At 41.1% G+C, this 288,358-nt stretch overlaps 10 protein-coding genes, 1 long non-coding RNA gene and 1 pseudogene across 21 annotated transcripts; 5 read left to right on the top strand and 7 right to left on the bottom strand.

Annotated features, from left to right (window-relative positions):
• Positions 1-7,577: 7,577 nt before the first annotated feature.
• Positions 7,578-13,409, top strand: kng1 (kininogen 1). 3 transcript variants are annotated; one of them, XM_086270158.1, is made up of 9 exons: positions 7,578-7,731; positions 7,922-8,021; positions 8,967-9,113; positions 9,452-9,568; positions 9,685-9,760; positions 11,091-11,260; positions 11,358-11,468; positions 11,541-11,639; positions 12,617-13,409. In XM_086270158.1, the coding sequence occupies exons 2-9, from the start codon at positions 7,956-7,958 to the stop codon at positions 13,007-13,009; spliced, it is 1,179 nt and encodes a 392-aa protein (XP_086126284.1). In that variant the 5' UTR covers positions 7,578-7,731; positions 7,922-7,955; the 3' UTR covers positions 13,010-13,409. The 3 variants fall into 3 exon arrangements, with proteins under 3 accessions (XP_086126284.1, XP_086126286.1, XP_086126285.1); XM_086270160.1 differs by having other exon boundaries at positions 12,620-13,409; XM_086270159.1 differs by having other exon boundaries at positions 7,591-7,731; positions 7,925-8,021.
• LOC147309652 (phosphatidylinositol 4,5-bisphosphate 3-kinase catalytic subunit alpha isoform-like) lies at positions 13,075-38,831 on the bottom strand. The gene is made up of 26 exons (XM_086270157.1): positions 38,480-38,831; positions 38,004-38,078; positions 33,242-33,348; positions 32,847-33,015; positions 32,433-32,559; positions 31,881-32,090; positions 31,391-31,485; positions 31,139-31,294; positions 28,402-28,647; positions 27,964-28,049; positions 27,284-27,389; positions 25,224-25,376; positions 24,960-25,094; positions 22,735-22,859; positions 22,022-22,103; positions 21,623-21,787; positions 21,243-21,346; positions 20,938-21,109; positions 20,711-20,817; positions 20,507-20,628; positions 20,039-20,117; positions 19,697-19,867; positions 19,405-19,522; positions 18,613-18,764; positions 18,343-18,505; positions 13,075-18,198 (listed from the first exon to the last, which is right to left on the bottom strand). The coding sequence occupies exons 3-26, from the start codon at positions 33,295-33,297 to the stop codon at positions 18,091-18,093; spliced, it is 3,207 nt and encodes a 1,068-aa protein (XP_086126283.1). The 5' UTR covers positions 33,298-33,348; positions 38,004-38,078; positions 38,480-38,831; the 3' UTR covers positions 13,075-18,090.
• A 952-nt stretch (positions 38,832-39,783) lies between these two features.
• Positions 39,784-63,679, top strand: zmat3 (zinc finger, matrin-type 3). The gene is made up of 6 exons (XM_086268708.1): positions 39,784-40,005; positions 46,164-46,906; positions 46,999-47,139; positions 47,592-47,758; positions 49,595-49,698; positions 52,668-63,679. The coding sequence occupies exons 1-6, from the start codon at positions 39,882-39,884 to the stop codon at positions 52,874-52,876; spliced, it is 1,488 nt and encodes a 495-aa protein (XP_086124834.1). The 5' UTR covers positions 39,784-39,881; the 3' UTR covers positions 52,877-63,679.
• LOC147309654 (E3 ubiquitin-protein ligase RNF14-like) lies at positions 63,327-69,746 on the bottom strand. The gene is made up of 8 exons (XM_086268709.1): positions 69,497-69,746; positions 68,906-69,036; positions 68,385-68,784; positions 65,077-65,624; positions 64,813-64,891; positions 64,463-64,672; positions 63,834-64,000; positions 63,327-63,746 (listed from the first exon to the last, which is right to left on the bottom strand). Exons 1-8 carry the CDS (start codon positions 69,648-69,650, stop codon positions 63,612-63,614), a joined length of 1,824 nt encoding a protein of 607 aa, XP_086124835.1. The 5' UTR covers positions 69,651-69,746; the 3' UTR covers positions 63,327-63,611.
• Positions 69,747-70,838: 1,092 nt separating this feature from the next.
• On the bottom strand, positions 70,839-78,274 carry ankmy1 (ankyrin repeat and MYND domain containing 1). 7 transcript variants are annotated; one of them, XM_086269467.1, is made up of 20 exons: positions 77,903-78,274; positions 77,615-77,761; positions 77,354-77,548; positions 77,116-77,160; positions 76,794-77,032; positions 76,499-76,715; positions 76,232-76,393; positions 76,060-76,115; positions 75,414-75,834; positions 75,130-75,308; positions 73,617-73,788; positions 73,340-73,480; positions 73,144-73,245; positions 72,904-73,011; positions 72,693-72,815; positions 72,408-72,509; positions 72,046-72,175; positions 71,837-71,903; positions 71,540-71,694; positions 70,840-71,321 (listed from the first exon to the last, which is right to left on the bottom strand). In XM_086269467.1, the coding sequence occupies exons 1-20, from the start codon at positions 78,134-78,136 to the stop codon at positions 71,113-71,115; spliced, it is 3,204 nt and encodes a 1,067-aa protein (XP_086125593.1). In that variant the 5' UTR covers positions 78,137-78,274; the 3' UTR covers positions 70,840-71,112. The 7 variants fall into 7 exon arrangements, with proteins under 7 accessions (XP_086125597.1, XP_086125593.1, XP_086125595.1 ...); XM_086269469.1 differs by having other exon boundaries at positions 75,675-75,912; XM_086269466.1 differs by having other exon boundaries at positions 71,540-71,628; positions 75,414-75,912.
• A 3,889-nt stretch (positions 78,275-82,163) lies between these two features.
• Positions 82,164-86,854, top strand: lamp3 (lysosome associated membrane protein 3). Its single transcript, XM_086268689.1, has 8 exons — positions 82,164-82,421; positions 82,558-82,713; positions 84,182-84,298; positions 84,722-84,801; positions 85,352-85,477; positions 85,659-85,731; positions 85,837-86,007; positions 86,332-86,854. The coding sequence occupies exons 2-8, from the start codon at positions 82,626-82,628 to the stop codon at positions 86,469-86,471; spliced, it is 795 nt and encodes a 264-aa protein (XP_086124815.1). The 5' UTR covers positions 82,164-82,421; positions 82,558-82,625; the 3' UTR covers positions 86,472-86,854.
• A 309-nt stretch (positions 86,855-87,163) lies between these two features.
• mccc1 (methylcrotonyl-CoA carboxylase subunit) lies at positions 87,164-102,725 on the top strand. Its single transcript, XM_086268688.1, has 19 exons — positions 87,164-87,415; positions 87,900-87,943; positions 88,207-88,346; positions 88,474-88,569; positions 88,698-88,819; positions 88,913-89,060; positions 89,260-89,381; positions 91,748-91,859; positions 92,080-92,161; positions 92,278-92,405; positions 92,480-92,663; positions 92,937-93,046; positions 93,242-93,458; positions 93,540-93,626; positions 98,320-98,369; positions 98,562-98,699; positions 99,135-99,242; positions 100,712-100,783; positions 100,872-102,725. The coding sequence occupies exons 1-19, from the start codon at positions 87,360-87,362 to the stop codon at positions 101,001-101,003; spliced, it is 2,148 nt and encodes a 715-aa protein (XP_086124814.1). The 5' UTR covers positions 87,164-87,359; the 3' UTR covers positions 101,004-102,725.
• Positions 102,726-103,939: 1,214 nt separating this feature from the next.
• atp11b (ATPase phospholipid transporting 11B) lies at positions 103,940-155,348 on the bottom strand. Of its 3 annotated transcripts, XM_086270356.1 has the most exons (32): positions 155,204-155,348; positions 145,894-146,010; positions 144,005-144,094; positions 142,157-142,237; positions 141,712-141,819; positions 139,585-139,713; positions 138,934-139,037; positions 137,489-137,536; positions 137,227-137,291; positions 137,013-137,094; positions 136,782-136,932; positions 135,558-135,755; positions 135,102-135,260; positions 134,779-134,966; positions 133,209-133,277; positions 132,935-133,008; positions 132,587-132,690; positions 131,569-131,750; positions 128,550-128,753; positions 128,266-128,419; positions 128,007-128,109; positions 127,765-127,910; positions 126,827-126,886; positions 126,191-126,318; positions 125,742-125,880; positions 124,346-124,411; positions 123,565-123,668; positions 120,201-120,366; positions 119,103-119,188; positions 114,715-114,770; positions 112,804-112,967; positions 103,940-107,587 (listed from the first exon to the last, which is right to left on the bottom strand). In XM_086270356.1, the coding sequence occupies exons 1-32, from the start codon at positions 155,252-155,254 to the stop codon at positions 107,342-107,344; spliced, it is 3,822 nt and encodes a 1,273-aa protein (XP_086126482.1). In that variant the 5' UTR covers positions 155,255-155,348; the 3' UTR covers positions 103,940-107,341. The 3 variants fall into 3 exon arrangements, with proteins under 3 accessions (XP_086126482.1, XP_086126483.1, XP_086126484.1); XM_086270357.1 differs by lacking the exons at positions 114,715-114,770; positions 119,103-119,188 and adding an exon at positions 125,318-125,341 and having other exon boundaries at positions 107,372-107,587; XM_086270358.1 differs by lacking the exons at positions 114,715-114,770; positions 119,103-119,188 and having other exon boundaries at positions 107,372-107,587; positions 155,204-155,347.
• Positions 155,349-172,966: 17,618 nt separating this feature from the next.
• Positions 172,967-175,900, top strand: LOC147309659 (uncharacterized). The gene is made up of 4 exons (XR_015125678.1): positions 172,967-173,436; positions 173,795-173,947; positions 174,309-174,399; positions 174,986-175,900. It is a non-coding gene; the product is annotated as an uncharacterized LOC147309659 (long non-coding RNA).
• A 69,107-nt stretch (positions 175,901-245,007) lies between these two features.
• LOC147309660 (claudin-24-like) lies at positions 245,008-245,425 on the bottom strand (annotated as a pseudogene).
• A 2,434-nt stretch (positions 245,426-247,859) lies between these two features.
• LOC147309661 (claudin-22-like) lies at positions 247,860-248,525 on the bottom strand. Its single transcript, XM_086269331.1, has one exon. The coding sequence runs from the start codon at positions 248,523-248,525 to the stop codon at positions 247,860-247,862; it is 666 nt and encodes a 221-aa protein (XP_086125457.1).
• Positions 248,526-261,258: 12,733 nt separating this feature from the next.
• Positions 261,259-267,369, bottom strand: LOC147309662 (uncharacterized). The gene is made up of 8 exons (XM_086269799.1): positions 266,804-267,369; positions 265,971-266,560; positions 265,497-265,676; positions 264,988-265,128; positions 264,683-264,720; positions 263,921-263,937; positions 263,608-263,761; positions 261,259-262,516 (listed from the first exon to the last, which is right to left on the bottom strand). The coding sequence occupies exons 1-8, from the start codon at positions 267,003-267,005 to the stop codon at positions 262,369-262,371; spliced, it is 1,470 nt and encodes a 489-aa protein (XP_086125925.1). The 5' UTR covers positions 267,006-267,369; the 3' UTR covers positions 261,259-262,368.
• Positions 267,370-288,358: the final 20,989 nt, after the last annotated feature.

The following is a 288,358-nucleotide window of genomic DNA, read 5'->3' on the forward strand; positions in this document are numbered from 1 at the left end:
TTGCTTATGGTGATTAGGCCAGTCTACTAAATCCATCACATGATGGCACAGACCATCCAAGAAGCATCATTTTCAGTTCTAATAGCTGTTATATATGGGCTCAAAATGTGGTCATAAATATTTTGTACTTGTAAATCGGTTTTGTACTTGTAAAAAAGATTTGTGCGTGCGTAAAAAAGATTTGTGTGTGGACTTAGCCAAAAAAAACCCTGCAAGTTACAAGTACGAATTTTGACCCTATTTTTCTTCCTTTAAGCTGATTGGTCAATGTCATGTCAATCACAAATTAAACAATCCAATCAGAGAACAGATGGGTTTGGCTGTCGGAGGGGCACTTTTTTGAACTGCAGGTTCAAGGTTCAAGGTTCTTTATTTGTCACATGCATAGTTATACAAGTATAACACACAGTGAAATGTAGCCTGACACGCTCCTCGACATGTGCAAAAAAATTGGGGGGGGGGGGTGTAGAGGAAGAACATTATATATATATATATATATATATATATATATATATATATATATATATATATATATATATATATATATATATATATATATATATACATACATACATTGGGTGAATGTGCAGTAGTAGCAGCAAGCAGGTGAATTCTGTACATTAATATGAATACACATCTGACTATTTTACAGGATAGACAATATAAACATATTTAAAATTAAAGGAATTGAAATGTACATTGTGCCTTGGTTTAGTGTCCTTGAAGGGTAATCTCTATATAAATATCTGATAGCAGTTAGGTCCCCTTACTTTCAGCAGCTGTTGAAAGGATAAAGTTGTGGTATGTCAGTGGTTAGAAATACCATTATTACTTTAGGATTAGTTTAACACAACGTCAGGGCTGACCCGGAACCATGGCTGTGAGTCACAGTGCGCAGCATAAAAGTGCTTTCACATCAGACGCAGGATGTGCTACTAATGCTAATTGCTAACTAAAAGCAAAGGATCCAGAATTTGTTGCGCTGGCTGCTGGGCTCTGTGGGTTTTTGCAGCAGCTCTACCTGTACTAGATGCACCTGCTCCATGTCGTTTTTATCTCTGACTTTATGTCCTCTATAAGAGTTTCTGGGTTTTTTTGCTAGTTCTTCAAATGTTCAATAAAAACATGTATGCTAATTCATAACGAAGAAAGCTTTGTAATGAAGACTGTCATTTCCAAAACACTGCGCCCCCCCGCGGTCCGCAGCGCTGTTGAAAAGGCTGTGGAAGTCCCTGTGTTAAACACGTAGTCCCGTGACACAAAAATCACCAAATTCTGACGACCACAGACTGTTTTCCTTTGTGGTGATGAAGGAAAACGCTGTGTTGGCATGTAAAAGGGCATTTATTCCCTTCAAAGACCTGCAGTTCAAAAAAAGCGCCCCTCCGACAGCCAAACCCATCTGTTCTCTGATTGGATTGTTACATTTGTGATTGACATGACATTCACCAATCAGATGAAAGGAAGAAAAATAGGGTCAAAATCCGTACTTGTAACTTGCAGGGTTTTTTTTGGCTAAGTCCACACACAAATCTTTTTTTACGCACACACAAATCTTTTTTACACATACAAATCTTTTTTACGCATGCACAAATCTTTTTTACACATACAAATCTTTTTTATGCATGCACAAATCTTTTTTACACACACATAATTCTTTTTACACATACAAATCCTGATTTACAAGTACAAAATATTTATGACCACATTTTGAGCCCATAGTTATAGCTTAGCACTAATTAGTGTGTGTCTTGCAAAGTCCACAGACAGTGGGCCTCAACTATGTGTCATCTTTAATGTACAGTCTATGTAGTATTTCCCCCTGATTTCATGTAGCTACTAAGCTAAGATACCCTTTGGTCAGGCTATTTTCTAAGTACTTTGATAATCTGTCTCCAGCACACGTGCAGCTGTAATTTTGACTCATAACCACAAGAGGGCTGGTTTGCGCTCTTATAAATCTGCTGTACACTTTTACACTATTAATTAATTTCCACGTTTTTAGCAGTCTTTAAAATATGTTACTTGCTATCCTTACGTGAGTGGTTGATGCAGAACAGATGAGCAGCCGGAGAGAGGACATGAACTCTCGGATGCTGTCATCTGTCGTCAGGTAAGCTGATTCTTAATGCACTTGGTGAACTTATTGTTCCCCTGCAAACCTCCCAAATAGAAATGAAACACTGACTGTAGGATACAGAGTGCACACATCTCAGCTTGTTTCACAGATGAGCAGTGGGGAAATCGGTGCGGCTCAGGATAAAGGTCGACAGGGGCAAAGTACCAGTTAAAAACACACACAACACACACACTCTCACAAAGTACTGAACGCACACAAAGGGGTCCCTAAAAACTAAAATTTCCTTCTCCCTACAGTCAGCTCTACTTTATGTGGCTTAATGTGTGTTAATGGTTGCAATGTCACAGTCACTAAGCCTAATGTGAGGAGTTATATCATCAGCTTTCTCTCTGCCTTCATCTCTGAGACAGTGACTGTTACATTTGCTCGATAGGTAGGAGGGCAAACAAATGAGCAAACATTTACTTTCCTTTTACTGACCGAGCTTTCTGAGCATTTTTTTTTTTTTTTTGCCTGTCCCGTTTGGCTCTTTTGCCATCAGAATTATTGTCTAAAGGCAAAGAAAGATGCCCAACGGATTTACTTTACCAAATTGACCATCCCAGCCTTGCCGTAATGGTCCATTTGATTCACCTTTTTATTGTTTATTTTATTTTCACTTGCTGAATACGGGACAGACTTGACTGGAGGAAAGAAGGGGAGAAAGAAAGAGGGAAAGGGAAACAGCAGAGAAGAGGGACGGGGGAGAAGGGCAAAAAACAAAAACCAACAGAACGGGCAGAAAAAAAAAGAAAAGGAAAATGCATATGTCGATCACCTGGATCACCTGTTGAGAAAGAAAAAAGAAAACAAGCAGAAGAGAACAAGAGTAATAGAATAAACAACATCACAATGATATATGGGAATATGACAGTAAATACTAAATATTAAACATTATTGTGCAGCACATAAGATCAACAGAACACAGTGTGCTTTGAGGTAGGAGCCAAAAAGGGTGTAGTTTGTGGGTGCGATCACCCGTGTGTACACCTGTGAGCATGGACGCGCTTGTTTTTTTAAAAGGTTCCTTCATGTAATGATCTGCTAGAGGGTGTGGGGGGGCCACAGCCCCGTCCTCCAGGGCATGAAGCAGGTATGGAGGAGATCAAGACTCCAGACATCCAGAGGCCCCCAGAATACAAGAGACCAAGGAAGACCAACAGAGGGGCAGCCGCGCCACTGTCCCAGAAAGAGCTGAGGAGAGTCCCAGATGAGGGCTCACTCAGCAGCCGCGGAGCAGAAGCCAGGGGGAGTTGCAGTGACGCGCCCATGATCTCCTCCGGCAGCCAGCTGTGCCTGAGTGACCGAGCCCCAGGCCGAGAGGCCGGGGGCACCCCACCTCCGAAGTGGCCCGAGTGAGCCCCAGGCTCCAGGCCCCGATAAGCGGCCGCCAAGGAGTGAGCCGGTGTGTACCTGGACGCCCATCCCCGGACACAAAGAACCACCAACGCACCGATGTCTGAGGGAGTCCGCCACTGGCAGGGGAAGTGGTGGTAGGGGGAGATAGGCCTCCAAACCTTGGAGGGCCTGAGATGTCCCCAGAGAGGTGGCGTCTGATACCCAACCTGACATATAGACACAGACATACAGGCACACACAGACACAAACATCCATTCCCACCCTCATGCTCTCATATGCACTTACTCTACACTCAACCAACGTGGAGACAGACATAAAGAGACGCTGTACACACGATCACACTCCCCAAGCGTACTCTACAAACCAGGTCTAGGTACCCTTGCCCCTGGAGGGGGGAACTGCACCCAGACCCAGGTGGTGTTACCCTTTTCCCTGCGGTGGGGAGAGGCAGACCGCCCCGACTCCGCAGCAGCAGGGAGGCCCCACACTCCAGACCGCAGTCGGACGGCCAACTCCTCCTCCTAGTCCCCCCGCTCCAGCAGGCCGCAGAGAACGGGAGTGAGAGAAGACTCCAAACCTCCCTCCACCCGCTCATTGTAGTGTTGATGCATGTGTGTTCTAAGGTGCATTTAAAACCCAGGAGGGCATGGAGCTACCTGCCAGAGAGCAGCAGGTAAGCGCATGGTCCCTCCTGCTAGCCCTCAGTGTCTATGTGTATTTAACATTGAGAGGTGGGCAACGGCGCCAGGGGTGGGGTGTACACCCTGATGGTAATTTGGATTCCGTGTATCGTGCCCACCCCCAAGATCCTATATGTATGTGTAATGAGAGTGTGAGTAATGTGAATGTCTAAGTTGTGGGATAAAATTGAGGCAGAGGCAGCCAGAAGGGGACAGGGGGGGGGGGGGGGGGGGTAGCCTCCTCTGCACCCTGGTGACATACCCCTACTCCAAGGCCCTGCATGTGTGGGTGGTTGTGGTGGAGCGGGAAGAGGGAGGCAGCTGGAGATGGGGAGGAAAGGAAGGGAGGGGCAAGTGACCCCTCCCTGGGGCCAGCTCCCCCGCTGACCCCAGTAGGCACTCCCATACTCCGCGACCCGCCAGGGAAAGGGGGCCCAGGCCCATCCAGACCAGGGCCCAGTGCAACAGCGCCTCCCGGCCCCACAGAGCCCGGGACAGTCCACCCAACCCCACCACAGAGAAAACTGCACCCACCCCACCATCCACTCATCTTCCAGACTACATAAGACAATAGACGCCCAGGCTGAGATCTTCCTCCACCTCTCCTGTATCTCCCCCTCCTGCAGAGAGAGTTCCTGAAGAGCGGAAAGCTCCTGCAAGATGTGACAATCTCCCCCACCAATTGAAGAGCCCCCCAGGTGGCTCGACGCACCGGCGGCACCCTGCGCCAGGGCTGGGCCCCCATGCACCCACCCGCCCACAACCCCGGCAACACACCAACCAGGACCCAAGCCCCCGAGGCCCGGCCAGGGCCCCAGCCCAGAGACGGAGCGCCCCCAGAACCTCACGCCCATCCCGGACCCACCCAGGGGCAGCCAAGCTACCAGGTCAGTAACCCATGTCCGTCAGCACAGACCCTCCCCTAGCCCCGCTGCACGCAGCCACGAGGAAACAGTCACCTGAGAGCCAACAGAGCCCCTAACCGGACATGACCACTACCCCGGATTGAGCCCCCCAAGGAAGATGCCTCCGGGGAACCCCCCGACGCCCTAAGCCTGTCCCTACCCCCACACCAATCACAACAGTGAAGGCGGGACCAAACTATGACCCCCCACCCCCACTAGGTGATGGAGCTGATCAAAGGGGCCCAGAGCAATTGATCTGATGTGGTGGCAGAGGCTGTATCAAGACTAATGTAATCTAATAGATAATTTCTATATTGGTTAGAATTAAGATTATTTTTATTTTTCCAGTTCATGAGGACTGTTTTCTTGGCTATGCATAGGGCAGTGAAAACCATATGGGCGATATTCTTTTCTGAAGTGACATTATCTAAGCTGCCCAACAAACACACTAAGGGGGAAGTTGGAATGTTACATTTCAGACACTTTGATAAGTCTTCACATATCTCGCGCCAATTGCTGTCTAATTGCTGCTGCTAGTGGTTCAATAAAAATTGCAAACAGTGAAGGGGAGAGTGGGCATCCCTGCCTGGTGCCCCTCAAGAGACAAAAGCTGGAGGATGTCTGGTCATTTGTTCTAACACAAGCTGTTGGGGAATTATATAATATTTTTAACCAGTTGATGAAAGAGGCAAGGCAAGGCAAGGCAAGTTTATTTGTATAGCACAATTCAACAACAAGGTGATTCAAAGTGCTTTACAGAGACATTAGAAACAAGAACAAATAAAAAGCATGATTTAAAATTGATTAAAACAAGCAAATAAACTAACTAACTAATTAACAAACAAACAAACAAACAAACAAACAAACAAACAAACAAACAACAGTATATAAAATCAAAACAGATAAAATCAGAACAGTAGATAAAATCAGTAGTTAAATGTAAGTTTTGAAATTTAAGCTTAAAGTGTGGATTTGGTGCTTTATTCAAATGCAGCTGAGAACAGGTGAGTCTTCAACCTGGATTTAAATAAACTGAGTGTTTCAGCTGATCTGAGGCTTTCTGGGAGTTTGTTCCAGATAAAAGCTGAATGCAGCTTCTCCGTGTCTGGTTCTGACTCTGGGAACTGATAAAAGACCGGATCCAGATGACCTGAGGGATCTGGATGGTTCATACTGGGTCAGGAGGTCATTGATGTATTTTGGTCCTAAACCATTCAGAGCTTTATAGACCAGCATCAGAACTTTAAAGTCTATCCTCTGACGGACAGGCAGCCAGTGTAAGGACCTCAGAGCTGGACTGATGTGGTCCACTTTTTTGGTCTTAGTTTAGACTCGAGCAGCAGAGTTCTGAATGAGCTGTAGTTGTCTGACTGATTTTTTAGGTAGACCTGTAAAGATGCTGTTACAGTAATCAAGCCTACTAAAGATGAATGCATGGACTAGTTTTTCCAGGTCCTGTTGAGACATCAGATCTTTTATCCTTGATATATTCTTGAGGTGATAGTAAGCTGACTTTGTTATTGTCTTAATGTGTTTTTCTAAGTTTAGGTCTGCATCCATCACTACACCCAAATTTCTCGCCTGGTTTGTGGTTTTTAGATGTATAGATTGAAGTTCTCTGGTGACCTGTAATCGTTTTTCTTTGGCACCAAAGACTATTACCTCAGTTTTGTTTTTGTTTACCTGGAGAAAATTGTGGCACAACCAGTCATTGATTTCCTCAATGCATTTACCAAGAGCCTGTACAGGGCCTCGGTCTCCTGGTGACATTGTGATATATATTTGTGTGTCATCTGCACACAAATATATAGTTTATTTTGTTGTTGTTTATAATCTGTGCCAGTGGGAGCATGTAGATGTTAAACAGAAGGGGTCCCAAGATGGAACCTTGGGGAACTCCACATGTGATACTTGTCTGCTCAGATGTGAAGTTACCTATTGATACAAAGTATTTCCTGTTTTCTACGTATGTTTTGAACCAGTTTAGTACAGTTCCTCTTGTGGACCAAGAGGATCCAAAACCAAATTTGTGTAAAGTTGCAAATAGAAATTTCCAGTTAACTCTGCCCCTGTCTCAGGATAAAGGTCGACAGGGGCAAAGTACCAGTTAAAAACACACACAACACATACACACACTCACAAAGTACTGAACGCACACAAAGGGGTCCCTAAACACTAAAATTTCCTTCTCCCTACAGTCAGTGCCAGTCAGCTCTACTTTATGTGGCTTAATGTGTGTTAATGGTTGCAATGTCACAGTCACTAAGCCTAATGTGAGGAGTTATAGTTTTCTCTCTGCCTTCATCTCTGAGACAGTGACTGTTACATTTGCTCGATAGGTAGGAGGGCAAACAAATGAGCAAACATTTACTTTCCTATTACTGACTGAGCTTTCTGAGCATTATTCTGTGTGTGTGTGTGTGTGTGTGTGTGTGTGTGTGTGTGTGTGTGTGTGTGTGTGTGTGTGTGTGTGTGTGTGTCCCTCCTGTCCGTTGTGCCCTCCTGTCCCCTGTGCACGTGTCCATGTGTGTGTCAATGTCTTTCTGACGATTCCCACCCACAGTTTCAGGAGATCTTCACTCAGCCGTCCATCCCAGTGTGGAGAGGAGTGGACTTTTTCCTCTACGAGCTCAGCGGGATCGACAGCAGGCCTACACCTTCAGAAACTGTAAGAGGACATTTTTTATAGTAAATAATTTGAAGCGAGCAAATTGTGCACAGGAGTGCATTTTTAGATTGATCCGGTGAAAGTTATCAGTGTTCGGAGGTTATTTGGAGGTCATTTCAGCCTCGCTGTGGTTACCTGAGGCTTACAGTGTTTGGTGGTGTGTGATATTTGTCTCTTCTGTGTCTCACAGCAGAACAGAGTCAAACATCCAGCAGGATCTGAAGATGAGGAGTGGAGTGGGGTTGTGTGTGCTGGGCCTGCTGGGCCTGCTGTGCTCAGTTTTTGGGCAGGTAAGGAGGAAACACCAGATTTCCTGCTCTGAAACCTAGAATATACGAATAAGGCTGCTTGGGGGTGATCAGATCGTTTTGTCAAATAAAAGAGGATGTTTTTAAACACCACAGCAAAGATCTTCCATTAAAATCTTTAAATACTTTTAATAAATATAAGCTAAAAGTATTAAAAACAGAACTGCTAAGTTTGTCGGATGCCTCACGTCAAAGCAAGAGCATCACTTACTTTGGGAATTGGAGGATATGTGCTTCATCTTTTTATAGTTTCTGGTAGATTCCCTTACTAGTTTGGTAATCTGGACACTCAGTACATAAGTAGGATGTCTTAAAACCACAAAAAGCAAATAACAATCAACTCTTACTCCCTTATTCCGATCCTGGAGTGCAAATCCACTGCAGTACAAACCTGCAGGGTCACTGACTTTGCCTTGTTTGTACTGTACTTTATTTCAGTTCTTGTGACCCTTTGAAATGACGCAATTTCATTTTGCAGATAATCTGAGGATGAAGAAACATTTACATCTTTTACTTTAGCACAAGCTGCAGTGCAATGCCACAATTTAGAAGCCTTTCAAATGTGGTGCAGCACCTTTTTAAGTGCTCTGCTGTTTTCTGATATCGGGGTATTGACCTGAAAAGTCCTGCATGCAGAGTATTAGTTAAAGGATAACTTGTGAATATACGCAAATAAGGAAAGTAAGTCACCTCAACGTTTTTGAAAGCTGAACACATGAAGTTTTACAGCCTTATTTACTTCTGAGTAAATTGCAGAAAAATGTAGAAACAGAAGCTAAAAATAAATCAGACAAATCACAACACTTTTGGAAAACACGACAGTTTTTGTCAATTTTAAAAGAAATGAGCCTATTGGTATTTACAAAAACATTTTGGCTTTATTCTAAAAAAATCATTCTGTGCATCATCTTCCTTCTTTTCATCCAGGAGGCAGCGGAGGTCCAGTCTGGTGTCCTGATCTTTTGTGATGACCCGTCTGTGGAGAAGGCTGTCCACAGCGCTGTGGACAAATTCAACGAGAGGCTGAGCACCGGCCATAAGCTGGCCCTCTTTCAGATACTGAAAGCCAGCAAGGTACAGTGACTGCAGACACATGTGTTACCATGAAGAACAATACTGTGAGATTTTATGAGCTTTTTTGTTACGTAAGTTACATAAGTGGGAATCAAGCTTGTTGGATTCAACTAAAACTGAGCTTGTGGCTGTTTTTCCTTACAAAGCTAAAAAACAAGAGGATTCAATGCTCTGAGACGATTACCAAGAAATTCAAAGATCCTGTGACACTTTGACTTCTGGTGCACACTGATTACATATATTTGTGTGTGTGTGTGTGTGTGTGTGTGTGTGTGTGTGTGTGTGTGTGTGTGTGTGTGTGTGTGTGTGTGTGTGTGTGTGTGTGTGTGTCTCTCCAGTCAGAGAATGGCTCAGACTCAGTGTACTCACTGAAGTTCACTACCTGGAAGAGCGAGTGCACAGCTGACAGCAGCAAATCCTGGACAGACTGTGACTATTTGCAGTCTGGAAGCAAGGTAACAATAATCAGCTCCTCCTCCCATTTAACAACTCGTGGTATGAAAATATTAAAGTTCTTGTTAAATGCTGTAGTAAAAACAAAGCCGTCGCACGGTCTGTCGTGTCCCTCCAGGGGCCGATTTCTTGCAACGCCACCGTCCTCATGTCAGAGACAAAGGCTGAGACAAAGCAGGTGGACTGCCAGATTGGTGAGTGAGGGTGAATAAACTCAGCATCAGATTAAAGTTTTTAACAGTCCTTTCAAAGCTTGTTTTTTTCTTTGGGTTTTTTTGTTGTCTTGCTGCAGAACATGGTCTATTGAATCCATTTTGACTGGGACCTCATTTTAACACAGAACCAGTTGCTTTTAGAGACAAAATTCCCACATAAGGAACGTAAATCATTATCAAAACCAAAAATATCCACAGTTCTTACACCATGAATGTGTTTACCAGAGTACAGCCACCTAACAGTGAGTCACTGAGGGAAATGGGCACTGGCGGGCTGTTGGGGAAACAGAAGGGGGCTGATTGGCTAACATGCCAACACTATCTGCAAGCACAATATTAACTTATAACACCATAAAAGGCAGTGACGCAGTCTAGACTTTAATCAGTCAAATATAGGCGTTCGGTATATCAATCCTGTGTTTTTCTCTCCCACTCACAGGATATTTTGCAGGTTTTTAAAGCTCAGCTTGCAAACTGTATTTGTACATTAAAGTAGTATTTGATTGTTTCATGTGCGATTTGGTTGTAAAGAAATAAAGTAAGCTAGGTTAAGTAAATAGGTGGCATCAGCACATTTACTAGTTTTTAATGATAAATGAAAAGGGCTTGAAATGAAGGCTGGTGGACTTTTTGATTCAGTTCTTCTTCAGTTTAATCACCCAAGGACAGTCCCTGGTATTTAACCCCTGGTGGGAGTGTGTCCTTGGAGGTGGTCCTGATCATTTTTGACCCACTTGGTGCTGATGTGAGTCAATGAAGGTCATATGAACTGAGGTGTGAATCAAGGCATGCGGTCATTTCTGTCACAGATCCTTTATGAGGCACTGCCCCGACCCACCATTATGTGAAGTATAAGGTCACATGTGTCAAGGTGTGTATGGGGGATAAAGCACCTGGGAAGGGATTTCAGGACTGGGTTTTAGGAGATACCCACTGGTGTCTTAACCATTAGGCAGCTGGGTTGCTTTCTAGAGGCTTTGCTTTCCTCCCAATGCTCCATGACCGCCAGATTCCAAAAACAAACAAAAAGTATATTTTCTCTCACTGGCCTGTTTGTATTACAGACTATTTGGGACTGTTTTGTGTTCCATCAAGCACACTGAGATCATGTCGTGTTGATCTAAACACATCCAGAGGGAGCCTGAATTCGGGGCATTCTTTAATTAATTAACTAGATTAAAAACATCATAAATAAATAACATTAGACACTTTTTGAAAAGCTTTAACCAACTCTGTTTGCCTGAACCTTGAGCAGTTATTGGAATATGAGCTTATGCGTTTCCATGACTCAGATTTTTCTCCACTGTAGAAGGGCACATCGTTTCTGAGAAAGCATCTTGCATGGGCTGCCCAGAGCTCATCGATGTAGACTCCGAGGACCTTAAGGTTCCCCTTTCTGTCTCCATCTCCAAGTACAACTCCATGTCTGACTCTACCCACCTGTTCAGTCTGCACAATATTGGCCACGCCACCAGACAGGTACAGCAGGTGGCATGGAAGTGAAGGGAAAATGGGGAGGACAGGCATCTCTTTTTCTTTCCTTTTTTGTCTTTACGCATCACGTGTATTTGTGTAGGTGGTTGCTGGCTTCAGATTTAAGCTGATTTTTGACATGAAGAAGACCGTCTGTTCCAAGGCTGAACACACAGACCTGAACGAGATATGCATCCCAGACGAAAATAATCTGGTAAACCAAAACTAATGCACAAATCACCCCAGCCAAGATGTGCTTCTCACTGTGTGTTCTGTGCATCTGCAGGAATATGCCAACTGCAACTCTACAGTGGATGTAGCACCTTGGAGACTTGAGCCACCACAGGCCCACATAGAGTGTGCACCGGGTCAATTGCCACCCTCTGTAAGTCCCTCTTTTCACAGGATGATCAAACATGAGCGAGTAGACAAGAATGCAGGAAATAAATGAAAACCATTCACATAGTAACTGCACTGGCTAATATTCACTCTCCCACTCCACTGGATGTACCAGCGGGTTTACCATCTGGGTTGCTTTGGGATATTTTGAACTGGAAGGGCTGGGAATCTAACCACCAACCTTCCAATTTGTGCACCTCAAATTATTCCATCTTAGTCTTTCATCTAAGTTATTGGAAATTAATTTTATAATTATGAAAATTAAGTGTTATCCATCTAAAAGAAACGCACCAGTTTGCATGAAAAAGAAATGTGAGCACATTTCTTTAATGGAAAAGTTTAACTAGGCTCTGAATTCTCATTTCAGTCGGTTGTCGTATTAGACGCTCTGTTTTAATCACTCCGCAGAAATCACTGTCAACGTACAGAAAAGAAATAATTTTTAAAAAGAAAACAGAATTTTTTGTCACATTACAGTTGATCCCAAATTATTGCAAAGTACGGCTATATGAAGAAAATCATCTTGGTTTTGTGGCTGGAAATGATGAAGATTTGTGGTTCTTACTTTGAGAACTCAGCCTTTAAAGCCAGGATAGAATTTAAAATGGGTTCTTTGCTAAGTTCTTTGTTATGTGTTAACACTCGCTCATTCCTTTTTATGTTAGGTTAGTGTGAAGTGGCTTAACAAATGAAAGAATATTCTTCTGAAATGATCAGGTAGAAGGACTGGACTGAATATGAGTGAAAAAGCAGCCAATGTCCAAAGTAAATATTTGACCTTAAGAAAGCCTGGAGAAATACTTGCAGTTCAAGAGCATTTCAACAATTTACAAGAAAGTCAGGCTACTTGGAATTAAATGATAAACAAATGAGGTATGGCTTGAGACTTTTGCACAGAGGTCACTGATTAGGAAGGTCCATTAGCGAGTCCATCTTCTTATAAATCCTTTGCTTTTTCTTCAGAAGTTCGCCAGGCGTCGTCCTCCTGGCTGGTCTCCTCTCAGGCACTTCCTGTATGGTAATGGTAATGGCCTGCATAGCGCTTCTCAAGACCATAATACCCCAAATCGCTTTACACTACATTCAGTCAAACCCCATGCCACAGCTACATCTTCACCCTCACAACCCCCCACCACAGCTAAAACTAAAGAATCATCTGAGGAGGACACCACATCTGCCACACCGTCAGTTTCACGTGACGCAGATGCGAAAGACCACCTCTTCCACTGCCCATCCAAGCCCTGGAAAGCTTTGAAGCCTCACCACTCTGCAGCTCCTACCAAGGCTACCGTAGAAGCGGCTTCTCCACAGCCCTCAGCAGATGGAACCTTCATCAATACAGACCTGTTGTCATAATTTCTTTCCTCAAGGGAGCCAGATTCATAACAGAAAATTTCCACTTGTTGCGCTCTTCCAGCAGATTGTTTTTTGTTTTTGTTGCAGACTAGTTCTCTAGTTGCTGCAGGGAGTTTTGGGAGATGATGATCGTCTTGTAAGATGCCAGGTTTCAAATGATACAACAGATGGGTTCAGTTAATAAAATTTTTTTAGGGTCTTGTAAGTCTTAAGAAAACTGAGGAAAAGAAACTGAAATTAAGACAGAACTCTAATTTTACGGCTCTCAAGAAAGCGATGTCTGTTTGGAATCAAAGAGTTGAGTTCATCAAAGGATAGAGCAGTTTGTGTGCTGGTTTATGTGTGAATATAAAATGCTTACACATTGAAGCTTAAAATAAAATTAAAATTTGGTGGAAAATGTTCATGTTTTGCAAGGTTTGTAGTGCCAGAGCAAACACAGCTGGGTCAATCTTTAACAAATTTATTTGTACATCTTCACAGAACACTCAGATGATGAGTCAGTCAGTCGGTCAGTCAGTAAGTCAGTCAGTCGGGGTACAAACCTTTACTCCTCGACCAGTGACCCAAAAACAAAACACAACATACATTTATAAATAAAAAAGCAGGTTACTGTGAGGGCAAACTTGTCCTAGAAACTAGCAAACTTAAGGCATTCATTTATAAATGTCTGTATGGCTGCCTATTAGACTACAATATAAAAAAAAAAAAAGGAAAACAAAATGCAGCAGGAAGAGTATTCAGCTTCACCCAATATCATGCAGGTAGGCTGTGAGTAACAATACATTGGCCCGGCGTACATTCATTCATAGTATAGGCTAGAGTTCTGACAACATGGTATGTTATGGAAATATTAGTACTGCATACCAAAAAACAAAGAAAAAAGTATTAAAATGAAACCACAGAGCATGTAGCCATGTGTGAGAGTCTGAGACACTTCCGAACCTCCAAATTGAATATAAATGATCAATATTTCACATATTTTGTCCATATTTTTATTCCCTGCAAGTCTAAGTGTTCAAACCCTTCCACATCTGTTCAATTCACCGAGAGAGAGAGGGACCGTCGTTGCTTCATTTCTAAATATCGGGTTCCATACAATTAAAAAGATGGTGGACACAATAACATGAACACCAGGTAAACAAATAGGAACAGTAACAGAGACACCTCAGACTAGAGGCAGCACACTATAGTCTTCACAGAGGCTGCAGACTTTTACATTCGCTTGGTGTTTGTGTTGTTATGGTCACAGTGAACCATTTTCCCTCCGCTCTCGGTTCTTTGGACACATAGGGGGTTTAAAGACAACCAACAGTCATCTCTGACGTCAGCTGACTCTGCAAGATTGCAAAACAACAGAGATGTATCTTTGTGATACTCTGTCCCCTGCACATAACCCAATCATACAGCTAAACTGAAACAAATGGAGAGAAATCAGATCCTGTGATGGCATGATTTGTAAATCTGAACCTGTGCTGAGCCATGTGATGGTTAAAAGGATAGAAAAAAAAAAAATCGGTTCAGGGAGAAAATGGTAGGGCAACAGTTACTGCACCACTTCAGCACCAAAGCTGAGGGATTAGAAGACGTTTTAAACGAGCATGGTCTAAAGAAGACGCCCACATTTCCCCCTACGTTTTCCCCTGTGACGTCAAAGCTGCCACCTGATCTCAGAAAATTTGAACTCAAGCGCAACTTTAGTTCTTCATTAGCTGAAAATGCATTTCTGGGCATCACTAACATTTACTGAGGGTGTCAAACAGGCAACCTGTACCCAATGCTTCAGCAATCGGTACAACACACACAGACCCCTTACACCTCAAATCTAAACTGACAAAATACAGCTGTGGTTTCGATTCATGGTGCTTCAAGTAAAACGACTAATTTATGAAAAAGAAAAAAAAAAAATCAAAGTTTACCCTCATTTATGTTTCCTTGCAAATGATGCAAAAAAACAGCATTTTTGTGTGTCTGTTTGTTTTTCTTCTCTGGCACAAACCAGCCAGGAGAGAAAATGATTTATAAAACATTTAAAGACACCTTTGCTGCTAGTGTCATCACACAGAGGCAGAACATGTACATACACACAGTGTGTAGGGTTTTCATTGGAGCCCGCCAATGAAGCTCTGCAACCTGTACAGAACGGAGCACGCACACGCTCGCACACTTTGTTTGGAGAGTACATGGATATTAAAGAGAACACTACACATGAAGCCTACCATAGAAAAAAGGCTAGACTGTAACTGTACATACATACTGCTTAATGCTGCTTCAAAATGTACATCTTACATACATACTGGTTATGCTGCATGCATACTAGGCTAACGTTCTTCTTATAGAGTCCTTCTGGACAAAAAGGCATTGAGAACTAGAGTTTTTCTTTAAGTGCATACCACAATATTTTTTGTATTTTTGTTTGTTTTTTTTAAATTGTAAAAGTCTGTAATATGCCTCACTGCATGACACTGTTCAAGCATCAGCTTTTGCAGACATCAGCGATACTGTCCGATTTGGCACGTAGAGAAAACAAAGGAATGCGTTCTGTGCTGATGACCTGCTGTGTAGGGACAGAAACACGTTACTGATGCAAAAAGATGAGTCATCAATGTTAGCGACTGAATACATTCTAGCCATTAATGCTGCAATGATGTGACGCACGTGCGCGCGCCGCATCGCGACAGAACACAACTTTGGCTTTTCTATACAATCAGCAGTTGAAGCGGCAAAGTGCAGACTGTTTCCCCACAGACACGCCGGGTCTCATACTGTAGTGTCCTAGTGTCTTTCCTACATGCACCGTGAGAGGCTCCATTTCTTGTAAAATACTACATTCTCTCCTTAGCAGAGCACACTGCGAGTTCCACCAACTACAGCCTGCCCAAAAGACACTATGGAACAACAGTTTCCAAGCTGCTTCATGTAACACTGCTAACTCTTCTTCGTATCTCATAGGCCCCCCACCCAAACCCCCCCAACCCAAAACGGTTTTATACCTTTTTTTCACGTCTTGGGTTGTACACACAAACTGAGCATTAATATGAATATTCATTGTGCCAATCACATGACCCCAAGCTGCCCCAAAGTGCAAACAATCTGTTTAAATTTTTCATCTTTCAATACATTTTCTGCCACCTGGATAAATGATCCAATATCTGCTGAGCCAGCGCCCACTTTCAGAGGCTTCCAGCTGAATTTCTGAGGACTTCATCTCGTAACTAACTAACCTCCCCCTCGAGACACTCATGCTACTATTTCAATGTGATTTTCAAATGTAAAAAACACAAAACAATCCCCAAACAACCAAAAAACAAAAATACAAGACCAACATAATTCAGTGTCTCCACTTGGCAAAAGACTGCAAGCCTCAAATCAAATGTTTCAAAAACACAATTTAAAATATACTTCAACATTTTAGCAACTTTCTAATGAGAGATGTGTCAAGACCCGCCAGTCTAACAAGGTCAAAAGGACCGCTAAGGCGGTCAAATCATTCGCTAAGCCTGCCATGCTTTTTGACTTAGTGCTGTCAGGGTTTGCTTAGGCAGAGTTTGTAGGGCTCAACAGTGTGCAGTGTTGTGCTGTGATGCCAAGGCTTTTAATCAAGAGGAAGACTTGACATTCCCCAGGGCCTCTGCTTGCCAAAAAACAAAACAAAACAAAACAAAACAAAACAAAACAAACAAACAAACAAACAGCCAGAGGCTTAATATAGGTCCCATTTTTCAAATGTGATATTGGCACTTTAACGCTTTCCATTTTGCATCATTTAACAAATTATCCCAAGTAGGGCTGTAAACTAGCCACAACGAATCGGGTGGCCAAATTAGATGTTAAATATAAGGAAAAAAAAGCTTAAAACCCCCCAAAACAACAACATCAGTCTTACTTTGTGAATATAAAAAAATTGAAAATTGAGGGGTAAAGTAACAGGGGTAAGCGGTAGCACTGGTGGTAGTGTGAAGCTGCAAACATGTAACACAGATGCTTCAACCTCAATTATATTTACAGATACACGCACACACACGCACACACACAATGAAAAAACAAAACAAAACCGTGTTTCTGAAGAGTCAAGTTCAGGTTTTGCCTTTTGCTGAAACTGAAAGAAACTAGGTACATAAATAAATTTAAAAAGTCATAATAAATCTGTATATTATTCTCTAAGTGCTGTTTTTTTGATGGAAAGGCATCATCACCCTGAAGTTTATGCAAGAGTCTAAAGCTGCACCACCATCTCTGGGGTGAAGTGCTGACTCAATGAGGCTGTTTGGAGTGGAGGGTGGAGGCCTACAGATCTGTGCAAAACAACTCAAAGACTCTCCTGCAGATTTGCAACCTTGACGTTTCCACACAAGGAGTTCAAAGGAAGGAGAGACAACTCCAAATCATCTGCGAAGGGGCGACTTCACCACAAAGATGGGGGAAGACATCATAAAGGCTCCCGTGCACCAGTTATCCCGTACTGTACAACAAACCGCAGCTAATTTAGACTATTTCTTGTGCCAACTAGCTCCTAATGACAGGGGTGACAAGATTAAAAAAAAAAAACAACCTCCATTCTAGGTGGAGAAAGTGTGCAGCACTAATACAGCAGAGGGGGCAGCAGGTTGAACTGTGTGGCTACATTTATACCTTGGCAAAAATGTCATCTTTACACTGAGTTTTCCGAGTTTTGGTTTTTATCACTGAGCAATGGAGTAAAAGGATAAGATTTTCCTTGGTTGGCCAGTTTGTTCCTGTTGTGGTTTAAAAAAAAATACAGAGGAAGCATAATAGCCATGGTGGGTACACCTCCACAGCAACAGGAAAATGCTCCCATGTAGACCCTGAAACAGGCAGCGGATACTCGGACGGCATCATCAAGACCAAACAAAAAACAAAACCCCCCCAAAAAACCCACAGAAACACAAGAACCTCGTTTAGAAAAAGAAAAATGCTGTAAAGAAAAAACAGATCAAGCTGCAAGCATCCATCCTCAGGGAGCCATTTGTGATATCTGCTGTAAACGAGAAGAGCCTTGAAAGACTCGTCTGCGTGAAGTACTCCATGCTGGGACTGGTGGATTGGGTTTGTCTGCAGCATCAGTTTAGTGCATGCTGTCTAATTGTGTGGAATATCCAGTCCATCTTGGTGGTCCACCCTCCATGGTGAGCATCATTCATCTGCTTCATGAAATAGTCCAGTGCCTCCTGCAGCGTGAAGAAAAACAATACAAGATAAAAGATTAGAAAACAAACCACCCAAAACACATATTCAGAAGTTTAAGAAAGCCAAATGTGGGGCTGAAAAGATTTTAAAAGAACAAAACACTGTTAGAGAATGGCCACGTTTACCTGCTCTGTTTTCTCCAGTGCCAGCGTCTTTCTAATGTAGGCAATGTCGTCAAATGACTGCAGCTCAGGCATGCCAGAGCCGAGCATCATGGAGAACAGGTTGATGAAGAGGTTGGCGTGCTGCCTGATGGCTAGGTAGGCTTTATAACACATCTCCTGAAACCTAAAGTGATTGTAGACTTTGATTAACAAAAGTGAATCTTCTTATACAATCGTGTGGTACTGAGGAAGTGACCAGACAACATACACACAAACACATTACTGGAGTACCTTTCAAACTCTTTGGTCTTTGCGCACTCCTGGGATCCTTTGCTGATGACGATGAGAAAGTCTTGTGTCAGAACAAAGGGCACTCGCTCTCTTTTGTAGCCAAACTTCTTTTTCTTATGATCCAGGAAATGGCCAAAATCTATATGAAATAACTGAAGAAGAACAAATAAAGACCAACAGAGAAAGTCAGTAACTAACAAGTAAACTTCCTCTGAGGTTAAATCCAGCACCAAGTTAGCGATTTTTACGATTTATCACAGGCTGTATTAACTGTTAATGGTCTGATACCATCATATTGCTGGTTTATGACCAGCTTGATGAACCAAAGTCGCTTTGACTGACAGTGGCAAGTTCATTGCTCACAGACCAAGAACTCTGATTGTTCCACTGTTTCCAACAACTGTTTGTCTCCAGTGTAACTCTAGCATTAAGGAAAGTGGCCATGCCAGCCCCTGTTCTGGAAAATGAGGAACTCTTTGTTGAGTTTGTGAGAGTTACCAGAGAGCCACACAGCAGCTGCACAAAGCTGCAGCCACTGTTAAAACGGATGCCAAGTTACTGAAATCAGACTTAAAGTGTTGTGTCCCCAAAAAGGAAAGAAAGACCTGGTTCAAATAACATTAAAACCACGTCTCTCTTCCCCTCCAGACAAGGAATGCTAGACAAGACCCGCTTAATATGGATATTAAAACATACCAGGATGCCTTTCCTAACATATTTGTCTCTCTCGACATATATATTGTTAAAATATTTCGCCCAGCCCTGCTGCGTATGTGTGCAAATTCAAGTCACCTGTCCATCATCTTTGACCATAATGTTGCTGTTGTGCCTGTCTCCTATCCCAAGGATAAATGTAGCTACACAGTAGCCAGCACAAGACCTTGTGAACAGATCTACAGCCATGTCATACCTGCAAAAGCACACAAACACACAATTAACTTGGATTTTTAAAGAGAAATTACAAATTAGTACATGGCTAAAATCAAATCAAAGAATGTCCATCCACAAACTAAAAGTTCTCTATCTGACACTGCTCACTAGTGCCAAACGGAGACGTTGCACAAAGTATCAGGACAAAACTCACATCTCGCCCTTGTTCTTGTCCTTGAGCCACTGATGCAGAGTATTCGAGTTGAACTGCAGTGCCCCTTTCAAGCCTCCTTTACACTGAATCTGCATGATGGTGTGGGAGTTGCGAACCACCTCAATGAGACCCACGCAATCTCCTAATGACAAGCAGCCATAGGGCAACATCCTGAAGACAAAACACATTTTCTTCTTAGCCAAATGCACGGTCACAAGGATCTCTCACACACACACACACACACACACACACACACACACACACACACACACACACACACACACACACACACACACACACACACACACACACACAAATAACAGGAGAGAAAGAAAGTAGTACCGTAGGTCCAGTCCCTGATTCTGCCAAATGTTCTCCATGATCTTAATAATCTGCAATGTCAGCATGTCCTGGCGCAAGTCTACAACACAGATGCACACACGCACACATACACACAATAGAGACAGTTAATTGCATCCGTGGATACCTACAAATGAAACAAGTACACAATATAAGGATCAATTATTCCAATTATAATAGACAAAGCTCGCCAAGAAACTCTGCATGCTCTAATCAGCAACATTAAGGACAGGGTCGTCCAAACATGCTGCAGCCTTCATATAACAGACCACAAAGTGTGAGCAGTTCTCACAAAGCTATCACAAAAGGAGGAGGACCGAGAGACAGCTAAAAATGTAGGCAGTCATTAAAAGCTTTCCACTAATTTTCTCAAAATATATTAATGGAAATTTGGTAGTGTTGCTCAAAGTGTCGTCAGTGTAAATGACTTTTTCTGTGTGTCAGCGTTACCATCTCCATTTTTGAAGATGATTTCATTGTTCTGAAAGAGCATCTCAGACATGATGTCGGGATTTTCCCAGTTCAGCCACAAAGGCCTCTTTGCTGACGACATAATCCTGCATTCATCTAACCTGTAAACAAATTCAAAAAGATTCAAGTTACTGAACAGATACACACACAGACACACACACAAAATAATCTCTTGCTTCTGACCTCAAGTTTCCAAGTTGATGCGCAGGGTTTAGAGGAGACGTAAAGTTCTGCAGGGCATCCATGTAGTCTGGCCTCTTCATCTGTTCCACAAGAAACCGCATCTGAACCTGCATGAGAGACACGTACACAACCACAAAAAAGCCAAAATGCACACAGATGAGGAACCAGTTCCACAGCATGTTCCTTATACTGTAAGCAGCTCTGACATGTGTTGTCCTAATCAGTACCTTCTGCGTCTCATCCTTCTTCTCCTGTTTGAGGATGTCGGTGAGGTTTATGAGCTTCTCCATGGCCTCTACTTGCCTGCTGAGGTGTTTTAGGTACATGCCACAAGCACGGCAGTAAGCCTCTAACAGCAGCCCAAACCTCTGGCTCACTGTTTTATTGTGCATTTCTGACCTGCAACAAAGCCACATCGAGAAAAATGAGAGAGAAGCAGAGAGGAAAGATTAGTTTTTAAGCCTTCTGGAGGGATACAGTGAAAGGAAGGTACATGTAACAAAAACAAACAGTAGTCTGAATGCTGACTCACTTGAGATGCCAGAAGAAGAAATGTCCTATTCTCTGATTGGTCAGGGCCTTTTTGAGGAGAAAACGGGCCAGGGGATTGTCAAGATACTGCTCGTATTTTAAAACCTAGAAGAGAGGAAAGATTGAAAGAAAAGAATAAGAAGCAGTCCTTGATGCCTTCCCACCACGGGGTCTCTGTACACTGAACACCAAATACAACCCGAGGCATTACAGACCAGAAAGTCTTTAGCAAAGAAGAACAGGACGAACAAAAACACACAGGCTGAAAGGAGGAACTCCAGTAATGAGATTCCAAACATACTTGGTGTCTTCCTTTTTAACCCAGTTTTTCCATTTATCAGTTCTTAAAATTCAACAGATCCAACACTTGACTGGACCTACCTGTACAAGCTGGATCAAGTACTGGGACAATTTGTCATCAGTCAGGTATTTGTCAAGGCAACGTACAGCAAAGTGCCTGACCATGGGGTCTGGATAGTTACAGTCCAGCAACTCCATGGCCTGCTCAGGACGGATAGACGGCCACTCCTTCAACAGACAGTACATCTGGAAACAGGCAAACCAAGAATGATGAAGATGTGTTCATTAGTAACACACTTACTTAAATGAAAAGCTTTTTTTTTTTTTTTTTTACAAGTTGGTGATTATGCAAAGAAATGCTTTGTACAAAGTAACTGACAAGTTTCAAAAGCAGTTTCAATCTAACTGTGTACATAAACTAAACATCCTTGAATATTCTATGTCTGAGATGGAATAGACAATTATGTGGCAGGAAATTACCTGTGCTACTTCATCTCTGGAGTTCCACTTGACCGCGAGAAGGATCTTGGGAAGGATCTCTGGGATGTTCATGCAGTAGTGCCTGTTTAAAAAAAAAAAAAAAGGATTGACATTGTGCTTTGGACTGGAGTTTCATTCATAACCAGCTTTGTTTTACATTTATGCCCCTTTTCCATTAGTACCTGCTCAGAAGGACTCACCATGGCTGCGACAACTCGCCTTGGATCAACTTGTTTTCCAATGCAATTGAGTACCAGCTAATGTGTGTGGTTGTCGTTATAGCAACACTGAAGAGAGTCCTGTGACGAATGCTACAACAAAGGTGGACATCGAGGTAAAAATATACCTGCTGCTCGGTCTGTGGTTTTTTCTCAGACTCGGGGACCACAGTGTTGTTTTTTGTAGCCATTTCCCTCGTTGCTGGGTTTCAAAAATGACTGTTTTGATTTTCATGAATGAGACACTCTCATGACTCATCGAGTGACGCCACTGACCAGCTAATTGGTTGCACGCAGTGTGACAACAACACATTTTAGTACCTGGTACCAACTGACCTAATGGAAAATCTGTAAAAATTGTGGCAAACCATGGTGAGTCGATCCCAGTTGGGGCTTTAGAGTACTCTACATTTAAATATAGCAATGGAAGCATTGGCCCTAAATAAAGTATGCAGTAACACAGCGTAGTGCCATGTTTGCTGGTTGAGAGGGTACCTGTGTCTCCAGAGAAAGTCTTTCTCCTGCTCAGTGATTTCTGACAGAGGGTCTCTGTTACTCAGCTGTCTCAACTGCTCGGTGTCACTCTCTGTGAGGGCGTGATCTCTGGCCACTCGATTGCTCTAAAACATACCAGAAATAAAACACATTCAAACACTACATTTTTACATTAGACTCAACACGATAGCAGCAATTAACAAGCTATTAACGCGGTTATAAAATACCTTCACAACAACACCAGCAAACAAGATAATGCTTTGATCACATAAAAGTTAGGAAGCAACAAAAATGTATCATATTCACTGGGGCTCCATGTGTAAATGAACCATGATTGTGTTTTTATGCTTGTAAAACAAGAAAAAGTCTGAAAAGTAACAGAATATTTTAGAGGCACAGCTGCAAAATGACAGATTAGCTGTGAAATGTTTCTACTAAACACTGAGACAGAGTTGGAGTGCAGCTGGAACACAGCACAACCACATACAGCGTAAATTCATCTGGAGACTCAGACTTTTATACGACCCCAACAATGAACTGTAATCCTGAATTAAAGCTTTCCCTTCGTTCCTTCATCACATTCATAAGACAAGAATAAAATCTGTTGGAAACTGGCTTTGCCCTTCGTCCAGTCATTAACAAACATCCTTAATAAATACTGCAGACAACTCATTCTTTTTCTGGATGAGTGATATTAACGTCACATCACATAGCACAAGACGGGCACTATTACACTTGACACGCATATCATGAATAAAACATGAGCTCACACTGTTCACATCTTCTCACATGGCACAGTAACTCCAATAACCTGTCACTTTAACACATCAGTCACAGTTTTCTCTCACATAGAAATCAAATAAGACACGCCATCATGTTCACCGTCATAATAAATAAAGACATTAACTTACACTGCGCCTTGCAAAGTACTGGAAATAACTGAATTAATTAAGTTTAATCTAGTCAGCAGTGATTTTTTTTCCATAAATGTCCAAAATAAACTAAAGGGGGGGGGGGAGTGGACTGTGGGTTTTTTGTCGCATGTTTCTGTGTGTCTTTGGAGTTCAGTGGGTTTACAGTTTAGTGGGGCTTCATTAGCACTTTGTGACTACAGCTGTTCACAGCACAGCTCGACATGACCAACCCCTCACACAGTGGAAAACCCTAACTGACGTCAAAATAATTTGTGCTAATTGTGTCTGTGCTGCCAATAATGTTAAATGCATGCAAATGTTTTGCTAGAGGCAGCACTATTCTGTGGAAACAAACTGCATTTTTGCACACCAACATAACATAGACATGAATAACGCCCAACTATATTTAGAGCTGACCTTGCACAACGCACATATCTGTGCTTGCACTGTGGCATGTGAGCGGACGTGAATAGTGTGAGGTGATGTGCTAAGTTATTTATGATGTTTGTATCAAATGTGAGGAATGCTCAACTCATACTACATGGTGTGAGGATCATGTGATCATAACAAAGGCTCTGTTCATACCTGGAATTAACAGGGTTCTTTGGAGAGCCAATCACAAGTCAATTCACAAGTCAATTCACACCCAGTATTAGAAAAAAAAAAAAGTCCACATCCATGTTATTGGATCTCATTTCAACATTTTACTTGAACATTTAAAGGCACATGCTAAAGTCAGGCCTGTATGAGGCAGCGGTGGTCTTTCCATGCCTGGTCTGTTGAGCAGGCTTCACTCCATTTTAACCTAAGGCACATTTGGACATACTGTGCTACAACACTGCAGTCATTTGTGGCCCAGCCAACCTCCAAATGTGGCCTGAGACATTGGATCTCAGTACAATAAAGCACACACCTTTGACCTTTTAAACAAATGACTCAATATCTCAATCTACATACAAGTATTATGTATAAGCCATATGAAAAGAAAGCAAATATTTGAACTCTGCCAGCTGCAAAATAAATGTTTTGCCAGTGTGTATCTGAAAGTGAATATTTTATTGTATTTAATATTAATTTATCTAAAGTATATGTCTGTTTTGCAAATTCACAACTGCCTGTAACAAGTACAATGGGGTTAATAGTTCTTATATTCCTGACCTGCTTTACAGAGTTCACACCTGCAAGACTCATGCTGGTCACAGAGATAAGTTTGGAAGACATTTTCTTATATAAAGGCTGTGGGGACCCTATCTGCAACCAAGTGTGTTGGCTTAAAGTTAGCTAAACACATTTTTTACAGTCTTATATTACCTGCCCTGAGAGGTTGTAGTTGAACCCTAGTTCCCTTGAGATGGTCCAGTTTGCGTGATCTTCCACTGCATTCATGTCTGGGTATTTGACAGGACTACTAAAGTGGTCAAACTCCAGCTCTAGACATGGTGTTTCCTGGAAAAATAAAGATTAAAAAAATATTTTTTATAAAACGAAATACATTCGTATTCCTCATTTTGTGGTTACAGCTTGGTTATTTGTTTTGTTTGTTACATTTATTGACAAGATGTTATACGCAAATACCTTATTTGGGTTCGACCCAGTGACTCCGATGGGGTTCAGGAGGTCTTCAAGACCATGGGGGACAGGCCAGAGATTCAGAGCCATCTTGTTGGCCACCAGCGTGTGTGTATAATCAAACAAGTTGACATTACCCCATGCTAGTGGACAATGCTCCTGGGAAACAAGACAAACACAAATACCATGCATATTATTTCAAATCACAGAGATTTTTAACACGTGACAACTCTGACTAAAGTTTACCTCGCATAAAACTAAATATAATTATGATACAGTAAGAGAACTTGGCCCACAAAGGGGTTCAGACAAGAGACAGGATACTAAGACACTTGGTTCAGTGAGCCTTAAAACTGGTAATTTATCATCCATGCTGTCGAAACTCTGTACGGGCTCGGCAGGCTCCTTGGCACCAAGACCAAAGGTTAGGTTTCATTCTTGGTTAGAGAGACAAAAGTGATGCTCTTTGGTGGATGCTGTTAAATTGCCTTCTTAACTATAATGAAATAATGGCCACAGTTGCTAACTCTGAAAGGTTAAGTATATGTAAGTGAATGTGGTTGATACTTATTTTAATGGAACTGTGGTTAAATTATCTTTGTTATTCAGTAACAATGTATTTAACCATTCCATTCCCATCAAAGCTGCCTTTTAAAGGCCTGACAAAGGCTAGTAAAACGTTTCTGATAACATCTTGATCTTCACAGTGAATTTTCACTACAGGGCAGCATTTGAGCCAGATGACAAAGAGAGTGACAGATAGAGTTACAACATGCAAGCAACCAGTCAAAATGCACCTATTTATAGTAAGCTGTGGAACAATGGGCTGCTGTAAAAGGAGTGTTTATCTTTAATTCAGGTGGGGCATGAAAAAGCATCCACTAACCTGACCTCAACTTAACGTGGCACAACAAGAGACGGGACTCACCCCAGGCGTGTGTTACATTATCCACCATTGGGACACACTTCAAACACACTGATACACACATCTAGCTCTTCCCTCAATTCTTCCATCAGAAGGAGACGGAAAGATGAAAGAAAAATCAGCAAGTATGGTATATTGGCCACATCCACAAAAACAGACCCATGCCAGTTTTATACCACACAGTAAACATAGACACCATGTGGTGTAAACAACATGTAGAAAGACTTTTAATGCCACTTTGCAAGTATCAAGAAGAGGTCATTCTGCAGCTTGGAAAGACACCACAAATGATTTTCTGATCAAAAATTTGAAAAAACTAATTTGGAATCCACCACTTCCTGTTATTATGTTACTCTGATGTGAGTGAAGTGAGAATAACTAGCACTTTTCACCACATGCCTACACCTATTATATGAATGGAAAAGTCCCTCCAGCCGATTGTGTTTCTGTTGATGTTTTTTGCCACCACAGTGCCCACGGCTGATTAGTAATTAAACAGAGTCAAAAATGATACCACAGCGTCCATTTACTGTGGACACATATACTCAGACAAACTGACACACAGGGCACAGCAGGTTCATTCATGATGCACAAGCACACACACACGTCGGGTATTTATATCTTGTGGGGACATCTAATTGAGAGAATGCTTTCTCTAGCCACTTACTCTAAACATATTATAACCCTGACAGTAAAACCAAATTTTGAGTCTCAAAAATGCCTTCAAACTTGTGGGATTTTGGTCCCCACAAATATAGTAAACTTTGGTCCCCACAAAGATATGAACACACACACACACACACACACACACACACACACACACACACACACACACACACACACACACACACACCAATACATTTACATAGGTGCCTATTGACATTTACCATTTTAAAAATGAATACACATATCCTTTATTTGGGGCTTGCAAGAGATTTGCTGTCTATTTTAAATCATTTGTAATCATCAAAAATACCTTAAACTACCCAGGTTATTAAAGTTTCACTAAAAATGGAATTTTACAATTTTACCAATACCAACTAAAAGACGTAACAATGACAACCAACTGACACTTTCTATTTTTGCAAGCCAATTTCCTTTCAATGATGAACTCAAGCAGAGCTTTGGAGCTCTTTCCTACCTCCTTGGCTCCCTTTCTGCCCTTGACAGAGCAGATAGAAAGGCAGAGTCTGGCAGCACGGGGGATGTCTGGGATGTACATATCATACGTAAGCCACTCATTCCACCTGTAGCAAGAATGAAAGCAATTAGAAAAGTCCAGATATATATGAACAATAAAATCTCAGGTGCATCTTAAGCTATATTCCAAAAAGGTTCTTAAAAAAATCTCTAAGATCTACCAAACTATTTCCAGGTTCTATCTCAGAGAAAAATAAATGCTCACACACATTACAATGGCACACCTCTCACTGAGGTCACAGTATATTTTAAGCAACAAAATTTAATTACACAAACAAATGTCAGATGTCTTTGTTTTAACACACAAGGGCTCCAATATACATTCATCTAAATAATTTTCTTTATTTTGAGAGCGAGTGAGGACCAACACAGCATTCACAGTAATATAATCTGGCAGTTTAATGTTACTATCCTGAGCTAAACTGTTAACTTACCCTCCTGCCTCCAACTGCTTAATGTAAATGAGTAGTGTAGACTGTCTACAGGGAAACTTCGGTAAAACACAAAAGCGAATTAAAGCAGGATTCATTTTCTTTATCTGGCACGAAAATTGACTGTCACCAACTGCTGAGGTTTTCCATCTAAGGTTCAATATAGTGAACTGAGAGGCTGGACAATTACCTGGGATTAGAGCAGGGTACCCTCTGTGTATTTACATTGTCACACATCTGTTCACCTCCATGGTAAATGCCTGTCCTCACATATATCTATAAATAGAGAAGGAAAGCAAAATACATCAAAGAGGAAAGTTAAAGAAGAAAAATAATCTGGCAGTTTAAATAGATTCACAAATGGGATTCCACAAATCCACATGAGAGCTGCTTTCCCCCTTTATTGAGAATCACTGTTCACACCAGATCTCAGCAATGACTGCTAACAGGATGTAAGTAATGGTAAGATGTTGCAAACTGTCATATGAAACTACTCACAAGCAGTTCTTAGTTTCAGTTCATGTACTTATGTAACAATTGCTAAGTCAACTGCAAAAATGTAACTTCTGTTCTTTGGTGGCTTGACTGGTAACAAAAAGGTCAGCCCTCACACTTGAGCTGGCCCCACCTTGTCTATGTCCCGTATATTGACGTTAACATAGGTGGCACACAGGATTCGTATTCGTAGAGTCCCGTTGATGGTCCACAGAGACTTGGCAGCTGCCTCCCCATTCATATACGATGTTGCCGTGGAGATGCGTCGGGAATATGATGGCATGACAAAGTTATCTGTAGGCAATTGGGTGTACAGGCTGTCCTTAGCCATTAGCATCAGGTTAGGCATCCTGCCCAGCATGATGCAACTACGGATATACTAGAGGGAGAGACAGAGACGGGGAATGACGCAGAGAAGGACAGTTAGTAGAAAGTCTACACAGAGCTACTGAGCAGATAGAGTTTCACAGTGTCTAGGTGTGATGCTATGATGTCAACTGGTCATTTTCCAGGAACTGCAAAGGAAAAAAAGAAAATGGCACGTTTCTGGATTTTTCACCTTTTCTCTGAAGGTATGTTTCTGAAACATGTTTTTATGAGAGTGTTCTCGCAAAATGACATAAAATAGAATTCTTACAAGTAATGGACACATTTTACATATCTACAATACTTAGAATAAAAAGATCTTTAATGGATTTACTGATAAATATTGACCCAAAGGACTGCATGACCTTTTTTTCTTTAATTAAAATTACTTTTATTCCTTTAAGGCAGCAGGGCTGATTCAGTGTTAGGGTTTCAGTATGGGTCTGTCAATCACTGTATTCTATTGTGGCTTAGTTACGATGCAAGTAGATCAATACTCACTTGTACCATGTTTGTAAATGATTAAACTTTTGATAAAAACTCCTCTAGGTTTACAAGAAACTGTCGAATGATCACAGTCCACACAGTGTTATCGCTGCAGGATAAAGTTGCCAGCATCCCTATAGGGGCAAATTTCACTGACTGAAAGCCCAGGTTGCACTCTACAGGGAGTGCAGAATTATTAGGCAAATGAGTATTTTGTCCACATCATCCTCTTCATGCATGTTGTCTTACTCCAAGCTGTATAGGCTCGAAAGCCTACTACCAATTAAGCATATTAGGTGATGTGCATCTCTGTAATGAGAAGGGGTGTGGTCTAATGACATCAACACCCTATATCAGGTGTGCATAATTATTAGGCAACGTCCTGTCCTTTGGCAAAATGGGTCAAAAGAAGGACTTGACAGGCTCAGAAAAGTCAAAGATAGTGAGATATCTTGCAGAGGGATGCAGCAGTCTCAAAATTGCAAAGCTTCTGAAGCGTGATCATCGAACAATCAAGCGTTTCATTCAAAATAGTCAACAGGGTCGCAAGAAGCGTGTGGAAAAACCAAGGCGCAAAATAACTGCCCATGAACTGAGAAAAGTCAAGCGTGCAGCTGCCAAGATGCCACTTGCCACCAGTTTGGCCATATTTCAGAGCTGCAACATCACTGGAGTGCCCAAAAGCACAAGGTGTGCAATACTCAGAGACATGGCCAAGGTAAGAAAGGCTGAAAGACGACCACCACTGAACAAGACACACAAGCTGAAACGTCAAGACTGGGCCAAGAAATATCTCAAGACTGGTTTTTCTAAGGTTTTATGGACTGATGAAATGAGAGTGAGTCTTGATGGGCCAGATGGATGGGCCCGTGGCTGGATTGGTAAAGGCAGAGAGCTCCAGTCCGACGCCAGCAAGGTGGAGGTGGAGTACTGGTTTGGGCTGGTATCATCAAAGATGAGCTTGTGGGGCCTTTTCGGGTTGAGGATGGAGTCAAGCTCAACTCCCAGTCCTACTGCCAGTTTCTGGAAGACACCTTCAAGCAGTGGTACAGGAAGAAGTCTGCATCCTTCAAGAAAAACATGATTTTCATGCAGGACAATGCTCCATCACACGCGTCCAAGTACTCCACAGCGTGGCTGGCAAGAAAGGGTATAAAAGAAGAAAAACTAATGACATGGCCACCTTGTTCACCTGATCTGAACCCCATTGAGAACCTGTGGTCCATCATCAAATGTGAGATTTACAAGGAGGGAAAACAGTACACCTCTCTGAACAGTGTCTGGGAGGCTGTGGTTGCTGCTGCACGCAATGTTGATGGTGAACAGATCAAAACACTGACAGAATCCATGGATGGCAGGCTTTTGAGTGTCCTTGCAAAGAAAGGTGGCTATATTGGTCGCTGATTTGTTTTTGTTTTGTTTTTGAATGTCAGAAATGTATATTTGTGAATGTGGAGATGTTATATTGGTTTCACTGGTAAAAATAAATAATTGAAATCGGTATATATTTGTTTTTTGTTAAGTTGCCTAATAATTATGCACAGTAATAGTCACCTGCACACACAGATATCCCCCTAAAATAGCTAAAACTAAAAACAAACTAAAAACTACTTCCAAAAACATTCAGCTTTGATATTAATGAGTTTTTTGGGTTCATTGAGAACATGGTTGTTGTTCAATAATAACATTATTCCTCAAAAATACAACTTGCCTAATAATTCTGCACTCCCTGTAGGTGTGTGTGGCTGCAATCAGCCAGGATTTTTCCCCCATAGAAGTTTGCTGAATGAGGATTTGGGTAGGAAAAAAAAAAACCAGAAGTGCAGTTTTTGCATCAGAAACTGCTCAATAAACTCTATTTTTTGGACATAGCTACGAGAGACACAGCAAACAGTGAGTTAAGATAAAAAAAATATTGGACATATCGGAAAGTCCAGCTGTTCATGATTATGTAATTGCATGGCTGTTTGTGTGCACAGCTGTTGTGTCAAATTTATCTGTGCAGTATGCCTTTTTACCTTGTACTGGCTGATGGGGTACTTTTCCAGCAGGTACTCGTCACAGCCGCAGACTTTGAGGATGTATTTACCCTGATATTCCTGAACACACATCTTTAGCTGCTCTGGGGACAGCAGCATGCTTCGTGTCTTCTTACGAATGGCCTCTGCAATCACCTGCAGAGCACCATACATGCAGATATTAAAGGTGGTGAGTATTATTTATTACTGGACTGTTGTATGGCTGGTATTCACACTGCTCAGGTATCTTACCTGTTCAGGCACACAGTCGTGGTTGATCTTCAGTGTGTACTTTTGCTTGTCATTATTTGGAGAAACAATCACCCATATTACAACAATAATTTGACCTACCAAAAAAAGAGACACAAAAATAGATCAAAACACTTTTCCATTGCACTGACAAAAAAACAAAACAAAATTAACTATCGTAAGGGTTAGGATATTCATTTGAGTACTATGACTAATATAATAGCATTACACCACTTACATAAACCTAATAACTGCTATAGATAAATCATTAGACCGGATAGTTTACATTAACCATGAAGAAAATTTAAATGCCCACTAGATTCCTGTTTTTTTGTATTTCACATGTAAAAGTTTTCTTTATATATAATGTTCGTAAAAAACAAAACAAAACAAAAAAACCACACACACATATGAGCCCTGCATTTTCAAAATGTTTTTCCCTAGAGAAAATAAAAGAAAAAAATATGGATCATTGACAAAAGTTCTTGCCTACCTTTGTCCAGTTTGCTATAGATGTGTTTGGGAAGTTCCTGTGTTGACTCTACATTAGGTGGGTAAACGTACAGCGCTCTGCTGTGGGGCCCACTGGCATCTCTCAGCTCCACAGAGTCTTTACAAACATTCAGGATGTTTCTCCTGAAGTCCTGAACCTCAGAGTCCTTCACAAGGTCAAACTCACACACAGGCATACCAATCGCGAAACCTAACAGAACAGAAACAAGAAATGGCTTAAAAGTTTTAGTAAAGTCATCAGACAATCTTTTTAGCTTGCCTCCTAACAAAATTCTGAGTAATTCACAGATTGTTGCATCTTCACACTCTTTTTGGTTTATCAACAATCAGTAATAAACGGGAAAAAAAATACTCACTTAAAATTGACTGTTTTGCTACACTTAGATTTCTTTTAACTTAACAGACACATATAAAGATATTGTATGATATGATATATTATATTATAATATAATTGACTTATCATTTATTTATTTATTTTTAATAACAATGTTGGAGCACAACCACTACTTAACAAATAAAATGAAACTCTCACCAATCTCTCTGTTGAGGATCTTTTCCTCTCTGTTGCCAACTGGTTCAATGACCTTGAGGAAAGGCTGAAAGAGTCGGAGGTCGCACAGCCTCCGGGTTTCATCATAGAACTCCTCCCGCTCTGCTTCCTGTAGGAACGGAAAAAACAAGAGGTTGCGTTCTATATTCCATTTTCGTTTATTGTTTTTCATGAAAGCTAACAATGAACTGTTGTGGTAGCCAGCAGTCTCTCTATAGGTGTAAAATGGATGGTTCAGAAAAGCACAAATGTGTTTAAAGGTCTTGAATAAAGATGAATGTTTATTTTTTTTGTAAAACCATCCAATTAAAACAAAGTGGGTTACCCCTGTAATTTTCACAAAACTGGAACACAGATTTAGAGAGTTTAGATATTCAACTGAGTGAGAGTTCTCACCTGTGTAACGCTGACGAAGATGTAGGATGTCTCTTCCTGTAAGAGGTGATGGAGAGGATATTTTCGGGCCTCCTTAAACAGCTCATGTTTGATGGTGATGAGCGTGGCCTCACGGAGACACTCCAGGGTCAGAATCATCCCATTGGGCAGAAGGCAGTCCACCAGAATCCTGCAGAATAGCCCATCATCATTACAAAATGTTCATGTTCAGCATTACGATTTACTTTGCGCAACTTACGCTTTCTTTGGGAATTGGATATGGCATTTACAAAACAAACACATACAATTAATTTTTTATTTCCAGTAAAGGAAATTAAAGAGCTAATAAAGTCCTTCTGTGCACAACAGTGATAGCAACTTCATTTCTTTTCACAGAACAATCCAGCATGTCATACCTGGGGGGCATCAGGTGGATGCCCCATAGCTCCCCTGAGGATGGCCTGGGAGGCATCTTTCTCTCTGTCTCCCAGCTCAGTTACACAGATAAGCTGCAGAGTGCAACCTGAAAAAGAGCAACACTCATTAGTGCAAATAACAGGAAATTCTGTTAAGCTCAAGTTGCAATGGTGACACCAATCAAAACAACTAGAGTGCTTCAATACAGTTTATATGATGCATTTGTTCATGAAATATATCAAGTCAAAAACATGACCAACTGGCAAATCTTGTTCGAATGCGTATGAGCAACATACACAAGGTAACCCATTGCACGTTCATTGTGACTTTAAACACTCCATTAAGCACCTTAATGCATGAAATTTGATGAGTTATGGCCCAACAGGAGCTACATCTGCTTGAATGGTTGCCAGCACCGCTTGCTCAATCTGCTTTACTTCCAAGTCACTGTGGTTTAGGCTCAGCTGTGCTCAGTGAGTTAAAGAGAACAAACATGTTCGATCAACCACATTAAAGCAGGGCTGAAACTAGTTCTGTGAGCGCAGCACACACAGCATGTGCAAAAACTGGAAGAGTTTGTCAGTCGAGAGTATATTACCGGCATAACTGTTTGTTTGTTTTTTTAAAAAGAGATTTACCTTACAGATAACATTACTATAGACAAATGCTTACTAGTTGATCACAAAGACCCATAAAGCATATTATCAAAAATTAATTTCTATATAGCCTTTACCCAAAGCAAGAGTAATCTAAAATATTAAATTATTCAGCTTTAAACATCTGTTGTTATACATGAAGCTAATTTGGAGTAACATTCCTGTCACATTGGTTTTCCACCCTGCCCTCACAAGAAAATACATTTTTACTCAATTACTGTCTGTTTGGTTTAGCAATGTCATGAAGACAACCTTTGTTTGGATTCAGTCACATTTCCTGATCACTGTTCTAGTCTTGCACTCTCCTATATTTAGAGCATCACCTTGTAAAATTTCCAGTCCATTTGTTAGCAAGTCAAACTTCTGCCTGGGTTACCATTTGCTATCCTGAAACCATTAGTAGATTAGATATGTTTTGAAGTGGAGGTATATGAGATATCCCTATAGTCAGTATATTAAGACAATAAAGGGTACGTAATAGACAGAACTACAAGCACAGACACCAAGTAATGTACTACTATGGAAGGGATCAGCAACAATAACCTTACCAGTCCTTTGTGATATCTGTTACAATATAACAGCTTCTTCAAAGCCATCAGACTTCATTGACAAAAAGTTATTTATATTGTATTTAAAAGGTATATAACCTTCTTGATAAGTTCGTTTTTTTAAGTTCTTGTTTGACTATCCTGTTCTAACAAAGTTATTCAGATTTGAATTAACCCTCTAAAACATGTAGAACCATGAGAAACTGCTGTGTGAGAGCATGTTTAATCTGTGAAAACATTCCAAATTCAGAGCACACTTGAAATATTTTAGGCAAAAGTCAACCATATCCTTTTGGGAATCCAGGAGGGTTGAGCGTCTATTTGATTCTCTAAGGCAGAGATCAAATCCAGCCAAAGACTTTCTCCACAACCCTAAAAATAACAATGCCTGTCTTCTATCCCACTTTCACAAATTATCAAATTGTAGCACCCTGTAACAAGATGCCTACACCCTGCATTTCAACACATCCACATCAATACTTACTATAAGATTGGAAATCTGATGACCGCATAGTAACTGTACCCAAGCCACTCAGACACACATTCGCCATGGTCAGCTTAAGGTTTGAATGGTCAATCTGTGCTTAAAACTCTTCGTTTTCTTCAGTCAATGGCTAAGGAAAGCCAGGTGACCCAGTGCTGACCTATTCATTCAGATTCAGTTAAAGCTACCAAAACACAGTTTGACATCTTTGTCTTTCCAAAAGCAAATTAAAAGAAGGTGGAAAAAAGAACAGTGTTTGAGACTCCTCTATGCAAAGGCTCTTCCTTGCCTCGGCAGATACAAGTTGGATGCTGTTGAAATTTTAATTCTAAACTGTCTGCATAAATGTTTCATGCAAATTGATCCATGTAGATTCATCTATATTTTCATACCTGAATTCATTCATAAAGAATAAAAAACATAGAACTGCGTCAGACTTTGCACAAATTATGAAGATCTGCTGTCTTAGAACAAGTAAAAACTCATCTTTATAATAATAATAACAGAATTATTTACACACTTTTGCAAAAAATTCAGAATTAAGAATTACAAACAATTCATTTTAAATTACTATATTTGCTGAGTGTCACCACTAACAGTCTAATTTCTTCTTACCATCCCACAGACACTGGAAAATCTGGATTTTATATTTTAAGCATTGCAGTGAGATTTGCATTTTGGGCCAACAGATCAGCTACTCATGTCCTACATCAGTTTCTTATTTTTTTTAAGTTTATTTTATTATTTTTTTTAATATCAACACTGATGTCCAAACTTATCTTAATTTACCCGAGCCACAGGGAGTTTTCATCTCCTTTCTTGGTTTCTCTATTACTGCACAACACTGCCCCTGCCACTGCTCTCCACTTCACTTAAATGTAAACGTATTTCTTTATAAACAGAGAAACACAGCAGCATGTAGATAGTATGCAAATTGCAGGCAGCAGCGTAAGCCTGTGGATTTGGAATGAATCTGATTCACTAACACAAACAAAGTTGTAAGAACAAAACTGGCGGTGCACACGTGTCATGAATCTGATGGTGATTTTGCATGCACCTAATTTTTTGTGCAGGGTAAGAACATTTCCATGCACATATTAGTGAATGAGACCCATTGTGAACTGTAGACAAGTACTACTTATGTCAGCCAACACAAATACTACATCAGGCATAGACAGACCCACTCTGAGCCAGGAAAGAAAGTAGAAGAAGAGAGGAAAAAAAACAAACAAAAAAAAAACAAAAAACCTATCTACATGGAAAAAAATTATACTTTTTGAAAATTTTTTAGTAAAATGTTAAGTTAGTTAGTGTTTAGAAAAAGTTGTAAGAGTAACTTTTTTCACTGAGAAAAAAAATAATATATTGGTCAAGCAGGTAGGAGCTGTTACTGCTCATTTTATTCTAAAAGAACAGTTAGTTAAGGAATGTGATGGCACTAAACACTAATAGAGCCTGTGATAGCTACAAAGAGCATCAGACTGGAGTTATCAGGCAATACTTTGATCTAATTTTACAATACCAATGTTGCCATTACATCCCACTGCCCTACACAATAGGCGCCTGGGCCTGCAGCATTTCTCTTGGGGTCTAGATCACATGGTGTGAGTGAGTGAGTGAGTGAGTGAGTGAGTGAGTGAGTGAGTGAGTGAGTGAGTGAGTGAGGCATCTGGCAAGATGCCTTTTGGTGCCCAACTTTGGAAATGTACTGAGGGTCTGACTTGTTGGGAGGACACCACAGGAAATATCCATAATATGCAGGTAGAGTTTAATTGTGGAGGTCTTTATCACCACATTCACCCACTACCCCTTGTCTTTTTCAATGTATAATACCAATTGGAAATTTGGAGAGCTAAATGACAGGTTAATGTTTTTGCACCTATTGCAAACCAGCACTGCTGTAAAAAAACAAAACAAAACATATAAGTCACACAATAAAATAAAATAAAAAAATCCAAATTCTATGAATAAATTCAATTAAATTCAAACAGCAGGGTCTTGTAAGATAAAGAATCCTACAATAATACATTGACAATTGGCAATGGTTGGAAGGAAAAACTCCCTTATAACAGGAAGAAACCTCCAGAAGAACCAGGCTAAGAAAGGGGTAGGCATCTACCATGACTGGTGAGTGGAGGAAGACAAGATAATTTTGATATCAATTTAAAATAGAGCCATGCATGTCCCAAATGCAGTATAATAAATAAATTCCAGTGTGATTAAATTACTAAGAACAAATTAAGACTAACTTAAAAACTGAAAACATACAAGTAAATTTATAACAACACTATACTGATGAAGCAAGCTGGAGTTCCACAGGCAGGCAATTTCACACTTGAAGCCCTAACAGCAAACACCCAGTCGCCTTTTGCCCTAGTTTATTCAAGGGACAAAATGATCAAAGTTATAAAATAAGAGGAGCAAGAGTAGAAACAGGGGAAACCCCCTGAATGGAGTAATGCTACAGCTGCTCTAAGTTCTCTGCCCAACTTAAGGTTTGTGACAGAGAGAAAAAAATGCCTGCTAGTTACAAGAAAGGAAAACGGCAAACTCTGTTTACAAAGAACTGCACCATGAATATGTACAAAAACAAGCTAAAATAGAAAACCCTCAGTAAGAACAACCCACCCATTGAGCAGTTCTGCGATGTGTAACCCTGATCAGGATGCAGCTAAGCACTTCAGGACAAAAGAGGAAGCTTCTTCACAACACAGGATGTGGGGCAAGGGGAAACACTGGCCTAGACACAAGCTTGCTTTGAATACTGTCACAACTATACAATAGATGTGTGGGCTAGCCACAGCAGGCTGGCAAGATCAAACATATGCTCGGTCTTTACAACAATCAGCTCAATAGCCCTGTGGTTAACACTAGGTTTGGCCAGTTGCACCACACTGCAAAACAAAGGAAGCTATGGGCAAACAGTGATTGACATCTAGTTTCCTCAGTCTACAGAGTGAGCTTTACCGATTCAACTATCAGTTACCGGAGACATGACTATGTTACATATAAAGCGTCTTTGCTGGACAGTGAACAGAAGACTGAGACACCGGGAGATGAATGTGAAACATACCTTAGAAAAACGCCCTCCTATTTGGACGATGGGGCAGTTCCACCCTTCATGTTTCAATCCATCTTCACGTTGTCACTGAAATGTTTGAGGAGAAAATCATAACACAAACAACAACACAGCCTGCATCAGCAGCAATTCGAGTGATTCACACTGCCTAGCAGCAGGTTAGCTAACACTGTGTTTGGGAATGACAGCTCAGAGATGACAACTACTTTACAACGTTTCACGCTATAGATAAAACAATTACACAGTCTCGACAACAGCGTTTATAACCATTCCGCCTCTGGGGAACTACAAACATTATCATTCGACTAATGTACGCCAGACTGGAAATTGTTAATGTTAGCCCCCTTCTTCTAACGTTAGCTAATAGCTAATAGTGAACCGTGTTGGGGAAAAATATATTCCCAACATAAAGAACGGGTCGTGTGTCTAATGAGGGGTGCAGATATAGCTAATTTAATGGAAGAACCTACCCATATGGCTTGGCGTCAACACGGCGACGTGTTCGTGCGCTAAAAGGCTTCCCCCGGCTAATGCCAGTTAGCCAGCTTTCCTGCTAGCCAACCCCTCCGGTTCCCAACGGTGGCTCCCGGCGCCGGTCAAAGCAGGCTGTTATCCGTCTGTCAGCTTCTGCGCCAGCTATCCGTGACAGCAGCCCCGCACTGACAATCAGCTCGCTTTTGTTTTGAATTATAAGCCACACAGTAAGTAAAGACAGACCTGCCTGTCCGGTCACGGGGACTCAACCTGAGGATGTTATGACCAGCTAAACTGCTGGTCGACTGGACAAGTTGTCTTGCTGCTGCGACAATGCAGCCACGCTGTCTGTCTAGGGCCCTCCTCCCTTCCCATGAAACACACACAAACACGCACACACACAAACACGCACCGAGAGTGAAACTGCGTGGGATTTATCGGTGTCATATATTTGTGGTATGAGGCGTGTGACTCACTTACATTTCAAACAGCAAAACAGATCCTATTAGAGAATCGCACTACATTGTCGCAGTGAGTTACAAAAATGTGTTTGTGGGTGTGCCTCACACTTTTTTGTTTTGTTTTTACAAAGTGGACCATAGGCTTAATTTTCATCTACAGGGAGCGGAAGTCAGAGCACTGAAAAATAGCTAGAAAAAAAAATAGCTAGAAGAAAAAATCTAAAAACAAAACTATATATATATATATATATATATATATATATATATATATATATATATGTGTGTGTGTGTGTGTGTGTGTGTGTGTGTGTGTGTGTGTGTGTGTGTGTGTGTGTGTGTGTGTGTGTGGAGAGAGAGAGAAAGCGATGATAGTATGATTGTTGACATTAAAAACAAACATAAAACAAACAACCAAAACACTATTATTGCCATTATAATAATTATTAATAAAACTAATAATTGTTTATGTTTTATTTGTACATCTTATTCGCATTTTTAATGCCAGCGTTAGTGCGGCTGTTTTCTCTGCCAGCAGGGGTGATCTGATTGTATGACAGAGGTGTAACATAGTTATACGATGTGTCTTGATTGCCACCCATGTTAAGGAGCAGAGAAGCAGCAGTGGCATCGGAAATGGACTGTACCAAGAAGGAGAGGGGAGGTTAGGGGAATCCAGGCTGGGTTTATGTCATTAAAATCTAGTTTAGAGAATAAGAACATCGTTGCTGATGTTTAATGTGAAAACACCCGCACATCTGGCATGTAAGTCAAGGATTAGCACTTTTTCTCCCTTGGTGTCGCCTTCTGAATTTCCACTCTCCTCTCTCGGGCACCCCTCCGGTGAGAGCCGCGGCGTCTGAGCGTTGGTAGGGACTGTCATCCTGCCTGGCTGCCCGGTTTTTTGGAGAGGAGAAGTTGGCAGAGGGATGTTCCTGCGATGATGGCGCTGCAGCTTAAGAGCGGGGATGCCGCGTACTACCAGAGTGCAGAATACTGCAGAAACTACACTTCGCCGCCTGTCAGCTACGGTGACAGCAGCCATTATCTCGCACGATTGCCAGGTAAGGGGAGGCTGGTCCAGACAGGACCTGCCCTCTGACTGTCAGCAGTTCTCATGCGCATATGTGCGAGGATGGAGAAAAATCTAATCGGAGACATTTGCATATGATAGCGAGGATGTTTAAGCCGGTTGCCCTGATGCTGCTGTCATCATCTTAATGTCATACCGGCGGGTGTGAGGAGGGGGTTCACGAGCCACCATTCTGTTCAGGTTATAGAGCATGGATGCTGCGATGCAAAATCTGAGGTTGTCGGTACTCTTGTATCCTCTCGCACTACAGGAGAGCTCCGAATCGCTTCATCCACGAACACTCCAGGTTTGAAATATGCGAAACCTTAATGTAATGCTTAGTTTTCTATCTCGAGCACCGCTGTCTGTGAGAACAAGCGAAATAATCGTTGTGGTCTCCTTTACTTGAGTCGCTGCACAGCTGATGGTGACATGTGGCAATTATACGGAAAGTGTTTCTTCCCTGGACCTGCAAAGTCGCTGTAATAGCGGGCTTTGCTGGCTGGTTTTAGGGGACTCGAGGTCAGTGTCTGTCATAGATGATGAAGATTACCGCATGAGTTTTGATCAACCCACTTGATAATATCCGTGTCATCAAACAGTGACTTGTCATATTCAGTTAAGGTTCTCAGTCATGGTGAAAATGTCACAGTGAATTCACGTTGCAGTAATGCATGAATGTAGGTGGATCTGGGGGTGTAAAAGTACCCCATCAATGGGACAGCCACAGAAAAAAAGAATAAGTACCATTTTCATGCATCAGCCTGCTAAGTGATGAAAAATAAGAAGAAATAAAGAAATAGACCTTTTGTGTGCCTTTCTCTGTGAATGGTTTTTCAGTTTAATAATGCTGCCACTTTTAACTTTTAACTTTGGTACTGTTATTATTGTCAATGTTTCTATGTTAATGACTAAATGTTTTATCAGTTACCAAAGCCAATAATAACACTTGCAGCCAGAAATATGCACATGATTCCCAGCAAGATGTTTTGAAATTATGATAGTTATCTTCTATGAGATAGAATGGACACTAATCAATATAGTAGTAGCAGCTTAATGGATTGGCCATGTGACTGTGAGTCTTTAAAGGCAAATAACACTGACATGTTAGATATTGGACCACTGGATCATTCTATTAACATTAAGTCTTCTCTAGTAGTAGTGATAGCTGAATGATATTCAAATTGTGACTGCGGCTGATATATAAAAATGGACCTGAGGCTTTATTGTAATGGTACAGTGGGTAAATTGCAAAGTACAGTAAGACGTATCTGGTCTTTGCTGCATATACTCTTGCTTGTCCAGTGCCCAGTGAAGCAGATGGAATAAGTGCAGGAGGCATGCGCTTCTCATTGCTCTATAATTGATGTGACACATCACAGAACGACAAGAGAAACTCTAGAGAAAATGAACACTTGGCCTATTTAGAGATTCTCGGTGGAGGCCATCAGATTCTCAGGCTCTAAGACAGGAGATTTCTTTTGTTTTTTTGCTTCTAAACCAAGAACTTTTGAGTCGAGCTCAAAAGAAATCACAAGTGACTGATTAGTGAGTAACTTCTGATTTAGTTTTAAGTAATTTTTGAAAATTACTTTTCAGACTTTGAGAACAACATTGTTAGAAAATTGTGAGGATTACAACACTTTCACCTTGTATTTTGGCCTTTAGAGTAATGCTATATAAGCTTGGTTTTGAATGTGTCATCTAAAAAGCCTCTAATGCAAAACCACAAATGTTTTTTGACTTTGCGGCAAGGTCCACTGCTGTAGATGTTTGAATATGGTCCGCGACTCTGAGGACTGCACTATGTGGGTGCCGATCTGAGTCTAAAGAAAGAAGCAAGCTCACCTTGACCTATCTAGCTCACAGGAAAACTACAGAAAGACAAAAGAGCCAAAATAAAAGCACAGTTGGACAATGTTTGGGTTTTTGTTTTTTTTTCCTTATAACTCTGTTCATGTGTGCTAAATGAGAAGCAAAAAACAACACTTGAAATGCAGGTTGGTTTTTATGCCATCTTTGTGTGATCATCTTCCTTGCTTGAGCATCATAACTGTGCTCCGTTTCCTTCAAACCAATCAATCATTGCCTACAGTCCATCTGCCTAGGATCATAATAGGACATTAAACTAAGTAGATGCTGATTTTGGCTTCACACTTTGGAACAAAAACAAGAGATCAAGCAAAAACAAAAACGAAAACAACAACAACAACAACAACAACACAGATCAAGGCAAAATATGAACAAATGGATTTAATGTTAGTGTGTGACATACACAGCAGTTGTAGATGGCTCTGTTGGTCATTATGTTCTCTGTACTTTCAGAGAAGGACGCATTAATTGAGCTGAAAATGCCAACAAGCGCAAGGAGTGTGTGGAAAAATACAAAATAAAGCTGTTTGATGTTTTTATTTCTCGAGTTCAAGAACAGATTGACTGTAAGTGCTTCGAAACGTGACCGTGTTTTAAGATTTTAATGATGGAGCCTGAGGAGTGAGAGGCTTCAAGTTACAAATGTACAGAGATGTTAAAGGTCTCTCTGACTAGCAGAGGGACTGAAGTGCAGACGAAGAAAAGACTTGCAATTATGGTGATTGTGTAAAAAGACTGTTTAGACACTGCTCTGTAGCAAACAGATGGAGATTCACCAACAAGCACATAGCCCAGTTACATTAATCTAGAAGAATATGCCGCATAATGAGATCTTACACAAAACTGTCGTGCCAAAAATAGTTTCTTTGCGCTGTGTGTGTGTGTGTGTGGGGGGGGGGGGCATGTGATATCAGACCAAACCATCAGAAAACTGTTTTAAAATTTTGGGATCTTTTAATGATTGTAATGTAAGTTGCAAGTTAACGTGTCATTCTTGGAGGCAGTGATGGTAGAGCTGCAATATCTTCGGGCTTATCTTATATTTTTAACTGGCATACAGTAAATGCAAAGCATGTGGTTAAATGCTCAAACTACTGTGTGGTGGCACGCTGTGTTCCCCAAATTGTTTAATGACCCAAGGAAAAAGGTCAGCCGTCCTGTGGTGGGGGTTTCTGGGTTGCTGCTGTTTCACTCGGCGATCCGGGGTTCTCTCGAGGCTGCTGCCGACAAGGCCGATGCTGTCATATGCAATTGGTGCGATTAACGAACATTGCCGGGCATTGGTGTTTCATGTAGTTTAATATACTGTACTGCTCTCATCCAACGTCCCCAGTGAAAATATGATCATCTGAAGCATAAACTATCAAGAATGTTTTTGTTTTTCTATGTGAAGGGTTTTGGTACCACTTTTAATCTTTTAATTGGTAAAACATTAATTTTATTATCGTTGTAACATTAATAACAGATTTTCCTGTTGTATTTCTCCGTCTTTGCTCTCAAGGCTCCATTTGCTGTGTTGATCTTTGCAATGCACTTTAAGTATGAGTTGGATTTTTCTGGCAATGAAGCATTATTGTTCTGTTAACTGTCTATTTACTGACTCACATTTGTGTTAACCACCTCTACTCCTGTTTACTACAAATGAGTTAGTGTTGATGCTCTCAATGGATGCCTGGGAATACCTCTGCAGGGTGCTCCAAAAACAGCATCGTGAACCTTTCATGAGGTGAAAACATGTAAGGTCAATATGTTGTGACTGTATACAAAGCTTAATTACACACAGCTGCAACATGAACTTACTGTATGTTACTGTCCTCTGGCATTTTGCTTGCGAGCTTGCTCGCCTCTCCTTTGCATGGTGAAGATGGTGAGTTCAAATACAGCAAATCCTCACAATCTCAGATGGAAAACTGCAAACATTTTCCTGTTTACAAAATGATTCCACATTGCAGAGGGACAGCATTACTGCAACAAGTTAAATGTCCCTGAACAGGCTGACTGCGTTTTGAATATAAAAACCTGTTACAAACTAGCTGCTATCACAGGTACAACACACTTGTGGCCAGGTGGTTGCAGCAGATGGCCGCCCCTCCCTGAGCCTGGTTTTGATGGAGGTTTCCTCCTGTTAAAAGGGAGTTTTTCCTTCCCACTGTTGCCAAAGTGCTTGCTCATAGGGGGTCATATGATTGTTGGGTTTTTCTCTGTATCTATTATTGTAGGATCTACTGTACAATATAAAGCGTCCTGAGGTGACTGTCGTTGTGATTTGGCGCTATATATATAAATTTGAATTGAATTGAATTATTAAAGTAGCAGCCAATGTGCTCATGAGCCATCTCCCTTCAAATCTTTTGGCCAATCCCAGCAACAATCCCACCGCACTTTTTCCAGAAACTGCATGGTCTAGGTTTCCATCTTAATGTGTGGGGCACAACACCCAGTTCTGCTCGCTCTTCCAGAGTCTCATCTTGCAGTTGACGACACTATAGTAAGGTCAGTGACTTGTCTAGCATACCTTTCTCCTGAGGTCAGCCAGGCCAGGTGACAGATGGGCAGCTAGACATATTGGACAGACAGACTGACAGTGAGCAGCAGTCGGAAACACAAACAGCCAGGGATGTTATTTTGGGTGCATGATTCACTTCTATCGGGCGTCCGATTGGATGATGAAAGCTTCCAGCACAGTGAATTTTGACACAGCTGTTGGCCTATTACTGACCTGACAATATAGGGAAATGCACTGACACACACACATGCAAACACACACGGATATATTATATTACTAATATTATGATACTGGAGCATCAAAAGAGAACAAACTGAAATTAGTGCCGCACCATTACTAATATCATCCCTTTTTATTATTATTTTTTCATGTAGCACTTACATAGTTGCTCCCAGTCTTCACACACACACTCACACTGTATCAGCTTATCCAAGTAGTCACACTTCGGACTGTATTTTACTGTCGCTGCCTCTATTTGTGTGTGTGCAAACAGATGTGTATGTAATGTCCTGTTTGCATGGCCGCAGGCACTGCAACTCAGACTACTCTTTCTGGTGCCCACTGAAATGTGAAGCTCCTCTGTCCGAGAATGTGTTTCTGTTTGGTAATTTCTCTCCAGCCTTGGGGCTATAGACATATGTACTGTAGTCACTGAGTTCCCTCACAGTGTATGTTTGATGACTGGTCAGTCAACAGTATCTCCTTAAAGGACTCTTCTACATTCATTTACTTAAATAAAATGGAGATCATATTTCCAAATAAGTGGCATTTCGATGATTTTGCGTATGTTTTGTCTTTTACAAAGAATTTTCTTTTTAAACAACTGGCTCAAAATCATCAGGTGTAAAAGCTTTCCACTACAGCTCCTGCAAATTAACATGTGCGACAGAAAAAAAACCCCAAATGCTTTTCTGAAATATAAGCAGTAACATTCTTCAGAGTGTATTTTGATGCAGAACAAGATCACAGCCATCACAGTAGCTCTTTGAGGCTGTACTAAGGCACAGCAGCCTTTTGAGCAAAATGATACCATCAGCAGGCCAACATGCTCACAATGGGATTGTTAAAATGCTGATGTATAGCAAGTACAGTTTTCCCTGCGTTTACGGTGTTTGTTTATAGCTGCATTTGGTCATAAACTAAAGAGCTGGACAAACAGAAAGCTCAATATAATAATGGTAAAAAGCCAGTAGAATCATAAACTGGTTTACAGTTCACACAAAGAGGAACATGATTATCTGAACCTAGTGTCGTGGAAGGCCTTTTTGTAGTTTTTTCACACGCTTTACTCAAAAGAAAATGTCATGGTGTTGTTCAAAGAAAAGAGAGCAAATTACCATTAGTCAGTCAGTGGGATACATTAGCTGATGACTGAACAGAAAGTTGTGATGATCCATTCATCCATCACAACTTGTCTAACTTGAGGCCTCGGGGCTAGAGCCAATCCCACGGAGACGGAGCACAGCGGAGACAATTTACCAGTCTATCACATATGGAGACACGAGTCATCCATTCAGTCTCAAACACAGTTCCTGCTTGAATATAGTAAAACAGACAAGTGCCTAAAAGCCAAAAGGCTATTAAACATTAATCGAAAGAAGTTGCATAAAATATAGAGTGCATGTAAGTGACTGTATTTTTTCATTAATGTCTGCCTTCGTCATCGCTGATATCCTTATCAAGGATTTGCTTATAGGAGGTGTCTTTGATTTCTAATATCTGTGTTTATGTGTGTAATGCAGGCCTGATTGTATTGCTTCTAATGTACCCAGGTCCAGAAACCATGTTGAAGCCTCCCCTGAGTCTCTTCAGTCTTCCCCAGCAGCCTTTCCAACACATGGATTCTTTACATCAGTTGGGACCTCCGCCAATGGCACCTGCACACCCTCTTGGTCCACCACCCATTGCCCCCGCTCAATCTATTGGACCTCCAACTATGGCTCATGGCCAGAGTCTAGGCCTGCCTCCCATAAATGCACCTCATACATTAAGGCCTCCTCCCATTACCCCGCCACACACTTTAGGCCCCCCTCCAATGCCTCCAGGTCAGTCATTGGGGCCTCCACCAATGGCACACACCCTGGGTCCCCCACCAGTAGATCACACACAAGCAATAGTGCCTCCAACCATGGACCTTACACAGCAGCTGGGGCCTCCACATATGAACCCTGCACAAGCACTGGTGCCTCCACCTGTAGTGGCACCAACAGCAGGTCGATTTCCCCTCCCTCCCAGCCCCTTGTCCTCACCTCCTGCTCCCGGCCCTGACCCTTCACAGATGCCCCCAAGGCCCCTAGGACCAGCCCTCATCCCAGCTACAGTGTCCAGCCTCATCTGCGGTCCACTCCCAGGCCAGGCAGCCCCAACCAGTGAGCAGCCCCAGGATGAGGGCTCCTCGCTGGGGACAGAGGAGCAGGAGGACTCTCTGGGACTAGAAGAACTGTGTAAACCGCTGTACTGTAAACTCTGCAACGTTACCCTCAACTCTGCTCAGCAGGCACAGGCTCACTACCAGGTCAGCTGAAAGCCAAATTCAGACATGCAGAATAGCACAGAAAAACATGTGAAGAATCAAATAAAATCGACATCTCGTATCTTTCTTTGAAGGGAAAGAACCACAGTAAAAAGCTACGAAATTTCTATGCTGGCAGTCAGCAGCCACCGGCCATCAGGATCCCAGAAGCCTTTGAGACTGCGGGCCAGACGGCCCTGAGCTCAGGGTCCAGCGACAGTGACGCAGGCAGGCAGGTAAGGCCCATATTTAAGAACTAGTACACAGCCTACCTTAATGCTACAGTGTTAGCTTAGGAGGTGGGTGTGCTGTTGCTGAAGTGGCCTCTCGGATGATGGCGGTCACTTGCTCTGAGGAGGTGGTAGAGAACTGCATAGTCACTCTGTTTCATTTAAACAGCAGACACTCAAAGCATCCACTCACCACTGTACACTCAATCCCTGCTTTTTAAAAGTCTATTTATTCTAAGTAACCAGTGAATTTTTTTTTATTATGTTTGCTAATAAAATAACAATCTTTCTGACAAAAAATAGCATAACTCATAGCTTCCATTAGGCTTTACTATCATTTTAAAGGCAATGTGTTCTTCCTCCTGCTGAAATGGAACATTTCTTTCCTTGTTTTCACAGTGTTTACTCCAAATCTCCTCTCACCACAAACACTGTGCTGCTTTGTCCTGTCTCTGCAGGCGCTGTATAAGGGGGCGCCCAGGGTCATCTTGGCCACAGAGAATGACTATTGTAAATTGTGCGACGCTTCCTTCAGTTCACCAGCAGTTGCGCAGGCCCACTACCAGGGCAAGAACCATGCCAAGAAACTACGGCTGGCTGAGGCCCAACAGAACGCGAGTACCATGTAGGTTTGGGTGAAGACATGTTGGCTTTATTGGACAGAGATTTTATCCTTACTGTGTTTTATGCAGGCATAATGGAGTGGAGGCCCACTACAGACAATACCTTGTTCAGCATTAGCTGAAAAAGAAATATAGCAATTGCAATCAGATATACATTGCATTGCGCAAATATCTTGAGCCATCCATCGTTTCTTTATAATTTGCTAGAAAATTAGTATAATAAAACAGTATATAAGCAAAAGCAGTTTCTATTATTTTATAAAAGCATGCAGCTGAATATTTCTTATGACCACCTTTATTTTGCAACACAGTCTGAACTCTCTTTCTCTCAAACTTCAGGAATAGTTCTCTTGGCTTCTTAAAGGACATTCAAAGCTCTTCTTTGGATGTTGGCTGCCTTTTAGTCTGCTCTCTGTCAACATCATCCCACACTGTTCACTAATGTTGAGGCTCTGGGTAAACTAGTCTATGATTGATAGTCTTCCATTGTGAGTTTCTTTTCAAAGGTGTGCCTTTACTGCATTAGCAGTGTGCTTGGGATCATTGTCGTGCTGAAAAATGAAGCCGTTGCCAATCAGATGCTTTCCAGATGGTGCTGTGTGGTGGATCAAAGTCTGACCAAACTTTTCTGTGGTCATCACACTGATGGATGAAAACATCCATTTTGACAAGATCCTGCACCACTGGCTGAATTTCAGCCCCAAACCATGACAGAACCTCCACTGTGTTTTACAGATGGATGTAGACACTTGTTGTTGTACCTCTTTCCTCACCTTCGCTGTAGATATTATCAACATTTGAACCAAACATTTCACATCTGGAATCATAACTCCAACAGGCCTGTTGATAATTACTTTAAGTCCAGTTCTTGTGTAATTTGGTATACCTCAGTCTTTTCTCCCTGTTTCCCTTCTTTAAAACAACTTCAGCCACCCTTCCACTGAGATCATTTCTGATTAGGCCTAAATGGATCAACTGAAGGACCAAATGCATCTCTCAGGTTCTCTGCCAGGTGTTTGCTGGATATTTTTTCTGTTGTGGACCGGACATACTGTTCATCTGCTGTTGATAGCTCTTTTTTATGCCTGCCCATTTTTTTTAGTCCTCCACTTGTTCACTTTCCTTAGCTGTTTTCTGCTGATCGCACTTTTGAAATCACTGCGTTGCTACAAAATTACTATTTTATTATTTCAAACTGTGTTATCTTTGGCAGTTTTAATAGATTCAACTAAAGAGATAAGAACAAATTATGTGTTTTTACAACAGGCAGCTAGACCAAAGTCCCTAAAGGTACAACTTACCAAAGACAAATTTGGTAAGTTGTCTGTTATGTATGGACATAACACTGGCTTGTCCCTAGAGTTAGGTCCCTTTTTTATGCTTGAATGATTCATAGGTCAGTGTTAGGTGGCTTACAAAACAAACAAACAAAAAACATTCCGCTGGAAATGGTCAGGTACAAGAATTGGCCTGATAATGAGTGAAAAAGCAGCCTGTGTCCAAAGAAAAGCTTTGCAAGACCAAGCCTGTAGAACACAGGTATGGAACTCCATACCTTGAGGCCTCGAGGGCCGCTGTCCTGCTTGTTTTCCAATCAACCTGCCCTTTTAGCTTCTTATTGGCAAAGCACACCTGATCCAGGTATTCAGCAGCAGTAGGGCAGGGATATCTCAAAAACAAGCAGGATGCTGGCCCTAGAGAAAATAACATGAAACATCTTAGAAAGATGAGGGGTGACTCAGGGGTTTGGCAAAATACGCCATATTTCAAGCTAGCCATGTTGCCATTACATGTGATATGGAACCAACAATTGTTGACTCTAGCTTTGCCTGTTACAGGGAAAGCAGCAATGAGACAACTCCGAGAAGGAACAGGAAAGATGGCAGTGAGTACCGGCTAGTGAAAAATCGTCGCAGCCCACAAGTACCCGCTTCCATGCCAGGTAAGATAAGAAAATTAAATGCTAATTAAAAAGCGACATCAGCATAATTTAAAGATAACTATCAAAAGTCATCTGATAAACTCTTCATTTAAGTGGCATTGTTGTAGCTATCTTGGTCAGTAAAATGCAAAGAAATGCAAGAGATTTTGTCTTATTCCACGTCTATTCAAAGGCTGCAAACTAGCAAAGCAAATTCTGATGTTATTTAATGAATTGACCAATAATATGTCTGGCTATTGAGGGTCATGTCTGTTATTGTGTTATCTTAAGTGGTGGTTGGAAAATACGTCACTACAAACAAGCTATATTCAGCAGTCCTAGAATAGATGTCACCTGTTCATACACAGCGGCTTGAGGACCAATCAGCAGTAAACTTGGCTGTTTCTTTAATGATCTTATATTCTTTTATTTGAGTTATTGGTTGTGTCTTCAAACAACTCTATTTGATGCACACTAGCCTTTGAAATTGGTCTTTTTATGCGGCATAAAATGTGATGTGTATGGTACCTACCCCGAGAAGCCACTGTTCAAAATGCCAATTTATCTTCTAAAAGCTGATTTTGTACTTGCAAACACCCCAACAGTCTTTCTAAAGCGATATAGCGAATGCTGTAAAATCCTTTTCTTAGGTCTAGACCTGTTCCATATACTGATAATTCATGTTACAGCAGCTTTCATGACCCGTAGTCATTTTCAGCAGCCTTTGAGGGCAGTGTCTGTTTGCTGAGTCAGTGTGGAAACTGTCAAAAAAAACTAAATGATGTCACAGATAGGAGTTATTCTCCTAAAGCTCTCTCATGTCACTGGATTTTCTACCGTTTTTGGTGCACCCACCTACTTATGTCCAGTGCATGACCCTCACATGGTCACACATGTTTTCTTTCTTTTTTAAGGCTGAATGTTCTTCTATAATTATTATTTAACTGTGGTTTCTTTGTGTTTGTGTGAGTGTCTGCTTTCACCCTCGTGTACATGTGTGAAAACAGATACAGAGTAAGGTAATGTCAGACTTTCTGCTGACGTCAAGCTACCATCTCTTTCTGCACGTGTCTGTTTCCTATTCTGTCTTTCCACAGACATAAGCACCTGCACTTCAGCTCGAGATAAAACAAGATAAATCACAAGTCATACAGTAAAGCAAATCCCTCTTAGTCTCCCGCTGACACGCTCTTCCACAGGCAAAAAAAAAAAAAAAATCTGCTGATTCAATCAGTTTTCTTGATGGACAATCCCTAAAATAGCTTCTCTCCCTCTCGTTCTGTCTTTTTTATCTCTCTCTCTATCTCTCTATTTTCTTCTCCTTTTTCTGTGTTGCTAAAACACAAGCAACACTCTGTTTCCAGTGTTCTGCCATCATGTAATCACAGACGCCTTTCAGCTTTTCTTTCTGTACACATTTGTGTACATTTGTCACACACACAGCACTCATACATACATGGGTCTGGGATGCATTTTTATCACTGAACAACAGAAAAAAACCAAACACTGCAGATGAATTCTTTCAACTACAATATCAGTAGCATTTTATATGAAGTTAAAAGTCGAAGATTTAACAGATAAATTTAAGACAGTAAAATGCTGCCTGCATTTTCCTATACCCATTTCATTTTTTCAATGTACAATTATAGCAGCATCCAGAGGTGGCAAAGCTACACATGTTCTGCACTTAAGTAGAAGTACAGATATTAATGTTAAAAATACTCCAGTAAAAGTTGAACGAACAGGATTATCTTTCACGTGTTTCGGTTTAGGCTCAAATCGGTTTGACGTTTGAAGGTCCGCAGTGTGATATAATAACTCCACCCAAATCTGTCAGCAATGAGCAATGAGCCTGTTTTGAAAATGTAAGCAGCAGAAAGTACAGATATTTGTTTAAAAAGGGCATAAAAGTCAAAAGTAGTCATATAAATAAATACTCAAGTAAAGTATGGACACCTGAAAATTCTACATAAGTACTTTGTAGCATCTACTCTTACCAGTAGTATTTTATAAAAAGATAAGAGTCATAGTCAAGAAATGCTAGCATTTCTTAATAATGAGGGATGGGAATCCTAATAGTTTTGCTGGGTTTTTTGGTTAGAAATGAGCAAAAAAAAGAAACAAAAAGTGAAGGAATTGTGAGTTGTCCTATGTTCAGTCCATCCTTTAACCTGAATCAAAAATGTAAACTTTATTGTGGCGCATCTAACCAGTCACAATTATAGGTAAGTGTACTGTCAACAGAGGGAGTGATTTTACAAAGAAACAAAGAAAATATACTCTGAGAAAAGCTACAGTATTAATAAAGTTTAGCTTATTTGAAGTCTGGTGAAAGCCAACACAAATGCTTACTGTGTACTTTTTAATATCACAGCTCTGTCATTAAGAAACAGGAGGATCTGATTAAAGAAATAATCAACAGAATTCAAATGTAGGCTTAGTCTATGTGCAGGTACAAATAGGTGTCCTGTTTCAGGGTCATATGTTACTGCTTATAAAATAAAAACGCAAAATTGTTTGCATCAATGGGAAAAGTTGCATCTAAAAATGTGTTTTCATTACTGCTCATCGGGGTAATGTAGAGACGTTAAAACATTTTAGTTCCAGGAATGATGAGGCTGTCTTACAGAGAACTGATTTGTAAGTGTGCAGTGGTTTCTTACCCAGTGAGCTCTAGTATGAAACATACTGTAACCATCACTGGAGCAGGTTAGGCTGAAAGCATAAGTTACCATGCTGGTACGTGCCAGCGAGATGTAAACCACCTTTGTCCATGTTATTCTAGTGCTAGGATGGGTTTCTTTAGTATTTCATTAAAGATGTTCTAGTTGATTATCATCTCATTTTGCCACTGTATAAGGCACTAGTTGAAACCTAAAGTTGGACCCTTGGCACTGTATTGTGACTTCCCTCTGCAATAAAACATCTCTTAAAAATAACAGTTAGCAGCCATCCATCTCATCTCTGTAATCTCTCTTTCTCTCCCTCAGGGCCGTACTACAACCCCAGACCGAGGCAGCGCATCCCCCGGGACTTGGCCATGTGCGTGACTCCCAGCGGACAGTTCTACTGCTCCATGTGCAACTGCGGAGCCGAGCAGGAGACGGACTTCAGGCAGCATTTGGAGAGCAAGCAGCACAAAGCAAAAGTGTCGGAGCTAAGATACCGCCATGAGATGGAGAACCTCGGCTACAGCTAAGAGACACAAGAGGGGAAGGAAAGAGAACATGTAAAGAGTACAAGAACGCAGGGCAGGAAACTGAAAATACTGCCATACTTTTGAAGAGCATATTTAGTGGAGTGATTACATCAAGATCTTTTTGCACTTTATTTGGTGTATGGATTAAACACATAATCTTTCAATTTGATAGGAAATATATAAATAGAGGTGGCTGGTTGTGGCTCAGGTGGTAGATCAGATTGTCCACAAAGTGCAGGGTTGACAGTTTGATCCCTATTTCCTGATAGACAGCCCAGCTTTTCGTGTGGCATCTGCTCTGATACAGGAGGCTAAAATTGGATTCCATTAATCCTTGTATTGCTCTAGAAAGTGTGTATTTAATCAGCTCATAACATTCAGAGGAAATTGTAGATTTTTAATCTTAAAACTTTGAACAAAAAAAAAATCTGTTTTCTAGCCACAGAATCAGACTACATTTTTAAGCCATTATCCTTTCTTATACTTTCTGCTCCAGTTCCTCCAAAGCTTTAAGTGGGTTACATTCTGACTCAGGGCACAGGTAAATGCAAAAGAAATGCAAAGAAATCTGAAAGAGGGGAAATCAGGGTTTTGCTTTTTTGGCAGAAAGTCAGGTGGACATGAGAAGAGGCTCAAGAAGCCTCAGCGAAGACAAAGATACGCAGAAAACTTGAAAAGTACAAAAATGCAGACAAGGTTGAGTGAGGGGGCAATTCCTTTATGTTACAAAAACTTGGGAAAACAACTACTAAGTTTTAGTTTGAGATGATTTTTTAAACTCTTACGAGTCATTTAGCCCTGCAGGTATTTTTTATAGGTCCTGCAGCAGGGACTGCAGGGGAAAACTTACAACCACAGAGCCACACGGGACACAAATTCAGCATCTTTACAACCAAACAGATGTAATAAAATCCAAAGCACTACTTGCTAATTTAAAAAATAAGCACAATGAACTTCACCTAATGAAACAGTGTTATATGAAACTGTGAGCCTTAGCTGACTTCCTACTTGTCCTGAGGTGTGTATCAGGCTGAAGGCTCTTGCAAGCCTTGCTGGTGCCTTTGGAGGAAGTTAGGCTAAAGAGTAAGCTTTGGCTAGCCATTTTGGCAATATAGTAAAAAACCAATCTGTCACATTGATTGGATTTTTCTGTATTCACAAATGTTATGTAAATATTCTTAATATTGCAGTATAGATGTAAATAGACTATAGTAGACATGAATCCTATTGATTATTTGATCAGTGTTAGCTCACCATCTCTTGTAAACTCTCATAATCTATTTAACAACTATCAGGAATCTTGTAAGTGTGCACTGAGTGAATGTCTTCTTTTTTGAGCACTGTATGTTTGTGTGTGGATTTCACTGTAGGCCCTCCGTACCACTTTGGATGGCGCCTTTGTAAGTAACTCTGGTACCGTCAGTTATGGTTAAAAAGCTGCTAGTCTCATCGTTTTTACTTTGGAAGGAAGGAGAACAGAGTGCCAGCAGAGGCTGCCCCTAAGGGCGAAACATGCTTTGATGACGAGAACAAGACAAAATTTTCCTCTTGAAAAACGCTCAAACGCGCAAACGCTTTCAAACCGAACGCACTTAACTCTAAACTTCAAATTGACTCGCAAATTGCAGCGCTCCTGGATGTTTCTGCTTGTGAGACATGTCATTTAATACTCCCAGTCTTGATTCCCAGAGGGAACGTAAGCAGGTTTTACTGCAGTGTGTGCAACGACTGCTAAATAGTAACACGGATTGTGCCGCAATGGTTTTATTTTGTGTTGCTTTGGCCTGTTTGTGTTGCTTTTTCCACATACGAGGAGATCCAGCTGTGTTCCTGTGTTTAGCCCGTTCTGGGGGAAAAAAAGTTATATAATTGAAGTTAAATTGGATTAACTGTTCCAGTTTAATGGTCCTGAGCCGAACACAGCAAGTTGTCACAAGGCATTCAAAGTCTATAGTCACATTTAAAATTGCTAAAAAAATAAGTACTAATAAAATGAGTCTTTTATGCTGATCTTCGCCACAGATATCAATGATAGTGAAGGGGTCACAAAATGTACATATTCAAGCAGAAAAGCTTGTCATTCAAAGCCCTTCTTACTAATCCTTTAAAATAGAACGGTGCTTTCCCCCCATTGTAACAGAAAAAGATTATCAGCATACACCTGTGTTCAAAAATCAATAATTTGTTATTGAAAAGAGAAGAAAAACCTCCCCTTTAAATCTGCTTTTGCGGAAAAAAACCATTCCTCAGTAATTAAATCAGTCTGATCAGTTCATATAATTAGATGAGCTGGAAAGCGGAATTGAAAGCAGCATCCTGGCCTTCTCTTTGCTTGGCTTTGTTTGCTGCAGGGAGAGGCAGCTGCTCACATCTTATATTTGTCTCCAGAGCACAAATACACACACTTGACCACACACTAGGATGCTCGGGGGAATAGCACTGTGAGAACAAAGCGCTGTGGCATTTTTGGGGATTAAAACGCAACAGCAAGGCAGAGCTAGAGGGACGTACAAGCAGAAGGCATTCAAATTAAAGTGCTCGCCTATTTATTAGCCCACCTTGCCGCACAGTTTAATGAAACAGGAACAAAAAGCCGTGGGTGAGCTAGTCTTGTGCGTTGAGGCAGAGTTGCAGTCTGTTAATAGCTCTCGTCCTCCTAGAAATAACACGCTTTGTCTTACATGAAAGCGCTGGGAGCATTACCTTTTATTACGCTGACAGGCTCTTGGACTCAAAATGAGAGTCACACTCCAGTGCAGCTATTGAAAACCTTCTGCAAGTGCAGGAAATGATAAGCTGGAGAAAACGAGGAGATCACAGGAAGCTAGTGGGCTCCTACAAATACAGCCTAAAGATCCAGACAGAAATGTTCATAGTGGAGCGTTTGGACCCCTTTCTGTGATAATTCCACCTGTTTTGTGGCTTTTTACCACTTAACATGAGGCACTGATACTTAATATTTCCTTGTTTGATAGTAAGTTTGTCGCGTAACTTCTGTATAAATGCTGCCCATTTACCATAAATTCAGATGGCAAATGGGCAGCATTATTTGTAACTCACACAACCTATTGATGACATTAAAAAACATTAAACGCAACCTGTCTTTGTGCCACACACCAGCAAAGTATCAGCTGCCATCAAGATGCCCCAGAAATCCCTGGTCTGTGTCAAAACCAACACAAAGTGAAGTACTGGTTGTTTCTGGGGGAATCATGTGGCTCTCACAGGGATGTAGAGGTGAATTCTTTGACGGATAGGGATCGGTATCATGGCGCTATTACGCTTACACATACTGTTGTTATTCTGCATCTTATTCATTAACTTTACATTAACCCATGGTCACACAATCAAGTTAATTTCATGTGGGCTGTAGGCTACCAGCATACGTGACACACGTGGGCCAGTGGCAGGTGAACTAGTGGAAAACTGCATATTCCCGCCAACGTGTGCGAGATCTCTGTCGTTTTCCCCCCACAAAGATGACATTTGATGACCTTCCCTTCATGTTGAGTTTTGACACCTCAGTGTACATCAGGAAAGACGTGGTTGATGACCATTAGAACAGTTTGCAGGTTTTTCCAAAGGTAGCTGCACAGGCAGAGACCACCATCACTAACCTCTGATGCACACCCAGTCATTTTGTTCTATAAGCAGTCCTGAAATTTGACAGAAAGAGCTTCAGGTAGGCTTCTAAGGGATAAATAAAATGTCACAACAGTTGTGATTTGGCACTATATAAACAAACTTAAACGGAACTGAATTGAATTGAAATCTTGGAGCTAATGTTTAATTTGCTCTGGCAGAATGCGTCTGCCATCCCCCAACTTTCAAATAGATTTCCACCTGATCTTGTCTGTGCCAGTCCAATTACAGCTGGTTATCAACTACAGGGCGAGTTTGATGCACCGACTCACCCCTCTGAACGCTGTAATCACTTTACATTTTTCCCTCAACATGACGCCACACGTTGCTCTGAGTGTTTACAGGTCTAATTGCATCCAGGAGCATTGAAACAGACTAATTTGCATAAGCGCACGTCGTAGGTGATGCCAAGCTAATTATCTAGTATTGTAGAAAGGTTGGCGTTAGCTCCAGGTACAAAGGGCAGCGTGCACAGGAAATAATAGGAACCAATCTGTGTCAGTGTGCACGCACCGATCGATATGTCACACGAGTCGGGCCTCAAGAGGATTTACAAGGACTTAAAGTGTTTGTAATCAACATTTGATTCTAAAACGTCTGTTTTCTTTTCAAGAGCTTAAAAAATGACAAAATTATTGCGTAGCAGGAAAATCTCAGAAGCAGAAGGGTCTTGCTGAAAATAAACGATTAAGCCTGAAAAAACGTGGCAAACACAATTTGCACTTAATGAGCTGAAACACAGCAGCCCACCAGTTAAGTGATCCTTTTACACAAGACTATTTTTGGAAGGATATTGTAGCGCTGAAACGTTTTTATGTTGTTTTTTTGTTGTTTGCCTTTTGGGGTTTTTGCATCAGAGGATTTCTATTAATTGGACAAATGTTTCACACAGACAAAGGCCAAAAACGTAAATAAATAAAAGCACTGTGGGAAATAAATGTATTTACATCAACATATGTCCATTAACCAGTACAAATGATTTAAATTGGACTGTTTAGTTATTATTTAGTATGTTAATGTGCTGAAACAGTTACTATCTGGGGCACTGTATCCATTTCTATTCTATGTTTACTTGTTAGAAACTATAGAGAATGTGAGTACAATATACTTAATAATTATTGGTTTCACTTATCTATTTGCGGCTCTACTTCAGCAGCACAGGTTAATAAGTTAAACTTCAGTGCTTCGCAGTAAATGACAGAGTGTGTTACGTATCGCACTGTATAAAATGTATCTGGTTTATTTTGTGCATGAGTACAGTCATACCTAATAACTGTTAAGATCTTTCTACCACAGGCTGAGACTATAAGGCTGCTGTTCAGGAGTATTTAATGACGTTTACACAGCTGGTTGTTTGGAAATGTCTGTGTGCTGTGAGGAATCTGCAAAATGGTACTGGAAAAAAAAATCCCACGTTTGCAGTGAATATAAAAATACACTGATGTTTATTTAGAAAATGTGTTCTACCATATGTTGTTTAGTCTTTGTTGTCATTATTTGCCTCTAATGAACTCCTTATGCTAAAATCTACGAGGTGAGAAGCCAAGCTGTTGCAAATGTGTGTGATATTTGTCATTTCTGTGTTTTATCCATGCGCTGGACTGTTGGACTGAGCAGATGAGGGTAGATGGGCAACACTGTGCGGTTAGGTAGAAACCCTTGACTCAAATTCTGCTTTTCATGCTGAATTATATGGTGGCCCCCCTATATGGAAAAGTTATATATATATTAATCTTATTAAGTTTGTATCTGTGTTTAAATGAAAAGCATACAAGAGTGAAAACAGATATAAGATCCCTAGAAAAATTGTATAAATGAAACCTGTATGTTTTGGATACTTCCTAAAACAATATATGAAAGTGGCCACTTTTATGTGTAAATCATATAAGCCTTATATGATTCACTATATGAAGTAGGCCCCATCTGATGCAAGTCTTTTATAAGTTTTTTCTATTCCTTTTCCATATGGGCCAGAAAGGTCAAATGCCCTGCAAGTTAGGAAATCAACAGCAAATAGAAAAAAATAATACAAAAGCACACAAAACACACAAATGTTGAATAAAACACCAATAGAAAAAAACTGTAAAAATTCACAACGGAAGTGTTTTTGGGAAGACAAGAACATGACCGAAGATCTGAAGAAGTGACAGAAATCAGAAACATGTGAAAGACTGCAGTGAGACCTGTTTACAAGAAGTGAAGGATTCTTATGAGGGAGAAAAAGATCCAAGTAATGTGTGTTTAATTGAATGACTCATATAACACTGTAGCTGCATGTTGGCTATTAGCTTTTATTGTTAGCTGGTCACTTCTGCAGTTGGTCCATCACGTTATTGTCTCCTCGAAACCCCTTCAAACTGCTTCCCCCTTTTTTGTTAAGGTTTTGCTGCGTTTTTTCTATTTCCATAGTGTTTTCTTTGGTTTTACTGATGTGACTGCAGAATTAGGTGAACTGGAGTGTCTAATTTTAAAGACACCATGTTAATGGGCACAGAACAGTTTGCTCAGGTCAGGTCAGGTCAGGTGTCTGGATAGAACTAGATCCAAATGGATGGCTTACCATGATCTGAAACACTTTTTCAGTTTAGCTACACATACAGGCACACAGTCGGGATTAGTTAGCCATGCTCACCAGTGGTACTACGCCATTGATTTTCAAATGAGGGCAACAAACACATAATAAGGATTCTTCACAAAAAATGAGAGACATTTCTACTTGTTTTTACAGCTGGATTTCCAGAGACAGTAAAAGTTTTGTGAGTGCTTTTTTTTATTATTATTATTTTTTTAACTTTCATTCTGAGACTTTGATTCAACTCTTGTGTCTGTGCTATAGATCCAAGAGGTAATTAAATTAGCCCAACATACAAACAGCTCCCCAGGCTCTGTTCAAGCTCCGTAACCCAACACCTCTAAAACTCACTAATTACTACACACACACGCTGCTGTGCACACAGTCTCCTTCATGCTTTTTGTGATTTTAGACTGACTTATGTAGTGGAACTACATTTTTGCCAAACTACTTTTAATCACAGTTTTCTGCAGCTCTCTACTCTGACGGCTTCCTAACAGCTCACACTGACAGCACTCTGAGTACACATCAGTTCCAGACTGTGGTTACAGCCCATAACTCCCAATGAAACCACACACAGTTAAGGGTCTTTCTTGACCTTTAGCTTTTGTAAGCCTTGGGGAAAACTTATTTTTAAGAAGATCTTTCACACACCCCACACACACACCTTCATTTATAGTGTGGGGTCCCCCAAACCTCCCATAATGCTCCTGTAATCTCCTTGAAAACCTCAGCATACTTTTAGTGCCTCTGAAGAGTGTTGCCAATATACCACTGACTGACTAAATGGATGCCTGAACAACTTCTGTGTGTGTGTGTGTGTGTGCGTTTGGGGGGGGGGTCTGAATAAATGTGGCGATCACTATAATGGATCTAAGCTAATAATTATTACAGTGAATTCATGTCTCAAGCTTTCTCTTCCACGACCCAGCTCCTACCGCTCCAGGGGAAATAAATGTTCTGTTAGTTGATGCTGTTATTGACTCACAGGGAGAAGACGCTCCTCCATAGCCTAGTTTCCACTGCACTGATAACCAGGCCTTACTCACTATCCTTGATATTACTTCTGCCAGGAAAGCTGTTTCTGCGCCCCTGGTATTGTTTATCTGTCAGCGGGATATCACAAAAAAAGTATGAACAGATTGCCGGAAATGTGGTGCACAGGCCGTTAGCACAAGTCGTTAGCTTTCATCAAGGATGGGATGGCCATTTGATCTGTTCGTTCTTTTGTTTTTTGTTATTTTTTGTTATAATGATTTATAAAATGGCGTTTTTTAAAAAAGTTTTACTCTGCATTAAAACAGCGATATTTACAATTCATTATGGTAAATGCAAGGCTATGCAGTGCTACTTCACATCATTGCATCAGTGGTCCTAGAAGACTCAAGAGGGATTTGCTTCAAACTGACAGCTCAGCACACGTCTGACAGTCAGCTCAGTGAGACATCAATATGAATCTGACTGAAACAACAACCATCACTCAGGGCTGTTATTGGTCTTTGGTTCTGATGTGTGCATGCAGTACTGTGCAAAAGTCTTTAGCAACCCCTCTCTTTAATGTTTTGCTTCCAAGGAGCCAGCCTTTCATGTCAGTTTTAAAGTGGTCTCCAGCAACAGTTCTCCAGGCTTTTTTTTCAAAGCTATCCTTTGGACAACTTTGAAACTACTACTACTGAAAAACTGACTAATCACAGCATGGTGTGCAGTGTGTTCTCAAAGAAATTGAGGAAACTGGGCTAATGGAGGACAAAAGAAGATGCAGGAAGCCTAAAAACTGTCTACAGCAGATGATCATTACCTGAAAGTCATGTCCACAACATAAAATAAATGCAGCAAAGACCTGAGAGATATATCTGGGGCTGCAGATGATCCATGAAAGCCTCATCAGTAATTAAATTCAATGAACTGGCCTCGCCAGTTGACAGACCTCAATATTATTGAAGCATGATTAAAATACACAACATATTTGCAGGTGTTTTAATGAATCAGCGCACCTGTGTCCCATATTTCTAGCAAAATATTAAGAAATGAGGCATGACTCAAGACTTGTGCTGCACTGTATATGCATTTCTTTTTACCTTTTCTGCACGAATAACAGCAGAAAGTCTGTAATTATAAAGGAAGTAACACAAATCTGGTGCGACTAAAGGTAGGTATCTGCAGAATTACTGGAACTGAATGCGGGCAGGACTAATGAAGTTTACAAAAGACACAGAGAAGTCATTGTTGGTATGAATTCATGATGCTTTATATTATATTTTTATGTAATAATAAAACTATAAATAAATAAATAATATACAAAATCCCCAATGCAAGGGGTTAAAGTTGTCACAGTGACAATTTCTTCTTTGTTTACAAATGCATAAAGTCAACTGCCAGCTTCTTCCTTGATCTCATATTGTCCCAGAGTTGTAATACATGTCAGTTATAACATCTGCTAATTGTTCTATGTGAAGAAGATTAAAAAATGAAATGAGCCGTTGCCTCACAGCAAGAAGGGGTTAGACTCCACCATCTCACCGGGGCCTTTTTGTATGGAGTTTGCATGTTCTCCTGTGCTTGTGTGGGTTCTCCCTGGGTACTCGGGCTTCATGCAGACATGCAGTTAGTCTGTCTCTTTGTGTTATCTGGTGACCTGTCCAGGGTGTCATTTTGAGGTCTGTGTTGCCTCCATTGTCCTCACCTGATTTATTTTTTTACCTGTTCAGTTCCAGGAAAGAAGATTTCTGTATTATTTACTCACCATGCAGTCCTTCTCTTCATTTTATTTGAGATTGTTTTGTTAAATGACTGCTCTCCATAGTTCAGTAGAAACATATAACTTGTCTTTTATAGTCCTTGACATGATTATTTTCTGAGTGCCTCTTCATTTGCTGTTTTTCTCTCAGAAGAACCACCAAGAGGCTTGTCAAGTACAAGTGCAGCAGGAGTTCCAGGCCAGGGCTCCTGCTGCAACAGTTTGCCTTAGAAAAGCAAAGTGTTGTTTAGACATTTATGAGGAAGTGATGACCTCCCCCTGGGGTGGAAGCAGGATTTTCCTGGAAGAGACACAGAAAGTCAAACATGCTGGCCTGATATACGAGACATCTGTAGATTTCCAGTTGTATGCAGCAGTGGTCTTTGTTCCAGTGTTGTGACAGAACAGTGCAAGAATGGAGGGGGACGTTTCAAAACAGGAAGTTGGTGAGTGTGAAGAAGCCAAATGTTCAGGATCTACCTGTAGCCTGCTGCTGCAAGGGAAATGAGACATGCAGTTCAAGGGTTATAAGCTTTTCTCTTCTTCGCCACTATCTGCTACACAGACTGACCTCTGTAGAAATGAAGTATACAGGACCGCTATGAGCCTTTTAACCTGCTTACAGACTACTGTTCTCGACCTGTTTGTTCCTAAGGCACCATTAGAGATTAAACCAGATCATCATGGCACGCCGTAATGATTGTAAACACATATTAACCAATCTCTATTAGTGTAGCCTTGATATTACACAAAATTGGAGGTGTCAGACACAATATTCTAATGGTCTGGTATGAACCGGATGATTTAATAATAAAAGAAAATGTGTGCATGAGTCTTGAGACCCACATGTGCCAAAATGAATTAAACAAATACATGAATCAAAAAGTAAGTAAAGAAAGTAGCGTCTTTAATTTATTAAAATTTGAAATAAATAATTATCTTTTAAATGAAATGAATTGACATTTAATTGTGTATTCATATATATTTTTCATTTATCATTTTAATGAATGAATTACACATTTATTTAATTATTTAATGAATCTTAACTTAATCTTTTGGAGTAAAAAAGGCTTTTTCCAGACTGCTGGAACTGTGGCTATAGGTAGTAATTACAACCACACGCTTTATACATTACTTGAAAAACAAAAACAGTGGGTTTACTGACAGTGAAGACAACAATGAGCTACAATTATAACTAGGGAGAACATGTTTTACAGGCACATAGTGAGGACCTTATGCTGTGATTTTACATATGCAACAGTGATAAAACATGAGGTTAAGTCAAAAAAGAGTAGACGAAGATTAATAATTAATATGTACACTGTAGATCTCAGAGAATCTAAGAAACAGCTGCAAGAACGTCTCATATAGAAATATGTGTATAAGATATTCTACATTACAGGTTTGCTATTGTATAGTTTTACAGAGGATATTTTCCTGAAGTGTTTTTATAGCATCCAGGTTAAATAAATCAGTTCATCATTTGTTAAATTCATGTATCAATTTATTGAAAATAACAAACAAACAGACTGTTTTACATATTAGCTTTTCTAAAGTTACCAAAAGGAACTTGTCATGTTACTGCTTTGTCATTCTTGTTGTTTAGCGCCCTCTGCTGACCATGATACAGTATGACATGTCTGGGTCAAAACACTTCACAGGATGTAAATTTCTGTTTTTTGTTTCAATCAGATCTCATTTCTCTTTTAATCTTTTTAAATAAAACTGATTTTAATGTGACAAAATGATGGGCTGCTGGTGAAAGTAGCGGAAGCACTGGGAGGCTATTTTCGGTGGTTCTCACAGACATATTCTTGTAAGTGCGTTTTTCCATTTTTTGTTGTCAGTCTGAGAGCGCAGCACCAACTGAAGTCCTGTCCACACTGAGTGCATAACATGTGGTCACATCCTCCATTCTTCTGCAACATGAAACACAACACGTGAGCAGGCAAAGTCACATGACTTCAAAACAGCCAGAAACTCTCCGTGCGCACATGACTAAATACCTCGATTCTGCTGAAGCAGTGAGGACAGCATCTGCTGTTGTTGGCCAACCAGGTGTCATTCAGATTACTTTCCAGCATTACCAGCATGTTACCATATCTGCTCACCAGCAGGCGTTTCCTCTCCTTACTGCCATGTTTATAGTCATTCAAGAGAGCACTCAACCCCTCTGAGAGACACAGATAGCACAGAGCACAAAACAACATTTGCATCAACACACAAAAAGCCTTCAGTGTAGGGTTAAAGATTAATCAAACAAAGTGCTACTATTAGAATCGGATCAAATAAATATATTTTTTTCAGTCGCATTCGTGACTTGTAAGTGCTGTAAAGTAATCTTACACCTCTACAGAGGCTGCTGCACTTGGATTGATGCTGTTGAGTCCTGCACTGACACGAGACACAATACTGGGACATCTCTATGTTGATTCTTGTACTTCCTGCTTTGAAATGACTGACTTTATGATTTTCTTTGAAACAGGACAACATTCACACCACTCGTCCTGTGACTGAATATTTTAACATTAATAACCAGTACACCAAAAAATTATCAGTTTAAAAAACATACTTGGATTTTTAGTAAACATAAGAGATATCCACATAGTCATTGAAATAGTGTGCCTTTGTGTACCTTGTGACTGTGGCAAGTCTAGGCTTTTTAAAGCGGTGTGCAATGCATCTCTTGCATGTTTTTTCTTGGTTTCACACTCTTCTAATCCATGGTAGGTCATTCTGCACGTGACGCAGAAGGCAAAGCTGCACTCAGAGCAAAGCACTGCATTGCTGGACTTCTCCAAAATAACAGCAGAGCCACAGGATGTTCGAGGACAGTACGTCACATCTGCGAGACAAAAACATTTATTGAAAAAGAGCTAAAGATGTTCTTTCTGTCTGGTCTAATACAGAAATGTAATAAATACATTCCAATCAGTGTATGAAAAACTTTACGACACACTCAGTTTAACAGCAATAGAAACAGACCAGACATGCTGTCCAAAGTGTTCTGCAGCAGGAGACGGTCATAGCGGCTGAACAGCTTCTCCCCTACCAGACTCTGCACCTACAAACACAACAGAGACGAAAAAGCAGAGACACAAAGTGAGGCCGAAATTCCTCTGTGCTTGATCCTTCTACCTGTAGCTATTTTTAACAGCTTTTAAAATGTGTTTTGATATTAGATAAAAGGACCAAACACTACAGTTGTTGAAACCATTCTGCAGGTTGAAGGCTGCGTGTAGCTTCTACCTGTGCAGGTGTAGGGGCACCAGCGCAGTCTGCCTGAGGACAGGTGACACCCCGGACGTTCCCCTCTGTGATCTGAACCGTACAGAACTCGCAGAGACAGGCCCGGCAGAAGACGTGGCCACACGGTGACAGCTTCACGCACTCGGACCCGAGCCGGCCCATAAAACAAACCCCGCAGTCAAAGAAAGTGGTGGCAAACACTTTGTGTTTCTGGGCCGCATCATAGATCAAAATGTGGGACAGCAGAGTCTGTGATGGAGATAAAAAGAGACCAGAGAGGGTTTGCTCCTCACTCTGAGGAGAATCTGTGGGCTGGACCGGCAGAGAAGCAGCTCCAAGTTCACTTGGATCTAACGTGCCTGAGGAGGTGGAGGGAAGCAGCGATGAGAGAGAAGCATCTCCTTCATTTAAGAAATCTTCCCGGACACTTTGATGATGCTTGGATTTCTCTGCAGATGAAGAAAGATCATCCTGGAGATCAACATTAAACTCTGAGGCTTGGAGGATTGTCACATCTGGAGTGTGTGTGGTTTGGTTTTGGAGTGTTTCTTAATGTTTACAGGCCTCCCAAATACTGCACAGACTTTTTTAATGACCTCAGTGAACTGCTGTCTGTGATCTGTGTTGATTTCGACTGTGTAATTATTGTTGGGGATTTTAACATTCATGTGGACAACCCTCAGGACAAAGGGACTAAAGACCTGAGTAACACTCTGGGCAACTTTGGGCTGACTCAGCATGTAACAGAGGCCACACATAATAGAGGACACACTCTTGACCTACTGATCTCCAAAGGCCTGAGCATTTCAAAGGTTACTGTGTCTGATGTGGGCCTGTCTGATCATTACTGTGTTTTCTTTGAAAGTAAAATCTCAGCCCACACAGATATATCAACAACAGTGATCACAAAACGGTGTATAACTGAACACAGTAGTGTAATTTTTAACCAGGTCTTCCCATTAACACCTGACCTGCCCAGAGGGTCAGTCAATGAGCTCGTCAATAGCTTCAATGCTAACATGTTAAATGTAATGGACACTATTGCTCCCATTAAGGTGAAGGTTATCTCTGGAAGGAAAAAGTCTCCATGGAGAAACTCCACACTGGTGAAAAAAGAAAAAAGAGAGTGTAGGAAAGCTGAGCGCAGATGGAGAAAAACAAACCTCCAGGTTCATTATGACATTTATAAAGAGAAACTTCACAATTATAATTTACAACTGAGGAATGCAAGGAGGTCCTACTTCTCTGACATCATCACTAAAAACAGCCATAATGCTCGGGTCTTATTTTCTACAGTTGACAGGCTAACAAACCCTCCTGTGTCAGTGGCAGCTGAACTTCATTCGACCATGGCCTGCAATGACTTTGCCAAATTCTTCACTGAAAAAATCCAAAAAATTAGACAAGCAATTGGTACATCAACAGCAGATCCAGGATATGTACTGTGTCCACCAAAAAACTGTTTAAACACCATGAAACAGTTTCAACCTATTAACAGCAAAGACCTGGAGGACATCTTAGGTAAACTGAACTCCTCCTCCTGCTGTTTAGATGTCCTGCCAACAAGTTTTTTCAAAAAGGTCTCAAAGACTTTAGAGTCAGACCTGTTACAGATCGTCAACTTTTCTTTATTATCAGGTGTGTTTCCAGAATCACTAAAAACTGCTGTAATCAAACCTATACTGAAAAAGGACAATCTTGACAAGACACAAATGAACAACTACAGGCCGATCTCAAATCTCCCGTTTTTAAGTAAGATCATTGAAAAAGCAGTTTCTCAACAGCTCAGTTACTTCTTAAAACAGAATAACTGCTACGATGCCTTCCAGTCAGGTTTTAGACAGAACCACAGCACTGAAACCGCTCTGACCAAAGTGTTTAATGACATATGTCTGAATACAGACAGTGGAAAAATGTCAGTCCTAGTTTTACTGGATCTCAGTGCAGCATTTGATACAGTTGACCACAACATATTACTCAAACGACTGGAGAACTGGACAGGTCTTTCAGGAACTGTACTAAACTGGTTCAAAACATACGTAGAAAACAGGAAATACTTTGTATCAATAGGTAACTTCACATCTGAGCAGACAAGTATCACATGTGGAGTTCCCCAAGGTTCCATCTTGGGACCCCTTCTGTTTAACATCTACACGCTCCCACTGGCACAGATTATAAACAACAACAAAATAAACTATCACAGCTATGCAGATGACACACAAATATATATCACAATGTCACCAGGAGACCGAGGCCCTGTACAGGCTCTTGGTAAATGCATTGAGGAAATCAATGACTGGTTGTGCCACAATTTTCTCCAGCTAAACAAAAACAAAACTGAGGTAATAGTCTTTGGCGCCAAAGAAAAACGATTACAGGTCACCAGAGAACTTCAATCTATACATCTAAAAACCACAAACCAGGCGAGAAATTTGGGTGTAGTGATGGATGCAGACCTAAACTTAGAAAAACACATTAAGACAATAACAAAGTCAGCTTACTATCACCTCAAGAATATATCAAGGATAAAAGATCTGATGTCTCAACAGGACCTGGAAAAACTAGTCCATGCATTCATCTTTAGTAGGCTTGATTACTGTAACAGCATCTTTACAGGTCTACCTAAAAAATCAGTCAGACAACTACAGCTCATTCAGAACTCTGCTGCTCGAGTCCTCACTAAGACCAAAAAAGTGGACCACATCAGTCCAGCTCTGAGGTCCTTACACTGGCTGCCTGTCCGTCAGAGGATAGACTTTAAAGTTCTGATGCTGGCCTATAAAGCTCTGAATGGTTTAGGACCAAAATACATCAATGACCTCCTGACCCAGTATGAACCATCCAGATCCCTCAGGTCATCTGGATCCGGTCTTTTATCAGTTCCCAGAGTCAGAACCAGACACGGAGAAGCTGCATTCAGCTTTTATGCTCCTTATATCTGGAACAAACTCCCAGAAAGCCTCAGATCAGCTGAAACACTCAGTTTATTTAAATCCAGGTTGAAGACTCACCTGTTCTCAGCTGCATTTGAATAAAGCACCAAATCCACACTTTAAGCTTAAATTTCAAAACTTACATTTAACTACTGATTTTATCTACTGTTCTGATTTTATCTGTTTTGATTTTATATACTGTTTTGTTTGTTTGTTTGTTTGTTTGTTTGTTAATTAGTTAGTTAGTTTATTTGCTTGTTTTAATCAATTTTAAATCATGCTTTTTATTTGTTCTTGTTTCTAATGTCTCTGTAAAGCACTTTGAATCACCTTGTTGTTGAATTGTGCTATACAAATAAACTTGCCTTGCCTTGCCTTGCCTTGCAGGCTCTGGAGAAAGAGCTCTTTGATAATCTGAGGTTAGATCACTCTGGCTCTGGTGAGAGTTCAGATCATTCTGGTCATGCTTGCAGGAGTCTAAAGCCGAAGCTCCCTGAGAGTCTGCGCTGCTCCCGTCTGAAGGATTCTCCTGAACTTCCGAGGATGGTACAGAGAACTCTGGCTCTGAATTGTTCTTTGGTTCTGAGAGTTCAGCATCGTGTTGGTCCTGGTTATAATGCAGGGTGCTGCGTTCATCAGGAGGAAGATCCAGCTTACTGTGGATGTTCAGGAACCTCAGAGCGTCTTCTCTGAGAAACTGCACCCAGGAGAAGAGCACCACAGCTCCCCCAGTGGCCTCATAGAGATCAGCGAGATGAGCACGCAGTGCAGCCAACTGTGGAGGGAGAGGGAGAATAGATTGTTGTCATCTTTACTGAGCCTCTACAATGTCCTGTGAACCTCTCACACACTGGCAGGCTGAACATGTGACCAACAATGACTTGACTGCTGATTACCTGTGTGTGAGTCAGCCAGCTGCAGGTGAGGCTGAAGGAGGGAGGGGAGGAGGAAGGGTAGTCTTCAGGAAGCCCAAAGTTCAAAAGCAGCGGTGGAAGGAAGGAAATATCATACTGACGCAGACTTTCACCTTAGAAAGAAAAATACGAGCTCATCAGATGAACTAATCTCTTTCTGTAATGTTTGTTTATTTGTTTTTAAATAATTTGGGTGTATTCGACAGAAAATATTTGATATATTCTGTCACATGAACTCAAATAGCAAAAGCTATAAATGATGCTTGATGACATTAAGCTGTTCAAAGGTATATTTAATATAGATATATTTAATTCATACACCATACTTCCCATTTAAGGCCAACAAAAACATGCTCATTACATTGTTACGGGCTCGCCTAATGCAGAACAAGTGTTTAACTCATTTTACATCATTGGCTACATAAAACCCATTTTTATCTTAAGTAGATGATTAAGGCTGTACCAGTAAAGGTGCTTCCTAATATTCCAAACCAACATTTTCCAAAAACATGCAGGTTGGACCTTTTCGGTCCAGCAGTCGCGTGTTTGACAACCCCGGCGCCTCTGATTTACCCTCTCTGAGAGCCACGCTGAAGCCGACAGGAAGCTCGACACATACTCGGATTTCTCCGGCAGACTTCGACTCGTCCCGAACAAACTCGTCCGCATCAAAGATACTCTGGAGAGCGAGCAGCTCGTCTTCCTGCTCCTCCAAGTCCTCGGTCATCTCTTTCTCCTCGGTCTGGTTTTGTAAGAAGCCTTCCTTCTCTGAATACGTTTTCCTGCTTCTTGTTGAGGCTGAGGTGACTCTGGGTCACACCAGCCTGTTCCTGGTCCTTGTTTGTCCGTCCCTCTGACTCATCAGCGTATGATGACGTAGGAAACAAAGTACAGGCAGCAACCTCAGCCTACTGTAAACCTGCTGCTGATGAAAACCAGTCTAACAGGCAATTCAGCATGTATCATTACAAGCCTTTAATGAGCCTTTCTTTGCACAAATAGTCTGTGTTATGATGTTACTGGGAATGTCTGAATGATGCATCCAAACAGGGATTTTACAAAATGATTTTTTGAGTCTATTTATTTGGTGTATCAAATGCAAAATAACCGACATGGAGAGTTATTTTGCGATTAAGATGTGACATAAAATTATATATTCAGATGCTGAAGAGAAGAGTCCATCCATTAGTTGGATCTCAGATTTAGGGATAACAGTGGAGTTTCTGTCCTATTCATGACACAATGGATGGTCTTGAGAGTGGGGAAAAAGAGCTGCTCCAGCTTTTGTTTTGTTTTTAACCCTCAGGATCATGATTTGTGATAGCAACACCTAAATAAAATCTAGTCAGGCTCTAAAGTGAGGAAGACATAACACTTATCTCCCCAGTCAGTAGGCATATATTACAACCTAAGGGTGGTGCTAAAGAAAAGTTACTTATAATGAAATATTCAGGGTTTGATTTTTTCCTATAGAAAGTTGTTCCATTAGTGTTACGGTTCACAATTCAGGCTAATGCGTGAGAGATCCCCAGTTTGAAACCAGGAAGACACAAATCTAATGAGACACGAATTATTTGTGATGCTACTTTCACTGACAGTAAGGCGAGCCTTTAATACTTCATGAATGTATAAGTAACAAGAACTGCGCAGACTGGCTAAGTGAAAAACAGAAGCTATCATCATATTCATTAGAATGACGTTAACTATAAAAATTTAATCTAAGGTCCATTTGCTGTTTTTTAAACTGTCATCTATACCCTTGTTCCTCATCATAGACTGAACTTTGATAGACCACATGTGGCATAACTGTCATGCTTCACCTTTCTCATGAAACACTCAGCCAGATATTATCATGGGAATGAAGAACATGGGCAAAAACATTTATTTTGACAAGACAGTGACCTCATTTTTTATATATTTTTTTAAATTTTATTTAAACTTTTTCTCTTGAGCCGCAGGGACTGCACTTGACAATGACAAAGGTAATCTGATTCAACAGCACAAGTTAATAATAACACAATTTACAGTTAATGCTATTTTATATTGTAATCTGACAGCTACAAATATGAGAAATATTATGGCACAAATGCTGCCACCACCATTCAACCACATACAGTGATGTGATCTGAGTGCTTTGTTAAATTAGGTAGTCAATATTAGACATAATGAAACAGAAATGTTAATATCCATCAGTTGTGGCTGTAGTTTTCCCTCAGATTGAGTGGATTTTGGCTCTCCAACTTTTTCTCTGCCTTGCTCAACAGCTTTAGTTCTCTCTGGGATTTGAACTGGACACTCAGTGGCTTGGGGGCTGTTTTGGATTTCAAGATGGCAGACAAAGCCCTGGGACTTCGTTGGGTTTTTGACACAGCACTTTTCTGGGCACTGTCAACAGATGCTGGAAAGAAAGAAATACAGTATTTACATGCTCTATTCTTCCAAAACTGAATCAGCATTTCACAAATTCTCTGTATCATTAATTGTTCTCTAAACATCATTTTATTATTCAGATAAGTGATTCATATATTCAAAGCACTTGTGAAAAAATGTCATCAAATATTTTAAGGCTGCTGAAGTTTGGCTCTAACTGTTGGAAGGAGGGTCTCTGACTCCCACCTGATACCTGGACGCTCTCTTTCTTGTGTCTTTCTTCCCAGGAGTTGAGCTTGCAGGCCCTGGAGCAGTAGGAGACCTTGTTGCAGCGCCTGCCCGGGGTCAGATTCACAGACACTGAGCGACCGCAGTGAAAGCAGAACTTTAACACTGGTTTCCTGAGAACAGGTTTACACGAAAAGAGTCACAAATAAGTTACTAGAAACTGACATTAGTTGAAGTAAAAGTTTAAATGACAGACAACAGGAAAAAGGAACTAGAGCAGCACCTTACTGTAGATGAATGTGAGTGTATGTATACCTGTGCTCTTGTGTTTCCTCTGGTAGGCTTTTATTTCTGGCAAGAGCCTTGTTGGAGGAAAGGTCTCCTGCCAATCATGCAGTACAAATGCACGCACGCACACACGCACATGCACGGACACACACTCTATGATTTAGAGGCATATTCAATAATAAAAGGACAAGTGCATTACACCAAGTATCCAGTGGAAGCTATTCTCTCTATATTACCAGTTTCCCTCTCAGCAGCAACCTGCCTCATCAAGTCTTCCATCTTGCTCAGTAGCTTTTGCCGTGCTTCGAATATTTTTCTCTCCCGAATGCTCAAAGCGTGGAAAGGAGTATAAGCAATATGTGAGTCCTAAATAGGAGCATAAAGGCAGACAGGAGTATAAATATATATATAAAAATAAAACTCTAAAAAGCCTTCTCACTCAGCCCCCGTGTATACCAGCATGGCCCTCCATGATTAACATAAAATACTGGATGAACCAGTAAGGTGCAGCACTGCCAGTACCTACAGCTGATAGTCACTGGACATTCTTCAGCAATTCACATTAGATTCATTCAATGTAGTATGGCTGGAGTGTTACCTGTTTGAAGGAGTAGCGTGCATAATCGACTGCAGTTCCAACAATGCCACACACTGTAACTGGCATCAAGATATCAGCTCCAGCCTTAGTTAACGTGTCCAACTAAACCAAACAAAAGCCGTACTGATGTTAGGAAAACTTATTTTCTCTGAAAGCTGAACAAAAGTGACTCATTTGAAGTCATTAAGAACACATTTATCATTGATCGCTGCACAAAAAAAGTACAAATGTTAATAAATTAATTTTTAAAAACGTTTCGTCGTCATTATGTGTTTGTGTGGGTACCAGCTTAATTCTGTGCCCAACTAAGTGGTAGTTGATGTTGGTGAGGGCACAAAGCGCGCTGCCCACCCTCCAGCCCAGGGGTAAGTTGAGATCTGCACCTCCATTCAACAGCTCGTCTACCGCCTAAACGAGGAACAACAAATAGTGTGGGACAAAGAGAGGTTTGGCTCTCACGTGCATGTGTGAGTGTGCATGCACAACGAGGTCGTACCATTTCATTGCCACTTGCTATAGCCAAGGAGAGAGGTGAGTGGCCGCTCCAGAGAAGGTCTGTACTGGCTCTGTGGGAGAGCAAGATGGCAACCACTTCACTGGCATTCTGGGAAGGAAAATAAAGGTGTTTTTTTTTACCTTAAATATTCATCAGTTCTCCGCACTTTGCTTTGATGCAGCAGTAACGTAATCATTAAATAGTGGTGCTGTGTTTAGCTGTGACTGTATGCATTCCGACCCTGTAGTCACTTTCTCTCTGGCAGGCAAAATGTAGAGCGGTGCGGCCTCCTTCTTTGAGATGTGGGCTGGTAGTTAGTGTTTCTGTGGCCTTTGTGGAAATCTATAACATATATAAGTACATAAAAAAGAAAAAAAAAGGTTAACTAACACAAACACATTTACCTCTAAAACCCAGGACTCTAAAACCTACACACCTTGTCTGGTTCGTAGATCTCGTCCTGGTCGCACGCCCGTACGTCTGGGTCGGTGATGGCGTGCAGCAGCAGCTGTGTGATTCTGGGACCTGCTGGACCTGGCAGTGCTGCAGCTACATGCAGGGGATACAAGCCTTTCCTCTATACAAACAAGCAGATTTTCAGGTGAGTTTAATGTAGGTGCTTTTTTTTTTCTTTCTGTGTTTGTGGATTTTTTTTTTTTCTTTTGTGCCTGTACAAAATATTATTTAAATTTGTTTAAAAGTTGAGCTCCTGCCTCTGGTGGAAGAGGGATGTCAGTGCGAGCTCCGCACAGCAGCAGTTTCCTCACATTCTCGGTGTCAGCTGCCATAATGGCTAAAAAGAGCACGGGCATGGGGATCCTGGCTGCGTTGGGATCAGCTCCACGGTCCAACAACAGTTTCATGGTGCCCAAATGAATGCGGTGCCTGCTCAGACAGAACACACACAGGTTACTTACACTGATCAAACATAACATTATGGCCACCTGCCTACCCATATGGAAAAGAAATAGTAAAAACATATATGATTTACTCATGAAAGTGGCCACTTTCTCATTACTTTCATATATTTTTTTAGTAAGTATACAAAACATACAAGTTTCATTATATAATTTTTCAAGGGATCTTATATGTGTTTTCACTCTTGTATGCTTTTCATACAAGTTTCATACAAGACAGATAAAAACTTTATAAGATTTATATATATCTTTTCCATATGGGTAATACTGTCCCGGTCCCCCTTTTACAGGCAAAACAGCTCTGACACATCGAGGCATGGACTCCACTAGACCCCTTAAGGTGTGCGATCTGTACCAAGATGTTAGCAACAGATCCTTTACCTCCTCTGTGTTGCTAGGTGAGGTTCCTATAGATCTGACTTGTTTGTATAGCACACCCCAAAGATGCTCGACTGAATTGAGATCTGACCTCCAACTTGTTGTGCTCCTTAAACCTTTCCTGGACCATTTTTGCTTTGTGGCAGGGTGTAGCCATCAGGGCGTACCGTTTCCATGAAAGGGTGTAAATGATCTGCAACAGTGTTTAGGTAGGTGGTACATGTCAAAGTAACATCCACATAAATGGCAGAACCCAAGACTTCCCAGCAGAACACTACTCAAAGCATCATACTGTCTATGCCAGCTTGCCTTCTTCACATAGTGCAGCCAGGAGTTTTCCAGGTAAGCGACACACACACAGAATAAATGTTCTTCTCATGCTCACGTGTCCATTGTTGGTATTTTCACCAAGGGTGAGCATGAGCACTCTGACTTATTTGCAACTTACTAGCAATAACTTTTTTGAGTACCTGGTCTGTTGGATCAGCATTTGCTCCCCACATGCATCACTGAACTTTGGCGACCCATGATCCTGATGCTGGTTCACCATGGTTCCTTCCTTAGCCCACTTTTGGTACATACTGACCACTGCAGACTGGGAACACCCCACAAGAGCCACATCTGACCCCATCCTCTAGCCAATAAACGTTTGTCAAATTGGCTCACTTCTCCTTACGCTTGTCCATTTTTCTGCTGCTAACAGATTAACTTTGAGGACAAAATGCTCTCTTTCTTCCTAAAATATCCCACCAACTAACAGGTATAATTAAAAGATAATCAGTGTTATTCAGTGCGCCTTTCAGTAATCATAATGTTATGCCTGATGGATGTATATGCATGGTGAAACAGAACATCAGAGTGATCACTAGAGCCAGCAGCAAATTAAATACAAAATAAAAAGTAAATTGAGGCAGAAAGAAAAAGGACTGACTCTATTTTCATAGCAGCCATTTTGCGTACTGTCTCCTGCGTGCTGCAGAGCATGGAAACCCCTGTGCGACTCAGAGCTTCAGCAGCGAGCTGGATCATTTTGTCTGTGACTTGAATCTCGTAGCTTCTGAGACAACAGGTGGAGTCAAAGCTCTGTTTTGAGGTCAGATTTTTGCCGTGCTGCAAAGACAAACACATTAACAGTTGTGAGTGAACTAAACCAACTCATCAAACCAATCACAGAGAAGCATCACTCCGCATTACTCATGAACCCTTGCTTGCTACCTTAGCTTGAGCTCCCTTCCACTGCACGGTGCCCAGTTTAATGTGACCATCCAGCACTTGAATGGAGCGTTCTACAAAAGACACGTCCTCTTTTCCACTCTCATCGCTACCCTCTATATCCTCCACATCTTTCTCATCCTCCTCGCAACTCTCCTCTTCCAGGTGATCTGTGCTTAACTCGTTGGTCTCAGCAGACTCACCCTGTTTGTCTTTCTTATCCCCCCTTTTAAATTCTCTTTCTGTATCTTCAACCTCACTTACTCCTCGTTCCCTTCTCTGATCATATCTGCTCTCTGTCTTTCTTTGCTTCCCTTTGCTCCTCATGCTTTCTGTCTCCTCACAGTGTCTGTCCTCTCTTTCCTCTGTCCTTGGCTCCCCCTGTGTGTGTTCAGCTTGTGCGACACAATCATTCAGTCCGACCCTGCGCTCAGAGAGGAGTTCACTGTCACTGGATGCTTTACGGTTGAGAAGTGAAATGTGTTCAGTTGGTTCTATTGATCTGAAAACACAAGAAATAAATACAGCAGTATTTTATCCAAAAATTCATAATCAGTTTTGTTGTTTGGCTTCATTTAGCAATGTGTGTGAATATAAATCGTTAATAGTGAACAATGTGTGTGTGAAGGGACATTAGCTACAATCCTACTGGTCAGAGAGGTTGTTAATTAACGATGTGTCCATATTGAGGTCGACTTGGCTGATCTGGGAAAATAAATGTCAAGAAAAAGGGAAATTATCTGTGAGAAAACCATAGGTATCTGAGACGAGTTGAACTTTTGGTAAAACCCAAAGTCACGGTGCCTCGTGCTGGATCTTACTTGGTTTCTAGCAGGTGGTTCAGCTCCAGTGATTTGCAGAGATTGAAAAGGATAGTAGAGGACATGACACACAGCGAGGGCAGACATGCCTTCACAGTTCATCTTGTCAATATCAACACCCATGTCCAACAACAGGTGGATCACATCATTGTGGCAGTTTACCTGACAGAAACAGAATATGAGACATGAGACTACTTCAGATTTTAACCGCGGGCAAAATGTTAAAACCTTTTATTTTGCTGTGTTCAAAAATTAGTAATGTGTTACGGTGGCAGCGATCAGAGCTGTGTGTCCGTGCGAATCTGCTACATCAGGGTAGACTAAACCAGTCCTGAGGATCTGTGATACAGCGTGCAGGTCTCCTTTGGAGGAGTGCTGGATAAGCAATTCTGAACGGACTTCCAAAGGCCCTTTAGGACCAAAACTGTCCCTGTTCATAGAGAGAACGGCTGCCGTGTCCCAGCCCACATTTTCAGCCTGCAGCCTGAGAGACAAACACATGAAGTTCCACGAATGTTGCAGACTCACAGATCTAATTGTCAGTGTTTGGACCCAGTCTGACCTGTGGTTGTGTATGTGAGCTTGAAGGCGGGTCTGTAATGGCATTGTGGACAGTGGGTCTCTTGCATAGCCTTGGTAAGGATGAGCGTCCGGCTCCCACAGCTCGCCATAAAAATGTCGATCCAGCTCTGTCCTTCGACCAGGGGGGAGTGGCAAGTGGTCCCCATCTGTTGAGTAACTCTCCATGCCAGGTGGATAGATGAAAATCTCATCTAACAGCACATCTCTGTCTTCATCCTCCTGAAGGTGATGAGGTGTTAACTGATCTGCGTCATATTAACTCAGAGAGCTCATCCAATTATTCATTAAAAGCTGTGACTTACCTCAGAGTGTGTCCTTTTTTGTTGCTGTAGACTACCAGAGATAGACTGAGGTGTGAGAAGGGTACATTTATGGTAAGTTTAGATGTACGCAGTAAAATATTAATCATCAGATTTTCTGATGTAAACACTATCTGTGTTACAGCTGTGAAAGGGCATGACACAGCATTAAGGACTGCTCTTATTTCTAGCCTCTTATTTCTTATTCATTATTATTACTATTAGGTGACACAGCATGTACCTGAGTCGGGGATTTTGCAGTGACTGATGGATCCATGTAGGCAGAATATTCAGGAAAATTCTTCAGGCTAAATCTCTCTTCCAAAGGGGTACACAGCCTTAGCAGTTGGTCCTTGAGCCACAGACCCACATCCTCTCGCCCATCTGGATATTTGAGCACACCTGGACCAAACCTCTGATCCATGTGGTACAAGCCCTGAGAGGAGGGGAGAGGTGCGTTGTTTTATGATGTATCTATAATCTAAATAACGGTTCAGCTTACCTGAAAGACAGCTCCATCGGAGAACACTTGCTGACCATATCCCTCCCTTCTGTTGAGGTAGAACTTGCCAATGAACTTTTGGCCCGTGGGCCAGCAATACAGTCCATCTCCATGCTTGTAGTCTTTGTAGAAAGAGCCCTCATAGTACTACACCAAAGAAAACAACCCACGCGTGTATTTGTATCTAAATTACATTTAGCTTGGCTTTAAGGTGTTCACACCCTAAAAGCTAAGGGGTAGTAAATGCTCTAGTGAAACTGTTTAATTCTTTAATATGTCACACACTACCTCTCCATTTGTCCAGCTGTACCTTCCTTTGCCGTGTTTGAGGCCATTTATAGACTCTCCCTCATATTTGGAGCCGTCGGGCCACTCCTGCACACCGATTCCTTCTGATATCTCCCTCCCGACCCGAGCACCTCCGCAGTCGTTGCTTTGTCTAACTGACCCCGGTGTCGTAACCGGCTCCGCACCTCCTCGTCCCGCAGCCGGTGCCACACCTGTGAAGGTCGTCGACAGCATTTTACCCGCGTTCTCCCGAGTCCGGTTGAGGGCAGCGACAACTCACTTTAGCGACTAACTACAGTGTTTGTTTGGAAGCGACAACTTCAGGTCTCACAAGTCAGATTTGTGTTTTAACTTTGCAGTAAGCAACTGGTTGTCATGACAACAGCAGAGCTCGCGCAGGTGGAGAAGTGGGTTTCTCAATCTCACGCATGCGCAAGAAAGAAGGAAAACAAAAACATTTGCTCTGCTTGGTTGTACTTATGTAAAAATAAAGCAAATAAATACGTAAATAAATACATTTATTCCTATGAATCAATACACTTTTAATTTTTGGTTACAATGTGGACAGTATTATTATCTTTGTTTACCAGGGGCGGTAAACCCACATATGCAGGTGTTACATATGGTTAAAAGGGTTCAAGTGCAGTAAGTATACATGTTTCATTTAAGTATAGTCTAAAACTTAATTATTTTCCGTAGCCCACCTAATTAACATTTTGGTTACAGAAAACATGTGAATTTTGATTTTATGTACTGTACAGCTTGTATAATAAATAAATATGTAGACCAAAAAATCCAGAAAGGTAAACAACATGGAACGGGTCATTTACAAACTCAAGTCTAACTTGTGTTTCACACTTTTTTGGTAGAAAAAAAAATCAAATTGTTACATGCTTGAATTTACACAAAATGCCAGAAATCTGCACTGTCATGAAGGAAAATGTACAACTTAATTTTTCATGATTTGTTGGGTTAACCCTCTGAGGTCCAAGCCCGCGGCCGAGGCTCTCCGAGGCAAAAAGTTGAAAATACCCCCCCCCCCCCCCCCCCCCCCCCACACACACACACACACACACAAAACATATTAAGGATTGTACATTAACATAGAGCTGTTGTTGAAACCATACTGAATTTCACCATAATTCGTCATACAATGAGAACAGGACAAATCAACAATTGACACTGACTAAAATCTGTAACATAATGCATTGTTTGGAGTTTAGTCTGTTACTGTTACTATTTTTACAATTTCTTTTTTGGAGCAACTGTAACCCACATTATTTCCTTAGGAATTAATAAAGTATTCTGATTCTGATTGTTTCAGGATGACGTGCCATTATCCAATGACACATCTGCTTACCTGCATCTTTTGCTCGTTTCTCCTCCTCTTCTTTTCTCCTTTTTCTAAAATGAGCACCTGATGGCTTTGAACTTTTCTTGTCCATCTTCCATTGCTTTTAATTTTGCACTCCAGTATGAACACAAATCCCCCAACCCGAGGATCACCACAACATAATCTAATAGACCTACACCTTAGTTCACAGATTCACTTTGTCTAAGGTGTATTTCTAGGATTTCGCACAACCCAGGATTCAAATCATGAATATGATGGGCTTGGATTTACATCATTATGAATGAAATGTGCTCTATTTGGAAGCAGCCGGCCCCCTCCCCTTTCGACAGGTTGTGTGTGAGACTTTAAATCATCAAACTGTAAATTATAAATTTCAAATTGTTATTGATCCCTTTACCCCGAGTCCTAAAGTGTATATTTATTTTCTTACTCTTGTTTGTTTACTTGCACTGCTATAACTGGAGCCTCATCCTCTCATCTCTCTATATACTGCACTGTATGTAACAGAGATGACAATAAAGTTTTACTTTGACTTCAGCAGCGAGCAGGCGCACCGAGGGCTTTCGCGCTCACTTTTCGCATATAGAATTTCGAAAAAACATCGGTGCAAATTATAAGTCTGTATCATATTATTGTTGGTTATTAGATGCAGCTCCAGCCAGCCAGTGAATCCCCCGCCTTCCTGCCCTCTCCTCCCTGTGCCGCAAGCAGCAGGCGCACATCGCTAACGGAGGGCGCCATTACTCCCAGCAAATGGGCGACAGAAAACCGATCGGTGCCTATGCCATTCCCAATATGCGCTGGCATGACATCGGGTCAGCATGAGTATGAGCATTTTTTTTTTGTGCGTTGTGCCCCGGGCAACCGCCCATGTCGCCCATATCTAAAACCGCTACTGCGCATTGTGATTTGCTTTCCTTTCATTATACATGTGGTGCAGGAGTATTTTACTCCTTTACAATATATAAAGAGTAAGACAGCAGGAATAAATAAAAACAGTATTCATTCAAGGGGGATTATAGACAAACAGGAGTATACAGAAAACAAAAGAAAGGTGTTTATTATTGTTCCTTATTATCAGTGCGTTTTCTGGTCTTATTTGGTTCTCTGTGTTTTCCCAGATTATTTTTTTCATGTTGATTTAAGTTTTACTTGTTTTCATGTTTTAGTTGTTTACTTGACTACTGTGTTTTGGTTTGTAGATATCATTGTGTTTTAATCCTCATCTTTTAATCCTCTGTATTCCTCCATGTTGACTTTATTCGTGTTCCTGCATTTCTGTTTCAGCCATGATGTTGTTCATTTCCTCTTTTATTTTGATACTTATTTGTAACTTGTGCGTTGTGTTTAATTTTCACTCCCTCCCCTAATTCATTGTCTTGACTATCAACACCTGCTTCTTGTTACCCTTCTGTTTCCACTCCCGTAGTTAGTGGTCTGTATCTCTTTCATTTTTTTGCCTTTGTGGTGCAATATGTGTACTCTGCCTGCTTAAGCACCATTGTTTAATTCCTGATTATCTCCTAGTTTGTGCTTCCGGCTCTGGTTTAATCACTTTGCTGCTCTAGAGATGTTTTAAGTAATAAATTGCTCAAAAATGGTTCCTTTAATAATAACCTTAGGTTATTTAAGTGCTATGGATGAAAGAAACATGCTACATACATTTTTTCCTCCTTTTATCCTTTGTTGCTTCTGGACATCAGATCTTGCTAAATAACAGAAAGTGATGTAATGCAATGATATTCTTTATTTTATTGTGGATTTCTTGTAAAATTTCTATTTTCTGAACATCATTTTAAAAATTAACTTCCCACAGTTGAGCTTTTTGATTAAAAAGGAAGGTGAAAGCTCAGAGAAGGACATCTCAGGTTTTGAGAAACCTGAGCTGGCGCAAAATGACAACATATTAAGTTTATGATTGATAAGAGGTATTATGTGAGCTGTGCTTTGACATTTTCAAAAGTCTAGTGCCTATTTCGTATTTTAATGCAGTCACCAGTCTTGCTGCTTGTGGGCAGTGTTGTTCTGTTTTCATGTTAAAAACAATTTCAGCCAACCACTGTGCAGTACAGTGAGGCGTGCTCAGACCTCTACATTGGAGAAAGACCTCGACAGGACAAGACTCTGTTTACATCTGCATCTAAAGGATAAAGGTCACTCTTTCAAAGATGCCACGGTTCCGATTTTGGAACAAGAAGGCAGATGGATTGATAGAGAAGTAAAAGAAGCCATCACTGAACAGAGAGAGTGGCATACAATACCAACTGTCAGCCATCTACAATGCAGTCCCTTGCCAGGCCCCAAAACCCCAAGTGACATTGTTTATCCGGTGAGTAGGTCACATGATAGGGCGCAACAAGGTCTCATAGTGTTTTCACCTGAAACCTCTAGTGGTAACGACCTTTTTTCACACCTTGGCTCATGTAATGAGGCACATGATTAATAATGGGTTAACAGCCCTTTTAAGGGACAATCCCCACTAGGGATTAAATACCTGGGGCTCTTCACTTTTTAGTTTTAGAACTGAAGAAACTTTCTGGATGAGAAGTGAAACATCATCTGACTCCCAGGCTAAACTTCGGAATATTCCACAGGACATTTATTTTTCCTGCTTTACCAGAGACATCAAGATGATTTATTTATTTGATCGACTCCCAACTCTTTAAGAATTTGTCTCGACTTATTGAATTGGCTTGAACTAGGACCCAGTATATCCAGATCCTATTGCATCTTTGTGATGCCATGTACATAGACATGCTGGATAATGCTCCAAGACAAAATATATGCAAAAACCTGGTTACATAACTAATGTCTGATGAATTTTTTTTTTGTCGTTCTGTGTTCTTGTTTAAATAGTCTTTCAACCCCAATCACCTACAGCTGAATCTCTGAGCATGCTCATGTGTTGCCTGACCCTTTTCCTGTAACTGACACTTTAGTGCCAGCCTGTGCCATGTAAATTAATAGCGGGAAACAGAATGATTATGACATTTAAAAGAGTTTCTGCTCTGCTGGTTCATTTTTTCCCTTTAATATGTGACTGGGAATTGTAATCTTTTTCTTTTTCACTAGACCAGTAATATTTTCCCTAAAAACTAGGAATTCATTGAACAGAACACTTTCATAGAATTTAAAACCTGATTTCTCTGAACACTAAATACAAAGGTACTTGCATTTAACAGCTGGAAGGCTTTAAAACTTGTCTTTTTAAAACAAGTTTCAGATGTGTCAATGCTGAGTGAGGCAGCGGTCTCTGCCCCACCCCCTTTGTCACATCACTTCCTTTGCACCCTTCATTTAGGTGTTAGGTGTTCAACAGTTTCACAATTAGACATCAAGGCACAGCTGCTGCACTTCTGATCCAGTGGCATGGCTATTCTCTTTTGTCTTCTAACTGCGATGCTAAAAGGCCACCGAGGTGGATGGTATCTTTTCTTCCTGGCTGCTGTCATTCCAGGTAAGTCTAATAGCATTCAAGTGGAGTTCAACCATCCACAGACAGGTGACCTTAAACTCACTTGACAGGATTGTTTTTTATTTACATGTCAAAACCAAAGTTCTTCCATTTTCAATTGTTTTACTCTCACTCTTTTTGATACTACTGTTTCCACTTCTGTTTAAATGGTAATATTTCGTTGCAAGAGTGTAGTGTGGTAAACGTCATATATGAGACTGCGCTGGTTTCCTCTCCCACACAGTGGTCTTTAGCTGTCCCAAAGATGTCGCGCTTGTCACTCTGTGGTTTTAGCAAAAAAGAGTGGTATGACCTGAGCAGAAGTACTTCTCATGCTGCATGCACTATTATCTGTGTCATTAAATTCTGCACCTTCTGAAATGCTGTTTTTGTTGACTCATTTAAAATTACTTGACTTTTAATTTTTTTTACTGTTGACCACACTCATTAAGACAGCCTTTTCCCCCCACTTACCTGCATAACACTTCAGAAATTAATGAAGAGCAAAAATGCTAAATAATAATATTAAGAATGTTTGGGAGCCAAAGCAACTTGGCTGTAAAGTGACAAACCACAGAGCTGCTGAGCGCTAAGGCATGCAGTGTGTAAAAGGCTCTGCTGACTCAAGAATTAGAGCTTCAAACCTCCCCTGGCTGTAACATTAAAAAAACCCATCAGCTGATGGGTTTTTTTGTCCATGTAAGACCTACATGGACAGGCTCCTGCATCTGTCACTCCTGCATCTGCCACAGACCTTGTCGGCCTCTCCGATCATTTATTTTAAATACACGGGTGGCCACGCTTTTGCAGTTGTAGCTACTAAACTTTGGAACAGCCATTGTCGGCTAGTCAGTTTTAAATGGCAGCTGAAAACTTATTTTTACAAGTTAGCTTTTCCTTATTATGTGTTCACACCTTTCTATAGAAGTATATGTGCACAGTACAAATGAATGGATGACTGTATGTTTGAAAGCATGTTTGTGTGTATAGTGTATGTTGACTTCTTTAATGTAAGTTTTATCCGAACAGTAAAGCACTTTGCAGCTGTGCTTTTAAAATGAGCCATACTGCTCCACTTATTATCATGACTAACAGTATTCCAACTCATCCAACTTGTGCTCCTATACTGGTTCAGACTGTTCCAAATAACTGGAGTGCTCAATCGTTTCTGGTTCTCTGGGTTAATAAAGAAGTAGCTGTGTTGGACTGGAGTTAATGGGTGAAGGGCATTCAAGATAGTGGACCTACTGCACTCCCCCCTTAATGCATTTGACCAGTTTCTTTCTTTCTTTTTCCCTTTTTCAGGTAAATACTTACTGAAAGAGGGTTCTGTGTTGTATTTTGCGAAGACTTCCACTGGTTATTTATTCATTTCTAAATGATATACAACTTTATGCAAGGGATAAGAAAAAAAAAAAAAGAAACTGGGTATGACCAGACAATGAAAATAACAGGTGTGATCTTCTACCAGGTGTCCACTTTCAGAGCACTAATGGCTCCATCCAGCCTGCTTTGGAGTCTGAGCTTCACTCCAAGGGTCAGATCTACCGGCCGGTCCTGCAGCCATCTGAGGCCACTCCTCAAACAGGTACACCTGTTTTATTCCATGTATATGCATGGTCCAAATCCCCTGTTCATTTACAGCAGACAAAGAGATGCTGGTGTAATGGGACAAGAGGTAGAGGGACGTAAGGAAGATAAAATAACCTTTAAACCTGACACAAATGATCGTCTGTCATGCTGATTAATTTCATATTTTGAAGGCTAAGAATTGCAAGCAATATTGATTCATAGTTCACTGTGCATACGTGAAGAATTTGGGGAAACATGAGTGTGCAAAACAGATGGCCTACAGTTCATTTGTTGACTACTATTCAGAGAAGGATGCAGATGTGATGGCTTTAAAGGTGACTAACTGAAATATTTGAAAGTGGCATGCATTATAATTTTGCATGCTTGAGTTCAAAACTATGTTGTTGTTTTTTGTTTTTTTTTTAATATATGGGTGCAGGAAACTATGTGAAGAAAGATAGAGGGAAACCCTGCATCAGAATTACCATGGGAGCAGAGTTCTTGGTCACTGAAAACAAGGTCAGCGGCGTGTGTGTGTGTGTGTGTGTGTGTGTGTGGTCAATGGCATGCTTCTTTTTGTGTATTAGTATGAATTTTATTTTGTTGCTTTTCAGCAGTTTTTGCAAAAAGTGTGTGTTTGTATCAGCATGTCTTTGTGAGGTGTCACAAGCTGGTTTCTCACTGCAAAAATTTCCAACTGCCGTCAGCTTATTTATTTTTTTTCAGTTACAGTTGGATCGTTTCACATGGGAGTCAATCGGTTTGAAAGTTGTTTACACCTGACCTCAGTGTAATCATTTTTTTCTTTCTATGCTATAATAATATAGATTAAAATTGAGACACTGGGCGCGACATTGATTGGGCTCCAATATTTAACAGACATCATCTGATTCTAAGTCATTTGTGAGGCGCTCCTATTTTTCACTGACTGATCCAGATGTGACCCAGCACAGAAGGAAAGATTTGCTTGTCTTTTTCTTCAATGTAACGCAGAAATCAAACAAAGTGAGAGGAGATGGTGACTTGTAATGCTGATCCTGAGCCTTTACTTTTCTCCTTTTGAAATCAGAAAACCTGGTATTTTGACCTGGACCCATCCAGAGTTAGGGTCAGTGGTTACTGTGGCAAAGAAGAGGCTCTTCTCTCTCTCACACTGCCAGACAATGGTGCCAGCCTGCAGTTCAAATTCAAAAAGGTACAACACTCATTCACTGCTGGGTGAACTCTCAGTGTCATCCTCATGCCTGCTGTGGATACCTTTCTTCACATCATAGTCAGTTTTACTCAGTTTAGGTCTGCCTTATCCACGTTCACATCGAGGCTGTAATGTTCTGTTGTTTATGAATCAGCTCAAATGTTTTTGTTTTTGTCCCCAGGAGAAGACTGTTTTCTACGTCATCGAGATGAATGCACATTTGTCTCCCATGCCTGTCTGCAAAGACTGTTCCAGTAAGAGCCAAAGGAAAAGACGCAGCAAACAGCTGGTGTGTGATTCAGATGCCCAGCATAAACTGAAAATTTAACTACTCTTGTGCTTCATCCTCTTCCCAACAGACAAGACTTACAAAGGTGTGTTGGCCCATGAAAAGCTGTTCAAAACTGCTAACGGTCAAAGCTTCATGTGCAAGTCTGAGAATCTGCTTTTGATGTCGTCTGAGCTGAAGATCAAGCTGGTTCCTGTGCAGATGCAGGCCTTCAACCTGTCTCAAGGACAGTATGGAAAAGGTGACTAGCTTTCACAGAAACAAATGAATGGAAACCAAATATCTCCTGCCCAAAGTTAGGTTTTTAGAGTTGAGGCAGAAAAAATGAACAAATTGGACAACATCTTACAACCCTTCAGGTTTACAGCCTTTTTTGTGGTCCCGTGTTTGAGAATGAGAGCTCTGTTATGATCTGACTGTGTGTAAAGACATCCCATTAGATGTTAAAAGTTTAATATTAGACATTAAATTTCTTATTGAAAATAATTAAAAAAAAAAAGGAAAAAAAAGGTATTTTACTTAAATCCTACACATAATTGCTGCTCTGTTTCTCTCCATGGTTCAGAGGTGGAGTGCTGGGCTGACTATAACAAGAGAATCATTCCCATCATCATCGGGGCAGCCGTCGTGTGTCTCATTCTTATCAGTTTGATGAGCTTCCTTGTGGTCAGAGATCGCCGCAGAGATGGATACGAACGGATTTGAATGGCGAAGAGTTCACTGTGAAACTGGACTGGGGGTGGTGGTGGGGGGTGCTATTGGCTTGTTCATACACTTGCTCTTTCACTTGTTCTTTTCCTAAACCTTCATTTGGCTTGTCACATTCTTCTGTTAACAGCAAAGACGGTTTGTCTGGTATTTACAATTTGAATAAATAAAACTTTTTTTAAATGTTGTCTTTCTTTCTTTTTTCTTTTTTTTTTGTTGTTGTTGCTTTCATTAATGTCTTGTGTAATTTTAATTGATATTTTTTTTCACTGCATGTTCAATATTCGTTTGAAACAAATATTGTTCATAATTTAAGAGTGGAATATTTTTAATCGCACGAGAAAGCTATAAATAATGCCATTAAAAGCAAATGGGTGCGAGAGTACAGACTAACATCGTTATTAAATAGTCTCTATTCATCATACTTTGTAACCTTAAGAAAGGGGGGCAAACTAATACTCATTGCATTATGTTGTATTTTACTGCACAAAAATTAAAAATAATACTTTAAATAATTTAAGGGATGCATAACAAAAATGCATTCAACGTTCTGAATGCAGTAAAATTTGTACTTCGAGTCCCTGTTAACTTTTAATTCTCAAGCTTTTCGACAGAGAAATGCTGCCATCTGCTGACGACTTTTGATAACTGCAGCTTATTCACCGCCTCCTTATCCTTCCCTTCTAATTGGCTGTCGCCCCTACGAGTCCTTGGAGAGGTCAAAAATAATGATAACGAAATTTACCGGAGAGTCGCTGTGGTTTTGGGATATACAGTTTAGTCGATCACATTTCTCTTGTTGGCTTATCCAGTCCAGCACCGAGACCTTTTTTTTCAGGTGCTCATTCAGCTAGCTAGCACAGCTAGCCTCAGCAGCTGGTGGCTATGGCTGCAGTTATTTTAAGTTTCCCAACTCTGCAGGGCCTGCGGATATTCACGCAGTGAGTACCTAAGAGCACTGAAGGGCTGTTTTGTCTTATAGAGGGTTCGACAATTAGCGCACTCATTTTTAACGATAGCTTACAGGTGTCAATTTGGGAGGCTATCTAATGTTATTCTCCGAGCTAAGCACACGGCGCTAGCATTAAGCCTGTGGACACGACTTCTGACCTGCAGAAAATGTTATTTGCATTCAACACCGAGACTCTGTCCTGATATATATGAGAATGGACCAAGGTTAAATGGCTAGCAAATTGTCTGCTAGCGTTGCTAATGGTGCTAGCACAACATAGCACAACATATTTGTGGGAGCAACCTCGCATGCTGTCTAACTAGCTCAAATTAGCTTGGAGTTTGTTTCTGACTGCAATGTGTTTCTTGAATGCGTATTGTGATGAACTGCCTGTGCCACTGCTGTGTTGCTCTAGCAGCAGCTCAGCCTATGTAGTATCGAGTGGTGCTGAAGTTATTTCTGTCTCTCCACAGGAAGCTGTCATGGAGCACGAGAGGCGTGAGGCTTGTTTCAGGAGGTGAGGAAGCATAAATATACATGCAAAACTTCCAAATGATTGAGTAACCACTAAGAGTGATGCAAAAAGTCCAAAAATCACATGCACTACACAGAAAAGCAACATGCAGCCATTTCAGGAGCTGATGGTGTTCAGCATGTTTGTTTGATTAATCTCTGAACTGATCTTGTTCCAATTTTACAAATACTGACTTGCACACACTGTACGTCCAAGTCCTTCACCTTGCTGAGGTTGTTTGGAGCAGTGATGTTTGTCTTTTCCAGGGGTGAGAAGGATAGAAAAGGTGCTGATTGCCAATCGAGGAGAGATTGCATGCCGTGTGATGCGTTCAGCCAAGAAGATGGGTGTACGCTCAGTGGCGGTGTACAGTGATGCAGACACACACTCCATGCATGTAGCTATGGTGAGACACTGGATCCTTTTACTTTATAAGAAGTAGTTGTTTATAATTTCCTGAAGCTGCCTTTAATTGATAAAAGATGACATTGTTTTTGTTTTTTAAACCTGTATTTGCTTTGTTATTATTCAAGGCAGATGAAGCCTACCATATTGGCCCTGCACCCTCCCAGCAGAGTTACCTCTCTATGGACAAAGTTTTGGAAGTGGCCAAAAAATCTGGATCACACGTAAGGAATTCTTTTCATTATAGTATTTAGCCTTCTTTAATCACTTATGTCTGATTTCTGTGTTGTAACCGTTTTTTGTGTTTCCTTTTTAAATCTACTTATTTGCTGCTGACATTTTGTATCTGCAGGCGGTCCATCCTGGCTATGGTTTTTTGTCAGAAAACACAGAGTTTGCTGAGGCATGTAAACAGGAAGGAATCATCTTTATTGGGCCTCCCTCATCTGCCATCAGAGATATGGGCATTAAAAGGTTTGGTCTCTTTGCTGTAACCCAAATTTATAGGAAAGATAAATAATAACCATGTGTTTCAACTCATGTGTTTTATTTTACTTTGTTTTTCAGCACATCCAAGCATATCATGTCAGCTGCTGGCGTGCCAATTATAGGTGGCTACCATGGAGAGGACCAATCTAATGAGAAGTTGCAGGCAGAGGCTGTCCAGATTGGATACCCTGTGATGATCAAAGCAGTTCGTGGAGGAGGGGGGAAGGTGAGAGGATGCATCAAGTCAAGCTTTTGTCCAATCCTGGCAGATTAGCTGATCTCAGTGCCAGCCTTTATCAGCTGATACACGTCAACACCGTGACAGATTGACATTAAGTTGGGCCCAGAACAGAGTTATGCTTTGAGTTAGTCAGTGGTCTTTAAACTCTTGCCACCCTAACTCATCTGTCTTTAAAATTTTGCAGGGCATGCGTATTGCACGCTCAGACTCTGACTTCTTGGAGCAGTTGGAGTCAGCACGGAGGGAAGCCAGAAAATCCTTCAATGATGATGTCATGCTGATCGAGAAGTTCGTGGAGGACCCCAGGTAACACATTTAACTGTTAACTAGGCAGTTTTCAGCACCACCGGGTGGCCAAAATGTTGTCTTGTTTTTGTGATGGAGAGGTAGGGCTGTGACTAAAGATGATTTTGGTAGTCGACTAATTTGCCAGTTCTTCTTCGATTAGTCAACAACAGTTTTAATAACTGTGAACTCCACTTCCTGTGGGCTAACCTCCTGTTCTAGGCTCCGCCTGCTCAAGTCTACCCACCTGTAAATATCACTCTGTTGTCTCGTCCTACCACAGCAAATTAGAATAATGACCCAGGAAACATGAATTTGAAAATAATCAAATGTGTTTTAAAATAACTCAAAAGGACCATCAGAATAAAAATGAAATAAGTAAAAATATTTGGGAATGCAAATTAAATTGCTAGTAGTATTTAACAAATATGCCTTCTGTCCATAAGTTCGAATAAAGCTTCAAATTAAATCACAATAATTTTTTTACTCAGTCTGAAATCAGAAGTTTTCAGAGTTTAGAGATGATTCAGTTTATGAATTTATGATTGCACATGCTCTCATGTTTGATATGTTGTTCCCAGCTGCAGATGATAACCAGGCTGACATGACTGTACATGAACCTCTTCACAGGACAAACTCATCTATGCGCATGTGCTTAATACTAGTAAAACAGAATTAGAAAAGACAGTTACTAATCAAAAATGTGGTTGTATGTCATAGTTTCTTGGTTGATGCACGGTTCAACTGTTTATAGACATAATTAATTGATATTGACCCACAGATTAACTACCTAACGTTAGGTGGAAGAGGGGGGAAAAAAGTAGCAGACAGTGAGTTTCCGACAGATAAGCTATTATAGAATAGAAATATCCTTTTTTGTCCCTCACTGGGGATATTCACGATAACATAAAGGTTACTGGACAATCATTAACATAAACAAGGTATCAACAAGATGCACTAGTGTAACTCCCCAAACTGACCCATTCAGAGTTGACGTCATAGCTCCAGGGTGCCATCGCTTTAAATGCTGGTGCTCTGCAGTAGTGCTGTCGTGCTCAGCTGCGCAGTCTGCATTCAACTTTGTTTTCTGTGAAATGCTTTCACATTCTTTTAAACTGTGAAAGCATTTAAAAAAAAACCGTTTTCTTCCGTCCTCCTGTTTTGTCTTCCTGCTATGTTCTTCTTCATTAGTATCAAGTGCCGTCGGCAGAGGCTATGTACTGTTCTCATAGATTTCTGTAGTGTATTGCATAGGGATGGGTATTGATAAGATTTTCACGATTCAGATTCCATTTTCGATTCTGTTTAACAATTCGATTCTTTATCGATTCTTTTTAAAAAGGAGAACACTAAGGTCGATCAGCTTAGAACTTTGTTTTATATCTTCTCTTTGAACAAGATAGAAATTTACGAGTAACATGGCCTTACAAACCCAACAGTGAGATCTTAAGAGATCTACAGCCTACGGCTCTTCAATGGGGTGTCACAGGGTCCCCGGGGAAAAAAATTGTAAATGTAAAATAAATATTCTTCTGTAGCAATAACAAAGTATAACATCAATTATTCTGTAGCAATTACACAAGAATATCCAGTAATGTCTCTGCCTACAATTAAACACATTCACTTACCGTAAATCGGGGGCATCTGCTGTGGCAAATGGGTGCAAGGCTTTTACTACAAACTGAGTCACTGCACGGTGACATTCGTCTATCCTGGCCTGAAAGGAGACGCTACCGGTAGACTGCAGCGAGAACTGCCAGCATCTGAGCCAGACTGTCTGTCTCATCATGGTCGCCTAAATGCACAGTAATGGGAGGTTTTGTAATAAGGCAGCTCGCGCTAACATAATATGCACTGTTAGTTGATTATTTACCTGCCGCATTAACGGGAGAGGACGTGCAAACGTTACCGCTACTGCTGGGTTGAGATTCACGAGTCCGGAGCGGAATTAAAAACACGACATTCATTTAAGGTTATCGTGTGTTTTGTGAGCAAATGCTTTTGCATATTCGTAGTGTTTCCTCCCTTAATGAAATATCTACTTTGCAAGTATTGCAAGTTGCCCTGTTGTCATCGGTTCTCGTAAAGTATGACCAAACTTTTGAGCGTTTGAGCCGCCATGTTTCCTGCCAGGTGAATGACGCTCCGCAACGTGGTGACGTCATTCGGGGCGACTGGAATCGATAAGGGAATCGTTTGCAAAAATGGCAAACAATTCCAAGGATTTGAAACAGTGAGAATCGGTTCTCAACAAGAACAGATTTCGATAACCATCCCTAGTATTGCAGTTTTAAAAACAAATTTACGTGGTTATAGAATATGATGTGTCAACAGTAAAATTCCATGTTGACAAGTTTTTATAGTTCTCATATTCCTGTGTCCTGAAGACATGTGGAGGTCCAGGTGTTTGGGGACATGCATGGCAATGCCGTCTATCTGTTTGAGAGGGACTGCAGCGTTCAAAGGAGACATCAGAAGATCATAGAGGAAGCACCAGGGGTAAGTGAGTGATAAAGTTTGAACAAAGTTAAGGAGAAAGAATACATTTGGATCAACACATCTAACTGAAATGATCTTGGCCTGAGGTTAACCTCGTGATAGGTCCATCGGCTATTTCTGGAAAAATAATTCTTCTTGTTTTTCCATTTAGTGAAGTAAATAATAACTTGTTTCCCACTTAAATGAACATGTTTCTGTGTTTTGTGGCATTTTTTTTCAGCCTGGTATAAGCCCTGAAGTGAGGAGAAAACTCGGAGAAGCAGCGGTTAGAGCAGCCAAGGCTGTCAACTATGTTGGAGCAGGTAAAACACTCCCTCTCCTGCATTCATCGCACCAGAGTGATCCAGACTCACAGTAAAACAGCTTTTGCACAAGCAGGGAGAAAAAGGGCCATCATTCTGTTTGTCTCTCTGTGCAGGTACGGTGGAGTTCATTATGGATGCCCAGCACAACTTTTATTTCATGGAGATGAACACCAGGTTGCAGGTGGAGCATCCTGTCTCTGAGATGATCACTGGAACTGACCTGGTGGAGTGGCAGCTCAGGGTGAGGAAGGAGGGAGGAAGGGGAGAGCAGAATGTTTTTGAGGTGACAAAATGATTTGTGAAATTCTTTTCCAGGTGGCAGCAGGGGAGCGCTTGCCTCTCCTTCAGGAAGACATAATGCTAAGGGGACACTCATTTGAGGCTCGTATCTATGCTGAAGACCCAAATAATGACTTCCTTCCTGGGGCGGGGCCTCTGCTGCATCTCTCCACTCCCCCACCAGACCAACATACACGTATAGAGACTGGCGTCAGAGAAGGTAGGAGTCAACTATATATACAAATAGGGTAAAGAATAAATTTATTTTTCTTTTTTAGGGTATTAGTTTCTATGCTAAGGGTAGATGTTGTCCTAACGATGGTGGATTGCTCAGTTCTCTCAAGTGTGGTGCCAAAGCTTTAGCTCTGTCCTGGAGCTCCTCACTGCTGAGCCCCACATATTACTGGCCCACAGCATCAGAAATGGGAATCTGTTGCAGTAAGGCACTAATAAAGTTAAATGGTGGGAGCTTTTTATCTGTGTTTGGTTTCAGGGGACGAGGTCTCGGCACATTATGACCCAATGATTGCCAAGTTGGTGGTGTGGGGAGAGGACCGATCTGCTGCCTTAAAAAAGCTGCGGTATTGTTTACGACAGTACAATGTAAGATACAAATGCACACTCTTAAATGATGCTTTGCATGTCGTGCTGCTGATTTTTTATTTATTTATTTTTTTTTAATGAGCACAGGATTTAAATTTTTTTTCATATAGCCACTGTATGTGCGAGCTTCAAAAATTGGTGCCGAACACTTGAAAATGATGTTTTTGCGTCCTGTCTGTTCTTCTGTGCCCACAGATAGTAGGACTAAACACCAACATAGATTTCCTGCTGAATCTTTCGGGCCACCCAGAGTTCGAGGCTGGAAATGTGAGCACCAGCTTCATCCCCCAGCACTACGCTGAGCTCTTCCCCACTCCGAAAGCACCTTCTGGGGCAACAATCTGTCAGGCAGCCCTCGGCCTGATACTACAGGAGAGGAACCACACACTGGGATTCACCCAGAGCTCCACTGGTGAGGAGACAGAGATGATATTGTTTGGATCAGGACAAATTACAGCTGAAAATCTAAGTCCTGTGCATCTGTGTTTTCCAGATCCTTTCTCCCCATTTGGCTCTAGCTGTGGTTGGAGAAACAACATCCTGTTTAACAGAAATGTGACACTACAGGTGGGAGATAAAAGTAAGTGACAGCCATACTGTGACTCTGTTGCCAGATATTAAATCGCAATGACTGGCAGGTTAATACAAATGTCTGATAGGGTCAGATCATGAATTTCTGAGATTTTATAAGGAAAAGGTCAACCTTACCGTGTGTGTCGGTTCTGCAGAAATTCTTTTCTAAACATTATTTAACATCGTAAGTCAGGAGAAGGTTGTGATTTTACTTTTTATTCAGTGTGAAACTAGTGACAGTAATCTGTGATAGCCCACCTAATGGATTCCTTCAAAGGTCTCACTACATTTATTATGAGTCTAGACTGATAGCTAGCCCCCAGCAGTCTGAGCCTGTAGCAGCATAACTAAGGCAAGCCTTCAGGGTCACCTGATCTAGCCCTAACTGTGCGCTTTATTAAAAAACAAATGGATTGAGTCTAATTTTAAAAATAAAGGGTGTCTTCCACAGACTGGGTCCACAGGACAGGTGCCTGCTTCCCTTTGTACTTTTAGAAACTCTAGGAACCGCAAGTAAGCTTGCAGTCTGAGAGCAAAGTGCTCTGTTTGGACACTATGGTACTTGGACTTAGGCTGTTAAGATATGGTGGGGCCTGATTATTGACATGATTTTAAATGTAATTGTGGATTTTTCTTGGAGCCAATGAAGAAAAGGTAATATGGGGGAAACCCGATCTCTTTCTAATCCCCGTTTGTACTCTTACCTGTTATGTTCTTTTAGAAGAAGCCATCCAGAGTAAAATTCTGGTTGGATATCATGTTTTTAAAATATTTGGGGCCAAATACAGTATCCTCAATTTTATCTGAATTTAGAAGAAAATACAGGTGAGCCAGGGTTTTATGTCTTTAACATACGCTTGTAATTTAATTATTCTTTTAATAAGGTTTCACAGATAAAGCTGGGTATCATCTGTGTAGCAATGCAAATGTGTGCAGTGTTTTCTCACTGACTTCTGTGTGTCAGGAGGAGTCCTTGTGTACATGACGTGAAGCACACTTAGGTCCATATACTCATTGACAAGTTTAGGGTTTTTTTTTTTTTTTCCCCCCCTTTTACTGAAACATATTCTAATTATAGTTATACAGTAGACATGGACATAATATGTAGACTCTCCGTTTTCATTTGGGGGTATCCACATTCAAACTGGATGAAGTGTTTAGGAGTTTCAGCTCCTTAATATGTGCAAGCCTCTTTTTAAAGTAATTGAACAGTGGGGTCACAAGGCTATTTCATGGGCAGGTGTGGGCAATTCCTTCCTTATGTCAACATCAATTAAGCTGCAATGAAAGCTGCTGCAGTAAAGACTTGACAGAGTATTAAAAAGGAGGAAACCAAGCATCTGGTGAAGTCCATGAGTTCAGGACTTATTTTCAGTTATTTAATTTGTTCAGTTACTTTTGAGCCCCTTAAAAGAAAGAAATTATGTTTAAAAATTGCTTTAGTTCCTCAGATTTTTTTTATGCAATCTTTTTGTTTAACCCATTGAATTATTGGTAATTAGTTGCGATGTACAGAACCAAAATTAGTAAACGTTATCTCTGTCCAAATATTTATGAACCTAACTGTAGTTACTGTAGATGCAATTCAAAGCAGTGCAGCATGTTTCCTTTAACACTAACAGCATAGTCTAGACTAGTCTAGTAAAATGTTGTCATCAGAGGTGTCAAGTGCTGCACTGAGGTGTTTCTGCTGTCAGAGGCCACAGGAAGAAGCTGCTTCTGTGCTGTGATGAGCTCTGAAACCTGACTGAAACTCGCGCCTCTGCAGATGGTCTGTTAGCTGCTTGACAACTACTCTTTCAAGGATTTTTGAGATAAAGGGAAGGTTGGACATTGGCCTGTAATTAGCTAACACAGCTGGATCACGTGATGACTTTTTAAGTAATGGTTTAACTACTACCAGCCTAAAGGCCTGTGGTACATAAAAGGTGAATGTAAATTAGTCACATTTAATTAATGGTGAAATTTCTTTGAGTCTTGTAGGAGTGGGGTCTGAAAGTCAAGGAGTAGTTATTAAAAGTCAACTCGGAAAGATCGACAACAGTTATTAATTAGTTCTTGGCTCAACAGAGATCTGGATTTTATATTTGCAGAAATGCATATATGTGCTCCACATGTGGGCATGGATACACACTGGTTCAGACTGGGGGCATGTAAGCATGAACATCTTTGTCCGGTTTCCCTTATTTAACAGAACTTTTAAGCTTTTCAATTATTTATGATCATTAGATTAAACAAAGATCTGTGTTTAAATGTGTGTGCAAGTAAATGGAAATCTAATCAACAAAACTGATATAAAAAGAGTGATTTTTATTAGTGATGCTAGTGGCTTTCTTTTTGCTTCTGATTTGTCTTTATGCAGTTGATACAGATACACGTGTATAAGCATGTGCGTGTGGTGACTTCAGGCTATGGGTTTTAGTCACTGGACTGTTTTTGGAGGTTTTAAATCTAAAGAACGACAGGAATGAATGAAATTGTAGAAATGTGTTAATTTGTAGTCGAGGACAGTTGGGACTGACTCATAATCCGATTTAATGATTGTGTAAAAAAATTAAATTAAAGCCTGTCTGGTCTGTGACACATTACTAAGGAACTTGTATTCATTATTCAGTGTTTCTATTAAAAAGTGTCACCGAAAAGCTAAAAATAAAGCAGACAGCAGCAGCTGAGGGACGTACAGTGGGGCAAAAAAGTATTTAGTCAGCCACCGATTGTGCAAGTTCCCCCACCTAAAATGATGACAGAGGTCAGTAATTTGCACCAGAGGTACACTTCAACTGTGAGAGACAGAATGTGAAAAAAAAAATCCATGAATCCACATGGTAGGATTTGTAAAGAATTTATTGGTAAATCAGGGTGGAAAATAAGTATTTGGTCAATAACAAAAATACAACTCAATACTTTGTAACATAACCTTTGTTGGCAATAACAGAGGTCAAACGTTTACTATAGGTCTTTACCAGGTTTGCACACACAGTAGCTGGTATTTTGGCCCATTCCTCCATGCAGATCTTCTCGAGAGTAGTGATGTTTTGGGGCTGTCGCCGAGCAACACGGACTTTCAACTCCCGCCACAGATTTTCTATGGGGTTGAGGTCTGGAGACTGGCTAGGCCACTCCAGGACTTTCAAATGCTTCTTACGGAGCCACTCCTTTGTTGCCCGGGCGGTGTGTTTTGGATCATTGTCATGTTGGAAGACCCAGCCTCGTTTCATCTTCAAAGTTCTCACTGATGGGAGGAGGTTTTGGCTCAAAATCTCACGATACATGGCCCCATTCATTCTGTCCTTAACACGGATCAGTCGTCCTGTCCCCTTGGCAGAAAAACAGCCCCATAGCATGATGTTTCCACCCCCATGCTTCACAGTAGGTATGGTGTTCTTGGGATGCAACTCAGTATTCTTCTTCCTCCAAACACGACGAGTTGAGTTTATACCAAAAAGTTCTACTTTGGTTTCATCTGACCACATGACATTCTCCCAATCCTCTGCTGTATCATCCATGTGCTCTCTGGCAAACTTCAGACGGGCCTGGACATGCACTGGCTTCAGCAGCGGAACACGTCTGGCACTGCGGGATTTGATTCCCTGCCGTTGTAGTGTGTTACTGATGGTGACCTTTGTTACTTTGGTCCCAGCTCTCTGCAGGTCATTCACCAGGTCCCCCCGTGTGGTTCTGGGATCTTTGCTCACCGTTCTCATGATCATTTTGACCCCACGGGATGAGATCTTGCGTGGAGCCCCAGATCGAGGGAGATTATCAGTGGTCTTGTATGTCTTCCATTTTCTGATGATTGCTCCCACAGTTGATTTTTTCACACCAAGCTGCTTGCCTATTGTAGATTCACTCTTCCCAGTCTGGTGCAGGTCTACAATACTTTTCCTGGTGTCCTTCGACAGCTCTTTGGTCTTGGCCATGGCGGAGTTTGGAGTCTGACTGTTTGAGGCTGTGGACAGGTGTCTTTTATACAGATGATGAGTTCAAACAGGTGCCATTCATACAGGTAACGAGTGGGGGACAGAAAAGCTTCTTACAGAAGACGTTACAGGTCTGTGAGAGCCAGAGATTTTCCTTGTTTGAGGTGACCAAATACTTATGGGCAATCGTGGCTCAAGAGTTGGGAGTTCGCCTTGTAATCGGAAGGTTGCCGGTTCGAGCCCCGGCTTGGACAGTCTCGGTCGTTGTGTCCTTGGGCAAGACACTTCACCCGTTGCCTACTGGTGGTGGTCAGAGGGCCTGGTGGCGCCAGTGTCCGGCAGCCTCGCCTCTGTCAGTGCGCCCCAGGGTGGCTGTGGCTACAATGTAGCTTACCATCACCAGTGTGTGAATGTGTGCGTGAATGGGTGGATGACTGGATATGTAAAGCGCTTTGGGGTCTCTAGGGACTAGAAAAGCGCTATATAAATACAGGCCATTTACCATTTATTTTCCACCCTGATTTACGAATAAATTCTTTACAAATCCTACCATGTGAATTCATGGATTTTTTTTTTTCACATTGTCTCTCACAGTTGAAGTGTACCTCTGGTGCAAATTACTGACCTCTGTCATCATTTTAGGTGGGGGAACTTGCACAATCAGTGGCTGACTAAATACTTTTTTGCCCCACTGTATTTAACTAAAGACTTTGTGTCAGTCTCTCCCGCCTCTATCTCAAGACTGTTTTTAACACTTTTGTTTTGTTTTTTTCCATCTAGAAGTTGATGTGGTCATCATGTACAACCAGGATGGGAGCTACAGTATGCAGGTGAGCTGAGAAAGTTAACTTTTTTTTTTGCTACAAATACTTAATTCTGTTTTATAATCTGTATATTTTGGGTATTTATTAAAAGTTTTCTTTTTCCAAATTTGTAAATAACAGTAGTACAATGTGGGATGTCGGTGCTTAAACAAACCCAGGTTACTTCCCACAAATGCATCACTTCTGCTTTCTTTTTAGATTGGTGACGAGGTGAATCACGTCACAGGGGAGGTGGAGATGGAAGGCGGGGCATCGTTCCTGCACTGTACTGTCAATGGCGTCGAGTCCCGCCCTAAACTTGTGATCCTGGACAACACGGTGCACCTGTTCTCCACTGTATGTATCTGACATGCACAGTATACAGATTTCTATTTTGCATATTCCTCAAAACCACTGAAATCCAAGTTATCATCTATCATGTTGCTTGCAGTGTCTTCTATGCAAAACTCTTTGATGTTTGGTGACTGATGGCCCAAACAAGGCTTAAATGTTTCCCAAACATAGAAAAGTGACTTAAACAGAAGTGGAGGAAAAAGTGGCCTTTTTAACCTTTTTTTTTTTTTTTTTTTTTTTGCCTATGCAAAAGCTCCTTCTGGAGGTTCAAAGATGTTTTCGTCTCACCTGTCGCCGCGCAGACTGTCTCTGTTTCCACTCTGACATCACTCTGACAGTCTGACATCAGGGGGAATTAAAAACCTGTTTCGGTCCTCTCACCTCAGCTGTCAGCGAGCTGTCACTGCACTTTCTGACGTCTTTACCTCTGCGCTGCAGGAGGGAAGCTCTCAGGTGTCTGTTCCCGTGCCAAAGTATCGGGCTGGTGTTGGCGGTTCAGGAGCTCAGGGTGGAGCCGTGGCCCCCATGACTGGAACTATAGAGAAGGTGACTTTTTCTTTTGCGTAAAGGATATTCGTGTTTTTCTAAAGTTTACTTTTAAAGTTCAATTTGAAGTTTTAATAGTTTTTTGTGAGGGTAAAAAGCTGTCCAGTAAAGTTTCTTTACCAGTTAAAATGCAGTCTTAGTCAATTTCAAGCTGAAGAGCTTATGTATATAATTTTAGACGTTACAGTCAGACAATCCACTCTGAATGTGTCAGTGCTGAACCAGTATGACACGAGATGTCCTAATATGTGGAAATGACACACACAGTGCGGATGAAAAATTCCATACAACTCTTATTTTGTTCTTCAGCTTTATTTTGTATCTGGACACATAAAAATACATAAATCACAGCCACTATTCTGACATCAGTAACCCAAAGTCCATGACATAATTTCCTTAGGGATAAATAAAGGATTCTGATTGATGAATGGAGCCTAAGGCCACAAACTCCATCCAGTCAGGGTACAAAAGTTTGGCATTTTAGGAAATATGCTGACCTTTTTCTGTTCTTTTTGCTGATTATTAGCTAAAAGATCGATGCCACTGTCATGGCTGTGAGGATAAATGTTGAGCCAGTAAGTGGTTTAGACCTTAGTACTTTCTGGTATTTAAAAAAACAGACCCACATCTACTGTATGGGTGCCTTTTAGGCTTATTACTATAATTAGACAGCTGTAAGACATAAAGGTTCAGTCTGTTTATTATTAGCTTTACATGCTTCAGAGGGTGAATATTTCCTAGTCCTGATGGTAAGTGATCCCACCTCTAACCTTTGTTATACAAAGGTTAGAATAGTATCAGTCTGTTTAGCTTAATTTTGATAGGAAAATAATCACATTTCTATTTTGGTATGTTTTTATCTGGGACTCTGCTAGAATATCTTTGCATGATCCATAGTTTGGAGCTCTTATACATCTTTCTGGGCCTTGGTATATCTCTTTAGTTCATCCACTGTTTGAAAAAGTAGCTTTAGCTTCTTTTGATTGGCTGCTGCTTGAACAGCATCAGCATGTAATCATGTACAGCAGAAAATAAGGACAATCATAGTTTGTGCCCCAGTTTTTCTTCAACTCGTAACAAGGTAACAAATAAACTTTGCTTAATGTTGTCAGCTTCTTTTAACACCTGCTGTAAATCAGCAGACAACAAAATGTCTCTGCTTCATGCCTCCAGTTAACTCGCTGCTCAGACAGATGCAAATGCTGCTTAACAACAAGTTAAGCAACTGGTGATGACTGGAGAGTGATAGTAAATCCCTCTGCCTTGTTTATTACATTTATGGGGACATGTCTGGGTGTATCACTGCTTCCCTCAAATCCACTAGCAGCCGGAGGAATGAGACTGTGGAGGAGGCATGAAGGAAGAAGTCATAATACTGTGTGTGTTACTTCTTTTTTATTTCTGAGTGACATTATTGGTTTGGTTTTATTGTATTGAACGAGTGAACGAGTCTCTTTTCCTGTGTCCAGGTGCTGGTGAAGGCCGGAGATAAGGTGACTGTGGGAGACCCACTGATGGTCATGATAGCCATGAAGATGGAGGTGAGGCACTGATGATTCTTGCCTTTTAGCCGGTGTACACACACTGCTGAGTTTCTAATGATGTCACCTCTTGTATTTGCCTCTGCAGCATACGATCCGGGCGCCAAAGTCAGGTGTGATCAAGAAGGTTCTCTTCAGCGAGGGCTCTCAGGCCAACCGCCACGCTCCTCTGGTTGAGCTGGTGGAGGAGGAAGAGCAGGCGGAGGGAGGCAGCCAGTAAATGCATCAAAGCCACAGTTACACTATAAGGTAGAAGAGGGCTAGCACGTGTAAGAGCTGGAGGGAAAGCTACTCAGTGTGAGCCAGTTTTGGCCTCCCGCAGGATTTAAATCATCTGTTCGACAAAGAGTTTGGGTCAGTCTGAGACAGATGTGGCAGCCGCGTGTTTGCTGGATGTCTTCCTGCTAGAACTTCTATCATGTACAGCGGCTCTTTTTACTCAGCAATTCTTGCCTACATGTCAGCATTTCTCAAAGTTTCGGGGGGCATGAAACCACCGCAGTGGGGGTGTGGATGACCATCGGGGAAATATACAGTCTGCAGTGCAGCAAGTGTGATTTACACAGAGAGAACAAACAAGTGTTTTATTCCACTAGAAGCTGATCTGGATTCGTCTTCATCGGCAGATCCATATTCTCTTTCTGCTGTCAGTGAATAATCTCTCCTTTCAGTTTTGGTCGGCATCAGGCTTGTCGGAGGTGCAGTGATGGTTAAACCTGGCGAAATCCTGTCTTTGTGTTAGACTGAGTCCTGCCTTTAGTTTCTTTACTGTTTGTGTATTTAAACAATTTCTAGATGAGAAATGAAACTTTTTTTCTATCAAGTACTGTCTGAAGGATTCTTGAAGAAAGTAGGGTTACAACAGAATAATCATCAGTAATTCTAAAAAATGTTGATTTTCAAAATGTATCTGATTATTTACCACAAAAATATCTTTGCTGGGGATTTCTATTGATCTTTAATTGTAATTAAGATGAAAACTAATGAATGAGCAAAGAAAAAAGGCAGTTTGAACATTAGACACAGGCTAGGGGGTTGATTGCAACGCCACAGAGACCCGTCTATGTCTACAGCTCTCAGTGGCATTTTGGTCACGTTTAGGAAAGAAACGCCTTACTGTAGCAACAAGAGAGTGGGGAGCTTTTCTCTTGAATTTCTGCTCTCGCATTCTCGCCATCGCAGCAGATTAAACCCTCCTAACTTTGACAAGCTCATGTCAGGGCACATTAACAGCTTTCTCATTAATGGCTTAAACTCCTCTGAGGAGGCTTGTTACAAGCGCCGACTTATACAGTTGCTGCTGAGTCATCAAACACGTGTCGGTTCCCTGAATTGGCACCAAAAGCTACCACTCCTCGAGCCAGATTACTCTTTGATCAGAGGCTCTTTGCTTCAGTCTGGGCTTTTCAGGGAGGGGTGAAAGAGCATCGCTGTACAGGAAAGGTTGCGTCAAGTTGACAACGTGAGCACAAGTTGTTTTTATTAATTAAAATCTGGCCACTCTGTGCTTCCAGACTGACTCCAAACTCTCCATTATTCACACTCACAATACCTCTGTCACAGTTAAAACAAAAAACCACAGGTCTCCTTTAACCCTCCACTCTGCTGCTGCAAGCACTCCAGAGTGCATTCTGTGACGAGTCAGTCTCATGTGCAGCATTTCTGCACGCACTTGTCTCTCGGTTCAGAGTAGCTCCTGAAGGATGAGATGTCAGTCACGGAGAGATTTTGGCGGACAGATGGTTTGCATCCGCGTAAATCCAGTGAGGGAGTGATCTGCCACAGACACGGCGGTGAAGTGGATCGCTCTCTTCTCACCAACCGGTGTGCTTTGAGATCTTGTAGACTAAAACTGTCCGTATGAACACATTTCCTGGATTGTTTGTAGGTGTAAAATAATAAACTAGTCAAATTCTGTAATAAATTTTTTTTAAAGTGTAAACTGTCCCGTGTCGTCACTGATGCGCCTGTGTTTTGAGTGTTTGTGGCTGTCGTGTCCTGGCGTCGCCTCCCTCAGAGCTCAGTGTGACTAATGGGAACAGCTGCGCGCCTGTGCCGAGCCCTAAATGCTGTGTGACGGGATGTGAAAATGCCTGCTTCACCGAGGATCTTAACTTCATCCACGCGACTGTGACTCGGGCTTCACGCTCCGTGAGCATCGCTGCCTCACGCTGGAAACCGCTGAGACTGTCCACGTGCACCTGCTTTTACAGGTGCAGCCACTGCAGCACTTCTCACTCGCTGAAACTGTTTGTTCAACACACTCCGTTAAGCTTGTTAAGCCTGTTAAACACAGAACAGCCGGAAACTTAAAGGCGTGTGTTTGTGCTCACAATAAAGGAAATGGGTTGGTGACTACCTCGTGCCAGTTCCTGTTCATACATTGTTTAAATCATGGTGATCTCACTCAGTGTGGGCCCCTGCATTTTGAAGCTTCAGTGCTGGCGCTTGTTTTTGATGCTAGGATGGTTTGCTACATTCTCAGCTAACCTACTTAGCTTGGTTAGAAGACTGGTATTTATAAACTAAGAACCAATTGGTGTTAAGCAATGAACCAGAGCACTTCTGAAATGATCTGTACTACTAATACACTCCAACAGCATGGATGCACACATATAAGAGGTCCAGTGTGGTGATTCATAGCAGACCAGGTCTAGCAGGCATTATTTGGGACAAACTGTCAGTCAGTATGACCACACCCCTGTCAGTAAGGGTTAGGGTTGTAGATACCACAGTACGGCTTCAAGGGTCTAGTGGAGTCCATGCCTTAAAGGGTTGGGGATGTTTTGAGAACAAAAGGGGCGTAGAGTGTAGCTTACTAGGATGTGACATGAGGACATGAACACTAACTGAAAGGTTGCACTAAACTCTGGTTTTCTGCCTAAAAATTCTCACACTGAGGGAATTTCTTTTTACGACTGCAGCACTTCACATTATTGATGAAAGCAATAAAAATGGACAGTATCCCAGCATGTTCATGGATCTTCATGTAGGTGGAGTCTGTGTTCATTCCTCTCAGCTATGTGCTGCACTTCTTGTGCCGCCTCTCCCTCATTAACTCCATGGAGCGTTATCAGTGGTAAGCTGCTCCACTTGCCTTTGGTGAGGGTCCAACTTCCCACGACTGTTTTTAAATGAGTGGAGGCCACAGACCAGTTTCTTTAAAAATGTTTTTATTTCGTAAATAGAACAGCATCTTCAGCTATAAGACAGGTTTACAGACAGTAGAGGACAGACAAACAGCATCAGATAACAGAAGAAATTATGTAGTAATGCTCAGGTGCAGCACGACTTACTGATGAGGAGGGAACAAACATGAAGTCAAACTGAGCGCTGACATGCATCCCCGCATCTTTCTGATGGGCTCCGAGTGACAGGCTGCACGACACTGGCAGCTGACATTTCAATCTGAACTCCCTCTATTTACGATCAGGGGTTTTGTAACTTCATGCAAGTCTGCAAACTTTTATTTTGAAAGAGCACCTTGGCACTGAAGTCATCAGCCTCCAGCTCTGATCTTACTTTTCAACTTAAACAAGTGGTTTGATCTTTAGTACCAATTTCCACTCATGCTCATGCCTCAGTGGATGGACATGACCAGTATTCCTGACGGCATTTGTTCTCATTTGGACGTGAAGATCATGGGGGCTTGAGGCGCGATGAAATATTAAGTCACCACTCTGAGTTATGTGACTGAGTAATCATCTGCTTCTACAAAACCCCTCCAGGCCTTGTATCTGAACTCAGATACAAGGCCTCCAGATGACGTCAGTGCTGCAGCGCTTTATAGGATCTGGTCCGTGTTTTCACACAAGCTCTTTTCACGGCTGTTTGGAACCCCGGGCACAAAACAGCCGTGAAAAGATCACTTTGGTGCCACTTAGTAGTGGATTACATTAATTAAAAACATTTCCAGCCGTCACAGCTGTGGTGGAGTGTGGAGAATAAATTTCGAGCTGTTATTACTTTTGTTTCAGTCTAACAGAGACTGTTATGTAATCAACTCTGCTACTTTGAAAAGGGAGGCTGTTTTGGAGCCACGTAACCACCACCTCCAACATGTGACACCATTATTTTGGACACTACTGGTGTCCACATTGAGCACAAGGGGGCATCAGAACCGCACTGACACTGCAGGTGTTTTGGGCTTTGTGTGACTTGCCTTTGGTCAGGAAGGACTCGCGTTTCCTCCTCCTGTCATCTGCTCAAAAATATCATGCAGAGACTCTGCAGTGTGCAGTGCCGATGCCCCCAAACACCGAGCTCAGTGGTCGCTCTGTTATCTGGGTTGATGTGGTGTCGGGAGGTGGGGTCAGTGATGACATCACCCGACCTTTTAGCAGACTCATATCGTGACAATGATGATTATTGCTTCACACGAGTGTACGGGTTCAACCTGAACAAAAACGAATGTCGTAACATCACCCACGCGGCTACCTCAGCTCGCTGTGATGTGGGCTGTTTCCCCAGCATTAGAGGACTTTATTACGTCTATTTTAAAACATCAGTCATGTGCTAGTGTGTGTAGCAAACAATGTTTCAAGTTGTGATGTGCACTGGCTCTTACAAGATCTCACACAGAGGGAATGTTTTGACATGAGATCAACTGAATGCGTGTTACAGGAGGAGGGTCGTGGAGCTGGAAAGAGGTGGAGGGTCAGGGAAAAGATGCCGCTGTGCGAGGCGCCAAGTGTTTTTAAAGCCATCTTCTAGTTTAAAAAAAGGAAACTAAAAGAAATCAGCGTATTTTAGTCCCTTTTTTAAAAAGGTATTAAAGGGATGATGGTGAATCAAACATCCACATTGAGTTCAAAAAGCAGCCAGACAAGGAGTCCCAGTAAAACACTGCAGAGGCATGGATATCCAGGCTTAAAGTGGTTCCTACAGCTCCCATAATGCAACTTGCTCTGCTGGTTACATCCTGGTCTTTCCAGCTCCACGCTCAGAAATCATGACTAAGACTTTCTGTTAAATCAAGATCAAGTTTAACACAACACGCACACATGGTGGAATAACACAACTGTGTTCACAGAAACTTTGTAATCTATTGAATACTTCTATAAAACTGCATTAAGTTATAGTTTCCTTTATCCACTGTGAGCCCAGCGGTGCATCAAGGTAGATATTTTATTAGCTGATATGAGGTCAACTCGTCAACTGTGTAAAATGTGGAGCAACAGTGTGGTAGTGATCTTAGTGAAACATCCTTTTTGGCCCTGTTAAGTATTTAATATCACACCAACATCCCGCTTGCACATACGCTGATATGAGTAAAAGTGGTAGCGCCGGGTGGTCGCTGAGATCATTCAAATACATACAAACAGCTATGATGGACCGTACCTCCTTCAACCAACAGAGAAAAAACAAAACACACACACACACACCTCCAACAGCAGGTGGAGACAAACACACATGGGGGGGGGGGGGGGTAATAAAATAACAATGTAACAGCAAAAAATGTGATTCAAATGGTTTCAGATGTGAACGGTGACAATGACTTTTCCCAATGAAAAAAAAAAAAAGAAAGAAAGAAAGAAACCCAACAAAATAATTTTGATATGTGATTTGTGCAAATGCTCTGCTTTTCCTTTCCCCTCTGAACTTTAACACATTCTGCTGTCTTGGGTCGACGTGCATCAGCCACGGTTTGGAAAAGCATCTCACCGTTAAAGCCTCACCAGAAAAAGCATAAATAAAATAATGGTGTCAAATCGGACGTATTTTTAGGCAGCTGACATGGATGACTCTGCCAGACCTCGTGGGCTTTAATGCTGAGATGCTTCTGGTCGCCGGGCTGGGTGACAAAAGGCATTCGAGGAGAACAAATTTAACAACAAGCCCCCACAAGCGTCCATCTGCAGTACCTCCAATAATCTGACCTCTTCAAAAACGTATGGCTTTTTAAAACATTGGGCCTCTTTCACAGTGGTGCACTGGGAGGGGTGGGGGGGACAAAGAGGCCAGAACAGACGACAAAAGCAGCATGAACAACAACAAGTCTCCTTTAACAATATAAGCTTCTGTACAATCAGGCACAAAAAAATAAACACTTTTCCTTTTAAACTCCAGTCGGAATCCTTTTTGGTCTTTGGTACCGCGGTAGAGATGAGGCTTCATGTTCTGGATGCTGCAGGGCTGTGGTGGGAGGTCTGAATGAAGAGTTTTGTAGCAGTTTATGGAAGCAACAGGATGTTTTGCTACGTATATGATCCTGGCTTGCTGTCGACTTGACAAATCCTCTGGATGCTCACTTTGACACTCGCAGCAAAAAGTGTACTCAGTCAGAAATCGCTGTTTTGACAATGAAAGGGCTCCAGAGGAGTTCACGTGACTAAAAACTGATTTTATGGAGGGTGTTTTCCAGTTTGATGGACTTGCAGATCCGCTGCTAGCAGTAGCAGCAGGAATCCAGGCATTTTACAGCTCAGACACAGACCGGATCTTCAAGCGTACACGTAGCAGCACAAATAGCTCGCACCACATGTTCCATTTCCTTCAGAGTTTTCGCTCCCATCTGACGTTCCTCTCAGCATAGACTCAAACGAGTTCTTTGGATCCTTATCCCATTTGTAGCAGTGCTGCATCCTGCTGGGAATTAACAGAGTTTAAAATGAAATTGTTTCGAAAATGGTGGCTGAGGTTGCGGGGGGTGTGATTATGACTCATAATGGAGCGGTGGCTCTCCCCCCGACCCCCTGTGCTACAGTCAGCGGCCCCGGGAGTCAGCAGTGGGTGGCCTCGATGGGCGACAGCGTCAGGATGCTGCGATCGTTGGAGTACAAGTTCTCCGTGTCGCTCCAAGACCTGAAAACAGGCAGCAGGGTGAGTGACGGTTAGGAGGCTGGCCTAAGTGGGTTTCTGTGTGTGGGTGTAAGAGTGGGGCTGAGCTATCACTAGCTTACACTGCTGTCCACAGGTTGGTGATTACAATCTACACAACCAGGCTGGAAGAAGCAGAGAAGAGTGAGTGATGAGTGAGGTTAGTAATGGTGTGATGGTGTTAGTGAGTATCACAAGTCTCTCCTCAGTAACTCGCACTAATCTTTATCAGCAACGGCCCACAATTTAGAAGTCCTGCACTCAGTGACTGAACCAAAGAAGGCACAACTGTTTACCAAAGCTGTACGGTGGCCCCGAGAGGTCAAACACATTGCAAGAAAACAAACCCCACACACACCCTAACAAAGCAAACAGAAGTGTTGTTGGGAGACAAACATGCATCTACAGCATCTATTTTGTCCCTCACAGGAATCCTCTGCTTCTTTTAAGCGTGTCTCGGTGCGTCGCATGTTTTGGTTTCTGTCACTTCCACAGCTGTTCCCCAAAACACTTCTGTGTTTTTTGAGATTTTCTTTCCTACTTCCATTGTATTTTTTCCCACTTCGTTTGCATTTTGTGTGCTTTGCAGTGTTTTTCTAGTTGCTGGTGTTTCTGACCTGTTGGGGTCCCTAATAATGGGATGTTTTCATTAATCTTTTTGTGGCTGTAGCTTTTTACACTATGAAGAGGCGGGGCTCATGAAAAACAAGGTGATGTCACCCATTACTTGTGCCATTTAGAGCGATATTTACTTTAGGATGTTTGTGGTGGGAGCAAACAGCCAATCAAGTACACGTCAGTGTTTGCACCCTTATTGGAGTATTTGCCAATCATCATATCGTGGCTCTCCCATCGAGATTCCAGTGCTGGGAATTGGGGTGATCACTCACAAAGAATAACACCCATGTGGATACGCACCATCAGTCAGTTTTAAAGATGGCACGATCCTGGCTGGAACTGAATTAGATACCAGAATAAAATGCCAAGCCTGACACTCAACATTACAACTAGGGTTCTTCATACAGGTTCATACAGTAGATGTGCTTCTTCTAACAATTGCCTCCAGAAATGTGTTTAAGACAGGTTTAGCTGTTTTCTCCACCTGTGTTTTCCCTTTGAGGAGCTGGGGAGAGACTTGAGCTACTCAACTCATGAGTAGAATCATAAAGAGAAATAAAATTATGAACAAGCATCAGAAACATTCTTTCATTATTTATCAGCTTCAAAATAATCATCAGCATCTGATATCCTGCCTATTAAATATACAACAGCAGGGTGGATTTGCTAGTCTTTAGTACTGAACACAAACACATACAGTGCATAACGTTATATGACATGACTGAGATACAGCCAATTCCCTATTATTAGCTTGGTGAGCTGAGACTCCTTTGGAAATATCTAACAAACAAATCTTCCATACAGTCTCATCCATTTGGTTTATGTGGGACCAGAAAAACATGAACACAGCAAACACTGTTTGAAACGCCTTTAAGTCACAACACACCAACCTCCAATGTGCTGACTCACATCAAAGCTGAACCAAAGTTCACGATCAGAGCTTCCGCCTCAAAGCTCGAGCGAGTAACAGAGAGACCACAGCTCAGCATCCACTGACGTCAAACAGCACCTCCAAGCCTGGCTACCACATCTGAACCTCACATGACGGAACGAGTGACGTCTGAAACGTGTGGACAGCTTTTACAAAAATCAACTGTTTTATGTTGTCCAACTTCAGAGTTGCTGCATCTCTCACCTAACACCCCCCCCAAAAGATGTCAGTAGGTCTACTACTCAAAGTATATCTCTCAACCTTCAGTCTAACACCAACATGAAGACAACTGTTTTTATACCTGCTAAACAGAAGAAAAGAAACTACAGGGGCACCCAGGGACTTTAAATAGACTCATGACTCAAATGGTTTGACTGGGGGCGCTCTCACATGCTGTCACATGCTCAGCTGTCTACTCACAGGCGGGGGGGTTATAGTGAAGCATCTCAGTACTAAAAACCATCGTTGCTCCCTGGGTTACGATGAACTATGTTAACACCTAAAACTGTTTTTTGGGGGGGTTATAAGACGGTGGCAGCGTGAACCCAAGAAGAGGAAAAGAACAAGCAGATTTCTGACAAGACGGCTCACAGGGGACGGTAACAGTACATGAATAATTAATCTGGAAGGTCCAACAACATTATGCAGATTTCAGACACGGAAGGACAAAGACGCACACAGTGAGGACAGAAAAACTCTGTGTGTGTGTGTGTGTGTGTGTGTGTGTGTGTGTGTGTGTGTGTGTGTGTAGGCACAGATAGATACATACATGATTATATTGTTTACAAAATACCAAAGGCAACAGCAGCCCCCATGCAACAAGATACACTGGGCATTCATGTTTTTGTTCCTGTAGGGACGATAACTCCACCCAACTGGAACACCATGGGATTTAAAACGAGCACGCCTTCAATCATGGCCTCTTCTCAGAAGCATAATAAGGCTTCAGGATCTGATAGAAAAAGATTGGAGGACGTAGCAGGGAAAAGAGAAAAAACCCCCACCTCAAAACTGAGACTGAGACTACACATCCCAGCAGCCCCTCTGGTGTCCTAAGCAGTCTTTTTCTGTTTAGGAAGTCTTTTTTGTTATAAAACCTGCATTTTTCCCCTAAAACTTCCAGAAAAAAATCCAAATCCACAAATCCAAAAACAAAAAATTTCTGCTTTGTCACTAAAATATTTAACCTTGGCCAGCAACAGGCCAAGTACAGCAGCCAACTGTAACTGGGCTTCCAATAAATATGAGATAAATGCGTCATGTATTATATAAGTACTACATATGCTTGCTATATGTCCCTTCCAGTCATTAAGTATAGAATATAGGAATGGGTGGATATATTCCATTTCCTCTATGGCAGTATCCTAGCATTAAGGCCAAATATTAGCTGGCTCTCACTACCTGTTTAGGCGTTCTTTGCAGTTTCCTGCTTTTTGCCATCACACCCAAAAGGTGAAGAAGAGCGAGAAGAGGAACGTCTAGGTTAGGGAGGAAAATAAACTTGCAGAATCACCTACGAGTTTGTTACTCCACTTTGTTTTTTTGTATTTACAGTATGAAGCACAGCTAGGCAAAGCATTTTCTAGATGTTCATTATTTATTCTTTGGCGAGAACAAACTGGCAGCCATGTCCTTACTTGGAAGAATACGACTGATTGGTTTGTGCCAAGGTCAGAAAACAAAAATCAATCATTCCCACAGGAAGAAATTCATCTAAATTGAATCATGCATTTAGTGGCAGTTTCTCCCTGAAGCAAAGGGGCTTCAGCAAAATGACCCTGACATCAGATCTGCTAAAACATTTCATGGTAGAACCCCCCCCCCACGGCTGAGGGAATAATGAAGGGTATAAATATTAAAGCATGGGACCCAATTTATCATCTCACCAGCTGAAGCAAAGTCTAACGTGATCATCTGATGCCAAACCAGAGGTTATTGATTGAAAGATGTAACTGCAGCCAGGAACAATGTCTCTACTAGAGGGCCTGGTGGCGCCAGTGTCCGGCAGCCTCGCCTCTGTCAGTGCGCCCCAGGGTGGCTGTGGCTACAATGTAGCTTGCCATCACCAGTGTGTGAATGTGTGTGTGAATGGGTGGATGACTGGATGTGTAAAGCGCTTTGGGGTCCTTAGGGACTAGTAAAGCGCTATACAAATACAGGCCATTTACTATGAGAATGTTCAAAGAGATTAAAAACAACTTCTTCACATAAGACGTTGTCATTTATTAGTCCCCATGCGGGCTACGGGGAGACCCCTGAATCCCTTATTTGCCCTGCATGCTGTCGTGACCTTTATACACACACACACACACACACACACACACACACACACACACACGCTCACACCTTTTAACTCAGTGCGATCAATACTGAGGGTCCCAAGCTGTTTAAACAAATAATGACCGCTCAGCAGAGAGGGCTGATCAGTCGATAAATCGATGACCCCACAGAGTCGCCAGGGTTCGGGTGAAAAGACACAACAGAAGTGAAACTGCAGATTGGGCAGTCCGATAAACTGAAGTTGTTAAAGCTGAAACCCCCCAAAAAACAAACAAACAAAGAGATAATCAAACTGTTTCCGTTTCATCATCCTTTTGTCACAAAGTGGACTTGCAGCTTTGAAGAAATCTGCATAATCAAATGCTCATTTTCTGCTGTAAACTGGAATATTTCATTTTCTCTCTGCAGCAAAGACCTCGCATTGCAGTTACTGTTCAATCTCATTGCTTCGGCTTCCCACTTAAATGTTTTTGACAGCTTATCAGTCCCAGAAATATCTAAATCCACATTATTATTTGGACAAGTTAACCATTGTCTGTGGAGTAGCTTTCCAATGAAAAATAGGGCCTGTTAGTGAATACAAGGCTAACAAACAGACTTTAATACAGTGCTCGGGTTATCTGTTAAAGCGCATTGCAAAATTCCTTGAAACCTTAGTTATTCCTTGGTTATTAATCAGACTCACTGCCAGGTGATTTTTGGAGAATATTTTGGAAAGGGTGACAGACAAGACAAACAGATCATAGCATGTTGTTAGGACACAGACACATGGGTTAACATACAGACAGACAAACCCTTAAGTGTGGGTTACACAAGACAGACCCGCTGGACACCGGTATATCGTGTATTAATAAATAATACTGTAACCCAGATTCTCCCTGTTAGTCTGCCAAACATTCACACCTGCATGCTTTGTAAGACAGCACAGCCATCAGAATCACCCTGTGGTTTTGGTTCTATGGAGTACTGATGCATTTCTGTGGATATGACATTAAGCACACCCTTCTGTCTGGTTAATCAGAATGTTCAGACTCCAGACTCCCAACACAGACTTTGATGGAAATGAGAAACTCATAGTAGTGCAGTCCATGATGGCTTGATCCACATATGTTCAGCCTCTAACTCCTTCTTTTGGCTGCTGTCCCAAAGTCCTGCAAAGATTCAGCCTAAAACCAGCCTCTAGGAACACCTGGAGCCCAGCTTCCCCACCACGAAGTTCAAATTACTATAAATCTGAACAAGACTTGCAGTTGACCTGCAGTCACATTATGGGCTACAACGGTCGGGACTGAAGCCCAGATTTCTGACACCAAGAGGTGCCGAGGGTTCGTCATTCAAAATCACGTTTTCTCGATGTCGTAGTCTTCCCCACCTGTTGTTGTGGCTGGATGTGTGGCAATTGTTGGCGCTGGCCTTGCAGCGTCCAGTCATTTGCTCCAGGAGGCGGGCCAGGCGGGTACAGCCGCTCTGCCCCTGTTGGTAGCAGCACAGGGATTCCATGCAGCTGAGGTTCTGCACCTGGGAGGCTGGTAGAGACTGGAGGGAAGGCAAAAAGTGGAAGAAGCGCAGAAACAGAGGGAGAGAAAGTGAATAAAACAAAAATGAAAAGGTGGCACAGAATGAAATCACAGAAAATTAAGGAGAGAAAAAACAACAAAAAAAAAAAAACAAGATTTGAGTGGAGAAAGAGAAGAAAACAAAGAAAGATCAAAACCAAAACAATTCAGGGTGACTGGTATGAAAAGAGTGACTGGAGGATGATGTTTTGCATGCTGTCACAGCAACAGTGATGTACAAGGGAAAACATTCAAAACATGCTACATCAGGGATTGAAATGTGGTAAATAAATACTTAAAAACAAAACAAAATCCTATGAGAAAAAAAACATATGTTTGTAGTTAAACTTAAGAATGATCTGCTGTATAATTTTTGGGCAACGTTAAACCAGATCAAGTGTCTTCGGCCTTGTGCCAAAACCAAATATCAAATGCTAAATACATAAAGTTCCTGCAGTGGTTCTATTCTAGGTTCCTGATAGTAGCTGGGCATTACACAAGATAGGCTGTGTAGCATCTGCAGCAAATGAAGACCACCCAAAGCTATTCTTTTCCTCCTTGTGCACCTCAGCAGAGGATTTTTGTTCACAGAGCAGAAGCTGTGGCATTAGACTACGACTACAAAACAAACCTTCAAGGAAAGATGACTTTTTGTTCCAGAGCCTCGAAAACTCAACGCAGGTCTTTCTGCTAGGCTGTCGCATCTGTGATGGATCACTTAGCATCAACATAAACATTTAACATAAACTAACCATAAGCCCATTTTCTCTACTTCCTTATGCTCAGGCTGGCTCTCTATTAAGTGGACTTTTTTTGCAAGACTACATGTTTTGGGATTATTTAAAAAACAAACAAACAAAACTTTTTTAAAACTAGATTGCTCAGTGAGCCAGTGGTGCACTCGTAGATAAAGCTAAATTAAATGAGAAACCTGTCTGCTGACCTAAGGAAGCACCTGGCAGTAGGTGATGCAGTAGAGACAACGAGGAAAAAGTGACAGTGGTGTAGAGTTGCACTTATTCAGCTGGCATTGTGTTCCCTACTACTACCTCTCAAGTGTAGGTCCCATTTATTACTGTGTATTACATGAACATAATTCATAAATCTACTATGCTAATAGTATTGAGGAAAAAAGGTTTTGATTGTTTTGAAGGTCCAGTAACACACAGGTACAGTTTGATACTGTGTCATAGTACAGAATCAGAAAGTTGAGATATCGCCAAAGTTGGCTTTTGTACAAAACGGTTTCTAAACGCGGTCATTTCACGATGTCCCCTCTAATGTGGTAATGCTGACAGTCATTTGTGTCTGGGTAAGTGACCCGTGGATTCCAGTGTGCTTTCACTTATGGATGTTGTGCTTTTCTGCAGCTGAAACTGGAGACATGCTAGGCATGAATCCAAACTTCTGCTTCCTCGCTGGAGACAGCAAAACAAAGACAGGTCACGGTGAATATGAATTACTCTGACACTGTCAGGTGCTCCAAGGTTATACTATAAATGTCTGGTTTTTAGACTCAGGTTCTATTGTACAGCGTTTTGTCTATTGAAAAAAAGAAAAGAAAAGCTGGGGCTGTTGAAAACAGGAAAAGAAGCACAACCACAGCTGTAGCTATGAACATTACACACCTTATTCTACTGATTATCTGTTGGAGAAATATCCTTTCTAAGTAGACAGCACCATATGAGTCTGTCTTTAGATTAACTAACAATAATGATTTTGCTTACTCAAACAAATGAACCCCTGCATCAACCTGTGGAGAACCAATGAGTCATCACAGAGCCTGTAAATACAAAGAGCCAAATTCAGCACTGCAGTGTTTTCAACCAACTCTTGGGTTTTATTATTTATTTTTTAACCTCTAAAGAAAGAGGCAGTCACATAATTCAGAGATCAAAAGAAGACCAGACTGTAAGATTAATAATTCTCATGTAAACCTTTTGAAAAATGAATGCTAGAGCTGAAGGCTTTGCCATTAAAATAGCCAAGGCCTCAGTGACAGCTGTATGGTTGACGTCATCCTCTGGCTGACTTACCACAATATTAATTACAGCTTTCAACTACGTTCTTGCTTTCTGTCCTGTTACTGAGCACAGCATTTTGCTGCTTTAAAGAGAAACAAGAAAGTGCACGTCAATCTGCGTGATAGAATAATCTTGTTTTCTAGCACTCACAAAAATAACTCACAGAAACAAAAACTATTAAATTATGGAACTAATGGGGAAAAAAGATATTTAAAGTCATAATTGAAAAGGAAGTAAAGGTGATGTAAAACCTTTACAAGCAAGCAAAGATATATCACTGCGTATGAGATGAAAACATGGCAAAGACAAAGTCAGCATGCCAACAGCATTCTCTCTGCGTCTAAACTCTGAACCCATACCTGATCAGAAACCAGTGAGGGGTGAATTGAGACCGGGTTGGGAAAAGGATGAGTAAAAAAAATCATGGTTGGGTAAGGGGAGGACAGGGTCAGTCGCATCTGGCCAGGGAAGGACTGTGTTATTCACTGACAGGTAAGGGAAGGATGAAGTTAATTGTGACTGGCTGGGAAAGCATGGGGTCACTCATATACAACGTGGGACAGACACAAAGACAAACAGGAATCTTATTTGAGTAACGAGTTAAAAGGCTGTGTGGGAGCAGCTGTGACAAACAGTTATGGGTTAATGATCAAGGGCTGCAGGTTGTGCAACTGAGTGCAGCTATGAAAGGGTGCACAGGGTTGGTTGGTCTTCAGGTGAAGACGATGCCCAGGCAGTGATTGTACAAGGAGGGGGGCAGATGGAAGTGAAGTACATGTACGGTACTACCTAAGGGAGCATGAGTCTGGGCCGGGGGCAGCAGGGGGAGGATAAGCAGCTAGCAGGTGCCAATTGTCCTCCCCTGGGCTCCGCTGGGCTTTAACAGGGTCATATTCTGGGCCGACTGAACCCTCACCCTCTTCCATCTGAAGGACACAAGATGCTTACAGTGAGCCCCACTAGCTAGTCATACAGTCAACCTTGCGGACGGTTGGCTGAACACTAAAAAAGCAAACCAGGTGCACTGCAAAACACATCCTTAGCACAGTTTCATCTCATGTTCAATCTTTAGGTGTTTATTGAAACAAAACGATTTGGATGATTGGATCAAATAATTGCTACCTTTTATTAATTGTGCAATTTTTCTAAATGTATCAAATATTTGTTCTTATTTTGATTTACATGCAGATCAGCTTTTGTCTCGTACAGCTGGAAAACAATTTGAGGTACAGTGGATATGTTTTCCAGTGCTGCTTATTTACTAACTGGAGGATTCATTAGTCAGCAAGCAAGCGATCATTTGGTCAAGAGCCAGTCCAGGCTGCACTATAGGGGGCCAGTTAATTGGGGGAATTTCTGACCTTCACTCTACAGTGTACTCGAATACATTTCTTCATACCGAGAGGCCAAATCAACGCCGCTCCTTCTTAAAGCCCTTCACAAGTGACCTTCTCGACAAAGCAGAAGAGCTGACAAGCCCAGCTGCTTCCTGCTTTTTGCTCAAAGTCCCCTGCTGCACATTTAAATCACAATTTAATTAGGACTGCGAGATAATCAGAAATCACTAGTTGAGAATAAGTGAAATAAGTCTTTTAGAAAATGTAAAGGGCTTTGATGAGGGCACTAGTGGAGGGCTTCATTTCCTACAAAAGTTAAAGACAACTAAGCACAGTGGCTAGACGGCCAGTGCGCTCAAAAACGGCCGTGAAACTAGGCAACAAATGAGCAGAAAGAAGCTTCATTCATATGACAAGCATCTTGAGGGAAACAGAGATAGAAGCACATCTATTAGAATCCAAAGCAATTAACCTGCTGCTGAATCTATCAGAGCTGCAGAGTAGGCAAACAACAGTAAACCCTAGAGAGCCCTCTGGGTTCTTTTACGATTACCTCTATCTAATCTAATTAAGAAAAAAAAAGGAAACTGAATAGTTCCAGAATTATCTCAGCAGAGCTGAACATACTGCATTATGCAGCACATTAACATGAATATACCATTAAGATTTTGAACGCAGAAAATCAACAAATCGCTCAGACTGAGTGAATCTGTTTTGCATAATGTGCTCTGTACCCTCACCTGTGCTCTCCAAATCAATAGCTGGTTTCTGCTCATTTAGTTTCTGAGATGAGACCAGCTTTATCTACATACAAGCAGCCCGAAACACATTCAGACGGTAGTTTATTAGGTACGCCTAGCTAAAACTTGTAACGAGAGAGGCAATAAACCCTACTGTCATAGAGGGCACATTTAGTTGCTGTTACAACAGTTTCAGATAACTGATTCAACTTTACTGTAACTTACAGGCTTTTTGTCAGTGAGGACAAAAAGCAACTTGCAACCCAATCTATCTGCCCCACTAACTACATCCTGCAGATTCAGTTTACTTTGATAGTGTATAAACCAGCGACTAAGTGTGCTATAAACTAGCATGAACAGTAAATCCAGCCCACTGTTTTTATAAGTGACATTTCCTCCCACCCACCTTGGAACCATACAAATTAGCAAGCTATAAAAACATGCAGAAGCAAAACAAATTCATGATCCTTGCTCATAACAAAAGTAATAATAGCAAAACTAAATATGACCTCTGTATCAACCAAAGATTTGCTCACCTTGGACAGTTAAAAAGAATAAAAAACTCCCCATTTGCTCATGTTCACTCATTAAGAGAGAACCACCCTAAATTTGGCTCTTTGGCCTTTGTGTTATCAAAGAGAGCTTATGCTATTGTTAGCATTTTCCTTACAGGTTTTTATCGTGACATCAACTACGAAAGAGCAAGATCTTCAATTCAATCAATGAAAAATACGTGAGACAACACAGGGTTTCATTCATAGCAACATGCTGCTGTACAAAACAGTCCAAACCAGTTCAAGAGTCTGTCATGCAGCTGTGGGAGTGGCAGTCTTGCCCTGAGGATCTGCCTAAAACCATGCAGGTGGATAACGCTGAGCTAAGGAGGGCGTTTCCGTGTCCTAGATTGAGTTGTTTTAGTTGAGCATACATCGAGATAGGTGACCATGCCATATAGATAAAAGTAGTGGATTGATGGGCTGCACCATGCATCTGATTCATGTGTCACTTTAACATGTGAGGGGCATTCCAGATTGTGCTCATGTGACAAGACCACTTGCTGATGGTCAAGAGGTAGGTTTGACCAGCTGCAGCGATAAAGAATGACGATCAGAGCCGCCTCCCCAACACATTTCCCCTTACGTTATGAGCGCTGAGGGAAAGAGTCAAGAGTCTACGAGCCCTCACAGGTGATTCGGCATTCATTCATTCTCTCCCCCATTCATTTATCCATTTGTACATGCAGCGGGTGGTGGGGTAATGACAGCGGCATGCTGTGACAGGCAGGAGTGGAAAGTGGTCTCAGAACGCATTCTCTACATCAGTCTCTCACTGAAAATGCAACACATGCAGCGGCTGAAGTGCTTGAACCCGATTCTTCGACATGATCTCCAACCACACATTTATATCTTCTCTACATCCCAGTCACAGAGAATGCTGATTGGCTTGTGCAGGGCATGCAGTTACAGGCATGAAACAAAGGCTCCTACTCTAAAACTGACGGTACACAACGCTGCAGTTGTGGTACTGCCAGTGTTAGAAAAATGACCAAATAAAGTTGAGACCTGGGAAAAAGAACATTTGAGTTTTGTATGAATGATCTTACACAGGAGTGCTTATTCCATAAAGCAATACTTCTACTTTCTACGGACTTTTTGCAGTGTGCTGTGTACAGGATTTTAACTACTACGCTGTGTATTTTTGGCCAAACAGAATTAATGTGAAGAGAGGTGCACAGCATGCTTTGATTTCACTGTCAGGCCACGCCACATTATCAAAGAACAGCTCCCTAAAAAGGGTAAGAATTGATACGTTTTCAATTACAAAAGCAGGGCAGCAACTCGGTGTTAATAGCTGACAAATCATAGAAATATAGATTTATAAGTACAGATGGATCACAATACAAGTACACACACAGTACAAGAATATTGCATTTGAATAAGGCACTCCTTATAATATTCTGAATTTTGTTTTGGGTGTATTTTAAGTCCACGGCTGAGTCACTCAATTCCTCTACCTAATTTTGCCCAGCTGGCTCTTGGCTCTGGACAAAGGCTGCAGAGCGATGAAGTCATCACCTATCGCCACACGGTTGGAATACATCTACACCAGGAGAGTGCACACAGAGGATAGGATGAAGACACACAGAAAGGTTAAAAATCAAAGTCTCTCTCTCTCTCACAGACACACACACACTACCACAAACCCACCCGCAGAATCGCACACACAGACAAAACAGGACAAAGGTTAGAGCAGAAAATACTAACTCCATGTAGGACTGGACAAATTTCAAAGGAGAAGGGTCTAAACTAAAACATAAACAATCTCCAGCTGGACAAATCAATACAGCAACAGTGTGGGTCCTCTGAAAGGTGACCATGCACAGTGTGGAGCTGGTCTGCGTGTCTGTGATCAAAGGCGACTCATGCAATGTGTGTATAAACACCAAGTCCTTCTTGTGCTGCCAAGTTGATTACTTGTGACCACATAGGCTCATTTAAACAACACGATGGGCAGAACCTTTTCTCCTCCCTGCCTCTGTCACATTTTAACTTTCAGTGGCATTTTAGTTTATTTCTTCCCTCCAGGCTCTTTTCAAATAGCGGGAAATATAATTTCCCTTTGTGTGAAACAAGTAGGAATATGTATTAAATCTAACGCTTGACACACAAGTTTAACTACTGGAAAGCATTCGGCCCTTTTGCCAATTTTTTCATTCTGAGCCTGCAGGAAACCCCAAACCCACAGAAACTATTTTTAGACTTGTTTACATAGATCTGGTAATAAACTAACAATATCTGACTTATTCTCAAAGTCTGTTAACTACTTAAGAATACTGTCATCTCTCATTGGCTTTCACCCTTTTTAAAACGATTTCAATGTAAGTGAAAACAGAGAAGTGGGTGAAGTATTCTCAGTAACTACAGTAGAGTCCAAACAGCAAGTAGAACAAAAGAGCACTTAGGCAGCTGCTGTGAACCAGAGAAAGTACAGAGTTAGGCCAGCACTGGCTCACAGGCAACAACCTATAAATGTCTTACCATCTCACATTCATACTTTCCACTTTTTTTTTTCTTTTTTATAATACTGCTCCTGCACCTCCTCCCCTCATTACCTGACTCTTCTGAGTGCTGGTGGGCTGCAGGTGTCTGTACAAGACCTTCTTCAACACATCAGGAAAGAGGCAAGTTATGACGATGATGATAATGGCGAACCAGGCTGAACCGCTGGACAGCAGCTGCACAAAGACGAAGTACATGTCCTGGGTGTGCAGGAATGGCCTGAGGGGGCAAGGGGAGAGGAAACAATGTCTATTTTATGCTTAGAAAACATCTACAAGCCAGTTTGTCCAAAAGCAACAGTAACATTTGGTTAGCCTTACAAAAAAAGAAAAAGAAAAAAAAGAATCATACAAAACAAAACAGCAACAGAGATGGGCAGCCAGCCTCAACTCTGCCCTGTTCACCATAAATTCAGGTTTTACTGGCAGTTGGAAGTCATGCTCTTAGAGTAATTTCATTATTTCCTGACACCAGAGTTTAATGACTGGTGCAGATGTCAGACTACAAATATCCATTATGGTCCAATATTATCAGCATGGCTCCTGCAAGTCTGTGAGTTCACTGGCCTGTGTAACGTGGTCGAGACTGATCTGTTCAACTCAGCAGACTACCAGAAAAAACAAAAACAAAGCAGTCGTGTGAGGTAGGGCTGGGCCATATCATTCCGTTCACGGTAATACCAGTATAATGTTGGGCTACGACAAGAAAATTAAATATCGCGATAGAATATGGGTAAAACACGCATGCGCAGTGCCTTTGTTTTCATACGCACATGGTGAAAAAGGCACGGCGGCGACGGAGTATGACATGGGTGAAAGCGGATCGTTGAATGAAACTGATGAACCAGAACTGGTTTGTAAAAATGCTGCAACTTCAGTGGTGTGGAACTGGTTTAGCTTTCGTCCGTCAGATACACAACAAAGCACTATTTTTGGTAGAGCGTGCTAGCGGGCCGTCGTTATTACCATGTTGTTTGGAAAGTACAGCACACTTAAAATCAATCCTTTGATTTTTCTGAAAATCGACAGTGCCCCTTATAATCCCGCGGGCCTTATGTTTGAATTCTGGTTGTGTTTACAGACCTTGAAATGATTTTATGTCGTACACGGCGCTCGAAAATCTGTCAAATGTTTTAGTATGATTTTGCTAAGCTACGAACCCGCACCGCTTGATGGATTGTCTGAGCATTACGGCTATCATAGGCAGGAGCCTCGCGGAGTGATACGTACAGTGCTTCGACATAATATTACCGTGTTGTGTGTGTATAACCTCTTTTTAAGTTTTGTGGATATTATACATGGTTATGCTGAGGATATGTCGGCCAGTTTCCACTGGAAATGCCTTTTGGTTCAACTGTCAGCAAGGAATTTGCATTTGCACTGTAAAATTTTTATATAACTTTAATGCACATAAAAAACAGCTGCTTGTTTAAGTGAAAATACATTGATTTTTTTTTTTGCACTAATAAAATTGTGGAGTTGTAAAGTATTTTGTCTAGTGTCAATTATATCGTTATCGCAAATTTTCAAATCTATATCGTGATAAATACTTTTGGTCATATCGCCCTGCTCTAGTGTGAGGTATAGTTTGACATCAGGGCTGGGCAATAAAACACTAAAATAGTCATTATGAAGTAATTTTTCCCTCAATAGAAATATGAGACAATGCTCAATATAAAGCCGATAGAACTCACTACATCCATGTTTTCACAGACAATACGAGAGGCCAGTGAGAATAGTACCCTGTCAAACCAATCATGGGGACGGACATGGTTGGAACACTGACATCAGTGTAGGAGCCGCTGGCAGCAGCACATGTGCTAATGTTTGTGCTACTGCAGCGTTAGTGAACATGACAGCCATAAAAGGACAAGCTTATTATTCAAAAGAAGAATCTGAGGACTTTGCTTGTTAGGGAAAATGTTCTAAAACACTTCTTCAGTAAAGACTCAGAGAAGAGAAACACACAGAACTTCTTGCTAGCAAGGGCAGCCTCCACTCTAAGAGACTCCAGTGAGAGAACTGCCCCGGTCTTTATTTTATACTCCATTGAGCGTATGTGTGTGTATGTGTGTGTGTGGGGTCAGAGTGTGGCCCCATAAACAACTTCCCTTAACCTGCTGGTCTGGAAAGTCCAACAGTTCATCTATATGTAAAGAAGCACTTAAACTAAAACAGACATAGCTACGTTAATCCTACCGTAAAGCAATAAGACAAGGTACGAGCTCTCATGCTCCCAGGACGTGGGGGTGCATTCCTGGGGTGCACACATCCTGTCACTACACAATTAATTATATGCTTCTAAGTATACATGGTTAAACATTTCCTAATACAAATAACTACAAACAGCATCCTACCATAAGCAAACTTATATCACTAAAAGATTATACTGACTACTAAATACAATTTTCCATTGACATTGCTAAAGCCTGATAAAGAAGCAGAGCAACATACATTGCAAAATGAGTTGAAAGCACGTTTCCACATAAATGCCACATAAGCACCTGAAGCAAGGACATGCTTACACCATGCACAGCTAACTGTTTACCTGCACAATGCAATACCTTATTGTAATCTGTATGATGCAAGTAAGCACAGTTGAAAATGTTGATTGAAGCTGCTGGTTCAACTAGCTGTAAACATTTCTCTCAGACAGCACTGTCCCAGCTACACAGGAGTGTAGAGAGATCTGCAAAGCTATCATACTTCACCACCTGATCGGATTTGTGGTCAAAAACAATGCATTTCAATCCTGTGCTTCTTGTGCTTTCTCAAACCATTTCTATTTATATATTTTAGAAAAACTTGACAGTTAGGCCTGCGACAGACTGACGACCTACACGTGGTGAACCCCATCTCTCGCACTACGGGAGCTAGAATAGCTCCCAGTCCCGCCCCCGCAACCCTGAATTGGATAAGTGAAAGGATGGACGGATGGATGGATTGTTGTCTTGAAGCATTAGCACACCACAATTGTGTGAATATATCACTTTAGTTTATGTTCTCTTTTTTATATTTGAAAGATTCCTGAATTTTTACTGATGATATATACAGAAAGCTTTGTTTATTTTTGGTGTTGTTCCCCCCAAAAACTGTTTGAATCTATATAAATCATCTTATTGGTCAGAATTAATATTTTAGATGACTGTAGACACACAGAATTACAGATCTGTATATTGTTCTATTTTTCTGTGTATTGTACATTTGTCATGCTCAGCTTCTAACAGAAAATAATATTTAAATGTTTAATATATATGAGAAAAAAAACCTGAAAAAAAAAAAGTGGTAAGAGCTTTTTTTTTTTTTGTTCCTGTTGCCCAGACCTATTTGAGATAAACATACAGCACACAGGAAGTAACTGAGTTTAAAAGCATCACTTTCCAGAAGCAAAAAGAACTTGCCAAGAAGGTGTTCTTACCAGATGATGCCTCCATAGAAGAGAGAGAAGATGAAATAGAAGGCAATTGAGCCCCATGTCACAAAATGGTTCATCCACGTCCAAAAATGAGTCTCTAATGCAAGCTGACGTTACACACATACAGGAGGGGGAGGAAAAGAAAGATGGGTGTAAAACATGGATCCAGGGACAGGCAGTGCATCAATAAACTACAGCAATCTTCCTCCGTGCTATAAAGAGAGACCTTGAGGTGACACTGATAAATTATCTTCTCGAATTAATGGCCACTGACATCATCCTCATCACAACATCTTTCAACATATTTCATTAACGAGACTTTGACAATACAAATGTCTCCTTTTGAAACTGCATGTGTTTCTCAGCTTTCTGCTATGCAAACATCAGCCATCATCCTTAGAGGGCATTACATGAGAAAAGACTCAAACACTCAAAAATAAATTGCTGATGTACTTCAGTGTCAGCTTGTCAACTTATTATAAATTCCTACATGTAAGCAAAACTCCAGCTAAGCTGAAGATGTGTCACTGGATACTTCTTTCCCAGCCCTTGTTTACACTCACTGAATAACTTGGCTTCCTGCTGCTTTGTTCTCAGCAGGTAGCATACATACAAATCTGACTGGGAGAGTGCCTGCTATTATATGAACCCACCACTCATTACTCTGAAAGCTTCAAATGTAACCATGAGTGTCGTAAACATTACAAAACGTTCCAAACACAACTGCTTCTTCAGAAAGAGTACAGTGGTTTGTTGAAAGGGTATAATATTTGATATCATTTACCTTTAACGTGACAGTGATGACCATGACAGTAAAGACCAGTGTTCCAAATGTCCAGTTCCCAAACATCTACAGAAACAGACATACAAGTACTTCAGTTAATAATAATAAACAGCATTACAATGTAGTTTGGCACTTCCTGAAAATGATTTCATGAGGAGGGGAAAACAGAAGCTTTGCATAAATGTACAGACTGTGTGTTCGCATCTGTATAAGGGACGTCGTTACCCTACTGCTCTTGTTCCCTTGGATCACTGACAAGCTTTAGTCTACACATGTGGTGCAAAGAGAGACAAGTTCACTATGACTGTAGCCTTGGTTAACAAGTTGTTTTGGCATCACGGTGCCCAAAATAAGACCTCGGCCTCCAACTGTGTGAGTACCATCAGTAGCTCCACTGTTCTACTTATAGGTTGAGAGCTGTGGGAGACATTGTTTTGTTGCCAGCCAGTTCAGGACCCTGCTGGTGTCCGAACATTGAGGGCTAATAGTGACACACAGTTCAAGTTTGTGCTCGCTACTTTCAGAATTATGATTTAAACTAAAATCTTTTACAAACTCGGTCCCCTAACTGATATCTACCTACTTATAGAAAAATCTGACTAGATGTTAGTGAAGATGGTTTCTGCCTATGCAGCTACGCTTTGAAAAAGGCAGAAATTCTATTCTATTCTAATGGTCATCAAACTCAAAATATAATATATTGTAAAATACTGTATATACTCAAAAATCGCCATTAAGGGTACAGGAGAGGTAGGAAATGATTAAACCAAGCCATGTAACTCTACTATGAGTTGATTCAGCATATTTCAAGACACCACTAATGTAAATGCTATAGACTAGCCACTTAAATTCATGCTCTTGAATAGCATCATTACTAATAATTTAATATTTCACTTAAAAGAAAATCTTTCTGGGAGTTCTCTCATTAGCTCCCTAAGAAGACATGCATTCATCTGTAGAGCAGACTCTTACCAGCTGCCTGTTAGCTCGCAAGATCTGAAGACATGCACAGCATGAAGGCAAAAGGGAAAAGGCGTAATCAACAAAGGACAGAAGAAAAAGACAACCAAGAGAGTGCAGTAAAAGTGAGTGCTTTCGGAAATACCAAACTTCAGAAAGAAAGAAAGATGATGAGATATGCAGCAGGACAGAAAAGGGAAGATTTGTTATGCTCTTAAACAAAAAGAACGACAAAGAGACAGATAAGAAAAGTGCAAGATGAAGGGAAGACGTGAGTGCAAAAATACCAGCGGGTAAACAGTCCCGTTAATGTCCGCAACACAACAAGATGCAATCACGAATGGTTACTCTATAGTATCAGTTTGCTACTTTTCCCTTTTTTGCTCTGAACTAACATTTGACTGATATCAGCATCATAGAGCATGAAAACACATACCTGTCCATTGCCCATAAGTGTGGTGTCCTCTCCCATTAGTATGTAGGATCCAAAGAAGAAGACAAAGGCGTGACAGAAACCCAACACAGTCCAGTACAAGAAGGTCCGGAAAGAGAGCAGAGAGTTCTTGCTAATATCCCTGCAGAAAATAAATAAATAAAAGGTTTTTTTTAATCATAATCCTTAAGAGCATTCATAGGATCCAAGCAAAGTTGCATGTTTCACTGTGATGAATAAATAAATACATTGCAATTTAGCAGTTCTGAAAAATAAAATGATTTATGTAACAAGCAGCATCTAGATGCTAACAGCCAATTTAAAAACATTACATAAAATTCCAATTAACACACAAAAAAAAGAAACAGTGGGCCAACTGTCTATATAGATGATGACATAACAGAAAACAATATACAAAGTAGTGTTCACCTAGAGATGACATATAAGCTCACCTGTACAGGCCAGGTTTGTTCTGCAATACATGCGGATGGACCAGCTGTTCAAACAGACTGTACACAAGGATTGGCAGCGAGGTGAAGCAGATGTTGTACAGTGTCAGATAAACACTGTCGTACAGAGTCTAGGTTGGACAGAGACAGCATTTCACTCATCAATGACCCATTAACAAGAACTGATATCCACAACTTGTTCAACAGACCTTAAAGATATCAGGGAGCGAGGCGGAGCAGAGTTGGAGCAAAGCGGAAAAACAAATGAGTAGGAACACACACACTGTACTAGAAGATGAGGCAAGAGGATTATAATATGGCCTCCCAGTAAAAACTATAGTGTTACATGGTTAATAATATTTTGGGACTGGCTTCCAAAACCATGCTACATAAATAATTGAAAAGACAGAAATTCAATAGACTTCTGATTCTTAATTTTAAAGCCTATAAATAATAAGATCCATTTTCGTTTTTATTTAACACAGATTCACTACAAGAGACATCGAAAAAGAAAAAAAATCTATAAAAATGCACTCAATCTGATACCTAATAAGATACGCTGGTAAAGGGGAGCACAAAATTAGGACCAAAACACCACTGACATTAAAAAGACAAAGATACAGAGAGTGTGAGACTTACTTGTTGTGAAAACAAACAGAAGAACTGGTATAAAAACTGCGGCGTGATAAAACACACATTCTAGAAAAGACAGAGTGAAGGAAAGAAACATTAAAAATATTGCAGTGACAGGAGACACAACTGAACACGCTCTTAGTTATGCTATGGTCACACTAGGGGAAACAGTGGTTGGAGGCCATGGCACAAGCTAAATTATTGTGACTGTGTGCAGTGAACCTGTAGTCCCGTTGCCTTTGAGATGGTGTCTTTGAAGATGGGAACCAAGTCAGTGAGTAATTGTATCACGACAATGATAAAATGACAATAAAAGAGTCAGTCTGTTATCTGAATGGGGTTAAGTTGGCAATTACGTGCAATTACACAGCAAATAACTGGGATAAATCAGCAAAAATTGCAAATCTGTTGCCATCTATAGACACAGAATTCACATTTAGAGAACAACCAAATCTCCTGAACAGAAATGTAGAAGTTCTCCACAGATAAGTGATTTGTTATTTGAAAATGTAAAAACAGGCCCTGTGCAAACTTGTTTCAGATAGGAAAATAACCAGAATACACCCATTTGGCAACCAATTAGGCAGAGTCTTCTTTTGCAAAGAGATGCATCACAGACCAGCTGCACTCAGACTGAGACTGAATTTGTGAGCATTTATAAATTACACAGCAATATTTTGCAAACCTTCACCAATCTGAAAATGATTGCAGAGCACCACTGTTTGGAGCTGGGTTGACTCCCACCAGGCAACCTGTGCAATTCCTTTTTGACTTAAAGGAGTTACTGCAAATACATGCAATTTTTTGCTAAATTAAAAAAAACAAAAACAAAACAAATAAAAACACACCGATTTCTCTTAGTCACAGGGAATGTGTCTTGTATTTTCATTCTAGTGGGACTGAACAATTACAGCGGAAGTAGAAAGTCTCTTTCTAGATCTTACCTTGTAGAAAAAGTACTGTACAAGAGTAGCTATTCGAATGTAGTAGAAGTGCCCGTGGACCAGCAGGAGTTTGGCCAGGAACTTGAACCTGGCAATTGCATAGTCGCTGTTTCTCACAGCCTGACGACCCTCCTTCCCCATGATACCTGGAGACACAGACATACTGGAGATCACACTGCAGAACACTAATACCATGTCATGTGAGACAATACAGTCTGTATCTACGTGAGCTAAGTGTTTACCTATGCCCACATGGGCTTCCTGTATCATACTGACATCATTGGCTCCATCCCCAATAGCTAAGGTGATGGGTTTTTCTGGAGATGTCTTTAAAAGACGCACAACCTAGACATAACAAAGTAACAATGGCATCACAGGTGAGCTTCAGAAAATTTGCAGAGACAAAAAACAAACAAACATAAAAAACCCCCCCAAAAAAACAACAACAAAGGAACCCCATCCACCCACAAACAATTAAAAATGCTTACAAGACAACAATACCTTAGCTTTCTGCAGTGGGGCCATGCGGCAGCACAGCACAGCTGAACAGTTTTTACACACTTCCATAAAGAGCTTCTCGTGTTCCCTCAATGCTAAAGACAGACTAGCTCCATCTACAACCAATCCATGCTGTATGACATGGTCCTCCCTTAACCTGCGAACAGACAGAGAAAAAGTAAAAAAAAAGAACACAATATGAGGTCAGGGGGATATATATACACACAAAATTAAACAACATGTATGCTGTCAGATAACATCATTACTTTCAGCAGAATCACACCTACCTCCTGGACAGTATGCGGAGCTGCTCAGCACACTCGTTATCAGAGTGCTGCTGCAGGAGCTCCAGGATGTTCATGGTTCTGTGGAAGTGGCCACAGGACAGGCTTACACTGACTGCCGTCTCATGTTTGTCCCCTGTCAGCACCCATACTTTGATTCCTGCGAGTCGCAAAGCCTCAATGGTCTCCTGGACCTTGTCCTGAAGTCTAGGGATACAAGAAAGAGAGAAAATAAACACTTTGGTCTCCAAGGTAACGCAGACAAAGTGTGGGTAACTTGATGGAACTGATCAAACTAAGCTTCATAATTTAACACATCTACTGAAGGGTTAGCAAGAACTGGTGAGCAGAGGGTGACTGACTACTTTGTGTTTTTCGCTGCAGTTATTTTTCAAAAGATTCAAAGACAGTTGATCTGATCTAATATTTTTATGCCAATCGGCATTACATTTTTCATGTTACACAGATGTTGGAGGGAACCCTTCATCTCATCTTCCATACCAGAGGAGATTCTTTGACCGTGAACATCCGTGCCCCGGGAGGATCTCATTTCAGATACAGAAGCAGAGCAGTGGGAAAAAGGGAGAGCGAGCAAAAAGATAAACAAAGTGGGAGACGCAAGAGGCTTATGTGAGGAGCAGATGGCGAGCGGCTGCAAACACACATCAACATTCATTTCCAGAGAGGCTCGGTGAAGTGACGTCTTCTTCTCCCTGCTGACTATTTATTGTCTGTTAAAAATCTTCCCACTGTGTTTATCTGTCTGTTTTGCCTGTGTGTTTCTTCAGTTTTGAATTTTTTTCTCTTTTTTGGGGGGGGTGGAAGCCCATGACAAAAAAAGCCTAAGACAGCAACAACAAAACACAAGCAGATTTGATCCACTGTGGATGATGTCCATTTCTCAAAACTTACTTTTTTTTTTTGGGAATGTGTGAATTACAGAAATAAGATTCCGAGTTTTGTTGTCAGCAGTTGGGCGTACAGTGGTCCCTCGCTATAATGCGGTTCACCTTTCGTGGCCTCGGAGTTTCGCAGATTTTTTTGTGTGCAATTTTCCATGTTTTTTTTTTTTTTTTTTTTAAACAGCGCATTGTGTTCTGCGTCCTGATTGGCTGTACACCATTGTCGATCAATCTCGTGCCGTGTCTCTGTACAGTACAGAATGCGTTCAGCTTGTCAAATTTACATAAATCTTTGATCGCTAGCAGTGTGACTCTGAAGCGCTGTACTGTATGTTTGTAAGCTTTCTCCCCAACCAACACAACAATGTCGACGAAAAGCTTTGCACCGTCAAAGGCAACTGCGGGTGCCTTTGGTTTCATTCTATAATACTGGTCATTTTCTTTTACAAAGGTTTGAGCTTTAAGAGTGTTTAAACAAGAGAGAAAAGTGTGAAAACGTCCATGCCAGTCTTTGAAAAGTGTATAAAGTGTGTAGTGAGGGGTTTTACAGCCTTAAAACATCTAAAATAATTGTAAAAAATAAAGTTGGCTACTTCGCAGATTTTACGTATCGCGTGTTATTTTTGGAATGTAACTCCTGAGATAAACGAGGGACCACTGTACTGCACAAACTGTTGAGATTTCAAATCCATTGAGAACTCAAGAAGGCTCACAAATAGTGATAAACATGACAAATGAATCTCTGACCAAGTGATTCTAGTGATTCTTGCAAAAATGTCTAAAGTGCCGGTAAAGCTACCAATAGGACTTAACCATTACACCTTGAGACCAAATTAGGTGAATACCTGTCTGTGTAAGGTCTCATCCTAGTCATGGTAGTCTTAAGAGCTTGAATAAAAGATTTTTTAAAAAGAAGGCAACTGTACTTCTTTCAATTTGAGAAGACACTTCATCTCTCAAAGGAGCTTCAGTTCTAAAACCAAAAGGTGGTGTGTGCAATGTATTTAATCCCCGGAGGGGGTTGTCCCATTTTGAGGTTGCGAGTTATCACATGAGCCAAGGTGTGAAAAAAATGGCATGGGTCAACTCACACCTCAGCTCATTACGGGGCAAGGTCTCACAGTTTTTATGCTCACCGCGTTGCTTGTTGTGTGGGAGATGGTTTTCACAACTTCGCCTCCTTATTAGAGCGCATGACGCGATATTGTCTGAGTGGTGAAACCTGACGTTTATGAGAATACTGCAGCGGCTTCCTGCCACGACGGAGGGTATATTGGCACCTTTAGAGTGGTTTCACCCTTAACGTAACCCAACTACACTTTAAATAACCAGGACCCCTGGATGAGAGGTGAAACATCTTCACAAACTTAAGTGTCTTCAACCACGATAAATTACAGATGGATGGGTGACAGATGTTTTGCCATGGCATAAGCCTACTGGTCCTTCAAGTTCTTGATTTTATCTAATAGCTGCTCAGGTATCCAGATCTCGATCACCAAAGTGGACGGACAAATTGTCAACTGAAATTGGCCAGCATAAAGAAAAAAAATCCAGAAGCCTGTGTGGCACATAAATCATCTACTCCTGTACAATGGCATCCTGTTTTTAAAGTTGACCATCTTCAAATAGTACAGTGGTCAGTTGTTTAAATTGATCTAATTTGATGCCCATAATCATGTAGCATTGAGCAACACTTACAATTAACATTATCTTAACCCCACATTCCTAAAAATTGACTCAGATTACACACAAGTGTTTGGAAAAGCAAACCACAGTACTTCAGTGTACTGATTGTACTGACCAAATTAAACAATTTCTTCTTGATTTAAAAGAATTGATGCTTTAATTTATAGCAAACATTGTATTAAAAAAAAAAAAGACCTGAGTCTACCTAGTTCACTTGACTCTACTTAAGCCTAGATTGTAGATTATTACTTTGTGTTCAATGCACACATCAAAAGCCTGCTTTGTGTATTATTAGTTTAGCGAGACTGTGTTTGTCCTTAATACTGTTTTAGGTGTGGATACTCAATGCAAAATCCTTTCTGTATTGATTAGCACGGGTTATGAATGTGATGAGAATGTCAAGATATTTTATTTTATGTTTTGAGTCTCCATACTTGTCCTCCACTCCTGTTGCTCCCAGGAGCTGCAAGTCTTTTTCAATGTAGCTGAAGGCTTCCTGCAGTCTCTCCTCCCTCTGCTGCAGCGCGGTGCGGGCACTGTTTAGTTTCTTGTCCACATCGATGTACTCCTCCGGACTGAAGTGGCGGCATGCTACAACCAGGGTTCGCAAACCTTTCTATAATTAAATTAGGAGAATGGAGTTTAGAAAAATGATTCAAAACAGGGAAGAAAAAGAAGAAATATCAAAAGAAAGGTTGATAAAATGATGAAGGATAAAATGAGACACCACGTTTGGGTAGATGGTAAGGTCAAATGTCGGCAAGGTTGGGAAAAAAATCATAAGAGAATGATGGGAAGAAATGAATCCAGGAAACAAAGAAGCAAAGAGAAAGAAAGACGAGAAAAACAAATTATTAAAGCTTGACTCTAAATCACAGAGCGAGCCTAAGGGGTAGATGACCACAAATCAACCCACCGACTCCTGGGTACTGACGTATGATGGCATGATGTGAGGGCAGTGCGTGTGTGTGTGTGTGTGTGTGTTTGTCTGTTGTGGCGAGGAATTTACAATGTAATGGGAACAGAGGGCCAAAAGTAATCACTGTAACACTGAAAAATGTCAGGCCTACACATACAGACACAAATCTGAGGACATAAATCAAAATATATATATTTAAAGGTTTCTTTTGAAGACAGATGTATCAACTTCATCCAATTTGTCTCAGACATCTGACCACAGGGATATCGGGAAGTTTCATATTGATAATCATATTACCTCTAGACAGGTAAGTCATTTGTATCCTATTAAATAATACATGTGCAGCTGATGTGTGTGACTTCAATGGTTAAAAAAAAAAAAAAATGTGTTTCTGCAACAGATGAAAAATCCCCCCCAAAAATATTGGGCTTAAGGGGTGATGAATCTGTATCATGATTGTGAAAATATAAGCATCTGGTTAATATTTAGAGAGGAAAACAAACAAACAAATAAATAAATAACAAAAATCTTACCATGGCAAACTCATCAACGTGCAGCCTTGTCTTTTCGATCTCACCACTAGTCGCGAAAGGCAAAATGGCAGACTCCGCCCCCTTGGTGAACAGCACTTTGCCTCCTTGAAAAGCAACACAGCAAGAACATATACGCTAAATATGCATTAAAATGTCAATTTTCAATAAAAATATAAAATAAAATACAAAAAAACTTACTATATTATACTTGTAAACATAAGCGTTCCATTTTTCGCTTATTTTAGAATATTATCAACTCCTCAATGTTTCTGTTTTTATTGTTAATGGTTAATTTCATTTTTTTCACTTGCAACAAACGTACAGCTCAGCTGAAGAACGTGGTATTACCTGAGGGAGTTTGCAGTATGACACTCATCCTCCTGCGGTTAGGATCAAACTCGAGTACATGGAGCAGTTTATACCTGAGTGTCCAAACAAAGACCCGTCAGACATTGATTAGTTACTCGTTTTGAACAGGGGCGATTTATTTTTTGGCTGCAGGTTTTTTATTATTTTACTTTAAAAACTATGAGAGCATGGAATATCTCCTGAGTGAGATTAAGAAAAACAACAATCCACTGTAATCTTATTTGTGATTTTAAAAATGCACAAGGTGACATACTTTTCTAACTTGCCAAAAGTTTTGATTTCCATGGTATCTCCGTTGCTGCAAGAGAAGGCCACTCCAATCCTGAGAGAGAAAAAATATAAAATAAAACAAACCCCAGCACTTATATTAACATCTTACAACAACTACCTATAACTGCAAGCTGTAGCATTTTTCTCAGGACACCGAATCAATACATAATTCATTCAGTTATCCATCCATTCTCTCTGTACTTTGAATAAATGGAATTTAAGTCTAAATGACTGCTTTCTGTCTTTATTTGAAATTTACACAGCATTAGAAACTTTTTAAAAGCTGTTTTGCAGCAGAAAAAACAAAACACTCTAAGCACTGAACTCTACTGTCTGGACTTCCAGTTTCATAGGGTGATCCTGCAAAACAGGATCCTGAATCAATGGGTGGATTTACTTTAAGGTACAAATTATAATTTACAATGGATGACGACACAGACAGCACAGACAGGCAGTCATTCCGGTTATGCTTCCTTTAAGCCCACTTGGAAGTCTGCCAGACCGGCGCATGTGCAATTGATGCACTGCAGTTCTCTTTGGACGAACTCACATAGCTCTCATAAAAATGGGCAGAAACACACACATCCAAACAGAGCCTTATGCTAAACGTCCAACGATGAACTTAACGTCAGTCTGACCCAAGTAGACCTTAAAACACTCGTGGACAAGCAGACCATAGCTTGGTCCTAAACAGCTACATGCAGAAATGATCAATTTATCAAGGTTTTCTTGTAGATCTAGAGGTGGTGTTTTGATTCCAGTTTCTTTAGCTGCCTAATGTTTAAGCAGCAAAGCAGAATGTGCTCACAATACTGCGTTTGCCCTTTCAGGACATATTCCCACAGTGGTCAGCTTGGGTTTTTGAATCGCTTCCTGGATATTGAATTGCTGCCCATATAGTATTATTGCAACACTGAAAGGAACAAGTGGTCAGCAGCCCAACCTCAGTGTCCCCCCCCCACCAAATTTCCCTTTGCAGCTAACACAATCAGTACAGTATGAATCATGTCAAAGCAAGGATTCTTATACACTTTCATTTATATAGCATATTTCCAGTTCTCAGCACTTTAGACTGCACCTATTCTACATCACATCCACAGCAAATTTAGGATATCACCAATTAACCTAACATGCATGTCACTGGTATCTGGAGGAAAGTGACACTGCCACAGGGAAAACGTGTTTACTCCACACGAAAGGACCCCAGCTGGGGTTTGAACAAACCTTGCTGTGAGTTGCCAGTGCCAATCACTGACCCATCTAGAAAGGCACAGACAAAACCAAACTCATCTTTAAAGTTTAAAGAAGACTAAGATTTGAGGAATCCTTAAATTAATAAAGACCTTTAAGACGTTTTGTTGTGGCATTACTGGGATGCAGACTACAATTTACACATTTCCTGTGTCGCAACCTCTGCAGTCCGGTGCAACCACCAGCTCTTAATGTCTAACATCACAACGCACAGCAACAACTTCGTCAGTCTGTTTTTTGTGCATAAATTTTAACCTGTGAACCTAAAACTTGCAGAAGAGGAAGCTCAAGTGTCACCTTACCTTTTTGTTGCCTCTACTAAAGCTTTCTCATCCGGTGAAGAGGCGTAGTACTCCATGGGACTGGAAGAGACCCCGTTGGCATGGGAGAATGGGTCTCCTCCCACAGCCAGGCAGTCTGACTGGTCGTAGCTGATCTGAACTGTGTGACAAAGTGACACTGCCTTGAGAAATAACAATTCGTCACCCATCTGGAAGGAAAGATGAGACATAAATTTTTATTTTCTCTCTCTCTCTTTTCTTGATGGATACAAACACAGCATGTTATTTTAAAAAAAAAAACAGAAAAAGAAAAGAACCAAGCCTGCAATATATATATGCAATACCAGGGGAGGCATAGAACCATCTGGCGAGTCGTCTGTCATTCCCTCTGGTAAAAGTTTGCCATTAACTTCCCGGTACTTGGTTCCATTAATCGAACACTCGCGGAACTGCATTTCATTTTCTGTTAGTGTGCCCGTCTTATCAGTAAACACATATTCCACCTGAAAAACAGAAACACACAGATGCTCACAGAAGTACACTAACCATTAAAGTCGGCATAGTTGTATGCTGTATACTGAATATGTACATAAACGTAATTCACCGATTCAAACCGGTTCATATTTCTAAATTACTAAAAATTCATGATATTTCATATAAATGTAAAATATTTTACAGTATATGCTATTTTTATATACAACACTAAAACTCCGATGATACAGCAGGACATCCATGCATATCCATGTTCAGGGTGTGCTTTGTAATATGCATACATAGGCATCTTCATTCCTCTTTCATACCTGTCCCAACTCTTCATTGAGGTCAGAGGTATTGACTTGAGCTTTCTGGTCACTTTCCTCATGGTAAAGGTCCAAATCCCAGCCAATGAAAAAAGAGCCAAGGAACTTTTGCATCTCCACAGTAACATAGAGCGAGATAGGGATGATGAAGTTATAGAGCACCAGAAAAGCCAAAAAGTCTGAGATGAACTTTAAGATCTGAAAGAACATGACAGATTCTTTTTTATTTAAAGAGAGGACAAGAGAGCAGTACAATGAAAAGTATAAAGTAAATTTATATACATGCAAGTCGTTTGCACTGCTGCAAGAAAGAGAAATTATATAAACTGTATGAGAGAAGCATTACAAAAAAATGCAGGAGAATATTAAGACTGTCTTTCAATAAATTCGCTTACATATATCTCAGCCATATACAGAATAATGAAACCAAAGTAGGCGAGGTAATTCACTGACATTAAGGGACTGATTATTTAACTGACAGGAAAGGATAAGGAGCACAGACTGAACATATGAGCAGCTATTAAAAGCCATGTTTGCACTGTATAAGCCTTTATGTGAGCCTGACTAACATGCTAATTAAAATAAAGAAATTATAATTAATGACTTAGATATACGTTTGTCTGCATTATAGACACAAGAAGGACTCTCAGAAATGTGTGATTTAATATTACAAATATAAGTTTAGCTATCCTTGGACCGGGATATTAGAAAGAGTTCAGACTTTACAAGAGCTTTATTATTTCCTAGGTTTTTTTCCTGGGTGTCCAGGAAGCAGGACGGCTTGTGCACAACTATGATTTTTATTTTATTTTTTTAATCTCTTGCTGTCTCAATACATAAGGGCTATTGTTCCCCGTGACTGATTACTGCTGGCAGGTTGGCTGATAGGCTGGCAGGCTGGCCCAGTGACAGGCATTTCCTTTCTAGTGTCTTGTCACAAAATCTAGAAACACTAACACAAGTAGTTTTGTAGACGTACTGTGCATGTCAATTCAAAGAATCTTTACCATTAATTAACTTACATCTACATTACATTATAGGCCCCTTTTTACGGGGATCAGAAAGTGAAGGACAGCGCAGGGTGCAAATGTAAACAGAGAGAAGAAGTGGAATGTCAACTAAAATCTCAACTCATCTAATCTCTGGAGCCGATAGCCTGCAGTCTTCACAAAAACAGATCAATAAGAATGCATTCCTCTGGTCGTGAAAACAAAGCAGACTAACCGGACTGCTGTTTCTCTCCGCTTCTGTCTTTTGGTTGTAGAAAGGTTCGTCCCATTTGATCTCAGCCTGCCAGGCGTACTTTAGGATGGTGCTGAGAATGGCCTCGGACAGCAAGATGATCAGGTAGATGATGAGGAAGGTATTCATGGACCTGACATCGTGAACATTGGGAAATATTAAGTTGGAGACTTCATTAAGCACATCTTAAAAAGCAATAATAAAATAGCTTACTTCTCTACGGCAGAGCGTTTCTGGGACTTGCATTTATAGTTGAGTGCCATCTTGGACTCCATGCCTGTATAAACAGCCACTCCTGCAACAGCACAAAAAGGTAAATCATACTTCCAAATGTAGCGAAAAATGTGAATTCTTAATCGGCCTCATTCTTACGTGAAGTTTGTGCTTTGCTGAACCATTTATTTTTGTTCCTTTTATTTTGACTCACCAAAGATTTCTTTAGTATTTTTCAACCTGGCCCCTCGCAGCAGCAAATTCTCTGGACCCAGCGGTCTGACAAATACAAACAAGAGAAAAATACATCTGTATCTGTATCCAATGACATTATGCATCTTACAATGAATGCACAGTCTCCATATTTAAGTAACAATTTTCATTTATTTTTTTATGTTCACTCTCTTTTAATGGTGCTGTATCCTTAGCTCTTGTGCTTATAGCTGGTACTATAATAGACAGAAAACTCATCTCACCTAACTATCTCCTCCCCATGCTGAGTCACCGTCATACGACCAACAAATCTGGGAAAAAGAAGAAAGAAAGAAAAAACAGAGTTAAGTGGATTGATAAACCAAACAGGATACTCTGTTCGCATGCACAAAGTAAAAGGAAAAATTCAGGAAAGGACAGAAAACCTGAGACTTACATGCACTGTGATGACCAAATTACTTTAAAGCCTATGTTTATATTTTTATTCATCCACCATTCTCTGACATATTTAAGTAATTGGATTAATGCCTCTGCAGCTTAAGGAAGCTTTGTGACTCATAGAGCACTTAGAAGAAATGACAAATAGAAATGCCAGAGAAAGCTGACATTCAGAGATTAAATTTTGGTCAGACTATATCGACCCAATGTGTGACAGATGCAATTTTAATAATATATAATAACAATAAAAATAATAAAGAAACAAATGCATTTTCCCAAAAAGACAACAAAAAAGCTCTCTTTTTTATTGTTATGCATTTTGTGATAATGAGCAGCAAATGTAATGGACCTCTAATACTGCATCTATATATTCTACATTCAAGATGCCACAAAAAAAAAGACAAGTTACAATAAAGATCTAAAAAACACCCTAATGGACAGTCAACATAAATCAGTGCTTTGTGAATATAAATTAGGCCTATGGAGAGTTACATAATGAAGCCATTTGTCCAAGCATGACAAAACATTTTACATCTTATGACTGATAAATACTGATTAGTCTGAATGTCTATTGTAATCTTCATCCTACATTTAAAGTTCAGCTGTGGTCTTGTGACAATAATTTCCTGGCTAGATTTTGTTTTTGGGTTTTTTTCATCCACCAACCTCAAGTTGAACATTAACTCGCAGGCAATTCTTGAGCTACTTTATCAAATAGGATCCCACATTGAAAAGGTTTTCAGACACAATGTGCATTCCTCTCTAATAGTTAAAAAAAAAAAAAAAAAAAAAAAAAAAGGTAACAGTTCAGATTTTAGTTTCTCAAACAGACAGGAAAGGTTGCTATCATAGTGGAATTTTTAAGACTGTATACTCAATCAGGTTTCTCCACCCAAACACAACCCAAGCTGGTGCATCTGCCCTCATACCTCTGGATTTTTGCCAATTCTTCCTCAGATTTAAGTATCCACCTGCACTTGCAACCATTTATATTTTTTACTTTTGCACCTGCACATATGGAGAGATGCCTTGTTCATGTATTACGAGATTTTCTTCAGACGTTTGGTAAACATGTTTTTTTCTGAGCAGCTTTTTCAAATTGTTACATAACCCTCTGACTGCTTTAGTTACCCAGAAAAAGTTGCTGTTGCTTTTTTTTCTTATGTGGTTTAATGGGACTAAGTACCTTTTTTAAACATCTGTTGTCTGAATCCACACAATATACCCTTAGATTTATCTTGAAGGATCTGTACACTTAATTGACGATTACCTGTATAGGTCAGGTTCTGGTTGCTGACACTCCACCACAGCCTGCAATGCCTCCAGCTGGGAGACTGACTGGCAGACTGATGTCTCCGCCACTGAGTAATGGGTCTAGAAAAAAGACAGACAGACAGACAGACAGACAGACACACACACACACACCAGGTTAATTAGTGATGGCTGGGAAGCATTGCTTCAAGTGGGACAAATGTGGTTTTCTGAATGAGCAATGGGAAAATTATAACAGAAAAAACAGTGAAAACTCACGGATAAAATGAGAGGAAAAGCAAAAAAAAAAACAAAAAAAAAAAAACAAAAACAAAAAAATTACTCACTGCAGTGACTCAGATCACAGACGATTTATAAAATTGGTTTCACATTTTCCTGACTAGGTTATTAGCCATGCATTCATGTCAGCACGTTTGCAACAACTGAAATTCAATATTGTTTTTTATGTAAATAATACTTTAAATGACCCAAACAGAAATATACAGTGAAATATATAAGTGTCACTTCAACAAAGCAAAAATCTAGTATTTGCTTGAGCTGCGATAAAGAAAAGAAGGTGAAAATAGCTTCTGAAAACTCAGTGACAAAGCTAAAGAGATTTAAACACCTCCAAGTATGTTTAACAGCACCACTCATATTATTGTCAGACCTTGAGATTGGTCTCTCCGTCAAGACTGGCTGTGGTGATGTGACAGGTGCCATCTGGACGATCTGACGACAGTAACACCAGGTCTGCTGGGAACGTTTCATCTTTAGCCACACGGACGATGTCTCCCACCTAGATGGATAGACAGAAGCAGGCACAGGGTAAAGTCTGTTCAGTTTTTCACTATATTTCAGTTGGATTGTCAAATAATTGTATTCACACATTTACGGTGATGTTTAATTGAGTTAAAATACGTTTAGCATCACTTAGGCAATATTATCACACGTTTTCAGACAGAGTTTTTCTCCTAAGTACACACACACACACACACAAACAAATATTTTAGAAATCTAAAAATGTTTAAAACTAAATAGCTAAATGACTTTGTTAAGAAATATATATTGTAGGCAAGTTAAAAATGATTGGGGTGCAACTATTATTGAAATTTGCAAATGTGTTTATTTTTGGTTGTTTTTGACCTCTGTGCTCTTTAGCGTACATGAAAACACCCACAGTTGGACCCTTTGGAGGATGTTGGCTCACTCTGCTTCTAAACAAGCTCCAGAGCCGTTTTTGTATTGTGACAATGTGTTCTGATGTCAATGTGACCCAGGTACTAGGCGCACGCTGCAAGATCTACACGCCGTCCTGTAGTCAGGTGTGCTTTGAGGATGTGGTAGAGTACCACATAAAGACGTAAAGAATACAGTTTTGCCTGAACATTTGCCTAGGTAAATGGAAATGTTAGAGGTACATTCTCCACGTTATTTACTACTCCAGAGCCTGGCCAAGAAGTGTACTGAGCGTTCTCACTGGTTAGTGAAGTGTTGTGAAGCATTTTAGTTCGCTGGGAGTGTTTCAAATGTTTTGTGTGGGAACAGAAATCAAACAAAAACTCTGTATTGTTCACACTCTAGACAATATGTTTAATTGTTATATTACAGTTTGTATGTCTGTGAAGGTTCTCAGTCATCCAGGTCATCGTTGTCAAAGGAGCTTGCAAAGAAAAGCGTCTGGACTTCTTTAAGTTGCTTGAAGACGTTTCACCTCTCATCCGAGAAGCTTCTTCAGTTCTAAGGTCAAATGGTGGAGAGTCCCAGATATAAACCTAGTGGGAGTGACCCCCCACAGAGGGACAAAAGGACCTCTGAAACTGGGCGTGGGTCCCAATCACCCACGCCCAGTTTCACACCTTGGCTCAGGCGATTAGAGGATCATCAGGGGGTCCTTTTGTCCCTCTGTAGGGGGTCACTCCCACTAGGTTATATCTGGGACTCTCCACCATTTGACCTTAGAACTGAAGAAGCTTCTCGGATGAGAGGTGAAACGTCTTCAAGCAACTTAAAGAAGTCCAGACACTTTTCTTTGCAAGCTCCTTTGATTACAGTTTGTAATTTTTAGCTTTTTGTCTTTTCAGAGTAATACAACACTACATATGTTACTTATTTAATAGAAGCTATGCAGTTAGATGTTGTTTGTGAGTAGCAGGTTAGAAGTAGATGTAGTTCTCCATAGACTGAGGACAATTAACTCTGAAAGGTCACCAAACACAAAGCAACTAGTCATCCTTTGTATTAGATTAAACAATTTCACTCCTGTTGGCACTTAGTTTCCTGTGAGGAAAAAACCCCTCAAGTGATTCATTTATTCTTTTACTAAAGTACACATTTAGTGATGTCTTTAGTGATGACCCCAGACATGCAACCCACAGTGTTTCCATAGTGTCAGATAAGATCAGGAAAAACCTATAATCATCACACAACCACCATTACCAGACAAGCCGAGGTATAAAATGACACAGTGTTTGAAGGGCAAATGCTGCAGCTAGTTATACAAATACAATTATACATAGAACAGAATCATATCACCGTTTCAGGGTTTATTTGAACAGGTCTCTGAGTGTTTGCATACTGTACCATGGGAAATTAGGTGTTAGAGTGAATTTATAAGCTTTAGATGGGAACAAATTTAAAGAAATGACACTTTAACATCCAAGCTAAAGTTAGTTACGAGTCGTTAGGAGTTGCAAAAAGCTTTTTTTGATACCATAATTTTCTTGGACCAAAGAAATTCTTTCTAAACTGGAATAACTGGCGTGATTAAGGTCCTTTACAACTTTGATGATCTTACCCTGATATTCTTGGATCTCGTCTGCACCAGACTTCCACTGCGAACCACAAACACTGGAGCCCCATTCACCTCATTGTCAGCCTTGTGTCTCAGCCAATCCTCATAGCCCTGTGAAACACAACCAGTTACAAACTGCAGATGGCAGGTGGTTAAAATAATCTTATTTACCCACTATGGTTGTGTGTGTGGCATGTGTGGCACTACTAGAAACTGATCAACAGAAGTGGCCAAATTTAGCAAGTTATTCTAAACAAACGTGTTTAATGTCAGAAACAGGAATGCTTCAAATGTTCTCAATCAATACTTTATAATTTCAAATGTGCTCTGTACAACAACAAAAGCTTTGAGCTTTGCCTACAAATAGACAATAATCATTGATGACGCATGCATGTTTGTTCCACATTTTCATGAGGAAGAGGAAGCCGCTATGTGGTTATGTTCTCACCTGTTTTATGGCAGTTACTGTGATCACAAAGAACAGAGGCAGGCCGCTGGTTACTGGGGAAGTTGGCGTATCTATCATTAACTTCAAAGAAAAATACAAAACAGAGTTTAGAGATGATGCCAAACTAAAAAAGGGACTGTAAAAGTGGTAGTGGTTTTTGCAACAACGAGCAACTTGAAAAATACGACAGAAGTAGTGGCCAATGTGCATAAACAGGAAACCCGTATAACTTCCCTTAAAGGTCAACGATCAGATAAGAACAAGTCTCACATACACTTTTGAATTACTGTCTTTGTAAGCAGGGTCACTGGGATATTATATTTCCTCACCCCATATCCTGGTCTTAATAATCACAACGAAATGCTGAGCAAAGTGTGTGAAACTGAAGACCAAGCTAAAATGATTTAGTGCCATTGAGCAGTGCTTTTATTAGTGGATATTAGTTTTGGATTGGGGGGTGTTTCATAAGCAGGTTTCTGGCAACTCTTTCACACTGTTGCACTAGGGCTGCTCGATTATGGCAAAAATGATAATCACGATTATTTTCACTGAAATTGAGATCTCAATTATTTGATGATATTTATTTAACAATAACAATGTATTGAATAATGGCTTTAAAGATTGTCAAAAAATAATATAAAATAGTGTGCAAATACTGATAACAGTGCAAATGTTTGCAATATAAGAAATAAATGAAAAATGTAAACATCTATGTTTAGTGAACTTTGCAGTGTTGCTCTGTGGTGCAGCTACGACACTGTAGCAAAGTTTACACACTATGTCTACTTGATCCACGTCTGACTCTGCGAGCCCATAATGTTTCCAACCACTGAAGTTTTTTTTACCTCTCTTTTCAACCAACGGCAGTCACTCTCCTCTCCAAATAACTTCTGCTTAGCTTTCCGAGCTTCCCTTGGGTCCTCTTAATTGTTGTGACGCGTGTTCGACATGCAGAGAGGTACGCTCGATTTGCCACACGGAGCAGCGCGAGAGTAAAGCACGAGGGAGGTGCTAATAATCGGCTCAGTCATTTTTAATGATCGTTGAAAGCCCAGATCGTAATTTAGATTAAAATTCGATTAATTGAGCAGCCCTATGTTGCACTAATCTACAGGTGGAAGTAGTCATCCAATAAATAAATAAAAAAGTAAATAATTACTCATGAATGTAAACAATGCATGTTCATAAAAAACAACTGCACTGCAAACTTTTCATGTGAGGAAAATGTGCAACATTTGTTAGGCTTCAAGCGTAACCACAAAGGCTTTAGGCAAGCAACACTGAATGTAAAGTGAAACTTTGCTTAAAAGGAAGACGCCTCAAGGAAAAGATCAAAGATATCTTAACACTTTAACAAACACTTTCTGTAAATGGCTACACTAACAGAAGAATTCACCAGTCATCTAGAAACCCATCTAAAGCAATCTTTAAATGGTCAAATTGGCCATCTTAGATGAAAAGAGGCCCCTCTCTCAGTGATTTGAGGCTAAGGTGACTTCAGCCTCACTGACATGTTGAGTGGGTGAAATAGAGTCAAGGCGATTGCTTTGGCTTCACTACACAGTGCAGAATAAATCAGAAGGCTAAAAATTTGAAAGCCAAATCCTACTTCAGCATAAAATGACTGATGCACAGTGAAGGCCTAATGCTTAGGGCTGGCTGCAAAGACACACATATTACTAAGTGAGTAAGTGTGTCGCTTTCATACAGAGGCAGACCAGTCTCTGCTCTGGTACCTAGAAGTCGATGAGTCACTCAATGCTCGGAAGCACAAGAACGAGCACAGGCATTTGTATTAAGAGGAGGAAATACGTCAAGGAGTGTTCACATGCATTTGTGTATCGTTACCTGTACAAGGAAGATAATGAGGAAGTAGAAGTTTGCTATCCTTCTGAATTGCTCAAACAGATTCTTGGGGACAAAATTCCAAACTGTATACTGAAATAAAAAAGAAAAAGAAAACATCTTTCAGGGTTTACTGGGACAGAATAATTGCTACTAAAGGTTCTTTTTTACTAAGTAAAACAGAGGAATTGAATTGCAAATACATAGATGGTGTATTGGAGGTATTCAAACTACTGTACTAGCAACTGTTTATTAGAGCAGAAAAAAAAAAACCACTTTTACTGTGTCGTATTTATACTGGCCATATTTAAGACCTTACATGAATACAATAATATAGTTAAATGATATTCTGATTACCCCTGTAAAATATCTTGTCTATGGCTAGAGTGTTCACTGACATTTCCAAATTGGAGCTTGAGATAAAGGAGTACAGCAGCTGTGCTGAGCTAAAGTGTTCTTCAGATAAACTGATTACTGGTTGCTCATTTGCACATTTATTTACTCAATAAATGTGCCGTTTAAGTCTTTCTCTTACTTTATTAAGATAAAATGCTACAGACAGTTAGGTCCATAAGTTTCTGAAGAATGAAAGTTTTGGTAGCTTTACCTCTGTGCACCACCACAATGGATTTTAAAATCCAACAATCAAGACTTGAATCAAGTCCCAAATTTCCATAGGCTCAGAAGTAAAGAAGCATCATTTTAAATTACAGGAATTTTTAATACTTGAATGAAAATCCTTTGCTGTCAATGACTTCTGGATCCTATGGACATCATCAATGCTGTGTTAAGATACTCTCTGAGCAGAGAGTATAGCCCTGTACACTTCACAATTCATCTTGCTGCTTCTATCAGCAGTCACATCATCAGTAAACACTAGCAGCCCAGTTCCACTATCACCCATACATGCCTGTGCTAGTGCCTGGGTTATTGTACTAGATTGTAGATGTGGCCCCTCCTGAAGTTCTTCTCATCTCCTGAAAGGGCTGGACTGGGACGAGCTGTCACGACGCATTGTTATTATAAATAAAACGTGATCGTGAGCAAAAACGGTGTGTGTTTGTTTGTGTGTGTGTGTGTCGCATACCTCACAAGCTCATTTTAGGAGTTCCATTGACAAGCTATATTATACAAGTTGAATATTTGGAGTCAACAGCCAATATAGGTCACCCCCATTTAACATAAAATAATGAAGCCTCGCCTGAAACTGGTTGTCAGTTGCTTGTCCAATAACTTTTGAGCAGCTGAAAATGGGGACCATATATTAAAATGTGATTACTAAGCAGTTAATGCAATGTTTTTGTTAAACCCTTTGAATCAAAGCTCTGCATTTCGAGCTAATCTTAATTGAAAGAAATTCTATTGCTGTGTAAAGAGGAAAAATATAAAACACATATGGACCTAACTGTATGAGTACACACGAATGGCAGAATTTACCTTATCCAAAATCAGTTTCAAATCAATGCCTGACTAAAGCAGGTGCTTTAACCCTCCCGTCAATCATTTAATCTACCAGCTAATCAATGACAGTCATGATTGCTGGAGGCAGGCCCTAGCTCCTTTTCTTTGTTATCCTTTTGTCTTGCCAGTGTTCTAGCTGACCTACCTAGCCTCTCACCAACACACAAGTTTTCTGTCTGTGCTAATCCTGTTATCAACAAATCACACTTTAAGCTTATCTCTCTCCTACCACACCAGAGATACACACTAATGTATTTAGCACTGGTCAACACTGGTGTCCGAAACCAGACTGAGTTTAGAGTTTCTCTGAATGACAATTTTTCTGTAGCCATAGTTGCTGTGACTGCAAAATGTTAGCGTTCATATCAAGAGGGGTTTTTTTTTCCCCTTGCACTTTTGACACAAATTTTAAGATCATAATTGTAACATACCTTGGATGAGATGATTCTGTTGTCGGCAAAGCGTTGTGGTATGTAGTGGCCATTCTGGGGGAAACGGTTAGCTACGTACACTGTCCTGGTATCACTCTGATGAGGGGGGTCAAAGCCCTGAGGGAGAAAAGGGTGAGGCAGAAACACCAGACAAGTGTAAGGAAAGGTTAAAAAAAACAAAAACAAAACTGTATAGCTACCCAGATTTAAAACATCATCACTTCAACACCACGCTAACTATAAAATTGCAGTTAATGATGTCATTGCAATATTATGATCTTATTTTAAACCAAGTTATTTAATACTGTTGGTGGTGTGATAAACCACTGCAAGTCTACACCGCACTAAAGTCCACCTGGGGCAACGTTTTGTTCTTCTATTCATTGTGGTTTCAGCTGCTGTATAGTTGGGAGTGTAAAGTGATTTCTCTGTGGGCTGTTATTTTGTTGAGTGCAGCACAGCTTAGTTTGGGGCTTGATAGATTTTACAGTAAGAGACAGAAAGAGAAGCAATACCAGACACGACGCTACTGTTACAGAATGTAAATACACATATCAAGAGTGAGAATATGGCAATGTGGCATTCCTTGTTTTATGATGACTGTATGTTTCCATTTAAAAGCAAATTTCTGAAAAGCCAGCCATATGCAACAAACTTGGTAAAAGTTTTAGTTTTAGTATAGAGTCAAATAGGGCTGTTCGATATAACGATATATATCGGATGACAATATAAAAACGTCCATCGTTTCATTTTACGCTATTGTTTATTTCGTGGTGTCGCAAAATAAACTGTTTACGGCAATATTTTTTCATCGTTCTGATGGTCACTGTAGTGGCTATATTAATTTAAGTTCTCTCTTTCTCTTATATTTAAGATAACCACACTACAGATGGACAAGTGCCTGTTTTTATGCACGACAGTGAAACCATCGCGTGTCCGCTTGTTTTTTTCCACGTAAACCTTTCACAATAAAGCTCAAGATCCTGTTGAGACTTTTCAAAATAAACTGAATCGCGTGAAAGAGTTTGCAGAATGTTTACGGATGAGAAGCAAAAAAGAGCCATCAGGTGCTAAAAATATACCTTAGACTCAAACGTTAGAACAGGCTTTTCCCCGCAGCACGCTGTGTAATAAATACTTCCCCCCCCCCCCCAAAAAAAAAAAGGAAAAAAAAAGGCGTCCGTTACAACTTATGTCTAAAAAATGTATCGTTTCATGCATCGGTTAAAACACTCAACTCCACGTTCATGACGCTCAGCTGGAAACACTTCGCGCAAGTCGAGCTGCCCGAGATTCACAGAAAATGTTACATTCTTGTGATTTATATCGTTATCGGGACATGAGATTTTGGTCATATCGCACAGCCCTAGAGTCAAATCATTTTCACTTTTTCAGACAGTTAGACAACATAACACATTTATGAAAGCAAAACAACTTTACAAGCAATGCCATCAACTTGAATGCAGACAAGCCTTATCCGATTGTTCAGTCTGACGTCACTAGCCGTGTCTGGGTCTAAACTCCGCTGCAGGTCCATATATCAAACGATCACTATGGCATTACTGAGAGTTGAAAAACTGTCTAAAGTCTTTCATCTTTAATAAAATGATCAGCGTTCTGCTCTACCGGGTGTAACAATTGAGTTTAACATCCAGGCATCCATGAAAACTGAATTTATGACATTTAACGGAGTTAGAAGTTAGCAGGAAGTTAGCTCGCTAGCTTCTATCCAAATACAATATAGCATGTCCTGACTGCGGGGTTTTGGAAACAAATTAAAACGTACAGCTCTGCTATCACTTCCAGCATAAATGAAGACAGAAAACTAAATAGCAGTGACGTTTGTAGGGTTACTGAAGTTTGGCTAGCTGGTATATAATGATGTGCTACGTGCTTGCGACACAGCTATGTTAGCATAATATAAACAAGCTAACTTTTTTTCCCACTCGATAAAAGTTAACGTGAGTGTTCTCGGTGGTCAGGAACAAATGTAATCGCATGGCAGGATGCTGTAAAAGGACCAAACTTCAGCCAGGAGAACAACTCAGATAATCCATCCACAATACGAGGTTAGTCATTCATATACTGCTGCATGGGCTGGGCTGTAGTTACATCCTAAGGTTTTAAAAACTGAGCTTAAATAAATGATTAGTGGTAATAAAAGCCGAGGGAGGTCAACAGTGATCACTGACTGTTTTAGGAGCTTTTTGAGATTAAATAGAAGAAAATACATAACATTAAACATGTTAACAACACAAAAGCCATATTAAATGCAGACTACTTTAGACCCGGAAGTAGGATTCGTCGCGTCATCACTGAACAACCGGATTGCAAACAATGTGGTAAGGCATGAATAACTAGATCAGAAACAGCTGGTGTAAATCCCACTTACCATAAAGATATAGTCATCAGTGAGTGGGGGTTGAGGGACATGGGAAGGGATCTCAAGACTGGATTGTAGGTCACTGACCATTGGTATCGTAAGCCACAAACTCTGTTCAGTGAGTGGCATAGATGGTTTATTTTATTCCTCTTACAAACCATATATCTTCTCGGTTTTTGGACTGATAAGTCTTGAGATCTATTCTCAGGTGCCTTAACCCCCACTCACATCAGGTGACCTCAATAGGTCACATGATAGGGTGGGGCAAGGTGTCACAGTGGTTTGACCCGAAATCATGATGGTAATGGCCGATGCCTTTTTTCACATCTTGGCTTATGTGATGACACAACTAATAGTTGGTCAACAACCACTTCCTAAGCGACAACCTCAACTAGAGATAAATACCTTGGACTTAGAAATGAAGAAGCCTCTTAAATATGAGGAAAAACATCTTTTTTTAAAAAAAACAACCTGCTTTTCAAGCTCTTTAGACTTCCATGTTGTTGTTAACTGAGAACTACACAAACACGTTCATATTGTGCACCTCAATTTTTCTGACCTGCTGTATTCTACCATGGCTGCTGCATCTGGGTTGAAGACACGAGGGTATGATCATGTTGGTTTTTACTGCCATAATAATATTTCAGTACAGAAGCTCAGAGATATCTCCCTCAGATATACAGAGGGAGATGTTGCAACAGTTCAAAAAGCTTGAAAGTCTTTGCTTCCACTTTTGACTTCTTGTCTTCCTACATTGGCACTTACGTGGCAGTATTGTATGAGTGGCGACACATATCGTTCAGGTGAGAACGATGAGGTATCGTGCTGTACCTCATCTGCTTCAGGGTTTGCTGTGTTGTGTTCAGGACAGTGCTGTGTTTGGACTCTCGGCTAGTCTGCTCATTGTTTGTGATATAAGTGGAGGATATGATTAGACAGTTTTTGATATATTTCAGACACATTGTTATAATACTGCAACAATTGTGCACCATACATTCATAATTCCCTCTGTTGCATAAACAAACTGCAGGACATCTGCATTTGAGGCCATGTTCTAATTGCAATCTGTCTCCAACATAAATCTGTCCAAAGCTAACTTCCATACTTAAATACTCTGGTTGAACTGTATATAATTACATAACAACCTTTCATGTTTTACTTGCATATTAAAATTTCACATTTAAAGCATTCCATTTCTTTTTAAAGCAGCACTTGTTGTTTAAAGTCACTTGCAAATATTTCATAAACATGCTACTTAAAACGTACCTCTAACATATTTACATTCAGATTGAGCAATTCAAATCTCCAGCATATTCTGGCAGGTCTTTGATAGTCACTACACCCTCAACATGTAAGAAAAATAACACCAATGACAAACAAGGTGAACTTTTCAACAAGTGACATTTCTAAGATTTTCTGGCGCTGACTGGTCTGACAAACCCCACCCAACTGCTGTACACAGATGACTAAAGGAGGCGTTTCCTATTATTCACAAATGTATTCATTCCTTTTTGTGCACACCCGACCACACAAAAAGGAATGTATCTGGGTTACGTCACTACACTCCCAGAAAGATCAACCTCTTTTCAGGGACACATGTAAACCATTAGCACTTTGTAATGTTCTCAGTCTCTTCATCTTTCTCCCATCTGACCGTCGTGAAAATGAATGCAGCACATGCAGTTCAATGACTGAATAACAGAACACCTGTTAGCCTTTAGCTCATATGACTTTGTCATACAGTAACTCAGCCAATGGGCAATGCAGGTGATGGCATCAAATCAGTTATCCACTTGTGGAAACAATATTTTCAGTATTCTTCATTTATTCTTTTTGTATTATTTGCTCACAGTAGGGCTGGGCGATATGGCCTAAAATCTATATCACGGTATAATTTGAAGCATGTGCGGTAATGATATACTGTATATCGCGATATATTCTTTTCTTCTGTATAACGTATTTTACACACTATAAAGGCACACTTAAAATCCTTTAATTTTTCTCAAAAATCGACAGTGCGCCTTATGTATGAATTCTGGTTGTGCTTATTGACCTCAAAACAGATTTTATGTAGTACACGGCACTCAAAAATGTTTTAGTACGACTTTGATAAGCTATGAAGCCGCACCGCCTGATAGATTGTCGGAGCATTACGGCTACCGTAGTCAGGAGCCTTGTGGAGTAATCTGGGTCCAAAACCTCTGTCTGCTTCAGGTCCCAAAGTCAAACGAACATTGCGGCATCACTGAGAGTTAAAAACTGTCTAAATTCTTTCATCTTTATTAAAATGATCAGAATTGCTGCTTTACCAGGTGTAACAATTAAGTTTAACATTCAGGCATCCATGAAAACAGAATTTATTAAATTCAACGGAGTTAGAAGTTAGCAGGAAGTTAGCTCGCTAGCTTCCACCTAAACATGATATGCCATGTTCTGACTGAGATATCTGAAAAAATTAAAACGTACAGCTCTGCTATCACTTCCAACATAAATGAAGACAGAAAACTAAGCAGTGACGTTTGTAGGGTTACTAAAGATGGACTAGCTGGTATATAATGATGTCCTACGTAATCGCTAGCAAAACAGCTACGTTAGCATAACATTAGCACAGTGAAGCTGAAGGATGAACGCTTTTTTCCACTCGATAAAAATTAACGTGAGGGTTTCTCCTGGTTAGGGACAAATGCAATTGCATAGCAGGATGCTATACACGGACCAAACTTCAGTCAGGAGAACAACTGAGATCCAGCCACAATATGAGGTTAGTCATTGATATACTGCAACAGCACGGGAATAGAGCGGGTGCTAGAGAATTCGGCATTATTGAATCAATGGTACGGAAGTGGAGGAAGCGCAGTTTTTGGCTTTCCTCTTATTCCAAAAGTGCTTAGTCTCTTTGCTATTACTGTCGCCCAGCATAATTTGCAGATGATGTTGTTTGCAGCCGCTGCAATGCTTTCGACCAAAACAGGCGCAGCTTGATGATGACACCATCAACATGCGCTATTGTGGTAGCGTATAGTAAAAATCTCTACCGTTGGCCAAATTTATATTGTTTCTACCGTATACCATTTATACCACCAACCCCTAGCTCACAGCTTTAAAAAAATGGGCAGAGAAAAAAAGAGGGAAAATTTTCTCTCTCTCTTTTTCTGCATTTACATTTATAAAATTATATAAACATTGGTCAATTAACCACTGCAGCAACTTTAAGAAACTGTTGTTCAACAGTTATTTGATATACACAGCTCAGTAGGCATTGTTGAAAGTACACGAAGAAGCTGAATTCTGCATTGTAGTAACACCATGACCAATTAGGATTTTGAAGAAGTGGTTGCAGAATTAAGGAAAGGGCACACAGGCACTGAGCCCCAAGATGTTTTACGTGTGTGTGTTTACACATGTAAAACATGTTGGGGCTCAGTAACATAAATATCCTGAGCCCCTGGCATCCTCCGATCACAAGACAGGGAGTGCATTTCCCATTGGCTTAACGAAATCCACAGTAGATTATTTAAGTAGTCTGTAGTTTGAAGGGAAGACACCAACTTGTCTGCAAACACTCATTTACTGACGGCTGAGCAGCAGTTTAAAAAACAAAACAAAGGTCTATTTGACCGGATCATTCATGAATGAATGAATATATATATATCAGCTAAAAGGTGGATTTGTCTTAGTGAGATATTTGTCCTTTACTTCAAGTTAATGGGCAACTGGAGATTGGAAAGTATGTAGAATTAAGCATTTTGTTTTCTTGTTTGTCCCAGTAGCACTGCATTAATAAATGTCTTGGATTGGAATGAAAAAGTAGACAAATGTTTAATGATTAAATTAAACCAGTAAACCATTAACTTAATGGCTTACTGCACAAGTGTTATTTGTAGTAGTATAAAAATGCAATATGTATATTGCAACTTTTCTAGTCTTATTAGTAATGGCAAGAAACAGCTCACTGTGAATTCTTAACCAGGGATATTTTAATGTTCTCTTTTTAAAGAAAATGAAACTGCAGATGGTGAGGGGCCAAGAAGTAACTTTTGTAAGCCAAAAAATTCCCCACAGGCAGAAAAGCAACAGATGAGTCACTAAAATTAGTCAATCCTTACAGAGAGCTTAAAGCAGTTACAAATTTTAACAGTGCAAACATCATGCTTAACACACCTTTACGCAACTGCTGTGAGCAATCCAGACAACAGTTACTGGAGATTTATTCTGTTCCTATTTGTCACCCAGTTTTTCAGGCAACTGTGGAAATTGCCTGAGCACGACACGGAACTAACATTTAAGTTACCCAATCATTAATATCTTGGTGAACAATAACTACAGTTAAAATGACTGATGGCCAAATACACAAAAACCTGCGTAGCTCTAACAAACATGTTCTCATGTTAAAGAGAACATTGAGAGAAGCACCTCAGTCGATGCTTCTGCAAGTCCAGCATTACGGCTTTAACAGGATCCGTTTTCTCTATAGTTCAGCGTTAAGCTAATGACACTTCAAACAAACTGCACGTAATTGTCGACTTCCCCCATTCAGTTGCAACCTAACAACAGACCGACACCATCTTTTAGCCATCTTGACACATACCAAAGTTAAATAGATACAACTCACCGCCCTACAATTTTAGTCGCGCTGCAGTCTGCAACCACTAGTGTGACTATGGCTATGGAAATATTTTGGATTATTTACCTGATCAACAGTCCAAGGACTAAAAGATATTCTGTATTTTTGTATATGATACAGAAAAAGTTAAAATTTTGACATTTGGCACAAAGCACAAACTTGGCATTTGTGCTTAAAAATGACTAATTTTATGCTAATTCAATTCACAAGGTAGCTGCCAAAGCATTTTGTGGATCCGATGCAGCTCTGCTATATAAGATTACAGATTTCTGCAGTGCAGCAGGAAGTTTATCTAATGAAGGCTCTGCAGACATTTGTTTGGATAGACATAACATGAAGAGGTTGACTTATTTTAAAATAAAATATTCCTAAACAGTTGAACATGGTTTGTTGTTTTGAGGACCAGCGGTAATAAGCCGAACACATAAGGTAAAGTCTAGAGTGAAAAGTGCAGTAATTTATGACATTCTATTTCTATAGCACAAATGTCTGAAAACTGCTTGCCAATCTGAGAGTGGATGGATACAAGTAACAGATGAGTAACAGATACTTTTACTCCTGCTGGGTTTACTCAATTTTTAACACCACTACCAGGTGTACCTCACAATTTTGAGTTAAACACCTTCACGTAACCATATATGCATTAAATATATTTTGAACATTGTATGAAAAATGAACATTATACCACTGAAAATGAAGATAAAAGTAGGCTTATAACTAAAAACTATAAAGCTGAAATCAGCTTGTTTTCATCCATTGACTCTATACCCCCATCAATTTGAAGGCTGACAGGTAATTAGTCCCCACATAAAGCCTACAAGTCCCACAATGCCTTGGGGGAACAGCCCTGAATAATGGCAACGCAACACAACCAAGGGGTCATATTACAGATTAAGTGGCACTTAATCAAACGCGATGAGCTACCGGTAAATGGAAATGTTAACAAAAAAGTGAGGTGGTTGTAAAAAGAAAAAAGAAAGGGGGGGGGGCAATAAACAGTATGTACTCATGTACAGTGGGTACTAGTTTTAAACATAAGACTGATGACAACAGCAATACAATAAAATAAACTGCATATAAGCTAAACTGATGGACTACATCACCAAATATAAAATATTATAAAAAAAATATTGTTGTACAACCCACAGCAACAGAGTAGTCAGAGCAGGGCTAGAGAGTAAGGAATGATATTTTATCATGGGTGACATAAGGATGTTTTATTGCTGCGTGTCAGTGGATTATTACAAGGGCTGCTGCAGCAATATCCAGGAAAGAGCCTGAATGAGACTCAAAAAAATGTAGGAAACTCCCATTTGCTCAATGGACTACAGATGAGTACTATAGACAGATGTTTTTTTTTCCTTTTGCTCATTTGCGCTCTTGATAGTTGCTCTATTTTTCATGATTATATCATGATTAACGTGACTTGGTAAAGCAAGGGCAATTCATTAAATACTTCTCTCATAGTGCACTTAAACTATATACAAAACCTCAGGAAGACTTATACCAGTCTTTTTAATATCTGTCAGCAATAACATACAGACTTTAAGTCTCCATAAAGACATCTAGAAAACCCAGTTCCCAGGCTTGCAAACTAGTATGTCAAAGACTTTGCTTTTTTGCTACCATTCTTCATGCTTTAATTTCTGGTTTGTTTTATAGTGTAACTGAACCAAGACTGACAATGAAAACCTGTCACATCTCTCTCCCCCCTCTCCCTTTTCATTCCACCAGAAAGAGCTGATAAATAGTATGAGTGAACAAACATCCCCATTCTACCGTCCAGCTGATATTTGGGTCAGACTAATGCCCCTCAACAAACGTTTTCATTAGGCCAGCTGTATAAGGTGCATTTTAATTACACTTTTAATTAAGCAGCCAGGTCAATTAGGCGGGATGGGTCAAATGAGCTGAGCTATCTTAAATTAGGAGGAGACTATGTACCATTTCTAAATAGACCCCTAACTCTCTGTGGTGCTCTTAATCTCCAAAAGCAAAAATGATTTTTTTAAACAGGCAAACTTGAAGCTGAGCATGACTCATAAAATTTAATAAGTGTCACTTTAACTTAACCTTAACTACAGAGAGTGCACAGTGAGCGGGGAGAGGTCAAAAACACCCCCAACACTGATTAAACTCAGTAGACATGGTGACATCAACCGTTTGTGTGTGGCTAATCTCATAATATGCAATCACTCATTCACATGGCTCTTCACCACTGGTCACGCCACTCTCATTTGCCGATCACTGAATGTGCTTCTTATCCCAACTCTGCTTAAACATAGTGAAATAACCACACAGACCTTCATGATTACAGCCACAAGCACCGTGACACTGTAGCTTTCTTCAGCCATAATTCAGAACTCGTTCTTTCTACTGTACCAAAACGGGCCACTATTGTGGTTTAACTGATGCCTTCGCCCGTCAATGCGACCGTCATGTTTGCAGACAAACAACAGGTGATTACAGCAGAAACAGGATGCGGTGTGACGAATCAAATCAGTTCAATTTCAAATAATACATACAGATATAGATCATGTAAGGAAAGCAGGGAACAAAGAAGTGGGCCGAAATAAAGTTAAAATAACACAAGCTAACGTCAATTATTACCCTCGAGTGTTGAGGCTTACGTCTTAACTAGCTCAGTTAAAGATAGTTTATTAGTCCCCTGAACAAAATTTAAATAGAACATTTGAAACTGAGCTCAGTCTAAGCGAAAGTTGTGCGTTAACACTAGATAAAAGCAAGCCAGAGACGCTTTATAACTTTGCCAAGTTTGACGTTGTTAGCCAGCTAGCTAGTGTTAAGGTAGTTAACTCTCAGGTGCATTTAGTAACGGAAATCACCCGACAGTTGTTAAAATGCTATCAAAGTTCGAACCAAACTTATACCTCAAGCTCAAATTTGAACTCAACCAATGTCTCTTGTTGAGGTCTAAACTCTTTATTACTGACAGCTAGCAGATAAGGTAATTGTTAGCTAACGTAACCTACACCTGACTGTCACTAAGGGGAAATGGAATGTTTTGAACACATCAGCAACAGCCAATTGGCTATGTTAGCTTGCTCTCTAAATAAAGTTTATTCTGCTTTCCGCGGGCTAAGCCTTACAATACGTAAGGAGACTGGCTGCTGTGGCGAACTAATAAGAGGAAAGCGGTATGTATGAAGAAGATGGAACGTGCGGTTTCATTTACCAGCTGCTGTCGTATCCACCGAATCATCCTTGCAGAATACGTTCCAAGTAGCCAGCACAGTCGCTAGCCCAGCGCTAGCAACTAGCTACTCCAACAAAACCGTCCCGAAACATAAATATTTCCCCCGAGAGGCAATCCTTCTCGGTGCATTACACGACACATTCACACGGCGCCACTGTGCTATAAGATGCATTCAATCTTTCCCATTCACGGTAATGTCCGACAAAAACAATTTCTGGTTTTAAAAGAAGTGACAGACGGCTGGCCACAGAGTCCCACCGAGCAGCGCTGCTACATCTCTCCTCTGCCACGATCACTTTTCCTCTGCCAGCAGCCTCAGCCTGTGCAGATACAGCTCTGGCTGCTCTCCGGTGGCCTTTGCACGCCCCCTGCCTGTCTGCAATTAAAAATGATAGCTAGATAGACTGACAGATACAGTAGCCGGATAGATATTTTCCATACTGTGCGGGATAGACCTCACTCCACATAGTTCATAGTGTATATAAGAATTTCAGCTGTGCTATTAAAGTGCAGATGTATGGTATAATAGGGATCGTGCAAGATTATCCAGGTAGCTTACTAGGCAGCTAGCGAATCTTGTATGAATTGGAGCTGGAAATTGTGTTTAGGTGCATTTGTTTTATTCTAGTGTATCTTAAATATCTTAATAGACTGTTTATTTATCATCTCCTGAAGTAAAACCTAACTACCTATGAGCTGGAAAAACTGGTCGGTTTATCTTTTATCCTTTATCTCTTTCTTCTAAAACTGCCCAACTACCAGTTGTTCCAGATTTTCTCTTGTAAGGCATCTCACATAAAGTGAGGTCATCTTAGTCCATCCATTACTTCCCCTCCCTCCTTGAATACTTGGCTGCATCCCAGTCAGTCGATAATGTATAGAGAGAAAATGATACCTAACGTGGAATGCTTGAGAATTTATGTATCTGTAAGTTTCAGGACTGCACCGTGCTCTTTGTACGTGATCGAAAGCACCAACATGATACTTCTATTGATGAAGAGTGAAGAAGAGCAAATGGCAAGTGATAATGATCCTGTGTAATCAATGTGTTCGAGCAGCTATATTTGGACCAGAACAGCTGCAGCTGCCCAAGCATTTCCTCTCCTCTGTTTCTGGCCTGCTGTCAAAAGGAAAGACGCCCATGTATTTGCATGCTTTTGCATCATCCCCAGTACCTTCACCTTTGCTCCTTAAGTGGCCAGAGTGAGTCTAATGTCTACAGCACACAGTTTATCTGATTTCTGCTGGACTTTTCATGATGGCAGTCTTACAAAAAAACAAAAAACAGACAAACTAAGCCAAAAGCCACCGATATGCATTTACCCGGGATTAAGACTGCTTTAGGTCAGCAGCAGGCGAGAGTGACTGTGTGCGCAACGTCTTGCCTTTAAGGCCTCGTCATCTATCACGTACAGAGTAACCAGTGACACAAGCCCCATTGTGTGCTTTGTGTTTCTGCTCTGCATCCAGTTAAAACAGAAATGTCACTTTTTAAAAGAGCAGATTTACTCTGCAAATCCTGCAGATAATCTGCTATCTGTCTGCATGTGTGTGTGAGACTGAAGCTCAGTGTTTCTGCCCATGTGACTGCAAGGGAAATCTCTGGTTTACATTGGCTTACATAACGCCACTGCAGCAGCAACATCTGGGTGCTCCTACCTGACAGCTGGACTGGAAACAGTATGTCAGTTTTTAATGTGAGAGGCTGCCAGGGCTGTGCATATTTCAGCTGTTGAGATGAAAACATTACATTTCTAAAATGTGTCAGAGAAATTCTTTTTCCAGTTAATCTGTTGTTTGCCCAGGTTGCAAAGCAACTAAAAATAGTGATTCAAGCTCATCCTACACATGAAAGAGAAAAGAACCAATCCTTTATTTTGATTTGAATCATTTACTCTCAGGAAAATGTCTTGTGTAATCTAAGTGTACTTTTTTTACCTTAAGTTTTATGGTCAGCTGCATAGTGATCATAGACATAGAAACTGCCAGTTGAAATGTGTGTGTTGTACCTGAGACATGAGATGACTGGCCAGTGATTCATAATGCCCTCTATGTCTGTCATGGAAATGGATGGCAAGGCACCAGACATTGCTTGGCTGCCTGCCCAGCTTTGTATTGAATTCAACTTATACTGCAATCTCGCTTGCAACACAGTACTGTGGTCTAACAGGTTAATATTACTCACCATACTGCACCGTTCAAGAAACAAGTCAGTTACCTGCATGTGTGCCTCCTCACACACTGTTGGGCCACACATGTTTTACATGTGTCATGTGAGACATGTTCCAACCATGGCTGGGCTACACTGTAGAAAAGATGGCATCTTTATGTCTGCATAACATGTGGCAGTGTTTCTAGACACACATTATTTTAGAGGGGGATCCAGCACCACGTGTTGTGGTGTACGTTTACTCCATTAAAAGGAAATACTGCATGAGTTCTTTGTTAAAAGTAGATATGTGGATACAGGTACGAGGTCTTCATAATCCATTTAAGCAATAAATCAAAAATGGACAAAACTAAACTAAAAAGGCTGTCATGTAAACTGTGCAAGGAAAGAAAGCACGGGTGTTTGACCTCTGGATTTGCCTTACATTTGCGTGAGGCACACCCTGTTTTGTTTCGAAATGACTTGAGGCAATGAGAGCCTGAATTAGTAGGACAACTTAAAAACTTCCTTTCCTTTCCTTTCCTTTCCTTGTCAATGTACATTAAACTGAATTAATTCATCAGGCCTGTTTAACCATGCCCTGGATGATCCTCTTGGTAAATACACCAGCGCTAAGTGGCTTTCAATCATTACCACCACGTATCCCCAGCAGTACTAATAGGCTTAGGACAAGAACTCACTATCAGCTCAGACTCTGCTCCCTCCAAGTCCAGCTTACTTGCTCAAGTTTCGGTTACCACTTTATATGTGGGTATATTAGCATTTGTCTTGTTGCGTTAGCATGAATAAATGTCTTACTGTGAGAGAAAAAAAATGAATAATGGACTCAGGGGAGCCTAACATTGGTCGTTATGCCTCTTAGGGAGATAGAAAATGAATGGACTGGCTTTTAAAGTGGATGGCTGAATCAATACCAAATGGCCATTAGTCTTGAAAATATAAATAAATAAAACATTGCTTTCAGAATGAATACTGGCGTGAAAAAAAGGGAAATGGTTTAATTTAGTTTTCTCAATGCTGGACACTGGTCCTCGAGAGAGGCAGCAGTGGGGGAAAAAGTTAGTTGATAGTCACTGGTGGGAGGTTTTTAAATCATCTATCCAAAGGAAAGAGCTGTGGGGGAGATCTAACATGTGGTATAAGTCTCCCTCTTGAGGACAAAAGAAGGTGTTGCAAATATAAAACAGCAGTTCAGTAAACTTTAAAACAGACACTACAGTTGTTCTAAAGTACCAAAGCCATAATCTCATTCTAAGGCCCAAAACCTGAATTTTACTAATTTACTTTTCTAATTTACTGAATCATTCGGCTTTTTGAGAAAAAACTTTAAGCCCCTTTTACTCACTGGAAGACATCTTTTCCACAGTGACAAACTTTGTGATGCATAAATGAAGCCACAGGAGGTGGAAGTTAAACTGAACTACAGCACGTATATTAAAATAACACACACAGGCATACTGATGTCATTTATATGATATACGGCAGTGTGTGAATGTGTGTGTGACTGGGTGAATGACTGAATGTAGTGTAAAGTGCTTTGGGGTCCTTGGTGTGGTCCTAAGTAATGCGCTATACAAATACAGGCCATTTACCATTTTACGGCACTTCAGAGTGTGCAGCTAGCAAAGGTGTGGTTAAACCAACAATGGTTGCAAACAATGTGAGAGGCCAAGAAGATCCTAAGATCAGGTTCCAGAAGAGTCTTAAAGCTCTTCATTTTTATTATAGAACTTAGTTTACTTATGTACTTATGACTATGTTGGAGATGTGAAACTGCAACTTCTATAAGTAAATACAGGATGTATATATATATATATATACTACCGACCAATAACCTGCCTCAGTACTACATGGAAGCTCCTGTCAGGCATCATATCGGCTAAGATGAACAGGCACATGGGTCAATACATGAGCGGGACACAGAAAGGAATTGGCAAGAATACCAGAGGCGCAAAACACCAGCTACTGGTAGACAGAACAATCAGCCGAGACTGCAAGACCAGGCTGACCAACCTGTGCACTGCCTGGATTGATTACAAGAAGGCCTATGACTCAATGCCCCACAGGTGCATAGGCTGAAAAGAGAAAGGCTGCAACCACCAAGTACCTGCAGAGGGTCAGGCAAGTCCTGAGGAGTCAGCTGAATGGTAAGAACAAGATCCGGGCCATCAACACGTACGCCCTGCCCGTGATCAGGTACCCTGCTGGGGTAATAGGCTGGCCAAAGGAGGAGATAGAAGCCACTGACATAAAGACAAGAAAGCTCCTTACCATGCATGGAGGGTTTCACCCCAAGTCCAGCACCCTGAGGCTGTACGCTAAGCGGAAGGAAGGGGGCCGGGGACTGGTGAGTGTCAGCACCACAGTCCAGGATGAGACAAGGAACATCCAAGAATACATTGGGAAGATGGCCCCAACTGACCGAGTGCTCAGTGAATACCTCAGGCAGCAGAAACCCAAGAAAGAGGAGGGAGACGAGGAACCATCATGGAAGGACAGGCCCCTGCACGGTATGTACCACCGGCAGATAGAGGAGGTGGCTGATATCCAGAAATCCTACCAGTGGCTGGACAAAGCTGGACTGAAAGACAGCACAGAGGCACTAATCATGGCAGCACAAGAACAAGCTCTGAGCACAAGATCCATAGAGGCTGGGGTCTATCACACCAGGCAAGACCCCAGGTGCAGGCTGTGTAAAGATGCCCCAGAGACAATCCAGCACATAACAGCAGGGTGCAAGATGCTAGCAGGCAAGGCATACATGGAACGCCATAACCAAGTGGCCGGCATAGTGTACAGGAACATCTGTGCCGAGTATAACCTGGAAGTCCCGAGGTCAAAATGGGAGATGCCCCCAAGGGTGGTGGAGAATGACCGAGCTAAGATCCTGTGGGACTTCCAGATACAGACGGACAAAATGGTGGTGGCTAACCAACCGGACATAGTGGTGGTAGACAAACAGAAGAAGACGGCCATAGTGATCGATGTAGCGGTTCCGAATGACAGCAATATCAGGAAGAAGGAACACGAGAAGCTGGAGAAATACCAAGGGCTCAGAGAAGAGCTCGAGAGGATGTGTGGAGGGTGAAGGTAATGGTGGTCCCCGTGGTAATCGGAGCACTAGGTGCAGTGACTCCCAAGCTAGGCGAGTGGCTCCAGCAGATCCCGGGAACAACATCGGAGATCTCTGTCCAGAAGAGCGCAGTCCTGGGAACAGCTAAGATACTGCGCAGGACCCTCAAGCTCCCAGGCCTCTGGTAGAGGACCCGAGCTTGAAGGATAAACCGCCCGCAGGGGCGTGCTGGGTGTTTTTATATATATATATAAAAAAAACAAAACACCCAGCACGCCCCTGCGGGCGGTTTATATATATATATATACCTATGTATATATTTATATCTCTCTATATATCTATCTCTCTCTCTATATCTATCCATCTATGGTGGCATGGTTGTTAGCACTGTTGCCTCACAGCAAGATAGTCCTGAGTTCAATTCCGCCAGCAGGGTCTTTCTGTGTGGAGTTGTGCATGTTCTCTCTGTGTTTGTGTGGGTTCTCCCCGGGTACTCTGGCTTCCTCCCACAGTCCAAAGACATGCACTTTGTGGGGATAGGTTAATTGAAAACTCTAAATTGCCCATAGGTCTGAATGCGGGAGTCAATGTGAGTGCGAATGGTTGTCTGTTCCTGTGTGTTAGCCCTGCGACAGACTGGCGATCTGTCCAGGGTGTACCCCGCCTCTCACCCTATGACAGCTGGGATAGGCTCCAGCACCCCCCGCGACCCTGAAAAGGATAAGCGGAAGCGAATGGATGGATGGATGGATATATACATCCATCCCCCTAGGAAAGCTGCGACCACCAATTACCTGCAGAGGGTCTGTATAAAAGGCCCAAAAGTTCATGGAATAGTTTTATTGGTGTTTATAAGTTCATTTAATATTCAGTCTTCTGTCAGCCCACCTTCTAGTGACATCATCCGGTTAGTAAGGTGGGCAGTTTAATGTCGGATGAGCAGTGTTGGTCCGGAGGGGGTGCACTGATTCCTGGGGGATGTTATGTAAGATAAGATAAGAGATAAGATAGAACTTTATTAATCCCTCGGGTGGGTTCCTCTGGGAAATTCGATTTCCAAAAAAGCACAGCACCGACAGAAGTTACAGAATATTATATATATATATACACACACACACACACACACACACACACATATATATAATACAGAGACAATATAAATAAAATATACGAAGGGGATAAATAGAATAAATAGGAATAAAAAATAAAAATACAAGTGAATTGCACATTTCAAGTATTGAGGTCTATTGCACTGTTGACTATTTACAAAAGTATTGCACAAAAGGTATTGTACAGTGAGGTGAAGAGGCACTACAGCTTAGTTGTTCCCCCCTCCTTTGTCCTCCTGTTTCCCCTCCCTCTCCCCTCCAGAGAGGAGTTAAACAGTTTGATGGCGTGTGGGACAAAGGAGTTTTTAAGTCTGTTAGTTCTTGTCTTGGGGAGAAGCAACCTGTCACTGAACAGACTCTTCTGGTTGTTAATGGCCGTGTGCAGAGGATGCCCAGCATTGTTCATAATGTCCATCAGTTTCTTTAATGTCCTTTTCTCTGCCACTGTCACCAGAGTGTCCAGCTTCATGCCGACCACAGAGCTAGCCCTCCTGATCAGTTTCTCCAGCCTGTGTGCGTAAATGACAAAAAGCCACATACACACACACACCTATGTACACCCGCTGTGTTTACAGCCCCAGAAATTGAGTGGTGACAATAAAGTGCCTCAAACGGAACCTCAAGCTCCCTTCTTCTTTCATACTCTGGGACAGTTTGGCCTTAAGTGGTGTTCTGGCCGACACACCGGGGTGACCGTAGTGCTCAAAGACTGAATCAGTGCCACAGCCATCTTTGATATCTCCACTACATTTAATTGGTCCTTCAGCTGTATCCAGAGAGAAGGCATGGGGAACAAGCCTATGATCCCTCTACTCCTCTACCCTTCGTGCTCCCCTATACACATCCAAATAAGGAAATAAGTGCAGAGTTAGAGGATATCCATCAGGAGCGCCACCTCATCCAGCAGACCCAGCAACGTATGTCATCAGATCTGGTCGAACTCAAGGCACTGCGAGCAGAAATGAGACAGTTAGTGGAAGCTGTCCAGAGCCTACAGGGCCCATCTTCTCTCCAAACCAGTAAGTTAATGCAGTCACCGCTACCGGGTGATACACCAGAGATTGAGGAGGATGATGACTGGCCTGCCCCACCACCGTGGCCAGATCCAATTGAGGAAACACCACTGCCTAGCAGTGTTGGTCAAGTTACTTGAAAAAAGTAATCAGTAACTAATTACTGATTACTTCCCCAAAAAGTAATCCCATTACTTTACTGATTACTTATGTTCAAAAGTAATTAATTACGTAGTTACTTAGTTACTTTTAAAAAACACGATTTACAACCTGAATGGGTGATAAAGCGTTAGATCTTTCAGCCCAATTCTACTTTTTCTACATAATCCATCATACAAAATGTAATCAAATGGAAAAGTCCCTTTTTAAAACTTATTTTATTAGTTTTAATCTTTTAACTTTATGCATCAAGCAAAAATTTAATTATATGCATTCTCTGACTGGAAGAATTTTTTTTTTGTGTGTTTACACTCACTCTTTCAAATAGATGCAAGTAAAACACAGCAGAAAATAAATAAAGTCAAAGACTAGCGGTCCTTTTGCTCTATTTTCACCTGTAAAGCAGGAGTAGGGTAGGCGGAGGTTTACCCTGGTGCAGGTGTGCTGCAGCGGTCAGTGGAAGAATCCGCAAGTTTCTCTGTGAGTTTCCCATTACGTCGTGGCGCACTCGGTGCTTGCTTGGAAGTTTAGGGGTTTTTTTTCGCTGTAAAAAGAAGTTTTCTTCCCACGCACAACGGACACTAATGTTTTTGTCACTTTTTATGCAATCAAAGGTCATTACTTCCACGCTTTAAACGCTGCACGCTCATACTCTCTCCTGAGGAGGTAACGACAAAGCCACAGGCTGTGAGGCCAGGTTGTGTGGCCAGTAAGAACAAGCCATACTGTCCATTCTGTAACATGGAAGAGCACTACCTCAGTCAGTGCACAATGGTATCCAAGTTGACAAAGTACCAGCTAACAGATTGGATAAAGAGTAACAAGAGGTGCTGGCGCTGCGCACGGTCACACCAGGCGGCCCAGTGCAATCTCAGAAAGACGTGCAGCCTCTGCCAAGGGAAGCACCTGCAGGTACTGCATGATGTCAATGTTAGAACACTTAAAGGGTCACCAACAACAGCGGTGGTGAGCTGTGACTCGAAGGTGGCGACCAACATCCTGTATCTAGACAGACCCACTGAAGGCTGCAGAGTCCTTCTAAAGATCGTCAAAGTCTGCATTCATTATGGCAAGTGAACAATCAGCACTTATGCCGTACTGGATGACGGGTCAGAGAGGACAATGCTTCTGCCAGAGGCTGCCGAGAAGTTAGGCATGCAAGGGATCACAGAGGACGTCCCACTGCGCACGATTAGGCAGGACGTGCAGACTGTCAGAGGTGAGTCAGTGTCGTTCTCTGTTTCCTCTCCCTCAAGGCCGAGGACCAGGTTCAAGATTGCTGGGGCCTTCACTGCTGCACGCATCGGACTTGCAGGCCACACTTATCCTATGGAGCAACTCAGAGAAAGGTATAAACACCTGATTGGCCTTCCGATCCACACCTTGATAAATGTGAAACCTTTGCTACTCATTGGCAGTGATCATCCCCATCTGGTTACCCCCGTTGAACCAGTCAGGCTGGGACCTCCGGGAGGGCCTGCTGCTATTCGTACCAGGCTAGGTTGGGCGCTACAAGGGCCAGCAAGTATAGTTGGCCAGCTTGCCCAACCACAGCAGTGCTTGCTGACAACTGTGGCACCTCAGGTCAGTGAGTTAATGAAACATGTGGAGAAACTATGGCAAGTCAACGTCATTCCATTCCAAAACGAGAAGCTTGTTACTCGTTCAAGGCAAGACCAAGAGGCCATACGCATTCTGGACACCAGAACTGTCCGAATAGAGGTTGAAGGCATACTCCGCTATGCCACCCCACTGCTTCGCCGGGAGGGGATGCCTCTACTGCAGGCTACTAAAGACGCTGTCATGTCAAGTCTACGGGGTGTGGAGAGAAGGCTGGCCAAAGACCCAGAACAAGCTGAAGCCTACAAGGAGGAGATGGAGAAGTTTATCAAGGTTGGCTCCATCATTAAGTGTGGCTCTGGGACACCTGTGACAGAAGGTCAGGAGGCGTGGTACACCCCTCATCACATGGTGAGCCATAATGGCAAGAACCGATTGGTTTTCAACTGCTCATTTCAGTACAGAGGACAGAACTTGAACGACTACCTGCTGCCTGGGCCCACCTTAGGTGCGTCGCTTCTGGGAGTTCTATTACGCTTCCGAGAGCATGCAGTTGCAGTGAGTGGGGACGTTAAAGGCATGTTCCACCAGGTTCGTCTCTTACCAGAAGATCGTGCCCTGCTCAGATTTGTCTGGCGAGACATCGGCGACGAGAGCCCTCCAGCAGTCTACGAGTGGCAGGTGCTCCCGTTTGGAACCACGTGTAGCCCCTGCTGTGCCACATTCGCCCTGCAGCGTCATGTCATGGATAACAGCCAGCCAGATGATGATGTGAGACTCTCAGTCGAAAGGTGTTTTTATGTGGACAACTGCCTTCAGAGTTTCCCCACCGTGGAAGAGGCAAGGAACCTTGTCGACAGGTTACGGGCCATCCTAGCCTCAGCAGGGTTTGACCTACGACAGTGGGCCAGCAATGAACGTGACGTCATCAGTCATTTACCAGAAGAGAGCTGCTCTGCTAGTGTGGCGCTATGGCTGGCCCAGAACAAGGTAGATACCCCAGAATCTACCCTTGGATTGAGCTGGCTATTCCACACAGATGTCCTAGGCTACAAGCATCGTCAAGTTCCATATGCAGTCACCACGATGCGCAATATCTACAAGGTCCTGGTCAGCCAGTACGACCCCCTAGGGTTCATCTTACCCTACACAACCAGAGCGAAGGTAATCATCTGCCATCTTTGGGACGAGCAAAGGGGTTGGGATGACCCACACCTACCTCAGGAGCTTATGCAGCAGTGGACAGCCTGGGAGGAAGAGCTGCAATTTCTACCTGAAATTACTCTTCCCCGACCATATGTGCCTAAGGAAGTGGACCCCTTCGGCTGTCAGAGAGAGGTACACATATTTTGTGATGCCTCTGAAGCGGCTTATTGCTCAGTAGCTTACCTCCGGACCACTGGCAGAAATGGTGAAGTGCATCTGTCATTCTTGGTGGGACGTTCCAGGGTTGCCCCTAAGCGGTTCCACTCCATGCCCCGATTGGAGCTCTGTGCTGCACTCAGTGGGGCACAGCTCTCACAAGTGCTGGAAAGGGAGCTCACCCTTAGAATCGACCAGACATTCCTGTGGTCTGATTCTACGACAGTGCTGACCTGGCTGAGGTCTGAATCCTGCCGATTTAAGGTCTTCGTTGGCACTTGTGTAGCCGAGATACAAGAGCTGACAGACAGGCACTCCTGGAGATATGTCGACTCTGGAAGGAATCCAGCCGACAATGTGACACGTGGGAAGAAGCTGAAGGAGCTCACGGGTGTTCGCAGAACTTTGGCGCTCTACTGGATTCTGCGAGGGCGTGAAGCTGTCCGGCGCTACCAACACCTCTGTGCTGATTGTCAAAGGTGGAAAGCTAGACCTACAGTGCCAAGGATGGCAGACCTGCCAGCAGCCCGGCTACGTCTATTTGAACCGTCTTTCTACTCTACGGGAATGGACTGCTTTGGGCCGTTTGAGGTCAAGGTTGGTCAGCGTATTAAGAAGAGATGGGGAATCATATTCAAGTGCCTTACCACCAGGGCAGTCCACTTGGATGTTCTTAACACCAATGTTCTTCTGATGGGGTGGCCGGATGGATCGCTACCTCTGATAGTATACCCAGAGAATGAGCTCCTCAGCCGCTGTCGCTGGAAGCACTCCCAGGTTTTGGCTGACCATTTCTGGTCACGTTTCATCCGTTAGTACATTCCCAGTCTGCAGACTCACCAGAAGTGGCAATCGACAGCAGCTGATTTGGCTGAGGACTCTGTGGTGATGATCGCTGATCCACAGCTTCCCAGGGCTCTCTGGCCTGTGGGGAGGGTGATTAAAACTCATCCTAGCCCTGATGGACGCATCAGGTCAGCTGACGTGAAGGTGAAGGAGAGAGTCTACACTCAGCCAGTTGCCAGACTGGTTGTCCTCCCTGCGCTGCCCTCTGGGGAAGATGAGGACAGCTCTGCATCGAACTCACCACAACCCTAGAACTTTGTTGCCTTATTGATGAGCAAATGTCTTACATACATTTGGAGGTGGCTGTATAAAAGGCCCCAAAGTTCATAGAATAGTTTTATTGGTGTTTATAAGTTTATATAAGTTCATTTAATATTCAGTCTTCTGTAAATTTGGGCCAGCCCACCTTCTAGTGACATCATCCGGTTAATAAGGTGGGCAGGTTTATGTTGGATGAGCAGTGTTGGTCCGGAGGGGGTGCACTGATTCCTGGGGGATGTTATGTGTGCGTAAATGACAAAAAGCCGCACACAGGACTGGCTAAAGATACTGAATGGAGCAGTTGTCAGCCACCTCCTGTACATGGATGACATCAAGCTGTATGCCATGAGTGAACGAGACATTGATTCACTGACCCACACCACCAGGATATACAGCAATGACATCAGAATGTCGTTCGGACTGGAGAAATGTAGTCGTATGATAACAAAGAGAGGGAAGGTAGTCAGAAATGAGGGGATCGAACTACCAGAAGGCAACATTACAGACATGGAGGATAGCTACAAGTACCTGGCAAATGGGAACCACAAAACGGCCTCAAACATTCTGATTGAGACCGGCTCAGATGTGCCTCGTGTTCGTATCATCGACTTTGGACTGAGCTGCTTTGCTAAGAAGCGATCGTTGTACCGCATCTTCCATGGTAACATATTTAGCTCCTGCTCTTCACAGATGTAGCAATTTGTGCTGTTTGTTGTTGTTAATTGTGTCTGTTTATTAGGTACACCTATTCACACCCCCTCCCGAATGTTACGGGCGCAAAAAATACAGGCCTGGACCCACCACGGTGTGGCAAATGGGAGTGGTGCTGTATGAAGTGCTTCATGTGGGGGACTTTAATACCATGACATTCCTCCAAAAGGAACTGGAATTCAACAAGCATCTATCCCCACGTAAAAAACACATCACACTTCAAGATTCACTGATGGCTTGGATCACTGGAACTATCATCTTCATCTTTTTTCTCCTTTCTTTCTTTCCTTCCGCACTGCCGGAACGTCTTGGACACATGTTTAACCAATGTCCCAGAGAAGCACCCAATGCTGGGGGACCTATCATATAAATGTGATACATTACCTAACTTTCTTTTTTTTTGTCTTTTTACATTTTTTTTTAACAGGAAAAGATTGTTTTTTGGTTTTTTTTGGCCTATTCTAAAGTTTGCTATTCTAGAATTCCTGTAACCTCCCCAGCCATCCCAGGAAAGGGGATCTCTCTTTGAATTGGCTTAAATAAATAATAAAATAATAAAAATTAGTAAAAATCAGAACAATTAACTTAAACTTCCATCAAAATAAAACTTGTTTAATTCAACTTTGCTGACAATACTCTTTCATTACCATTTCAAGGATTGGTTTTTACTCATGATGCATTTTGACAAGAAAACTGAAAACTAAATCAGTTTAAAGTATGCACAAAGAAAGTCACACTGTCACTGCTCTGAAGACTTGCACCTGTTGCCCTAACACCTAATGCGTGTCAACAGATTTCCTGGTTCTACCACAGGTTGCAACAGTTTTTCTTTCCCACTGTTGTTGATTGTTTTACTCATAGTGGGCTCTCTGATTGGTGGGATTCATGTATAGTATAGGGTCTCTGCCTTCCAATGTGAAGTGCCTCTAGACAACAGATGTGATTTGTTGCTACAGTTACGGTTGAATTTAATCCTTAATGTCCATTCAGTAGTGGAAATTTTATATTTCTTAATATCCATCTATACTCAATGTGAATTCCATAAATAGAGCTGTTTGACTGATCACCTAATGTGTGACAAAAGAATCCACTGTGATGCTAATGACAGCCTGCGCTCTCTTACCTGTCTGTAAAAGTTGGCCTTGTCTCTCTCACTCGTTTCCCAGTCCAGTCACGCCTCTCTCCTCTGTTGCAGAAGTTCCAGCCCGTGCTCTTCTTGTGTTCCGCGTGCTCGACCGTTTCTCTGTCCCCTGGTTTCCCACAGCACCTGTGCTGAGTTTATGTTTATGACCGTGCTCTTGTTTAAGTTGATTCCTCTCATGAATAAATCTTGTAAATACTTCAAGCGATCGAGTCTGCTCTTAGGTCCACCTGCACGCTCATTTCCAGTTTGTGACATGGGCTTTTCTTTCTTTCTTTCTTTCTTTCTTTCTTTCTTTCTTTCTTTCTTTCTTTCTTTCTTTCTTTCTTTCTTTCTCTTTCTTTTTCATTCTTTCCTTTGCATTATTGTTAGGTCTTTACCTTTCAATATAAAGTGCCTTGAGGCAACCGTTGTTGTGATTTTGTGATTGACATTGAATTGAATAAGTGCAAGAAGACACAGCTGAGCTTAATCTAAATAATAGAGCACATGAAAATAAAACTAAAGGCAAAGTACAAGAGACAAAAAATTCAAAATAAAAACGGAACTAATTACACACAGAGACAAGAGACTAACACTCACAGGGGAGGTTACAGCTAATTAAAACACAACGATTAAAATATCAAATTCAAAGAATTTTTCCCCTCAACCACAACCGCTCATAACAGATGGCTGCCCCTCTCTGAGCAACATATGTCCTACAATGCAAATATTAAACAAATATGTAGGACTGCTTTCTTCCATTTGGGCAACATCTCTAAAATTAGAAATATCCTGTCTCAGAGTGACGCTGAAAAACTAGTTCATGCATTTATTACTTCCAGGCTGGACTACTGTAATTCATTATTATCAGGACGTCCCAAAAACTCCCTGAAAAGCCTCAGTTAATCCAAAATGCTGCAGCAAGAGTCCTGACAGGGACTAGAAAGAAAGAGCATATTTCTCCTGTTTTGGCTTCCCTTCATTGGCTTCCTGTTAAATTCAGAATTGAATTCAAAATCCTGCTCCTCACATACAAGGTCTTAAATAATCAGGCCCCATCTTATCTTAACGACCTTGTAGTACCATATCACCCTATTAGAGAACTTTACTCTTGCAGTGCAGGCTTACTTGTTGTTCCTAGAGTATTTAAAAGTAGAATGGGAGGGAGAGCCTTCAGTTTTTCCTGCCCACTGTTGCCAAAGTGCTTGATCATAGGGGGTCATATGATTGTTGGGTTTTTCTCTGTATGTATTATTGTAGGCTCTACTGTACAATATAAAGTGCCTTGAGGCGACTGTTGTTGTGATTTGGCGCTGTATAAATAAAACTGAATTGAATTGTATATAAAGTGCTTTACACACATTTTGACTTTAAACTAGTGTTGTCAAAATTAACACGGTAACACACATTAATCTGGCATCATAATCAATGTGATCAAAATTTTTAATGCAATTAACGCATCTGGAGTGCAGAATGACTCAAAATCCCTGAAATGTTTCTGTCAACATATTTCAGGCAGTTTGTCCAAGTAGTTACTTTCGCACATGGGCAAATGGGGAGTTGATCTGGTAGTGACGGGCAGCTGAACCAATCAACTCAATATGGAAGATGATAAATGCACATTGGCCCCCTCGATGGAAAATTTGAGTATTAAAAAAATAACAAGACGGAACAGTCGACCGACATAAAGTATTGTGCAAGAAGGAATTTCCTTTTCACCGAAGCACTTCCAGCTTAAAATATCACATTGATGTGAAGCATACGTTAGTCAGGTATGCTGCTAGGACTTTGGATAACGCGTCACCCAGCTTGCGACAAACCACTCACGGAGCATTGGGGACTCAGTAAGTCTACCTCGGAAATATTCACTGACACAATGTCAAGTGGATTGCAACAAACTGCAGACCTATTAATATTGTTTAGAACACGTGCTTTACATAGCTTTGGTTCCTCTTTTCAAGGACTTGAAGTGCCCCCCCAAGAGTGACAGAGAGAGGAGATAAGTGTTTACAGAGTTTTTTGTTAACATGAATGTTCAATAAACATGTTAAGTGTGCATATATTTTCCTTTATTTCACGAGTCTTTTTGCTCATGCAAAATGAAATGCGATTAATATAGAACAAAAATGAATGATATTTAATTGTGATTAATCAGAATTAATCCACAGTAACCCTGTGATGAGTCTGATTAAACATTTTAATTGTTTGACAGCACTAATTTATATTATATATTAGTGTTTTTTTTACCTATTAGTATATAGGTTTGTTTTTTTTTTTAAGTTGGATTTTACAGGAGAAAATCTGTGCAAAAAGATTGAAAACAATTCAAATTCTCTTTGAATTTAAGCATACATCCTTTGTGTTTATCGTGCATTTACTTCATTATATTGCATAAATGTCAGTTACAAGGTTAAATATAAAGTTGAAAAAATGTAATCGTGACCAGGCTATTGATCAGAAAATTGTGAGATTAATTAGTTAATTTTTTTTAATCTATTGACAGCACTACTTTAAACGTATTATATTTTTGTATTTGTCAAGTAATAACACACCGCTCAAACAGGTGGTATGAACTAATTTTAAATAACTGAATAATTTGAAGGATACAGCTTACAGTATTTCAGAATCAGAATCTGAATACTTTATTAATCACTAAGCAAATTATGTGGGTTACAGTTGCTCCAGTACAGTAACAGTGACAGAAACAGACTATAATATTTAAAAACATAGTATGCTACAGATTTATAAAAGAAAAAAGCACTAATATATACAAATCACTCAATAATAAATATCAAGGATTGACAAAGGTGATTATAAATAAATATCAAGAATATTGACAACAACATTACTGGGTAGAAAGGAGTGTGTGCAACAAGGGTGTAACTATTGCAGTGTTTACAGTTTACAAATGATTTTACCACAATTATGTCACAATAAAGAACATAAAGAGTTTAAAAAGTAATAATCGATTTAAAATGACAGTGACGTTTATCATTCTTAACTCTTAACAAGCAAAAATAACGTAATTTACATTGGAAATACAATTAAAACCTGAAATATGCAGTTTCTATTAAGACTGAAAAATTTAAATATAAACAGAGCAAGTATTTAATTCAATTCAATTCAATTCAATTTTATTTATATAGCGCCAAATCACAACATACACTGAAAAAAAGGGACTGGCCATCTCTTGGATTTATGTAAGCATCTTGCATGTATTTAACGCAATTGCCTCATGTTTTAAAGATAAATGTAACTATATAGTGTAAAAACTACATGATATGCAGAAAGGGTGTATTAAATTGCTCATATCATGTTCAGGTGAAGTAAGTCAATAAGATAGCAACGTTAAATCTCGTGAAACCACGTGTGATTTCATCTCGCGGGCTTTGGATCGTGGTTTAAAAAATGCATCCATCTCAGTCAAGTCGAGCAGCCAACTCTACATTTTTTGGTATGTCTTGATTTTTTGAATTAATGTTTACCATATTTCAGCCAAATGTAGTTAAACGTCTAGAGTGCCGCCATGTAACATGCTAAAAAAGAGCCGTTAGCTTATTTGCTGTTTTATCTGTTGTCAAAGAATTGGCGCTTTTTCATTTGAATTTGTCTTTGGCACAAGAGCCGTAATATCACATTAAACCTAATTACGAGGCACTCATAACATAATTTGGTTTTCTGTGTGAATAGATTTGCCAACTGACTCTTCAGTTACATTGTGTATTTACTGCACCGTGGTGTTAGTGAGATTTTGGACATTGAACAGCTTTAGCTAATATCATCAGCGGTATTATGCTAGCTTACATCCCTACCCCTCCTGCCCTCACCTGCTGTCCTTTTGTTTTTGTTTTTTTTGCTGCACATTGAGAGACGACCTCTATTCTGCATTTCACCAGGAGTCAGCTGATGGATTGTGGGTTCAAGGTGTTATGGTAAGAAAGTATATTCTATTTTCGCTTAAGGTTTCTGTAACTTAATTATAATAGGTTTTTTATAATTATTAGGTGCATGCATACTCACCCTATTAATACAACTGAGAAATCCAAAATCTGCCATAGGTTTAACCTGTATGTATTGTCAGAAAGGTGATTACTGGACTCACATTAATGCACACTTGAACTAAAATGAGGTTGTAACTTGTGGGTTCTTGGGTTGCAAATCAGAAACAAACATCTTTGGATTTTTTTAATCCTATAAGATCTGGAAACACAGTTTTTATTCAACAAAACATTACTGATTAACCAAGCACAGTGCCTGCTGTTATTTCAAAATAATTTTATGTCATTTTAGATGAAATGCAGCATTCCAGTGCATCCCAACCATGCCTTTACAGTCAAGGTTTCTGACGGAGCTGAGTTTCTCTCTGACAGTCTGCTGAAAGTGTTTGCAAAGTGATCGGGGGAACAGGGCACAAAGCTAAAGGATGTAGCTGCCATGATGACAGTAAGAACTTTAAAATTCTTTAACTACAAAGTGTATATGTATTGCATTAGGTCAGTAAAAGATTTTTATGCTGCATCCGTTGAAACAGTCAACTATTACCCGTGAGTACTGATTCCACCAAAAGGATGCCATAATTTTCGTTATGCATTTACTGGCCCACTGAGAAAAATTTATCTTTTTAAAAAAATAAATGTTCTGGAAACTATATATCCATAAAGTTGATGTCAAACAGAAACTTTTGATATTTCTTTGTAGATGCTGGTGTTGCATGTTGACTGGTTTAAGTTTTGGTCTGGGATCATTTTCTTCTGTGCTACTGAAAAGTTCACAAATCTCTGTTTTCTTTGTTATAATACTTTAGGATGACATTAATGCTCAAAGGGAGTCTCATCAAAGTGCTCCGCATCCGTGTGAAAGACAATTGCAACATCTTCTCCACGCAGGAGTTCATGGTGAGTGTTTTATGAGTAGATTGTGGCTTTGCAACATTTAAAAATGCATTTAGTTATCCACTTGATCCTCATTGGACCAGTTAGGACCAGTAGTCCTCTTTAATAATTTGAAGTTCACATGAGGCCTGGTAGTGAACTCAGCCGCCCCCCCTTGAGGCCCCACCCCCCTATATTAGGGGTCACATCAGTGTGAAAAAACTTTAAATTTGTCATTCTAGTGAACAAAGGAAAATCCCACCAGTATTTACATTAGCTTTTGTTTGAAAAAAAAAAAGACCAACAGCTAACCAAATTGTGGGGCTGAAAGTCTAAATTCTAACATCTTCTGAGTGACAAAACCTGGATTTCTGATGGGCCGGTGTCTTTCTAACAAAAACTAATGTAAAGCATTTGAAATTATTATGTTTTTCACTCTGTCTTAGAAACTCTGTTAGACCATGAATGGCAGCATGGCAGGCAACTCTTTGGCTATAGCTATTTACTATGTTGCTTGCATTGGTTTAAATTACTCTAACATTAGAACTGGTAGATTCAAAAGAGATGAGTTTAAAAAGGAATCTTAAAGAAATGTTTTGTGTTTAACCAGGACTTGACTGAGGCCACTGCACAGATTGAGAAAACCACAATGAACATCTGTCTCCAGAGGATGCACCAGGCAATGACTTTTCTGATGTTGGCATCATCATCGAGGGTATAGTAGTTCTTCAAGATCTGGATAATGTGACCTTTGCAGTAGCCATGCTGTTTGGACCTTTTTTATTCCTTCAATATGAGTTACCCATCACAACTCTGCTACACTTTTGAGGTGATTCAAAGGGTGGTAATGGAGTTGGATGCAACTCAGCTCTCAAGAAAAGCTCACAACTGAGACAAAACTGCTCCTGCAAGGAAAGCTCACTGTTATGCATGCAAGCTGATCAGCTCTAGGTGAGAGGACATTTAAATCTCACACTTGTTCTGCTGCATTTTGAAGCTCAATTCCAGAAACGGATCGCAGGGTTCATTTTTATAAACTCTGCAACTGCCATGGGGACGAGCCGTTTTTGTTGTTGTTGTTTGTTTTTCCTTTTGCTCTGTACAGCATTTTGGCAGCATTTTTAAATTTCTCTTTGTATTTTTTCTTTCTTTTACTAGTGAAGAGATGTAGCATGAACAGTTATACAGTCTAAATATCCCATATGGGTCGTGTGAAATGGTATTTTCAGTTTCATTCATTTGAAGTAAAGAACGTTGAATATTTCTAAGTGTGCTGTTTTGAACCAAGATGTCACAGTATGATCAGTGCTGTAATTTTTGACAGTCACTGTATCAATGTTATTTTTGCGTCTCTTGAATAAAGGTTTTGACCTGCAAGTGCTAATTTCTTTAGTTATTGGGGTAAAATGGGTAGTGTTAATAGGAAGGTGTTTGCCAATTCAGTAACCTAATTTAATGTTAATGGAAACTAACATTACCTCAAATTGTTTAGTTATAATTGTTGTTTAACTGAATCTTGACGTCAGAGGCCTTAAATAGAATGTTTTTATTTGTTCTTTCCCAACATTTTTCAAAAGAAACAGTCTAATTTCTTTGCTGTGATTGATTCCAGAGAACACGGAAGAACTGACATTATTTAACTGTTGATTTATGTAGATTCAGTGGAGGAGTAATGTCAGTTTAATTCTTTACCTACTGTCAATGCAGTGAAATTAGACATTTTGTTTTGAAAGGTTACTGGTGGATGCCAGCAACCATCTTGGAAGAGAACAATACAATCTGTTATAAGGCCTCCATTTGAAAATTGTGTATTTGATGCTAGAATATAATAGCAAAATGTAATTTGAAGATAACATGTAGCATTTAAGTGACCAAGTAGTATTGGGTAAAAGTTATTGAATGGTGTTGGGATAAAGTGAGAAAATTGTGAAGGATTAAAATATTTCAAGAGCTCAAATTACTTCATCAAAACATGTTTAAGTCACATTTTATCAACACAAATTGCACAGGTTTATTGAACATGAATAAATTGTGTTAATTTAACTCAATTGTTTAAGTTGCAGCCAAAGCAAAACATCTGTGTGCAACAAATGTCCACCATTGAATTAAGTAAATCCAACAACATATTTTTTTCAGTGTAAGTCGCCTCAAGGCGCTTCATAGATACAGAGAAAACCCCAACAATCATATGACCCCCTATGAGCAAGCACTTTGGCAACAGTGGGAAGGAAAAACTCCCTTTTAACAGGAAGAAACCTCCGGCAGAACCAGGCTCAGGGAGGGGCGGCCATCTGCTGCGACCGGTTGGGGTGAGAGAAGGAAGACAGGATAAAAGACATGCTGTGGAAGAGAGACAGAGGTTAATAACAGATATGATTCAATGCAGAGAGGTCTATTAATACATAGTGAGTGAGAAAGGTGACTGGAAAGGAAAAACTCAATGCCCCGGCAGCCTACGTCTATTGCAGCATAACTAAGGGAGGATTCAGGGTCACCTGGTCCAGCCCTAACTATATGGTTTAGCAAAAAGGAAAGTTTTAAGCCTAATCTTAAAAGTAGAGATAGTGTCTGTCTCCCGAATCCAAACTGGAAGCTGGTTCCACAGAAGAGGGGCCTGAAAACTGAAGGCTCTGCCTCCCATTCTACTTTTAAATACTCTAGGAACAACAAGTAGGCCTGCAGAGCAAGAGCGAAGTGCTCTAATAGGGTGATATGGTACTACAAGGTCATTGAGATAAGATGGGGCCTGATTATTTAAGACCTTGTATGTGAGGAGCAGGATTTTGAATTCAATTCTGGATTTCACAGGAAGCCAATGAAGGGAAGCCAAAACAGGAGAAATATGCTCTCTCTTTCTAGTCCCTGTCAGGACTCTTGCTGCAGAATTTTGGATTAGCTGAAGGCTTTTCAGTGAGTTTTTAGGACATCCTGATAATAATGAATTGCAGTAGTCCAGCCTGGAAGTAATAAATGCATGAACTAGTTTTTCAGCGTCACTCTGAGACAGGATATTTCTAATTTTAGAGATGTTGCGCAAATGGAAGAAACCAGTCCTACATATTTGTTTAATATGTGTGTTGAAGGACATGCATGTCCTGGTCAAAAATGACTCCAAGGTTCCTCACAGCGTTACTGGAGGCCAAGGTAATGCCATCCAGAGTAAGAATCTGGTTAGATACCATATTTCTAGGCTTTTCAGGGCCGAGTACAATAACCTCAGTTTTATCTGAATTAAGAAGCAGAAAGTTAGCGGCCATCCAGGTCTTTATGTCTTTAAGACATTCCTGCAGTTTAACTAATTGGTGTGTGTCATCTGGCTTCATGGACAGATAGAGCTGGGTGTCATCTGCATAGCAGTGAAAATGTATGCTATGTCTTCTAATGATACTGCCTAAGGGAAGCATGTATAATGTAAACAGAATTGGTCCTAGCACTGAACCCTGTGGAACTCCATAATTAACCTCAGTGTGTGAAGAGGACTCTCCATTTACATGAACAAACTGGAGTCTATTAGATAGATATGATACAAACCACTGCAGCGCAGTACCTGTAATACCTACAGCATGTTCTAATCGCTCTAATAGGATATTATGGTCGACAGTATCGAACGCTGCACTGAGGTCTAGCAGGACAAGCACAGAGATGAGTCCACTGTCAGAGGCCATAAGAAGATCATTTGTAACCTTCACTAAAGCTGTTTCTGTGCTGTGATGAGCTCTGAAACCTGACTGAAACTCTTCAAATAAACCATTCCTCTGCAGATGATCTGTTAGCTGTTTGACAACTCCTCTTTCAAGGATTTTTGATATGAAAGGAAGGTTGGAGATTGGCCTATAATTAGCTAAGACTGCTGGGTCTAGAGATGGCTTTTTGAGTAAAGGTTTAACTACAGCTAGCTTGAAGGCTTGTGGTACATAGCCGATCATTAGAGATAGGTTGATCATATTTAAGATCGAAGAATTAATTAATGGCAGGACTTCTATTTATATATGAATACCTCCCCCATCGTAGTATGGCCGCGGGGAGGTGGGGCTAAGCGCACATAGCAGCAGTATCACACCTACAGATGTTACAGCATCGGCAGTAACATCTGTAGCTTTGAACATGCAACACTTACACCACACTGTAAGGAACAACAGGATAAGTAAAACAACACATTACACTCTTATAGCTCCCGATTGCATGTGTTGGAAAATGATATTATCTAAACTTAACAGGTAGCTAACGAAAGCGTGTGACTCACCGGGATTTTCCAACACAAATAACTCGACAGATGTTATTCCATTTGTGGTCAGAGTTCGGGGCCTAATAAAAGAGTAGCTTATTAGCATTGATATGTAATAAACCATCACAGGCCACAACACCAAGAAAAGCACAGTGGGGGGGACTGTGGAGAAGGCAAACGAACTCAACAACTTCTTCAATAGGTTTGACCAGCCCACAACCCCCCCACCCTCACCCTCACCCTCACCTTCACTACAGAGTCCAATCCCCACTCTCCTACCTCCCTCGCTTCCCCCCCTTCCTGACACTATGACACCCCCCTCCTCCAATCCCTCTCTCAGCAGCAAGACATCTCCCCCCCTCCCCTCCTCCCAAACATCTCCCAGTGTCACAGTGGATCAGGTCAGGAGACAACTGAGGAAGCTTGGCCCCAGAAAGGCAGCAGGCCCAGACAAGGTGTGTCCTAGGATGCTAAAGGCGTGTGCTGCTGAACTTGGGGAGCCGCTACAACGAGTCTTCAACCTCAGTCTGCGACTGGGGAGAGTGCCCGCCCTATGGAAGACATCCTGCATCGTCCCGGTCCCCAAAAAGAACCGGCCCAATGAGCTGAATGACTTCCGACCGGTGGCACTGACGTCACATCTTATGAAGACTCTAGAGCGGCTCTTCCTCAACCTCCTCCGACCACAGGTACAACATGCCCAGGACCCACTACAGTTTGCATACAAGGCGGGTGTCGGAGTGGAGGATGCCATCCTGTACCTCCTACACAGAGCCCACTCACACCTGGATGGGGGAAAAGGCACGGTCAGGATCCTGTTTCTTGACTTTTCCAGTGCCTTTAATACCATCCGGCCCTGTATGCTTCAGGAAAAACTGAACAGGATGGAGGTGGACCCCTGCCTGGTCGCTTGGATCTTCGACTACCTCACCGACAGACCACAGTACGTCAGGCTGAAGGACATCACGTCTGACACAGTGGTCAGCAGCACAGGAGCACCACAGGGAACTGTGCTGTCCCCTCTTCTCTTCACCCTGTACACCTCTGACTTCTGCTACAACTCTGAATTATGCCACATTCAGAAGTTTGCAGACGACACAGCCATCATGGGGTGTATCTGGGATGATCAGGAAGAGGAGTACAGAAGTCTGGTGAGGAACTTTGTCGCATGGAGTCACACAAACCACCTGCAACTCAACACCTCAAAGACTAAGGAACTGGTTGTGGACTTCGGGAGGTCTAGAGCAGGTCCACTGCCGGTTCAGATAGAGGGGGAGGAGGTGGAGGTGGTCAACAAGTACAAGTACCTCGGGCTGTGGGTGGACAATAAACTGGACTGGTCATGCAACACAGAGCACCTGTATAAAAAAGCCCAAAGCCGACTGTACTTCCTCAGGAGGCTGAGGTCTTTTAACATCTGCAGGAAGCTCCTGAGGATATTTTACCAGTCGGTGGTTGCTGGAGTACTTTTCTATGCTGTGGTGTGCTGGGGGAGCAGCACAGCAAAGAAGGACTCATCCAGGCTGGAGAAACTGATCAGGAGGGCTAGCTCTGTGGTCGGCATGAAGCTGGACACTCTGGTGACAGTGGCAGAGAAAAGGACATTAAAGAAACTGATGGACATCATGGACAATGCCAGACATCCTCTGCACACGGCCATTAACAACCAGAAGAGTCTGTTCAGTGACAGGTTGCTTCTCCCAAAGACAAGAACTAACAGACTTAAAAACTCCTTTGTCCCACACGCCATCAGACTGTTTAACTCCTCCCTGGAGGGGAGAGGGAGGGGAAACAGGAGGACAAAGGAGGGGGGAACAACTAAGCTGTAGTGCCTCTTCACCTCACTGTGCAATACCTTTTGTGCAATACTTTTGTAAATAGTCAACAGTGCAATAGACCTCAATACTTGAAATGTGCAATTCACTTGTATTTTTATTTTTTATTCCTATTTATTCTATTTATCCCTTTCGTATATTTTATTTATATTGTCTCTGTATTTATATATATGTGTGTGTGTGTGTGTATATATATATATATATAATATTCTGTAACTCTGTAACTTCTGTCGGTGCTGTGCTTTTTTGGAAATCGAATTTCCCAGAGGAACCCACCCGAGGGATTAATAAAGTTCTATCTAATCTAATCTAATCTAATCTAATCTAATCTAATCTAATAAGCAATTTGGTCTCATTAAGTGGTTTGCAGCACTGCATACTTTGAGGAAAATACACTCGACCTCCATTATTGCGAAGATCTCACAGGAAGAGACAGACAAAGGTTACCGACCCCTGGTCTAACCCATGCGAAATACAGGGCTGCAAATTCCCCTCTTGTCATCTTAAGCTATTGCCTATTAATGTCACAAGGGGGCGCTTTGATGCAGTCTTGCTGCGTTACGACCTTGCGTCTCGTGCGCAACAAGCATTGGGCACTCGTGGCACAGCTGGCACGCAAAGGGTCAACTGATGGCACGACACGCAGTGAATTAATCTGAGAAGGTGCATTAAAAAAATAAATGGCCGGGCCAGTGGTGCACATCGCAAATTAACTAGCATAGACACATTAGTTGAGCCGCTTCTTAATGACGGTATCTTAACTAACAACCCCAAGTACCAGATTCAACTTGCAATTGGCTAAAAATGACGTAGCCTACTGGTGAGAGGGACGCTGCTAGCTGGCAGTTTTTTCAAGCGATGTTAAAATTTCCACATTCCGACACTTCAAATGCTTCAGGAGCTGTCCGCTCAGCATCAGCACCATGGAAATACATCCGTAGACTCGAGACAGAATTCACAATGCATTTTCAGGTGTATGCACCAATGTTTTCTTTGAGCAAACCAGAAAGCTTTAATGAGCAGCTGGATTTGTCTCGCATTAACTGCCTGGACACAGAGGAGATTGAAATGCTGATTGAACTGAAAACCTCAACTCTGTGGGGGTCAAAGTTTGCAGAACTACGAACGCAGCTGGAATCCACAGCTGTGCGTGTTCATGGAGCTTGCATTTTCACCTGCTGGACATCACTACCTGACAAGTTTAACTGTCTTCAGAACATTGCATAGGCTTTATCTACAGTATTTGGCTCTACATATCTGTGTGAGCAGATTTTCTCTCACATGAAGAGTGTCCTCAGGTAGCCGTCTGAACGCTGGACACTCGGAGACGTGTGTCTCTGAGTGGGAGACCAGAGATGCCATTAACATGTGTATCCCTGTATTAACAAACATGCCATATTGGCCCAGTTTATTTTACTTATCATTGTTTTGAGGAGACCATAAATAGCATTTGCATTTTTTGTTGTACAGTTCATTTGCTGTTATGGAGTTCTTGCTATGGATGTTATGGATTTTTCAAAATAGCTGATCTGCACTATGCCAACATCTGCAAACAAATATAATTCTATAAAGTTGTTGTATATAGTGTGTAACTGTTGATATAGAGCGTTATTAAGTTTATTGCTAATGCAATCATATGGCACATTGACTTCTGAGGGAATTTTAGATGGCACTCATCATCAGAAAGGTTGCTGACCCCTGCTGTACGCTAAGCGGAAGGAAGGAGGCCGGGGACTGGTGAGTGTCAGCGCCACGGTCCAGGATGAGACAAGGAACATCCACAAATAATTTAGGAAGATGGCCCCAACTGAGCTCAGTAAGTACATCAGGCAGGAGAAACCCAAGAATGAGGAGGAAGAGGAGGACCCATCATGGAAGGACAGGCCCCTGCACGGTATGTACCACCAGCAGATAGAGGAGGTGGCTGATATCCAGAAATCCTACCAGTGGCTTGACAGAGCCGGACTGAAAGACAGCACAGAGGCACTAAACATGACAGCACAGGAACAAGCTCTGAGCACAAGATCCATAGAGGCTGGGGTCTATCACACCTGGCTAGATCTCAGGTGCAGGCTGTGTAAAGATGCCCCTGAGACAATCCAGCATATAGCAGCAGGGTGTAAGATGCTAGCTGGCAGGGCATACATGGAACGCCATAACCAAGTGGCCAGCATAATATACAGGAACATCTGTGCCGAATATGGCCTAGAAGTCCCGAGGTTAAAACTAGGGTGGTGGAGAATGATATATATATATACATATATATATATATATAATCTATCTATCTATCTATCTATAAATTTCCCTTTCTCTTATCCTTCAACCTTGAGTCCTCTACCAGAGGCCAAGGTACCCTTCATTTGCACATTTGTGCAAGTAGCTAGTTAAAACTGGTTAAATGACTGCAGTTTGGCTCTTTTCTGTGTCTGTGTCTGCTGTCTAAGTACGTGTGTGTTACCAGGTGGGTGGTATTAGATTTCCTAAGGAGCTACCCTGCCCTCCTTACTCTGTGACCCAGTGAGACAGGGGGGATTGGGGGGTATCTCTTCATCCACTTCACTGGACTGGGTCATGGATGGCAAACTGTGAGTGTCTGTGTTAAATGGATCACCACTGAACGAACCTTCATAAATAATCCAAACAGATCGCGGAGGGTTTTCCTTTCATTGAGAAGCATCAGAAGAGCCAGAAAAGAACAGCTGAACATTCTTTTTTTCTCACTAATTAAAGTTAAGGAAAAAAGGAGGGTGGGGAATAAAAACGTCTGTATGGCTTTTAAAGTTACTTCAGCACAGATTGACATTTTGACATCTTGACTGACAAAGCACTTTGAGGTGTAATCCTATATACAACCTCCTCACTTGCTTCAGTTAACATTGCTGTTCATGATTCAACTATAAGAAAGAATCTTGGCAACAGTGGAATCAATCCAAAGAGATTTCGTTCTTTTTTGACCAAAAAGAACGCAAATGCTCATCTTACATTTGCCAAAAAACATCTTAAAGATCCCCGAAATATCTGAAGACCGCTGAACAAAATCTTTTGGACCAGTTTGACTCGCTGTAAATGCAGAATCATGAATTCTGTTCTTTCCTTAAAACTCTTGGATGATCCTCGAGACATTTTGTGTCATTCTGTTTTTTATTTTGGCTGTGCTGAATGAATATAGCTCATATTTGCCAGTGGATATTAATTTTTATTTTAAAATTTTAAAATTGTTGTCTCAGCTTGTGACATTAGTTTTAAATGGCTAAGCTATGCAAAAAACACCACATCTGATTCTCAGGGCCAAAAACAAATGTCCCAGTAAAAATAATTGAAAATACAATGTGTGATATCACATTTATCTGAACATCAACTAATGCATTCTTTTATGTTAAGATTTTCTTTTTATTTTATTACCTTTAAATTTTTAATTTTTCATATTTGTCAACCAGGTGGCGCTATTTTTTTTACCATTCAAAGCATGCAGTAAAAAACAATAATAATAATAATAATAATTTTTCTGTTTTCTGTAAGGGTGCCTTGCTATTGAAATGACAAGTGTGTGTGATATTTCATGTTGGATAATGGTTTGTGAGTTTGTGTACATGTGTGTGAGCGTGTGTGCCCGTGCACACAAAGACCTCAACACGCTGCTGCGTCCGAGCAGCCAAAGGTTTGATCCCGGGACCTACACCATGCCACCAGCTATAGCTGGTACTCCCTCTCATCAGCAAATATAAGGGCAGTGTGAGTTTTGAACAGACAGAAAGAGAAGAGCTGGCAGCACCACGTGAGAAGCTTACATGGAAACACCACAATCTGTTCATTTGCAGCCTCTGCTCTACCTCAGCTGTTCTCCTCAACCATACTTCCTCCAGCGTTCTCCTCTATTTCTCTTCACTGTTCCTCCATGTCCAGTACTGCAATATTTATAGTGTGCAAGCTCTGACTTTTAGGTGAACCTATTTTGTGTTTTCACATTGGTCAGTGTGGAAACCCAATAGGATTGCAGTTATCACACTGAATGCACACCCTGAGCTTTACACACTCTTTGTGCATTTGTTACACTTTCCTGTTTTTTTTTTTTTGGGGGGGCAAAACTGTAAATGCATCTCACTGCTTAACACTCAGTTTGAAATTTTGTGCAGTTTTTCTGAGTTGCTGAAACACTGACGTCTTTTCCGTGAACTACATTCTCTGTATTCTTTCCAGTTTGTTGAATTATTCACTCTATTGCCAAAACGTGAAACCCTAGTAGCACACAAAATCCAGTTCACTAAATTGGATGAGTAAACTCTAAACACAATTTGCACTGGCTCCCTTGTAATGCACAATGGAAACCACCAGAGGGGGGAAACCCCCCTAAAATCTGCTGCAGAAATAAGGTTTCTTAAACACACTAATTCATAATCGGTCACTCTTGTTGCTAATTATCTAATTAAAGCAAAGATATGCTTCATTCTAAAAGTAAATAGACCAAAACAGAATGCAGAATACAAAAACAGCCAAATAAAACAGTATGACAATAGAAAACACACTCACTGACCACTTTATTAGGTATGCGTCTTGGACTGTTTACTAATGCAAGCACTTAATCAGCTGATGGTATGGCAACGGCTCAGTACATTTAGGCATGTGGGCATGCTGGAGTTCAAACAGAGCATCAGAATGGGGACGAAAGATGATTTAAGTGATTTTGAATATTAGATGGTTGTTAGTGACAGATGGGATGGTCTGAGCATTTCAGAAAATGGTGCTATGCTGGGTTTTCCCTCACATGACCATCTCACAGGCTTCACCAAGAATGAGAACAAAAGAGAAAATAGCCAATGAACGAGTCAAAATATGTTGTTGATGCCAAAGGTCACAGGACAAAGGCCAGACTGCTTCAACATGACGGTCTACCTGAATATTATTGCTGACTATGTACATGCCTTTATGTATCCATCTTCTGTGCACAACCAGCGAGGGTGAGTTGTAGGCAGACATTATGTTTTTGGCCATTTTTGCCTTTATTGGATAGTGATATGGTGGAGAGAACAGGAAAGTGGGAGGAATGAGAGGGGGAGGACATGTAGCAAAGGCCCATGGGTTGGATTGAAACCTGGGCCACTGTGGCATGTGGTTGCCTGCTCACCCACTGAGCTAAACTACACCCCAGCTGTTGCACTACTGTTGAGATTAGAACCCAGAAAGTTCTCATCTCAAAAGAAGCGATGACCAAAAGTTTCACACTATGAATCACTTATAAAAATCCCAGATTTTACACTTTTTCTTAGTGTTTACTTGACTTTTACTTCTTACACTGTACTGTAGTTATGGTGGAGGAGAAACATGTGAAAGTGGCCACTTTATAATTCTTATTTTACAGGGTTGAAATACAGCCAGGTTTGTTTATAAAGACAATCTGTATCCTGAACACTTGTATTTTTTGAGGTAGTGCATCATCAAAGCTCAGTATCTAAGATTTTTGAAACTTTTTGTTTAGAGCTCTGAGAAAAGAGAGATTGGGTCTCAGCAGTTGTAATGAATAACAGGTTCTTATGGTACTTTTCTAATCAAGTCATTTACCCATTCACACGCATGTGCTTTCTATCAAACACCCAGTGAACACTTTAGAAGCAACTCAGGGTGCAGGATCTTCGTCATGGATACTTTGGCATGCAAACTAGAGTAGCAAGGGATTGAACGACCAACATTTTAATTTGCAGATGACCTGCTCAACCTTCTGAGTCACTGCCACACATTTGTTTGCAGCAAACTGTATTGAAGTCTGGTTTGCTGCTTTTCCAGTGGTCTTTCAACATTGACATGACAACCAGTTGGAAGTGACTTCACCTAGCAAGGTTTCAGCAATGTAAACAGGCAAATATTGAACATAGAGAAACAGGGCTGAGAACTAGAGCAGGACGTGGAGATGGTAGGTAAGTTCCGATTTGTATTGATCCTTCACATGACACATCACGAACGCATGCACATTGCACAGTTTGGTTTGGAGCAGTTTGCTCAATTTTCTTCGTTTCGTGTTTACACCACTGCAAAGCATTTATTGCAATCACACAAGAATCTTGGAGATAACACATGACTTTCTGGGTGACGCCATGTGGCAGCTGCCGCAGTGCAACCACCCACGGAGCTCCTAAACTGTTTGGTATCTCATGTGTCACAAGGTTCCTTCTTCTGTAAGATGGTGAAGGTTGGTATGTGTGCACGAAGGTTGCTGTGTGCGCTTTCTCTGCTTTTTTCGATCTGCTTCATTTCTACCAGGACAAGCAGCTGCTTGAAAGTGCAAAAAAAGTTTTTTTTTAAAAAACCCTCGGCTCTCCATCATTCTGACAGATGCACACTTTCAGAGAGGTTTGGTGTAGGTGAAATCCTGCCTGCCTGTGAGGTTAGTTAACTCAAACTTCAGACAAACACAAACAGAGGTGATGACAGAAACGCATCAGTGTGGACAAAAAAATGAGAACTGAGAACTGAGAAATTCATCCACATATGCCCACAAACTAATAGTTTGATGTGATTTAATTTCCACATGTGCACTGCCAATCACCAAAAACGCTTAAATAAAGACTCCATTAAATATAGCTCCCCCTTTTGCTAATGAAAAGAATTACTTTACTTGAAAACTATCATTATCTCATTATATATTATTATTAAATTATTACCAATGTAATTAAAACTGAAGGGCATTCTATTGAAAAGAAATTTGCCACAGTAGCTGGCAAAAAAACTGTACTCTGGTTCGCCATCTGCTGTTTTGTTTGAACTTTCAACTTACCGTCTCTCTTTTTTTGTTGCTATGGAAGGAATAGCTAACCCATATGGAAAAGATATATATAAATCTTATAAAGTTTGTATCTGTCTTGTGTGAAACTTGTATGAAAAGCATATAAGAGTGAAAACAGATATAAGATCCCTTGAAAAATTATATAATGAAACTTGTATGTTTTGGATACTTACTAAAACAATATATGAAAGTAATGAGAAAGTGGCCACTTTCATGAGTAATCACATATAAGTTTTTACTATTTCTTTTCCATATGGGAATGCTTGATGACTGAAAATGAGCCACAAGCAGAGCAGAGGTTTGGAGGAGAGACGCTGGTGAAAGAACCTGCATGCAGAAGAGGTTTCCGAAATTAACTGCGATAAAAGCACCTGTGTCAACAACACGTGCATTCTCTTCTCCATGAGGCGTATGCGTTTGGCATTAAGTCACCGTGGTAACCCTGTAGCTCAAATCATATGTCTGCCTGTGTAAATGCTTTGTGCGTATATGTGTGTGTGTCTGTGTGTTTAACATCGCTATGGAAACATTTGACCCAGGTGACCTTGGCCTTTTGGGGGCCCCTATCTCTCTCGCTCCTTCCCTCTCTTGGCTACCCAGGTAGAGGCCGGCTGAGCCGCAGCTGGTTTGGACGGGTGTGTCTCCATGAGTTCAGACATGCTCAGTGGCATGGTTTGTTTTAGCAGATGGCCAACTTAGCGATAAGTCCTTTTTCTACTTAAGCAGTTAAGGCCCCACAAATATTCTACCACATGAGAAATGTCTATTTCATTGACATAGTGATCAGGCGGTATCTAAAGCAGTGATCCATGCCACATGAATGACTTTCTCAAAGCTGGACATGTGTCATAACTAAATAACTCAAAACAGTAACAGTTTAGTTTGTAATGTAATGACTTATATTGGCATGGCATGGCATGGCATGGCAGAGATGACATTGGTGCAATGCAAAGCAGCTGAACCCGTACAGAGTAGAAACACTCCAGTGCAGCTAAGAAGAAGGAAACAAAGTGATGATCTTTCTGATCTTTCTGAGCATTGTTCCAGGAGTCAAGTAAGAGTAAAACACATGTGCGTGTGTGTGAAGCAGTGGCCAGCCAAATTAAAGGTGTGCATGTGCAACTGAGCATATGTGTAAATGTTATCAGGAGAACCTCTGGCTGAACTCTGAGTGGGTTGCTGCACAGATTGTGGGCGAGTGTATGAGTGCATATTTGAAAAGGACTTAGCCAACACTGGAGTCATCAATCAGACCTGTTGAGTCAGACAGAGCATTTTTTCCTCTTTCCATCTTTATCACATCATTGATTTTAACAGTGAATAATCCTATTTTTACAAAGTGTTGAACTTCAGCCACGGCATAACCCCTCCCCCTCCATAGACACACCCTAGATATTTAACATCCTCTCCACCTTACAGGCCTTTGCACCCTTCCACGCCTGAGGCCGTAAACCTGCCTGTCCATCAGCGATTATGAGCCTTCTAATAGTTTGCTCTGTTTAAATGACAAGCCTTTCATCTGCCAGCTCTCTCTAGCTACATGACTTTAATGGCCCTGACATCATGTAAGCCGCAGCAGCTGGCTGTTTGGAACATGAGTGCTTCTAGGTGTGTGCGCGCAGGCCAACGGGGAGCTGTTGGTACCTGCATGGTGGTGCGGCTCTAATCCATGTTTGTTCTGCTCCAGCACCAGAAGAGAATGTCCCACACACAAGCACACTTATGGCACACCTGCAGCCTGACACACACACACACACACACACACACACACACACTGAGCTCTGCTTCTGCATACATGCTGTGCAAAAAAGTAGAAGTAGTTAACACATCCTGTTTGTGCAGTAGTCATTTATCATCAGAGGCGGTGATTAGTATCTTCAAGAGACCTGCTTTTATGTAGCTCAATCCCAGCAGGGAATTGCATTGCGCTAGCGTTGCTAACTTGCGTGCGAACTTGTGCAAAATTTTACGTTATGCTTTTTTGTACTTTATTGATTCACTGATTTTGCTATTAAGATTTTGTGTTTTTAAGCATGTTACTGTCATAAAACATGGAAAATATACCCTTTTTGGATCATGTGACCACAAACTCTTGTCCAATCAAAGTTATGAGCCAGTTCGTTAGATGTATATGTTCTTTAAACTGTCACGGAACCTTTAACAGAACATAAAAGTATCAGTTGAAGACACAAAAACACCTAAAACTGCTCCCTCTGTCTAAATGCACGACCTTCTCCTTAACATACACAGCTGTTAAAGTCTGACTCTATGTCTGGTAATTGAGACATGCATACCAGTCAGTCAGTAAGCTAATCTAAAAGAGTGGCAGACAAGAGAGGGGGGTGGGGTGAGAGACCACCAGCATAGTTACCAATTCTATCTAAAACCTTGTATGTGAGCGAGAGCGAGCTGTTATCGCTCCACACCTTTGATATGAGACTGAGTTTGAGCTGAAGTGGAAAGATTTGCACAGTTCGTTTCACAACTTCTCTTATCTGCACTGACTGAAGTAATGCGCGATACTGCCATTACTTCTGCTACTGTGTGTGTGTGCGAGACAGAATATTGGTGTGTGCACACACTCATGGGGTGACTGTAAATGCTACTACTGTTACTCCTGCAATAATGCAAATGGCGTATTTTGCATTTGTAATAACTGATAAACAGAATTTAGTAAGGATAAAACAAGGGCTGACAGATTAGCACGTTTTATAGGCGCATGCACACAACATCCGGATTTGGTGTGTTTGCAGAGTCTGAGCATGAGATAAGATTCGAGGGGACAGTGATAACCTTTTAAGTGAGAAGCTAATAGGGAGAAAAAAATCAAAGCCAGGTGTTTGGGGTCAGATGACTGAAATGAAATGATGTCTGAACAGATTAACACCTTTGAGAATTGTTTGGAAGCCAAGGCAAAGGAGTTTAACATTTAAACAAGTCTTGTTTATTGAATATTACTAGGAGTAACCCTCAAAGCTCTTTTCTGAAACCAGCAGTTTTTGGTAGTACTGTGTGACACTACTAAATTTGGTATTGTTCAGAAGTAAATACGACGCCAGCAATGTTGATAAAGTTACCTGTATCAGTATTGGTAACTTATAAAGGAAGCTTATATAGGGGACATTTTAATGACCAGTAAATCACTGTGAATTTTACTTTCTACAATAATTAGTTAACACAACAAAACAGACCTTTCAGCTTTTCATGTATTTTGAAAGTGGGGTTTTTGGAGATCTTCCTTTAAATCACTTTGGATCAGCTTCGGTTGCTTACAGTTTTTTTAAATTGGTTTAGTACTATTTTCACAACTAAAGTGTGCATTTTCAAATCTCTCAGTACAAAACTCACATTTGATCACATTTGTAACACCACTAGTCATTCTTTCAAATCTGATGTCATGAGTTCATTGTATTTGCACAAATTTTCATTCCACTTAATCATTGTTGCAGAACATATGATCATTGTGATATATTCTGAGAACATTTGCTTTACTCACCCAAACAAAACAGTAAGATCTTTTTTCAACGTATTACTTTTACCAATCATTTCATTCAGGAGCAAATAATACAAGGTAAGCGTTTCAAATTGTCCTTGGTGATGAATGAGTGTAACTGAACTGTAAAACTTTACACAGCAAATATTACACTTATGTTCAGGCATAACCTATATATATATATATTAGGGGTGCAACGATATTCGTATCGATATTGAACCGTTCGATACAGTGCTTTCGGTTCGGTACGCATATGTATCGAACAATACAACATTTGTAATTTATTTGATCAACTTTCCTTCCGACGATGCTGTCTGTGTTGAGCGCTCAGTGAATCTGCGTTCGACTACTCCGCCTAGGCTGCACTGTCGAGCGCAGATCCACTGAGCACTCAACACAGACAGCATAGTCAGAAGGAAGAGCGCAGGGCAAGCTAGCAAGACACATGGACCTCCCCCACCCTCATTCAGATCTGGCGTTTGGAATTATTTTGGTTTTCATGTGACGTATGACCCTGAAGGTAAGCGAGTCATGGACTAAAGTAAAACAGTATGTTGGATGTGCCATGCAATGCTTAATTACATGGGTGGGAACTAGTGTGTTAGCGCAGTTAGCTCGTTAACGTGTTGGCCGTCTAGCCCCACACACGGGGCGATCGGCGGTAGCTCGTTAACGGAGATTTGCCGTGTTGTGGCGTTAAGGTCATTTCAACGAGATTAACCTGAAAGCACTAGTGGGAACACAACGAATATGACTGCACATTTACGCCGACATCATCCTAGTGCAAAGACAAAAACAACAAGCATGCTACTAACTTTAGCCGAGTCATTTAGACAGCTGTTAGCACGTGATTCTCCTTATGCTGCTGAGAATATAGCCCAGAAGAAGCGGATAGTATAGCTTTTATTTTGGAAAGAGGCATTTCTCTGTAATAAACTCTCTTTTCCAAAGATGAGTGATTCCTCAATCAGATACAGGGCTTGCAATATCGCTAGCCCGACGTCCTGGAGCTAGCGATTTTTTTCAGTCGGGCTACCAAAATCTATCTCTTCCCTGCCCGTCGGGCTATTGTAGGAAGGAAAAATATATGTCAATGCTTTTGCATTCTTTCAGAAATGTAGCTGGGTAATTATGTCATTGGCATCTGTGAGCCACTGTCAATATGTGACATATTGAAATCGCGTTTGAATTTGCGCTTGTTTTTTTGCTTTCACTTTGCAATCGCGCGAACTGTGTATAGAGAGCAACAGCACTGATCTGTGAGTGATGATAATTTGTGCACCAATTCCTCTGACATCGTCTTATTAATCGTTAGCTTACTATGCAAACATGACAAGTGAAATCTCCCGCAGCTTAAACATGTGAGAGGTTGATCGCGCAGAGAATCGCTGAGCTTATGTGAGTCCGTGTGTAAAAGCATTTCAGTTCTGCTGAGCCAAATAAGACAGGTCAGGGTGAAGAAGTGACAGCCAAAGAAAAGCTTACCACAAAATGGAGAAGTTATGACAAATCAGACTATAAGGCAAAAAGAAAGTGCAGCTTTATGGTTTCATGGACAAAAGAATTTCTGTGGCTGCAATATGACGAGCTATATAACCAGGGCTGCACATAAGTGGTCCGCAGGTGCGCATTCGCTGTCAAAATAAAAAACACGCACAAGGGTTAGGGTTAAATTTAAAAACTGTACTTTTGAGTTAAAATATATATTTATAATTTTAATAAATGACAAATTAAAAATGCATGAACATTTTTTTTGTATCGAAAAAATATCGAACCGTGACACCAAAGTATCGAACCGAACCGTGAATTTTGTGTATCGTTGCACATATACATATACATATACATACACACACACACACGAAAAAGGGAGAAAAAACAACAAGTCATTTACGTAAGCACAATATATTTTTTCTTTTATTTTCATCACTTTTACACAATTAATCAAGCCGGTCATTAACATTGGGCCATGAGTTTTCATCAACATCACAGTGGATGTCTTCATTGTTCAGGCACCGTGGGAAAAATCTCCTGGCATGACGAATCCAGGCTTGACATTGCTCAGCAGTTATATCACCACAAGCTTCACACATGGCTTGAAGAAGGGAGACATGCTCATGGGGATGGCGATCATACACCTTCCACCTCCATGTAGAGAAGAATTTCTCAATTGGGTTGAGGAAAGGGGAATATGATGTGTTTGAAACCATTCCTGAACCAGCTGTGCATGGTGGAAGCTCACATTGTCCCACACAACAACATAGATGATGTCTTCTCCCTGACAGGCCTGCTCCAGTTCATTTAAAAACAACTATCAGGTGTTCAGTGTTGTATGACCCTAGAACTGGTCTACAGCCTACCACACCATCTTCAGATATAGCTGCACCCATTGAGATGTTCCCCCCACGTTGTCCAGGGACGTGGATAGTAGCCCAATAAGGTTATGTCCTCTGTGTCTAGTTTTTGCCAGATTGAAAACGGCCTCATCAACAAAAATATACTTGTGATGATTCACAGCAGCGTCCAGCTCCATCACCCTCTGTTACAGTAATTGCATGCCAGTTTAGTGTTGTACCTGAATATATTCTGAACGCAGTTGTTTCACCTGGACATTGTTCCTCTCAAAAGGAACTTACAAATGACCAGACAACAATCAGTCAAGTTGAAAATCCATGGACATAATGAATGATTCATTGATTAAACATTAAGATCGGTTGAATTAAATGACAGAAAAATGTATTAAACTGAATAATAAGAGATGCAAATCAAAAATTTGATAGTGATAACATTATGAAAGGCAGTAACTGTGAACAAAACATTTATTTAGATGAAACACTTATTTTGTGTAGTGAAAAGGATATTTTGTCATAATGTGTATTGTACTGACACAATTGAAAATATGCTGAAATGTTTGAAAAAGGTGCACTTTTGATGATCTGTTGTGATATAAGTACTAAGAGTTTTGAAAATGTACCAATTGCTTGTGAAAACTGCGCCAAACCAATTTAAAAAAACTGTAACATTGGGCCATAAATTTTCATCAACATCACAATGGATGTCTTCGTTGTTCAGGCACCGTGGGAAAAATTTCCTGGCATGACGAATCCAGGCTTGACATTGCTCAGCAGTTATATCACCACAAGCTTCACACATGGCTTGAAGAAGGGAGACATGCTCATGGGGATGGCGATCATACACCTTCCACCTCCATGTAGAGAAGAATTCCTCAATTGGGTTGAGGAAAGGGGAATATGGTGGAAGATAGAGTGTCATGAAGCGAGGATGTGTTTGAAACCATTCCTGAACCAGCTGTGCATGGTGGAAGCTCACATTGTCCCACACAACAACATAGACGATGTCTTCTCCCTGACAGGCCTGCTCCAGTTCATTTAAAAATAACAAACTATCAGGTGTTCAGTGTTGTATGACCCTAGAACTGGTCTACAGCCTACCACACCATCTTCAGATATAGCTGCACCCATTGAGATGTTTCCTCCACGTTGTCCAGGGACTTGGATTGTAGCCCTTTGTCCAATAAGGTACGTCCTCTGCGTCTAGTTTTTGCCAGATTGAAACCGGCCTCATCAACAAAAATATACTTGTGATGATTCACAGCAGCGTCCAGCTCCATCACCCTCTAAAATGATAATTTAGTTAGTTTTTTTTTTTACAACTAAATGGTAAATGGTAAATGGCCTGTATTTATATAGCGCTTTACTAGTCCCTAAGAACCCCAAAGCGCTTCTTAGTTGTCTAAGAAGTCTTACAGTAATTGCATGCCAGTTTAGTGTTGTACCTGAATATATTCTGAATGCAGTTGTTTCACCCGGACATAGTTCCTCTCAAAAGGAACCAAGTAAATTTGTTTCATGGAAACCTGGTGCTTCTTCAAAAGCCGGGCAATCGTTGGAAGGCTAATTGATGGCACATTGGCAAAGGTGTCATTGTTGTTCTCAATAGCCTGTTTGATTTCAGACAGCCGTCTGTCATTCCTTGCCCTGACCATTCCCACCACAGCCAACTCCTGCTGGTCAGTCAAAACACGTGGGCGACCACCACCAGGTTGTCTCCTGTTAATTCTGAGGACAATCATATACTGTCAATATTGAAGTATTACAAATTACATTACTGTAAACTGACAATTACATGTTGTTCATCAATACAATAGAGTACTATATTTTAGAAGTGAAGTTGCTATAGCAGACATACCAGTTTTCTTGGCGAAAAGTTCTGATGATAGAGCTGACAGTTGACCTTTGTAAATTAGGCTGTACCAACCTGGCAGCCTCAGCCATGGTAAAGCCTCTGTTACAGTTTTTTTTATTGGTTTGGCGCAGTTTTCACAAGCAATTGGTACATTTTCAAAACTCTTAGTACTTATATCACAACAGATCATCAAAAGTGCACCTTTTTCAAACATTTCAGCATATTTTCAATTGTGTCAGTACAATACACATTATGACAAAATATCCTTTTCACTACACAAAATAAGTGTTTCATCTAAATAAATGTTTTGTTCACAGTTACTGCCTTTCATAATGTTATCACTATCAAATTTTTGATTTGCATCTCTTATTATTCAGTTTAATACATTTTTCTGTCATTTAATTCAACCGATCTTAATGTTTAATCAATGAATCATTCATTATGTCCATGGATTTTCAACTTGACTGATTGTTGTCTGGTCATTTGTAAGTTCCTTTTGAGAGGAACAATGTCCAGGTGAAACAACTGCGTTCAGAATATATTCAGGTACAACACTAAACTGGCATGCAATTACTGTAACAGAGGGTGATGGAGCTGGACGCTGCTGTGAATCATCACAAGTATATTTTTGTTGATGAGGCCGTTTTCAATCTGGCAAAAACTAGACACAGAGGACATAACCTTATTGGGCTACTATCCACGTCCCTGGACAACGTGGGGGGAACATCTCAATGGGTGCAGCTATATCTGAAGATGGTGTGGTAGGCTGTAGACCAGTTCTAGGGTCATACAACACTGAACACCTGATAGTTGTTTTTAAATGAACTGGAGCAGGCCTGTCAGGGAGAAGACATCATCTATGTTGTTGTGTGGGACAATGTGAGCTTCCACCATGCACAGCTGGTTCAGGAATGGTTTCAAACACATCATATTCCCCTTTCCTCAACCCAATTGAGAAATTCTTCTCTACATGGAGGTGGAAGGTGTATGATCGCCATCCCCATGAGCATGTCTCCCTTCTTCAAGCCATGTGTGAAGCTTGTGGTGATATAACTGCTGAGCAATGTCAAGCCTGGATTCGTCATGCCAGGAGATTTTTCCCACGGTGCCTGAACAATGAAGACATCCACTGTGATGTTGATGAAAACTCATGGCCCAATGTTAATGACCGGCTTGATTAATTGTGTAAAAGTGATGAAAATAAAAGAAAAAATATATTGTGCTTACGTAAATGACTTGTTGTTTTTTTCTCCCTTTTTCGTGTGTGTGTGTGTGTGTATATATATATATATATATATATATATATATATATGTATATTGGTTATGCCTGAACATAAGTGTAATATTTGCTGTGTAAAGTTTTACAGTTCAGTTACACTCATTCATCACCAAGGACAATTTGAAACGCTTACCTTGTATTATTTGCTCCTGTATGAAATGATTGGTAAAAGTACTACGTTGAAAAAAGATCTTACTGTTTTGTTTGGGTGAGTAAAGCAAATGTTCTCAGAATATATCACAATGATCATATGTTCTGCAACAATGATTAAGTGGAATGAAAATATGTGCAAATACAATGAACTCTTGACATCAGATTTGGAAGGATGACTAGTGGTGTTACAAATGTGATCGAATGTGAGTTTTGTACTGAGAGATTTGAAAATGCACATTTTAGTTATGAAAATAGTACCATACCAGTTAAAAAAAACTGTAACCACATGGTCAACAATGATGGCCCGGACTTCATTAGAGATGATGGTGCGTTGTCTTCTGCCTACATTTCTCTGAAGACCACCTCTCTGTCGAGGAGCACCACCACCACCTCTTCAATGAAGGTTTCCTCTCCCTACGAGTCTATCCTGCTCCATATTTGAACAGTGCAAAGTCTCAAACACAGTTCTACTTATATGGTAACTAATTGTGATCATCAGGGGGAAACAATTAGCAATTAGTATTTCTAGATTGAAAGCTCTTGCAGCAATGTGTAACTTACAAATGACCAGACAACAATCAGTCAAGTTGAAAATCCATGGACATAATGAATGATTCATTGATTAAACATTAAGATCAGTTGAATTAAATGATAGACAAATGTATTACAGTTTTTTCTGAATGCTTAAACCCTAACTGTGATTCCTGTAGCACAATCTCTAAAACTATTCAGACTTATAGCAAAACCACTCACTGAGTTTGCAAAACTAAAAGCACAAAAACTGCTTTGCACTCAGTTTGCAATTTTGTAACACACACTTTGCAAAACTGTAGGCACAATTCACTGCACAACACTCAATTACCAAATTTCCAACACACTCCTAGCAAAAGTATATACATGTATGGCTATCATTAACACTAATTTGCCAACTGTCTGGCACACTTTCACATGTGAAAACTTTTTTAGATAATTAGTTCACTTTGCAATCAGCCTAAGCACTATAATACAGGTAAGCTGTGTGTGCGGAGTACAATGGAGGGAGCAGAAAGAGTGAGAAGTAAAGGAGGCTGAGGAAGAGGACGTGGAGGTGAAGAAGTAGGATGAAGAGGACGACAAGGACAAGGAGGAGCAAGAGGAAGACGAGAAGGGGGGAGAGGAAGATGAGGAGGGGGGAGAGGAAGGGTAGGAAGAGTAAGAAATAGAATTGCTGATGACATCAGAGCTACAATAGTGGACCATGTCATCAACCGTGGAATGACCCTGAGGGTAGCTGGCCAACGGGTCCAGCCTAACTCGAGCCGCTACACTGTAGCAAGTACCATAAGGACATCTTGAAATGAGAATCGGTTAGTACAGTCACTTTGCACAAAGATTTGTAGCACTGCCATATGCCAATGAGAAACACACCAATACCATTGATGTAAAAATACTGAAATTGTTACTTTACAGAATTGCTAGATGACCAGATGCTGGGGGCAGAGGAAGCATGTTCACTGCAGACCAAGTAACCCATATAGTCATTATGGCGATTGCAAATAACCCTATACTTGGAAATAAACACTTGTGTTTGTTTTGATGTGTTTGAATAAACACCAGTACTTGAAGTTTGGATCCCTCTATGCTTATGGATCTATGACAGAAGTATGAGCTCAAACTGACATAGCCTACCTTGTGCACAGAGAAAGCAAAAGCCAGATGTGTTTTGTATTCATACCATCAGTGTGCAGTTGGCGCATTGTGTGCTTAGTAGATGATGGCTTGTGTGTACTGTTTGATACGGAAACACCATTTTTACGAAGGTGTGAAGAGTTAATCTAGCTGTGTTTGCTTTTGCAAGAGAACTACAATGTTTTGATTATTGGGTGACAGGTTTTCTTATTTGTGTGAAGAGTTTTGCAAAATTAGCCAATAGTTACAAAAAATGTGCTTACGCAATCAGAAAAAACTGTAAACTGAATAATAAGAGGTGCAAATCAAAAATTTTATAGTGATAACATTATGAAAGGCAGTAACTGTGAACAAAACATTTATTTAGATGAAACACTTATTTTGTGTAGTGAAAAGGATATTTTGTCATTATGTGTATTGTACTGACACAATTGGAAATATGCTGAAATGTTTGAAAAACGTGCACTTTTGATGATCTGTTGTGATATAAGTACTAAGAGTTTTGAAAATGTACCAATTGCTTGTGAAAACTGCGCCAAACCAATAAAAAGAAACTGTAAATGTGCCATGGTTTAGAAATCAAACACATGTGACAGTCAAGTCATCAAATGTCATGTTAATGGGGGAAAAAAGTTAAAAAGCATCCAAAAATTCACACCAACCAGTATCCATTGATAGACCTGGCCTAATGCATGGTGTGAATTGGGATGTCTTTAAATCAGGCTACTTTTCACAAAATAATGCAATAAGATGCTCTACCTTACTGCATTATGCCAAAAACTGTTAGGACTTCACACTTACACAGATTTTGGATTGCTCCTTTAGATAGAAATGGAGATGAAAGGAGAAAGGCAGTGATCACGTGCTTGTGCTTCTTCTCGCTGCTACATATGGAGTCAGGTGTGGGTTTGGGGGCAGACAGACAGGCATGTTTATCTGAAGCCTCTATCACGTCCAGACCAAACATGTGCCTTATCTGTGTTTCCCTCTTCCCCTGGTTTTCCTTCTGTCCCTCTTGTTACCCCCATATCGTTTCTTCTGAAGAGGCAGCGTGCTACTAAACACCCACAGCTGTCAATGACCAAAGCAGGATATGGCTTTCTGAAAAGTGTATGTATATATAAATGTGTGTGTAAATGCTGCTTACACAGTGGTGACATTTTACAGTTTCTACATGTACTTCAACACAGTAAGTGTCAAATAGGTTAAAACTTACCCTTGAATAATTATAACCTTATTTACTGAGGTAAACCTTATAAATGCCTGTTACATGTTGTGTAATTAAAGTTCTCGCATGCACTTAATGCTTGACAGACAGTTGCAGCCTATGTTTTCAAGTTAATGTTACAGAAATAAGCAGATTTAATTGCATTGCCCTATGCAGTTTCTCTGATCACATATTCTTTCAATATTCTGTTTACAGGCAGAACTGTCAGTCCTCAGGACGGCTGGATACTCAAGCTGCTTCCGAGTAAAATGTGAACTTACTTATACAGTTTATCCTGGATCGCTCTGTGAAGGATACACTAATCAGTCAACTGTACCAAATAATATTCCTTTGGTCCAGCAGTTCTCTTTCCCCTCACTAGATGGTGATACATACTTAGCAATGAGCAGGCCAGTTTTATGATTGTGGTTTCTTCATGCGTTTTTTTTTTTTTAGATCATACAAAATACAAGTATAAAGTTGCTGGACACTTCATTGACAAGCAGAAACACACCTTATTCATATTAATGACATTTTAATGATATATTTATTAGAAGAAGTGGTTCAGTTCCTGTTTAAGCTGTGAGTACCTTCAATCCACCCAAAAGTGCTGGCCTGTATGTGTTTCCATAGAAGTTACAACATCCCTCAGTCTGCCAATTGTTACTGTATACCTGTAGGTAGGTGCTTGCTTTATATTGGCTTATGTAAGGGGCTACTAGCCCCGCTATGTAGGGGTGTAGAAATGCACAGGCTGCCCTGGACGACTAAGAGGTGATGGGATCTGAGTCCATAACCCCCCCGGTACAGTTGACCCTGATACTTACTACTGTAAGAATGGTTTCAGCTGTCCGGCTGCTACAGGCACAGAAGAAGGGCTCCAGGGCTCCGTTTCTTCTGTACCTGACCAGACAAGACGGGTGCCCCTACTTCAAGGCAACTTGGGTTTGACAGAAGTATGCAACAGTCACTTTTTAAACAACGTGGCACCTTTTATTTGTTCAGATGGCTCTCATGAACCAAGACTGTTTATCAATGTTACAGTTTTTCTCAAATGTTAAAACACAAAAGCCAATCCTGTAACCCAAATGACCAGTAGTCTAAACACATTTACTAAATGTAGCCACCATATTCCAGTACCATAAACACATGTCACATGAAGACACAATTCACAAAACACAACCCTCTGTACTCATAAATCTAAACACATTTTTCCTTGCTAAAACACGTTGCAAAACAACTCTGCTCATATTCTCAAATGAAAGCCCATGTGATGCAAAATGCTTGCCACAGTCACCAATCTTTGAACACAGGAACACACCTGGCGTCATTCACTACACACAATGACTCAAAATTGAAGACACTTGTTGCTAATGCTGTACCCTCATGTAAAAGCAAGTTCAGAGTGCACAGTATGCTGAAGATTCCAAACAAACACAATGGATGAAGGCAGAGTCAGGGGAAGAGGAATTTGATGCAGAGGAGGGAGAAGAGCTGGCCCTGGAAGAAGAGGAGCAGGCCAATGAGGAAGAGGAGTTCAAATGAGAGGAGGAAGAGGAGCAACCAACGAGGAAGAGGAGAAGGCCAACATGGGAGAGGAGAAGGTCCAGGAGGGAGAGCAAGACAACCTCGCACCATCATTACGGACGAGATGCGAGCAACAGCTCAGCGACATGATGCCGCACAGTGATTGTGGTGTGTGTGGTGTGAATACCGTAACGTAAATACACTTCACACCCTGTTCATGTTTTCAAGATTACTGTTGTGTGCAATAGATTCTGTTTTTGCATTGAGTTGTGTTACAGTAGTGTACGTACATGCAGGATTTTCTATAGATTTATACTACTCATATGAAACTGTCACGGTCCTGGGTCTCCTGACCCAGCGTTTTTAGTTCCTTGTGATTTTTGTATTATTGTACTTGTGTGTGATTTATTCTATGGCTTCTAGTTTTGATCCCTTGCCCTTCATGTCTCTCTGTGTCCCCTCTGTTCTGTGTTGTTTCCCCTCGGTCTCCCTGTATGTATTTCCCCGGACCTCCCTGCACCGTCATTCCTGGTTTGTGTTGTTAGTTTACCCAGTTTAGGTTTCGGTTTCATGTTCACACCCTGTTGCTGACTGCGGTCAAGTGAGCCCTCACTTACGAAGTCGCAGTCAAGCTAGCCGCCCCGCCAGCCGCACCTAAAATGTTGTTGCACTACTCTTACGCATATTACGGTATAGGTGCCGACTGGCTTAGAAACGCAGTGTTTTCTGTCCTGACACTATTTTACTTCACAATCCACTCCCAGTTTTGGTTAATCTCCACTTTCCCCCCTGTGATCCACAGCCCAAATTACTGTATGATTCAGAGAAAATTAACAATAAAATTTACCCAATTTACTCAACTATACTTTTAATGTCCTCATCTTTGAGCTCAGATTACAGGAAAACTGTAAGAGGTGACGCAGATATTTCACTGTATTCTGACTCTAGGCTGTCGCCACTCTGCACCCTGTGATCCACAGCCAAAATTACTGTACAGTTTTTGAGAAAATTGATAGTAAAATCTTCCCATTTTGCTTTACTGTACTCTACATATTGACATCTTTGATCTCCGATTACAGGAAAACTATAAGAGGTGACGCAGATATCTCACTGTATTCTGACTCTAGGCTGTCGCCACTCTTCACCCTGTGATCCACAGCCAAAATTACTGTACGGATTTTGAGAAAATTGATAGTAAACTTTGCACAATTTACTCTACTGTACTCTATATATTCTCATCTTTGAGCTTAGATTACAGGAAAACTGTAAGAGGTGACGCAGATATCTCACTGGATTATGACTCTGGGTGACCCCCACTCTTCACCCTGTGATCCACAGCAAAAATTACTGTATGGATTTTGAGAAAATTCATGGTAAAATCTTCCCATTTTGCTTTACTGTACTCTACATATTGACATCTTTGAGCTCCGATTACAGGAAAACTATAAGAGGTGACGCAGATATTTCACTGGATTCTGACTCTAGGCTGTCGCCACTCTGCACCCTGTCATCCACAGCCAAAATTACTGTACAGTTTTTGAGAAAATTGATAGTAAAATCTTCCCATTTTGCTTTACTGTACTCTACATATTGACATCTTTGAGCTCCGATTACAGGAAAACTGTAAGAGGTGACGCAGATATTTCACTGGATTATGAATCTAGGCCATCTCCACTCTTCACCCTGTGATCCACAGCCAAAATTACTGTACGGTTTTTGAGAAAATTGATAGTAAACTTTGCACAATTTACTCTACTGTACTTTTAATATCCTCGTCTTTAACCTCAGATTACAGGAAAACTGTAAGAGGTGACGCAGATATTTCACTGGATTATGACTCTGGGTGACCCCCACTCTGCACCCTGTGATCCACAGCAAAAATTACTGTACGGATTTTGAGAAAATTGATAGTAAAATCTTCCCATTTTGCTTCACTGTACTCTACATATTGACATCTTTGAGTTCCGATTACAGGAAAACTGTAAGAGGTGACGCAGATATTTCACTGGATTATGAATCTAGGCCATCTCCACTCTGCACCCTGTGATCCACAGCCAAAATTACTGTACAGTTTTGAGAAAATTGATAGTAAAATCTTCCCATTTTGCTTTACTGTACTCTACATATTGACATCTTTGAGTTCCGATTACAAGAAAACTATAAGAGGTGACACAGATATCTCACTGGATTATGACTCTGGGTGACCCCCACTCTTCACCCTGTTATCCACAGCCCAAATTACTGTACGGATTTTAGAAAATTGATAGTAAACTTTGCACAATTTACTCTACTGTACTCTATATATTCTCATCTTTGAGCTCAGATTACAGGAAAACTATAAGAGGTGACGCAGATATCTCACTGGATTCTGAATCTAGGCTGTCGCCACTCTTCACCCTGTGATCCACAGCCAAAATTACTGTATGGATTTTGAGAAAATTGATAGTAAACTTTGCACAATTTACTCTACTGTACTTTTAATATTCTCATCTTTGACCTCAGATTACAGGAAAACTATAAGAGGTGACGCAGATATCTCACTGGATTATGACTCTGGGTGACCCCCACTCTGCACCCTGTGATCCACAGCCAAAATTACTGTACATATTTCTGATGAAATTAAATCCTATTCCATTACCAAACAAAATGAGTTCATTGAAGTATTTGCTTAACTACAAGAAATGTCTTTCCACACACAATTTAAATTTTTCAAAATGTCATTCACACACCACCTCAAGTATCAACTTCAGTTTTAGACATTATTTATTCAGTGCTTAATCACAACAATAGTCAACTTAAGGCACTTACATAATAAGTTAAACCTTACAATAATACATACAGAGAAAAACCCAACAATCATATGACCCCCTATGAGCAACAGTGGGAAGGAAAAACTCCCTTTTAACAGCAAGAAACCTCCGGCAGAACCAGGCTCAGGGAGGGGCGGCCATCTGCCTCAACCGGTCAGGGTGAGAAATTACATTTCTCAGATTACTGATTTCTCATATTACTACTACACAGTTTAGATACACTCAACAAAAATATAAACGCAACACCTTTGTTACTGCTCCCATTCCCCATGGGATGGACGTAGAGACCGAAAATTCATTCCAGATACACAATATAACCATCCCTCCCAAACAGTGGTCACAAATCAGTCCAAATGTGTGGTAGTGGGCACATCTGCCATATTGAGATAATCCATCCCACCTCACAGGTGTGCCACATCAGGATGCTGATCTGACATCATGAGTAGTGCACAGGTGTACCTCAGACTGCCCACAACAAAAGGCCACCCTGGAATGTGCAGTTTTTTGCGCTATTGGGGGTCTGGGGACCCAGAACCGGTCAGTATCTGGTGTGACCACCATTTGCCTCATGCAGTGCAACACATCGTCGCATGGAGTCTATCAGATTGTCAATTGTGGCCTTTGGAATGTTGGTCCACTCCACTTCAATGGCTGTGCGAGGTTGTTGGATATTCGTGGGAACTGGTACACGCTGTCGTATACGCCGGTCAAGCACATCCCGAACATGCTCAATGGGTGACATGTCCGGTGAGTATGCTGGCCATGCAAGAACTGGGACATTCTCAGCTGCCATCTGCCCTGAACAATGTGAACCATGATTCATCCGTGAAGCGCACACCTCTCCAACGTGCCAGACGCCATCGAATGTGAGCATTTGCCCACACAAGTCTGTTACGGCGACGAGCTGGAGTCAGGTCAAGACCCCGATGAGGACGACGGGCATGCAGTTGAGCGTCCCTGAGACGGTTTCTGACAGTTTGTGCAGAAATTGTTTGGTTTTGCAAACCAATTGTTCCAGCAGCTGTCTGGGTGGCTGGTCTCAGACGATCTTGGAGGTGAACCTGCTGGATGTGGAGGTCCTGGGCTGGTGTGGTTACACGAGGTCTGCGGTTGTGAGGCCGGTTGGATGTGCTGCCATATTCTCTGAAACGCCTGTGGAGACGGCTTATGGTTGAGAAATGAACATTCAATGCACGGGCGACAGATCTGGTTGACATTCCTGCTGTCAGCATGCCAATTGCACGCTCCCTCATTGCTTGTGGCATCTGTGGCATTTTGCTGTGAGACAAAACTGCACATTCCAGGGTGGCCTTTTGTTGTGGGCAGTCTGAGGTACACCTGTGCACTACTCATGATGTCAGATCAGCATCCTGATGTGGCACACCTGTGAGGTGGGATGGATTATCTCAATATAGCAGATGTGCCCACTACCACACATTTGGACTGATTTGTGACCACTGTTTGGGAGGGATGGTTATATTGTGTATCTGGAATGAATTTTAGGTCTCTACGTCCATCCCATGGGGAATGGGAGCAGTAACAAAGGTGTTGCGTTTATATTTTTGTTGAGTGTATCTAAACTGTGTAGTAGTAATATGAGAAATCAGTAATCTGAGAAATGTAATTTCTCACCCTGACCGGTTGAGGCAGATGGCCGCCCCTCCCTGAGCCTGGTTCTGCCGGAGGTTTCTTGCTGTTAAAAGGGAGTTTTTCCTTCCCACTGTTGCTCATAGGGGGTCATATGATTGTTGGGTTTTTCTCTGTATGTATTATTGTAAGGTTTAACTTATTATGTAAGTGCCTTAAGTTGACTATTGTTGTGATTAAGCACTGAATAAATAATGTCTAAAACTGAAGTTGATACTTGAGGTGGTGTGTGAATGACATTTTGAAAAATTTAAATTGTGTGTGGAAAGACATTTCTTGTAGTTAAGCAAATACTTCAATGAACTCATTTTGTTTGGTAATGGAATAGGATTTAATTTCATCAGAAATCCGTACAGTAATTTTGGCTGTGGATCACAGGGTGAAGAGTGGGGGTCACCCAGAGTCATAATCCAGTGAGATATCTGCGTCACCTCTTACAGTTTTCCTGTAATCTGAGCTCAAAGATGTCAATATATAAAGTACAGTAGAGTAAATTGTGCAAAGTTTACTATCAATTTTCTCAAAATCCGTACAGTAATTTTTGCTGTGGATCACAGGGTGAAGAGTGGCGACAGCCTAGATTCATAACCCAGTGAAATATCTGCGTCACCTCTTATAGTTTTCCTGTAATCGGAGCTCAAAGATGTCAATATGTAGAGTACAGTAAAGCAAAATGGGAAGATTTTACTATCAATTTTCTCAAAAACCGTACAGTAATTTTGGCTGTGGATGACAGGGTGCAGAGTGGCGACAGCCTAGATTCATAATCCAGTGAAATATCTGCGTCACCTCTTACAGTTTTCCTGTAATCTGAGCTCAAAGATGAGAATATATAGAGTATAGTACAGTAAATTGTGCAAAGTTTACTATCAATTTTCTAAAAATCCGTACAGTAATTTGGGCTGTGGATAACAGGGTGAAGAGTGGGGGTCACCCAGAGTCATAATCCAGTGAAATATCTGCGTCACCTCTTATAGTTTTCCTGTAATCTGAGGTTAAAGACGAGGATATTAAAAGTACAGTAGAGTAAATTGTGCAAAGTTTACTATCAATTTTCTCAAAAACCGTACAGTAATTTTTTCTGTGGATCACAGGGTGAAGAGTGGCGACAGCCTAGAGTCAGAATCCAGTGAAATATCTGCGTCACCTCTTACAGTTTTCCTGTAATCTGAGGTTAAAGACGAGGATATTAAAAGTACAGTAGAGTAAATTGTGCAAAGTTTACTATCAATTTTCTCAAAAACCGTACAGTAATTTTGGCTGTGGATCACAGGGTGAAGAGTGGCGACAGCCTAGAGTCAGAATCCAGTGAGATATCTGCGTCACCTCTTATAGTTTTCCTGTAATCTGAGGCCAAAGATGTCAATATGTAGAGTACAGTAAAGCAAAATGGGAAGATTTTACTATCAATTTTCTCAAAAACTGTACAGTAATTTTGGCTGTGGATCACAGCATGCAGAGTGGGGGTCACCCAGAGTCATAATCCAGTGAGATATCTGCGTCACCTCTTATAGTTTTCCTGTAATCTGAGCTCAAAGATGAGAATATATAGAGTACAGTAGAGTAAATTGTGCAAAGTTTACTATCAATTTTCTCAAAAACCATACAGTAATTTTGGCTGTGGATCACAGGGTGAAGAGTGGCGACAGCCTAGAGTCAGAATCCAGTGAGATATCTGCGTCACCTCTTATAGTTTTCCTGTAATCTGAGGCCAAAGATGTCAATATGTAGAGTACAGTAAAGCAAAATGGGAAGATTTTACTATCAATTTTCTCAAAAACTGTACAGTAATTTGGGCTGTGGATCACAGGGTGCAGAGTGGGGGTCACCCAGAGTCATAATCCAGTGAAATATCTGCGTCACCTCTTACAGTTTTCCTGTAATCTGAGGTTAAAGACGAGGATATTAAAAGTACAGTAGAGTAAATTGTGCAAAGTTTACTATCAATTTTCTCAAAAACCGTACAGTAATTTTGGCTGTGGATCACAGGGTGAAGAGTGGCGACAGCCTAGAGTCAGAATACAGTGAGATATCTGCGTCACCTCTTATAGTTTTCCTGTAATCTGAGCTCAAATATGAGAATATATAGAGTACAGTAGAGTAAATTGTGCATATTTACTATCAATTTTCTCAAAAACTGTACAGTAATTTTGGCTGTGGATGACAGGGTGCAGAGTGGCGACAGCCTAGATTCATAACCCAGTGAAATATCTGTGTCACCTCTTACAGTTTTCCTGTAATCGGAGCTCAAAGATGTCAATGTATAAAGTACAGTAAAGCAAAATGGGAAGATTTTGCTATGAATTTTCTCAAAATCCATACAGTAATTTTTGCTGTGGATCACAGGGTGCAGAGTGGGGTTCACCCAGAGTCATAATCCAGTGAAATATCTGCGTCACCTTTTACAGTTTTCCTTTAATCTAAGCTCAAAGATGAGAATATATAGAGTACAGTAGAGTAAATTGTGCAAAGTTTACTATCAATTTTCTCAAAATCCGTACAGTAATTTTGGCTGTGGATCACAGGGTGCAGAGTGGGGGTCACCCAGAGTCATAATCCAGTGAAATATCTGTGTCACCTCTTACAGTTTTCCTGTAATCAGAGCTCAAAGATGTCAATATGTGGAGTACAGTAAAGCATAATGGGAAGATTTTGCTATGAATTTTCTCAAAATCCATACAGTAATTTTTGCTGTGGATCACAGGGTGCAGAGTGGGGTTCACCCAGAGTCATAATCCAGTGAAATATCTGCGTCACCTCTTACAGTTTTCCTTTAATCTAAGCTCAAAGATGAGAATATATAGAGTACAGTAGAGTAAATTGTGCAAAGTTTACTATCAATTTTCTCAAAATCCGTACAGTAATTTTGGCTGTGGATCACAGGGTGCAGAGTGGGGGTCACCCAGAGTCATAATCCAGTGAAATATCTGTGTCACCTCTTACAGTTTTCCTGTAATCAGAGCTCAAAATGTCAATATGTGGAGTACAGTAAAGCATAATGGGAAGATTTTGCTATGAATTTTCTCAAAATCCATACAGTAATTTTTGCTGTGGATCACAGGGTGCAGAGTGGGGTTCACCCAGAGTCATAATCCAGTGAAATATCTGCGTCACCTCTTACAGTTTTCCTTTAATCTAAGCTCAAAGATGAGAATATATAGAGTACAGTAGAGTAAATTGTGCAAAGTTTACTATCAATTTTCTCAAAATCCGTACAGTAATTTTGGCTGTGGATCACAGGGTGCAGAGTGGGGGTCACCCAGAGTCAGAATCCAGTGAAATATCTGTGTCACCTCTTACAGTTTTCCTGTAATCAGAGCTCAAAGATGTCAATATGTGGAGTACAGTAAAGCATAATGGGAAGATTTTGCTATGAATTTTCTCAAAATCCATACAGTAATTTTGGCTGTGGATCACAGGGTGAAGAGTGGCGACAGCCTAGAGTCAGAATCCAGTGAAATATCTGCGTCACCTCTTACAATTTTCCTGTAATCGGAGCTCAAAGATGTTAATATGTGGAGTACAGTAAAGCACAATGGGAAGATTTTGTTATGAATTTTCTCAAAATCCGTACAGTAATTTTGGCTGTGGATCACAGGGTGCAGAGTGGGGGTCACCCAGAGTCATAATCCAGTGAAATATCTGCGTCACCTCTTACAGTTTTCCTGTAATCTGAGGTCAAAGATGAGGACATTAAAAGTATCGTTGAGTAAATTGGGTAAATTTTATTGTTAATTTTCTCTGAATCATACAGTAATTTGGGCTGTGGATCACAGGGGGGAAAGTGGAGATACACTAAAAATGGGAGTGGATTGTGAAGTAAAATAGTGTCAGGACACAAAACACTGCGTTTCTAAGCCGGTTTTCACCCATACCGTAATATACGTAAGAGTAGTGCAACCACATTTTCGGTGCGGCTGGCGGGGCGGCTAGCTTGACTGCGACTTCGTAAGTGAGGGCTCACTTGACCGCAGTCTGTTGCTGTTTGTACCCACTGCCGTAATAAACACTCACCTGCACCAGAGCTGCCGCCTTTTGGATCCTCACTACAAATCCACACGGCTTGCCCCGCAAACCGTGACAGAACGAACCAGCCACCATGGACCCAGCGGCAGTAAATCCGTCCGAGGAGCTCCAGGACGACATCACATACAATGTGGAGATCCTTCTCAGCCTATGGCTGGAACATCCCCCGGAAGAGCTTCGCCGCGCAGCAGTAGACCGGCTGCAACGGCTCTTTTCCGGCCTGCCATGGCTATTGGACTCACTTCCTCCGACCATGCAGGCTTTTCTCCGGCTCACACCGCACCTTCTCTCAGCCACTCCTGCCTCGCTGCCCGACTCGCCGGATGTGATCTTGCCCGGCCCGTCGGAGCCGTCTGCGGGGAGGAGACGCCAATCGCGCCGCAAGCGCGCCACCCCACAGCCGGACGTTCGGGCTTCTAAATCGCCGGCTGTGGTGAGTGAGGACTCTTTTTCATTTTCGGACTGCATGACTGTTCATTCAGGGGCTGCGTTTTGTGTGGCGGATATCAACGCGAGCTGCTTATCGCCTGTGCAGCTACCGGCAGCTAAGTTAGCTCCCCCGCAGCCACTCTCAGCTCAGTTTCCTGTGCTTCCTTCAGTTCAGTCTCCGGTGCCACCCTCAGTTCAGTCTCCTGTGCCACCCTCAGTTCAGTCTCCAGTAGCTCCAGTACCGCCTGTAGCGCAGGCCCCAGTAGCTCCAGTGCCGCCTGTAGCGCAGGCCCCAGTAGCTCCAGTGCCGCCTGTAGCGCAGGCCCCAGTAGCTCCAGTGCCGCCTGTAACGCAGGCCCCAGTAGCTCTGGCTCCAGTATCATCGGCTTCACTCATTCACTCCGTGCAGGGAGAAAGTTTAATTTCACCTCAAGGTGCTTTTCCTGGTTCAGCCGCCATTGGCACTGTTTGCCGCTCCAGGGCTTCCCCAGAGGCTAGGTCCCAGTCCTCAGCTGATTCTGGACCCCTGGAGTTTAAGCAGCCACCTGGGAAGTGCCCCGTGTCAGTGCTGTCTGAGCAGGGCCAGTGCTCAGCACAGCACCCATTTCCTTCATGTCTGCCAGTGGACTCCATGCCTGCTGGCTTTGTGATGGCTTCTGCTGGAGGGTCCAAGGGGCCCGTCCAGCCTTCGTCTCGTGTCTCCGCTGGAGGATCCGAGGGACCGCTCCAGCCTTCGTCTCGTGTCTCCGCCGGAGGGTCCGACGGACCGCTCCGGTCTTTGTTTCCTGTTTCCGCTGGAGGGTCCAAGGGACCGCTCCGGCCTTTGTCTCCTGTTTCAGCTGGGGGGCCCGAGGAGCCCGTCCAGCAGCCTTCCTCGTCAGCTGGCGGTTCCGGAGAACCACACCAGCCTCATGCCTCGTCGGCTGGAGGGTCCGAGGGGCCCGTTCAGCCGCCTGTCTCCGCTGGAGGGTCCGAGGAGCCCGTTCAGCCGCCTGTCTCCGCTGGAGGGTCCGAGGGGCCCGTTCAGCCGCCTGTCTCCGCTGGAGGGTCCGAGGAGCCTGTCCAGCCGCCACCTGCGGCCGCCTCGTCGTCGCCTGGTCCAGCTTCATCAGAGTCTTCATCCTCGTCTGGTCCGGCCTCATCAGAGTCTTCATCCTCGTCTGGTCCGGCCTCATCAGAGTCTTCTGCTACGCCTGGTCCGGCCTCTGCTTCTGCTACGCCTGGTCCTGCGGCTGTTAAGCCGCCGCCCAAGCCTCGTTCTGCACCTCGATATCGCCGGCCATTTTCCGGGCCACCTGCTGGACGTCACCGCCGTCGGGGTCGGTCCCCTGAACTGCTCCGTGGTCTCCTTCGTCGCCGCCGCTGCCTTCCGCACGGCCGGCCCCCGGACCGCCATCGCCTGAGTGGCTGCCGCTGCCGTCCGCACGGCCGGCCTCCCGAACTGTATCCACGTCGCCGCCGTTGCCGTCCGCACGGTCGGCCCCCCCGAACTGTTTTGGACTCCTGTGCTGTCGGCCCCCTGGCCGGCCCCCTGAACTGTTTTGGACTCCTGTGCTGTCGGCCCCCTGAACTCTTCTGTTTTGGACTCTGTTTTTTTTTCCTGTGTTTTGGTGTGCTTCGTTTCCTTTGGTTTTGGGCTCGTTTTTTGTTTTTGTCTTTTGGCCTTCTGGTGCTCCGGTTTTGTTTTGCTTCGAGCCCTCCTTCCTGGGCCCCCGCCGCCCGCCCTGGTCGGGTTGTTTTCTGTTTTTTCTGGCTGTTTTTTGTTGGGCTGTCTGGAGCCAGCCCTTGAGGGGGGGGTACTGTCACGGTCCTGGGTCTCCTGACCCAGCGTTTTTAGTTCCTTGTGATTTTTGTATTATTGTACTTGTGTGTGATTTATTCTATGGCTTCTAGTTTTGATCCCTTGCCCTTCATGTCTCTCTGTGTCCCCTCTGTTCTGTGTTGTTTCCCCTCGGTCTCCCTGTATGTATTTCCCCGGACCTCCCTGCACCGTCATTCCTGGTTTGTGTTGTTAGTTTACCCAGTTTAGGTTTCGGTTTCATGTTCACACCCTGTTGCTGTTTGTACCCACTGCTGTAATAAACACTCACCTGCACCAGAGCTGCCGCCTTTTGGATCCTCACTACAAATCCACACGGCTTGCCCCGCAAACCGTGACAGAAACTCACAAATCTAAATGCCTAATCCTCTGCAGAGATCTACGACGATCCGTTACTGTATAGTTTCTAAAATATGCATTGGCAGTTATGGAACAAAGAACCTTCTCACAAATTGAGCATTGTGTTTTCAATTGTTTTGCTGTAGTGTGTAATGCTGTGTATAGTGTTTACAGTTTTGACAGCTTCGAGCTGCTCTCTTGGTGTGGGAGTTTGAGTTTTGCAGTGGGAAGGTGTGGTTGTGTTTATGTTGCTTTAGAGAAGGGTGTTGTGTTTGGACATTGGGGGACCTGGTGGTAACGTTTGTGACATGTGTTTTAGCATTTGAGAAAAACTGTAATGGGGCCCTGGAGCACACGGGTGACAGAAAGGAAACCCCTCAACACCAAAGAAATAAAAGAAATCAAATAAAAGAAATCAAATAGGCTTTTATGACCCAATGTTGTGAGTTCTCAACCCCTCCCAAACCACAATAGCCACAGGAAAAGGGCCCAAAGTTCACAATACAGCAGACCAATTAAGGTTAACACAGCTTCATCACATTATTTGGAATATCCAAACCAAAAAAATAGTTACAGTCTTCAAAGTAAAGTCCAATCCAGTGAATTGTCCCTGGTATGTGAAACCAATAAACAGTTTTAGGTGTAGCTGTCATGAACTAGAGTTCCTGTCTTTTAGGCTGCCCAGATGTTCTGCAGCTGGAGCAGATTATCCAGTCCTGGGCTCACAAAAAACCAAAGAAAACAAAGAACACAGAAACTGCACCTTTGCCTCTCGAGGCAAAGGTGCAGGTGCGTGAAGAACCACAAGGTTAGAAAAGAGCTATGTTCTCACATACAGGGAGTGCAGAATTATTAGGCAAATGAGTATTTTGTCCACATCATCCTCTTCATGCATGTTGTCTTACTCCAAGCTGTATAGGCTCGAAAGCCTACTACCAATTAAGCATATTAGGTGATGTGCATCTCTGTAATGAGAAGGGGTGTGGTCTAATGACATCAACACCATATATCAGGTGTGCATAATTATTAGGCAACGTCCTTTCCTTTGGCAAAATGGGTCAAAAGAAGGACTTGACAGGCTCAGAAAAGTCAAAAACAGTGAGATATCTTGCAGAGGGATGCAGCAGTCTCAAAATTGCAAAGCTTCTGAAGCGTGATCATCGAACAATCAAGCGTTTCATTCAAAATAGTCAACAGGGTCGCAAGAAGCGTGTGGAAAAACCAAGGCGCAAAATAACTGCCCATGAACTGAGAAAAGTCAAGCGTGCAGCTGCCAAGATGCCACTTGCCACCAGTTTGGCCATATTTCAGAGCTGCAACATCACTGGAGTGCCCAAAAGCACAAGGTGTGCAATACTCAGAGACATGGCCAAGGTAAGAAAGGCTGAAAGACGACCACCACTGAACAAGACACACAAGCTGAAACGTCAAGACTGGGCCAAGAAATATCTCAAGACTGATTTTTCTAAGGTTTTATGGACTGATGAAATGAGAGTGAGTCTTGATGGGCCAGATGGATGGGCCCGTGGCTGGATTGGTAAAGGGCAGAGAGCTCCAGTCCGACTCAGACGCCAGCAAGGTGGAGGTGGAGTACTGGTTTGGGCTGGTATCATCAAAGATGAGCTTGTGGGGCCTTTTCGGGTTGAGGATGGAGTCAAGCTCAACTCCCAGTCCTACTGCCAGTTTCTGGAAGACACCTTCAAGCAGTGGTACAGGAAGAAGTCTGCATCCTTCAAGAAAAACATGATTTTCATGCAGGACAATGCTCCATCACACGCGTCCAAGTACTCCACAGCGTGGCTGGCAAGAAAGGGTATAAAAGAAGAAAAACTAATGACATGGCCACCTTGTTCACCTGATCTGAACCCCATTGAGAACCTGTGGTCCATCATCAAATGTGAGATTTACAAGGAGGGAAAACAGTACACCTCTCTGAACAGTGTCTGGGAGGCTGTGGTTGCTGCTGCACGCAATGTTGATGGTGAACAGATCAAAACACTGACAGAATCCATGGATGGCAGGCTTTTGAGTGTCCTTGCAAAGAAAGGTGGCTATATTGGTCGCTGATTTGTTTTTGTTTTGTTTTTGAATGTCAGAAATGTATATTTGTGAATGTGGAGATGTTATATTGGTTTCACTGGTAAAAATAAATAATTGAAATGGGTATATATTTGTTTTTTGTTAAGTTGCCTAATAATTATGCACATTAATAGTCACCTGCACACACAGATATCCCCCTAAAATAGCTAAAAGTAAAAACAAACTAAAAACTACTTCCAAAAACATTCAGCTTTGATATTAATGAGTTTTTTGGGTTTATTGAGAACATGGTTGTTGTTCAATAATAAAATTATTCCTCAAAACTACAACTTGCCTAATAATTCTGCACTCCCTGTGCAGCCAGCTGGAGCAGGGTGAACAACATGGACGTTATCTGGATGGCAGGGTAATCAAAATGCTGCCGACTCACGTGGCCCCAAACGTCGGGTCCGTGGAATGTATCGAAGCCCCGGCAGTTCACGGGCAACTCGAAGCGAAGTTGCCCAACTCCCCTCCCAGAAACACACTATCTCTTTGCCAGGCAGCTGGATGTGCTGCCTCACTTTCAATGCGAGCTCCACAGTCAAGCTCAGCCTCGAGCGACATGAACGGAGGTAGTTTAGAAAGGGAAGGGCAGCTTTCGGGCTTGTCCTGACCGCGGGGATTTCTTGGTGTCTTGGGCCGTAATGGCACGCACGAGATAGGTACCACACTCCCCGCTCGCTCCCAACAGCGCACCTCCCCATTCACACGTGCGCCCGCGAGCTCGCCTCAATATGTCACTTCCCCTTGGCTGGTCCAGACAGGCCACTGAATGCCCTACATGGCAGTTTTCCGCAAGTTATATGTATGTGCCCTCACATTTCCCCCCGGCTAAACCCTGCCACGCCAGCGACGTCTCGCATCCCTGAAACAAACACAGAATAACACATATTAACTCACTTGCTCAGTAACACTCTATATCATCCACATATGAATTACATTACATCACAAATGAACACAGCAGTGGCCCATTACCTCATCTCATAACATAATCCCTATACTTTACAGGGGGTACCCCTCTAGTTTGCCTCAATGTCTGCTCAGACTGCAAAACTTTGCCTCGCTCTTCCTGCACTTTGTCGCTCGTCACGGAGGCCCCATCACTCTCCTCCTGTTCACTTGGAGTCATGGCTGCTTGTGCTCCCCCCTCTAAATCTGGCTCTGACCCCTGGGAAACACAAGTACCAACATCTTCAACCACTGGGGCAATGCGAGTGTTTGGGTTTGACACACACGGGGGTGGCGGAACACAAACAACCTCCATGAAGTCTGTATCAGACTCCACTTCTGCTGGTAACCTATAGACATGCCTTAACCGCCGTATCGGCAGTTGAAAAGCGCACAACTTGAGCTATGTACGACCTTCACTGAGCCACCTCTCTCTGGTTTGATTGTGAACACAGGAATGTCAGGGTGGTTCTGTTTCACCACCAAATAAGGGTTGGGTTCCCATTCATCCTGTATCTTATTCCTACCCCTGGGCTTGTGGTTACGCAACAGCACCCAGTCACCTGACCAGAGCAGAGCGCCGTGGGACTTTCGATCATAGATTCTCTTCCTCCTCCTGGAGGCCTCTTGAGCTGCTGAGTTTGCTACCTCTACAGCAGTCCTAAGCCTCACATGGTGATCCCTGACCAAGTCATCCAGATTATCTGCCTCAGGTTCCCTCATGTCTTTTCCTCCCAGGAGGTCAAGGGGCATTCTTGCGTCCCTCACCAACATTAGGTAGAAAGGCGCATAACCAGTGGAGGAGTGCACACAAGTGTTATACGCCATAACCAATTCTGGCAAGTATGTTTTCCAATCCCTTTTTTTCTCTGGTGGCAGTGTTCTAAGCATATCATGCAAGGTCCTATTGAACCTCTCACACTACGCGTTACCCTGCGGATGATAAGGGCTGGTACAACTCTTGGCAATCTCATAGGCCTTACACAGCTCTTTTAAGACACTAGCCTCAAAATTTCTCCCCTGATCTGAATGCAATCGGGCTGGACACCCGTAGTACGTGAACCAGTACTTTAGCAAAGCATTTGCCGTTGTCTCAGCAGTCTTGTTTCTGGTGGGGACAGTAACTGTGAACCTGGTGAACATGTGTGTAAGAACAAGGACATTTTCATATCCCCCACAGGACTTCTCCAGCACTGTATAGTCCATAGCAAGGACCTCCAGGGGTGCTGTGACATTGCTGCAGGTCATTGGGCCCTGTGGTTAGGAAAGATATTCTTTGCCAATGACTGCTGAACCCAGTCTTGAACATCTTTACTCATTGTGTGACAGAAATAGCTCCTCCTCATCACATTGAGGGTACTCTTTTCACTGAAATGCCCCCCATGCTCATGTTGGCTCTCATATACCTTACGTTGCAAGGTCTCTGGGACAATGAGCTGCCTGATCTCTTCTCTAACATGCCTATACAACACACCTTTATAAAGCTTAAGGCGGTCAAACTTCTGGTTAAGTTGCCTTATACCTGGTGTTGACATGCAAAGTTCAGCATGGCTCATTCCACTGCCCTTCTCAACCACCCGATACACGGGTCCGACAACGGGATCGTTCCTCTGTGCTTCTTCCACTTCGTCCCAACTTTGCCCACTGAGAGTTTTCCCAGCAGTTACCTGCACCCTGGCCCCGCAGATCAGTCTTACCATCCCCGTCCGGTCTAGCAGGCCACAAGCACGCACCTCAGGACCCATTTTAATAAAGTCCTTGTCCATGTCCTCCTGCTCAGGTTCCTCCTGGTAAGGAATCCTGGAGAGGACGTCTGTGTTCATGTTTTCCCGCCCGGGCTTGTAACACACCTCAAAGTTGTACTCAGCGAGTTGTGCTAACCACCGTTGCTCAACAGCCCCCAGATTAGCCGTTCCCAAGTAGCGCAGCAGGTTATGGTCAGTAACCACAGTGAACTTGGAGAACATCAGGTAGTCCCTGAATTTCTCGGTAACAGCCCTTTTAAGCGCAAGAAGTTCCAGTCTAAATGCGCTGTAATACTTGTCGTTCTTTTCAGAGCACCTTAGCCCATGACTTGCAGGGCTCTAGAGTGCGACCAATTTGGTCACAAATGCGACCAAATTTTTCAGTGGTGCGACTAAAAAAAATATTTGGTTGCACCTGTGCGACCAAATGTTCGGGTAGCAAAAAAAAAAAAAAAATCTGCAACCTTCCCTGTGGTCAACAATAGACACATTTTGCCCCTATCGTGGACAAAACCAATCAGAGATAGTCAGGGGCGGGACCTCTCTGATTGGCCGTGGTCCAGTTGAAAGTGCAGGTGGAAGTGGGAGGTGAGTAGCTTGAATAAAGCGATATCAATTAATTAAATTCTGAATCGACTTTTAAATATAACTGTGTTTTGCCAGAAACGCCAGATTCTCAGATTAAAGCTCACAAAACCATTTCAACAACAACTAAACAGCAGATGAGAGCAGGTACACGGATTCTACACAAAGACGTAAACACAGAACCGACCGACGCATCAGAATCAACTTTGTCTGTCTCGGATTTCTCACCCGACGGCCCGTAGACGGGCTGTCGGAGCTTAGCGATTCTGATGCGTCCGGTCCGCGCTGAGTTTACGTCTTTTTGCGCTGATTCTGAGCTGCAGGTTTTGTCTCTCTCCAACCAAAATTCACCAAACCAGCAGCAAAAGAAGCAGCAAACTGCGCTTCACATTTGATCAATGTCGTCATGAATTTTGCTGTTTTGCTTCCACTACTATTAAAATCACACTTCATACACAGCTAGCTCTCTCTCTATCTCTCTCTGTACTTCAAGAACAGTTTCCCGTCTCCAATCTCTGTTTTCCGTATTATTCATTCGCTTATTACCCACCAGTCTACCGTTGTTTACAGCGCTGTCGGCTGCTGTCTTTTTCTTTTCTTTTTCTTTTTTTCACTTAAATGACCTCGGACAAGAAAGCCTATTTTTTCTGTTGTTCAATACTGAAGAAATTTAAACTTTATATGCAGAACATTGTAGAATATTTTTAAGGTTATCTGCTATAAAAAGCCAGACCAGGAAAATCTCCTTCATGTTTTTCTGTGTTTTATTCTCAGTTACTTTCACACAAAGGCATCTGCTGTGATGTTCACAATTCTGATGAAGTCAGTACTGATAAATGATCAGAATTATAATATTTCTGACTGTCTGAGGCTAAGTTGAATCGAATCGGAACTTTGAAAACCGGAATCGAATGAATTATAGAAATCAGTGATGATACCCAGCCCTAGTGAGCAGCCTAGGCACGACAGAAGTGGATGTAGCTGTAATAGGAAAAGAACTATTGCTAACTTTTCTGTTAAGTTAAGGCCTGATCCTTCTGAAATTCATAGCCAGTGCTCTGACATGGTGTCATCAATCTTTGAATGCTGAAAAAGCACAGTGTATCCAGAAAAACACATTATATTATATAAATTATTATAAAATTTGTGTGCGCCTAACTTTTGTGCCGGTACGCCTAACTTTTTAAAGTTAGGCGTACCGGTACGCCCATGGCAAAAAGTTAGTCTAGAGCCCTGACTTGCATAGGCTACCACACACTCGACGCCCCCTTGCTTTTGACTAATCACAGCGCCGAGTCCATGCAGACTCCCATTTTGTGGTCAACATGAAGGGTAAGGTAAGCAACTTCAGCCCATGCTGCTTCAGATGTTCGAACACTGTCTCAAGCCTCTCACAAGGGCTGTCAAAGTGCCAGTGAATGTGCAGTAGTAGCATTGTATGCAGCAAGCAGTTGAATTCTGTACATTAAGTGAATTAAATAAGAATAGACAATCTGAACATTTTACAAAATAGACAATATGAACATATTTAAAATTATCAGAATTTGAAATGTACATTGTGCCGGTGGGTTTAGAGTGTCTAGAAGAGAGACCTGTCGGGTGTGGGGCGGGTGTGTGTGTGTGTTTGGCGGGGGGGGGGGGGTTATGGTTATGGATGATGCTCTTGAGTCTCTCTGTCCTTGCCCAGATGATGCGGAGGAACCTTCTACCGGATTGCAGAAGTTGGAACAGTTTGTTGCCAGGATGGGACGGGTCCTTCAGTATCTGCGCTGCTCTAGTCCGGCATCTCCAGCACCTGCATTGAAAGTCCTAAGGATCTCTGGCAAGACCCTGAACTTCCTCAGTTATTGGAGGTAATACAGGCGCTGCCTAGCCTTTTTGGTCTGGACCTGAATGTGGGCAGACCATGTCAGGTCTGAGGAGATGTGGACACCGTGATACTTGAAGGACTGCACCCTCTCCACTGGAGCTCCATTGATGATAATGGGCTTGTAGTCTCTGTGCTGACTCCTTCTGAAGTCCACCACCAGCTCCTTGGTCTTGCCAACGTTCAGCTGGAGATGGTTATCCTGGCACCATGATGCCGCCTCATCGTGATGGCGCCCAACACCACTGTGTTGTCAGCAAACTTCACAATGGTGTTGGAACCGTGGGTTGTCACACAGTCTGAAGTGTAGAGGGAGTAGAGCAGTGGTGAGAGGACACATCCCTGTGGTGCTCCTGTGTTGATGGTGATCCTGTTAGAGACGCATCTACCCACCCTCACCACCTGAGTTCTGCCAGTGAGGAGGTCCAACACCAATGCACACAGTTGAGTCCTAGATCCCTCAGCTTTGTGAACAGTCTGCTGGGCACTATTATGTTAAACGCTGAACTGTAATCAACAAACAGCATTCTCACATAGTTACCCTGTTTCTTGTCCACGTGGCTGATGGTGGTGTGCAGGACATGGGCGATGGCGTCCTCTGTGGATCTGTTGGGTCGGTAGGCGAACTAGAGCAGATCTGTGGTGTCTGGGATGGAGGAGGAGATGATGTTCTTCAGCAGTCTCTCGAACACCTTCATTACTACCTGAGTCAGTGCAACTGGCTGGTAATCGTTCAGAGATGAGGGTGTGCTGTTCTTGGGCACAGGGATGATGGTGGATCTTTTAAAGCATGTAGGGACCACAGACTTCGTCAGGGACTCATTGAAGATGGAAGTGAACACACCTGCTAGCTGGTCAGCACAGCAGCGCAGCAGACGGCTGGTGATGGCATCTGGCCCCGCTGCTTTCCTTGTGTTCACTCTCCTCTGTGCCGCTTGGATGTCGTGCTCTGCGATGCTGATCACCGGTCTCTTGCTGATGACGTCACTGTCCTCAGTAGTCAGGCAGTAGTTGCATTAGCTGCCTGGTTAACCTCGAAACGGGCGTAGAACTGGTTCAGTTCCTTGGTGAATGCAGAGTCAGCGTTGATCGGCGCAGTGTCCCTGGCTTTGTAGTCCGTAATGGTGCGTAGTCTGTGCCACATACTCCGTGTGCCGTCTTGGTGGAAGTGAGACTTCATGCACTCCCGGTACTGGCGTTTGGCATCTCTCACCGCGTGCCATATGAGGCCGCTTTGTAGGCGCTCATATCGCCAGTGGCGAGGCCTGCGTTTTAGGTGCCGGTCCTGCCGTTCACTGCATTGCAGACTGATCTGTCCACCCATGGTTTCTGGTTCGGGAATGTGGTGACTCTCGCAGTGGGGATAATCTCCTCTGCTAGCATGTTGACGAAGCATACTGCTACTTCCATAAACTCGTTGATGTTGACTGCACATGCTCTGAACATGTCCCAGTCTATGTCGTTGAGTGCATCCTGTAGCGTAGCTTCTGATTGGGTAGACCAATGTTTTACCTCCCTCGTGGTTACTTCTTCCCTCCGTATGTTTTGTTTATACTGGGGAATGAGGAAGATGTTGTTGTGGTCAGACTTTCCAAAAGCCGTCTGTGAGACAGCTTTGTAGCCCTGTTTGTATGGCGTGTAGCAGTGGTCCAAAATTCGATCCCCCCTCGTCGGACATGAGACATGCTGGTAGAAGTTCGGCATGACTTGTCCGAGGTTTGCTTTATTAAAGTCTCCTGCTACAATGAGCGCTGCGCCCGGGTCCTTGTTTTGAAACAAACTTAGCAAATCATGTAGTTCGGACAAAGCCATACCTGTGTCCGCTTGGGGTGGGATGTAGACCACCATGGCGATGACTGAGGTGAACTAATGGGGCAGATAGAAAGGGTGGCGTTTAATGCTCAGGAATTCCAGATGTGGCGAGCAGCCGCTGAGAGAGTAGAAATGCTCCTGGCATCACACCACTTTCTGTTTACCATGAAACACACTCCTTCACCTTTGGTTTTGCTTGACTCTGCCATTCTGTCCGCGCGGAGCACAAAGAATTAATCTGATGGAGTTACGGCTGTTTTCCCCCTGTTCATGGCCACTTGGAAGTAGCCTGCGGTCAGGTCCAGGGTCGAGAATAACAGCGCGTTAACAAGCGTGTCCAACGACTCTTCGATGCGCGGAAGTGGGTATGCATCTTTGCATGTTATTTCGTTCAGCCACCTGTAATCGCAGCAGAAACGAACACTCCCACCTTTCTTGATAACTACCACCGCAGGTGAGGCCCATGGACTTGAGCTCTCTTTGAGGACCCCCTGGCTAACGAGTTCCTGTACATGCCTCTTGAATACCTGAAAGACATGGGGCGGGATTCTCGGTGCCTCTGTTTGATAGGGGGTGCCTCGGTAGGGATACTGTGCGTCACAGTGGTGGTAAGCCATAATCACTTTCGCTTACTGAAAACACGCCTTTGTGTTTGGCTAATAACTGACAAAGCTTTTGGCACTGCAGCTCTGTGAGGTCCTGAGTGTTAGCCTGCACAGGGACAGGTAACTGCCTAACCTCGCCCCCTGTCGCTATGCTCTCACCCTGGCCCAGCGGCTTAACCACGAGCACCCCCTCTCTCCTCTACTTGTACAACCTATTTGGGAACTACAGGTTGTGGCTTGCTAACAACTGCAAACCTGGCTCTAGGCATCAACTTGACAGCTCTCTCACTTGTGTTCATCACTCTGAGAGGGATTCTTCCACCAATGGTTGCTGCGAGGGTGTTGGCGACTAACAGTCCCCTCAGGAGCTCTATTTCTCTCGCCACCTCAGCCAGCACTTGGCACTCAACCCTGGGTGGGACCCTGCACCAGCCCTCTACCACTTTCTCAGTCATCAGGGGAATGATGATGGGTTCCCTGACAGCCACCTTGATAAACCCAATTTTGCCATCCGGACCCGTGCAGGGGGTCTCCTTCCTCGCTCGGGCTATCAACCTACGGATGTTGGCCTCTGCCTTGTCGGAGCTGTAAGGATCCATTTGGACACAACCCCCATCCGCAGTAAAAAGCGCTTCAAGATCTTCTCTAACATTCATCCCCACAATGTCTGGGAGCCCATTAGCTTTGCCTAGCTGAGTGTGAGTGTCAGTGAGTACAAAAATGCACTTCTTGCCAACCACGCTCCCGGCGCATTCCATCTGGACCTCCAAACAGCCCAAGACAGGAATATTGAGCCCATCTGCTGCTGTGAGCTCAATCCAATCTGCTGACCTCAGCTCTTGTGGCCCAAAGCACCTACGGAAATGGGAATCCGTAATAGCAGTCACATTTGACTCAGTTAGAAAGAGTTAGAAAGGGAAGGGCAGCTAGCCTTAGCTCTCACTTAGCTCCTCTGCACCACGCTACCTCTGTTTCCACTACACCACAGCGCCGCGCCCAGAGGTCCGCAGTAACCGGAGCCGAATTGTGCACATGGAGGGAAACTAAACCAGGGCCTAAACTCACTGCGATCCTGCCCGTCGCCCCACTAACCTCCCGGATACTCCTTTTCGGGCTCGTCCTGACCACGGGGCTTTCTTGGTGTCTCGGGCCCTAATAGCACTGTGTGTTATTGTTGGCATGCTGCTTGTCTGAAACAGCTGCTTGTTAATGTTAATGGAAAACAGGCATGCACATACACATACAAAGAGTCTGCACAAAGCAAATTAATCTATGATATACTATGTTGCCTTTTTCTTACTGAGTAACTATTTGTTTACGAAAAGTCTTTAAAGATGTTTTTGTTTGTCTTAATGTTAGCAGGGATAAAGAGAGATGGAAAAATACACAGGGACTTTACATGGGGCCTCATTGTCTGGTTTGACAACAAAGGAAGGTAATTTTTCTGGCAGTTCAAGATTTTTTTTAATTGAGTATTTTTAATTCTAATTATTGCCTTTTTGTTTTTATTAAGAAAATCCTTTTTTTTTTTTATCAGGCACTGGGGACATAGCAACTTTGACTTAAAGGTGCATGCATTTATACTTGCTAACTATCAGCTAGGACTCATCTCTGTAATGTGGTGGACTTTTAAACCATGATTTTGGTTTTCCGTACTTTTTGAAACATCTCTATTTCAATAATCCATGACATTTATTTCAGAAAAAAAAAAAGATGATCGAGATCAGCATTATTATCCCCCTCTAACTGTCAAGGCTGACTGAATGGACTCAGGCTGAGGGTTATCTTACAATGAACATAATGTACAAAAACCACAGCAAAGGTCTGATTTGTCACTTGAGAAAGCATGCCAAAAACAATCTAAATCAGTTCAGACCTGAGTAAAGGAATTCTGCATGCTTACACAGGAGGAGATGGACATCTAAATATTTAACAACAGTTCCAAGTGTCAAGAACTGGAGGGAGAAGTATCATCAAGAAATCCAAAGGCAGCCACACACCACAGAACAAGACTGGCAGAGGTAGGAAGCAAAAGATCTCAAAGACTCTGGAAAGAAATCTTGTGAGAGATGTAGTTATAGACTCAAGAACAACTGCAGAGACACTTGTGAGTTTGCCAAGTCAGGTATTTTAGTCTCAAAGGCGACAATGACAGGAATCTGAGGTCGCAGACCAACAAAAACGTGAAAAAAAAAAACGCAGACTGCAAGTGTATCATTTTTACAGATAAGATAAAACTACAGCACTTTGGTATTAGAGACACTGTTTGGAGAAAGAAATAAGAAGACTACAGCCCAAAGAACACAGTCCCCACAGTTAAACACGGAGAAGGAACTTTTATACTGTGGGGATGCTTCAGTGCTTCAGAAACTGGAAATCTCATCAAGACAGAAGGAATCATGAAGAATGAAGAGATTCTGAGAGAAAAGCAGTGAGCAGCAAAACCGGGTCTTGATTGTCGATTTGTCTTCCAACATGACAGCGACCAAAAACATACATCACTTCTGGTGAAAAACTACCTCCAGAAGACCAAAGTGAAAGTGCACATTGAATCCCATTGAACATCTGCAAGGTGAAAGAAAGACCAAGGTCCATGCCAAAAGACCATCAAATTAGTTCAATCAGCCTCAGTTTCTTGCTTTTCAGGACTATCCTTAACTCAATGCCCTGTATCCTCACAAGACAAAAACAGCCATCAGTATTTCTCCCTCCATTGTCTCGTTCCCCCTCTATGTTTCTGATATGTATTATGCTTTCCTATAGCTTCTCCTACATCCTGCACTTGTTCAGATTTGTGATTTGGACATTGTCGAATGTGTCACGAGGAGTTCTGCTTCAGTTTTATCCTCCTACATTCCTCAGTCTCTTCTCTTGACATTTTAACTATGCGTGGCAAATCTTAACCTCGGACAATCTTACCAAGTCCACAATTAGCACAATGCACATGTGTACATATCTTTGTACTTTACATATTAGTGGGTTCCAAAGTGATCTTGAAGCTGAACGTCCCAGTTTATGATTTGGGGGTATCTTGCCATTAATGCTTTTAATGTATTTGCATCAGACAGTTTACACTACAGTTCGATTTCCTTCAAAACAAATATCTGTCCCCAGCCATCAGAGAGACAAGCATGAGCAAATGCTTGGTCCTTGATCTTTAAACATAATCTTCATCTCAAATAACTGCTTTCAAATATTAATCCTTCATTATTTTTTTTTTAAATATAATTTTAACATTAATATACCATAAGATAATGTTCAGTGATAAGTTGGATAAGATTGGCTTCTTGCCTCTTAGCTCACTTTTTTTCCCTTTAAAATAATAGGTCAGTGTTTCCTGCCCCTCTTTGACTCAGGACCCATCAGTTTGTGTTATCTGGGACACGAAGATTATTGTAGCCACTTATTTGATGAACAGAAAGTACTATCTGCACCTCTGGGGGTGCCCACCTAATAATATCCACCCTTAATGGTAATATTAATGTGTAACAAAGCACGAGTCAAGCAGCCACAGAGCGTTTGGCAGCTTATCGCAGCCCTGCTACAGTCAAAGGCAATTGGCATTATCTATAAAACAGCTCATTACACTGACTATCAACGTAAAGAGGAGAAGGAGGCTGCACACATGCATGTGCAAACACTCTGATAGACAGAGAGGCAAACATGCACACAGGTTTATCTGTGGGGTCAAGCCTATTATTAACCCCAGGGGTCTCGCGATTAAACTCCTGACAGACAACGATCCTCCTGAAGGGAATAAAAATCACACAACTAAGCTTCTTAAAAAGGGAAAGCCACATGAAAAAGAGAAATAAACCACAATTGTCTTCAGCTCTTTCTCATTCTTCGCACTCACCACTCACACCATGAAGTTCATGAGTAAAGGCTTGGTATTGGGTGAGGGCTTATTTGCGCTTACCACCATTTCCATTGTCAGCACCCTTTTATATCTCATATTAGTTACAGAGAGACAAAGGCAAGATCGATTTCTGCACTGCCACTGTACTGCAGTGAAGGGGGAAGGGAAGAAGAAACTCCAGGGTTCATAAATGGGAACAAGTCTGACCACAGTTATAAACAATAGGAGCTCATTCTCATTTTCCTTCTGTTCTGCTTGAAGGACACGTGACTTTACAATAACTTGATAAGAGGTGTGAAATATCAGTAGAAGTCCGATCTTTTTCATGTCCTACTTTGAACCCCAATGTGACCAAATTCTGAGAAACGATGACTGATGTTACATTCTGTATCAGTCATCGTAATCAGCTGTGCGGTCACCGACCTTGGTAATTTTGTATTTTTTTTTATAAACATGTCAGTGACAGTTGGCAAAAATCAGTGTGTGTCATGTGAGATTGCTTTTATGTTTGAAAAGGACTCTACGGGAATTCTCAGAAATTGTAGCCCGCCCTACAGGACCTCTAAATGGGTTGTGTTTAGGGAGTTGGTTTGACACATGAATTGTGAGAAATGATCACTGGTTGGTTTAGACATGAGTAGTGTCACCAAAGAGTTGCAAGTTTTGCAACTGTGGGACAAAAGTAGCTTGATAATGCATTTGCAAAAATGCACCCATGAAAGTAGAAAGTTCTTTGGCGTATCTATGAACAGTGTGCTAACTTATACACAAAAGTGTACTCTGTTCATTTCAATAATCACTTATCAAATAATGATAAAAACACAAACAAAAAACCCTCTATGAGAGTCTTGTAAGAAGTAACTTCTTTGTATGAAGAGTTTGCGTGCAAAGATACAAAACAACAAATTGTAACCTGTGTTGGAGGTCATGAGATCCTGTCAGCGCCACCGTTACTGTCATGGTCTCCGCTCCTCGACAGCTGACAGCTGTCAGGTGATTTGTTTTTGTTTTCCTTTCTCTCTCGCCCTCTTCCTTTCTCTCTTTCTCCTGCCGGGGCGGAGCTCAGTATGGGCTCCTGCTCCTGGCCTACACACCTGGAGGTGATCAGTACATCTGTTGCTGATCAGAAGAGATTGGAACCCTTCTTAAGAGGGCGAGTCTGCTCTACTCGTCGCTGGATCGTTGAGCCATCAGCGTCAGTCATCCTGTATTTTGTTAAGTCAGTTTGTGAGCCTGTCTGAACCAGGAAACTAATGGTTTTCTCTGCCTGTGTATAGATCGCCTCTGGACCTGTTCTTTCCCTGTGCCTGGCGACTGAATGGAAGCAAGAGAGATAGAGGAAAGGAGAGGAGATATGTGAGGGCTGAATGAAAACCTTCCCTTCCTGGACTCCTGCCTTTTTCGCTCCTGGACCCTGGAACCCCGGCCCCTTTTCCTTGACACCATTATATGTATATACACTCAACAAAAATATAAACGCAACACCTTTGTTACTGCTCCCATTCCCCATGGGATGGACGTAGAGACCTAAAATTCATTCCAGATACACAATATAACCATCCCTCCCAAACAGTGGTCACAAATCAGTCCAAATGTGTGGTAGTGGGCACATCTGCTATATTGAGATAATCCATCCCACCTCACAGGTGTGCCACATCAGGATGCTGATCTGACATCATGAGTAGTGCACAGGTGTACCTCAGACTGCCCACAACAAAAGGCCACCCTGGAATGTGCAGTTTTGTCTCACAGCAAAATGCCACAGATGCCACAAGCAATGAGGGAGCGTGCAATTGGCATGCTGACAGCAGGAATGTCAACCAGATCTGTCGCCCGTGCATTGAATGTTCATTTCTCAACCATAAGCCGTCTCCACAGGCGTTTCAGAGAATATGGCAGCACATCCAACCGGCCTCACAACCGCAGACCTCGTGTAACCACACCAGCCCAGGACCTCCACATCCAGCAGGTTCACCTCCAAGATCGTCTGAGACCAGCCACCCAGACAGCTGCTGGAACAATTGGTTTGCACAACCAAACAATTTCTGCACAAACTGTCAGAAACCGTCTCAGGGACGCTCAACTGCATGCCCGTCGTCCTCATCGGAGTCTTGACCTGACTCCAGCTCGTCGCCGTAACAGACTTGTGTGGGCAAATGCTCACATTCGATGGCGTCTGGCACGTTGGAGAGGTGTGCGCTTCACGGATGAATCATGGTTCACATTGTTCAGGGCAGATGGCAGCTGAGAATGTCCCAGTTCTTGCATGGCCAGCATACTCACCGGACATGTCACCCATTGAGCATGTTCGGGATGTGCTTGACCGGCGTATACGACAGCGTGTACCAGTTCCCACGAATATCCAACAACCTCGCACAGCCATTGAAGTGGAGTGGACCAACATTCCACAGGCCACAATTGACAATCTGATAGACTCCATGCAACGATGTGTTGCACTGCATGAGGCAAATGGTGGTCACACCAGATACTGACCGGTTCTGGGTCCCCAGACCCCCAATAGCGCAAAAAACTGCACATTCCAGGGTGGCCTTTTGTTGTGGGCAGTCTGAGGTACACCTGTGCACTACTCATGATGTCAGATCAGCATCCTGATGTGGCACACCTGTGAGGTGGGATGGATTATCTCAATATAGCAGATGTGCCCACTACCACACATTTGGACTGATTTGTGACCACTGTTTGGGAGGGATGGTTATATTGTGTATCTGGAATGAATTTTAGGTCTCTACGTCCATCCCATGGGGAATGGGAGCAGTAACAAAGGTGTTGCGTTTATATTTTTGTTGAGTGTATGAATTCCACTGTAGAGGAACACTGTAAATAAATGCACCTTTTGAAGACACTAGTGGTCTGCGCGTGAGTCCGATCTACGAAACCTGACAGTTACCAGGAAGCTGCCTCCATAACTATGGGAAAAAAACTCCCCACAGCTGGAAGAAACAAAGACAGTGTCCACGCAGGTATAAACGAGGTGTTAATTTTCCCTTAAGGTATTAAAACTGCTGCTACAGACTGTTTGTGCTATATTTCAAAGGTTTCTTTCAATACATTTCAGAAAATAAGTCATGGTTTCAATGCTCAATTTATTTTTCCGCAACAATCTTGGTGGCAAAGATGAAATTTCTCAAATTATTTCTTTTCTGCTTTCTTGTTGATCCAGGAAAACCTGCAGGTGGATTAAATGAGTCTAAAAGATCACTTACCTGCAGGCAAATCATTAAGGAGATGAGTACCTAACAACCGTAGTCAGTCAGAGTAGTCAGTCACTGCTGAAATCATAATTGATAAAGAACCTAGAGTGGAGAGCAGGAGAGACCAACCTCAATTTCCAATTGCACTTTAAATTTTTCATGGAGAAAAAATTTAAGAAATTTGAAATTGTTCTGGGGTTTTTTTCCAGATGATTTGGGCTGATCACCCGAGGACAGATGGCAATCAGCACTGTTAGTTTGGGGTGACTGCTGCAGGAAGACACAGATGCACATAGGTTTGTCATCAAGAATGTATTTGTTTGAATGTTTGGTGACAAATATCAAGTGGAAAACCTATTACCGCAGGAAGCTGGAGAAAAATGATAGACTAACACAAACAATATCAAGATCAAATTTATTTATATAGCACATTTCCAGACAGATGATGCTGCACAGAGAGCTTAACAATATAAAAATGTCATTTAAAAGAAATAATATATAACAAAAATAACAATATAAAACAATAATAGGAAAATAAGTGCATTAAAAAGACCAAATGCTTGGGTCATAGTGTGTTAGAGACCAGGGCATAAAAATATGTCTTTAGTAGATCAATTTAAATTGATCAAGTGTTTGTGTAGATAAGGGGAACACTATTCCAAAGTCTGGGACCTGCCACAGAGATGGCTCTGTCGCCACGAGATTTGAGATGTGGGATGAATAGCATTAATTTTGAGCTATATCATCAAATCTATTTTCAGTGCTAGATTTGGGCTAAATATTCCATAGCTACATCTTCACACTACTTTGATCATCAAAAATAAGCTTCAAAGTCGCTCCACTTCCCCAGCCGACACAAGCCAGCTTCCTAGCAACTGCTTGACAAAATGTCCCCTCATGCAAATGAATTGGGAAACAGGAATTAGTGAACATTTGGATGACAGAATCGCCACAATGCTTGTGTTTGGGGTCATTGGTGTTTGTGTAAATGTTAATTTATTTTATGAAATTTTTGAAATTTAGCCTTTATTTATACAGGTAGTCTCATTAAGACTCAATGTACAATACAAGAGAGAAATATTTCTTTGGGTCACCAACTACAAAACCGGTGCCAGATCCCAAAGAGGACAGCAAGGGTCTTTATGGCTCAGCTACTCTCTTTTCTGGTAGAACAACAACAATTTAAATAAAGATTATTTTAAAGTGAAGAGTCTTGTCAAGAGTCAAGAACAGGTGGCCGGACCAAAACATTGCCTCAACCATGCAGGGGAACCAGCAGCGTATACAAATGCTATTACCCAGCTGTGCAGCAACTTCACGACTGCAAATTTTACCCAAATAACTACCTTTATGTAACAGGAAAATTAGACAGATGTGGACTCCATTCATTTAAATCAAATTATTATTCAAACAGTCACAGGAGGATGCAGAGAGACAGACAACCATTCACATTCCCACCTATGAGCAATTTAGAATCATCAAATACGCATCACCTCTTTGCAATCACCTCATTCCAAAATATCAGCATTCCAAGAAGTTGCAGGGTCAACAATAGATCACAGAGTCAGATGCTTGTTCCAGGAGGCTTACTCCCCCCCCCCCCCCCCCCCCCCCCATTGATTCATTGGGATATTCATTTTTGGGAAGCACAGTCACAGGCCCGAAAATTCGGTGAGCTAGAGAAGTGGTAAACAAAGATTGTATTCAAAGGGATGAAATTCTGCCATTCAAGTCTAAAAATATTCTCCTGGTCTCCTCACCTGATGCTGGTCAGTTTGAAAGTTTTCTTTATGAAAGTAGAGGAGCTAGATGTGGCCTCTAGTACCAACAACTTAGCCTTCAAGCTGAGTCCAGGCAGCTTGGACAGCAGCAGCTTACACTGAGCTTTCGATGGCTTAACCATCAGCGATCGGAAGCTTAGCCTCCAAGCTGAATCCAGGCCTCCACTAACAGCTATCAGAGCTTTAGCTGCCAGGCCAAACACAGGCCTCCAGTACCAACAACCAGCAACCAAGCATTCAAGCTGCAGCTAAGGAAAATAATGGATCTGATGAAAGATGGCAAAGAACTGAAAATCAAGTACTGGAGAACTGGAGATCAAGCCCTGGACATAATGCCAGAGCAGCAGAGACTCCAGGATCCAAGCAACATGTACATCAAACTGTAAGGTATATATTGAAGTAAATGGAAAACCAGAAGAAGAAGCAAAAGTCATATGGATAAAGGAACAACATGAATTAGACAGATATAAGTACAGGGTGGGCCATTTATATGGATACACCGTAATAAAATGGGAATGGTTGGTGATATTAAAGTCCTGTTTGTGGCACATTAGTATATGTGAGGGAGCAAACTCCTCAAGATGGGTGGTGACCATGGTGGCCATTTAGAAGTCGGCCATCTTGGATGCAACTTTTGTTTTTTCAATAGGAAGAATAACATTAAAGGAATCTTGAACATATTAAACATCCATCCATCCATCCATCCATCCATCCATCCATCTTCATCCGCTTTGTCCGGGGCCGGGTCGCGGGGGCAGCAGCCTAAGCAAAGAGGCCCAGACCTCCCTCTCCCCAGCCACCTCCTCCAGCTTATCCGGGGGAATACCAAGGCGTTCCCAGGCCAGCCGAGAGATATAATCTCTCCAGCGTGTCCTGGGTCTGCCCCGGGGCCTCCTCCCGGTGGGACATGCCTGGAATACCTCACCCAGGAGGCGCCCAGGGGGCATCCTTGTCAGATGCCCGAACCACCTCAGCTGGCTCCTTTCGATGTGGAGCAGCAGCTGCTCTACTCTGAGCCCCTCCCGGATGGCCGAACTTCTCACCCTATCTCTAAGGGAGAGGCCAGCCACCCTTCGGAGGAAGCTCATTTCTGCCGCTTGTATCCGTGATCTCGTTCTTTCGGTCACTACCCACAGCTCGTGGACATATTAAACAGTTTTTTTTAAAATGGCACAAGGAAAATGACATATCCAGAGTATTTTATTGACAAAAATGGTGACAATTATAATATAAATATGCTAGCAAATGGATTTAATGACTTTTTTGTAAATGTTTAGCAGCAAAGATTCCAGAACATAGAAGAGATGACAAAAGTGAAACTTTAATTTGAAATCAACCATATTCATTTTTTCTTTCTACAGTGGATGAGTTGGAAGTACAATCTATTGTTAATATGTTAAAAAAAATAAATTATCTACTGATTGTGATGGTATTGGTGTGACATTGATAAAAAAGTAGCTTTTAACATGCACAATCCCAATCAAAAGTTTAAGACCACTTGAAAAAATAAAATCATATTTTGCATTGTTTCAGAGCTTCAACATGCAACAAGAAGAAATGGGAGTAGACAGAACATTTTTTTGAGCATGTAATTTATCAAAAGCGACACTTACACTGAAACATGCTGTTTTACATGTGATAAAAAGTTTAGGACCCCACCTCCTAAAAATCCTGTAAAGCCCTAAAATACAAAAATCAATGTTCCAAACATGAACTCAGTAATGAGTAGCTCCACCGTTATTGTTCATCACTTCAGAAACTCGTTGCAGCATGCTTGATGCAAGTGTTTCCATGAGGTGAGTGGGAACATTTCTCCAAGTGGTGAAGACAGCCGCATGACGTGCATTTACTGTCTGCAACCGTTGTCCATTTTTGTAAACTTCCCTTGCCATCCATCACTGAAGGTTCTCAGTTGGATTTAGATCAGGGGAACACGCATGCATTGTGTACTGTAGCGCTGTCCTGTTGAAAAAACCAGCCGTTACCAAAAAGACCAGGGCCCTCAGTCAAGAGGGACACTCTCTGCAACATCTGGACATAGACAACGGCCGTTTGATGCCCCTGCACATCCTGAAGCTCCATTGTTCCAGTGAAGGAAAAAGCACCCCAGACCATTATGGTGCCCCCTCCACTGTGGCGCATGGAAAACATCTCTGTTGGGATCTGATTGTCATGCCAGTACACATCAGGACCATCAAGCTTACATTTTTTCTCATCAGAGAATAAACCTTTCTTCCACCTTTTAATGCCCCATGTTCGGTGCTCTCTTGCAAAGTCCAAACGGTCGGTTCTGTGGCGTTCAACGAGACGAGGCCTTTGAAGACATTTTTTGTTTTTGAAGCCCTTCAGTCCGATGCCTGTCTGATGGTTATGGGGCTGCAGTTGGCTCCAGTAATGGCCTTAATTTGGGTTGAGGATCGTCCAGTGTCTTGACGGACAGCTAATTGGATCCTCTGGCTCAGTGTTGGTGAAATATTTTGCGGTCTTCCACTTGACGGTTTTGTTCCATAACCCTCAGGATAATTTAAGAAATTCCAATGGACTTACTGCATCCCTCAGCAGTGATGGCGAGCTGCGAGGGACCCTTCTAATGCAGTTCAGCTCAGTTATTTTTGAACGTGATCGGGTTGACCACAAAAAGGGATTTTTTTTGCCTTTGCCATCAGAACATCATGACTGTGTGACTACCTGACAGAAAATGACAATGAATACACATTTTTTAATCAATTTGGCCTTATAAAGGCACATGGTCCTAAAATTTTGATCAGCTGTAAAACAGCCAGTTTCAGGTTAAGTGTTGTTTTCGATTAATTACATGCTCAAAAAATGTTTTGTCTTGCTCCCGTTTCTTACTGTTGCATGTTGAAGCACTACTAGGAACCTTGTTAAGATCCAGCCATGTCAAATGTGAATGTTTGTCATTTTTCAAGTGGTCTTAAACTTTTGATTGGGACTGTATTTGCAAATTATCTTTTTAAACTGGTTAATTTCAAATAAAATGAAATTGTGAAGGTAATACTGATATTTAAGGCAGGAAATAAACATCTTTTCACAACTGCAGGCCAACATTACTCCTCTCCCAATTCTCAAAAAGTTTGGAAAAAGTTTTTAGCAATCAACTAGAAAAATAAATCACAAATAAATATGATTTAGTTAACCAAAGTCAGTATGGATTCAGCGCAAAGAGTTCAACTTCATTGGCAATAACTGAACCAATCGAAGCAATAACAAATGCACTGGACCTAAAACAATATGCAGTTGGAATATCTTTTGATTTTAAGAAAGCATTTTGTGCTGGTGTAGTTCTTCTTCCCACCAGCAAGAGTCACTACAGTTCTTTCTGAACCAAGAGAGGATAAAGCATCATCTGTCCGTTCAGAGAAATCATATGTGTCAAAAGGTACAAGTAGGTCATCTGCCAGTATGGTCGCCGCCGCCTCCTGCCCTTTCAAAGATGAATAAACTTTACGAAAAACACGCTAAAAGAGAACCTAGCTCAGTCATCAGAAACGAAGTTGTCAGTACGGAGCCGAAATCAACTCTTACAAACATTGAGGACCCAAATAAGGAATGTCCTATCCACAAAAGACCTCATGCTCTCAAAAAAAATGCAGAGCATTCAGGGAAATGCCACTGGAGGAGCGAAAGGCCTATCTCAGGGGTGCCCAATCCCGGTCCTCGAGAGCTACCGTCCTGCAGCTTTTAGATGCACCCTTGTTCCCACACACCCGAATCAAATGAATGGCTTGTTATCAGGCCTTTGCCAAACATGATGGCATGCTGAAGAGGTTTGATTCAGCTGTGTTGGAGTAGGGATGCATCTAAAAGCTGCAGGATAGTAGCTCTCGAGGACTGGGATTGGGCAGCCCTGGCCTATCTCAAGAAAAACATGATCTGCTTCAAATGCTGTGCTTCTACAAACCACCAGGCAAAGACATGTAAGTCAGAAATACATTGTACATAATGTGATTCAAAATTACACATTACAGCTCTTCATCCGGGACTGGCACCAACGACTACTGCAACAGCTACTATTGCAGAGCCCCTAACAGTTGACGGCGGGGAGTGCAATGCCCACAGCTATCTCGACATGCACACAAGTCTGTGGAAGTGAATTTGAAAGTCACTCATGTGCCAAGATCTGTCTTGTGTTCATTTACCCAAAGAACTCACCTGAAAAGAAACTTAAGGCCTATGCCATCCTAGATGACCAAAGCAACAGGTCACTCGCAAAATCATTGGTTTTTGACACATTTGGCGTCACCAGGAACTCCTTTCCATATAAATTGAGAACCTGTGCTGGATTGGAGGAAGTGACAGGGAGGAGAGCTTTTAACTTCATTGTGGAATCGGCAGATTGCACATCACCTCTTGAGCTCCAGACATTTATCAAGTGTGATATGCTACCCGACAATCGCAGTGAGATTCCCACAGCTGAAGCTGCTTGAAACCACACCCACCTTCAGGAAATCGCAACCGAAATCCCGGCTCTTGGCCAGAGCACTCAGATCCTGCTGCTCATTGGAAGGGACGTTATTCAAGCACACAAAGTTCTTGACCAAACACGCCATTTGCACAGAAGCTAGCTCTTGGATGGGTGATCATTGGGAACGTTTGCCTGGGTGGAGCTCACAAACCCGCGCGTGCTAACATTTTCAAAATGAACATCTTAGACAATGGTCGTCCAAGTCACTTCCTTCCATGCAAAAATGCCATTCAGGTAAAGGAAAGTTTCAACTCGCAAGGCTACAACAAGGTCAACTCCCCAATGCGAACAAAGCACTCTTCAATTGCAGAAACAGTTTTCAAACAAACAAGTTTGGACGAGAGCCTTGGCTACTCACAGGAGGAAAGGGCCTTTTTACAGATAATGGATAAGGAAGTCTACCAGGACAGTGCTAACAGTTGGGTCGCGCCGCTACCTTTTCGTTCACCCAGGCCACGCCTACCGAACAATAAGCGGCAGGCTATGCAACGCCTCACGTCGGTACGCCACATGCTGAACAAACGCCCTCAGGTAAAAGGTCAGTTTACAGACTTTATGCAAACTTTGTTTGACAATGGCCACGCTGAGATAGCGCCACCACTTACTAAAGAAGAAGAGTGCTGGTACCTCCCCTTCTTCGGAGTGTACCCCCCGCCCAAACCGGAACAAATACGCATTGTCTTCGACTCAAGTGCACAACACAATGGAGTATCCCTCAACGATGTTCTTCTTACTGGGCCCAACCTCAACAATAGCTTGTTGGGTGTGTTAATGCAACTCCGTGAAGAAAACCACCATTTAACTACTCTACTAATCCGACACTACCACCAACAGGTGCAGCACCAGGGACGCCATTTCACAGAGGGAGCCATGAGATCGGCTGGCTTCTGGATTGTCAGTGGGAAACGGAGCATCAGCTCAGTCATCCACCACTGTGTAATTTGCCGCAAGCTCAGGTGGAATACAGAAACGCAAAAAATGTCAGACTTACCCATCGATCGTGTGACAGTCTGCCCCCCGTTTACCTACATTGGAGTTGACGTCTTTGGACCATGGACAATAAGCTCTCTGAGAACAAGAGGAGGCCTTGTCAGCAGCAAACGCTGGGCCATCATCTTCACCTGCTTGGGCATCAGGGCCATTCATGTTGAGGTCATCGAGACGATGGAGTCGTCTAGTTTTATCAATGCTCTGAGACGATTCATCTCTATCCGAGGACCAGTAAAGCAGTTGAGGTCCGACTGTGGGACCAACTTTCTGGGAGTGTGCAAGGAGCTCGGAATAACTTCAAAACATTGCAACAACCAGGAAATTCAAGACTTTTTATCCAAGAATAAATACACATGGATCTTCAACCCTCCTCATAGTTCTCATATGGGAGGAAGGTGGGAGTGCATGATCGGCATCGGGAAGCGCATACTGGACTAACTGTCAACCCAGTTCGCCTGTTGACCCATGAGGTTCTCGTTACCCTTCTAGCAGAGGTAACCACTATTGTAAACTCTCGACCGCTACTACCAGTCTTGTCAGATCCAGATTGCCCCTTTCTTCTTACGCCTGCTACCCTCCTTACGCAGAAAACTGGATTACCACCTACACCACCCGGGCACTTTGACAATAAATATTTGTTCGGACCCCAATGGAGACAAGTGCAACATCTTTCAAATGTCTTCTGGCACCATTGGAAAACACAATACCTGCCGACACTCCAAGAGCGAAGAAAATGGCAATCTGTGAGTCAAAATCTTCAAAAGGGAGATCTAGTTCTTCTAAAGGACAGTCGAGCTAAAAGAAACCACTGGCCCATGGGGGTGGTTGTTGAGACCTTTCCTAGCCAAGATGGACATGTCAGAAAGATTCAGGTAACGGTTACTTCTGGAGGAACATCTAAAACCTTCTTAAGACCAGTGACAGAGACTGTACTCCTGCTATGAAATACTAATAGAGACATTGATCCTTAAAGATGGTGATGACATCCAATAGATGTCAGACAGGGAGTGTGCTGGTGTAGTTCTTCTTCCCAACAGCAAGAGTCACTACAGTTCTTTCATGCCAATATTTGTTTGTTATTAGCTGCAGAGTTAGTAATGCAGCACACTTTGAGAAAAGACTGACTAAGCATGTTGTTCGGATAAACATCTGCATCCATCCTCTTCGTTGTTTTACAGAAAGCATCGCTTATGAGTATTTAAGTTGAACAAGAGTTAATGCAACTATATTTGCTATTATTTATGCACTTTTATGGTTAAAGGTGTACTGTATTCAGATTTACTTTCTTTCCAATGTTAGCTAGTTTAGTCAACTGATTTGCATTATGTGAATATATAGACTGAATATTGCTTATTTTCTTCTGTTTGTAGATTCACTCTATTGATAATTGAAGGCAGTGTCAATAAAAGGGACGATACACCTGTCAGTTGTCGAGGAGTTTATCTATCTGCATAACTGTATCCAGTGTAGCAGTGAGGGCAGAATACATTTCATACAGTTAATCAATCTTTACTACTAGATAAAGTACAATAGGGGAGTGGCACTAAGCTGGATCAGAATGTATTCATCTAGAAGACAACAGTTTGTGAAGATGGGAGAATTTACATCTGGGTACATGGAAATTGCTTGCGGAGTCCCCTAAGGGTCAGTATAAATGATTTAAGACAGTTACAAAATTGTATGGATGGCAATAAATTATCACTAAATCTTAGCAAAACAATAGCAATGATATTTGGTAACTATAAAGTGAATGATAGGATACAAACACAGATAGAAAATTAAAAAATTGAAATAGTAAAGGAGATGTTTGATATATGACAATAAAATCAGTTGGAAACCCTATATCAGATACATACAAAACAAAAGCATCTCAATCATGAACAAAATTAAACTTGTTCTAGATTATAATTGTCTCTAAATACTGTATTGTTCTTTAATTCTTCCATATTTAACTTACTGTGTAGAGGTATGGGGAAATAATGATAAAAAAGGGCAGTTTATATAATACACAAAGTTTGGTATCTTCATAATGCAAATTTCTTATTTTTAAAGTCAAAATTATTAAAACTTCATGACTTGCTTAATTACAATACAGCACAGATAATTTTTAGAGTAATATTCCAGATCTTTTCAACCAGAGACGGGGGCTACAATTTTAGAGGGAATGGGAATTTTAAGGTGCACGTAGTGACAAGTAAGTTTTTGTGTGTCTGCGTGTGGGGTTAAACTGTAGATTTACACAAGCTATGAATGTTTCTTAGAGCCAATTCTAAATAACTGGAGATTCCAACTTCATAACCTATTGTAGATTAAGTACAAATTATTTTTATGGGTCATCACTTTGCAAAGGTCTAGAAGAAGAAGAAGACAGAAGAAAGAAGGCACCTTCATACTTGAATTCAATTTGAAGCTGCCATCATGGACCAGCTAAATACCTTCTGGAGAAATGTTTTATCATCAGATAAAATATTTGGTCACAATGACAAGAGATATGTTTGTAGAAATAAGGGAAATAAGGGAAATAAGGGTCATTGTAGAACATTCCATCAAATATATATTTGACCCTTTATGCATAATTTTGGCTCTGTGTGGATTAGAGAAAATTCCAAAGAAATCAAAATGCGTTTTGAATCATTAAAGTTGTATGCTGTGCAGTCATTTCATCCTGGAAAAAAATAACTCAAAGAAATCCCATAAGACTGCTCAACATGGCTGACAGCAGACGAGAGTAGACGTGCATTCGTGAGCTCCCGGCGGTAGGCCCAGGAATCTACATTTATCCTAACTTGCCCTTATATAATTTTTGACCATAACAAGAGGCAAAGTAACAAAAGAAACTTCTGCATGGCAAATTATAATTTGCGACACTCAAAACGAAAGAAAACGACAAAAACTACGGGATACCAGCACGCATTGGCAGCAAGAAATATGGCGGATGGGGAGGAGGAATTGCCAATTAGCAAATTACTCAATGCTATCAAAGAAACTAAAGAGGAACTTACAAAACATATTGACAAAAAAACGGCTGATATACAAATAACCCTGACGAAAATTGAATCCTCTCTTAACACGCTTTCCGAGCAGGTTGAGGAGATGGAGGCACGAGTAAGTACAAACGAGGACGACATTAAGGAAATGCATAACCGCACCGATAAAGTGGAGAAATTGACAACTCAACTCAAGGACAAAATCGACGACTTGGAGAACCGCAGCAGAAGGTCCAACCTAAGGATACTGAACATTCCCGAGCAAGTAGAAGGCCATGACGCTGTGGGATTTTTGGAGAAATTTATACCACAAATCCTGGGGAATGACAACTTTACATCAAACATTACCCTTGAAAGAGCACACCGTGTCGGGAAGAAGTCTGATAGACCACGGCCCTTCATTGCTAAGTTTCTGAACCTCAGAGACAAAGAGAAAGTCCTTCGACTGGCTAGAAGTAAGGGAGAGACGACATATGAGAATAAGAAAATATCTTTTTTCCCGGACTACAGCATAGACCTGCAACGCAGAAGAGACGAGTTCCGTGACGTGAAACAAAGGCTGCGAGAAAAGGAGATTGAATATGCTCTGATGTACCCAGCGCAACTTCGCGTCAGACATCAGGGATCGATTAAAATTTTCCCCACTCCTGCTGAAGCGCAACGCTATCTGAAAGATTTTCTGAGTGAGTAGACTAAAGTGATGTAATGTGATGTCAACAAAGCAATTTACATCCGTACTCACAGACGAGACGTCCGCCACTGTTAAATCTGGGAATCGAGGTGAAATGAAGAAAAAAAAAAAAAAGGGACTATAACATTAAGCATTGATACAGACTCTCGCCACCTCCCATCTGTCAGACGAATTGAAGATATGATTTATAGCAATCTAGTAGTTAATAGCTAACATAAATATTTGCTTATTACTCAGCTAAAATAAGTACACATTTATAAAACTATAGACTTTGTGTGCATTTATGATTTAGAAATTAATCCCTTACTGGATGAGTGTGATTATATTGTGTTTAAATATTTTACTTTTTCCTTTACACAATTACGTTCTGTATCCGACTGCTAAAATTTAATACTTTGCTGTTTATATATTACCGAGAGTGGCTAGAACTTTAACTTTAACAACTGCCTGGGCCACCACCATTGTTTAGTTGAATTACCTACCTTATGTGGTTTTGTTATAGGGGTTTTATGAGGCAGGTTTTTATTTTAATGTTTTGGGGTTATGTATGGTCTCTTACAAAAAATTCTTCTTATACTTATATAATTGTTCAGATAGCTCATTGGCTTAGGTTATATCCTACCATTACACCCATGTACAGAATTTTACTATACCGAACTTAAATTAAGGGTCATATAACCTGTATATCTTGGAATATTAGAGGGATCAATTCACCTATTAAGAGAAAAAAAATGTTGACATATTTAAAGAGGCAAAATGTAGATGTCGCTTTTATCCAGGAAAGCCACCTTACAGACACTGAACATTTAAAATTACGAAGAGATTGGGTAGGCAATGTTTTTTATTCATCATATACCTCCAAAGCAAGAGGAGTCACCCTGCTTATTAATAAACACTTGAACTTTCAACTAAACTCAGTTGAAAAGGATAAAAATGGCAGATTCCTACTTGTAAATGGTGAAATAAATAGAAATAAGATATCTTTGGTAAATATATACGGACCCAACTATGATGACCCTTTATTCTTCAATAACTTAATAATGAAAGTGGCTACAATTGAGGGACAGTATATTGTGGGTGGAGATTTCAATATGGTCCTAAATCCCTCCTTGGACCGGTCCTCACCTAAAACAGTTTCTTTATCCAAAGCAGCAACTGCATTGAACCAAGGTATGAAGGATATAGGCGCAATTGATGTATGGCGAAACCTCCACCCAGGTCAAAGGGATTTTTCTTTTTTTTCTCCAGTACATAATACGCACTCAAGAATTGATATGTTTCTTATATCACAAAATATGATGGCAACAGTGATAGACTGCTCTTACTTAGCAGCTACTTTCTCAGACCATAATCCCATTAAACTTCTCTGGGCTACCAATATATCGCAAAATATAACCTACAGATGGAGGTTCAAGAATTATATGCTAGGAGACTCTGATTTTATTTCATACATGAACACTAATATTGAAATATTTCTAGATGCTAATTCAAATTCTTCCTCACATGCTAATATTTGGGAAGCGCTTAAAGCTTATATGAGAGGTATGGTTATGTCATATGGGGCTAATAAGGCTAAAAAGGTCAGAGAGAAGATATCTAAATTGGAGACCGACATTAAAAACTTGGAACAGGAATATATTGCCACCAAAAAGGAAGAATGTCTTAATACATTAACAAAAGCAAGGTTGCAGTATGATAATTTATGCACCAATAGAGCAGAAGCAGCTATGGCCAGAACAAGATATCACTACTATGAATTTGGAAACAAAACAAGTAAATTACTGGCCTGGCAAATTAAGAAAGAAACATCGGAGAAATTTATACGGACAATTCTAACGGAAGATGATAAACTTCTTGATGAATCAGTACTTATAAATGCAGAGTTTAAACGGTTTTATGAAGATCTGTATAAATCTGAGCAAGGGGTCGATGGTACTGTTGCAAAAAGATTCATAGATGGAATAACCCTTCCTAAATTACATAATGAGGACAAAGAACTGCTTGATGTAGATATAACGGAGATGGAGGTTCTTCGAGCCCTCAAGTGTTTACAAAATAATAAGACCCCTGGACCAGATGGATTCTCAGCTGATTACTATAAGGCCTTTTCTAACAAATTATTGACACCACTTACAAATATGATTAAAGAAGCCTTAGAAAATAAGAAATTACCGGAATCACTGGAAAATGCAACAATTACATTATTGCCAAAGCCGGGCAAGGACAAACAGAGATGTGACTCTTATAGACCACTTAGCCTTTTAAACGCAGATTATAAAATATTATCTAAAATAATTGCACATAGATTGGAAGACATTATGCCTAAGATAATAAATGCCGATCAAACAGGCTTCATTAAAAACAGACAGGGAGCAGATAATGTGCGGCGCCTGCTCCACATATTGAATGCCGCTCAAAAAAATCAAGAACCATTGCTAATAATTTCCATGGACGCTAATAAAGCATTTGACAGGATTGAACCAAACTTTCTATTTCAGACAATGGAAGCCATGGGCTTCGGAGAAAAGTTCACCAGCTATGTTAGGATACTTTTTAACGCCCCCAAAGCCAATATTATAACAAATAATGTGCTTTCTGACACCCTCTCCTTAACCAGAGGCTGTAGACAAGGCTGTCCAAGTTCTCCCTTGCTCTTTGCGATTGCGATCGAGCCACTAGCAGTGGCCATTCGTACTAATGTTGCTATATCTGGAATCAAATTCGGTACAAGTGAACATAAACTTTCTCTATATGCAGATGACCTCCTACTATATATAACGGACCCTCTCAAGTCAATTCCCTCATTAATGAATTGTCTTAAAGAATATAGTGCAGCTTCAGGATACAAGTTAAATTATACTAAAAGTGAGATTATGTCATTAAATATACAAGATAATCGTGTTAGAGCTCTTACAGATCCACTACAGTGGTGTAACAATGGATTTAAATATTTGGGCATACAAATTGGTAAATCTGAGGATAAAATATTCAAACTAAATTATATTAAACTGTTGGAGCAAACTAAACTTAATATACAGAGATGGATGGATTTTCCATTATCCCTTATAGGGAGAATTAATGTTGTTAAAATGAACATTTTGCCTAAGTTTACCTATTTATTTCAATGTCTCCCTATAAATGTTCCAAAAAGTTTCTTCAAAGAATTAAATAAACTTATAACCTCCTTCATATGGCAAAAGAAAAACCCAAGAGTTAAACTCTCCTCATTACAGGCCCCTTATTCAAGGGGAGGACTCAACCTACCAAACTTTAGGAATTATTATCTGGCCTCCCAATATCGATCAATATTGATCTGGTTATATGCAGAGAGGAGTGAGGTTCGATGGGTTCCAATAGAACAATATGAGGTGAATCCCATATCATTAAAAGACGTCCCATTTCTAGGTACGAAAATTTTTTTATCTAAGCTCACAAATAATTCGATAATATTAAACACCTTCCGTGCCTGGCAGGAATCCCACTCACTTCTAAAAATAAATATTTCTTTTCTTAGAAGGACACCCCTATGGGGCAATCCTGATCTCTCCCATCATGATGGATGGATGGAAGGATAGAAATATTCACTGTTGCCTCACTGTAGTCCTGTTTGTTTAGAAACAAGCCCCCAAGGCACTTTGTCCTTCTTTTGGCTTCCTGTACCACTTGGGCTCAGGAATAACAGTAAAGTTGACCCAGCTTGGACACAGTATAAATAATGTTTACTGTTGCCGATCTATATAATAATGATACATTTATTGACTTCCAACAACTAAAGGAAAAATTTAAACTTCCAGACCAAAATTTTTTTAAATTTCTACAAATAAGAGACTGGATCAAAGAAAAAACTAAAGGAACATTCCCTGAGATTCCTAAAGAAAGTCCTTTTGAAACGCATCTTTGCACCAAACCATGGAAGTCAATAAAAGGAATAGTATCTTCAATATACACTATTATTAATGAAAAATTACCTGACTACAACAAAACGTCACTGAAAAGAAAATGGGAGGCAGATCTGGGCTATGTTTATGAAGAGGTAGAATGGTACCATCTAATGGAACAGGCACAGACCATGTTAATTTCTACAAATCATAGACAAATGCAATTTAATATATTCCACAGGACATATTATACACCTTACAGATTACATAAAATTGATATTAATTACTCTCCCAAATGTTTGAGATGTAAGGTGATAGATGGTGATCTTCTTCATATGCTGTGGAATTGCCCAGTAATAGAGGAGTTCTGGAGACGGACTACTGAAATAATTTCAAGGGTAATTGGGATCCAAGTCAAAATGGACCCAAAACTATGGATTTTAGGTGATATAGATTCTATAAATGTGGAGTACCACAAGAAATATTTTATTTTACTTGCGAGTACTGCAGTTAAAAAATGTATTCTGACACATTGGAAATCTGAAAATTCTCCAACACTGAGATATTGGATTAATGAGTTAGCATCCTACTGTACACCTGAGAAGATATCGCATAGTGTAAAAGGGAAATACGGAACCTTTAAAAAAATTTGGGGACCATTTCTTTCAGTATTACCGTCTTTGGACTTGACAGAATATAGAGATGATGTAAATTCCTCTGGGTTTACCCTGAATTGATCCTTGGTTAGGCCCTTCTGATCAGAATTCTTGAATGTTGTGCTGATTCTTGTGTATAGACGGGTGTAAATATGGGCTGTTTGTATACACGAATGTGATGAAGTTGAGAGCCATACAGGGGTAAAGGGGTGGGGGGATGGTGGGAGGGGTTCACACGATATGTTTTTCTTTTTTTTCTTTTTTTTTTTCTTTTTTTGTTTCCCTTTTTTTTTTTTTTTTTTTTTTTTTTTTTTTAAATTTCTGTAATTACCAATACTGTTACTATTATAATTATTATTTATTATTATTATTATTAATACGCCCGTATTTTCTGTGTTTGGTCCTCAGAGGGTGGAGGCTATGTTTGAAAGATAAAGATACTAGAGTGTGTTCCTGAGAATATTTTTTTTTTGGTCATAATGGCCAGTCAAGCTTTGGCTAGTTGATGATACCTACTCTGTCCCATAACTGTAAATGTCTTTTATTGTTTGTTTCTGTTTGTTTGTTGTTCGTTTTCAATTTAAAAAATGAAAATAAAAAGTAAAAAAAAAAAAAAAAAAAAATTTTTTTCTGTTGAAACCAATTAGGGAGTTAAAAAGTAAAAACCTATTTCTCCTGGATGCTACTTTTACCTTGGAAAAAAAAAGAAACAAAGATTTGAAGTCGGAATTAGTCTTAATTTGGTGAAAGTTTCAATCCTGAGAGTTTCATTCAAATTCAGTTAGTCCCATGTTTGGTCTCTGATCCAGAAAATGTTAAACTTTACTCTTTGTGAATCTATCTGAAATGGCTCAATTCAGAACACTCGAAAAAACTTACATGTTTGGACTGATACCCTTGATTTGAAAGGTAACCTCAATATAGGGACTGAGATAGAAGTGGGACAGAAGTGTTTCTGCTGGAGTATCTCAGACATACTTAGAACTGTTCATCGTAGTTGGGTGGGTGGGGTCTTCTACTTCTAGGGACCAGAACAATGAATGTTGGAAGGCACTCTCACACATACTCAGTCCTGGTTCTTTCAAAATTGGGTCCTGGTGTCACAATGCCCAGAGGGATGTGCACAGGCCTGTCCAGCTTCTGGAAATGAAGACAGGAAATCAGCAGCAGCGTTCCTGCCACCAGGTGGAGGATGCCTGCAATCCAGCCACAGAACAGAGCATAGCCGAACTCCCAGCGAGGGACAATCTGAGGCACTGTCTCGTCGAAGAATCTCACAAGCGTCAGGTGGGCGACGTAAGAGACCGGGATAAGGCCCAGGATCCCTGTTACCAGGCACAGTGCCCCGCCTATTGCCTTCAGCGCCCTCTTACAGCTAAAGTCATCCAGGTCATCCAGTCATCCAGAAATCCCATAAGACCCCAGACTCATTTTTACTGTCAGAAAATAACTATGGAGAGTCAGTAAAGGTGCAGTGACAGGTGGGTTCTTATGGGTTAAATGGTGAAATTACCATGAAATTTAAGCCCATGGTGAGTGTATGGAAACTTTAACCACATCACTTTTCCCCCTTTCTTCTGTATGTGCTCTAGAAATTTAGAGTTGGCTTATTCATGTCCAATTGTTATTGTGTGTCCCTGTGTGTCTCCTTAGAAATGGCTGGTACACTGAGAACTCTCCAATTCTATTCTCTCCTTTTCCCACAGTTTTATTTTTGGCCTGAAAGTGACCGTGCATCTACTCCTCATGTAACCACCTGGGTGTCTGTATATCCATCTATTTGTATGGCTGCCCACGCCCCTGTGTTTTCTCACCAGGGTTTGATTTCAAACTGAACTGATAATGAAGTCGGCAGTTCCTTGAAGACTCAAGGGAGGAGAGGAGTGTGTGAAGACAAGGATTATTTAACTCACACTTTTGAGTTTTAGTTACTTTCCCAATATATTGCTTTTTTTTATTCATTAATTTTAGTCCTTTTTAATTTTGTTAAGCCAGTTTCAATCTTAACTTGTGAGCATTTATTTATGAGCATATTTGCCTAAAATTTCAGTTTTATTTCCATCTATGTCACAGTAATCAGTGTTAGTTTGTCTGTACATCCATGTTACATTGCAGGGTTTAATGAGTCCTCTCTCACAATTTAATCCGTCTATCTATCTAACTTTTCTGTCTTTATTGACTATAAACAGTGATCTGCTGCTCAAATTAAGAGCTTTCATCATCTTTACAAGTCATTCTTTTATTTCAGCAAAATGTGCATTAAAATATGCATATAAAATATATGTTTTTCTTTGAGGAGGAAATATAAATCTTCATTACATTCTATAGTCAATAAATCTTTGATTTTATAGAAGACTTAACCAATAAAAAGTGCTTAAAAGTGAAAAAAAAAAAAACAACCCCACTTTTTGGATTCATAATTAAAAGCTCATAAAGTATTTAAATGAACTAAATATAGCAAGAAACTTCAGGAGATCTGGTCTCTTTGGCTCCAGGAAATCTAAAGCAAACATGTCAGTTAATGAAACACAGAAAAGCCAGTAAAACTCTCTGAAGTGGGGAAACGTTTTAAAGTTAATCTGCATCATATACGTTTCCATTGCTCAAATATCCAAGAAGTCTAACTAAACCAGAACTAAACAGAAGTAAAAATGTTTTCCTTCAGAGAAGTTCAGAGTTTAAAACTGTGGATGCATTTGGCAGTTTTGAAATTTTGTGACAAATGTTGATTTCAGTCTAAGGGAAATATTTAGTAAAAATAAAAATTACTCCCAAAACAAACAAAACAAACACCACAAACAAATTTACTTTTTTAAGAAATATATTTTTGCTGCTTTAAAATTGGAAAGAGAAAGAAAATAAAGTTGCATTAAAATTCTTATTTCTAAATGTAGCTCTGAATTGGTGAGTTTTACACTTTAAACTGTTTCAAAGGTGCAAGGGTTTTCCAAACTTTGTGTGTTTCAGTCAGGTGAAACTTTGTAATCATTTTTACTCTATATAGTAGCTTATAAAAAAATCAGCTTTTTTAAAAACTACATAGGGTCAAATCCAGTTTCCAAAGTGCATGACTCTACTACTACTAGATTTTAAACCACTGAATGTCTGACTGGTTTTCAGCACTCATCTGTGAAATAAGTATTTTCAATAGTCTGAGCATTGTTTAGAACCTCACTGAGAGAAATAATGAATCTAAACTAGTTTTATTTTCTTCCTCTAGTTCTTATTCTGACTTTGGAACATTTCTCATTGATCCTGACAGTCTGCAGTGTCTAACAAATGAGTTGGCTTTCTAAACCTTTTTTAAAAATGTAATCTTAGAAACACAGGCCTTATTCACAGCTGGACACATTTGTTGTTTATCACATTTAAGGTGAGTAATGCATGTGTCTAGCTGTAGTCCAGTTTAAAGCAGGAAAACAAATTTTCACTCAAATTTTTCTGTTGAAACCAATTAGGGAGTTAAAAAGTAAAAACCTATTTCTCCTGGATGCTACTTTTACCTTGGAAAAAAAAAGAAACAAAGATTTGAAGTCGGAATTAGTCTTAATTTGGTGAAAGTTTCAATCCTGAGAGTTTCATTCAAATTCAGTTAGTCCCATGTTTGGTCTCTGATCCAGAAAATGTTAAACTTTACTCTTTGTGAATCTATCTGAAATGGCTCAATTCAGAACACTCGAAAAAACTTACGTTTGGACTGATACCCTTGATTTGAAAGGTAACCTCAATATAGGGACTGAGATAGAAGTGGGACAGAAGTGTTTCTGCTGGAGTATCTCAGACATACTTAGAACTGTTCATCGTAGTTGGGTGGGTGGGGTCTTCTACTTCTAGGGACCAGAACAATGAATGTTGGAAGGCACTCTCACACATACTCAGTCCTGGTTCTTTCAAAATTGGGTCCTGGTGTCACAATGCCCAGAGGGATGTGCACAGGCCTGTCCAGCTTCTGGAAATGAAGACAGGAAATCAGCAGCAGCGTTCCTGCCACCAGGTGGAGGATGCCTGCAATCCAGCCACAGAACAGAGCATAGCCGAACTCCCAGCGAGGGACAATCTGAGGCACTGTCTCGTCGAAGAATCTCACAAGCGTCAGGTGGGCGACGTAAGAGACCGGGATAAGGCCCAGGATCCCTGTTACCAGGCACAGTGCCCCGCCTATTGCCTTCAGCGCCCTCTTACAGCTAAAGTCATCCAGGTGGTTTTGGCAGCCATTAACCAGGCGGATACCGGGGATGGCCAGCAGCACACCCAACAATCCCACCCCCAGCACCAAGGACATGAGAATCCGGGCCAGTATAATGTCTGGTGGCAGTTCAAACATGCTGTCATAGGGCCGGCACTCCAGCTTATCCGTCGCTTCCTGGCTCACACAGGTCACCCAGAGGCCCATGTTAGTTTCCTCAGTGGGAAGCAGGTCTGTAGACAGTGTGATCCATGAAGGCATCAGGATGGTGGTCAGGGAACAGATCCAGGCCACTATTGCTAAACCAACCCCCAGCAGCTCTAGAGTGCCATTGCTAGAGTCCATGACAGCGATGCTGTAGCTCTCAGAGGGTCCTGGTCTTTACTTTGCTCCTTTCAGGAGGGGGATCTGCTGGGACATCAATGCTAGCAGAGACAGACTTTGCAGTCAGGCCCAGCTGGAAAAGTTATCACACCCTGTCCAGGCAGAGGAAGGCTATGATTGGCCGACTGGAAACAACAGGATTGCTGTGAGGTCACCTGCAGGCAGGATTTTCTTCGAGAGAGGATGTTATCGATGCCTGCATCTCTGACTGTAAAGCATTTGATGTCAATGGCATTGCTCGCTCGGCTTCTCTGCTTTCTTCATCCTTGCCCCTCCTCCCCACAGAATCACCAGTGAAAACTGACACTTTTACACAATCAGGCAAAAAGTTCAGGCTTTCTTCAGCAGATCAACAGAATACAAGAAACAATTTGCACCTGCACACTTACAGAATCAACAGCACTGTGGGTGGAATACACAGTGAGAAAATGAACCTATTTAGGCAAGTCACTTTTCCTAATTCACTGAATTTTCTTTTTTCCTAACACTTATTTTTTTTCAGTTGAGCTTTTTAGTCTTCAAAGGTGTCACCAAATTCCAAACTCTATATCTGGTCAAAAAGAGGATTTGTAGGACACTTGTTTTGGAAATAAAACTGAAATTATTTTGTGTTGAAGATATTCACATTTATTCTATCAAAATATTAATATATCTTTAGTTTCTGTGAAAATGTACAGATAGCTTGAATGGAGTCTGATTGGGTCTAATTTTAGGTTATTTGTGGTGAAGAGAAGACTGATAATATTGAGATTGGTCAATATCTAATTAAACTAAAAATAATAAATACTGAAATATACACTTTTTTGTCCATAAAAAGATGTGAAAAGTTATTTTTTAAAATCAAATTTCAGCCAGTTTTTTTTTTTTGGGCCTGATGGTACCTCCTGCTGGTAGTTTGCAGAGACTACACATAAAGAAATGCAGTACATGTTTACATTCCAGGTTCTACTGTAAATAAAAATCTGGGGTCAACCTTTCCTAAAGACTCTTAATGTTGTAGGGTTGTCCTGGGAGACATGCTTTTGTCATGAATATATCCTTGGCAGACCGGGATTTTCAGGAATCAAGAACAGAGGGCTTGATCTTCTAGTGTTCACCCTTTTCATCCTACCTGAGAAGGTCTATGCCAGGGTGCTGGAACTCCTGGAAAGGACAGTCTATCCAACAGTTGAATATTAGGTCGAGGAGGAACAATCAAGTTTTCATTCTGGTCATGGAACACTGAATCACCTCTTTATCATCTTGAAGCTGCACAAGGGTACATGGAAGTTTCCCAAGTGTTTTGTGTACACTAAGAAGTCATTTAACTAGGACATCCTATGGGGATAGCTTCAGGAGCACATACTGTACTGTAATGAGTGAACAAACTCTTGGATGCTACAAATACAGTTTTCATATTTCCATAAAAGGAAGAAAATGGTGACAAAACTTAAACTTATACAAAACAATACTTTCATTATTTCCAAGATTCCTATTCTGTGTTTTTGTTTTTGAACTTACTATCAAACACACAAACATATATTACAGGTTGCAAATACATTTGATGCTACTTGTCATTTCTATATATAGTATCTATCCATCTATCTCTATTTATATATGCCTAAATGTAATTTTACTGTACTACAGTTAATATGGGCAGTTCTTTTCCTCCCCTTTAGATGGTGATACATACTCACCAATAAGCACCAAGCAGATCAGCTTTATGACAAGAATTGCAGTAGTATTAAATTTTGCTTGGCCATTGTGGTCTGAATGTTTGACATCATACAAAATAAAAGACACATCTATCTATCTATCTATCTATCTATCTATCTATCTATCTATCTATCTATCTATCTATCTATCTATCTATCTATCTATCTATCTATCTATCTATCTATCTATCTATCTATCTATCTATCTATCTATCTATCTATCTATCTATCGGTTACAACAACTCTTAATATGCAGGTACCTGCTGACTTTGTATTGGCCCTAATAGATCCACATAAATACACTGGAAATGGTGCATGCATGTGTTTGTGTGCTGTTTGTCTGAAATAGCTGGTGTCTCTTTGTAGTGACTTTAATCCCAACCCAAAATGGAAACACACATACAGCCAGCATATACAGAGTTTGCCAACAGCACCTGAATCTATGACATACTGTGTTGCATTTTTCCCACTGAGAAACTATTTGCTTACAAAAAAGTAAGCATTGCTATATTTCATGCAACTGAATAATGCTTCAGTGTTTTTCAGGGACAAAAAGATGGAGGGAAAAAATGTGGTTAATGGGTAGTCTTTTGTGGTTTTAGGCATTTTCAGGAATGTCCAGGTTTTGCTTTCATAGTCTCTCTGCCATCACATCCCACCAATGTGCATGTCACTGTGTAGCTGTGTCTATGGCTGACCTAGACTGACTAAAGAGTATATTTAATATGAATTGGTGTCCCTTTGTTTTTGCCTGACCAGCTCACCTCAGACACATTATTGTTAGAAGTGAGATTCGTTGATTCCTTTCAACCAAATTTGACAGACTTCTGCTAAATGTATGCAGATACTTAAACTTACAATATATAAACGGCCAGAGTATTTGATTTGTAAAAACAGAGGCAAAGTGTTAAATATCTTGTAATATTAAATTGACATAAATCAATTTTTTAAATACCTGGTTTATTGCTAAGTGTTTGTATTATATAAATGTGCCAACAGAATTAATCAATCATGCTTTTCGAACGGCCAAGATGTTTGTGTTCTGGGGTTGGTGAGCGAACATTTTGTATTTTATTTATTGGTTACTTAACACTAACTTGCAGGTTAGATTGCTAACCTAGCTACCTTTAAAAGGGAAAGCGGTGGGCTGCAGATCACAGATTAGAATTAACTTCTGCAAAAATGATAAATGTAAGCCTAATATTCCATTTCTGTCTCTTTAGCAGTTTACAGACTTTTTCTGCAATGTTTTTCTTCATTGCAAAGAATAACTAAATAAATTACATAGTCCAGATAGTACTTGATTCATTCAAAAAAAAAAAAAAAGATTAAAGCATCACAATTAATTTTAATTAAATTGCATACATTAAGTGCCTTTTGTGTGAGTCCACTGAGTTGATAACTTTCTCTAAACTTTATTTTACGTTCCAAGATGCTGATTCTGTGGATGGGGATCACATCACGAGCTTGCGGCAGCCAATGGGAGGAGAAATTAGAAGTGGTGATTAAAGATGATGGTTGTTAAGGAGAGAGACATGTCTCCCTCCTTCTTATTCCCATCTAGGTCTGGCTCTACTATCAATGGGAGCTTTCACTTTGCTTTTGCATGAAAAAATATGATGGTTGTGTGTGTGTGTGTGTGTGTGTGTGTGTGTGTGTGTGTGTGTGTGTGTGAGACAGATAGAGTCCAACAGTCCACTCCAATGCATGAGTGGCTTGGAAAGGTGCCAGCATGCAAAAACCTAGCAACAAGATTTGACTTGGCCTGCTGAGAGAGAGTGAGAAATAGAGAGTGAGAGAGCGAGCGAGCGAGAGATCTGGCATGTGCACAGCATGGGCATATGGATCTTTGTTTGTCCGTTTTGGACCATTTAGTCATTCTGTCACTCCAACTGGACTACTTAGCGAATTGGTGCTACTTGGTTCTGAATCGCACACACACACACACAAACGTATTTGCAAAGACACACATGGGTGAGCCGAGCCTTGACTCTACTGCTTTACAGTCTGTTACTGTTCACATGGCCTGAATGAAATAAAAAACCTTTTCCAATTAATCCTTTTAACCAACATGTGTGATCCCTGGCTCACGCTGATGTGGCCTTCAAGCTAACCGAGTCTATGCCAAGTCAAGTCACTTCATAGCCCCTAGAGCCTTTGCTGACCATCAGCACTGATCAGCTATGAAGGTAGCCAGCTCCAACATTGATTTCCATTTACTTCTGAATCCAGTTAAATATATGTGGGGTTCACTCAAAGGCCTGTTTTTTTGTTTGTTTTTCTTTTGCTTCTTACAGAGTCTGACAATTTCTAGCTGGACTTATAAAAGATTATTTGAAGGTGCAAATATTGTTTGCTGAAATATAAAATACTGTATTTAACCCCTGTGTACTTTTTGCTTTAAAAAATAACCCTCAAAATCCATACCTCTAATTCAAACTTTTTCCTTGCTGACAACCCAGTTTGGTGAGCAGCGGTTTTGTCTTGGTCTGTCTTCCATGGATGCCATTTTTGCAATGTCTCTTTCCTATTGTTTAATCATGAGCACTGATCAAGACGAGTGAGGCCACCAGTTCTTTAGATGTTCTTTTGGACCTTCTGGATGACTCATTGATGCACTCTTGGAATAATTTTGGTTGGCTGGCCAAAAAATAAATGGTTCTTACTGTGGTTCATTGGAGTTCCAAAGTCTTAGAAATGGCTTTCAAACCCTTTCCAGACTGATAGATGACTTTGTTTCTCAGCTCTTTCCTAAGGTTGTGGCATGTTGTGTTGCTTTTTGGGATGTTTATTTGTCAGACAGATTGTACTATTAAGACATTTCTTGTTGAATTAAGCAACCACTTTATGTGGCAGTAAACATGCGCTTTCCAAAAAAGAAAAAAAAAAAGGTTAATTGCAGTTAATTCATGATTTAACTACTTATTTGATTGCTTTTTTGCACAAGGCCAGGTAGGTTTGGTTAACTTTTTTTTTATCTCATCGAATTAAATCATCATTTAAAAACTGCATTTTGTACTTATTCAGACTAACTAAAATTTGTTGATGACTTTAAACATTTAAGTGGGTCAAATATGCTTCACTGCACTGCAGGTCCATTTTTGCACCATCCAGTAAGTATAAATAATACCTGTGAGCTAAAATTCCATACTTTAGACTGCTCTAAACAAGAGGGCTGTTGAAAACATTGCGCACTCACCTTGCTGTTTATGAGGGAGGCCAATCAGAAAAAAACTGGCTCAAAATTAGGGGAAGGAAGCTAAATTGGTTTCTTTCAGTCAATGGATGAACACAGCAGTCGTCCAATAACCAGTGCAAGGCAAGTAAGGATTATTTGACTGATAAATTGAAAAAATGCTACCTGAGCAGAGTCCAAAGAATAAAAATAATAAGCTGAAAAAGAGCATACCTTTTTCGTTTTTCTCACTGTCATTTTGTAGCTGTACTCAGGCAGCTCCATGCATGCTGATGTTCAAACTGAGTGTTACCATTTGGAAAAACTTTACTTCATTAGACATTTTTGGATAACACTTTACACAAACTATGGGTTTAAAGCATAAATCTTAGAAAGATAGATAGCTCAGTCACAGGACTCAGTTTATACTCAAAGTAATGACCTAAAAATCTTAAACATATCTTAAAGATATCTTTAATTCCCAAATTTGACAACTTAATAAGTGTCCTTCCATGTACTGTAAGGGTGAACAATACAACACTCACTCCCTACCATTTGAACATACTTTTTCCCCATTATCTGAACTGTTCCCAGCAGGGCTGCTGCCTGGTTTATCCCAGCAGTAAGAACCCTTTCAAACTTAATGTATTTTTTAAAACAACCTGCTTATACCACTGTCCCATCTCCTGCACAGATCCAGGTTTGAAAAAGTTTAGAGAACTCGTTGGTGTATCATTTTGTCAACATGGCAGCATGTCAAACAGTCCCCCAGGGTTCCTAGCAGCTTCAAACCTCTGCTAGAATTAAACCATTTTTAAATTAGCCCCGTACAGAAATATTCTAAATCTGTCATGCTTTAACGTGGTGTCACATTTCCTCAGATTACCATCATTACAGTAATTAATGCTTTAATTTCTGAGTATGTTTTGAAATGAAACCCAAAGTGCCACGATTTTAATGTAATATGGGACTAATGTGGTGTGGAACATTTGGTAATCTGGCTCCCATATGCCTCGGATCTGCCGAATGGGTTTTATCAACTGTAATACGGTTCAAACACTGAGCTGCAGTTAGTTCGAAGGAAAATAGGCTGCAGAAATAAACTTTCTGTTCAAGTCCTGAGACATTTTTAGCACATGCAAAGTGCAGAACGAAAGGAAAGTTGTGAAGATGAAATTGAATGATGCAGATTTTACAGCACAAGTAAAGTAACTAATTTATTTCAGTTTTTTAACTGGCTTCTGTTTTGTTCGGTTTATAGGCTTGTGACTAATTTTACAGCACAAAGGGAAAATGGAAGAGAAATAATGGAATATGCAGATTTCATAACCTGTGATTTCTTTTGTCCCCAAATAAACTGACCGACCTTTGAGTGAATAAAATGAATAAGCTCTTTTCTTGTCACCCACAGATGAATCACTAACTAGGTTACAGGTTCCCATAAATTACTTAATGGGCTACACTTCCAGCTCCACATGGCCTTTCTCTGGCCTTACACACAGTATCTAATATATCTAGTTCATTCAAATGCTGTTACGCATAATGAATATTGCCAGCTGTGAGGCTAGTATTGAAATATACTATTAATAATCCCGAACACATGAATAACACTCTTTCTCATTCCATAGTGTAAATCTAATCTTTTGTCTGTGGTGGTTTATACCTTGTTGTGAAGCTTTGCTGGGCTCTGATCCGCTCCTGTCGCTGTTATTCTCTACACCAACCACTTAGCACTTCTCCCATGGGTTCCACATCTGACTCAATTCCCCTGTGATTGGTTTATGGCAACCATATCCCAGACCTGATTAAACACTATGGATGCATTTACAGTAGTCCTGAGATGGAGAATTACTGCTCTCCTGTCAACACAGGATGGAAGCAATTTGTATTTAATAATACACTATACTGTGAAGGAAACAGAGCATCAATACTTTACTAAATATTAATACTACTTTACATAATCATTGCCAAATTATAAAACGACTACTTCACAGACTATGGATATCTGTCAGGGCAAGCAAGACTAGCAGTGCTTGCCCAAAGAAATTTAAAAACAGACATCGGTTAAAACATGTAAAATAAAAGGAATTTCCCTTCCTTCAGCTCAAACAACACTCTCAAGTTATCTGTATTCATCTTGTGAGTTATTGCCTCTCTAACCAGCTCCCAGTTTGAATGCGGGCAACCTTTTAGGATCAGCCTTAAAACTTTGCTTTTTGATAAAGCTTATAGTTAGGGCTGAATCAGCTGACCCCGAACCCTGCATAGTTACGCTATCATAGGTCTAGAGTCTCTTTATCGAGCATTTCTATTTGACTCACCTCTATTCATTCACTTCTGTATTTATACACTACATTTAGTCATCAGTTATTATTCATCTGTGACTCTCTCCCACAGCGTGTCTTTTTTGTCTTGTCTTCTTCCCCTTACCCCCAGTTAGACATGGCTGATGGTCGCCCCTTCCTAAGCGTGGTTCTAACCTGCAGGTTTCTTCCTGTTAAAAGGGAGCTGTTCCTTCCCACTTTCACCAAGTCGTTGTTCAGAAGAGGTTGTCTGGTTGTTGATTTTTGAGAGGATTAGATTTTTTTAGATTAGAGGATATTTTTAAACATTTTTTTTATTGTTAGTAAACCAGTGATTTTTGATAGAGACTCATGAGTGACTGCTGTGCTAGACAGACTATCCCTATCAGCTTTCACTGATCTGTGGTCAGTTTTGAGCTGCACATTTTTGTGCTAATTTGCAGATATGTTTTTAAAACCAAAATACTATGATTTATTATCTTAGCAGATGGATTTTTCATGTGCTAAGTACTTTGGCCAACACGTGTTGTAAAGAGTTGATAACTCTGTAGTAGGTTAGCAATGGATGCCAGTACAGAGATCATTTAGATGATGAAAATGGGCCATCAATACTTTAAAAATCATTTGGTGGGTTACATCACCGTAAATCATCAATAACAGGCTTCAATTATATATGAATATATTTTAATATACTTTTAAAATCAAGATGTACAGTACTGTGCAAAGGGTTCTATATTTCTATACATTTTCTTTCTAAGGAGGATGTGCTTACTGCCATCTATAAATCATGGTAGAGTCTCTGTCAAGGTTTGGAGCTGCATTTTAGTCGCTTGTATTAAAGATCTTGTGCAAATGGAATTATGAACCCAGAAGAATATTACCAGATTTCGATCCATTTGGCAGCATAGCAGTGATCACAAACACTCTGTCAGCACAGTAAAAGCATAGCTGGATAGAATAACACACAGTGGAAGATGATCAGTCATGGATTGGCCTCCCCAGAGTTCAGTCCTCAGCATTATTTAAGCAGTGTTGGGTCATCTTAATAAAGAACAGAACAAAAGGCAGTCATCACCCAAAGAAGAGCTTTAAATGTATTTCAAGAAACCTGAAGAATGATTCATAAGAACTACTTAAAGATAATACAAGAAAACTGCCTTAGAGAGTTTGGGTTGTGTTGAAGAATAAAGTGGTGATACCAAATATTGACTTCCAAGCTTGTCTTTGCCTTATACACTGTATTTCCATTTATTTTTGCACATGTTTTGATAAATCACTGCACCTATTTTTCATTTTTCTACCAAAATATGAATAGTACTGTATTCAATTTTCTGGAGCTCATACAGACATATTTTCTATTTGTTTTCTTGGGATTTTTAGACATACAGTAACCTCACAGGTTGACAACAAAACACATCTGACTGTAAGTTTTGATATCTCCAGTAATGACAATACTGATGGGGATTCCTTTGTATTTTATTGTTGTTGCTAGTGCTGCAGAGAGAGCATTGGGATTTTTTCTCTCTCAATGTAGCCTGTATTTATCATTACTGTTATAGCTCCACTCTTATCTTTGCAAAATGTTATAGAACATAGTATGGAAATAGGAACAGATATGAAAGTGGAAGATTTGATTTTCCTGGTTCATAGTTACATTGTTATTTCTTCTGTGTTTATTGTTCAGTGTACTATGTTGATAGTGGTTGATAGGCTACGAGGAAAAACGCAAAGTGATATGATGTGGGGCAACACTTTTGTCTTTTGAACATTGCCTACTGTAATATAATTTAGAATCACTAGAGGGTCAAAGGTTATCTACTGTAGATTTTTATTTTATGAATGTTCTACTGGTGTGTTAATTACTATATAGCACAATCATATACAAAATAAAAGATGGCTGTAGCTACTGTTATGTCACCCACTGGATTCTGAAATTCTACCTTGAAGCCACGAGATGAGTATTTTTGCCATCACCATCTTGGTTAAAAAATGCAAACAGATGGGATGCAGGACAGGTCATACTGTAAAACCGTATGCTCATTGGCTAAAGATGTGATTTACTCTCACACCCCTTCATTTTGAAATGTGGTATGACCATGAGCTACAAATCTGACTTAATTTTCATTCATTGTGACCCAACACGAGTCAGTGAGCCTATAAATCAGGCAGGAAAGTGTTTACAGAAATCAACTTTTCCCATAGACTTCTACAGGACAAGGACTACAGCTATCGCCATCTAGTGGACTTCAGATGAAATGCAGATTTAGGACACTCCTTTTTTGGGTTATTTTTTCTGACGGGAAGATACGTCCATGTTTTACATTGTCTATGAGTGCAGTGCTCTGTTAAGGCGTCTATTATTAAAGTATTATATAATAGCAGAAATAATAACAATGTGAAACACACTGACAGATGACAGGGTACATGCTGTGCATACAGTGAAATACTGTTTGTGTGGGTTTGCGTTAGTTCCATTGTTCTGACAAACCATCCTACTTTGGTAAAACGTCCTACCATAAGTAGTTTATGCACATTTCTGCTGGAACAGAGTAATTCCAGCACAAATGTAAGTAGGTATGACGGTTTGCCACTTAACTTTGCCCATCAGAGTATGCTTCCAGCTCATATTCATAAAGCCAGGACAGTTTGGCACTTCATTTTACCCGTTAAAGTATGCTTGTAGGTAACATGCACAAAGGTAGCATGATTTGCCCATTAATTTTAGCCGTTAAAGTATGCTTCTAGCTCATATTAACAAAGGCAGAATGTGCATGCGCAGAACGCAGAACAGGTAGGATGGTTTGTCAGGTAGGATGGATTCCCAGAACACCGTACAGCAGGTGTGAGCAGTAACTCAACCTGTTAACAAGATCTAACACACACACACACACACACACACACACATACACACACACACACACACACACACACACACACACACTTCGCAGTGACTTCAATAAACAACTATTTACACCCACAAGGAATTTCCATTACTTCAGCGACAGAGAGTTGGTCGGTGTGTGTGTGTGTGTGTGTGTGTGTGTGTGTGTGTGTGTGTGTGAGAGAGAGAGAGAGAGAGAGAGAGAGAGAGAGAGAGAGAGAGAGAGAGAAAGAGCAAGTGACAGAGAGAGGTGGTAGTGGTGGTGATGAGGGGTCCCTTTCTACTAGCTTTGAGATTACTGCTCATCATTGCTGAAATAGTCAGCTTAAATGGAATTGATCTGTATGTGTACACACGTGGGCTCGTGTTCAGTAACATGTTTCCAGTTCGAGTTTTTTACCTCCAAATGAAAATAACATAAGTGGCAGCTGAAACTAATAACAACCATCGTGTACTTAATGTATGATTATTAATTTTTAAAACATTTTTATATTAAAATCAAATCACTTCCTTTCTTTCTGATTTGATTTTAAACATTGCTTTTCCTTCTAGCCAACCTGAAATCCTTCACCGTGGCGAATGACTCCTGGCTCGTAACTATTGTGAGCACACCGCATTAAACCCTCACAACGCGAACTCATCAAATGAACGATCGATCTAAGCAAGAGGAAACTAGGAGACTGCCAGTGTGTATAAAACTCAGAAATGAAAGGACATGAGGTCGCATTACTTGGATTTCAGCACTGAAGATTTCAGCCGATGCAATATTCTGCTGGGCAATTAGTGCTGAAGATGAGAGAACATTACATTGCTTTGCTGATAGTTGTTATCTATTAAGGTGGAATTCTGAAAGTTGCTGTTTCAGATGGTGTTACATTGAAATCAAAGGCGCTTTGTGAAAGATTGATTCAGAGAAGTTTCATAACCTTGACAAGTACATTTTCAAGAGACTCCTATGGGCCTGAGACTGTCTGTCACAAGCGCTGAATACCTAGGGTTAGATTTCAGCCGCCTGGCCTTACTCTGACAGGGCCTGTGGACAACCTTGAGATAAGCACATTTATTTTATAGCATAGGGTGAAACTGACTTATGGTGCCTTCCTTTTTTGTCAACCAGTCGCTAGAAAACTCAAACCATTCTGAGTGAATGTTTTTAGCAAAAATGGTATGTGTAACCAACACATGATGCTGGTGTCCCGGGACTTACATAGATGAACCTCACTTATGCCCTGGCTGGTTCTTGTGTTAGACAAAAGCCTGCACATACTACTATACTGCTGCTGTAAATACTCACATATTATTTTCAAGACTCAAAAAATTATTAAATAATAAAATTAAGACAGAATTTCTTTGTGCTATTCACAAAAAAAAAGCCCTGCCTAATATTCCTCGGGGCCCAAGAACAGCTCTGATGCACCAAGAGATGTACCCAACAAAATCTCTGGAGGTGTATAAGGCAACATTGTGGAATACTGTAAACTCAGAGATTAGGCCTTGTTTGCATTGGGTTTGTTTTCCAACACATCCAGTGGATGCTGGATCAAAATTTGGGTCCAAGTCAACACTTTCTGAAACTCTTAAACAGTGTTTTGGAGTTTGGCAGAGCACTTTATGCCCCTGCAACAGTGTTTAAGTAGGTGTTATGTGAGAAATTAACGACTACAGAGATGCATGGAATGTCACTTTCCATTGTTTTTCTACCTTTATGTCTTAGCATGTATCTGGACATGCACGAAACATTGTTCAGACCAGAGGCCTGTACTACAAAGAAGGATTATCCAGGTAATTGTGGTGTTAGTGCTGGGTTTTCAGTTTTACGGAGGCAGTTACTTCTTACCAGGGTACATCACCATAGTAACTTATGCTGCAGGACTAACCTGCTGCAGAGCAAGTTATGTTCCAGATTATTAGCAGGAATACTTTCACCAACCACTGACCAATCAGTTCTTGGGAAAAATGTGTCCCCTTCCTGAAAGATCCTTCAGACCTCTGTGTGCAAAGAGCCAAAAGGTCCTAAGTTTTTTTTTTATAACATCTAAAGTCTTTTGATGAGCACCTGTAAGGAATCTAGGTTCCTAGATGAAGAGGGGAAAGCTCGTTCTCTTGTCACAAGAGGTCGTCACAGTAGGCTGATATTAAAAAGAAGCAACAAAACAAAACTACAACTATCTTATGCACAGACACACATGAAAATTTAATGGAGTAATAATTGTAATTCATTAGATTATCCTGTGTTTTAATGACAGAATGTTCATATTCTGTTAACTTACAATTTTGCCAACATTTCTCTTTAAATAGGCTTTATTCATATATTCCTATTTATTCTATTAATGAACTCGGTCTTACTGAGCCATCTGAAAGTGTTTAAAACACACATACATTCTTACTGTGTGTGTTTCAGTACTTAACTACTGTAGACTACTTTTCCCATGACAAGGATGAGATATAGTTTTTCTTCCCTTGTAAGACTAGCTGCTCTGCTGTTAGTAGACTTATCCATGGTTGTGACCTGTCAAATCCTGCCAATGCCACCCTTTTCAGGAGAACTTGTTTGCAGCCAAACCAATGACGGACATTTCCGTCAAACCTAAAATGGAAAATTCCGTATTTTCCATAAATTTTGGAGTTATTGCACAGACAATTCCGTAAACCCTATAACAGATATTTCCGTAGATTTACCTGACTTTTTCTTTACCATTTACGGACAGTTCCATCAAACCTAAAATGGAATATTCCGTATTATTTAAGTACTCAATCCATACCATTTACGGACACTTCAGTCATCCTAAAATGTTTAATTCTGTACCATTCTCTATACCGTTTACCATCAATAAAGCACAAATGTAGAATCACAGCAATTATTTATTTCCTTTAACAGCTGCCAGTGCTTTAAAGTGATTTCACTTTTTGTGGTGAATGATTTGCAATATTTACATTACAACCATTAAAACATTCAGAACATCACCTTCACATTCAGATAAATTTTACATACATAAACCAGCTGTTCTCTCAAAGAAGTACAGCCATGTCCTTTAACAGGGAGATGCCAAATCTAGCAACTTTTTAGCATCCACAGGCTGACAGGCATTAATAACAAATTAATTTGTTAAATACAATGACAAAATAAGACAATAAAACTGCCAGCATTGCTGTTGCTGTCTCACCTGTCAGTGCAAAATGAGGAGCCCCCTCCAGGAGGATGCAGAAACCTACACCTCCAACTCCACATATCACACCGACAGGCAGAGCTCTGCAACCAGTGGCTGACCTTTCTACAAAAAACAAATAGAACATTAGAAGTATTACATTATACAACTTTTCTATAAAACATCAGTGCAGCAATAACAACCATGACCTTAGAAGGATGACTGTGCAACATGCCATAAAGAGATTTTTAAAACTCTTAAAACAACTTAAAACTAAAAAAAAATTAAAACTTGCACCTCCAACTCCACAATGACAGGAAAAGCTTAACTGGAATGACAAATATCGCCCACCTTCCCTCCCCCGTAACATGGGGGATTTGAAACTGCAGCATGTGTGTTGTGGGCATCTAGTTAAAACATCTGAACTCACCTAATACTGTAAAAATCTGTATTTCTACTCCCAAGCCCCATGTTTTTGGATTCGCCTTTGTGTGTGTGTGTGTGTGTGTGTGTGTGTGTGTGTGTGTGTGTGTGTGTGTGTGTGTGTGTGTGTGTGTGTGTGTACATTCAGTCCAAAAAGGTATTTTCTGAGCTCTGAGAACAACTCAAATGGCCCATTCAGATTCCTTCTGCTTGCATTCAAATTCCTTCAGCTGAGAAACCAGCTTGCACACCTGTGGAGGAATGAAGTGCCGTTTCTTCCCCTTCTTCTCTGCCTTGGAGCCTCGCTCAGGATTGACCCCAAAGAAAACTCTGAGGAAAAAAAACAAAACAATAGTGATATGCAGACAAAGTTTGCACATGTAGTGTGGCTTGACAGGAGTGGAGCAGTTCAATAAAATCCTACATTTGTTTTCTTCAATATGCCCCTATGTGTGAACCTCTCTATCATTCTAGTTGACCATCTGTCTAGAACCCAATGTTGTTGTGGTGCTGGTGCCAGTGGCTAAGCTTATCTCTTCCTTTGTCTTTTCAAGACACATGCATTCACACTGCGCATATACAGAAATGTTTGCAAGGGTGAGAAGTCTGCTTATCACCAACACATGACAGCATGCATCCTCAATGTGTATGCAGGGATATTATAAATGCACAGAACACAGAAGGGGATAGAAAACACAGTTGACATTGTCCTATCAAAAGGTGTAACAGCACATTTGAACACGGACTGTCCTGGGGGTTATTCAAACATGGAGTGGAGAAACTGTGACATTCAGTGCACGTTACACATCAGTACAAGTATTAACATTTGGGCATGAATCCACTATGTAGTATTTTTTAAATTAATATGTTTAGTCTTTCCTTCGGGGGGGGGGGGGTCCCTGGAACAACATATTTTGAGTTTGGGGTCTGCAGCCAAATAAATTTCAGTTTGTGTGTCTTTGACATGAAAAGGTTTGCCCACCACTGACATAACCTGGTCTCAGGTGCTAATGGTTTTAAAGAGATAGCTCAAACGAATTTTGTGTGAACAAACCATTCTGAGAAAAATATGTTTTTGCTCCATTTCCCAACTAGAATCATGTTATGTTTGTTTTGTTATTGATTGACTTAGGACACTATTTAAAGCAAAAAGCCTGTTACCTGCCCTTTAAAAAGATATGACACATTTATTCCAACAATAGTCTTCAACAGGGAGCTACAAAATCTCTGAACAAATCCATATTCAGGGGGATCATAAGCCAATAACAGCTGATCTAAAAGCTCACAGCATGTGACGACACATTTTGAGCTTGTACATCTCAGACAAACGGGTTTAGTGTAGATTGACAAAAAGCAGGTCAGGTGCAGAAAGGCACGGCAAAGTCACATTTACAAAGTATTTCCAAACAATGAGTGCTTACCTTTGCATGAATTCGAGAGTAAAAGCCATCTCCGGTGGGTATTGGACGTTGCAGACATAAAACATGGAGAAGACGTAGCTCAAGGCCACAATGGGAGAGGTGATGTGGTCATTGACAAGTAACCCATCAACAGCAATCTTGAATTGCTGGTCACCTTAAACACAGATAAAAACCATGTACCATTTACAAAAAAAAAAAAAATCCTATATTTTAAGGCAAGCAAAACATTTCTTTAATAAATATGACACAACAACAGCTTATAACAACTGCTAACAACAGCTTGCTGGGATACAAAAAAAGATTAACTACAAACCTCTGATTAGGATGCACACATTCCCAGATCTCTGATGTTGAACTTCTACAACTGTGCCATCAGCAGCGTTCTGACGTATGGATTTCTAGTGTGGTTCCCCAGCTGCACCAAGGCCGATCAGCAAGCACTCCAGCGGGTGGTGAAAGAAGCTGGCAGAATTATTGGAACAAGTCTGCCAGAGATCAGTAATATCTTCCCCACTCGCTGTCTGAGGAGGGTGCACAGTATCCTGCGGGACCAACATCACCCTGCGCGCCACCTTTTCCATCTGCTGCCCTCAGGGAGAAGGTACAGGTCTATACAGGCCAGAACATCCAGACTGGCCAACAGCCTGTATCCACAGGCTGTGAGGCTCCTGAACTCTCTGCCCCCCTCTCACAGACAATAACCATATCCAACTTCTTAATAGCAATGAACTGGTCTGCACTGGTGCATCATATCTTTATTCTCTTCCCCCTCCTGCCCCCCCCCCCCCTCTTTCTTAAATAGATAACTATCATATCTGATATCATATCTCACAGTACAATAATATTGAATGGGTTGCATTGTTGTATTTTGTCATGTTTCTCAGGTCTTTGTCTGAATTTCTACGAACATTATTGCTAAGGATTGTCTTATTGCATTGGAGTCACACTGGGTTAAATATGTACACTTGGGTTTTAAGGGGTATTTATTATTTTCTTCTTTTTTTTGGGTTGTATGGAAGCCCCAAACGCAATTTCATTGTTCTTGACAATGACAATAAATAAATAAATACTAAATGGGGTCACTGGGAGTTCGACTTCAGGATCTGCAGAGATCTGTTTTGGTGACAGACATGATACATGAATTAATGTTTCCAGTGCACACAAACCTGCTGGCAAATTGACTATCTGCTAGTGTCTTCATCAGACAGAGGTAGCCATTATGCACAAACATTAATGTAAATAGTTTATAGATAGAGAGTTTATAGAGAATATCAGCAGCACAATTAGGGGAATCTATACTTCCTACTGTGGTTGGTTACTTGGTTCACCACTGGATGCAAATAATTATCTTGCACACAGTTTAAAATCTACAACATCTACCTCTTTTTTGTGGAAGAGTTTATAAGAGTCTTCCTTGAAGTATTTTGAAATGCCACAGATGAGCTGTATTGGACCTTCGCCCATCTTCATCCCTTTGGAGTCAAGGAAGTCATTGATCCCCTTTTCTTTTTTGGAAAGTTCCTGTTCAAGGTTCAAGGTGTTAATTTTGTACAAGTACATAAGACTAACACTCATTTTCGTTTGGAGCTATGGAGAGAATTTTGAAAAAAATAAAAATAAAAATGAATTATTTCATTTTCATTTGCAACCTGTTCTGTTTTGATCTCAAATGTCCTGCTTTTTTGGTTGTCACTTCCTGATTTTTGGTCTCAAATCTATTCCATTTGATTGTTCATCCAAGTTATTCTATTTGATTGGTTGCCAGTTTATCTTTTTTGGTCTCAACTCTCTTTTTGGTTGCAAATCTTTTTCTGATTGATTAATAAAGACAAAATTCTCTCCATATGGAGCAGCACAGCACAATCATAATAATAACAATAACAACACACCTGTGCCAGCTTGTTTTGTACAGAGAAGCCAAGGAGTTTAGATGCATGATCAAACAGGTGAGGAACTTCAAACAGGAACGGCCACTCGTCCTTTACAACGGCAATAGTGGTATCATCATCGTTGAGGATTTCACGCTGAATGGGATATGTTTCAGTCATCAATTTTCGAACAGATGACTCCTAAAGATATGAGGCAGTTAGACAAACAGTCAAACAGTTAGTCAAACTAACCAATTAAAATAATAAAACGGGGTATCAATTTCAATTGACTATGGGCATAGTGATCTACAGACGATCTACAATTTCACAATGTGTCCTAAATTGTACTTGGACCCAGACCTTATCGCATTACTCCTGCTATATACTATTGCTGTGTGAATGGTTGTATGTCTAGATGGTGGACTGTAGGAACCGAATTGCCCTTCGAGGATTAATAAAGCTTTCTGTATCTGTAATGGATGATTGCAGACCCACCTGAAGATCCTGGGTTTGAAAGGCACGTTTCAACTCATCTCGTTTAGACAGCAGGTCTTCTCTACACACGGCCCCCTCAATGATTGGATCCCACGCCACACATCCATACAGATCTGAATTCCTGGGCCTTTTCTTTGTTGAATTTTCACCCCCTGCTTGCCTCTTCAGTGAGCTTTGTGGCCTCTTCATATTTTCAATTCTGTGTTCCAGCTGACGAAAGAGAGTTTCAGAACCATCTTTTGCAAAAGGTTTGTTTCCAAACGGCTCTGTCAGCTTGAAGGAGGCAGGATATTGTCCTACAATCATACTGGCGAGTTCCCTCAGCTTTTGTCTACCAGGTCTTCCTGGGTGTTTATGGAGGTAATCTTCAGCGACGATCCGAACCATCTCTCGTCTGTCTTTCCCCATTATGTACTTTTTTTCACGCAACTCATCCATGACTTTTGAGGGAAATTTGTGCCATGGTACAGAATATGTGTCTTGGGATGGGGAGTCGGCTGTCTCAGGTGGTGTTGAGGGCAGCTGAAACCTCTGTGGTTCAGGTGTTGATGAGGGGCCAGGCCGGGTGAACTGCGGTGGAGTTTGTGAATCTATGGATGACATGACAAACATCTCCATAAATTAAACACATCACAATTGTTGCAAATCAATTAATACATTGGTCCTCAATGTCCAGTTTGGGTCAACCAGGAATACAAATGGACCTAATTATGAAAACCAATTATAGAGTAATTATTGCCATGTACAGCTGATGGCAACTTTTTTTTACATTTTTGGAATAAACCTTTGTAGTTTCAGAAAACTTGCATTAAAACAGAGGGGCAAAAACTCACCTGCTTCCAATGCTTTGACAGCTCTGACGAATCTTTTGCACTGAATGAATGGCAGAGTGTCTTTAATGTCCTCCGGGTCCACAAGGCTCAGGTCATCTACAGAGAGAACTCCTAATTCCTCCAGTTTAGCCATGAGTGTATCCATCTGATCGCTACTTAGCGATGGCATTGCTTTCTTGACATAGTTTTTCACAAGTTCCATGTTGGTGTGTGTTTAAGAGGAATGAGCCACCGAGTACCTCTCTGGTAAGAATAAAGTGGATGATAATCATCAAGTTTGTTCAAATCATGGCAACTGAACAGGTCAGAAGCATTTTCATCAAGTTCATAGAGTCCAAGATCAGGTATCCAGCTGGCAGTTTTCCCTCGAAGCAAAAGTAGGACAGTAGTTTCATTTTTTACAAAAATGCTTGCTATTTGTCCTAACTGCAGTAGTCCTTTTGCGTAGCTCAGCATTCCATTTGCATATGTAGTGCCTTTAACCTGCACACTCTCTGTGACAACTGAGTTACTTGAGTTCAAATCAAATTCTCCAACCACTGTCTTTATGTTCTGGTCATAGAGCTCTGGATAGAACCGTGTTGAGTCTGAGACATGAACCTGGGAACGAAACAAGGTACCACAAGACTGATAAGCCTGAAGCAACTGGTGCCGTTCAGCCAGAGACTTGGTTACATTTATGAAGTTCTTACTTGCCCTAATGCACCTTTTAAAATAAGAATGTAATGCCTTGTGCATAGGGCTCTGCTCGTATATACTATTCCCAAGAGATGTTACAGTCTCCCTTGGAACACCATACTGCCCCAGTTCACAGGCTAGTGCATCCACAGTATATTCCTGTTGAATATCACTTATAGTTCTCATTTCATTTGCTATTTCTGTTATTGTGGAGGCTGGAACCAAATATTTTGCCTGTAAACCCAAGTAAAACTGAGCAAGACTCTCTGTGAAGTTGTCTTTCACTTGATCACTGCAGAAATTATCACTTTGTTCTGCATCAATGTTAAAACTTTCAGGTTCTTCAGGTTCTACATGTGATCCTTCACCTTGGAAAGACCGTTCTCTTGGTTCACATATATGAACTGGGGCTATCTTGGTAACATCCCACCCTTTATGGTATCTGGAAATATGCGTTAAAAAGGATGACTTTACATTGAATGTCTTAGAACATCCATCAAAGGGACACGTTACAGTCAAACCCTCATCTATGTGACCACTCAAATGACACTTTAAAGTTTTAAGATCATCATATTCACTGCTGCAAAAATTAAACAAGCACCTTAACTGTACAGACACATTACGGTTCCATGTTTGTGTGCTCCTTCTGTCTACATGAGCTCGTGACATATGCACAGCAAGGCTACTGTATGTGTTAAACTTCCTTCTGCAATCCCTATGGCCACATAAAAAAGATACATTATTATTATTTCTGTGTGTTCGGCAGTGTTTCAAGTAATCAGTCGAAGACCGAGCGTTAAAGCCACAAATGTTACAAGTCAACATTTTTAAGAGATTGAATTTGCCAATTGACGGATAGCCAGAATCAGAACAGAATCAATATGAAAACAATAAATTTATATCAGCACAGTGAAGCATATTCACTTTTCAGGTACCTTCAAATAAGTAATCTGTGTTGGGCTGCATGGGCCACTCTCTTTGGGCTGCAATGTTTTCTGCAATGAAATCTGATTCTACTTAACTATCACCCCTTTTAATTATTACCATGTTCAGTTGGATGCTAACGTAACACAGCGAGCTATAACAATACACACATGTGGCTAATTTACACACATACACACACCCACACACACAAGCGCGCGCATCCAACTTATAGGCTAACGTTAACTTTAGTTGGGCAAACCACGCTTCAAAATAACGCAAAACCCACACATTCAAATGTTACCATGAAACACACACGGCTACCAACTGACTATCGAGACCAAATTTCATGTAAGAGGGAGGGAAAAAATGGTTTTTGACGTACTTACGAAGCGCAGGCGGCTGGCTAATGCTAATGCAGCTAGCAGCAAACGTCCACTCACATACACACCACTACCAACTGCCTATCGAGACCAATTTAATGTACGAGGGGGAACAAGGTGGCACTCCATTCTCATTCTCATTCCACACAACCAACCTGTTTCCAACTTTCCTTGTGACTTGCAGAAATTTAGGTAGGCACTGACCGCACTGAAAGTAATGGCGTCGGAATATTCTGGCTGGGGGAGAAAATTCTGCCTTGCGCAACAGCAAACTTTCCGTATTTCGCAAAACGGAGCGAATCCGTAGCAAATCCACGGTAAAGGGACCCCTAAATTTACGGATTTTTTTAACAGTGCGGGTTAACTTATCAAACTGATAACAGCCATCTTGTGACTGCTTAGCTTGACTGTCAATGTTAGATCAAGAGAAAGCAGATAAGAAAAAGATATTGTGGGTATGTGGTTTGTAGTACAGGAGCCAGGCCAGCCTTCTTTCGTCACTCCATGGTCCAGTTCTGTCAATAGTCTTCCATTTGAAGGTGTTTTTGGTGGTGGATAGTTGTCAGCATGCGAGCTCTGACACCTTGATCTCATACCCACTATTAAGATTTTCAGTAATGTAATGTAGCTCTTGTATGAGACCATGCAGGACAGTCAACTCTCCCTTCATTCATAATAAATGAACAGATGAGTCTTGTGCACATGACCCTGTCACTAGTTTACTTTTTGTGGAAACTAACTGCTTAAAAAACTTGGAATATCCCAGAATAATGTCTGATTTGATATATTTTATTCATGTTTTGTCAAGGTATCTTTTTGCCCTTTTTCAAAGTCGCCGAGCTCCTAACACCTGTCCGTGTTTTTTCCTTTTTCAACCAGAGCTGCCTGTTGATTTTCTGCCTAGCTTGTTACTCTGGGCTGAGAGCCACAAAGAGGAAGCAGACAGACTAAACAAACTGATGTTATGTTAAAACTTGACATGTTAAAACATGACATCAACTTCATGCTTTAATATTGGTTTAAGATTGGCTGCATTGGGCTTTAATCATAAAGATGACATTTGTTTTGTGCTTTGTCAGAACTGTACTTTTCAGCATCAGCTCCGTGTTTTTCAGTTCCGACCAGAAGCTTAGTAGATCTGAAAAAAACAAGAAATTTTAAAAATGAACGATTCTATTTCCACATATATTCTTACTCATGGATATTCAAACCTTCTATTTATACGATTCAGAACGTGTCCTGCATTCTGTTTTCTGTTATATTTGCATTGTTATTGTTTAGTGCTGATTGAGCTGGCGAGAGAGGGTTGCCTATGCTAACACTTGAGGAATGTAATGGTACAGTAGGAGATGTGTGTTCTGATTTGCAACCAACTCCCTCCTTAACACCCTGACAAGGCTCACTGATGCATCTCTATGGGCAGAAATCTGTGCCATCAGAAACTGAATTTGAATAAGTTAAATTTGAATTTGAATTGCTCAGATTGAATCTGAATTGTAACTTGAATAAATGCTTTTGAAAACCGAATTTGAATTAGTCTAATTTGAAATTGAATTTATGGTTTGAAAATGATCATCAGTAAATTGAAATTGAATTTTATATTTTGAAAATGAATTGATTTGCTTTGAAACGGCATTTTATCCTTTAAAAATTCAGCTCTCGAATAATTTCAGTTTCACTTCTCACCATTCAGTTTCAGTTCTACAATTCAATTTCAGTTCCAAAATTCAGTTTTTTGGAACTTACATCCGATTCTGGTTCAAGCGCAGATTAATAGAACTACGTTTTACTAGCGGACCGAAAGTGTTACCGACGGGAATCTACAGCGTCTTGAGCTGAATTAAGACTTCAGAAGTCATTCGTCATGTCGAATGACCAGCGGATGAACTCTCAGGTTGGTAATAAATGTATTACATGTATAAGAACAAGCGTCATGTTAACAAATGATAGCCGTAAGGTAACTTTTATGCTTATTGTAGCTGCTGGCTAAAAACGCTAATTTAACGTAGTTTGCCCTGGATTCAGCTTTGACAACAAATATGATCGACTGTTTCTAGTAGAATTCCAAAGTTGTCATCTTGGACCCTCTCAGAGTACCCCCTCTGTATGCTTGCAGAGACCCCTACAGTAGGGAAACATGCAAAACGGTGTCCAAACCTTTGTATTTTAGCTTTATTTATGTCTTACACAGCATCCCAACTCTTTAGCTAACTTAATAACTTTAGCTAAAGTGAATAGTCTAATTCATTAGTGCAGCATTACTGGATCACACACTAATCCACCTGTTGCGAGAAATGCTCAGGAAAGTCGTTTTGTGTGTAGCAATGGTCAAGCCTATTGACCATAGGTCAGCCATTAGAAAATCATTATTGTGCATGTGTGTGATTAGTCAAACGGATGATACTTTCAATGTGAAAAGTGGGACAGATAACAGATTTGTACAAACAAGGACCTTCTTTTAATCTAGAAAATAATTGTGGGATGTAAGCTTTGTCACATTAAATTGACTTGCAGCCACTTGACCAGAGCAATATGTAACTCCATTCACTGCACAGCATGAATGCTAACCCAATAACCTGGAAGGAAAGGCGAATGCCTGTGCTAGCAGTGCCACACTCACCAAACCTATTTAACATTGTGTAAAATGTAATGTGTAAAAGTTTATTTAATTTTGTAACAGTAAAAAAAAAAACACTGTTGAAATGAAAATAACATGAAATGAAACAAAACAGTAAAATTTGTTTTATTGCTTTACAAGAAAGCTTGTTTCTGTCCCAACCAATGATGAAATAGTCCAACAACCAGTGTTTTCACTAAAAATCTAAGCTCTACAGATCACTAATAGCTCTTTCAAACTATATATTACAATGTAATATTTGTACATGTATATTTTATCATCGCTTTCTCATTATGTCTTTCTCCATTACCACTGCTCTCTGTCCTGCCTCATTTTCAGCTCATTCTCTTCTTCCTCACCTCAAGCCTTATCTCCTTAACTGAAGTCGGGGCTCTAACACATGCATAAACATGATTAGCTATTCCAGATATTTTAGCAATTACTTACTATCAGCACATCAGACACATGACCCTCCTGTCTCTGCACAGCTGACAACGAGCCGCCTAAACAAGCTGGTTGTTTAGGTTGTTCAGCTGGTTAAAAGCTGAAAGTACACCACCTAATGTTTGGCCAGAGTGCCCTATAAATCTAATTTTCCTTTCGGTAAACAGCTTGAATATATTTTACATATAAGAGTTTATTGACTAGATGTTCGAGTCAGGCAATGTTTGAGCCACTTCAAAGAAAGTTTTGCTAACGCCAGCTAATGGCAGCTAACCACATAATAGCAGCACTACACTCTAAAAACTTGCTACATTTATTTAAGAGAAAGCATGCAAGCTGTGTGTGGTGTTAAGTTAAGTTCAGGATATCCTCAACAGCTTACCTCGTTAGTAAGTCATCATACAGAAGTGAGCTTCACCGACTCCTCTCACGAAGTTCTACAGCCTCATCCAGTGTAGATAAATATGGACACCTGGTTGAGCTAGACAACAGACTGACAGCCTACACTCACTATAGATACATAGCAGGCTGGGTTGTTTGTTCTACAATGGCCACCACAGCTAGGACTATACAATTAAATTGGGAAGCGTAAAAAACAAAAGCAAATTATCATATACATAATGTAAAAATAAATTTAAAAAACTGCCCAATTATAGACTACAGTCAGATTATCCAATTAGAATAATTAGAGATAGTTGTAAGTAAGTATGAGCCAGTGTAAAGATGTTTAGTTTTAGTTTCGTTTTTTTTTCTTTTAAAAAAATAGTTATGTAACATACTGTGCCCTATATGGCTTGGCTTGGGTCCCCTGTGGGTGGTAGACTGTGGCAGACAGTGACACACAAGTGAAAGGTTTTTGTTTTGGTTATGAGGGATGTTTTCAGCCACTGCGACATTGTTAAAACTCTCACCTTGTATCATTAAAAAAAGCTTTTTTTCCTGTTTGGTCTAGTTCTCACACATTCCCACATTAAAAATAAAAACCACACACACACACACACACACACACACACACACACACACACACACACACACACACACACACACACACACACATGCTTGCACTTACACACTCATACAGGCCTGATTAATGGCACCTAATTAGCAATGGTAATGACCAGGTGTCTGAGAACCAGCCAGCTTCTTCCAGCTTGAGGGGGCTGATGTGTGTGAGTGTGTGTGTGTTAAATGTAGTGTGGTGTTCCTGGAGGCTCCCAGTTCCCAGAAAATCTATTCCTACTGACTGTCACTCCCTCTTTTCCTGTCTCTCTCTGTCTCTGTCCAAAAAGAACACACACAAACACACATGCAGCACACACAGCACTAACAGACGCACACACACATACATACACACACATGCTGAGCTAAAAGCCAAGATCAATTAAGGTTTTGGGCAACGAAGATGTGGGAACAGTGTTGGATGGTGCGGATGGCCGTGGCAGGGGTGCTGGGAGCTGTTGTTAGTGATGGTGTCTATGTGTTTGTGTGTGTTTGCATGTGAATATGGTTGTTGAACAACCCCGGAGAGCGCCGAGGCCCAGTCTCAAAAAGTAAATCAGTGTTTTCTTAAAGAACAGGTTTGGATTTTTAATATATAAAAAAGTTGGTTTTCACACAAACCAGTCTATAAGATATAAGATTGTCAGACTGCATTCAATGACAGATGTTATTTCTGTTGTCAGTGTACACAGACAGCTGTATAAGTCAGGCTTAAAGTGCTATACAGGAAATACTCTGAAGCCAAAAAACAGCAAAAGTTGAGTTTATCTTAAGGTAAACATTAGAAATTAAGCTCACATTATTTGTTCTTATCCATCTCACCTCTTGCAGGATGATGTTGAGTTGCATTCTAGCCAAAGCAGAGCCAGATTGAACTTTTCTGTCATATGACTAAAATATTTTTTTTTAGGTGAAAACTAAAACTAGATAAAAAAACAAAAAACAAACAAAACATTTTAGATAACTAAAATAGAAATAAAAATTGGATTCTGGAAAAAAAAAGAAAATTAACTGAAATTATTTTGTGAAAAAACTTCAAGGTTTCTTCCTGTTAAAATGGAGTTTTTCCTTCCCGTTGTCACTAAGAACATGTTCATAGGGGGTCGTCTGAGTGTTGGGTTTTCTGTCTAATATTGTAGTGTCTTTACATTATAATATAGTGCAAATTGCCTTGAAGCTTATTGTGATGTGGTGCTATATAAAGAAAACTGAATTGAACTGAATCATACTAAAATCTTAATCAGTCATTCGTCCGAGTGTGCTGTGTAGTGATTACAATCTGCAGTTTGCACCTTGGTCGATCAAACCCTTCTTTCCTAAGTCTGGCACTTTCTGTTCACTTGGTTTATTCAAACACTCACATGTACCACTGAATGGCTGCGCACACAGGGAGACGCACACATTTTCCATCAGCACATGCATATGCTCACACATTCACACGCACCCAGACCTCCTGCTGTGTAGGATTTGGTGATAACCAGTGTTAGGTAGGCAGGTGAGTGGGTCATATGGCAGCGATGGGAAAAGCTCTTATCGACCTACCCTGTTCCCACACGCACACACCGATACACACATACACGCAGACACACACAGGTTTATCACCCTCTGTCGTTCCCACACACTCACCTTACATCATTACCTGACTACAAGAGCCAATCAGCCAATCGTACCTCGAGGCTGCAGTCAGGTGACCCGATCAGGAAACTCTAGCAGTGGGATGAGGTTACACATGCCCCTGCTCTGATAACAGCTCTCTGTCTATCCCTCTCGGCCTCTCTCTCTCTCTTTCCTTTTCCCTGCTCTGCAATTTACAGATTCAGTTTCACCTTTGCTTTCATGCTAAGCTGTTGGATCCCAAAGCCTGGTGAATCTGTGTGTGTGTAAGTGTGTGCGTTTGCAGTTCTCAGGTTAAACACTCTGACATCGCGAAACAGCCAACGGCATAATTATTATATTCTTGGATATCCCGAAAAGTGGACACATCTACAGTATAGTACGCCATATCTGTGTGTGCCTGTAGCTGCTAAAAACTGCAAACACATCAAAATATACAGCAGCATTCTGTATGGAGTAATATGAGTATAACCAGATACAGAAACCTAAATGAGGGAAAATAAAGCTCAACGCACACAAAATTCAAATAATAAAAGAAGTCACCTGTATAAAGTTGAATGAACTGCCTCTGTTTTTTCATCTTCTCAAGAAACTTAACATTTAGTCTTCCTGACTTCTTCTATCTGCTGAAATCAGTTTTTAGGAAACAAGGTCATAGCCTATTAGAATAACTGTGATTTCTTACTGCTGTGTTCTTCTTTGGGACTGCTACATTCATGTGAATGCTGTTGTGTGATGTGTTTTATTGCTTGTTTTTTAAAAACTTTGGATGTGGGTATATTAAAATTCATTCTCGCAGCCAGGGGCCAGTTAGCACTAGAGGGAGACAGAGAATGGCATTAAATATAAAGATTTCAAAACCAGTGAACTATGTGCAGATGTACAGTAGATATTATTTCTAGTTTAATGCTGGTATAGTGATGTCATATGGTTATAATATATATTTACATGGTTTAAAACGATGCAGTGTTACATGTGATGTTGTGACGTCTTATATGAATAGATTAAAAAAAGAAGCCATGCAGTACCAAACCCATGTAAAGCATCAAGTCTCACATCACATAATGTAGTGTACAAACATGGAAAACATGCTTTTTACGTCAGGCACACTTGGCATGTGGATAGACAAACATTTAAAATGTTTCTTTTTGCATTCAAAGGGTCACAATTCAGTGTAATTCAGCATAGAATGAATGGTACATGTGTGTTAACACAGGGCCAGACTGCGTCTGCATGATGTTCATGATAACATCCAGCGGTGTTACATAATAGGCAGTACTGGCCACTGAAAGTGGCCACTGATGATATACAGATTGGAAGGGTGGTTCTTACTTGAAGCTTTATTAGCTGGAAGACTGTGGTTCACATTTTGTTTGAGCCTCTTTGCTTTGCTTTCTTTTCACTCTACCATTTGATTTGTTTTTTCTGGCTAGCCTATGGTAAGGTTCATCACTTCACACCAAGACTATTTCATGTTGAAAAAATGATGAGGCTTTTTCACTAATTCCAAAATTGGGCAAGTCAAGGTCAAAGAACACCTTGTGTCAGAAAGAGAAATGCCAAAGGCTTTAAAAAAACTGCCTAATTTCATGCCGGAGGAATGAGAACAGCCTGAATATACACTATACATATTAAAACACAGACTTTGGAGCATGATGGTTTTGTGGAGTTACATTAAATTGTGCACTTGATAAAATGGCCACTGAGTGTAAATCTGTATTAGTTACTGTAAGAAAAACTATTTCTGTCCTCCAGATGAATGCACTTCCCAAACCGTTCATTGCAACGACCACGTTGCTCTATTTAAAATTTCAGTGATCTAAGAAGTTTGAACACTACCTTGAATTTGAATTTATGTATTTAAAAGGGACAATGCATATTAATGAACATAAATTAATGTAAATAGGCCAGATTTAGCCAGAAGGCTACTTTTCGGCTGTAGTTGAAAAGTAGTGTTTAGCTGTTGTGTTTTTTTGTTGTTAGCATTGCTGAATCATGACAGTTTCGGCTTCTAAAAACCACATATCTCAAATCTGCAGGGCATTTAAACATGAAACATAAAACTTTTTGTTTCTGTAACACTTTCCTATCACTGTGCATTTTTCAGTAATGCAGTACTCTAGTGCATTACCGTACTAAATTCATTACCGAATGTGCTCTTGTGCTACAATCGGTAGATTTCAGTTTGTGTGTGGGAACAGGAAACCTTCAGCTTTTGAGGATTGGCGATATGGACATTACTTTTATTTTTATTGTACAAAAGGACAAGGGTGCAATGGTAAAGCACAAACTGCCTCCAAGACAGAATCAACTGCATGACACTGCTAACATAACTTCAGCTGTCTGCATCATCTGTGCAGGCAGCATGCTAACACAAAGCAAGCCAAAAACCCAGAGTGATGATAAAACTCAGTGTATGCAGACACTAGCACAGCAGTCAATGCCTGAATTTCAAAAGGAAAACAGAAGCAGTGATTTTAGAGTCTTTTAGGCTGATTTTCATCTTTGCTTTCTGTTCATATGTAAAAACTTCAAGATGTTGCTAAATGGAACTGTAGCCTGAGGCTTATATTGTTAACTAGTAACTATTTTTACAGTCTGTTTCATGTCAATTTATGGAGTAATGAGAGTAGAGTCGTAGAGTAGCAAGTAGTCTACAAATGATCAACTAATGTACTGCATTATTTTTGTGAAATGACCCCCCAACACTGGTATTATGAATGGGATTAGTGATAACTACATTAGAGTATGGTCTACCACCCATTGTGGATGAAACAAGTTTGATTTGAAGTCTCTGTGATTGTCTCAAGGTCAGTAACTCAATATTGATCCATATTTAAACATCTTTCCTGGTCCTTGGAACTACAGGCCACAGTGCTGAGAGATTTGTCAGGGAGGTGAAGGCTATGGTTCAGTGCTATGATCTGCTGACAGTGAGTGACAAGACCCCTTTCCTGTCTCCTCAAGTGTAACATGACCCCTGTACCTGTGCATAGTGCTGACCCTGTAACCTCTGACCCTACCTGCCAGGTCATTCTCATGCCACCCTGACCTGCTATGAAACCAGAGAACACCGTAGGGGAGAGGAAGCGAGCCTGCATCAAACAGTTAAATCCAGGTATTATTAAACGTTTTTGTTTTTTTGCTTCATAACTGAAATAAGAGATCCACGATGGTCATTTTCAGCTATTCAGCTATTTTCAAAATTCAGCAAGAATTTTCAGCTCGAAAAAACAAAACAAGAAAGAGGTCTTGCCTGATGACATAGACACCTGCCTTGGCCTGGTTGGCTTGTTGGGGGCATCCTCATTTCATGCATTGATCTGACTGGCAGATGAGAGATGGTGCAAAATAAAAAAACAATTACAGCATTACGTTTTAATTTTTAAACCAAAATTAAAAAGTATTGACTGGGCCATGAAAGAATCACATACAGTACACACTGCTGATGAAGAAGTGCTTTGGGTCATTATCAAAACAATAGGATAAACAGCTGCACAATACTAATAATTATCCTTTTTTTGTAAGTTGGAACATTTGGCTAAACAGAAAATCAGGATGTCTGTGTTAGTCCCAGTCTCATTTTCTTTTCTGAGAAAAACGCCAGGCATCCGAGGTCATCTACCCCTGGTGTTTATTAAAGCAGCTGGAAGGCACTGAATATAACTGTAACCTTGATGTTCATTGAAGCTGGAGCTAGATGGAAGTTTTGCATCTTGGAGTCACTGAGGCCAAGGCTAGCTGCTGAATATGTTCTTTTTCTGTGTGTGTATGTGTGAGCAAGAATAAGTAGCAGTCGATGAAGACTTCTGTCTGACACTCGGATGCTTGTTGGGAAATGCCTGCAGTGTAATTAGAGGTGACAAAGCAGCAAACATATTCAGCAAAGCCCTCAATGCTTTTATCTTTAACACATAGCATATGGCACTTTTTTGCTAAACACACTTTAACTGAATATATTTGAATCCGACTAGTCAAAATTAAATAAATTAAGCTATAATGCATCAAATGCACAATTTGCTCATTCAGTGGAAGCGGATATTAAGTCTTCATTCATTAGCTCAAAAACTACATGGAAAAAAATATTACATTTGCGTAATGATTTGGCAGAAGCTAATATTACTTTTTCTAATGTGAAAGTTTTTGGGGTTTTCTTTTTGCAGGTTATGCTGATTTTAATTTGCTCAATTGAATATTTGTTAAGAGATGCCTTGTTGATGCCAATGGTCAGGGGAGTAACTAGACTGCTTTAAGTTGAATAGAAGAGTCACTCAAATAACCACTTGCAACTGCCAAAGTATGCAAAGGAGCATCTCTAAATGCTACAGCAGCTGAAGGACACACCTGGAGACTGAAATCTGCAGCAACCGTGTGAGGCTATCAAGTCAAAATGGACCAAAATCTTTAAGAAATCTATGCCGTGAAGAGCTAAGATAGTTCTGAAGGCAAAAGCGTGTCCAACCTTGACTACAACACGCTGCAAAAAATTTCCATATTGGCCAGTTAATATTTAAAATATGTAGGTTTGGTTTAACAAACATCAGCTCAGCCACAAATTATTCTTTAAAAATAACAGTTATGTCAGAAAGGCATAAAAGTGGCGACTGTGCATCTCGAAGGATGTTCAACAGCACAAACATTTTATTCATATGGTACTTTTTATATGTTGCAGTATCACTCAATCAGCCATTTAAACACTTCTAGACTCACCTGGCTCTGACCATAAACCTTGAACTGCTAATGCGTTTGAGGCTTACCCTTACAGCTAAAACCTGTTCCTAAACCCTACATAAACCTGTAAGTTTAAAGTCATGCTTTCAAACTAATATTTAGTCCAGAGAACAGTTTTTCCCAAATAGTTTGCAAATCTCTTCAGTGTAACTATAAACAGCCCGTTCCGCCAGTGAGTGATCACGTCTTGGGATCTGGTCTCATCGGTGACCAGACTATCATTGATACTACACACCTCTTATCAAATTGCTTTCATGTCACTCACCTGAGGAATCTTATTGTTTACTTCAGTGTCCTTCCGCTGATCAGAACTGTTCCCATTCGAGTCCCCTGGGATTGGGTGGAGGAGCTTCTTCTTCCCCTTTCTCTTCAGTTAGTGTGGCAGTAGAAAAAAAATCAGATAATTCTTGGTATCCAAAAAGTGCATTAGCATGAATAACACTAATGAATCACAAGAAAATAAAAACATTTCATATACTTTTAGGAGGCCTTATCATGAAGATATAGCAGTTATACAGTATATACATGCATTACATATGCACAAATACACATATTTCATACAAATAGTCCCTCTAATTGCCTTGACAATCCTTTAACTCAGTGGTTTATTAGTTTTTCAGGGTAGTTCATGTTTTGCTGTATCAGTTATATGTTTAGTGACCTAAAAAATGTTACAGTATCCATGTGTGTACACCTTTTTTCTCCCAAATAAGGAAAATGGATGGTTTGATTCATGGCATCGATACCAATGGTGGTATTAATATCATATCAATACTAACATGTTAGGTTTGATCCCTTTTTTGTATTGTTTCTAAGTTCAGTATGTAGCACACTGCACTGTGTTGAACACATTTAACATTGACTTGATACCCTCACACAGTTGGTGCAGATTTATGTGTAAAATGCCAGATGTTGACTGTTTTTTTTTACAGCCTATAGCACATTTAAAGAACAGACGCTAGAGCCAAAGTGCTTTAGGGACAGGCACATTTATATACCAGGTCTCCAAAAAAAAAAACAACCCCAAAATACCACAGTTTAAAAATACATGAAACACTGAAAGGTGTGTTTTATTATGTACAGCACTTTAATTATGTAAAGTAAAATCACAGTGATCAATAAAATGTCTTCATAATTTTCATATTGGCAGTGATTCATCTCATAAATCATGACACACTGATCTCCACCACATAAGCTGCCTAAGTTGATAGTATTAGTGTTGGTATCGGCAAAAGTGCCATACTGCAGTACTGTATTTACTTGGTATTGGATTGATACCAAAATTTGCAGTATCTCACACAACAACAAAAAGTATTTCAAATGATTTGGTTAAACTGCCTGGTTTGCAACACTCGGCTTAGTGAAAACAGGACCAAAGGGCCAAACTTAATAAAGCAACACTAAAGTTGTAATAAATCAGGATAAACTGATTAACTGTGATCGGAACGTGATAGTGCCTTTCTGTAAATGCCAATCCTCTATTTCTGGGACAGGACAGCAACTGTAGCCTTCATTGCTTTCCCTCTGGATGATGAGTTTTTGTCTCTTTTTGTGTTTGTGTGTGCGTGTGTGTGCCACAAGGGGTTCCCGTCCCACTGACCTCAGTGGAAAAAACCTTGATATTAACGTGCTTGCCTCCGCTTTCTCTGCCTTGCTCGCCATCTCTCTCGTCTTTCCCTCCTCCCATCTCCCTCTTGCTGTACCTGGTTTCCGCTGGTTCGATCTTGCCTTTGTCTCTTTGTAACTAATATGACACATAAAAGGGCGCTGACAATGGGAATGGTGGTAAACCCAAATCAGCCTTCACCTGATACCAAGCCTTTACTCGTGAGCCTCGGGGTGTGAGTGGTGAGTGGGAGGAAGGAGGAAGAGGAGGAAGCAATCACAGCTTATTTATGGTTTTCATGTGGCTTTCTCAATTTAACAAGTTATCGGTCTGCTTCTTTGCTAGTTGTGTGATTTTTTTTATTCCCTTCAGGAGGATCTTTTGTTTGTCAGGAGTTTAACAGCGAGACCCCAGGGGTTAATAATAGGTTTGACCCCACAGATAAACCTGTGTGCATGTTTCCCTCTCTGTCTATCAGAGTGTTTGTGCATGCATGTGTGTAGCCTCCTTCTCCTCTTTAAGTTGATAGTCAGTGTAATAAGTTGTTTTATAGATAATGCCAATTGTCTTTGACTGTAGCAGCGCTGCGATAAGCTGCCAAACGCTGTGTGGCTGCTTGACTCCAATTGTTCTGCTTGACTCGTGCTTTGTTACACATTAATATTATCATTAAGGGTGGATATTATTAAGTGGGCACCCCTGTAGGTGCAGGGTTAAACAGATAATGCTTTCTGTTCATCAAATAAGTGGTAACAGTAATCCTCATGTCCCAGATAACAGTTAACAGATGGGTGCCGATTCAAAGAGAAGCAGAAAACATTGGCCGGTTATTTTACAGAAAGAAAGCAATCTTAGAGGAGAGAAACCAGTCTTTAGGCTATTTTATTGTGTATACTTCCTGTGATGGCTGACAAAAGCTCTGTGGAGCCTTGCAGATTATGCAAGAACAGAAAGGTTCTTGCATAATCTGCATAATCTGTTTGCTGCTCTTTGTTGGTGTTCTGTAATGATGACTGTAAAAGCAGTGTTATATTAATGCATTAGCTTTCAGTACTTCTATCTGGGCACTGCATCTGCATATATGTGTCTTGCTTCCATACCAGGCCACAACTTCCAAGATGTGTTGCTTTACTATTGACATAAGCAAGTGAACTCCATTTATTTGTTACACACTGTAAATTGGAAAAGGGGCTAATGTTTTGTGCGGACATTCGTTCATGTGCATTTACCTGAAATCTTACTGAAACTACCTTGTGGTAATCAGTCCAAGCAATTTTTAAGTGATTATCTACTAACAAACAGATGATACCCAATGTTTAGTTAGAACTCTGGACCAATGAAAGACAGTTTAAGCAACTGGTCGACACTTGGCTATTGATTTGAAGATGTTGACTAGCTGAGCAAGAAAAACCACCAAGCTGTCTTTAATAACTTTGTACTTTTAGAATCACAACTCTTAGGAGGAACTGCAAATAATTTGTTAATATTTTGTAGTCAGTTATTACAGAGGAACACAGGAACACGTCATTTCTTTCTTTCTCTTTTTCCTTCTTTTGATTTTTTTAATGGTTTTGTTTAAATTTGTTTGCTATGGCAGAAAAAAATATAAATGCATCATCCTGTTTATTTCAATAGAAACTAGGCCTTTCTCAACACCTCAGATAGTCAGGAACCTTCTGATGAAGGGGTACGTACTTAGTTTCATTTTTTTAAAAATTCACCAGGATACCCTATGAAGAGCACAGAGTCTTTTCTGAAATGAAGTATTTTTCACTTTCAGGATTGACTGGCTCTTAAGTTTAGGTTTAGGGAGGAAAAAAAAACGATAATTTTGGTTCAAATACCCCCTTTCACAGCAAAAAAGGTAAATTTCTTCTCTTTGTAAACGATAAATGGATTAGTACTTATATAGTGCTTCACCACAAATGACCATGTGAAGTGCTCTGTACAACAAGCGTCATTTGTCTAGTTACACACACATTCATCCAAGCCCTTTTTCTATGGTAAGCTCTTTGTCTAACATTTATATACACGCGCACATCGATGGACTCTTCAGGGGGCAACAGGTTCATTAACTTGCAAGGTTCAGTAATTTCTGTGTTTATCATACTTACGCATGAACTCCTGTCGAATGCAAAAAGATTATACTAAAGGGGTACCACTGAGGCCCTGACCAAACATCAGTATGTGACATTTAAGCAATGAGAATGGGCTGTAAACACAACTATAATATAGTCTCCTCTAATCCTTTTGCTTTGACACCATATTAAATTGTCTGAATAACATTCCAGTAATAAAAAATACCAATTAAAAATGAAATAAATCTAAGAAAGACCAAATATCTAAAATATTAAAAGAAATTCTGCAGAACAGAAGCAGAAGAAAGTGCGCGTGCAGTTCTTGAGAACTCAAGCTGTACTCATTCCAGGATTAATAGATTCAACTAAAAGCATCGCAACTCAGACATGGATCCAGAAATACTTTCAGCATTAGTTTTCCAAAGCTGATCCCAGAGTGATCTGCAAACCCAGCACTTACACACAAACACACACGGACATGTTTGACATTTAACCAAATAAAGTTGGTTTGGTATTTGTTATGAGTTTAACTTTCAGGGAAACGTTAATGAGGTGCCAAGACATAAGTCATGCCATTTTGAGTGTGTGTGTGTGTGCTTACATCTAAAAGTTGACACTGAGGTGGAGCGCTGAATCCTGTCCAACAGAGATAAGGCCTTTGATGACAGGGCTGCATTAACCTACCTGACATACACTCACACAGACACACACATGCTGCTTAGCAAGGGAGGGACAGGGGGTGTGTGAGAACATGCTGTAAGAAGCCTTGGCTCTCTGTGTGTGACAGTAAATCCTTTTCATTTTGGCAACAAACACACTGACAGAGCTGCAGGAGTGAGATGGAGGCGCAGAGAGGAGGTTTATTACGCACCGACATACAGTAGGAGGAGACTGTGGGTGACACACACTTGGCTGTCATCTTCTTACCAGGAAGAGGAAGAGAAGAAGAAGCAGAAGAAGAATAAGGGGACCTGTGGCAAATGATACAGCCATACCCACAGGATATCGTGTACAATGACAATCGAAATATCACTCCAAATGCGTCAGAAGCACAGAAAAGCCTTTTCACTGAGATTACACTGAATGAATAATTGGATACTGCAGACTGTACCTATCACCAAATCTCAACTCAAATCACGCTTGGTTGCTTTTATGATTTCTTTGTTCTTACTTTTGTGAATTGTATTTACCTTACCTATTCATTTCAGTTCTGGTTACTGCTTGTATTTACAGGCTTGTGTTTCCCTCTGTGTTATGTTTCTTGTGTTTAGCTCTACTTCTTCCCATCTGTCTTTACCTGTGTCTAGTTTGCTCCACCTGTTTCCACTTCACCTAAATTTTGGATGTGTTATACTGACGAGCAGTGGAAAACCTAAAAATGACATAGATGAGATGAAGTATGGCAACTATGAGTATACACCAAGTGTGTTTACGCTCACATAGGAAGTAAAACACTTTCATGACAAGCATCTTGTTTGTAATGTTGAAACTGAGCAAGGGAGGACTGAAGGTGGATGTTAGCTTACTCCCTCCGAATGTGCTTACTGATGCTGTGAAGTACAATCCTGCTACTCTCCTCGACTTCACACCACATAATTTATATCCTTCTGTTATCAACAACTGCTCAAATTATACTGGATGAGATCCAAAGGCCTACAAAAGTTTGCATGCTTATCGGTATTTGTGTCAAGACAGGTAACAAACCCCAGTCACTGGACGTCTCTGCATACTATTCCTCACATTGTCAATGAGTCAACGTATCTCATTTGTGATGATGAAAGGGATGCTGAGGTGAGGACATCTGTAATTTTCCATCAGTAAGGTCTGCTGTTTTGCCTCTGTTAGCTGCTATTAGCGCCTGTTTGCCATTAGAGTATGACGTTAACTGGCATGACGTTAGCTTCTAACATTATGTTGTTGTTTAGCCGCCTCTTGCCGGCTATGTAGAGACAGGAGGGCCTGATCTGCTGGTGATAACTAATTGCCAAAATATCAAGATTAAATAAGCAAGAAGTAACGGGCAGTGAGCAGATGATTTAAAATGCACATAGGGCTCTACAGAAGGCCATTTCAAGAAAATGCTGTGAACCACAATAAAATATTAGCACAACATACTTCCAAAAACATTGCACATTCCTTTACATGATGATCAACTGGTACTAAAAAAAAGGATTTTATAGTAAACAATGCACCACTCATGTATGAAATATACAACTTTAAAAGCATGTAATCAAAGAGTGATACAACTACTAATGTCAGGAGATGAAAAAGTCACTATGTTGTGAGTTTTAGAATGTTCATGTATCAAAAGTCCCAAACTGTGGCACAGAAAAACACTGGTTGAAATGTAGAGCTGTATGGAAGTATGAGTGAAGAAAGATCGCGTTCAAGGGGAAGAAGGTGGAGAGAATCAGCAGTCTACATGTGGTGCAGTAATGACAGGCCTCATCCCACAAACCTGTCCTTCTCCACTCAACAACACGCCTCGGGCCAACTGCCGTGTGTTTTCGTGAGTGTTGGTGGGTGTGGACAACATGTTACATGTCTCATTTACTTCCTCACAGCTTGCAAACGTGAAATAGCCGAAGGGCAAAAGCACAATACTTTCTCTGCTCTTTCTGTTTTATGTTTTACCAAGATCATTTATTTAATATGGACTATTTTTTATGTGTAATCCAAAAACAAAGTGAAAATGAAATAAAGATTCATGTTAACAATCTTTGTACCGTGAAGCGTAAACTCTTAATGCCAAATACAATTACTAAAAACCTAAGTGGTTACGAAATTTTCATGCAGATATGAATCAATACATTGAAACATACAACAAAGTATTTATTATAGAATGAAAAGTGGACCAACAGGTGGCAGGAAGGAAGTAAAGATGGTACTGGCTAATGGTTATTTGTTGAATTTAATCCTATGTCCTCCCATGAGGACCTCTGACTATGTCCTCTCATTATTTATGCAGATGTGTTTAGTGGTGCTTTCTATCTATATGATCAGAGACAGACTGGGAGGCAGTCCAGCCAGACAGGTGTAAGAGGCGACAGTTGTCAAGCCAGCACCAGAAAACTCCCTTTTGCATAATTCAGCTGTGAAGGGAACATCAACACGCAGGTATCACAGCATTGGTTAGGTTTAACTGTCTGGAATATTATCGCGTTGTCATTCTTTATCATGCTTCCATCTGTTATAAATATACATGTGTTTAAGTGTGTTCACAGTGTTTACACATTGCTAGAAACCTTTCCATGTTTTTACGGGAATAACGGCGGAATCTGAAAAAGAGGAAATGGTGCGGATGGGACAAATTGACACGCTATTTACAGTAAATCAGCCATCCAGCAGTGAACAAAACATCTGTAAAACAAGTATAACTTTTCCTTTATTTCCAAGGATATACTCCATCCTTGTACATTCAATTATTTCACTATTTCCTTAAGAATGTGTTATTGACAAAATAACCTTAATATACTTTAAAAATACACATATCTGACTTTCCCATCAAGGACAGATCCACTCTAAGACACTGAGTTTTATTCATCCTTTTTTTCCTGTTGCTATTTTAGCATTTGACTGTAATGATGGAGATGATGATTTTATTTTGTCTCTGAAATGCCATAAGGATCAGAGAGAAAAGGGCCATCTAACAAACAAAGCAAAAAAAAAAAAAAGATATGAGTTTACTTTCACTTCATAACTTGTGATATTTTTACTAGGAGCAAGTGAGCAAAGATGGTTGAGAAAAGCAACAAATTCATTCCTGAAATCCCTCTTGGGCTTCGGTATATACAGTTGGTGACCATAGTAGGGTTGTAAGGCGATGACTGTTGATGAGTGCTGTCATCCTTGTTCACACCTTGGTTAAATCCCGCCCTGATAACTGGTCTTTCTCTCAAGTCCATACATAAACTTCAGTTGGGCTGCGTTTCACCCTGCTCAGTGTGAATCTGCTTTCATCTGTGAAAGGCACAGGGTGCCCGTGGTGGATCTACCAATTCTGGTATTCTATGACAAATACCTATTGGCCTCCGTGTTGCCAGGCAGTAAGTATAGGGCTTGCTAGAGTCTCTTGGGTCTTCAGGTCAAACTCGTGAAGTCTGTTTTTGATTGTTTGGTCAGAGACATTCACAGCAGTGGCCTGCTGGAGGTCATTTTGTAGCTCTGGCAGTGCTCATCCTGTTCCTCTTTACTCAAAGGACAAGATACCAGTCCTGGTGATGGGTTAAGGACCTTCAGCACCCCTGTCTAGGCTCCTCCTAGAGTAACGGTCTGTCTCCTGGAATCTCCTCCATGCTCTTGAGATTATAGTAGGAGACACAGAAAACCTTCTGACAAAGCTGTGCCATCACACACATTAAACTACCTGTGCAGCGCCTGTAGCGTCCAGGTATCGTGTTGTGCTACCAGTTGTGATGCTGAGCCTATCCAAATGCAAAACTATAAAAAAAGAAGACAGCCGCTCTAGTACGTGTGCGTTTGTGTGTCCGTGTGTAAAACAGGGGGTTATCGGGGGCTATAGGCTGAGGGCTGCCTGTCTAAAAGCCTGTGCCTGGCACATAGAAACCTAAAACTGCTTCAAAGGTGAGGTGAACTCCCCCCCCCCCCCCCCGGCCTCACAGGCCTTAGGCTAGTACCATAGTTACCTCTGTGACAAAGCATGACTGTCACTGGGTGCCACAGGAAATGATGGAAAAAAAATTCATGCACCATAATTTGGTAAAAACTCTCTCATATAACTAACTTTATACTGCAGACAAATCTAGTATATAGCAAAATGGAAAGGAAAACTATAAATGGGTAGGTTTGGGACCGGTACTCAATAAGTAATCTATTCACTGCCTTATTTAAATAAAAACATGTCTACACAGCCAAAAACAAGTGCAGTACATGATCTACAAAAGACAGCACTTGTTTAAGTGAAATAACACTGATTAAAGTGAAGTGATATTTAAAAATGAGTGCATGTATTTTAGTTAACCTTTTAGCTTGCAACATCGGAAGTCATTGTGTCATACTGTTGCTCTTCCGCTAATAACCCCCTAAAATTATAAGCTTGTCATTTCCGCACCGTGTGAAACAAATAAAGCAATATCAAAAGAACAACCGAGGCCACAGCCCGGAACTTGGGCTTTGATTGGCATGGGAAGTTTATGGAATGCAGTCAGACAGAAGTTAATCACATGAACTTTGCGCCAACAACAACAACATTAAACCATCTTTGATTGATGATCTGTCAATTACAGGAAATATTTTTTCCTCCCTAAGAGCTGTTCTTCCTCCCACTCTGCTCATGCCAATTCTTTGATGTTAATTTGACAAGTAGGATTACACCAAAAGGTACTTCCCACAGCTCATCCTAATGAAATGGTCCTCTTGAAGCGGAAACTGAATCTATATTTGGCGTCCTAAATGGTTGTGTGGTATATTAGCTCCACTTAGCTCCGGATGAGAGGCTGTCAGAAAGGTAGAGCGACAGAGAGT

Source organism: Aulonocara sp. 'chitande type north' Nkhata Bay, linkage group LG17, assembly GCF_057382095.1.
Source record: "Aulonocara sp. 'chitande type north' Nkhata Bay isolate Kocher_YH1m ecotype deep benthic linkage group LG17, A_spYH_male_GT1.1, whole genome shotgun sequence".
In the NCBI taxonomy this organism is placed as follows: domain Eukaryota; kingdom Metazoa; phylum Chordata; class Actinopteri; order Cichliformes; family Cichlidae; genus Aulonocara; species Aulonocara sp. 'chitande type north' Nkhata Bay.

What these genes read in the sequence shown, in the direction of transcription:
- LOC147309662 (XM_086269799.1), bottom strand. Translation starts at nt 267,005, where the DNA reads ATGGAACTTGTGAAAAACTATGTCAAGAAAGCAATGCCATCGCTAAGT. An exon ending in TACAAAACAAGCTGGCACAG is followed by an intron (nt 265,129 to 265,496) that starts GTGTGTTGTTAT and finishes AACCTTGAACAG; the next exon opens with GAACTTTCCAAAAAAGAAAA. An exon ending in ACTCTCGAATTCATGCAAAG is followed by an intron (nt 262,517 to 263,607) that starts GTAAGCACTCAT and finishes TTTTTTCCTCAG; the next exon opens with AGTTTTCTTTGGGGTCAATC.
- atp11b (XM_086270356.1), bottom strand. Translation starts at nt 155,254, where the DNA reads ATGGCTGAAGAAAGCTACAGTGTCACGGTGCTTGTGGCTGTAATCATG. An exon ending in AACAAACCTGGCCTGTACAG is followed by an intron (nt 125,881 to 126,190) that starts GTGAGCTTATAT and finishes TATTTTCTGCAG; the next exon opens with GGATATTAGCAAGAACTCTC. An exon ending in CCAGCACTCAGAAGAGTCAG is followed by an intron (nt 119,189 to 120,200) that starts GTAATGAGGGGA and finishes CTCCTGGTGTAG; the next exon opens with ATGTATTCCAACCGTGTGGC.
- LOC147309652 (XM_086270157.1), bottom strand. Translation starts at nt 33,297, where the DNA reads ATGCCTCCCAGGCCATCCTCAGGGGAGCTATGGGGCATCCACCTGATG. An exon ending in ACCCCATCAGCCAGTACAAG is followed by an intron (nt 28,648 to 31,138) that starts GTAAAAAGGCAT and finishes CTCTCCCTCTAG; the next exon opens with TATATCCGTAGTTGCATCAT. An exon ending in AGAAGGATGAGACGCAGAAG is followed by an intron (nt 20,818 to 20,937) that starts GTACTGATTAGG and finishes TCTCTCATGCAG; the next exon opens with GTTCAGATGCGGTTTCTTGT.
- LOC147309661 (XM_086269331.1), bottom strand. Translation starts at nt 248,525, where the DNA reads ATGGACTCTAGCAATGGCACTCTAGAGCTGCTGGGGGTTGGTTTAGCA.
- lamp3 (XM_086268689.1), top strand. Translation starts at nt 82,626, where the DNA reads ATGGCTATTCTCTTTTGTCTTCTAACTGCGATGCTAAAAGGCCACCGA. An exon ending in CCTGGCTGCTGTCATTCCAG is followed by an intron (nt 82,714 to 84,181) that starts GTAAGTCTAATA and finishes ATCTTCTACCAG; the next exon opens with GTGTCCACTTTCAGAGCACT. An exon ending in TGAGGCCACTCCTCAAACAG is followed by an intron (nt 84,299 to 84,721) that starts GTACACCTGTTT and finishes ATATGGGTGCAG; the next exon opens with GAAACTATGTGAAGAAAGAT.
- kng1 (XM_086270158.1), top strand. Translation starts at nt 7,956, where the DNA reads ATGAGGAGTGGAGTGGGGTTGTGTGTGCTGGGCCTGCTGGGCCTGCTG. An exon ending in TGTGCTCAGTTTTTGGGCAG is followed by an intron (nt 8,022 to 8,966) that starts GTAAGGAGGAAA and finishes CTTTTCATCCAG; the next exon opens with GAGGCAGCGGAGGTCCAGTC. An exon ending in CGGGTCAATTGCCACCCTCT is followed by an intron (nt 11,640 to 12,616) that starts GTAAGTCCCTCT and finishes CTTTTTCTTCAG; the next exon opens with AAGTTCGCCAGGCGTCGTCC.
- mccc1 (XM_086268688.1), top strand. Translation starts at nt 87,360, where the DNA reads ATGGCTGCAGTTATTTTAAGTTTCCCAACTCTGCAGGGCCTGCGGATA. An exon ending in CCAAAAAATCTGGATCACAC is followed by an intron (nt 88,570 to 88,697) that starts GTAAGGAATTCT and finishes TTGTATCTGCAG; the next exon opens with GCGGTCCATCCTGGCTATGG. An exon ending in TTCGTGGAGGAGGGGGGAAG is followed by an intron (nt 89,061 to 89,259) that starts GTGAGAGGATGC and finishes AAAATTTTGCAG; the next exon opens with GGCATGCGTATTGCACGCTC.
- ankmy1 (XM_086269471.1), bottom strand. Translation starts at nt 78,136, where the DNA reads ATGCTGTCGACGACCTTCACAGGTGTGGCACCGGCTGCGGGACGAGGA. An exon ending in ACAGCTGGACAAATGGAGAG is followed by an intron (nt 77,762 to 77,902) that starts GTAGTGTGTGAC and finishes TCTTTGGTGTAG; the next exon opens with TACTATGAGGGCTCTTTCTA. An exon ending in GAGGAAACACAAGAGCACAG is followed by an intron (nt 71,695 to 71,836) that starts GTATACATACAC and finishes ACCTGTTCTCAG; the next exon opens with GAAACCAGTGTTAAAGTTCT.
- zmat3 (XM_086268708.1), top strand. Translation starts at nt 39,882, where the DNA reads ATGATGGCGCTGCAGCTTAAGAGCGGGGATGCCGCGTACTACCAGAGT. An exon ending in CAACAGAACGCGAGTACCAT is followed by an intron (nt 47,759 to 49,594) that starts GTAGGTTTGGGT and finishes TGCCTGTTACAG; the next exon opens with GGAAAGCAGCAATGAGACAA. An exon ending in AGTACCCGCTTCCATGCCAG is followed by an intron (nt 49,699 to 52,667) that starts GTAAGATAAGAA and finishes TCTCTCCCTCAG; the next exon opens with GGCCGTACTACAACCCCAGA.
- LOC147309654 (XM_086268709.1), bottom strand. Translation starts at nt 69,650, where the DNA reads ATGACCGAGGACTTGGAGGAGCAGGAAGACGAGCTGCTCGCTCTCCAG. An exon ending in GTGCCCCTACACCTGCACAG is followed by an intron (nt 64,892 to 65,076) that starts GTAGAAGCTACA and finishes TTGTGTTTGTAG; the next exon opens with GTGCAGAGTCTGGTAGGGGA. An exon ending in ACTGCTTCAGCAGAATCGAG is followed by an intron (nt 63,747 to 63,833) that starts GTATTTAGTCAT and finishes TTCATGTTGCAG; the next exon opens with AAGAATGGAGGATGTGACCA.